This window comes from Struthio camelus, chromosome 4 (assembly GCF_040807025.1).
Source record: "Struthio camelus isolate bStrCam1 chromosome 4, bStrCam1.hap1, whole genome shotgun sequence".
NCBI lineage: Eukaryota > Metazoa > Chordata > Aves > Struthioniformes > Struthionidae > Struthio > Struthio camelus.
Genome location: NC_090945.1, coordinates 35,846,727 through 36,135,084, shown reverse-complemented (window position 1 = coordinate 36,135,084; position 288,358 = coordinate 35,846,727). Strand labels below are relative to the sequence as shown.

At 39.7% G+C, this 288,358-nt stretch overlaps 1 protein-coding gene and 1 long non-coding RNA gene across 9 annotated transcripts; one reads left to right on the top strand and one right to left on the bottom strand.

Annotated features, from left to right (window-relative positions):
- Nucleotides 1-52,540: 52,540 nt before the first annotated feature.
- Nucleotides 52,541-56,875, bottom strand: LOC104153362 (uncharacterized). Its single transcript, XR_696223.2, has 3 exons — nt 56,515-56,875; nt 55,298-55,441; nt 52,541-54,009 (listed from the first exon to the last, which is right to left on the bottom strand). It is a non-coding gene; the product is annotated as an uncharacterized lncRNA (long non-coding RNA).
- Nucleotides 56,876-61,436: 4,561 nt separating this feature from the next.
- On the top strand, nt 61,437-286,446 carry NR3C2 (nuclear receptor subfamily 3 group C member 2). 8 transcript variants are annotated; one of them, XM_068942245.1, is made up of 11 exons: nt 63,525-63,980; nt 65,126-65,158; nt 65,385-65,453; nt 66,910-68,671; nt 187,627-187,766; nt 225,199-225,315; nt 247,228-247,566; nt 247,989-248,133; nt 267,508-267,638; nt 271,961-272,118; nt 282,755-286,446. In XM_068942245.1, exons 4-11 carry the CDS (start codon nt 66,912-66,914, stop codon nt 282,908-282,910), a joined length of 2,946 nt encoding a protein of 981 aa, XP_068798346.1. In that variant the 5' UTR covers nt 63,525-63,980; nt 65,126-65,158; nt 65,385-65,453; nt 66,910-66,911; the 3' UTR covers nt 282,911-286,446. The 8 variants fall into 8 exon arrangements, with proteins under 8 accessions (XP_068798349.1, XP_068798351.1, XP_068798350.1 ...); XM_068942248.1 differs by lacking the exons at nt 63,525-63,980; nt 65,126-65,158 and adding an exon at nt 61,437-61,680; XM_068942250.1 differs by lacking the exons at nt 63,525-63,980; nt 65,385-65,453 and adding an exon at nt 61,437-61,680.
- Nucleotides 286,447-288,358: the final 1,912 nt, after the last annotated feature.

Genomic DNA, 288,358 nt, shown 5'->3' with positions numbered 1-288,358 from the left:
CACGTTGAGTGCCTGGACTCTTGAATCCTTAGAGAAGGATCCAAAATAGATATCTCTCTGGGTAGAGGCCAGCCGAAAGGAAACGAGGAGACATTCATAGACTGCCGCTCTCTCCCTAGGTCTCAGTTGTCTCAGCTGAGACTTTAAAGAGTCACTTCTATTAACCTAAAATCCACAGGCCAGTAGAGCTTGGACCCTGGTACCTACAGGGAACCTTTTTCTACATTTCACATTATCTGAAGGTTTGTAAACATTTTCTAAATCATGGAGTAGATCTCTGGTTTTCACTTTTAATGCCCTGACTGTGCAGTATGGGTTCATGTCTACCTTTTGTGCTCTCCAGCCGAACTCCTCTTGAAACCTTTGTTGTGCAAGACGGGACGTGCCAGTGAGTCACTCAAAATATCCTAAAGTCCCATCTGATTGAGGAAGATTGAAGTTTGTACTCCTTCTGAAGGGAACTGAACCCAGATGTCTCGCTAGCTGGGTGACTATTTTGAGAAGACAGAGAAAGCACTTGTGGCAAATTAAAAGACAGCAGCTACAGGTGATTTCTTTGAGAGGTACCCATCTCTTCAGTGTTTGAGGGATTCCCTGAGAAAGTGTCAAAAAAAAGAGCCACTCAGTGATCCTGACTGATTGCTCTTGGAGTGTAGGCAAAAGCTGCCCAGATCAGGGCAACTTTGGGTATGTGCGGAAGAGCAACTGTAAGCATCTAGGGAACTTCAAAGGTAAAAAGCCAAGTGTATATACAGTCTTAAGGTGTTCCCAGTTCCAGGGGATGATTAAAAAAAGGGGGCTTTAAACTAAAATGCCTACTTAATCCTGCTGCAGTTGTCAGATCCTTGGTTAAGACGTGTCTTTGCCAGCAGAGCTCCCTGAGTCAAATGTATTTCTGCTTCAAGCCTGCAAAATCTGCTCAGTTTCTTTAACAGGTTCTGCAAAGGTGAGCAACCCTTGCCTTTGCCACCCCTACTGCTTTCACTGGATCCGACATTAAACACTTAATTTGGGAAACTGAGGCAAAAAGCAGATTTAAAACAACATGAGTTGTGTTCACGACCTGTAAAACGGGGATAATACTACTTGCCTAACTCACAGGAGAGCAGAGTTTCAGCTACAGCTTGCAAAGCGTTTTTCAAATGTCAGAAGAATTATAATGATCATTAATTAGAAAATGATAATTCAGCTCAGTCTTTGATTCTAGGCAGATTTCATCCTCTACCCTTTCTATTACAACTGAAGAATTTCAGCTTCACTTACCCTCATTGTCTGCAGTTTTGAAGTGATGAGAAAAGTTCATAGTGAAGCCTTGGAGGTGTCTTCCTGCTATCAAGGGTTCCTATTAAATACATTAAATTCATTTAAGCCTATTAGTTTATCAAAAGAGTGTAATCCTATTCTTCAGCTTTCAAGGGAAAGCAGCAACTATCTCAGTTAATTACTGCTTCATTGCTGGTACCCCAGAGCAAGTGAGCGTTCAGCGTTCCAGAGGGACTGGCGACGACTTGGTACGACTGCGTACCTATTATTAGTTCGAACGCACAAGGTCAATCGGCCAAGCTGGACAAAGTGCGGGGTGTAAGAACTTACAATTACTCACGTTTGAAAAAAAAAAGCGTGGAAACTGGGGAGTGGGATGGCTTAGCCTGGCCGCGTGGCACATTTAGCCACGGCGGGGAAAGCAGCTGGCGTTTCCTGCCCGATGGGCTCCCCAGGTGGCGAGGATCCTCCTGCGCTTCGCCTCCGGCACAGGGAAAAAGCACGTGCCAGGGCAGGAGGGCTCAGCGGGGTGAGACCGAAGGTGAGAGGTGGGAGGCTGGGGAGGCTGCGTGGCGTGGGGAGGTCGGCGTCACCCCATTCGCCTCAGGCTGGTTCGAACTCAAGCCGGTGTGCAATGAAGCAGGAAGCTTTCCAAAATGTATTTAAATAAATTTGCCCAGATTCTTAAGAGATCTCTAATAAAACAGTCTCATCAACTTCAGTGAATTTATACTACCGGGGGATTTGGCCTGTTGCTGGGGATATTTTTGAAGTACCTATAATTTTGTTATACAAGCGAGCCTGAGTTCTTCTGGTACATGTATTACTGGTTATTATGGACTGTCATCAACCCTTCAGTCAGCTGGCCATGATTCATGAAAGAAAATCACTCCTAATTAAACATTCATCTAATTATTCTTGCCAGAAACAAATGAAATATGCAACCAATATGTTCCATAACAGCTTCAGAAGAGTACCACTAGGATTTGTGAAGCCAGATGACTGGATGCACAGGGAAGCTTTTCAGCACATGTTCCATGAGAAATGGATCCATCCCTACCTTTTAACTGTCTGCTGAATGTCTCAAGCAGTATTTAATGTCAGACTACATTTTGGAGCAAGGCACGTTAATGACTACAGTAATTGCTCTTTGGGAGAACAGATTTGAGCGACAACACTTTCTCTAACCTCCGGGGTCTGACTTTCCTATGAACAGCTTAACATTTAAATAAACTGATTTCTCAATATTTTATGAAAAAAAAAAAAGTCCCTGCAGAGGCTCACATAACTATTTTTCTGTATGTAATTAAAAAAAAGATCTACTGTAACATTTATCTTTTCCGTGTCACTATACTGCTAGTCTGCTTCATGCACACGTATGCATCTAAGTTGCAGGATGTTGACTGCTCCAGAATGACTTCAAACTGCCTAGAGCTTATTGTGCCTGTGTCTGATAGTATAAATTTAATTACCGGGTGCCTGGAATAGTTTTGTGAGTCCTGTAAATTTCCTTTTTGCCCTAACTTATCTCAGCTTACTAACTCTTGAATATGTAGTAGCTAAAGATTTTTTTCCTAATGCATGGACATACGTGATGCAAATTGCTCATATACACTCAAATGAAATCATTTGAACTTCTCTAGTTTAAAAATTGGTCTAATTGAAGGGAAAATAGGAATGAGGCTTAGCAATATTTGCCTAACTGAAAAGGCAAATGTATAAGGCCACTTCGAGTTCACCCCAAAAGTCTGGCCTTTAATTATTTTTGTTATTGCACAGTCCAATGACCATTAACAGATGGGTTGCCAAAAGGTATATTGTGCCTTCATTAACATTACAGTAACATCACAGAATTCTTAGTAGTTGTCCACAATTGTAACAAAATAATTTAAGAAAACTTCTCCTTCTCAGTTTGGGAAAAAGGTAACATGAATTATAAGAAATAAGCTGCAATTTGTGGCTGGTTTATGCTCTTCAAATTTGTGGAGACAGCCTGGAAATTTAGCAGGATGCATTTGACACTATCACATCTGCAGGTTATCAGGTTCTGGCATGATGCTGCTCTGTAATTATTTATTAAAAGACCTAAAATGAATGTTTCAAAAGGATGTTGCAGGGTTCTTGGAGTCTGGGTTTGTTTCCCAAACCTCCCACAGCTTTTATGTGCAGGAAATTGAGAACCATACTGCTTAAAGCAGGTAGGCGCCGATCTCCCTTTGAAATCAGGACTTATAGATGTTTCTTATGAAATCGGTGGGAAGCAGACATCTAAAAAACTTCAAAAATCTAATGTCTGTGCTCTCTGGAATATCTTCCTATTGGTAGTAAGCAATGCAATGCCTCACATGGCTTGTTGAGAGTTCAATATAGATTGCTTATATCTTGGGGATTTCCTGAGACCAGCTTATTTTTTCATAGATATGAAAAACTTACTGTTCCATGGACTTCTTTCAGCAAACATAAAATATTCTAGTAAACTGACTGTTTAATCATATGTGGATTCCAGTCAGAATTTGCTCCATATTTACCAGAAACAGGTAACTCAGCAGGACAGGTGATCGTTGTGGGCAACAATTTCCGGAGTGAAGAAAACAGTAAGTGTGGATGCTGCTCTTCTTTTGTGCACGGTAAATATCTGTTCCCCAGGTTTCATGGTAGTTGTGTTTGTGGCTTGAACACTCTCATCTCTGAGAGCAATGTGTATGTCACCTGAAGCCGGCAGTCCCTGCACAACCAGTACGCTATTAATACACTTTTATGCTATATACAAATGTTTTGTGACTTTTAAATGCTACCATAAAAGTATCTTCTTTCTCATTCTGAAAATATGGTCAATTTAATTTTACTTTCAGTTACCGTAACCAGAGATTACCGCTGACCTTAATCCACAAGTGATGTCTGCCTTCCCACATTGACCAGATTAGTCATCAAATAGTCAGATCCATAATCATCTTTCTCTCTTGGTTTCTTTATTATCATTTTATTAGCTTTAAGTTCTTGTAAAACCACATGGACTTCCTTTCCACATCTGACTACAGCTGCTCCCATAAACTGGGGAAGTATTTTAGCCATCTCTGACCATGCGAGAATGGAAATTAAGAAATTACCACTACAGCCACGTGCTTCAGTGATTCCTGCAGGCAACGGTGAAGCGCTTTTGGCACATAGCACCAAAAGGTGTGAAAAGCAGCGAGGCAGTCACCAGCAGCGAGGCGGCGCGCAGGGAGGCTGGGGACGGCAGCACCACGGCGAAGGCTGCTGCGTGCGTGCGGCCCTCGCCGCTGCTTGCAGAGCTGGGGCATCTCATTTCTTTCCCTTGCGGCGGCTACAAGCAGCGCCAAGTGAGTTTTCTCCTGGGAGATTTCTGCTTGCACTTCTACTGCAATGTGTCGGCGTTGAACTTGTGACTCCTGCCTCCTGCGGCAACCGTAGCGCGCTCTTTCTTCCCACCGCACTGCTTGCAGGGGTGCCTGCTTTCTGCACCAGTCCTTCCCTCGTCAGGGACAGGGACAGGGACGGCCCAGGCTTTCAGGTGCAAGGTAGGTAGCAAGACCTCCCTGAGCCCTCGCTCTCTCTCCTACACCCCTGAGAAGGACAAATTCACAGCTTAGTGTTTCCAGCTAGCTCGCTCTAGACAGGTCTCTGCTCAGCTGTGGGGGTTTTTTTAACAGGCTCTTTTGATGTGCCTGTGTACGGTCTGAAGGGCCTCAGCACTTAACTTTAGATTTTTGCTTCTATTCTGGGGACCAGTTGGCTAAATATTTGCTTTGCAGCATCTAAACATATGGGTATCTACATTCTTTATCAGAGGTAACTGAGAGTCCACTGAGCAGTAAGGAGACTTATTTGTGCTAATTGTTCATTTTACATTGTTTTTAATATTGCAAAGTAAGGATTTAAATTTGTTTGCATACAGAAAGCAAATTATTTTTATGTTCTGCTGCCAGAGTAAAATTTTACTGCATGCGGCTTTCCTCTTCTTTTCTAAGAAGCTGTCTAAAAATAAAAGCTATACCTGCCTCATCGCTGTACACCGTCCAGTAGTTCTAAAACCAAATATGTATCTAACACTTTGCTAAAAACCTCAGTCAAGCTTAGATAGGGAACTTCATACACATTGCTTTTGCCAACAGTCTCATTTGCTTCCCACATCAGAGAGCTTGGATTGTTCTAGCCCAAGCTTCCCAAAAAGCCACCTCCAGTAGCTGTAGAAATCAAAAATCCATTTCCTCACTCTTTCCTTTATGGAAGTTTGCAGAAAGTTCAGTTCACCTGAGCCTGAAGTTACCCTAACTACTTTATCGTTTCCTGCCCCTTTCTCTTTTGGGAAGACATGAGTAGCATGAGTCATGGCTGAATCGCCCAGAGCTGCAGCCCGGCAGCTGCAACAATAGAAGGTCAAACACGACCCAGCCCCGGGAGCACATTCCAGCCCTGGGAAGGTCCTGCACCTTCCTCCACCGGCACCTCCGCAACCTGGGCCAGGGCGCTGCCAGCAGCTACGTTCACACCCTCTACTCACTCCAAGGTGGCGTATGGATTCACGGTTGGGATTTTCACTTGGAGAAGGCCTCAGCAAGCCCTAGCATACACCCCAGTTTCAGAGATTCAGATCATCCAGGTTTCTGTGTTACACTAGATGTTTACGTTTCTAAAAGAAAGACTATTGCCCTCACAGTCTGTAAAATATTGTGGATGCTAGTATGCTGCTGCAATGATACATCACTGGTTAATATCTATTTTTCAAATTCATATCAGGTAGTTTCATCCATTTTTATGCTTCTGTCAGTTAAAGCACCCAGGCATCCTGAGCCACAGTCACCCTCCCATTGACTTCTGTCCTGTGATAGTTAATGTAATGCCCCCAGATTTCACAGAAGCCTCATCTTCTCCAGTGTTATGTAGATGATCTCTTCATAAATCAAGCATGTGTGACTAGCTACCGAGACATCTGGGAGACATCTGTAAGTCTAACATAAACTAAAGGCCTCAGGGACCTTGAGTCAGGATCAATGAATCCTCCACTCTTTGCCACTCTTTTTTTGAAGAATTTGAAGAAACAAGGTGGAGACTGCCCTACTTCTCAACTTGAAGTTGCTGATTGCGTGCTGGTTAGGGTACTCTGTTTAGGGATGGGAGGTGCACATGTGATACCTGGGAACTGAGAAGAGATTTAGCTACAGCTTTCGATTTCCTGGTCCTGAGCAGAGGACCACAACTATATTAAATAAAAGTTGTATGACAGCCTTTTCTTCCTTCAGCAGCCTTCAAAACGAGTCTGAACTGACCCAGCTGCGCAGACTGTGCCCCAGTGCTTGCATAAGCATCAAGAAGAAAAGTCAAAAATGTAAATCTGAGAAAATATTTCCTACTGCACAGGATGACTGAAGCAAAGACTTCACTGCTTCAGCACACTACGAACATAAATAGTGTCATACTTTTCAGCAAGTGGTTACACTGTGGTATGAATTAAAACCATTTTTTTTACTCATACCAGTTACATTAAAATGACAAGGACTGTCAGCCCCTGCACTTTAGGGGGAAAAAATTCCCTCAGGGTGAAGGGTTTTCACAGTTGTGTCAAAAAAGGCACCATAGGGTATACCTTCCGCTGAAATACTTACGAACATCAGCGGAGACAAGTGATTGGACTAGTAACTGGTCTGTGGTGTTAAGGTTATATAGAAATAATTACTGTAAAAATACTGAGAGAGATGATAGCTGTACTCTATCTTCACCTATGAAAATACAAACATGTTATAGGTAGTCTATGGCACAAAATATCTAGTTGCTACCAAATGAGCACTGATAGTTTAATTACTATTGCAATTTTTAGATGATATATTTTGGGACAAAGAAATTCTTTTTATTATGAATTGTTCAGGCGTTTTGGTCTCTGGGTCAAGAGGCACCAACAGTATAAAAAATAAGGCTTTCTCTGTCCCAAAGTGTAACATGCAAACAGTTTTAGGAGAAGCCAACCACCTATGGTCACAGCTGAATGGCTTCAAGAATTTGTTTACAGTAAGAATTGCTGTGATAGATCTGGGCATGCAGTGAGTCGCAAGAAAAGTTGGGAGGGATATAACAAAATACTGCATAAGCGATATAGATACGGTCACCAGTACCTGAGTGCAGCTACGAGCTTCCAAAGCAATTAGAGAGTTGGGCCCACAAGGAAAATAAATCAGTAGTATAGTAAATGTTTCAGAACATTTTTGGACTGGAGTCTACAGTATGTCAACATGCAACAATTTAATTAGCCTTCATTCTACACTAAATACCTCCGAGTCCAATCCTGCAGCTAGGCAAAATGCCCATAAAAGCCAAGAGGAAAGCATGGAGCCCATTAGCGCAAGGAGAGAAGTTCAGTTTGGTATTTTAATCAATCTACAAATATCTTAGCCAAGCTCAGAATAATGCAAGGGAGATATTTACCTTATTTCTACAAATTCCTCTTTCAGCTGAATTGTACAGCTCCTACATTGTAAATGGCCATTTTTAATGGAAACAGGTTATATCTGAATGATAATCTTTCGACTCTGAAATTAAAGAAGCAAAGGAAGTCTGCTCTGGGCCAGATGTAGCAACTTTAAATTCCTTCCTTTCTTCAGTCTGTCTTATATTTTTGTATAGAAAGCGCAATACTGAGCTTTTTCAAACTATCATCACAGATATGTTGACATGGCTCCAGTGGCTTTGAAGACAGTATAAGTTTATAGCAGGTGTGGATGCAGCCTGCAGTTTGTGCTTGTGTGTGGGCAGGTGCGTGCTAGGGAGAAAAGCACATGCTCTAGCACAGTTTTCTCTCTTTGTCTCTTTTTAGGAATTTCTTGGTTCAGCCACTCTTTAGAGCATAAGCTTTTTCAAAGCTCTCTTTAACTCTTTTCAGGAGACATCTGAGAGTCTTGCAAATAACCTTTTAAATGTCTATAGCTACTTCTAAATTAACAGAGTGGTCAATCAGCTAATAAGATTTAACCCAACTAGGAGACCAACTATGAAGGTGTTTGGGGCAAATGTTACAAATCAGGAACATTTCTTAATGAGGAGGAGGAGGAGGAGAGGTGATGGTAGTAGTAGTAAAAGTTTTCGACACATTTCTGATTTCCAAATTCCAACTCAACTCAATCTAAATCACCCTTTAGAGTTAAAATTGAATTAACTTTGGAATTAAACTGTGAAAACCTAAAGTAACATCTTTATGATGACATAGGAAATAAGAGTGATATTTCATCTTCTATTGTCTAACACTTAAAAGTACTACTAATGTGTAAAATGGATAAAAAAATCTGTAGGACACAGTAACTCATATTTAAGATGAAATAGTAACTGTATTCCTCTTGAATTGTTTAATCTCCCTTGTTCTCACATGAGATAGATAGAGTTCTGTATGAATTCAACATTACTATTTCTTACAGCATGAACTGTCTTTTCCTAAGTAAATAGAAAACTCTTCCAAGAGTGTTCAAGGAAAATGTATTTATCCTTAGGCAGAAGATAAGTACACGTGGTTAGGAAGGTCAGCCTGGTTTCTAATCTGAGTGAAGTATACATATGATATTTAGCAGATGTGTGTACGAGTATGCCCATACAAGAAGAGAGAGTGAGAAAAGCAATTATAATTGCTTTTCCCCAAATATATCATGAATTCTCAGATTTTCATACTATGCTTTTGCATTCGTAGCACAAACATTCAGAAGAGTTAGGGAAAAAAAAATAAAGATGGAGAAGTTTCAGTTTCTGGCAGGGCTTTGTTACTTGGTTAAATGTTAAAATATATTAAAACTTCTGCAAGTGAACTGCAATTCTTTTTTTGATCTTTCCAAAAATTATATTAATCCAGAAAGCAGATTTTATTCTAAGCAAAGCTTGATGGCAAAATTCTCCTCTCAGTCACACTGATGTAATGCTTTAGATGCCCATGAGTTGTATGAATTTGTCACTGAGAGTTGAACTTGATGCCAAACACTTATATTTTCAGTGTCTATTGACAGGCCTACAAATAAATTATCTAACTAGATTGCTGTACAGAGAGCAAGCAGTCTGATCTTCACACCTTGGGGAGTTGTTGTGTTTAAACAACATTAAACAAGACCACTTGGCCTAAGGATATCAGAGAATAAGGATACACAGCATAAAGATGTGGGTTTTATACATATATACAAAGGAAAAGCCATTGATTTCCTCTTTGACCAATATTCAAATCAATATCAAAGCAAATTCATAGTCCTCGGGTTTTTTTAGGCTTAAAACCTATTTTATAGTCAAGCTATATCCTCATCACATATGCCGTCATTATGGCAATGTACATGGCATGTGCCTTCCTTACTTCTTTTGCTTCATACTTTTAGGACATGTGACAAAGATAATTTGAAAAACAATACAATTAATCAGCGTTCTTTCTCTTTTTTGTATAGGCTTCTACCCATCTTGAAAGGGCAAAAGAGTTATCAAATTTTATGCAGGTACTAGAATGGCACAGCTTTCAAGGGGTAACTGTCTTCCCCTTTTAATTCTATAGTAGCACAAAAAGGGTACAAAAATTCAATAGAAAAGAATTAAAGTAAACTTTAATTTCATATAGCAACATTTCATTATAGCAAATCATGTACACTTGTGTGATGTTACTGAAGGGCATGAAGTGCAGTAAAGTCTAAAAACTGTAAGGCCCCCATTATTCATTTTAACCCTAAAAGGGTTTCTCATAAACTCAAAAATGTATCATGTGGCCCTTAAAGTAGGCCTTTCAAAATTTTAAACAGTTTCTTCATTACTGATGTTCAGTACAATGAGTTATTTCTGTGTTTATGGGCTTCCCAACATTTATAGCTACTTTAAGTGCTGTGTTAAGCAAAAATACGGAATGAAAATGGAATCTCTTTTGCTACCAACATCATATCAAAACAATATTCAAAATATAAACATATGGAGAGAGAAAAGGATTATTTTCCCATTCAATTTAAAGCACTTCTGAGTTATTCAGTCTTTGGTTCTAGCCTTTGCAAGGATTATACTTTTAAAACAAAAATTCTCAATCTAATAACTGAAAGGAGTTGCTTTAATATCTAGGATATCTGTAATTCTTTACAGTTTATTGTTCTCTGAAGTGAAAGATGCAGATGAAAAAAAAAAGAGGCGGACTTCACACTTTTCCACAAAAAAGTGGAACACTAATTGCTTGGTACAATACTGACCTGCATTAGTACCTCCCATATCCCTCTATAGTAGTTTAGTTTAACTAGGTAGTTATGTCCTTGCCCATTTCAGCCAGACTTCAGACATTAAAAGTAGCATCTGGAAGTCCACCCACAAAACAAATCAGCAGGCGGACGAGGGCAGCAGACACTTCCTACCTCCACTGAGTCTCCCCAGCTGCCTGAAGATGCTACCCAAAGTGTAGCTCGCTGCAGTCATCTAAATGCATCCTGCCAAGAAGCAAAAAAATTATGGGAGCCCTGACCACCAATCCTAAAGCCTCCTGGAAAAAACAATGCAGCAACTCACGGTAGCAATTCCTGTCCCCCATCTTTTCCTGATCTAAGCCTTCTTTGCAGCAAGGCTTATCAAGGTAGCCTCCAGTCATCCTCACATTCCTCACGAGGGAGGGGTTTGGAGACAAGTATCCCGCCTCCTTGGTGCCTCGTTTGTCCAATACAACATTCAATATGAAAGGAGTAACTACTCGTCTGGTGGCTACTGTTTTAAACAAATTACTGCTTTCTAAGTAGTTGCTGGTAGAAAGGGTAAAAGACAGATACTTCTAGGCAGAAGCTGAAGGGCTTCTCGCCATTCTTCATGGCAGCTTCTGTGAGCCCCTTCCTAGGAAACTCGGTCTCCCCAGACATGTTAGAGGAACGGAGTCACCTAACCCATGGCCCTGGCTAGCGCTGCGTGGATCATCTGGCGAGCCCTGCGTGTCTGAGCCACAGGTCACTCTAAAAGGGTTCTCTCAGGCAAATTTCCAAGCTCAAGGTGTAGTTTAACTGAAGCCGTTGTTTCTTAGGCTGAAAACTCAAAAAACAGACTAATTTTCTTCCTAAATGTAACCAAGTTTGCATACATACATATTTAGAAGTTAAAATGGGATGTGCTAGTGGTAGTATTTCTGTTTATAAATGGCTCTAAATATTTTTTTTGTGTTAAAGGGCATTAGCTGCATACTGGCATCAGGAATAGCAATGGGATTTTTATATTCTTTCAGTTACATACGAAAAAGCTATTTACCTTCTCCAAAGTTACACACTTGGAGAAAAATTGCTCCATGCAAATTTGTGCCCCTACTGTGAAACAATTGCATGAGCGTACACATCTTTTTTTTTTTTTTTTGAGTCATAGGTGCTCTCTAGACAGGAACGCAGTTCAATCTATTTGACTAGACCCTTTTTTACCTCTGTGCTTTGAAAAAGAATCAGTATGATTAAAGTGTTCTTACAAGACTTGGAGGTAACATATGTGTCTCTGAAGAGCTTCTCACTGTCTGGTAGCTTTCCTTCCTTTATTCCTTGTGCAAGTGGTCTGTCTTGAATGGTCCCATTTCAATAATGTTAAAGTTTTTTTTTTTTCTAATGGTTTCATTTGATATAACCATCTACCACGTCATCCCACTTCACCTCAGTATTTAGGATATTCTGAGATAATCATTCTAAAGACCTCTGTTTTGCAAGAAGAAACGTTACAGATGACAGAAAGTTTTGCTGCCTCATACTGGACGCCTGCCTCCATGGCACAAGTGATCCTTCCTTTTCGAGGCAAGGCCTGCCTTCGCGGTTACTCTGCCTCCCTTACCCAGTTATCCTGCTAACTGCCAGGATCCAGTCAGGCATTAAGCGACATCCTAGCAGAAGCTGAACTTCTGACAGCAGACAGAGCCATCTGGCTTCGTTCCTTATTGTAATGAAGATGACGGACCTCAGACATTAACTCCTGGCTACGTCGACCTCTAACTTTTTTCCGTTTTGTAGTACCTCATTAAGAGCTGAAGCTGCACCAAGTACATGACATAATACCTATGGAGAACTGTACTTCTTAGCAAGAAAACTTGCAGACTCAATACCAAGCAGCAGCAGCCTGTACCCATCCTGTATTCCACAATCTGTAATTTCAGCTACATATCTATTTATTCCAAGGCTGCAGTATTCCATTTCTGAATGAGTTCCCACATCACAGTGACACATGCCTAGCATTATTGCATTTTAGACAGCCATCTGTACTGATATATTCAGCCAATAATTTGCTACCAGGAAATTGGTTCCTGGGAATATATATTTTTATGCAGAGTGCATGCATGCCTGTCTCTAAATTCTAAAATCCATATATCCTTGACACATCTCATCGGAAAGGGAAATCCTATTTCATGCTGAACTAGCCTGAAAATATAATGCTCGGTATTAATTAACAGGCTTGAAAATTTATGCTATAGTTCATCAGCAAAATCTTAGCACTAGCATAACAGCCCCTGAAAGAATAAGTAGTAGCATGGAGATGTCAGTTTTCTAAATATGGCAAGTGGCAAGGAAGAATGAAGTAGGTCTAAAGGGAGACAGATCCTGTAACTAATGAAAGGTATGGGCTAAAAATATACTTCAGTGCAGATAATTATAGAATAATGATTGTAAGAAAAATAATCCGAACGTGGGTTGTAGCATTAGCACAGCAATCATACGGTATCCTGAAAAAGAAATGAACCAGGTAGTTATTAACGAATAATCCTTCAGTACATTATCAGACCAGCTTATAATACCCATACGTAGTGAGAAACGGCCACCTAACTTTAGATCATTAAGTCCATTTCCTGTGGCACTAAAATGTAGTCCACCAGATGGGAGAGACATGAAATATTAAACAGATACTAAACATGTACTTTAACTTTGGGCAGAAAGCCAAAGACAGTAGGAGCAAGGGCAGGCGACTTACAAGGGGGCTGAGGAAGTAATAGTTGCTGTGTTGAAAAGTAGTTCAGTTTATATGAAATGCAATGTTTAGATCTGCTAAAACAGCCCTCTTTTTTTTTTGGCCTGGGGGGAAGAATCAAAAATCAAAAGTCTTAAAGAATAGTTCAACATGTTAAAAGAGAAAGAAAGATTTTATTACTTTAAACTAAGAGAGCTTGACCTACGGAAATAAGATTTTTTTTAAAAAAAAGATTTTTTTTTTAATTATCAGAGATTTTCCTAGCCTTGCACAGACACCAGGCTGCTAATCAGAGGCTTTCACAGCAGTTAATTCCACTTTGAGTGGGATTAGCTTTAACATTTAAATAAATAATCTCCACAGCTTTGCAGTTTTTGGGCAACAGGAATCGAGGGAGGAGAAAACTGGTAGTGACAGGCAAACATGAAGCCTCTGTCCTTCATCAAGGCTGGAAGCTAAGCAGCAAAACTGTGAAAACTTCTTAAAGGTCTTCTATAGCCCTGGAGGAAATTTCAGAGGAATTGGTCAACCAGTTACAATAAATGCAAGTTCAGTGTGTTCTTGGAGGACGGAAGACATTCGCAAGCATCTCTAGTACTAAGTCTTTCCAGAGAGAGTATTTGTTCATAATGAAGAAATAATCTTCAAAGTATTTACGAAACTATACATTATTGTTTTAACTTACAAAAAATTGTCTTTAGTGTGGCTTCATTTTTATTGAGAATTTATACAATACTACAAAACTGCTACATTTCATAATAGATGTCAGCTGGTTTTTGTATTTTAACAATTTGTTTACTGTCACTTTTGATATTATTATGAAAAACTCATTTTAAAAATGATCTGTTGCTTGTTTCCTTCCTGTACAGAATAACTTTTCACTTCTGTATGTTTTAAACTTCTACAGAGCATAATGACAATGTTATCAGTACACCAGGAAGAAAGTAGAAGTATAGCTGCATTGCTGCCTTTCATAGCACACAGATATTTTACGTAATACCCTTTTTCAAACTCATAAGGATTTTTCAACCAGTTTGGAATTAGAAAGGATAACCCATTTCCTTGATTAATTGCAGCTTACATATAACAGCAGACTTTTAGAAGGAAATAACTTATGGTAGCAATTTAAAGGGATGGCAAGATTTTGCAACAGGAATCACATCTTAGAGATTTCTTTTAGAACCATACTGTTAAGTTAAAACAAAATATAAGGTTTTGCAAGAATGGAGCAAAAAAACCTTCAAATCAAGAGAAATGATCAAGGCTTGCACTTAAGCTGGCGTCATCTGTCATTAGTTTTAGGACCATGATTTCGTGAACACTTGAAGCCAGCACTTCCACCGTGCAGCACAGCCCCATTTTTCTTCTCCACCACCTGCTGGCATCCGCGGCACACCTGCACTTGGCCAGCCAGGGAGCCCCCAGAGGAGGTACTCTCCAAAAAGCCGTTTCTCACAGCATGGCCCTCACATCTGCAGGTGCAGGGGAGAAAGCAAGGCAAAAGGGCACCCCTGCTTCTTTTGCCCGCTTGGCCAGATTAGACTGCTCACCTCGTTTGCAGAACAGAGGCATTTTAAGGGCAAAGGGTAAGATTTTCAATTCTGGTCCATCCGCTTCAAATGAGACTCCAGATAGAGAGAGCGCTTCAAGCCACATAGCTCTCTTGGGCTGAAAATCCTAAGAGAATCATCTCAAAGGGAAAGATTCTTATTTTTACTGAAGGCCCCTTGTAAGTACCCTGGGTGAGGGGGCCACAGAGTTGATGTCAGCTGCCTTTAGATAGGCTCTAAGGCCTTTTGGCATTACTGGAATGAAAAACAAAGTCCATGAGCTAACTTCCACATTGAAATTTATTGCATATGTTCAAAAAATGCAAGTGACATTTGCTCCCATGTACTGCAGACAGCAGTAACAGAAATTTGACATGTCAAATAGAGTGCCTGCCACTTAATCTATCCAACTTGAGATCTGGAACACTGTGTGTTACAAAGACCTGGGGGGAAAAAAGGAACATTAAATGTATGTAAAATGCTATGGAATAAAGTGTAAATTCTGTTTTTCAGTCTTCAGCTTCACAATTCTTCCTTTCTGATGTAAATAGCTTCCAACAGAAAGATTTGGGACTGCAAATTTGTATGAAATGTTGGCAATTTGGAAAAGCAAATGTTGAGAGGAATGACACAGTTTGTTTCCTTCAAAATTTCTAGAGTTCTAATTTTTTATGAAGCTTCAGGAGAGATTTCATAACAAGTCAGAATTAACCCCCCCCCCAGAAATCTATACATCAGCTTTCTCTTCAGTCCTTCAACGCAATGGGTGGCAAAAGTATAGAAAAAAAAAACTGTATTAAAACATTTGAATCAGTAATTCAAAGAGTTAACAACCACTGCAAATACATTTACTGCACTTCATTATGAAGTTTAAGTAAATGGAGCATTTAAAAAGAAATAACAGATGCCATCATCCTGGATGGATAATTAACAGCAGACTCTTTAACACTTATATCTAAGTGGGACAGAAACATTTCAAAAAGACTTTTTTTTCTGTTGCAAAACATTCAGATGTAAAAAAAGACCATTCTCCTCCAACCACCTCCTTAAGGAAATGAACTTTTGAATAAAACTGAGTGAACACTTCAGTAATCCATATTTCCACGTTTCTTGAGAGAAGCGTGGCAGGGTGTTGAGTTTCTGGATGTAGTAAAACAGTGCAGGTGGTACCTCACCCATTTCCATTTCTTTTGCACAAGGAGTTTACCCATCTCAGCCTTGCTGACTCCTCGAGACGGGGTTCAGCCAGACCTCCCTGCCTCCGGTGGCCTCTCCAAGGACCGCTCTGGCTTGCTCCCGCGGGAGATTGTCAGGACAGAGTGGACTGTGCCATCCACTTCTGGTCATTAGCTCAAATATAGCTTCATGGGGATCACCACCCTTTAGCAGGTGAATAACAATAATTATAATCATAATTATTATAGTACTTTTTCCCAGGCACGTTTTTCTTCCACTTTCACTTGAGCAATCCTGCTTTGTTTCTATCTCCCTGGTTTATGGAGACACATAGTGCCAAGGCTTGCTCTCAAGCCTATTCTTCATAAAACTACACTTATTTTGCTGTCACTCGGCACTTTTTTTGGCTGCAACAGTAGAAAAACTGGCTCAGATTGGCAGCGAGATTTGAACCCTCCTCTGTTTTTCTAGAGGTGATCTCTCAAAGTAAGGATTAACACATTGTTCAGACAGTCTATGGGAACAAAGCTGCTTTTGCCAGTCCTTGTGCCATATCAAGCCTTTGGATAACACCTTTCACAGGCACAGCTTTAATTTTAAGAAGTACAAAAGCCTTTCAAAGGCCGTGAAATCATCAGCTGGGAGGTTGCAAAACTCCCTCCAAGTTACCTCGTTCCCTGGTCCGAATGCTAAGGGCCGTGCAGACGTGGCTACGGCTGCCTGCGCGGCCCCAGGAGGATGGAAGGACCTTGCAAGGGCGGAGGATCGTCCGGAGGGAACGTTTTGATCCGGACCTGACCCCCTTCAGCACATGTGAGAGTTCAGCCAAGAGCTGCCCCACTCTATCGTTTCAGTCTCTGAGTGCTCATTGTTTACAAAATACAGTGTTTCAGATAAACACAGGTTTCTCGCATTGCTTTTCCATTTACCAGGCTGCATGTGTACAGATTATCTTCTAAACTGAGACTCCTTATTAATGCGAGAAAATAAAGGTGCCAAGGGGCATTATAGATCTTTTCACTGAGCAGAAAAAAAAAATTGCACAGTATTATGAAGTCAGACAAATACCAGGAAATGAAGGACAGCCCCCTCAACTGTTTACATGTCCAACTAATTTTAAGTTTGAATATGCAGTCTGTATATGCACTGTTCGTATTAGCAGGTGCAAATAAATAAGTGAGCCTTTTGAAAAATCCCAGCATGAGAAAATGTAATATATAATAATAGCAAAGTGCATAGAATGTCCCTTGCTTAGTAAAAATAAATTGGGGAATCCAAACAATAGAACAAAACACATACTATCTCATAATCAAGAACAACTGTGTTCGTCTGTACCTACAAATCTCTTGCTCTAAGCGCACAGAGGGTAACTGATTAATATGAACATCCAGGAATGATTATGACAGGAAGTTTACATAATGGTAACAGGATCTGTCATACTTTGCGATTCTCCTACATGTGATATCTGATGTCTGACAGTGACTCATGGGCCACGGCTCTCATGTGGCTGCTCAGTTAGGTATGATTAAATGACAAATCCCGAATCATATGAATGGCGTGCACGTGTGTCCTGATGCTGACAGATAAGTGGGTGTTTATTGGTGCTGGTGTCAGATACCTGCGTGCATCGTCGTTACTTAGAGGAAGGCACACGGGCACTAAATTATGTCTTTAGATACAACTGTGTTTTTGAGATGCCTGGGAAGACGAGTGATCCTCAGAGTAGTCGTTTCCTGCCTCCTGATAAGTCAAGAAGTTATCATTTCAGTCTCATTTTCATTTTCCTAAACTTCCATGTGTATGAAATTGTTACAGACAACTGCCCAATGTCTTTGCATCTGCTAGAACTGTTAAGTAGTTGATGAGGTCTTTTTCACAGCTCTGGCTTTTATTTATTTATTTTATTTTTTTTTTACAATTTCTGAGGATATAGAATCTGTTCCAGCAATATGGTGAGTACAAATGCTCCTATTGGAGGCCTGCTGATATCCAAGAAGATGTCTTAGTCCTCCTCTTAAAACTACCTTTTGAGCATAAAGGTGTAAATAAGTGTGTGTATACGTGCATATAGAGAAGGAATATTAAGATATATGAATTTTCAGTATCTAATATTTGTCCTATGGCTCCCATAAGAGGCATTTGCTTTAATGGAAACTGCTAAAGGACAGTCAAGTTCCTCATGACGTTAGTATTGAATATCAATATCTTCAATGATATACAGAGTTGGTAATGGGCTATATTCAGTCCTTAGTACATGGTAAAACTACCAATTAAATTGAAAACCGTAGACTAAATACAATTACGATTATATACTTCAGTTAATCAGAAAAAGCAGGTTAAAATGTCTTTTTTCTTTAGTTAGTTGGATTTTTTTAATGCTATTCATTTCATTTTCATGACTGAAAAGCTTGTCACAAATCCTATGAAGTGCTATTTTATAGATAATGTTTCGCACACATTTTCCTACATAGATTCAAGTTCCCTGAAATACTGCCTGATTTCACAGGTTCTTTCCTTGTAAACTTATTTGTGAAGGGAGGATCTCCAAAGTTTGACAGCTGTCTGCTGTGGATAAAAGAAGTGAGGCAAAGGACTGCAAAACAAATAAAAAAAGGGAGGGGCAAGATCAAAGTACCTCATTAAGAGTAGTATGTTACAGGCTTGTCCAATGGCTGTCTGAAGAGATTGTATAAAAGTCTGCTCTCAATTAGCTGATAGCCTGCTCCTGCAGCTCTGGGCGAGGGGGAAGGAGAAGAGTTTGACAAGCAAGCAAGCAAGCAAGCAAGCAAACAGGAGCCAAATGACATGTGTTTGTGTTCCACCCTTGTGGTGGCTTATGGAAGAGGGTCAGCACCCTTGCTTAATTTTTGAGAAAGTTATCATTATGTTCCTGATGTTTCCATAAAATTCTCTAGCAGTTGAGTTGCATTTTCACCTGGGTGTTTATCTGACCAGAGGCTCTTAATTGTACTTGGCAGAATAGGCACATGTACTTAAACCTTTTCTGACAGCTGCACGTCAAGGAAAACATTTTGAAGGAGGGACTTCTCTGTCTGCATCATTTTCCACCCATCTCTGCGACTTTATACGAGGGCAGCCGAGCTCCATCTCTGTCCTGGTGCTTTGGCTACCTTTCTCTCTAATGTTGTTCTTTTTCCCCCACAGAGGAGGGCAGACAAGCCACCCACAGCATGAATTTTCTGTGCGGAGGGAATCCTCAGCTAGACAAATAGGCATGGCCTGTCTTTTTGTCTTCTTCGTGTTGCCAGAACTAGTAGGACTTTGGACTCTTCTTTCATGCCTGACAAAGGTTTTTCAGCTCTGAATAGGAACTCGAAACTTTTATGGACTGAAAAATACTCGAGAGCCAATTTTGCAGGCCCTCCTTTTTGGTGCTCCTCCTGATATAGGAGAGATTTGCAGTCATTTGTCAGAGGTAGCCTTTAAATAGGAGAAAATGTCCCCAGAACTTGACCCAGATTTCCAGCAGTGCAGCAGGACTGGTCCAAGAAGCTCCAGGTGGCTCCATACCACAGAGCAGAGGCAAATTATGGTCTGCTCCTTCACTGAAGAACAATGGAGGGAAAAGAAGTCAGCAGTGATCACAGTTATTTCTCCAGTTTGTTGTGTGAGCTGCCTCCTGTCTTGTCTTCTATCAGGACATACTGGTTGGTTTGCCTTCTCTTGAAGCTCCAAGGCAAGGCTGCAAGGTGTGCAATTGTGGCAAAGGAGAAAAGAAAGTTCAGCTGTTAAGTAACCCTCGCCTCAACCTGTTTTCAGTGAGCGTCTGCGTTAACGCTGCATTAATGGCAGCCCTGGGTTAGGACAGTAGAAATACCTCAGGACACTTCAGCTATTGCTTTGGATTGTGCAGTACTGCCTGAGAAGTTTGCAAAGTTACAGCTTGTAAAGCATTTCTGAAGTCAGATGACCTTGTTGTATAACTGCCTTGGAAGCTGCTTGGTAAAATAAGCAGTGATTTTGCTGCGCTATGCTAGCCTGGCTGAGCACAGAGGTAACCAGTGTGGTCTCCCCTTGAAGCGGGTCTGTCAAGGAAGGCAGAAGCTACCAGGATGCTGTGGAGGGCTAGGTGCCAATCACTGTAAGTGGAAAAGCTCTGAGTCTTTCTAGGAATTTTGTATTTGACCGAGGACAAGGACAAATCTGTGTGGTAGCGCTTATAAGACATGGAGAGATGTAATGCCAACCTCCATAGGTCAGAGACTCTACCTGGCCTTCTCACACTGTAGCTCAATGCCATTGGAAACTATTATTATAAGGTTTGTTGTTAGCATAAGGTTTATCACCTTGGACATGATTGCGGTAGCAGTTCTCTAGAAAAGACACTTTCTATTTCTGCCTTACCTCTAGGGAAAAAGTGCTCACTGCCTGTCCCAGAGGCACAGTAGAACAAGGGCCTCCTGCCGCATTTGGCTTCACAGAGCACCAGGTCATGAACCTCCCGCTGAAACTGTGTCAAATGATTGAGTATCTGCTCATGTGGCTACAGCCCCGGCTACCTGCTGGCTCATGGACCTGAGTTAATCATCTCCCTGACTACAGGTGGGCACAAGTATACCTCAAATACTCCCCCAGCTCCTCCTCTATTTCCTCGTTCTCCCAGAAAGGAAAAAAACACAGAACACAAATGTATATCCTCCTCTTCCCAGGAAGACCAATTTCACAGCCGCTGCCACTACTACCACTCACCACCGCTGCTGCATCCCTCCAGGTCACATCTGGAGCCCTGTCCTAAGATGCTTAGCTGGGCTCATCACTGTCCTTACATGCATAAGTACAAGTTGATTGGAAACATGTAATTTAAAGGTCTGAAAGTAGGAGGTGAATTGCCTTACGGCCTGTCTGCTGTACAGATGATTAAGCGGCCTTGGCCGTGTTTGGCACACATGTGAGAGAGGCACCTAGACTTCTCTGTATGTTTGGATACCAGGGTGCTGTTCGGTTGCAGATGTAAGCTAGACATGGATCTAGATGCGTAGCCTTGGGCTTGTAAGACGCATGAAAGTGAGAGAGGTCATCAAGATAAGTTCCTGCCAAATACATGGATGACTAAACAGCCTCAGACACCTAATTTTGATAAGATTAATCATATCCTTGGTGCTTCCTAAGCCTGCCAGTTGCATCTGTCTACTGTTCCTCATCACATATACAGAAGGTGAGCCCTTCAGAGATGTAGGCAGGGGCTCTCTTCACTTTATCTACCACATTGGTAACCAAATCACTGAGGCTTGCAAATTATTTTCTTATATAAATAACTAGTAATAACAAGAGCGCAAATATTTATCAACCTATAAAGGTCTCATCACCACACCCATGAAAGCATGATCCGATTCCATTGGACTGAGATCTGATTTCTCAGCAATCACACCCTCCGCAGGTTTGCTCTGCCAAGGTAGCTATTCACCTGACCTGACCACCTGATTAAGACCATAATATCTCTGCATCATGGACTCAAGGAAATTCATGGTCAATCCATTTTAACTACTTACTAATTACTTACTAATGGCCTTACAAAAAGCTCTGCTGGTTATTTTGTAGGTAGACAGACCACTTTGTAATGTAAGCTACAAGAACTAGGTCTTTACTTCCATCAAAAATGGGGAGAACAGAAAGCAGCTCAGTCATGGTCTCTGCAGCAAAGGATTTACAAAGAGGTTGAAGTTGGCTTTTAGGAAACAGGTCTATATTGAGGATGTTTGTGAAGAGCTTTGCCAGCTCTGTTTTGATGGACATAAATACACAATTACTGTTCCCACTTTGGATTCAAAACAGATTTTAAAGATACACAGTTGGGTTAGCCTGTAAACAGACAGTTATCTACCCAGGGCCACTCTGCAGCCACGCTATCAGGTTTGTAAGCAGCAGAGTGATCTCTGCAAAACTAGATGCCCCGTCACCCACTTCACGCCTGAAGTGGTGATGGGTGTTTGTGGAAAAAGTACCCAGCTACAATCCAAACATTTGGGTAAGACCTCTCTCTCTCCCCCTTCCTCTCCTGTCCTTGTCCTCTGTCAATCTGACTGCTCAAAGTAAGCGAGGGGCCTGTTCGGGGGCATCTTCCCGTCCTGTTGGAGACTGTAGCACAAGGTGGCACTGGCGTATTATTACACCTTTTAGGTGACTGCTGGTTTCCTTTCTATTAAACTAGGATTTTTCCCATAGGGAATACAAACAAATTAGTGTACCATATAAATAATTACCTTTATGTAAATGCAGGTGATAAGATAAATGGAATCTGAAATGATTAACTAACCTTCCATATAACAACATTTCTGACATTTGATGCAAGGAATGAAGTCCAACCAGCTTTCCCATGCCTTTTACTGTATAATAGCAAGGATGTGTAGTGGTCATTAAAGCGACTCAGCCATGCTCTGATCACCTTCCTTCATAGACTGAAAATAAGAAAAATTGAGAAACAAAAATTAAGGCAACAAAACGGTTGGCCAGTCTTTGTCTATCCAGATTCAGCTGCCATTGGGGGACGAGCGGCTTCTTCTCCATGGCCTGTATTAATCCACTTCGTTTGAGCAGTGCTTCACATTAGACTTGGGCTGACTTGGAGCTGTGAGTCACACCATCACTCATCAGTGCTGCATGGTAGCAAGACCTGAGCATTCGAGTCAGCTGCTGCGCCTATGAGCAGAGCACAGCATCATGCGGGGACAAGCAAGGAGTCCAGCAGCACCTGCCCAGTATTGGTCCCATGCTTCCTACAGCTGCCTTTCAGCACTTCCATTTTAACAGGGCTATTCTGGTTCCGGGTCGGGAGAAAGCGCGTTCAGTGCTCCTCTGGGGATTTCTGCACCACACCTTCCTGCCCAGTGTAGACATGTCCTAGTTCTATCATCACGTTCATCTGCCAAGCATTCAGACAAAATAATTAACTTAGCTTTGCTGGCACATAGTCTTTACTCTAAATTATTTGTATCGAAGAGCATTATTTCAACAAAATCTTTATATTTAAATCACGAAAAATAAATGTGAGAAGATTCAACAGTAGCATCATTGGTTAAAAATGTAGAAAACTTGACTCTCTTTTCTGGCACAGCAGGATAATTAAGAGGATTTTTAAGGGTTTTCTCTGTAACAGGTAGAGATTTAGCGATATTTTGTGTTAATCACCTCTAGGCTGCAGACACAGTACCACTGCATAGTGCAAAATAAATGACCAGAAGGCTTAACGTTTTTTGCTTCTTTTTTTAAGTGATTTCCTCTTACCAGCTCATGCCAAAAGGTTCATTTGTTTCTGAGTTTCTGGCTCTGCAAACTGTTACCCATGCTGCGAATGCATGACTCTGTCCACACAGTTATTGGAGTGGCTATGAATAGCTTGCAGGTGCCATTTAAGCTTCTTTCCTTTTTGGTCCCCAAAATTACTTTGACAGCTACTAATCGGTCCATTTTAACTGCCTACAATGCCGTATCTGCTGTGATTAGTACTGTGATTCATGAAAAAAATGTCTCTTATCAGGCCAGGAATATCTTTTGCATAAAAGCATACCTGCTGTAGGAGTGTTATGCAACACCTCTTGCTATCAGTGGAGGAGTCTTACCAGTCACTTCACTATGCTGTGAATGAAGTCCTAAATTGTTCATGTATGCTCTTTCTTATCCTAGTTTTTCAAAGGGATCGTTCTTGTTGTTTCATCCAGCTCTTCTTTATCCAGTCAGTTTCAATCAGTTTACTACTTCTGGACATTATGTTCCCACCCCAAGATTTGCCTTGATATCCTTTGCCATTTGCCTCTTCTGTTGCAAAGTTGCCAAAGAGCAGCCTACAATACCTTTGCCTAAGACCCACAGGGCGACTTTTAGCTATAGCCATCCTCAAATGAATTCAAGTGATCTCAGAGGCTGTTGCAGCTACAGAGTCTCCTCCACAAGTGTAAAATCTTTTCTGAGCATCTGAGGACCCAGGACGCCAGCCAGAGAGTCCAGAGAACTGGATGTTTCACAACCTAATTGTACCCCTCAGCAACCCCCATTTGTCTAAGAGGCAGCAAGATACTGAACATATTTCAAGGGCATCCTGTTGCTCATCCTTCTGTTTTAAGGAGAGGTAGGAAAGGGGACACCAAAACTTTTGGCGAGCTGAGAAAGGAGAGGGCCTGAGTTGCAGGTTAATTATTTTAGGTGGCCTGCTACTTGATGTTTTGTTTGTTACACCAGTTTTCCATAAACAAACTTTGGGAATCCTTATTCTAACAGCATCTTTCCATCTTCTTAATGGTTATGTTTTTCACTCCATATGGCTACTTCATCTGCATTAAGCCTCCTCACTTATAACAAAAAATCCTTCTGTCATTTCTGTGTTTAGCCAGGTCTGTTGCTCAGATGGTGCAACCACTGAATGGTTCAGCTGAGTCTATGTAAAACGTTGTTTCTCTAGCTATAGGCAAGGGCAGAAATAAATATCTTTGTTACTGTCTCTATTTGTCTGAAAATCTAACTAGACCTCCAAATCTGTGCGCTTTGTCACATATGTTAGAAACAGATCCTCTATGAATTGATTTGTAATAGCCATTCTTACCACTACCACCTCCTCCTACTCCTCCCCAGAAGCCTGACTGCTCTTGATTATATCCAGATTGCGTCCAAGGAAAGTTATCTGAACTGAATGAGGTAGAGAGAAAACGAATGTTATTTTAACACCATAACGCTGTGGCCGTGCTGGACCAAATGTCCCTGTCCCCAGTACTAGCCAGCAATGGGTTCCCAGGAAAATGTGCAAGAGCAGAGCCAGCCTATGGTGGTACTTCCCCATGCAACCTCCTCTTCTCCAGCAATCTCTGCCCACCTTGAGCCAGAGATGCCACTCACATGTAGCAGGTCTTTCCTTTGTTTAATTTATCTAAATACTCCACGAGGACATTGAAACTTTTAGCATCAGAAAGCATATTTCAACTGCATTTTGCATGACAAAGTACTTCCTTTTGGGATTTTTGCACTTACCAGATGATAATCTTATTTGATCCACTCTAATTCTTATCATATGAAGAGCAATGACCAGTTGTCCCTGATATACTTTCTCCATTGCTACTCATAATTTCACAGACTGCTTATCACATTTCTCTCCAGGCCCTAGTCTACTGAGCTATTTCTTACAGAAGCTATCCCATGCCTTCCTCTGATCATTATTGTTATTCTTTGCTGTTTCTTTTCTAGTTCTACTTTATCCTTTTCGAGAAGAAAAGGATCAGAGCAGTGACAGAATGACATTTTTCTTCTATTCTCTGTTGCTTTCCTAATAACTCTGGGGTAACCGTACTCCTCAAGAACCTTAGCCAGAGCACCCTGTGGTAAAAAAAAAAAAAAAAATCCCCATTAACTTTGGACTGAATTGGGCATTGGCTTTCCCATTCCCTAAAAACGGAACAAGAGGAACGCCAAAACACATTCCTGTGGTGATCCAGTTGATCATGTGTAACCATCACACCTACTATTTTCTGTATAAAGCTTATTATTATCACCACATAGAGCCCAATCCAAAAATCTGGCTTCTATGATGTTAATAAGAATTTTACCCATGATTTCAGTAGTGATGAGCTCTCCCAAGAGCCACTACAGTCAGCCAGGACCACAACAGCACCATGCCATTTCCCAGTTGGAATTTTGGTTGCTGTGGCATCCAGTTCTCCTGCCATGTCCTCCCTACTTGAAACAAAAAAGGGAATACTTAAAACTCATTGACAGATCAGATGAATCCCATAACCCGATCAGTTCTCTCGTACCTGTCATTTTGTTGTTTCACTCAAAGACTTCTGACGGGTGAGAGAAGAGGATAGTTTTTCCTTTGAGGCAATCGTGACAGATTGTTTCCACTATGCAATCTTCATCTCAGTGTTTTGTAGTATTATTTTACATCTTTGCTCAGTCCAGGTTTCTTGTGGCTGAAATCATGTTTAGTGGCTTGTGAGTCTCGAGAATCCTTATTAAAACAGGAAGCTGATTTTATCTGGGGACTGGAAAATTTTGGCAGTAGCTTGGCTGCTTCATTCTCAGAATTCTTCTTTCAGTTTCTGGTGATGCATGGTTGCTGAATTTCCCCTTGCACGCTTTTTTCTAGCAATTTAATTTCCATCATTACTGTGTACCTTTGCTACCCGGGAGCAGTAAATGTCTCCAGCATCCCCTGTAGCAAGGAGCTGTTGTAAGGAATGATGGCTGTCTCTCTTTGTCACAAGATATGTCTTGAAAAGTTTGCCTCTCCTTTCCAGCCTTGTTCTCCTCCTAGTGGGAAACCAGATTTTTCAATCAAAGGATCTGGGTAGCCGGTTCAAAGGTAGGCTAATTCTTCAGTAACACTATAAATAAACCTGTCTCTCTCTGCTCCTCCAGTTCAGCAGCTCAGGCCTCCTGATACCATAAAAGTCTCTGTCATTGGAACCTTTGCTCTGTGACTGCACATTTTTGGGCAATAGGGCATGTAACGCACTTTTGAGTCTTCATATGCCAAGATGCAGAAAATCAATTTTAATGTCCCTACAAAAAAGAACTAGTGAAGCGGAAGGCTATTAACGTTGCCAGACACCCTACTGCACTGGAGGTATGAAGAGAAATGTTACAAAAATAAAAGGAGACTCGGTGCTTTTTTGGACCAATTATTGTGTGATAGTAATTAGCAATATAACACACTGCAGAGGAACTGAAATAGAAAAGTGAGTATCACCTTCTCCACAGTTCTCTTAAGAAATATTTGTTTCAATAAAACAAAAAATCCAAAAGCGATGCTTTCTTTGCCTGCCCATTAATAAATCACACTCTCTTCACGTCAGCACTAGGTCAGAGATCAAATGAGAAAATCTGAAGGCAACATCTAGCAACTTAAAATACCCAAAGGGTGAAAGTGTTGAGAAAAATTCCCAAGAAAGAAGTTATTAAATAGTAAAGTAATCGTACTATAAAGATCTCCTTGTAGTTTTAAATAAAATCTCTGGTTTGCATCTCTCAGCAATAACTGGGTTTATCATATCTTGCTGCATCTGAGGCATAAAACTACCGAGATCTTGATTTCTTTTAAGCCCTTGCACTAGCTTCAGAAGTTATAATGTTTGAATTCCACAGATGAGAAAATAGAAAGTGAAAAGAGGAGAGAGAACAAATCAAAACAATCAACTCAAACCAAATTGTTTTTGAAAAGATCAACATTAAATGTCTTCAGAATGTTTCATCTCAAGATTTTGTCAGAGGCAAATTCTAAAATCTTGGAATCCACTGCAGAAGAGAAGTCAACAGTTCTTGTCGGCAAGTAACACATAAATGGGAATTATTTCAATCGTATGAGAATTTTAACTTTGCAACTGTGCCTTTCTAGGGATATTTTGAGTTGTGCATGAACTGACGCTCTATTGTGTGCTCAGACAAGGCTTCTTGTTCTTCCAGTTTCCTTCACTGCGTCTGTTGCCGCTAACCTCTTCCTTTCCGACTGCATCCCGAAAGAATTTCTTAATGCTCTCTGAGCATTTCATATGGCTATTGTTTTTATTTAGCAATAGGAAAAAGTTGTGTTGCGCAAGATTGCTCTGTTGATCTATTTATGCACACACAAAAAATCAGCACAGCATTTGGCACGGTGAAAGTCTTTTCAGGCTGGCTACATATCACAAATAAATGGATGTTCAAGAGGTAGATTTAGCTGATGTTTTATTTTCCTCTAAATATCCTCTTAAAAACAGCATCACTGAAGTAACCTCAGAAAGACATAATGCTAAGTGCAAAGAGCCAGATATAGTTGTGAGCAATGTGTTCATACAGCGCATTTAAATGTGTACTGAATTACAAACTAGACGATTCCCTAGAAACATCTACAGTAAACAAAGTTTGGTGTGAATAGCTTTCTATTACAACCCAGCTGTCTGCAAAATTAAGCAGGTACTGCTGTGCACTCAGTCTTTTTTTAAACATAGCGAGAGAAGGATTACGAAAGAACACGTCCGAGTGATCATATCAGAAAAAGTATGTAAGCACAAAAAGTGGTCGCAAACGAATCAGACAGTTATGGACCTACAGGCACCTAAACCACAGTATTCTATACGGTAGAAAACATATGGAATACCTGGGATCAAATAAGAAGCCAAACTCTTTGAATGCTGCACATGCTCAGAATATATGTCAGTTTAAAAGGGACGTTCAATATACAACGCAAAAAAACTTCTGAGCGGGGAGACCTGTGCTGTATTTCTCTGAGAGATACTTGCTCGTAACAGCTGTCAATGATGCTTTCTACAAACACTGAAAGGGTGGCAGCTTTTACTGGATTATTTTATACCAGAAAAGATTGTAACTTCTTAGTGTGTTGCCTTGGCATGTGAAATGATTTGAATATGCATACCACCAAAACACAGGGTCAATGATCTACTACTAAAAAGTGGCTATACTTTGTTAAAAATTCACCGGCAATAGCACGACTGGTTGTTGGGCTGGGAACGCGTGTGTAAGCCATGAACTCAAAGGGCACATAGCGGTCAGCTTCTGAAAATAAATCACATTTTCAGTTATTTAACTACATGAAACTGCGTCCATCACTTCTCTCTATAAAGTAATACTACATTTGTACCTACAATAGAGAAGGTTTTCACAGTAATGAGTGTTCTTAATACCGTAACATATACACGTAGCTGGGAGACCTGTGGAATATGCCCTGGAAGAAATTTGGGGTAGCTTGGCGAGGAGGTATTTCCCAGCGGGGAGAGGAAAAAAATACACATTTGGTAAACGACGTTTTGAAAAAGAAAGTTCTGGAAAAAGTTGTTCTGGGAAAATCAGCCCTTTCTGGGAGTGAGACAGAGACGCCATCGGCTTCGACCGCAGCGCGAGAAACCCCCAGCCGCGGGGACCTGCGGGGGGAAGGCTCCCCCGGGGCAGCCCCGTCCTGGCCGAAGCACGCCGGGAGCCCCCGCGGCAGCGCCGCCCGGCTTTGCCAGGGCTTACCCGCTCTGCCTCCTCAAACACCGCCCTTCCCACCGACGGGCCGCTTCCCAACAGAAAGATGTTTCGCTGCAAAATCCCCAGCCGGCTTCGGAGCAGGAGTTACGTCTGTTTTCTTCCAGAGGTGATCTTCCGAGACAAAGCCACACGGGCTGCAGCGTTCTTGGCCAACGAGTCGGGTAACGTGAAACGCAGGTCAGGCAACTGCTTCTTACCCGCGCGGGCCGAGCTGCGCCGGGTCAGGCTACTCCTGTGCCACACTTGAAAAGCAAACGTGGGTGGGAGCTCTTAGGGCAAAACACACCCCCGTCAAAAAATAAGAAAGTAACAATAAAAAAGCGTCGCTTCCTTTCACACAACATACTCTGTTGTTATTCGGTTGTGCTCGTTGCTGGAGCCGAACTAGTTTCTGATACAAATCCTCAGATTTCAGGGTTTTTTCACGCAAGGAAACAATTAATTCCGCGGTGCTTATAAACTGTTAAAAATGACTCTACCTATTTTTCTCTTTCCTACAGTCTTCATTTTCTACAGAAGATACTAAATTAATATGCTGCGATATAAATCTAGCTGTACCTGCAGACACATTAATTCATGATGCGTTAGGTTTCTTAAAGCACACATCTGATGCAGCTCAGTAGCTTTCCTTTAAACAGTTCAGAGGCGTAGAGGAGCAGCTTATTATACTGAGGTACGATCCAGTTTGCTTTTTGCCAGCACTCAAAAAAACAGCAAGCTATCCTATATAACCCAAAATCAAATGCTAACTTTCCAATTCACTTCTCTATATCCTTCTATTTGCAACATGTGTGTGCTGCAACGTATTTGCTCTGCTCAGTCTTTATTTATCATCGCTGTGAACAGTTCTTACCCCCTTTGGTGTTGACTGGGGCGACCGGCACAAGCCGTATTTAGCGCTGTTTCAGGTGTTCAGCTCAGCTGGAGAGTCATCCTGAGGAAAGAGCCACCAGCCCTCATCCCTTGCAGCATATTTGACAGCGGCGGGGTAGGATTAAGGTCAGCTATTTTTTGACTAAGTGGTATCTGACAGAGCATTTCTTGCAACTGCAGATATGTCTGTAAGACTAATTAATACATTACAAGGAGCAGTATAAATGTGAGGGTTTTGTTAGCCTCCAAGTTAGTGTCGGTTAGATGTTTCCAGAATCATAAGCAAAGTTGGGGCAAGCTGACTACTTGCATATTTAAAAAAAAAAAAAAGGTGCTCTGCCCTTTTTGTTCTGTTCTCTCTCCTCTGGTAGGTCAAACATTTTAAAACATCATCAGCAAGAAATGGCGCCCACAACATTGGCCTAAAGGAGGGAAGGAACTGAGGATTGAAAGAAGAGCCTGGAGAAAATTTGGAGGGGGCAGAAGACACCTGCGCCCCATCCCAAGCATCTCCCAGCTGGAAAACCAAAAGTGGGGTGCAGCCGTGCCCGGCCCGACGCGGGGCCAGTGGGATGGGGAGGGCAGCCACCGAGCTGGAGGGGCCAGATGGGGGGGCAGCGTGGGCAGGAAGGGTGCCCGGCTTCCCCGTCCCCAGGAGGGGGACAGCTCCGACCTGCCGCGCCGCTGCTGCCGTCCGGGAGCTGGCTCTCGTGACAGAGCTTCTCCCTTTCCTCAGCTAATAAGGGGAAATCCTCTGCTTTGGAAGGGGAGCAGAGGAAAGGTGGTAGGTCAAAAATGCCTGCGCGAGGCCCTTGCAGCTAGTGCGATCTCTGCAGGTGTGTGAGGAAGGGAACGGCTTGAAAATGGTTTCAATTCCAGCTCCATTTCCTCCCCATTAGCTTGCTATTCAGTTTAAAAATCAAGAAAAAGGTCATGGTGTTTTACTCAAAGCTCTTCAAGTTATCGGCTGGCTGTTTATCTATCAGGAACCTCAGTGTTCTGGTAGATGAGATCAGTGGAAACAGCCACTATCCTTCTATTTCCTTCAAAACCTTCATTTGAAGGCATTTCTGATCAGAGGGAGAAAAAAAAAACCTAAGTATTCTGAGTCACAATACTCAATTTAAACAGCTCCCTTTAAAGATGTTACATGTTTTTATATAGCAAGAGATTTTTTTTTTTCAACTAGAAGAAACTACTCCGGTTTCAGAAAGAAATACAGAAGAGCCTCACCTTGTCCCACGCTGTTTCCTCGGTGGCAAAGCTCAGGCCAGGTGCGGTTTCAGCCAAGCAGCGGCCACTCAGCCTGCAGGGCCTTGGGGTGCTGCGGGAGGACTGCTGGAGGCAGCCTGCTAGCAGCTATCTTGCCAATTAATATCAATCCAGCACAGGCCAGTTAAAATATTTCTCCCCTCCCTCCCATCCAGTATGGACACTGGTGCATTGCGTCTTGTGGCTTACAATAATAGAATCATCAAAATCTATCCAAAAAAGTTTTTACCATGACTACTCATTATTATGCATAATAATGCGTAGTGCGTATCTCCATCTCCCTGCCTCATCCCCATTTCCAGCTGCTCCTCCTCCCTATCCCGACACATCCCTTCCCATCCCTGCTGCACGCCCTCAGCCCAAGGTGCCTGGGGGCCTCACAGGAGCCAGATAGGCTGGTATTTCGTCCCCTAGTGATGCTGGAGGTACCCAGCAAGTGTCCCGTGGCCCTAGAATGGCCCAGAAGTCTCAAAGGGAGGAGAGGGACTCTGCATGAGACTGAATTGCTATGTGATGTTCTCAAATGCAGTGTCTCGTATAGGTTGAAAACAGTTTTCTTTATCTCGATGAAAGTATTTAGTATTATTAAGGTAAGTCTTCTTCAAAGGTTTTATTTTTCTGTTTACCATTTACAAACAGTGAGCAGAATTCAATCTTCAGACAGCTGTCAGGGAGAGAGAGGAAGAGTAAACGCTGAATTGTACGTACATACTTCTTAAGGATCTAATTCTCATTTTATTAAAAATAACCTTTTGTTATTCAGTCTTAATAAGCCGTGGTGGTTTAAGCTGAAGTTTTTGAGCAATGTAAAATTCCTTCTGTACCCAGAACATTAAGGAGGCCAGAAGCTTTCCACACTGCTCTGGACCCATGCTTAAGGCTTGTTCATCCTCCTTGCTCCAAGCACAAAAGGACACAGCTAAAACCTACCATCAGAGCAGAGGCTTAACTGGGCATTTCACGTAGCGTCCACAAGGTGCAAGAGAGCTAGATCAGCAGCCGAGGGCAAATGTGAAGTGTAACACAGAGTGAGGAGGTACCAAGAACCTCGAGGTGAAACCACCCTCAAGATGAGGGTTAAGAAACAACCATTCATGAAGGCCATAGGTCCAGTGGAGTGACTGTGAAGGCACCGGCTCTCCCACAGAAATCCTTGTGCTGCCACCACAACCCACACAAGGAATTCAAGCTTTTCCCCTGGAGAACAAGCTGCCTGTTCATCCTGGAGAAGATGGAAAACCCACCCCACCCGAGGGAAGAATGCCAGCCAGTGCCACGCTGGGCACCTCCTTTTCCCACAGTCCCTTTCTCTGGAGGGTTGTCCATGGGTGTTGGTTTTTACTTCCTTAGTTAAAACGTTTCCTGAAATGTTGTCAAAACTTGTCATACACTGAATAGGTCAAACTGGCTGGAGCACTGGGTAGACTTCTCCTGAAAACTTGCCAGTGCATCTTAACTGGTGTCATTTTATTCCTCGTCTTTTTCACCATGTCAAAACCCAAGTCATATTGATAAATAGAAGTTAACTCTGAAACTCACTTAACTTTCGTCCTGATGTGGCTTTGAGCCAAAGGCAAAGAGTTAGTGCTTTAATCCACCTCACCATCTATCCCTCTGGGGGTTCATAACTCAGCCATGAATGTTTGTTTTGAGCTGAAACTTGCAGTGCAGGTTCTTCACCGAAGAGCAGTGGCAGGGTGGCAGGCAGAAGACGGGTGCCCCAGCAAGAGCCTGTGGGAGTGAAGGAGCAGAGAGATGTGTGGCGGAGAGCTCTTCTGTGGGGAGAGGGATAGGGAAAATGGTGAGGTGCGGTCTGGAAGGGGAGGAAGTGGAAAATTATGAGGCGTATATGTAGTATCACCTTCATATTTCACTTGCATATTCTTCTGTTATTGTTTGGCTGGCTTGACTTTTTACTCTGCAAGGTCTTTCTACAGAGACAGGAGCTTTCTCTTGAGCCTGGCTAAGGAGTGTTGGTGTCAGTATACTACCAAGAATCATCATAACCACAATTATAATAATGTCAGTGTGACGGGCTCTTACTTCTAAACCCACCATTTTCCTATTTGTCAGCATACATTTTCACATATTTGCAAATTTTATGCAGATTTTTTAATGCAGAATAAGATTCAAGCCAACACTCTGAGGAGGATCTGAGGTCCTACCGCTGTGCTGCATGTCTCAGGCTTTAAGTTTTTTTTTAATATATAGATGATATCCTTGTGAAGAGTGGAAACATTATCTCCATTCTACAGAAGAGGAACTGAGGTACACAGGAGTTAAATGACTTCCCTGAGACCATATAGGATGTCTCAAGCAAAGCAAAGAATGAAATTGTTTCGTAGGATCCAGATCACTGAAGTCCTGTGGCAGATTCCTAAGCAAGAGGCCCCTGAGATGTGAACTGAGAGCTTTGCTGGCTAAAAAATAAAGTAAGACACCCTCTTATTGGAACCCAAAGTACTTTATGTATACCGTGTTTACCGACAAGTTTCCTTGGTTTTGATTTCTGGAGTTACATCTTTAATCTCCTTAATGTAAAGGCTGGTGGAAGTATATTAATAAAGGACCTAACGAAACATTTTCCATTTCTAAAAACCTTTTTATATTCTGATACACACCATCAAAATACATCTTACTGAACTGTTCTCTTGTTCTGCTTAGGTAGTTACTCTTTTCTTTAGAAATCTTTCCATGGGTAACAGCTAATTTAATTATACTACATCTGAATTTTGAAATTTCAAAATGAAAACAGTCTTTATAACACATTGTCATCTATATATGGGTATATAAGCCACTATGCCTGACAAAAGATACATCAGCAAAGAAATGTTGTGGTTGCAAGCGTATTAAATAAGTTTTTTGTACCAGCCCAGATTTTCAGCCTCCCCCAGTCTTTGCTAGGCAGAAAGTTAGGGTGAAGCTACAAAAAGGACTTTACTGTTCCTCAGTTGTAGAGCTGGTCCTACACACACTAACTAACACAGCAAGGATTATCTGATGGGTACCCTTACCCTGTCCAAGCCCTGGGACACAAATATTTCCTCATATGGAGACTGTCTCCCGAGTTCTGCACTTTACGACAGCGTTGTGGTTGATTCAAGCTGTTTAATTTGCAGCAGCGACCAAGTACATGGGAAAAAACACATTCTTTATGAACCACTGACTAGTCACTGTAAGAATAAGCATGATTAAGCAAGTGCATGAACACGAATAGATGAAGAATTGAGTGTTCTTGGAAATGCAGCTTTCAGTGCGCAATCCTGCGCAGAGATCTACCCACTTAATTCTGGTTGAGAGATCATTAAATGATCAGTCAACAGCTCACCCACATAGGCATTTACCTTCAACAGAAAAGGGACAAAGTTTGCATGGGAAGAAGAGCCACTTATTCAATCAGGCAGTTGCAAAAGCTGGAAAGCGGGAGAATGCCAAGTTCTGACGAGGAAGATGCATGCCAGAGTTACCCGTCGTACCTCAATGTGGTCTGAGAAAAAAGCTGTATCATTCAGGATGACTGGCACAACCTACATCCTGTGCTTCGTGCTGGAAAATGGCCCCAAAATGAACACAACAGTCATAATCTGCCACCTGCACAAGCTTTTGCAACAGGGTATAATCACCAGGTTTGCAATCCTCTTTGTTACAAGTCCACATCACACTCCCATCAATACGCAAACAGTAACACATCGTACAAGGCCACACTAGTGAGACATGTCTCTGGGCAATCTAACTACATGATTGACTCCCTGATATTAACGAGGGTACTTTAGCCAAGTATATTACACAAGAATGGCTTTCTCTAGATGCAATTTAGCAGATCAAAAAACGCAATACATGGTCACTCCCACTTCTTGAGTTGTTGAGTCATTAATAGGAAAATAGAGAGTGACTCACCATATATGCCTGAGATGTGTGCATTGCAACGGCTGTGTTGGGTCTTCTAACCAGCTCTCATGGCGGAAAGTAAAACCTTTGCATACTTCCCAAAAAGTATTTCACTATATTCTAATAACATAAAAGGCTAGGTATCTCATTATCGAGTACCACTATTGATGGCTACGGATGACCCAGAAGCCTGAGGCTCATACAGATCCACAGGTATCTGGATCTGCGTGCACTGTAGGTACATGCAGCAGTCTTCTATTGAGAAATGCAGATGTGCAAAGGAGACATGTAGCGGGGTATTCTTAGGCAAATTAACCACTTATTGAAAGATATGCCTCCATTTCAAGCACATGTGATACCTGTGGATACAGAACTAATTTCTCTTGTACATCTTGAATGGTCCCATTCCTAGGATTATGAAAAGTGGCTCAACTTAACTCTCTAACAACACTTAACACTTCTCAACCACCAGTCCAAATGAGAAACTGAGCCTGTAGGCAGGCAGAATGAGACATTACTGGCAATTCCCTTTGAGAAAGAAAAATGAACAATCATCAAACCCAGCATTAATGTGGAACATCAAAAGCTGCCTCATCAGAGATCATAAATTCTACCTGTCTTCTCATTTCCAAAGCCAAATTAACATACACATCCTTTGAAGTACTACTGTTTACCCAGGAGCTGTTAAATCACTGCTGGGTATTGGTAAAGATCTAATGACTAAGTTAAAGCATTTTACACTTTATTTCTAGCCACGCATGTTGCTTTGAATAGGTGCGTCACCAGACATACTCTAGTCTGCTAACATCGAAATGCAGAAAAAGTCTTGTAGCTCACCAAAGAATAGCCCGCTCTGTAAAGCCTTCAGGCCACACACGGGCAGTGACCATCCACTGTGTCTGCAGAGGGAACGTTTGACCTCCCACCTGTGTTGCTTGTGTTTTTCTGCTGATCCATCTGCTTTCAGTAAATGACTTGTGAGCAACATGAACTGACCTCCTCGCACCAAATTCCTAGATGCCTCCTTTTAGGTCTTCTCTACACCTGTGTTCTCACAAAACAAGTAGAAAATAGAAATAGTAACAAAAAAGAGAGAAAGAGAGATAGAGACAAAGAAACAGAGAGAGAGAGAGTGTTCCTGGTGAAATATCCCAGCTCCCTTATTCCTGGGAACGAGCATTTGCTCTTTCAGGTAGCCCCTTCTGAACATAGCAGTATTTGCTGACATACTGTGGGACTTTGCACTCTGGCTTTTTCTGCAGATTTTGCTTTCCTTTTGCTGATCATTAAATGTCTTCATTTTTCTGATATTTGTCTCTTCGGTCTAGAAATAGCAGAGAAATAATATTTCAGCTGAATGAGAACAAGCTGACTTCTGATGTTTTCCACAATAGATGGGTTGATGTGAATATGAAAGATGATGTATTTGATTTGCTTCATTTTTACCAACCTCCAGAGAGTTTAGGAGCTTCTTATCTACCCAGACAAGATATGTTTATGAGATTTTTTTCCTGTGTGACAGTCACTTCATCATCCTATAAGATATAGTTATTCGAAAAACAAAAAGGTAGAATTGATAAGGGAATTCGATGACGGGCCAGATCCTATTAGTTTTGCTCATCCTACTGATCAGTTTGTAGTCAAATTCTACTATGAGCTTATGTTAAGACACATTGCATGAGCCCACTGTCATGAAAACAATGACACCTGGATTCAGTGCCCAGACAGTGAAAGAAAGAAGAGTTTTTCCATCTGCTTATCAATATTTACTGAATTGAAACTGTCAGATTCAGCTGTACATAGCTGGTTTAAAATAGCATGTGTTTATTTACAAATGTGAGCTTATTTTGCACACTTCCTAATACTTATATTCACTCATTTTGTTTCCCAAAGAAAAGAAGGAAAAACAGTTCAAATATTGCACAACAAAAGAAAGACTTTTCATTTTTTAAAATCCTCATGGTAGGGAAATTATACACTGAATATTATTAACAAGATTGGTCCTCATTCAGTGATCTGTTGAGATAAGTCTGACCAGAGCAAAAAAAAATTGTCAGATAGTGCGGAGCAAGTACTTCTCCTTTTGGTCAGGAAGAGCCAGCAGCCAGACCCCATCGAGCCACTGTGCCTCCTTATGCACAGGGCGCTCCCTTATGGGAGAGGAACTCCAGTTGCCACCATTCCTCTACTAGGTTCTCCATCTGCCAAAAAAGTAGAACACAAGTTACTTCCTGGTACCTGTAACTCATCTTCTGGTAAATATGGCCTTTCCCTTCATTTGCTCTGACTGACACAAAAATATGTAAGTACTTAAAACAAATGGATATTGAGCAAGAGCTTCTGCTTTTCTTCTCTGGTCATGTAAGGATAAGGTGACAGTCAATTACATTAAAAATTGGCAGCTTTGACTAAAGGAGGCCCTCTTTCACAGAATTAATGGATGGAAGCCCTTGCCCCAGGATGTCATTGAAAATAATTGCTACTTCCTGACTTCAGTGAATCTACGGTGATCGGCACGTGCTCTGAATCTGGCCCTCTAAATGAAGTTGCCTCACAGGAATTTCCCTGGATCAACAGTCCATAAGATCCGAGAATGGCTCTCTGAAGGGATTTTACAGCAAAAGAACTGGAAAAAATGCCTCCTTTGACATGTCACTAAATGGCTTTTACATATGACATCTGTACAGCAATTGTGAGGATTTAATTCAGCAGCGCGAACCAATGACATTTGCAGTTTTTCACAACCAGCAGAATACTGACAACTCTGCCAGAGCCAGTAGCTTCTTCACTAATGATTTAAGAATTTAAGATGATTAATACTCTTAGACAATATTTATTAGCTACAAAATCTTAAGAAGTCCTATATTTTCATTTTCATCATAGCCTGCATTTTCCAATTGACTTTGATGCTTGTTCTGATCAGTTTTGACACTTGCTTTGAGATGCTCCTTGGCAAAATTAATAATCAAATAAACAAATACCTCCTGCCAGCTGAACATTTTTCAGAGAAATACTGAATAAAACTTGTGATCCAGGGACAATAAGCAAGTACTCCTGGATTCATCAGTTACTAGAAACCTTTTCGTCATGTTATTTCACAGATATACTCAGGCACATATAATTGCATCATAAAAGTAGAATCTTAGGATATTGGAATGCAGCAGGGAACTATTTGATTTAGCTACCCAAAACGTGGAGGGGTAGGAATTGCATGCGATTTACAGTTACACAATTATCTTTCTTTCTAAGTTGTATTTATACTAAAAGGAAGTCCCTCAAATACTATTTGTGTTTAGATAACCAATGGGAAAAATGCAACAACAGGTGGAGCCAGTATCTATCCAAACGAAGCACAAGCACATCAGAGTTGTTGACAGGGAGTCCTTTTCCAGACCATATTAAATACCAGAATATAATTTAATTTTGTAGTTCAAATAACATGAAAGCACTGTACAGCACAGGTTGACTAAGAAGAAGAGCAGATTATGCTAGATAACTGTTCTAGCTATTTCACATGTAAAAATGTAGGCATAAGAACAGTTTTAGCAGGTGAGACCACACGTCCGTGGAATCAAATGTCCTGTTTCCGATACTTGCTGTAAGCAAATGCCTAGAGAAGAGTAAGATAAGCAACAGCTCAATTATAGGGACATGCTAGTTTAAATTAAAAGATCAGCTCCTGAATTTCTGTGCCCCAAAGTAAGTATTGGAGCAGCAAATTTACAGGCACTTTTTTTCTCGGAAATATTCATGAGAAGTAGAGGTACACACAGAGACGTCATTTTGAATGCTGTAATCCAAGTATTTTAAGTAAGTACAGCTGTATTGTTCGTGGTTGAAGAGGATACATGATTAGTAAAAAATCAGCTTCACTAAACCATATATCTCATTTTCTTCACCTCCAAAGGAATAAGGATCATGCCCGTGTGATCTGCCGTGTGTAACATCCAGGCAGCTGTGGTACTAGCCGTGGCTGAACTGCTCGCCAAGCTCTTCTGAGCGTGAGGAAAAACTGCAGCCACTAAAGGGCAGATGCAAAGCACTCAGCCCAGCGCTGGCTGGCGCTGCGAGAAGAAGGCCTGTTTTGCTGTGGCGAAAGCCGAAGAGGCGGGCAGGAGAGCCGAGTATTTCCCGGACACATCCCTCCCAATGCCTCGGTAAGAGAAGCAGTCGCTCTGTGCAGGCATTTCCCTGCTGGCACTAGTACCCATAATACAAGCACGCATGAAGAGATTTGGCCACCAGGCAGCCCAAAACAAACATTGTCTTGTAGCATTTGTAAGTTCAAACACACTTTTCCTCATGGTCAGTCATATCACCAGGTACTCACAATACCAACTTCTTCGTTAGCCGTGGCACTAACACCCTTGGATGTTTATAGAAAGCCTCATGCTTCTAAGAAGGGACAAATGATTTAGTCAGCTTAATATTATTTTATAATATTCATATTCGCCCTTAGCACTGATCCAGCCCAGTGCCTGAAGTGCTAAAATGCCAAAACAAAATGGATGTTGCCGGCCAAATACCCTTGGTCAAGATAAGCACCTGGAAGTTAGGATTTCCATCTGAATTAAAGCACTATATCTTTTGAGGTTTGTATCTCACTATTTATAGCATAGCTCCATGGGGCCTGGTCTTGCAGCCTTTAATCATATGAATAGTCCTATTCACTACCACTACTCATGAGAACAAGGACTGAAATAGCATCTTTCATGATCTCCCTTACCATTAGCAACAGCTAGTGCTGAGGCTGCAAAGCAGATGCCATTATAATCCACAGCCCAATTCTGATCTCAGCTTGCAGTGGCAAATCATGGGTAAACCCACCGCAGCCACTGCAGTTAATGCGGGAGTAAAACAGCTGTGAGCGAAGTGGGATCAGAATCAGATCGCCTGCTTGCAGCCTCGGATGTTTCCAAAACATTCTCTGATGGGCTGAAATTTTCTATGATTGATCTCTGGCCAAAGGCAACTCTTCTTTTTGTTTTTTTTTTGGTTTTGTTTTTTTTTCAATTTTTAAGTATAAGCAAAACCTCCATTTTTAAGAGCAGAGAAGATCTTGGAGAGAGCAGCAGAGCAACACTGTGAAGGATAACTTTATAATGCACAGACTTTTTGTTTAAGCATTTACAGCTCTGTAGTACAAAATGGGAATTATTGCTGTAAGATAGCTAAATGCTTAAAAAGGCTGCAAAAAATGTTGTCAAACAAAAATACTGTTTTCATCCTGCTTCTTACACAAACAAACCTCCTGCATATATTCTTCTGCATTGTGCAAGGGCAGAAATCAGAAACTTATCTCTATACAGCTATTTACAGAATGAGAAGGAATAAACCTGACTATAAAGCAAATAAATCTTTCTCTATGTTGTTTCTTGAGTGCAAGGAATTCCTTTGCTTCACAGAGCCTATGCAGCGGCCTAATTCACAGGTCCTATACCCAGGAGAAAGAGCAAGCTCAAAGCTACTCATAAGAACAGAGCCAAGAAGAGGGTTAGCTCATTTGCAACTGAACTGTTTATGTAAATACATTTTAAAAAGCCCATTTTTAAATGTTTTATTGCTATTAAAAATGACAAACTTATAAATGTGTCTTCTAGCATTTGCTGCTGACTTCTGGATAAACTACCTCTTTACTAACGCGAAGCAGAAGATGGAGAGATTGCTTTCGTTTCTCCAGGTTTTTGTTTCCAGCTCAGTAGTTTCTGCCTGAGTGCAGCCCAGATTTGCCGTGAGGTCACCAGCCTTTCAAAATCGCTCCTGCTCCCTCGGACCAGCCAAGCCTCATTATATTTCTGTGCAAACATCCTCCTGAAATCACAGCGCTGCTGACAAACAGTTTTGCACAGCAGAAAACAACAGGGTAAATCACACAGAGCTGCAAGTTGCCACTTCATAGTTTTCAGCGGATCTATAAGGAAACATGCAATCCCATTAAGGCATGACATCTTTAAATATGACAAAAGCGAGCAGTGCTGGTCCAGTCTGCGTGTTGTCCTAAGGAGGTGCTCTGGATCCATACAAGGGTCAGTTTGATAAGACGGTCACACATTTAACAATTTTCAAATGCACACAGCGAGGGCCCAGCCCTGGCTTCACAGCAGAATGACCCATTCAGTGAAAAGGTTAGTCTACAATGGAAATCTAACGCAGAGGGGGGAAAAAAGCCTTACTCCACAAGGCAAAGATAAAGAGCTGCTTGGAGGAGAGCTCTCGTTTCGTACCAATGCGGTATGCACCTCTGCTGCTTCGCCGGTCACCTGCCCCCGCTGCCTTTGGCTCTCTCTGCTCATGCTTGCCATTCGCAGGAGCACATTTCTTTTTCCTCCACTCACAAGACAACTCATGGATTTTGTTAGCTTTTGATTCCTGTTTATGTATCTAAAAGGTAGACTTCATGTCACACTCACGTCCAGCATAAACCCACGTTACCACTGATACCATGATACAAATATTGTCATGCAGGAGGTACCTGTGAAACAGCCCTGACCCTGGCAAAATTGGGTTCAGTTACCTCATGAAGCACAGACTGCCTGTGAAGGCTTGGGCAGATCACTCACCGCCCCCGGAGGCCCAAGGAGTGGGACTATGGCAGATGCCCGTACCCCAAATCCCTGCCTAGCCTTCATCTAAGTCCTACCTCAGTGCAATCCCAGGCTGCACCTGTGCCACTCCCAAACCTGGTTTGGAGCCTCTCACAAGCTTTTCCTCGGCCGTCCCTGACAGCCCAGTTAGATACATCCTGTGAACAGGAGATGCCCTGAGCCCAAGCCTTCCTCCTGGATGATGTATCCTCCCTGCAGGATGTATCCAGTTGGAGGAAGAAGGCAGGCTGGTGCCTGCAGAGCTCGGTGGGGCCAGCCAGCCACGTGCGGGAAGCGGTGGCTGCTGGCTGGTGGGAGAGCAGGGAGAGCCGCCCGGGGCAAGGGAGACGGGGTGGCGCTCCCATGGTGCGGGTTGTTGCCGGCATCCCAAAACCATACCCAGCCCTTGCAGCTGGAGCAGGGATGGGCGGCCCCAACCTACATGACTAATTCCAAGCCAGGGCTTTGGTTTATGACTCTGGATTTCATCAAGATGCCTTCTTCGAGTCCAAAATTAAGCCTCTGCCTTCTGTGGGCAAGCTGGGGAGAGCAGTATTCTCTGCCACAGGGACTGAACATGTAGATCGGGTTAAATGCACTGAGGCACAAAAATAGTGTGGCGATGGGCGACCACAGATGTACCACAGTTAGACACGGTTTGTTTAGTGCCAGAAGTATGCAAGTTACTTTGCCAGACAAGAATCTTCCTCCCAGAGATGCTCCCAAAGAGACTATCATCAGTTTTTTAAAGTATTTGCAATGTGCTGGCTGAAGCTTTCCCCTGAAGTTGGTCTTGCCTAGGGGCTGTACACTTGCAGGGTTGGAAAACAGAGCACTCATGTCTTCTTGCCAAATTCAGCTTGTTCCTTGGATTGCTTCCTTTCTCTAATCACTGTTTATCTTTACATGGGCCAGATTGGCCCGTTTAGTCTTTCACTAGTCTCTACAACAGATACGTGATCTCTGAAATTCTTTCTTGGCTGACCACGACTCATTTATCAGGGAATAAATGTATCCCTTTGCTGGGCAATTAGTGGGCACCGAGTGAATTTCCAAAGGCATTTCTAAGACCTCAGCCACCTCGGATTTCCAGATTTCACATGGGTAGCACCCTGTGTGCGCCCATGCTTTTCTTCTTTTAGCAAAGCGCCTCCTACCCACAGCCCACAGAAGAGCTGTACCTCTGGCTTTTGGAAAGAATGAGCTCCTCCCCCCTCCCTCCCTTTCGATAGGCGAGTTCTCCAAAACCTGCCCTCAACCAAGCTTCTAAGAAGGGATTTTCATGAACCAACTGTGTTGATGACTTCCACTTTCTTTTTCGTGATATTTGTTTTGATCCTGTCTGAGCACCTCTGTAGCTTCTATACTCCTAAGCCCATTTCCTTAATGTTCTGTTGTCACTGCTTACATTTCAGTATATACTTTACTCTGAATAGATAAGATAGATGAATAAAAGATTACCAGCCCATTTTGCAGATAGACATGTAAGGGAGGGGAAAAATTAGGCGCCTCCTTCAAAGTCTGCAACAGAGGCAGAAGCAGAACCTGGGTCTCCCAAATTCGATACCTTAATCATAATCTCGTAACTGTCCACCTGAACCCATTCTGCCTTTTACTGATTCTGAAGGCCCAGATGAACGTGCTTTAGCAGTATCTCTAGCTGTCTGGAGCAGCATAAGCAATATTTTTACGCTGAAGTGAGGGAAAGTAACCGGCCACTAAAACACTGGGAGGCAGATTCAGCCCTTACGTAAGTGAAAGCAACACTGCCTTGCCAAGTCTGAGTTTCCTCCTGTATCTGTAGCGTTTATATTTCTGAAGTTCTAGAGATTTTCACACATCCAGCTCCTAATAAGAAATCAAAACCCTGGTTGGGGAAAAAGCATTTGTCAGTAGCCCCCAATTGGATGAGTTTGTGTTCAATTCCCCAGTAGCTCTACAGTACCTTTATATACAGTCTTCTAACTTTTCTCCTATTTTAACAGTTGGGTTTTCAGGTCTTTATGGGAGAAAAGTGCTTTGATTTTCTAAAGCTCTGATAAATATTGCCTGCGTAAGACAGTGCCCAGGGCGGTCATGTCCAGACAGCTGGCATTCATAGGCTGATCGATGTCCTTGCCGGAGTCATCTCTTTTGGTGACGGGTGACACTTCATTCAAAACGGTGACATCAGCTCACAGGCAGTGCAAACAACAAAGTTTGCTTGGGACTTCTCAACACGCTGTCTTGAAATCCTTAAGATATGCCATATTATCCTGACCGGTGCTTCTCTGTGTGCAAATAAAATGACTAAGCCCACTTTTTTATGATCTTCTTTCTCATTTTAAAATAAAAAACAGTTGAATCTATTTTAAGAGCCTTTATATAGCCCCTTCCCACTTTCCGCAAGGAGGCACAAATGCAGCAGAGGTAAAAATATGAAACGATAATCCACAATTACTTTGACCCTCCAAAGCAAATGGCAGAGAGAAAAAGGATGCTGGGCCCTGGGATGCCAAGGCAACCAAACCTCTCTGCTATCCTTGAGCAAGAAGTTTTTTCCCTCCTTCCCTCTACCCTTTGCCAGCACGAGCTGGATTTAAAGATACTGCAGATGGCAAAATGCTCCTTGGCTGCAGCTTGTAGCCAAAAGACTACACCCTTTTGTGGTCGTGCTTTCGCTGGCCAGTGCAATTTCGCAGCTGAGGCTCTGGAGACCTTTTGAAAATCATGCAGGGTTGCTGCGCGCAGGAGGAGGGGTCCAATGCCCCATTTCCTCACTAAGGAACCTGCACTACAGAGAATTGTATAAAAAGCCACCATTTTATACAAAAAATCCAGTAACACTTTCAAGAAATGGCCTAATCACATTCAGTTCCTTCAACGCTCGCTGGAATAATCATGATGAACTCTGTCAGCCTTAATGGGGGTGCTATAAGTATCTGTGTAGGACTGCCTCTGTAATTCAGCATTAATTAGCAGAATCATTATTTTAGAGTGTTACTGAATTATCTTATAATTACCACCTAACTTGCTGCTTGTAAATGAGGCAACAGAAGGAAACAGCAATTCTTTTCAATGTACTTAAAGTTAAGAAGGCATTATAAACACTCCATTCTGTCTTTTTAGGTTTTTTTTTAATCTTCTGTGAGACATAAGACCAGTACAACTGCTTTCATCTAGGCCTTGTAGATTTATTACATTCATTATAACAAATGGAAATGAGTATTATTCAGGTTTATTACCCTATAGTATATCTTTATGAGCACACAGGAAATCATGTTGCATCTTTATCCACTGCCTCTGAAGAGAATGAAAAATCCTGCCCTGGAAAACAGAGTATTGTGATAAAAAAAAGATCATCTGATTCTCTTAACATAACTGTTTTGCTAATAACTTATCCGCTCTGATTCCCAACACGATCAGACCTAATTGTTGCACGCTTAGAAGCCTCATTACTGCGTGAATGGGAAGGTAGTTAGGAGATTCCACATCCATTTTGTTGTCACTGATTCTGTTCTGAAAGTGCTAATTCCACGGTACAGACTCTATTACGCCATACCCTCCTGCCCGAAATGTGAAGAAGCAGTGGGAAAGAAAGGGAATATGCTTGTTGTGGGACAAATCCGAAAAGCTTGTAACAGCTGGCTGGTTCAGTCTCACGCTCCTGGAATTGGGTTTGAATGTCGTGGACGAGACGCTTGGCCCACAGCGCCACATGTTCTGGAGAGAGAGCTGAGTACAACTTCTTGCAGGATTTTCTGACCGCCTGCACACGTATTTATGAAACTATGAAGAAGTGTGTTAAGTGAATCTCTCCTTATTCTCAGAGTTTTACTGGAAAAGTACTTTCCGTAATTTCTCCGCTTAGACAAAAGGAAAACGTCCAGGTCAACAGATCTGAGGTCTGTTGGACCAAAGGGGAGTCAATGTTGTGCAACCAGTTGTACTAGCAACCAGACATTTCTTGCGTGCTTTAGTTTCTCGGGGTGGATTCAGAGATTTGCAGCAGGCAGTTACAGTCTGCATTCTCTTGCTTTTGCCACATACTCCTTCTGCGGGAGTCACTGACATACCTATAGCCTCCATTTTATTAGTATTTTGCGAGGAGAGCTGAGGGTACTTTAGTACTTGAGTTTTTAGCAGCTAAGTGATTCTAGATATGAAGCAAAAATCACTATGTGTATATGAAAAACATAGACACTCGAAAAAACTTTGTCATGAACACATTTTCAGCCTGACTATTCTTAAATACATTTCTTCCTTTATGGTAAATATTATGTGCAGTATGAAGTAATGAAATAGTTTATTGTGGATGATTGGTTATAGGATGTTATTGATGCACCTAAGGTATGAAATACTAAATCATACCTTACATTTATATCTATGAAAAGAGATGATTTTCATATCCTGGCATGTTTATTGCTTTGAGACCAAGCCTGTTATTTATTAGGGTTCACTTTGTAGTTCTCCAAAATGACAGAATATTACTATTGTGGTTGCTCTTCTCAGCAGAATCGTGATGGCATTCACTCTTCATACTCTGCGGTTTAAATCATGAGAAGAATTCATGTTACAGTTAAACAATTTGGTGGCAAATAACTGCAACTTACTTGTATTATGGTTTTACAGGTGACAAGGGAGTGTTTTTCTTTACCTGAGTTTCTCATCTTTCTTTACCAAGGTCAACTGGTTAAAAACATATGCCACAACCTGTTTTGAAAAGCAACTTTTTTAAATAGACAGTATCAGTCCATTATTAGGAAATATAACCCCACGTAAAACTACAATATGAAACATTTGGAAGTTTATAGGATGAAAACATGAACCATTGAAAAATTTTGGGTGGAAGGCACCCTGGGAGTTCATCCAGCCCAACCTCCTTCTCAAAGCACAACTAACTTTAAAGTATGATCAGGCACATCAGGGTCTCAGGTAAGCAAACTTTGGTTTACTTTCCAAAGCTCCAAGTATAAAATCCAGCTCTTCATTCAGCTTATTTTCAGAATACCCCCTGTTTGGGTCTGTTTAGACTTGTGATTCTTCCCCAAACTGTTAGTTTTGGCACAGCCAGTAGTTTCCCATGTTAGTAAGGTTGCCTGCCACCTTAGTGTTCATAGCATTTCCAATTGTTCATAACATTTCCAAACACAAAAAAAAATGTTTCCATATTGAGTGATTTCTTTACTTTGGATGCTTTTTTTTGTTGTTTTGTTTTAAATTATTAATTTCAGCCAAATTAGCTCCAGTACTTCTAAGAAGCAGGCACACGAACAAGCTTTTTGCTAAAAAATCTAGTGCCCTACCATAACTTTGGAGCAAGGACAAGAAGTTGTGTCAGAGAATAACTTCTCTGTGCAGTTTCTGTGCAAGTCCACCCACATTTGGTTAAAGGATGAGCCTTATAAAAATTGTAGTTGAATGCACTCAGTGCAGACTCACTAGCTTTTAACAGATACCATCTGTGAGGACGCCAGCCTCACGGAGCATGTTTGAACCTCTCTTCACTTTTTAGGTGAAAAAAACTTTCCTTATAATGATCACCGCCAGGCTACAAACAAAAACTTGAAGCTGCCTTGCTTTCTTGAGCTGCTAATGGCTACGTGAGTTTTAGGGGGTCTGGGGTGAGGGCAGCCTCTGCAGCTGTGCACAGGGATCTGCAGCGGGGATGAGTGAGGCATCTCTGAGCCATGGGCTGCTCCCTGCCATCAGCGGTGAAGATCCTGTTTGCGCATGTACCACCCTGGAGGTCGCCGTCCAAGGCACCGGTACACGGTTCAGCTGTGACCCCAGCTCCTGCATGCTAACTTAATGGGTACTGAGAGGAGGTGAAGCCCCATGCCATGCATGGAAAGGGGCAAGAGGCAGGGCGCTACAGAGGAAGGACGGATGGACGCAGCGAGCAAGGATCCCCTGCTTGGTCAGGATCTCCAGGAGAAAACCCTTGGCCTGGCTCAGTGGGGAGCATGGGAGGAGGCCAAGGTGGGAGAGGGAGGGCAAAGACAGGAACAAGCTAGAAGAGATGAGGAAGGTGGAAGGATTTGCTCACAAGCCTCTCTATGGCGCTCATTGCTGCCACATCTGAGCGCTTCACAAGCAGTAATGATTTCCTTCTCACAGCGCTCTGTGAACTGAGGTGATACTATTAACAATGCTCTGAAATGGCAACCTAAAACCTGGAAGGATGTAGGTCCAAAGTTTCTGCTAGTTTTGGTGTCTGTATTTTTTTCCCCCCCTCAGAATATTTACATAACTTTTCATGCATTCAAAGTTCGTTATAGAGGTAGTCGCTCACATGTCTACAAACCGGTAGCCATTGTCAAGTATCCATAAAACAAGGAACTCCAAATTAAAGCTAACCTGTTAAAAAATTAGTTTAAATAATTACCTAGCATCCTATTAGGATTCTTTGGCAGAGGCAGGATAAGACTGAAATACTTTGGTGCAACGCTTAGCAGAGAGAGACTCTGCGATACCTGAGGCTTGTTATTATGCCTTTACCTAGAGCTGGGTATCCTAGCAAAATCTATCACAGTCTGAAAGAGGAAACTTGTCAAGACTGAGGAGTAACAAAAAGGTTACAAAAAGGATAAAAGGGCAGGAAACACTATTAAAATGTTGCTGAATATACTTAGTTTCCTTAGTTGCTACAGCTTCTCATCAGGTTGGTAAGTGGCCCTGGACAACTTCCTCCAGGACGGGCCTTCCCAGGGAGAGCCAAGCTACCTCTTCCCTGCTCCCACCGGCAAAGACATGGAGCCGTCCAGCGCAGCTCTCCCGGGAGATGTTTTCTCTCTAGCCCACAATTAAATGACTTCTCCTGTCCTCGCTCTTCCTGTTTATGTATTCCCCGCTCCCTGTGATTGGGCTCAGTGACTGAAGCGTCACATATCGCTGCACGGCATTGCCCTTTCCTCCCCCTCCCCCTGTTAAAGTTACTTTCTTAACATTTCTCCTGTGCATCTTAATTAGCACGTTGCCAACTTTAGGCTTCAGGTCACTGTCTCCTACTTACAGCCTCCTTAAATGCAGCTTTACACATTACAGAGTCTGAAAACATTTAACGATGAAAGTTCTTTTTAAGGTTTATTCTGCTAAACTTGATGAGATTTTCAGTGCCCTGCTGTGTTAAATCTCTGCCTTCGTAGACAAATGCAACAAGAGATTTAAAAATGAAATAGCTCAGACGATACAGTCGGTGTCTCAATTTGCTGGATTAGGGAAACCGCCTTGCACCTGCCCTGATTGCGGCATCGGGAGGTTAACTCCAGTTTTGAGGCATTAGCTCGAATACAAATAAAATATGTTTACTCAGTTAGGCTTGAACATGTGTAGCCTCAGTTGCCTGATAGCCTGCATAATACCATGAGACTCTTACTGCTAGGTTAAATCTTAATGCTGCGACTTGGGGGGGAGAGGGGAGGAGCAGTTCTGTACCAAAGAGAAAAAAGCAGGTGCAAAAGTACAATATGATGTGGGTTTTCTTAGGTCCATCCTGAACTCAGTTAAAATGACCTTATTTATTCCTAGGTTTCTTTTTAAGATGTGCTTTCAGGAAACATTTTATGTTGATTTCACACTCTTTCAGGCATGACACTATTTGCCTGGGAGCTGGTGCCAAGAGCATAAAATCCATAATTTCTGATTGACATTTTGTTGGGATTTGCCGACAGCAGCCATCGCTAGTCCCAGCACCCTGCTTTTGCAGACCACGTATATGGTCAGCAACCATGTATATGGGCTACTCTTTGTAGCCCACCAGAAGCAGCACTCACAAATCAGGCCATGCCCCATATTCACCATACTCATGTAGCAAAACTCAAAATGAGAGTTCCTTTAAAAAAAAAAATTTGCCTGACAGCTCACAGATCCGTATACGTCATTTCTTGGCATATATCTGTCAAATTATTTGGCAGTTCTCTCCATATGAATCGTAACAGTTTAGCTGCAACAATTTCCAGATCAAAGCTGTCAATCACTAGGCAATTCCCACAAGGACATGCAAAAGGACCTGACTGGGATATTATCTGAAGCTGCAAAAATCTAGAAGATGTGACAAACTAGAAAAGCAAGATTTCCCAAGTGATGTGGACTGAAGTTCAATACAATTAGTTTATTCCTTTGCACAATTTAAGAGAGTGAGCTATGATTCCTACTAGATCTGGAGGCAAAATCTAGAATGTGAACTGCAATTTATCCATTTCCTCAGCATTCCCTCCTCTTCCAATTAAATACGCTTTGCTTTGCTTTTCCATTATTCTGAGGAGGCAGTAAACCTCAGTCTAAATGAGCATTTACATGAAAAGCAGAGCTCTCCAAGGCATCCACTGAAACTCTTGTAATACAATATTAGCTTTAATTTGATTTTCTTTCTTGCCTGTGGGAGAGTTTCAATCACATTTGGTATGATTTATAATTGTACTCCCCCTCCTCCTGCAGAGGTCATTCCCGTTCTTAAAACTGCATCGTTTGACTAAAAAGAATTCCTTTTAAAGTAAACAGGCTGGTAATCAATGTTGTCCACAGATGATAATAAGCACAGTCCAACTTTATTGGGGTCTCTCAAATGTCAGAAAGCTCACTTTAATCTCCAAGAAATATAATCTGTTTATATCACTCGCAGCCTCGTGGTTGTCTCCTTCATAAAGACTGTTTTCTTGGGCTCACTGAATAATCTCTTCTACCTTATCTTACAAAGAATCCGGCTTCGTCATACATATTTCACGTAGTCTTTACCTTCTTTAACTCAAGTAAATCGGAGAATTTTATTCTGTGATTCTCATTTATTTATCTCACCACTTCACAATTCAAAAGTGCACATAAAGGATACAAGCATCTTCTTAAAGATATTTAATCCTGCTTTCATGATATCTATCTTGCTTTGTTTTACTAAAAATAATCTGCCACATGCTGTTGAAACTCTCTCTCAAAGAAACAAACACATACTTTTTTTTGAGAGGGAACATTCAATAAATAAATGTATTGCTCAAACAGGTAATAAAATGGCATTTAATATTATATTTATATGGCTATAGTAAGCTGCTATCAGATACAGAATGATGTGCGACAAAATAAGAGCTAAGGTCAGGAAGAGAAAAGTAAAAATTAAATAATAATCAAAACTTGTATTATTTCTATTGCTAATCTGTGCCACGATACGCCAAAGTTCTACCACTCCTGACTTCATACTTGACCCAAAGTAAAATTTTATGTTGATCTGAAACATACTCTTCACTAAACTTTAGAATGTAATAGATACTGTGGGTCTAATTTTCCATCTCCACACTTATCTCCATGTGCTTAATGGCATGCCTGCATGCTATTACATAAACATATTATGAATTCATGCGTATATGCAGTAAAATAAGCATCTAGCCACATGTGCATGTGCATCTTCTGCTTAGCTATATATATGTAGCTGTGTGTTTGTTGATCAGGCATGTAACTGTGATATGAAAATTAGAGTCCCTATCTTTCAGTCAATGTATAGCCCCAAAATCTTCTTTTTTGCATTTGGTGAGATTCCTCTTTCTTGTACTGAGAAGCTCTTAACAAATCAGCATTTGTTTCCTTAGCCAACTGATTTCCCCTAATCCCTTACCTCAGCTTCAAGACTAACAACTGTGGGAAAAAAACCCAGAGGATTACTGCACGGTTCTTTGGCTTCTTTGGAGAAACTATGGGATCTATTTTAGAAACAGTATGCATTACCCAGCCTCAGGTCAGCTGTTCCATCCATATTACTGGCTGGCTTGGAAACATTCCCTTCCCTACAATGTAAATGACACAAGTCCTCCCAACTTTTCTTGTCATGTAAAGGGCTCTTGACAGAATATCTTTACAAGAAAGATAACAAACTTTGTATGTCTGCACTGCATGACAAAGTGCAGTGCGGAGATAGCTAACCTATCTCCAGAAACTAGGTGAGAGACCAAAAGTATGGTGCCTCCTGAGTTAATACACCCCGTAAAATAAATTAATATGCACTTCTGTAATGTATGCACTCTAACTTGTTCTACTTGCTTTTACGATGACCATACTCCAGCTGCACACAAAGAGTATATTTGCTCATGCCTCCAAGGACCATGCAGTTACAGCTGACCGTATTGTTTAAAAAAACAAAGCAAAAAACGCAAAAAAACCTGCCAAGCACTGGGACACGGTAAGCTTTGCTGTCTCTCAGGCTTGAGAAGCTCACGTTCGGGGACGTTCCCAAAGAAGACACATGCATATCATCACTCTCAGAATTTCCTAATCAAAAGTCCCCTGCACCAGTCACGACATCCTGCCAGCTTCCAAAAAATGACAGTTGGCAATCTGAAAGGGTAAGAAAAACTGTTGCATGCCATGCCACAGACACTGTCTTACCACACAGTATTCGGTGCAAGGCTAATACCACGGTAGTCCTTTTGGCTTTTGGCTGGGTCTCTAGCTGACATGACTTATCGGTTACACTACAGAGTAACAAATTGCTTGCTGGTCTCTGCAGATAAACAGTGAGGCATCCTGAAATACATCATCCCAAAATCAAAGCTGAGGACCAACAATACCACTGTCCCTATGTCGCTCACAGAAATGAACGTTCACAGAAGATGGTGCCAACTGATTTACACTGGCATTGTGGGGAAAATCCAGAGAAGTGGCATCTTCTAATGTTCTGGACCCATTTGTCAGGTCTCTAAGGCACCCCAAAGCCTATTCCACCAGAGCAGTGGGATTTACCTAACACTATTAAAACTTCCAGCCTAAGTTTCTACTCAGTTTCACACTTGCCAAATGTTCCTTCATGTTTTTTGCCATCCTTATAAAGTGAGGCTTCTTGTTTCCAGATGTGTCCCACTGCCCTGAAAGGCATCCTAATTGGACCAATGCACAAACTCAAGTGTTTGCATCTACGGGTTGTTGCCGTACAGTAACTTTCATGGTGTCTTTGATCGCCTTCATCAATGCCTTTGTAATATTAAGCTTTTCCTGTGCTGAGCAACACCTTCAACATTGCCCTTTGCAATACATAGGCATTAACTTTGGGGAAAATCCTGTATTTTTTTCTTATGGCAAACCCTTCATCTCCGAAAAGAAGCTATCCATTCACCTGAACTAGGCTATGTCAAAATATTATTAACTTAAATCCAACAAGTAAAAATAGCAGGGATGCACAGCAATAACTAGAATCAGATTTAACATTACATTCTAGCAAGCCCTGAAGCAACATAATTATGTGGCCGTTGCTGCATCAGGCAAGGAATAACCACCAAGCACACTTGAAGGCATACGCTGTCATTTATGGATGTTCTTCAGATAGGGTTTGTAACATGTAAGTCTGCAGCCTCCCTCTCCCTTTTTGCTGTTACGGAGGTGTAGGGAGCTGGGGAAGAAACAGAGGCAGAGGATGGGAGAGACCCATTTTTCTGGTTTTGACAGACTGTTTTATCTGTCACCCCTCACTAAGGTTTCTTTGAACCATTTTCCCTAGTAGTCCATAGCAGGAGTGGAGTGTCATGTCTTATTCAGTACCACGGCTGCTGCAACATAATTTGGGGAACCTCAAATTTTGGCTATGAAGGGACCTGACAAGGAATGCCTTCCTCACTTAATATGTATCTTATGTATCATCACTTTTCCACCTGAAGATTGACATTCCCTTGCCAGCCCTTTCCAAACTTCATGGAAATAAACCTTTAGTATCAAGAGTCACAAATGACTGTCCCTCTGTAACAATCCTCGTACTGTGAGCTTCAGAAACTACTGCCGGTCTCTGTTTACCAAACCGTACTCCTGAAACCAAGGACTCTAACTGAGCTAACTGGAAATTATCAAAGGAGCGCTTCAAACAAGACACAGTTCTGCTCTCTCCTTTCTCCAGTTGCACTCCTCTCCCATTTCAATCTCTACTTGTCTCAGCTTAAAGTCTGGATCCGACTCTCCACCTTCCTGGGGGAGTGGCCCTGGCTCACACCCTGAGGAAATCTCCCCAGCCCAGGACTTAGAGATCTGTCTTCCCACTGACTCTCTACCCACGACCGGTGAAGGGGCCTCGCAAGGGTACCAGCTCCCGGCTGTGGACACCCCTCTGCTCTCCAGGCAGGATGCTCAGTCCCATATCAACTTCCCTCTGGCAATGTGGTATCTTTTTATTCACTGAAACTCTAACAGCGGCCTCTTTCAGTTCAGTTCCCTGTAAAAACTGAGAGATTCTCCACTCCTGAAGGAGTGCTCCAAGTCCCACATTTCGCTGGTCAAATTTCCCAAAGATGTGTAGCACTTCCAGAAGAAGCTACCCACCTCAGTCAGTAGATAGCACTACCATATCCTCGAGGAAGATCAGAATGGAAGGAGCAAATGACCGGGTTTCATCAGAATGCTTCAAGTTTTCCACATGGCTAGATGGATGGACTGCACCTCACTGGCATTAATCAGGAGATACCACTTTCCGCCATTCCCGGATCCATTTCCTTCACTATTTTGCCATTTCCAGCACAAATTGTACTCACCTTATACTGTCATTGCTGGTATGAAAATCATGCTGCCAAGCTGCATATATGCTGTAAAGGTCATAGATACCCATTATTTTATGCCATATCTGCTTTTTCTTCTTAAGTATCCATATACTTTCTGCATTTTATATATGTGCTTTCTGGGTAATATATAACACCAAATTATTTTTCATTGTCCATCTAAAGGAAATGCCTTCTTCATATTGTTCTGCATATCTGAAGTTTTCATATCAATCTGTATTACCTGGAATCCCTCCCTCTCACTCTCCAGTTTACAGATCCCAAACTGAATTGGCCAATTTTGAACTCACTATCTTTTTTCATACGTAAAAGGGGGGTCACTTAATCTATCATCTCTTTTACTAAGTAGCCCAGTAATCTGTGAATTCATAAATTTCTTGTCTGTGTCACCTTGTCTCCTGGATCAGTCTTCTTTTTCATTTTAATCAGAATTGCCGTGAGAAAGTACCTTAGGCTTTTTTAACCCATTATACCTACAAAACATCTTTTTGGCACCTTTGATTTAAATGGATCAATTAAAGGGGATACCCTGTCATCCCTTGACGTAAATGCCTCATTTTTTGTCCCAGCCCCTATTTTTGTTACTAAGAGTCAAGTTGTCGTTAGATTTTTTTTTCTGTAATTGAACTATAATATTTTTTTTTTAAATGGAGTAATTATCTACTCTCTTCCGGTTTCACCTTAGCAAGCTCTGTGAGCCATAGACCTTTACATCTACTGCATATACACCTACTGACTATCAACAAAGAATGGCAGTCCCCGGTATTCATTTGCTCTCCACATTGTGTTTACAAGAAGGAACCACCTTAGAACTAGTTACCTTCAGTATAAGCTTTGAAACAAAAGTGCAGACATGGAGCATATGCATTTATTTGTTCATTTATGACTCTCAGCAAAGAAAGTCTAATTCTTTCTCTCCCAATGGTCTAAATCACGTGTCACTATGGGTACAATAATATAAAAGGAGTATAAATACTGCAAATCCATCAAGCTCAGTATCTCCAGTTCCTTGAATAAGCCTGTACTTCCTTTTTGTTATTTGTATACATTATTCTTACTCTTAGAGTAATGCTAAGGACTTGAAAAGTAAAGCTCATCTGCAGGACTACCATCTTGATGGTAGGTGTCTTTTGCCTCCAACAGAATTGAAAGATCCAAATTCAAAAGATTAGTATCTCACCTCACACTTAGGAATAGTATTAGTCAGTCATGTCTTTTGCGTACCTGTCAAACATAAAATATTTCTGATGGCTCAATTTTTCAATTGTAAGTCATGTATACAGAGCATAATTGAAATAAGGTAGAAGAACGATACCTGTTGGCTAAACCCTCTGTCATTCACTGCCCTGGACCAACTCACATCCTCAAACAGGCAAGGTTTCCTTTGGTCCTGGTTGATTGTCCTTTAGAAATCTTGAGAGGGAGACATAATTTCTACTTTATGACTGTCTGGCCGGAGCTGAGAATGGAATGCAAAATAAATAAATATAGAAAAGCATTTTAAATTACTTTCATTTGGCCACATTCCTGCCTCTTCTGTGTTTGCTGTCTATGTATATATGAGGGAACGATTTTTGTTGTCGGAATTACTCACGAAAAGCAGAGTTCAAAGTGGTGAACACAAGAACAGCATGCACAGAAGCCAAAATGTAAATGTGCATGTACAAGAATTCATGCCAGAAATTCTTGCACGTTCATGGAATGTGGCTCTTCTGACCAGGCTCGAGCAGGCAAGGTAACCTGAATCTTTAGTGGCTGCCGCTAATCCATATAATAAAAACCCCAACAATATGGTTTTCTTTTTAATTCATTTGAATAATGAATACATTCAAACAAACGGTGGCATGTTCGCCTTCCCCAGGCAACAACCAAACGTGTTTTAACTATACGTTGTTCATGCTCCCACAGCAACCTTGCGAAGGTGACCGGCGAAAAGGAAATTTGGTCTTGTGATTCGAAGCAGTGAACTGGGATTTGGGAAGCCTGGGTTCGATACTCAGCTTTGTCACACACTTCTTCGGTGACCTCGGGTAAATCCTTCAGCTCCTCTGCTCCTCCACCCCCCCCACCAATAAAATGGGGATAATGCTTCCCTTCTTTCCAGAGCTCTGAAGAAAAACACCTGTGCGGTGCTCACATACTGCAGTAGCCAGAGCTGATATACTGACATATTGATATCCTGACAGCACCTTTTTCGAAACTAAGCTGAGCGAGTGCCATTTATACTCACATGAAAGATAATAAACTATAGCCACACAACTAAGTTGGTAAGGAAATCTATTTTCATGTGTGAATCACTCTGCTTATTTGCATTTGCTTGGGGCTATTAGAGACAAACCCATCAACGCATCAACACTTCTATCATCCTGAAACCCCCTCATGGCTTGTAGGCCAAGCATTGAAGGGCACAGTGGGAAAATCTTGGAGAAATTTTCCTTTGGTCACTAGAAAATTAGTTTAGGCCAGATAAATTTGGGTATGACCTTCATCTTCAGAGCCAGGACACCTTCTTAGCACACTAGATTACAGTACCTGGTGGCAAATATATTCCTTCCTTGACCAAATCTGTATGAAGGGACGTGCATCCTACACGGACCAAGCTTCCAAGTCATGCTAGATCTCCTGCCCGGCTTGGGCCTCAGGGTATTCTGTGGCACGCTGAATGAGCTCCTCTAGCTGGACCATAGCCTACATAGGAAGCAGGCATTTAATACACTGAAAAGAATCAACAAATTAAATGCTATTTAGGGTTGCAACTTCCACCAAAATCAATAGAAAATTTTCCTTTTCTGTCTTGGCACATCTTAAATTTACGCTTTTCTTTAACTGTCTCTTAATTTAGCTTCATAGCATCGCTCTCTTCAGACTCTCCACTGTACAGTTTGGGCAGATCCCACCAGAAATTTCTCTTTTCCAGGAAATAAAGATTTTCAAAAATTTAGAAAAGGAAGGTCTTTGAAATCTCAAAACCAATGTGACTGTGCAGCCCAATAACAAATAATCTCTCACTGCATAATATCTGAGAGTATGCAATTTCAGGATTATGGAAGAATCTGGAAAATTGCATACTGTGAGAATTCTCCTTTTGCTATAAGAGATTTAAAGCTACACCTTCATTTAATCAAAAAAGTAATTTCCTCTTTACAGCAAGTCTCAAATTTTACTTATGACCTTGATGTCTTGACAGTACTAACTTGTTCCACACTGCATATTCCTATCAGAACCCTGAATAATCATCAAAATTAACTAGCCTATAGAGTGATTAAATAATTTCCTCCAATTTGCACTTGATATGTTTATTAAGTGCTGGAGGGTGTTCTTTGCTCTCTTATTTTTACTGCTCTTAAGCGCTATGTCTGGATTTTTGGCATAGGTGCAGTAGTATTATGATTACTAGAAAATTTTCATCAGATTATAGTATGAGTTACTGTTTGATACTGTATAAATGCCAGTGGATAGTAGATAAAAACGAAGATGCAGCTAGCTGCCACTGCCTTTTATTGTTTGGAATTTGTTAATATTGAGCTAAATCGAGGTTCTAAGGTGATGACAATTTTTTAACGTCTGCTTTTTACAAGTTACATTTTCTTACAAGTAATAGTGCAAGTAGTAAACAAGCTAGAAGCTGAATATCAACTAGGTAAATAGATATAGCAGTATTAAAGCTACAAAAAATACTGAGCATTGCATACGTGTCATTACTTGCGCTTCATTCACCCTACCATTGTCAACAAGACCTATTATTCAAAACATAAAATTCCTTGCAAGAAGTTTTCATTTTGAAGCAGATGAAACTGCCAGGGCTAATCATCGATAAAAACTGTGATTTGAAAAGTACTGGAAACCTGTGTTTTCAAATGCGTATCTTGGCCCTTCACACAAGCAATTGGTTGCTAATGCCAATACGCATTAGAAATGCAATTGTACTATACTTAGATGTGGTTCAACCACAGTTATAACATGGACCATTAAGGAGCATTAAAAGAGAAGGGAAACAAAAATAAAAAGAAAAGAAAGAATCTAGGCTAAAAGGGAACATGTCCTGTTGCTCGGCTAAAATATTTATCTATGATTAGATAATAAAATTGTTCAGAATAAGACTAAATCAGATTAAATATTGATGTCTGGCAGGACATAAACATGTCATATAGAAAACATGTTTACTTCCATTTTTCCAGGGCTTGTAAAGAATTCTAAAGACTTTCACCATGGCTCAGGAAACCAGGTTTTTAATGAAAACAACTAGTGCATTAGAGAAGATTGTAGCCTCCTCTCTCTCAAGACTTGCACCTGTTCAATGGGGAAAGTAAACGCTCATCTATCACGCCTAATGTTTTTCCAAGTTAGCGACGATCTTCTGAAAAGTAACTACCGTATCAGCTTTAAATCTCAAACATACATCGGCCAAATGGCATAAAAATCAACCTATGGTGAATAATAACAGTTAAAGGAATAATATATTTGTACACGCGATTGCATGCTTTCCTATGTTCGAGCCAGAGCTAAGTGGGAAATGCCCAGCTGCCTTAGTTGGAACCGACTCAAAACTTCATCCGCTTTGGTTCAGTTCTCAAAATAGGGCACATGACCTCTAAGTAAGACAGTACAGTAGGCTGTTTTTACACTACATTGCCGCTCCTGCAGCCCCTAATACAAATTCACTCATTGCAGTGAGCCTGAGAGGAGGTAAAATTTGACACTTGCAGAGTTTCAGTGTTATCTTGTTTTGTAATGCATTATCCATAGCAAATTTACCACTATCTTTAGGAACAGAGATGACATCTGCTACAGAGTGGCTTGCACTTGTCTGTCTGCTGCTTTCAGTGTCATGTGTCTGACATGAGTTAACCTCTCCTATAAAATCTAATGCAAGGGAAGAGAATTTCTCATCCGAGGTGTCCCCACTACTCCTCTTGACCTACTTGGAAAACTACGGCGAAACACTTTGTGGTTTCCCCTGGCGCTGCACAGCTGCAGAAGGCAGTAGCAGGACCCCATTTAACAGAATTGGAAACTGTGTTGCATATGTTTGTATGCGTTTGGATGGCATTCTTTCCAAAGCTTGCCAATTCTGTGTATCGTTTTATCAAGTCCACGACAGGTCTTTTTTATGGCACCAGCATAATCACAAAAGATAGCCTTTTCTCTTCACAGAGAGACATCCAAGTTGGGTTTTATAATTTGACAATCATGTAGTTTGATTTTTGGAATAAAAGAGATAATCCCCCTTTCCCGTTCAAGATGAGATTGTAGTTGTTAGTGACAGCTGTTAAAATGCTGCTAAAAATAGATCTAGTGTCAACCACTAAAAAGCTAAGTGCTCCTGTGAACCACAAGCAGAAAACAAATGAGGTTTCTCCTGAATTTGTGGAGAATCTGAGAGCATCGTGCACGTACTGGGAAGGGTGCTTTATTCTTCCAGCAGCCATCTCTATTTGTAACACAATGGAAAAAAATCAAACATTTGCTATTAAGATAGGAGATAGATACATGCTCTCAAATTAATTTATTTCTCTCTCCCTTTTTTTTTTTTTTTAAAGGATGTAATGCTAAAGCTGAGACTACCTCCAGCCATTTCAGATGCTCTTTCTTATTTACACCTCTGCCCTGGGAAATAAAAATAGCAGGAAGATGAAAGGAACGCAGCCAATCGGCCAAATACAGCGATATTATAAATTAACGTAAAATACTTGTGTTCAGCACGGCAGTTATTGATAGAACAGCCAACGCGCTTGGGTGCCTTTCGCATTATTGTGATTTGCTGGGTTACGTACGCAGTTACGTGGGACTTTCCTCTGCTTTGGAGCTTCAGCCTCTAACCCATCCATTGTGGGTTTATTCCATTATAAATTATCTCTATTCCAAACTAGATGTATGACACAAAATGAGTAAAAAGAGAGAGAATAGAATTGTTCACATTCTAAGTTATAATACATCTCAGTAGGTTCCTCCTTTTTAGCTACATTATGGCTAAAAATAGAGCCCTAGTGTAGGCACAGTGAAATATGATTTGCTTCCAATAATATAGCAAACTAATTGTGAAATTAAGCTATTGAACGCACTGTTATCTCAAAGTCTGGCCTTACCAGCACTTTACGCTTCCCTGTTCAACATTGATCAAGTTACCCACAAACTTTGACGGATGCAAACAACGGCTGATAAAAAGCTGCGTTTGTCAAGGCCCCAGCCGGGCAGAGGGCTTCGGCAGAGCTGAAACACCCTTGTCACGAGCAGCCCTCATAAAGACGCCTCACCGAGGGTACCAAAAGATGGCCAACTCTTCTTCCCTCTAACGCCGGATTTATTTATCCATTTATTCATTAAGGCGTCGAAATGAAAGGCTGTTCAACGCCCCGAACTTGAGAGCAGCCAGCTTTGCAAGCTCATAGCCACGAGTGAAATATCGATTTAAACCCCGTGTCAGCGCTAGCGCCGGTTCCCCCGGGTCCCATATGACGGTGTTGGGGGGGGGACGTGCAGCGCGGCCACCGGCGCGGTCACCCCCCCCCCCTTCCCGGTGGTGGTGGGGGGAGGGGGACACACACACACACACCATTTTGGGGAACTTCGGGGAGCTCCACGGGGGAGTTTCGGCCGCGGCGCCGCCTCCGCGGCGGCCCCGGCTCGGCGGCGGCGCCGTGCGGCGCGGCGGGGCCGAGCGGGGCGGGCGGCTCCGGGGCGGCGGCGGCGGGGGGGGGGGAGCGGAGCGGGGCGGGGGGGGGGGGGGCTCCGCCGCCGCCGCCGCCGCCGCCGCCAGGGCCGGCAGCGACGCTCCGCCCGGGGAAGGGAGCGCGGAGATACTCCTCCCCCGCCGCCGCCGCCGCCTCCCGCCCGCCCTCCTTCCCTTCCTCCGGCGGCTCCGCGAACCAGGAACCGCGGCCGGCGGCGGCGGCAGCCTCCGTGCGTGAGAAACCCCGCGGCGCCGCGCCGGGCCGAGCCGAGCCGGGCCGGGCCGGGCCGAGCCGCCGGGAGCGGCCAGGCGGCGGCGGAGAAGGAGGGCGGCGGGGACGGCGCGGCCGCCGGGCGCTGCGAGGGGCTGGCCAGCACCGCGGGGGGAGGAAAAAAGTTTACACCCTCGGCACTCTCTCCTCCCTCTTCTTCCTTGGTGGCGCAGATGGGAGTTTTACCTGGAATGACATAAGTTTTTTTTTTTTTTTATTTGGAGGGTGTCTCTCTCTCTCTCTCTCTCTCTGTCGCCCACCCACTCCCCTCCTTTTTTTTTTTTTTTTTTAAATTATCCTCCCCCCCCAGCCCCGGTGCTGGACCCTCCCCCCGCTCCCCTCCGGCGGCGGGCGAGGGTGTGACACGCGGGGAACACCCACCCACCTAGGCGTCCATGGTGGGAGCTGTCAGCGGGAGCCGGGCCGCGCCGCGCCGCGCCGAGGGCACCGCGCCGCCGCCGCCGCCGCCGCCGCCGCCGCCGCGGGGCCGCGCTCGGGGGCGCCGCCGCCGCTGCCGCCGCTGCAGCCCCCTGCCGGGGACCCCGCCGCGAAAGCCCTGCCTGGGTGCCCGACGTCGAGCCTAGCATTTCCTCCGCATACTTTTTTTTTTTTTTCTTCTTCTTCTTCTTCTTCTCTTCCCCTCCCCTGCCTTCTCCTAATTCTGCCCGTGCCGGTGGCGGCGGGGCTCCCGGATGGTTTTGCTGGCGGTAGCTGGGGGCCGAGCCTCCCCCAGCCGCTCCACCATGTCGTAGGGGAGGTGAGTGCAGCGCGGCAACTGCGCGGGGGCAGCGCGGCGCGCAGCGGGGCGGCGGCGGGCGGGCGCGCAGGGGGCCCGCTGGGGCGCGCACGGTGCGCGCCCGCCCGGCGGAGCCGGTCCCGTCGGCATCAGTGAAAACTTAGCGAAAAGGACACGTCCGTCGGCGGCGGCGGCGGCGGCGGGAGGCTGCTCGGCGCCGGTGCCGGGAGCCGCCGCCTCCACGGCCCGTGCCTGCCGGGGGTAGGAGCGGGGGATCGATATTTGGCAAGACTACGAAAACGCGGGGAGGGGGGGGCACGTGACACCCAAATCTTGGGGGTGTTGGCGCTGCCGCCCTCGAGCCCGGCTCCCCGCCGGCCGGGATGCGGCGGCGCGGAGAGGTGCGCGCCCGCCCGCCGGCTACGGGGGTGGCGGCGGCGGCCCAGGTCGCCGGGCCCGGGGCACCGCAGCGATGTGGGGAGGCGCCGGGCCGGGGCCGGAGCGGGGGTCTCGGCGCCGCGGCGGGTGTCAGCAGCCCGGGCGGGGGGGGACGGGGAGGACGCGCGTTTTCATTGATGTTTGGGAGTGTGCGTCATTGTCGTCGACTGCAAGCCGAGGGCTGAGGGGGGATTATTTATGGAGCGAGTTGGGAACGGCTCGGCTGAAAGTTTTTGCTCGGCGTCCTTTTTTTTTTTTTTTTCTTTCCCTTCTTCTTCTTCTCCTCCTTCTCCCCCTTTTGAAAAAGGGGGCGTTTTTGAACTTCGGAAAACAAACAGGCGGAGTGAAACGCAGCGTGCCGTTCCCCCGCCGCTGCCTTCTGAGTTTTGGAGCGGCTTCGCTGCCCCTCACTTAATTCCCCCCCTAACTCGGAGCGGAGGAAAGAGGCGGCGGGCGGGGGGGGAAGGAGGAGGAGGAGGAGGAGGAGGGAGGGAATCCCACGGCCGCCCTGACGGATGCACCAGTCGCAGTAAAATGAAATCAGCCCGGCAGCAAGCAAAGGACGAGTCCTTGAACCTTTAGCGCGCTCCGCCGCCTTCTCTCTCTCTCTCTTTTTTCTTTTCTTTTTTTTTTTTTTTTTAATCATTACTGCATTGACAACGCGCACATTCACGCTTCGCTGAGACGCGCGGAGATTGAGCGGGGCGGGAGAGGCGAGACCCCGCCGCGGGCAGCGGGGGTCGGCCGCCGGGTCACCCCCAGGCGGGCGAGGGGGGGGGGGCGGCGTTTGGGCTCCCCCTCCCGCTCCCCGCCCGCCCTCACTCCCTCCCCGCTGAGGCGGCGGCGGCGCGGGCGCTGCGCGGGCCGGCGCAGCTCCTGCAGCTTTAAGGGCGATGCGTTTTGCAGCCTGTGTCGCAGCAACTTTGTATCAGTCATGTCGCCCGGCCGGTGAGTGACGGCCCGCCGCAGCCAATGGGCGGCCCGCCTGGCCGCGGCCGCGCGGCGCTCCGCCGCCCGCCCGCCAATCAGGGCGGGCGGCAGGCGGGACGTAAACTTGAACTTTATCTGGGCATGTGACATGTTTTTAAAAGGACTTGGCACCTTCCCCCCCCCATCCCCATCCCCGTCCCCGTCCCCCGCTGGGCGCCGCTCGCTGTCAGCGGGCGGCGCAGCGCGCGGCCGGCGGGCGGGCAGGGGGACCCCGCGCCGCCGCCCGGCCCCTCGGAGCGGAGCGGGGCGGGGGGAGGGGGGCGCGGCGCAGCGCGCCGCGGGGACGCGCCCCGCCGCAACAGGTACAGCGGGGCCGCGCGCGCGCCGCCCCCCCCCCCCCGACCCGGCCCCGGCCCCGGCGGCGACGGGGGCGGGGGGGGGGCCGGATGCGGGGCTGAAGCGGCGGTTTCGGGGCGAAACGAGCCGGAGGTGGGTGGGCCGCGCTCCCGCTGCTTGTCACGCTCCCCGAAACACCCGCCTTCCCGCCGCCGGCGGTGCGGGGGGGATAACTGAGAGTCACAGTGCGCGTCCGGCAGCCGGGGAGGAGGCTGGTTGCGTTGCACCTGGCCGTTGGCGGCCGTTGCCGGCGGCGGTGCTTCGGCCGGCGGCGCGAGCTGCTGGCCCGCCGGTCGGTCATGAAGCAAGCCTAGCTCGCCCGGGGGAGATAAGGCAGGTCTTGAGGGAGGGAATACTGCATTTAGAAATACAGAGGTATTTCGGAGCGCTGACGCAGCTAGCCAGGTCAGGGAGAAGGGGGAAAAGTGTTCCCCCTTGTCGGGGAATCCTTTTGGGATCGACCCCCCGCCCCCGCCCCAGACGGAGGCGTGCAGGTACCCGCGGCCTTCACGTCCTCGTCGGCAACGATACCGGTTGTACCTCGGGAAGAGTAGAAGGTGAGGCTGTCAGGCAGCGGAGCCGCGCTTTCTGCACGGTGGCGATCGTCATGCTCCGCGCTGCCTGGGGCGAGGGGAGAAACAAGCCGTTTACTTTGCTCGAAGGGAGTGGGGGGGGGGCAGGGGGCGTCCAGCCGCCGGGGGGGCCCCCTCGCTGGCAGCGGGGCGTTGCGCCTCGGGTCCCGCCGCTGGCGCTTTGCTTGGCGCGGCCGACTGGCAGGTGTCAGCCCGAAAGGCAGCTTCCCTGGTCAGGCTTGCCTTTACTGTAAGTGATACTCCACTGACCTAGAGAAGGCGAAAGAAACAAAAATAAATAAAATAAGTCGCGTTTGAGGATGAGACTTCGGTCCCCGGGGCTGGCAGGCAAATGAAACTTGGATGCGATTCGTTTACAGGCACCAAGAATTGAGACATGGGTGGTTACTTGAGCCATTGATGTAGATTTTTATGCAACTGTGGATTTAGTTCAGATTTTCCTGTTTCTAGGTGACCTTTTGGTTGCAGGGACACAGGGACACTAGGTAGCATTTGATTTTTATTTGACTGTTGCTGTGAACTAGTTTCATGCCTGATTGATCAGAGAGTTGGGCTGCAAAGGACTGTTTTTGTTGATATGTTTGGGGGTGAAATATGTAAGTCTCAAATGTCACTGTTCGAGTACTTGGGGGGGGCGGTTAGGGAAACCAGTGTGCTCATAATATAAGCTACCTTCTACACAGTAGCGGATGCAAACAGTCTCAGTTCTGATACGTAAGGTGTCTTCTGCTTTTGTTGTTCATGTATATTTTAGCCCACGGTCAAATTCACTTACTAGAACTTAGTAGAAAGGCATGTCTGTGCAATATGTGGAGTGTAGATACTGTGGATAAACATGCTAGTCAAGTCAAGTTCTAATAAGTTCTGCTTAAAGAAAAACAGAACAAAATCCTTATGCTATCGGCAACCCATGAGGTGATATTTCAGTTCTAGTATCCACTGAAAGACTCCTATCACTTAGAAGTGACAGGAACTGACACTCCCAAGAAATCTCTTTGCTGCTGCATTCTAATTAATTTATATTTGTCATTTTAAACCTAATTTATATCAGGCCACACAATAATCTCTCTCCTGATTTTTTTTTTGATCCTCTCAAATGCATTTACCAGACAGTGCCTCTCTCACTGGAAGTGCAGGACCAGGTAAATTTTTTTTTTTTCATTTGACCCAGATTTTTATTTGCTAAAGTTTTAAAGCATGCTTTACTGTTGTGTAAAAGATTAGGCAAAGCCCATGCACCAGTTTAATGTTAGGCTTAAAACTGTGTTTTCCTGGTACATAGGGGATCTGATCTGCTGGTACTTTTCAGAGGGTTAAAATTCACTTATATCCTAATTTTAATCCTTAACAAAATTTCCTGGTTTTCAGAAATGCTGGTCATTCACAGCTGCAATTGATTTCTCTAGGAATTAGCCTTGCTCAGCACTTAAATCAGGGGTAAGTGATTATCTGGGAGTGGCTTTATGTGAAATTAGGCACTTCTGTCTGAAAATTTTAGGCTAGAGGAATGTGATTCGATACATATGATGATGTTCTAATAAAATTTGTGCTTGAGGGGAATGTAGGCATAGAGCCATAATTCTTTTTAACTAAGTGCAAGGAGCATTCAAATCATTCATTTTAAGTTTGGAGGGATTTTTTTTCCCTTTTTTTACAGTTTTGCTTAAAATAAAGTTTATAAGTTGTGTTAAGTAAAGGGATTAAACACTAAATTAAACATTGAACCATTGACAGGTTATTAAAGGAAAAAATCTTTCTATAATATTGAGTTTATAAGTATTTACATTTGACTTTCTACAGTTGTAATACTATGAGTTAATAGTAGTTTGCGTTAATTCAGTAGAATTATGTTTCATTATCAAAATTATTTATTTTCAAAATAATGAAAGCTAGTTCATGCATTTTGCTGTCTTCCTAGAGTCAGTGGCATGCTGGATGGAAGGGATTTTTTTAGGGTCTTACATAGAACGAGGCTTACTTTCCTTCATGTATTTCTCTCACTGGCTGCCACAGAGGTTTGCAGAATTGTGGATCCATTTAATGCCTGTGTATTCCCACCTAATTGCATTCCCTTATTCAGTGGCAGAAACGCTTGCGCTTGCCATACAACTTTTGTACTGCTTCTTTCCCCACTCATCCCATCCTTCCACGTCTCCTCAGGTGGCTATACAGTAAGTCTGCATAACTGTGAAAGAGCAAGTGAGAGTCTAGCTCTCCAGAACTGCTGCTCTCTTTTAAAGCATCCTTTATTATACAGGGCCATTAAAAAAAAAATCCAACCCCCCCCTCCCCGTCCACTATTACTTGCTTGCAATCTTTATAACATGATAATCCAAGTTCTTTAGAGGAGCAGAGCTAACAGTGTCTGATTTCCTTGGGTTTTGTGTCCCGTGTACCACCAGCATGCCTGCCTTTCAGGACCTCTCTCTGGTTCACCTTGTTCCTTCCTGCCTAGTACCTTTTTTTCCCCCCCCCCCGCCTTCCATGCCCCTTTTGTAGTCACCTGGATGAGGGGCAGCCTGTGGTGTCAGCCACGGGGCTGCAGCCAGTTCTGAGAGGCCAGCAAGGGTGGGCGGTTGTGCTAATATTGCAGATCTGTTCTTTCGGGGGGTGGGGATGGACAGTAATTTGGGTATTTTCTAACTGCTGACCAGTTTTCTCTCAGAACTTGTAGGACCGTCATATCTGTGAGACCTTTTCCCTGAATTTGTTTGAAATTGGACAGATGGTTCAGAAATGACTGATAGGGTAGGGAAACAGGACTGGCAAGCAGACAGGGGGATAGACAGAGTGAGCGGATATGCCTTGTTTCCTTAGGAAATTAGGAAATTTCCTTAGGAAATTGCACTTTGTCATTTATTAACTTTACTTTTTTTGTATATGTCTTTGCTAGTTATGGAGACAAAAGGATACCAGAGCTACCCAGAAGGCTTAGATATGGAGAGACGGTGGGGTCAAGTTTCTCAGTCTGTGGAGTATTCTTCTTTAGGTGCTGGAGAGCAGACTGATGACAGTAACTATATGGAGATTGTAAACGTAAGCTGTGCTGCCAGCGCTTTTCCAAACAGCAGCGCTCAAGGAAACAACAAAGAAAAACCTGAACTACTCACGTGCCTGCAGCCAGACAGCAATCCACCTGGTATTTTGCCCTCTGACATCAAAACTGAAACAGAGTCAAAGGAACTCTCAGCAACTGTAGCTGAATCTATGGGTTTATATATGGATTCGATACGAGATGCTGATTATCCTTATGATCAGCAGAATCAAGGGAGCCCAGGAAAGATTTACCAGAATGTGGAGCAGCTGGTGAAGCTCTACAAGGAGAACGGCCATTGTTCTTCTCCCCTCCACAGCGCCAGCAGGCCCTTGAGGTCTTTGATGTCGGACTCTGGAAGCGCTATGAACGGTGGTGCCATGCACGCAATTGTCAAAAGCCCTATAATGTGTCAAGAGAAAAGTCCTTCGGGCTGTAGTCCTCAGAATATGACTTCCTCGGTGTGTAGTCCTGCTGGAATTAACTCTGTGTCCTCAACTACTGCTAACTTTGGGAATTTTGCAGTGCACAGCCCAATGGGCCAGGGAACTCCCTTGTCCTGCTCGCCTAATGTTGAAAACCGGGGGTCCATGTTGCACAGTCCTGCACACGTTAGCAATGTAGGGTCACCACTTTCTAGCCCTATAAGTAGCATGAAATCACCAATTTCTAGTCCTCCCAGTCACTGCAGTGTGAAATCTCCTGTCTCAAGTCCTAATAATATCACTATGAGATCTTCTGTATCCAGTCCTGCAAATATGAACTCAAGAAGCTCTATTGCCAGCCCTTCCAATGCCAATAATAGGTCCACTCGTTCTAGTCCAGCTGTTAGCACTGTGGGATCTTCTATCTGTAGCCCTGTAAACAATTCTCTAGGATTTCCTGCTTCTGGCACACCTGCTGGACCTAGCAGAAGCCAAGACACTGTTCCTAGTCCAGAAACAAAAGAGAAAGGTGCTCAAGAAATCACGTTTCCTAAAATGGAGGAAATGGAGAATGCCATCTCAAACAGCAGTCAGATGAACCTTGTTCAGTTTATAAAACCCGAACCAGATGGTTCATTTGGTAGTGCATGTATTGGCGAAAACAGTAAAATAAATTCTGATTCCCCGTTTTCAGTACCAGTAAAGCAAGAATCAGCTAAGCATCCCTGTTCTGGTGCCTCTTTTAAAGGGAATCAAACAGTAAATCCTTTTCCATTTACAGATGGCTCATATTTTTCTTTTATGGATGACAAAGACTACTATTCTCTTTCTGGGATTTTAGGACCACCTGTTTCTTCATTTGATGGAAATTGTGAAGGTAGTGGTTTTCCAAATCCAGGCCTGCCTGTGGGAATTAAACAGGAGCCTGATGACGGCAGCTATTATCAAGAAAACAGTATACCATCCTCTGCCATTGTTGGTGTAAATTCAGGTGGACAGTCATTTCACTACAGGATTGGTGCGCAAGGCACGATATCCTTGTCGCGGCCTGTTGCTAGAGAGCAGACGTTTCAGCACTTGAGCTCATTTCCTCCAGTTAGTACGCTCGTGGAGACATGGAAATCGCATTCGGAGTTGGCATCCAGAAGAAATGATGGGTATCCAGTTCTAGAATACATTCCAGAAAGTGTGTCAAGGTGAGCAAACAAATTACTTTTTTCATATTGCAGAAGGAAAGAGTGAATTAAAATGGGGGCTGGGATGGTATTTCTCTAGCTCTTTTACATTTGCATTTCAATTCTTGTCATTGGAGTTGCTGGTTTCTTCCTTGCTGTATTTTTTTTTCCTGGTTTTAATAAAAACAAAGTGCTTGCTTTAATATTTAAAAAGAACATATTATATTCTATTGTTATTAGGTTTCATAAAGTAGCTTTAGTATGTTTATGAGTTCTTACTACTATAAATGTTGTTTTCCCCATAATGAGAGCTTAGTAAAATTGCTCTCGTGTGTCCAATAATGGATATTTTTTCTTAGCTGGTGCTCAAATGTGTTGTACCTCAGATGAAATGTTGAGATGAGTATAAGAAAACGATAATGTTTTGTAAGGATGCGTGGTTAAAAATTTGTACCAGGCTTTAACTGGTTAAGTTTAAAAACTAAACCTTACAAGCCTGTGGCAACATATTATTTCTGTATTTTAACTGTAGGAACATTTGGTTTGTATATATAGAAAAATGCCTCCAGAAGGAGGAGGGCTGTTAAAACCTGACGCCTTTGAAAGGGATAAATGGATAATCTGATCTCCTCACTTTTGGTGGAAGAGAAATGTGCAAGTGTCATTTTAATTTGTATTTCTTGTCCAATTCATGAAAGTGTGCACTTCTTCAACAAATAGATGTTCATATATTTTTATATAGAATGCTTACGTTCATAAACTATCTAGTTTCATAATCGATATTAAAAATTATTAAATGTATCTGACAACATGACTGAGTTACAATAGTTACATAACCTCTTCACATGTCAAACTGACTCACCAAGATTTTGTATGAAAGCTCAGTGAAATAGCTGATAACAGAATTTGCGTTTACTTTTTCCAAGTCTTTTGTTCCCATCAAAAGATTTGTTCTCATCAGAAGATACATGACTGTCCTCGGTGAATGCAACTTCTGCCTTATTTTGGGAGCTGGGGAGAGAGGGAGGGTGTGTGTCTGAACACAGTAGCTGCTTCCATATTTATATGATTCAAAACATTTCCAAAAAAATAGTATTGCATTCAAAAGCACTCAGTGAAGCAATGGTGCTTTTGAGGGTGGAAAATAGTCTGCCTAACTAGAGTTCATAGGAGAAGAAAAAGACTTAAATATTTCCATTTTCTGTTCAGACAGATGGGAGAAAACATGGAAATATAACCAATATCTGCATTCTCCTTACCATTTTGCAAGCCATATTTCACTTTTGGTTGGACTTTTTCAAATGCAGTCTGTGGAAAATGCTCTTTAGAAGTATGTCTTTCTCAGTTTGAAATATCCGTATTTCACCTTCATGCTAAACTTGGCACGTAGCTGGATGTTTATTATGAGCCACGCTTGCCTTAAAAATACTTCCTGGATCGAGGAAAATGAAGTTGTTATTTCTTTTTACTGTTTTACCTGATGAAATTTTCATAAAGTGGGTTATTTATATAGTGGAAAAAGCTCACCAAAAGACTGATGACGCGTCTGAATATGAAGAACCGATATTTTACTGCCTTTGTGTTTTGAGCACTGTTCCTTGTGCAAGTAGTTGCTGCCATTCACGAGAGCTCTTGCATGAGTAGGTACCTCTCGCACTTGAGTCGAGATTGTCATCTGTTACAGGGACAGGCATTGTAAACGGGAAATATTGGTAGGAGCATGGTTATTAATACATACTTTTTAATGACGGTTTCTTATGAGGCTTTTGAAACAGTATGTTCTGACCTGATACTAGTCCCTGGTAGCTCTTTTCACCTGTTTGTCTCTAGACCAATAAACGGATAATCAGTGTGATAAGACTTGATATAACTATACTTTTCTATCTTTGTTTTTTAAGCTTATATATTTTAGGTATGCAGGTGAGCGTAGCCCTTACTTTGTGTGATCCAAGTATTGACATTTTTAGTGTTCGGAGCTGTTACTGTACTTATGTGGAATCCTGTTTAGGTGATGGAGATCTGCAAGGTTGCAACGCTTCAGACATCCTAATCTGTATTTCAGATTAGGAGATGTGTCATCATTTCCAATCTCTAACTCAGCCTTGTTATTTAAATAAACATTGCGGTTAATTTGCTTGGTAATGGCTTTATACTAACAGGTGCAGCTGGAGACCTGTGCTAAGCCCTTACAAATTTCAAAATAAATTTTTGTAGGAGTCATTTTAGCATTGCAGGTTTTAAAGGAAAGGAAACTTTAAGATGCATTTAAGTAAGAGTAAGAAATGGCTTGTAGAGTTACATAGAGAGTATCACTTGGTATTCTTAATATTTGCTACTAAGAATTGTTTTGATAGAAATAATCCCAAAGAAAAAGTGATTTGGTTTGCACCAAAGAAATAAATTACTCTTTGAAGATAGCACAGAGACCCATTCAGGAATTTCTCTACTGATGAGGCAAGTCATAAAGACTTAACATAGGATGTCTCATATGCAGAAGCTCATTCTTGCTGATGAGTCTCAAATTCAACTTTACCTTTGTCTTTATTTGTATGTCACGTTCCAGCTAAAACACAGAGGAAAGCATACATGAGTCTGTTCACGTTCAAAGGTGTTGTGATAAGCCAAACATAGTGTAAAGCCATGTCAGACTCAACATCCCAAAGTGGGTTTCAACCATCCCATGTCAGCATGGTATTGGGATTAAAAAGTCTTCCTCCATGTCATCAGAGCATCAGAACTGCACCTCTGAAAGCTTTGCATCCAAGCCAAATTATCATTCCTTCAATTGCTTTTTTCCTGACATAAGTCAATCATATCAGGAGTCGGAGGTTTTGCACACTTTTAAAGAAAATGGTTAGCCCTTCAAAATCTGCAACAGAAAGTTAGGGTAATTTAAATCTTCTATTTCATCTTTTTTTTCAGGTGCATTTATCCTGCAATATAAGTTGCAAAGAATAACCTGAAGGGAAAAAGATAGACTACGTGCTCCTCTAAAATCAGTGGATGGGCAGCATTGCATATATCTTGTTTTGGCAGCATTATTTTCTGAACCTCAGTGTTGTACCTTATTTAATCTGCTTCTGATTTACAATTTATATGGTAAAAGGGATTGGGTGGCCAGGAATGAAGAAGACATTTCATCTTGAGAATTATATTGAGAAGATTACTGTAAAAAAAAAAAAAAATTTTTTTTTCCTATAAGTGTCAACTTTTATTGTAGGGGCTTTCACGAGTTACGCTTGCTGATAGTGTCTAATAAACTAAGTTTAGGTATTTAAAACTCCTTGCTACCATATTGATCGGGCCTAGTACCCACTGTCAGCTAGAACACTTTTTTTCTCCTTCACTTATTTTTATTTGACTTCTACAGAGGTGGTTCTTTTTAACATAGTTGGTGGTAACTTTTTATTATTTATAATGTTGCAACTCACAGTGGTTGAGAACCAGAGTCTCTTAAGCAAAAACACATTCCCTCACTCCTTTTAAATCTTTCTTATGCTAATATGCATGCAGAGCATGTCTTTTTCTTTGAAGGATTTTACATGTTTTATTTTTAATAGGGTGAATCATACCTGTGTGTCTCTGTGTACAGCTTTCCCTCTACCTACCCCCTCCCCCCATAATGAATGGCATTTCTAAGGGATAATGGTTTATAAACTAACTAATAGCAAAGTGGGCTTGAAAATAAGGTATGCGTGATTGTGTGTTGTTACTGACAGACATCACATTAAGGTGATTGTTCATTTGAATCAGGGTACAATCCTAAGACTCACGATTGTCCCAGTTATGTAATTTTCAAAATGGCCTAGGAAAATGTCATGGTTGCTTGAAACAACAGCAAAAATTGAGGAGGATGACCTTTCTGCTGCATTAGCTCTTACCTAAAGCCTTTTTTTTGCAAATATGCCTTTTCCTTCTAATTTCTGTATCCACTCATGTATGTACGCACACTCACTTTTTCTCAGCAGTTGTGGTGGGAACAAAAGGCTGATATTTCTCCTGTTATTTCTTCTTGGTGGTTGCAATTTGATAGTATTGAAATTTGCTGTATTAGACCAATAATAAGTCGTCTTCTGCATTACATGGGAGCAGAGCTGCAGTCGAGCTCCACCGCTGGAGAAGGTGGGCCGGCTGGCGGGTCACTTTGCCCTGCTGTGGAGTGGCCCCAAATGCAGCTCTCCCACCACAGATGCTTTCTACAGGATTCGGGGCAACATTCACGCATTCACATACGCACACGTGTGTGTTTAAAGCAGAGTGTGAGTGGATAAGCAGTAAGCTTGCAGAAAAGTAAATACAGCCTTTGTGCATGTTGCCTTTCTGAAAGTGCTGCGCTGAAGCGAAGAGGAAAACGCATCTCCCCCAAACTTTCTTCTCTCCCAGACTGGCTGTGCCTGCAGGGTGACACCCAAGGAGGGAGAGGACCTCTGGGAGAAGGTGCATCCCCTTGCCAGGAAGGCCTGGGAAGAACATGCATGTGCAGAGATTGCCCTGTTTGCAGAGGTGTTTTGGGGGGGAAATGCAGGCCACTGCAAATGCAGAGGGTTACTTGTTTGGGTAGGTGACAGATGAAAACAGTGTCATGTGGATTTTTACTTTCTAATGGTTCAGCAAGAGTTGAGTTCAGTACCTTTTCAGACTTTGCATTTTTAGGTCCTTTTTCCTGGTGGTTGTAGGGTGGTTGTGCCTTTTGCTGAGCAGGCAGATATTTTTCTTTTTTCCTTCATTATTTTTGTATTAAAAATCTTTTTTGCTTTTTTCCTGTCATTGAATAAAAAATAAACAAAATTACCCCCAAACCCATTTCTTTTCCAGGTGGAACTTAGCTGTATGTCTTAGATTCTAGAAAAGTTAAAGAATTTCGTTCCATGCTTAAAATGTAAGTGTGTGGTTAAGTGTTGATTTTGAGCATAGATAGTCTTAAATGAATTTAAGGTATAAAGTTATACAGGTTCCTAAATAGTTATTTCTGTTTGCTGGCCTGTTTGTAGAGGTGAAGCATGAAATATTTTTGTTTTAGCAAAGAATCACTGGTGTAATGCAGTGTGGAGTGAATTCACAAAATTATGACGTGCACTTTTATTTTAGAAGTTCACTATTTTAATATAAAGTACACGATTATTAATAAGTATATTGTTGCAATTATTATAATTCAGACCAGGAGATGGTTCTTCAAAACATTGTTTCATGATATTTTAGAGCCTAAATTAAATGTATTAAAATTAGTTGAAAGGCTGTCATTGACTTAAGATTTATGGTCAAGTCTTTGAGCAAACGCATTGGCAATGTTTTTAGGGGCTTCTTATACCTGTCTATTCATGAGCCGTTCATATGGATCAGGGCATTTCTTGCTTTTGCTGTGTAGTCCAACAGCTGCAGACAGAACACGGTAATGCGTTCCAGCTCCTGAGGAGGCAGGGTCAGCAACATAAACCCTGCTTGTAGCAGTCCAAAAAAAAAAAAAAACAAATCAAACAAAACAAAACAAAAAGGACTTCATTTACGTGGAACCTCCCTGACTTGAATAGGTGATTCTGGTTAAAATCTGATTTCAGGCTATTGCAAGCATTTTTGTAAATAAACTTTATGTTAAATATTATCTAGAATAGTTGCCTATCAGAATCATACCTGCCAGAGAGATAAAGGTCTGGTAAATATTATTTTTAGAATTTATGATTGACCTTGACCTCTGTTTGTTTACTGATGGACTTTATGGGAAAAATACCGAACTGTTCAAAATATTCTCTGTGCTTGGCAGGTTTGTTCCTCCCTTTTAGTTTCCCACAAATTTACCATGCAATTTTTTTCACCAATAATTCTTTCATTTTGTAGGCCATAGCTTTACATCTGTAGTTTTTTCAATTTGGAAAGTAATACTTATTTTTGTAGTTTTGTGTATGATTTCATTAGTTTCTTCTGACACTTGATAGAAGTTCCTGCTTTATCAAAACTATAAATATGTATATCTTTATATCTCGTTGAAAAGGTTATGAGTCTGTATTAATATGCCAGGCCAGAAGGCTTAAATGTTCTTCTTACCATATCAGCATGTATTTAGTGGCCTTATACTTTTTACAACCTTGTTTATCAGTTTATCATTATTTTGTTGAGGTTATTCTTCTTTGTTTAATAGGTTTTCTGTAGGTAGTCAGGATTTATGTAATATATGTGAAACCTGTGGTACCTAAAGGTGCCATATTTTCCCTTAAAAGTGTACACATAAATTGACTTCTGTTATATGGCAGGGAAAAATCCATGTTGCTGAAAGATGTGCTCCGTAAATGAGTGGATTTCTGAAATCTGTGGAAATAGGAGGTTCATTATAAAATCTGTATGCCATTATTCAAAGGATTGTTTCTTTGTATGTGGAGATTATTAGTGTTGTATATCACTGAAACTTCTATGCTAATACATACTATTAAATTTTGTGAAACTGGGCTGTTGGAAATCAGTTTGCTGTACTTGATTCTGCTAGTAGTTAATAATAGTTTTGTAGCTTTTATATTACTTTTACTGATCTAGAATCTCACTGTGATGCCTTCTTTTGACTGTTTTCTGAAAAAGAGGAAGATAGCACTAATCTGTGAGCAAATTTTAAAATATGCAAGCAGAACAAATTTTGATTATCGATATTCTGCAGAAAATATAGATTAGGCCATTTTAATGAGGACTGGAAGACATTGATGTCTGAAATATGTACTGTAAAAGGGTGTTCCTCTTCTATGTTATGGGATATATATTGCAATTATGCACGTAAGTATGCATACAGATTGTTGCAGTGATATCAATATTCATGCAGTACTCATATTGTCTGCAGAGGGAGTAAATTGTTAAGTTCTGATTCAATAAACTGTCCTTATTCAACAAGCAGTTAGCATTAATGGAACCTAAACATGCTCTGAAGTGCTCTGACCATTTGAATCTAATTTCTGTATATGCATTGGTGCTTTGCTGAATTGAGGCTTGACTAGAGATTGCTGTTGGGCGTCATCCATGATTTAACAGTATATTGGTTTTGGTGGCAGAATATACTGTTGGGCGGTTCTCAGGAGTCTTGTCTGGTCTAACTCTGTTTTTACTATGTATTCAGGTGTACACTATGTGCATGTGCAAGAGCCAGATCAATTTCCTAATCTAGTTTATTCTGAAGCTCCAAAAACTGATATGTCAATGCAATTTGGTGGTCAGTGTGATGCGAAGTAGGCATGAGAGCAAACTAAAGGGTTAGAAAGGACTATCAAATGTGAGCACACATTGATACTAAGGAAAGTATATTGTAAATCTATTATCTCAATATTTGCATTTCCTGGGTATGCTTTTAAAAGTTAGGTAGGTTTTCAGGGTATTTTTTGTTTTATTTTATTGTAGCTGTGTGTAAGTACTTTATCTCTGAAAATAGTTGTGGAAGCTGGATTTAATAATGAGCTAATTTTAGTCAGAATTCCTTGGAGAAAACAGTGCAGTACTGTGATTTCAGGTTTAAGCTCTCGGAGGCCAAAAATATCACAGTTTAGGATGGCTATAGAATCATAACTTTCTCTGGCAAATATATCTTACAACATGGTTGTATAAGAGTGATAAAAATGGTTGGACAGTGAAACTAAAAAGGATGTGTGAAAGCCAGGTATTAAACATATCTAAGTTTAGTAATTTTATCAGTTTTCTCATGCAGCTGGTTGCTAGAGAGTGCTTGGTGCTCAGCATGTGAATTACTTTCTCTCCCTCCAAGAAGACTGTAGTTGGAGAGAGAGAGCGCGCGATCTGTAGGGGAAGAGCGAGGAGTATTTCCATTGCAGGTCCAAGGCACTCATTGCAGCAGTGTTCTTGGACATGTTTGAATGCACCCCAAATAGACCGTTGCAGGATTTGACTATTTGCTGTCATAGCTGTGCAAAATGCAGTGAAAGACCACCATTTACTGGATCCTTGCTAAAGCCTTGTTCTTTCCTTTTGTGCCTGAGCCACGTTGGTTCTGCTCCTGGAGGGGAGACACTGACCTTGGAGGAAGGGCTATTTTTTGACTTACGTTATAGGGGTCAGGAAGTCCCTATTTATCCAGGCCAGGAGTTCCCAACTTAGTTTGCTCCGGTACCACTACTGGCAAGAGCAGTGGGAACAGCTCTTGGCTTTGTGCTGTGCTGTGCACATGATTAGGAAGGAGATGCTCAGTCATTTGAGGAGCATTCCCTTAACACTTGGAAGCGGGATGCGCGTCTGATAATATGCATGTTTCTATCTCAGAAACCCTGAGATTTGCAGAACATAAGAGTTACTTTACTTTCCGAACAAAGTTTTCAAATAAGCTGGCTCTTCAAATAGTAGTTTTGACCTTTTTTTATCTTTTTTGTGACTTAAAAAATATTTAACAATGTGTATTCTGAAAGGATGTGATCTAGATAGTTGTCTTTTTCTGCTTTATTGAAAGCAGTGTTGCGGGATTTTAAACAAAAAAGTACTGTTGATAATTCTGAGTTTTTAAAAAATATGTAACTTTGGTTCTGTCTGTTCTGTAGGCGGACAGGTATTTTTGCACAACATTATTTCTTTATTGAGTTGCATTATAGCGGAAGTTCCCTGACTGTAGGTAGCTCACAAGAGAATAACTTGCAATTGAGTTTTATTTCTTTATCTTAAGCTATGAATTAAGCTCCTACAATTACATTAGAATGTGTTGTTAGCTGCTCACTAAATTAAATCTCTATAAACCTGCGATCTAGAAACAGCAATGTGGCGTATGTACTTCGAGAAGAAAAAGTGTGATAGCTTAAATTTCATATTTGAAGGTGGGGTAACTTATATTTAATATTTAAAGGTATTTCCTTAAAAAAAAAGAAAGGTAAATTTCCATTCAATTGGAACGTTTGATCAGAACTAAATCCAGTATTTATGGATAATATAGAAAATCACTTAAAGAACTTGTATGCTCTCCTAAGATGCATGGGTATGTTGCTGATTGTGGTTAGTGATAATTAATAATAGATCAAAGAGTTACAGCCCTGAGGTTAAAAGCAAATTTCAAACTAATTGCTGAATATTTCTGACTTTTTTTTTAATCATTTCATTAGTTTACGTTCTCACTTCTAAACAGTACTTTACTTACGTCTAGAGGTGTAATTTTTGAATGGACTTTCAAACTAAAATTTGAGATGGACGCAATAATCTTTCCTATTCTGCGTGTCTTTCCCTGTCTGTTTTTAGAGGTGCTGTCCCAGGCTTTTTAATGTGATGGCTTAATGTTTTCCGAAGCAATTAGCTTTCTGAGAAGAAACAGCTAAAAACTCTACCATTTTTAATGTGTTTTCCGATTCTTTTAGGGGAGAATCGTGCACATGCTTGACAGTTTCAGGTTCAAATTCAATCTTAAAGTCTACAAAATAAACATGTATGTTAAAGGTTTATTTGGACAATGCAGTCTCTCAGTGGGAGAGTCAGCATCAGGGAGTAAGTAGTCACATTTGTCCAGAGTGGGATTTTGGCTCTGCTAGTTGCCAAACCATTGGATCTAGCATTTTTGCTGGTGGTCTTTTGAATGCCATGTTGTGCTAATATGATTCTGCAATCATGTGGAACCTGTAATTACAATACTTTTTCATTTCTTTTTTTCACCATCTCTCTTTCTGCTGCTTATTTGTGAGGGACTTACATGGAAGATGCACTGAGACTGCATTGTAAAACACTTGTCTAGATTCTGCCTGCATATAGTAATAGTCTGTGTTGTACTGCATGTCCATTGCCTGTGAATAAATTTTGAGGCTAGACTAGCAATAACCTTGTTGTGTAGCCAGTGAATTAAATAATAACAGCACATTGAATAACTAGCTATTCTTAGATCTGTGGTAGGAAAAAAAATACAAATAAAAATCGCTCTATTTGTTGCTTGAATTTTATAATCTTTCCTTTTTCTGTAGAATGGAGAGAGATTTTGCTGCTTTATTTTTTTAAAGGTGTTTGAAACTCCTAAGTAAAGATTCCAGTGTTGGATTCAGAGTCTCTGAAATTGATTTGAGCAGTTCACTAGGCAAAGCAGTGGTCTGTTCAGTAGTTTTTAAATCATGCTTTGCATCTTGATGGCAGATTCAGGCCATAAAGGAAGAGGGGCAGCAGCTAAGTTTAGCCAGTATTTGAATAGACTGAAATGCCTGCCGTCTCTGAAGTGTGCTCTCCTGACTTGGGTGCGTGCATGTGCACGCGTAAATGCTGGAGCGCTTGCGTAAGTCAGATGTGTCCACGTACCTGTATGAATACATCACCCTGGTGTGTCCTTATGGAGAGCTGTGCTCTCTGAGCCCTTCGGAAACTTTGTTTCACAATCTGACAGCCCCAGTTTACTCTGGCAATGTCTTGCCTTGAAAAATCAATCCTGGTTTGTGTATTTAGCTCTTTATTAATACTGTCACTAGTAAGAGAGTGAGGAGGGGGCTTTTTTACAGTTAGCCATGTTCCCTAATGAAGAACAGCCTCTTTGTTTGAATGAACTGAAGCTGGAGGTAAGACCGGGGCCTCCCGGATAGGTTTTATGTCACTGCCACCAAACTGGGAGCAGGAAAAGTACCACTTTTGGAAGTGCACCTTAAGGTTAAGGTTGGTGCATCAAGATGGTATTCTTTATTTTTGGTCAGGAGACTTGAGCTCAGATACGAGCTAGTCCAAAAAGTTGGAGATCTCAGCTCTAGAGTTGCTGAAGGCTTGTCTCTAGAAGCCTGTCATGTGCTTCAGCACTTCTGAAGACTCGAGCACCAGGGACCTTGAAAATGAAGGTGATGGGAAATTTGCACTGTTTCTGGGAAGGCTATATGAGTTGTCAGTTTCATTATTCTAAATTAAACTAAACTTGTGTTAGAGTGTACAGTATGTTAGAACAGTTAGCTCTTCCTCTCACGTTAGGTTCAGATCTACTTTCCAAGATTTAATTTTGTTCATTTTCAAAATTGTTTGGATAAATTAACAACAAAGGGAGGAGTGGTTGATTTTGGGATCTGTGAAAACTTTCTGAAAAGCCAAAAGTCTCATTTGAAGACAATGGGTGTAGTCCTTTGTTTACATGCCTAAGGATCAAGGTCTAATTTGTTATTTTAATAGAAAAGAGACACGTCATCTGTTCTGGCCCATTGGCTAAATGGTGCACGCTTCTGGATCATTGCAGTTGTCATTTCCTATAACTGCCAAGAAATAGTGTCCTGGAGTGGGCACAGTCCTTTTTCACGTGTGTGTATATATATATATATGGACGTTATGGCGGTAAATTTGCCCCCTTATTTTTAATGCATGGGTGTGGCCCAGGGACAGGCGTGCAGCTCTCCAGGCTTCCTGAGCCCAGCAGGGAGAGGATCCCTGCGCTGGCACTGCCAGGGCTGGTGGGCTCTTTGACAGCAGCGGAGATCCTATCCCCTCTGTTTCCTAGGGACTGCCCCTGAGTTGAGAGCTTCTTTACGCAGTTATAGGGCAGAGAAGCATTTACACTTTTTTTTTTCCTAATTTGTTTGTTTACTTTTTAGCGCTCAGGCTTTCTTAGGTTAATAATTAAAAACAAATATTGGCCAATAAACATTCTTTAAGGATTATAAAAAGTTACTAAACGTGACTGGCTTGTCAAAATTCAGCAGTGAACCTTTATCTTGAACACCAACTTGCTATAAAATACATTAAGCAAAACAGCATTTCTTCAGGATTAGCTTTATAAACCCTATATAACTTTACTATACTATTCCTTCAGATAAACTGGCATAATTGAATAATTTAAATCAATTCAAATAGAATTTTTATATCCTTATTTTAATTTGAATTTGTGTAAACTAGCTGGAAGATGAACAAAGTGGGGGTTAGATGTGTCAGTTTCTATTCAGTGTATGGAAGTAAATATTGGAAATGATCCAGAACTTTATGACTAGTGCCAACTAATGACATAAGATAATGTTGCAATGAAACAATATATTTGATTTGCACTTGTTTCTCAACTAACCTTTCTGTTTCTTGAGACTGTTTGGAATTATGTTTTGAAGATTTGACAGTATAAAGTAGTTTAGGCATTGAAAATTTGATCAAACGATTAAATATGTGGTAATGACAATTACAAACTGCACACACACATAATGAAATAAAGAAAGAGCCGTTACTCATTTCATATTAAACTTTAAACGCATGTGGTGGATGAAGCAAGAAGGAAGAGCATTTTGGTTGGGCATGTTATTTTAAAAAGGAAATAAAATCACAGAGACTGATCTGTATAGCTATATAAAGCGAAAAGAGTGAGCTACTGATTTACTATATTTCTGGGACCAAAACTGCAGCCATTGTAGGTCTGGAAATCGTCCTGTGCTTCTTTCCTATCATAAATAAGAGTTAATTGTATGCAGAAGACCGCTAACGTACTTGGTAGGGCTACATTAGCATTTTTATTTGGTTTAGAAATGTGCTTTTGAAGTGAATCTTCCAGCTGCCCCCATTTTCTGTGCTGTGGTTCACATCATGGGGCAGCCGTGGAGTGAAAAAACAGATACTTTTTAGAAGGCAATAAATGAAAAATGTACTTTGGAGTTGCATAAGGCGCTGCAACCCCTAATGGTATTCAGTCCATGGGAGCCCACTACAGCTTGCCTGAAGCATAACCTTAGAAACACATATAATGGGGATAGTGGATTCTCAGCACCAACTATTCCTCTCTATAGATCTTTTATTGCACCACGCTGCCTGCTAATGTAGTCATTGTCCGTATGTTTATTGCAGTTTCTACCTGTTAACTCAAGCATCTGTAATTGAAAAAAAGATTGAGTTACGGGCAAATTATTCCAGAGAAAAATTGGAGACTATTTTTAACAGAAGTATTTATGTTTATAAGCTGTATCCAGAATGACCAGAGTCCTTGCATATTCTTCCTTTATAGCACTCCAGAAATCTTAAAAACAACTCAAGTCTTGGAAGTAGGAAGTGAAACTGAAGTGACAAATAAGCTGTATCCTGTTTTTTTCATTAGTGAATTTCACTTCTTTTGAACTAGTTGAAAGAGATAGAATATGATTTGCAGATATTATCACGTTTACTGTAATACTAATTTGTAAAGGAAAACAGGATTGTGGGGGTTTTTTTTGTTAATAGTTAGCTTAGTTTAATATTTCCAAGTAGCTGTAATTTCTGTGAACTAGTTTAACAGCTCAGAATTGTCTTACTTTGTGGAGGGGGGGGGGGGAACCTACTTTGTGGATCAATACATTTTTCTAAAGCAAACATATTGATTTGTAGCTAATTATATATTGCAGATGCCCAGTAAATTCATTTTAATACGAAGTTAACTGAGTCAGGTGATGTAATAGTGGCTTGTAGATAACGTATAGCCATTAAGTCTCTTTATAAGCTCTTATACCATTTGATTCTAATGTAATAGGTGATTAGTTGAAGTTCTTACAAATTAGAAAAATTGAATGATAGACACAGGAAAAAAATTATAAACCCATCTTACTTCCTAATGAGTTGGTACCATAATTCCATGATGTGGAATCTCAATCATGAGCTCTGTCACTAGGTTCTTAAGAGCTGCTTCTTTTTTTTTTTTTTTCCTCCCCTTCCCTCCTTATTTCCATATTCTCTGTGCTCTGAGAAAAAAGACAATTTATGCTACAGTTCTACCACATCCTGCCTTTACTACCTATATTAGCCTTGTCTGTGACCTCAAGATACTTCAGGTTATACTTGCACCAACATTAACACCAGAAACTGTACTTATTAAAAGAAAATCTTATTAAACTAATAGCAAAGTGCACAAAGCCAACTGTGGTGTGACACAGGAGCCGGGTGCTCCATCTGCCAAGTGACTGAGGCTGGCGTGCTTTGAGATGCAAAGAGGTGACAGTCCAGCCGGGTTTTTGCATGCTAGCGATGATGGCCGCTGTGTTGAGCGAAGTGCAGGTAATACGTGTTAGGTGAGATCATGTGCCCACTAGCTTGGACCTTGCAGGGGTCTTTCCCTGGCCAGGATCACGCTTCCTGCTTACATGAGAGGTGCTGGGTCCTGCTGAGATGGATGGGCTTAGCTCGAGGTGTCTAGCATATGTTACCCGTGAAACTTACTCAGCCTCACAGGCATCTAGGCTTTGGTTTGACTAATATGCTGAAGTGATCAGGGTGTGAGCTGCTGCTGAAAGGAGTGGTTCTACCTAATCCTCATGGTATGTATTGCTGATAATTTCTTTACACCAGTGCTAGCAACATCTGCGTTCATGGAGAGCCACAGCAGGGAACTGATCCAGCTCAAAGCTAACTCAGCCCCAAAAAAGAGTTTTTAGCAGGATCGATTCCCTGATCAGGTCTGTGTATTAGTACAGCTGCAGGCCCAAAGCCAGGAGTGAGGATATATGGGCAAGGACTGGGGAGCTGCTGCTTCAGCCCTCTCTTCATTTACCTCAGAGTGACTGTCAAATCACAAGCTGAAAGATTAGATGGGAATTTTGTGGCTTGTGCTTGGATTTTTAGTTCCTTCCAAATTCTATTCGAGGCACCTGAGGCTTTGAATTCCGGGCCTAACTCCATAGGATAGGTCCCTGGTTTGGGATATTTATTAGCTCTTTTTTTATCATGCAGAGTACTGCACACTCAGGAGTAAGGTGATATTGGTATGACTTAAATCAGTTAGTCAATAGAAATGCATGCAGTTTTCATGCTCAGAAGAAAAAAATATGCAGGACAAAATAGTGAGCTAGAGGTCAGGAATGCAGAGGAGTAAGAAATACGACTTAATGAAAAAGAGTAAGACTATAGGAGCAAGGAAAATAGCAGATATTGGCACAAGAGGATGTAAACCTAATAGAGTGGACCAAATGCTAGGAAAATTTGCAATTTCGTCTGACATTCTGAACATCCTCAATCTTTAGTGATGTCATCAGTGCAATTTAAATGGAATAAATTTGACTGATTTTATACGTGTCTTTCCTGTAATCGGTTTGAGAGCCAGTAACTCAGAAATATTTTCGTATTTACTGCTATCTTTAGCGCTACCTAGCCTTTGTCTGATTTTTCACCTGGGTAGATTAAGGTGAAGTTGCTGTGCTGAGTTTTGGGAGCTCTGCTAGGTATGAGAGTTGATAATGGAATAGGTTAAACTGGCCATCATTCAAAGGACAGAAATGGAACAATCATCTACCATCTATGGAAAGCTTTCCATTAATGTTTCTTTCATTAAGTCTACACATAAGCAAACAGTAAAGCGAAACTTTTTTCTATTCTGTATGTTACCTTGTCTACCTTTTGTAGAATGTCCAAAATACCATGCTGTTACAAGTTTCACAAATCTAAGGTAACTCCATATTCAAATCTTACTTAGATTTCTATATTACATTAGGACTGTAGATTAGGAAAGTTAGATGTCAAGAAGTAAATTTAGATTGGGACGTCTCCAGCGAGTCCTCAATAAGAGCGCCAGTAGTGCAGTATGAATTGGTCTGTTTCTTTAAAGGCTTGAAGTAAATATTGAATAGTGTTCCCTAGCAACAATTGTAAGGTTAAGTAAAAATCAAATTTGCAGGGTATTGCTTCCAGAGCAAACGAGTCTTTTTGTTTCAAAATTTATATTTTTGATGCATTACCTGCAGTATGTAGATGTTCAGCAAAATCTGTTAGTGTTGTAAGTGGAGCTGAATGTTGGGCCGTAAGTCCAAAGACAGGACATCTGCAATATTATTCTGCGCTTGGGAGACGGTTTTTCTTTTGCTCTTTATTTGTGTTGTGCCTAAACCAATGAGGACAAAACTTATTTGAATTCTGCAAGTAGTAGCAATATATTAACAAAAAAAAAAAAGTACTTCTCCTGTTGGAGCCTGCTAAAAAAAATAAAAAAAGTTCTTATTGTTTTTACTGTCTTTGTTTACTGTCCAAGTAAACAAAGAAATGATGTACAAGTCTAAACTCTGACTTGAATTAGCTGATGTCTGAGATGCAGCTAGTGGAATACTACCTATATCTCTTACAGAGTTGTTATTTTTCTTGAAGTTTGATTTTTGCAGTGACAGGAGGGAAGATCAGCATGAGTGTTTTCTGAAGTGACCTAAAAGTAGAGGTTTCATATTCTTTTAGCCTGTTTAGTAAATTGCATGCAGGGGTCTCTACAGGTGATTTGGATTTTAAAGACTTGTATATGCCTAAGGTATATCTCTTTTGGATAGAATAGTTTCCCCTTGAGAAGCATACAAGTCTGGAATTTAGGTTAGCCCAGGGCAGATAGATAGATAGAGGAGGGGAGCGAGGAATGGAAAAATTTGGTTGGCTGCTTCCAGTCCTAAGTTTTTGAGTCTATAAATAGAGTCTATCAGAATATTTCTAGTTAGTTCTGGGGAAAGTCAGCTGCTGTGCTGGGGATTGGCCGTGTTCCCAGAATAAGGGGGGAAAAAAAAAGTATGATAGGAGGCCTATTGAAAATCTACCAACTGACACCAGTGAAATCAAGAAATTGGAAGACTCCTGTATTTGGGCTTCAGTTTATTTTTCTGCAGCCTGTGTCAGTGCTGGATATTCTGAAAAGCTACTCTATCTGTAGCTTGGTGTGAGCTTCCAAATTAACCAGACGCAGGAGATGTGTCCACACTCAGCCCCCAGCAGGGTTCATAGTTCAAAAGCCAGGACCTCAGTGTGATAAGAATGAGTACAGAAGTAGCAGGAAATGGTATGTTTCATGCTGCAATGTCTAGGCTATTCAGTCTGTCCTGTCTCTGGGTTAGATCCTTTATATAAAAGGAGACAGAGAAATTCAAACAAAAGCAGAATTTTTAGTTACTAAAATTAAGTTTTGTGTCGATAAGACTTTAAGCTGTGGCTTTTTTAAATGAAAGAGAGAAAGGTCGTGCTGATAATGTAATGTGTAAGCTAGGTGAAGTATATTATGAACGCAGAAACAGAAGTTTAAGGGAGTCAGTATATGCTTTTCAAACAGTTGAGAAGCTTTCTAGGAAGCAGAAATTATATACTTGAAAAATATTATGAATTGAGAATTAAATACATTCAATAGCTAAAGACTAAATAACTAGAAAGTTTGAAAATTATTTCATAGTATTATTAGAAGGTTATTATGGTACTTCCCACATCACACACACAGAAGTTTGCTGATTTTTTTGCTTGCTTGTTTTTTTTTCTTCCCCCAATAACTACAGCAGGATAGTTCTTAGTACTGTAACTGGAAAAAGTAACTATGGTCACATGAATAGCATTATGCATGTAAGTTGAACCGGACTACTCGGATGAGCATTTATTCAGATGTCAGAGTTCATAGGAGCTGAAATTTTTGAACAATAAATGAGCTATTTTAGTGCTAAACTAATACCACAAAAATGTGTACTTACCTTGAAAATAAAAGTATTCATGACAATTGTATTGCTGCTTAGACTTTTTTGGGACCTGAATTTTCATTTATCGTTTTCCAAATATTGGGAAAGGCAATTATGTTGAATTGTTACAACAGAAGAAGTGATAGAGCAGTGAGTGCTTCTGAGAGTTGCGTGCTGCCTGCTAATGTCTATTAGTATCACTTATCAGTAGGATGCTTAATTGTATCTTACGGATTTCCATAGACATTAAATAGAAAGTCACACCAGTATTTAACTTCCTATTTTTAATTTGCATTCTCTTTTCTTGATAAAGTTAATAGTTTTTGTTCACCTTTATAGTAAATCATGAAATCTGTAAAGCATTATTAGCTCTTTATTGCATCAGTAGATACTTCAGGTTCTCTGTATTAGTTTGAATAACATCTTAGGCTGACTGATAAACTTGGGGGTCTCATTAAACTGGTTTTGATTAAATAACAGTAACACCAACTGGAATTAAAACTCTCTGATTCATTTTTACTGCGTGTGATGCCTTGGAGAAATGTTAATGAACAGGTCATCGGTGGAGGGAGGAGGGGGAAAGAAAGTTCTGATGTATGGCCAAGGTAGATTTAACTGAGAATAATGCACTAAGTGGGGAAAAAATACCAGCAGTGAGTGTCAGTAAGGCACCAGGGCTATTTCAGGTCACAAATCTATTTGTCAAAAAATGAAATATTGGAAAAGGAAGATAAACAATTTAGTAATGCTTATTTATTTTTCAGATCATTTTCAGTCATGTATTTGAAAACTACTGAAATGTTGGTCTCGTTTGAGAAAGTATCTCAAAATTCATGTTAACTGGTTACGCTGTGCCACTTTATAATTTAGATCATGTGAACCAGTGTGATAAACTGAGATCAGGATAGAGTTTTGAAATGATAAATGAAAATGAGTCTGATGGAAGTGGTTTTGCTTTTTTACCAAAGTAATGCGTTTTAAGATGTATGTCATATACCAAAAGAAAAAGCTCTAGAAGTGGTTTATAATATCTATTTTCAGAAATAATGTCCACTAGAATTTTTAAAAGCACAGAATTATATATTTAGACTGAGGGTTTGATCTTGCGTCAAGGTGTCCTGAGGACTTTTTCTAATTCTTTATTTGATGCATGTTCTGACAGTGAGGATCCTGTGTAGAGCTTTGTATTTTCACTAGTAAGCTCCATTATGTAATCAGTGGGGCTGGTTGTATACAAAGACTTTGCTTAAGCTCTGGAGGTTGACAGTTTTCAGTGTTTCTAACTTATATTAAATGTCTTGTATTAAATGTTTTTTTGGAGTTGTTCTGGTACTTTGGTTCTTGTCATGCACAGCATGTACCTTTTCACACTTCCAAACTCTAACTCTGATGGCTTGAGTCCTTCATTATTTTGTGATTAATTGTAGAGATGTAAACATTATCAAATCAAAATCCCCAGAAGGCTTCTTTTAAAGGATCTGCCAGGCTTTTGATTTAGCTGCCCCACAAATTACTTATCTGGTGGCTGTGTGGTTTTTAACATCCTGCTAAATTTGGAACAAATCCATGAAATACTTTCTGCAGTATCTGAGGAAGAGAAAGCTTGAAAAGTTATTTCATCCATTGTTTGGGTCAAAACGTTCAAGAGACAACAACAGTGAGTGTTGCATCCATTAAGTACAAATCAGTGGGTGTGCAGGGTCATAGTTTGTATTGTTAGTTATTATATTGAGGGTTTAGTACAGATTTTCAGTTGTTAGAAGTCCAATTCTTGTCTTTCAGATGCATGTAAACTCATAAACTACAATTGTAGCTATATAGGAGAAAATTGTGATTCAGGTGAGAAATAGTATAGCAAGGAAAGCTCTTTGCATTAGCTATTTTATGCCTTGTTGCATGTGGCATTTTTTTTAAAAACAGAATTTATCCCTTGGGATCTAATGAAAGACTGGAGACTTACTTGGTTTATAAATCTATGTGGTATATTATTTAGATATCCAGAGAGAAAAGGTCAAAGAATGTCTTTTGTGTTATCAATTCTTCAATGTGAAACTATATTAAAAACTAGAAAATATAATACTGTATAATTTAGAAACACAAAATATAACGTGGGTTGAGAGACAACTACTGTGCTTTGTTTCTCTGTATTTTCCATTTTACTGAATGTGTTTCAGCAACAATTGGCTGCTTGCTGTAATGCTATTTGTAGCTGTTTCATGAAGCTGCACAGCAAATTACTGTGGTGTACCAGATAAAATCAAATCCTCATTTGATTTCTGAAAGTCACATTATGAAAAACTCTTACTATTGTCTTATATAGGTAACTTTTTTTAATGGGTGTATTTCAGTTTTGTCAATCTAAAAGATAAGTTGTAAAGCAGTTTTAAAGATGAACATACCTTGCATTTGTCTGTCATTTTAGAATTTATTTAAAACTGTCTAATTAGTTGTACAGATACACAGAAAGTGTTTTCATGACATTCTGTCATCTGGGATGCACATAATGGAGGAACTGGCCTCCTGTGTCCAAGGCTTTAGCAGCTAAACCTGACAAGTAATTAGAAGCCTGTTGGTTATAACAATCAGAAATACGTTCGCTGTCGGTAGCGTTATTGGCATTAGTGTCCCCTGTACCTAATCTGGTAAACACTTCCCTGTTTTCAGTGACCTGCTTTGGAATGCTAAATTGCTCGCACCAACATGCTGGATAACTCTGGCAGATTTTGTAAAAAGAAGGTTCCATGTCCCTCTTAGAAGACTATTTATTTCAGGACCTTCTAATACTTCACTGTATGAATCCCGAAAGGCTAAATTATCACTTGGACATAGTTTAGAACAAAATGAATTACAGGAAGAGAGCTAAAAGAAGGTATTAAGGCTCCATATTGGTAGAAGAGATGAAGGTTGAATTCAAAGAAAGATGTCCAAGTTATTTGAAGAAATTGGCTAGAAGTGTTAAGAACATATTATAATTGATAGCTGTTTTCTGCTTCCATTTTCAACTGGCTACTGCTTAACACTGTTGCAGGAAATTTAGAAATAAGTTATGCTTCCTTGGTAGAAGTTTATACTAGGCATTCCCAGAAATGTGTTTAAATTACTTGTGCAGTAATCATGGTCATCCCTCCTCCTTCCTCCTCAGCATTTCTAAGAATGCCCTATTGATTGTCCTGAGTTAGTGGAGCAAGTGATTGTTTTGCCATTGGGAACTACTGAATTCTGGAAACATGTGAGAAGGGGGCCTGCTCTGTCTTTTGGAGCCAGTTAGAAAGTTCTAGAAAGGTTGGAGGCATTTTTGGTGCTCCCTAGCAGGAAAATACCTCCTCCTGGGGGAAGCAGAAGCTTTAGAAACAAAGAGCTTGTCTGGGAGGTGGCACTTCTAGTCCTGAATTTTGGCGTGCAAGGTGTTGTTTAAATCTAGGCGAAGGCCCTATATTTCTTTTTGATGACGAACTCGAGCATATTGTGATTGAAGTGGTCAAACCAGATGTGCCAGGTTACTAATGATTATAAGTAACTTGAGATAAATTGTGCCAAAATAGTATCCGTTTTTCTTCTGTCTTCTGTGTTTTGGAAATTTCCTCTTTGGATCCTGCCTCTTGGTACAGATTCAGTCTTTCTCCTTTTCTACCCAGTTCTGTCGTCATTAAAGTCAAAAAGAGTTATGGCCAACTAATATTTGATTTTTTTTTGATGTGGTAGTTGTGCACATGTATTATTTACATTTGAATAGTGTTAAGAAACCCTAATCAGGGTCAGAGTTTCAGATGGAAAATAGCAGAAAGCCCCTGTGTGCTTCCTCACTGGTTATACGTGCTGCTAGGCCAAGCAGCGATTCGTTCATCCTCTCTAGAGGAAGAACATTTTTTGTGAAGGCTCAGTTTGGGCTCCTTCGCACCTCCAAAATGAGACGAGCCCATAGAGGAGACCAATGGGAACTATTCCTGAAGACAAATTTTAGTTTAGGAGAGTTAGTCTCCTCCTTAGTCAAAGGAGGGAAAGAGGAGGTAAGGGCCATTCAGAGTCTAAGCTTAATTTTGGTTGCTGAGAACTGCCATCTGGATGAGCCTGTATCCTCCTGTATGTCAAGAAGGAATTTAAGGGGCCGCTTGGGTAAATATGGCCTTTGTGAATGCTATCCCTTTATTGTTGTCTTCAGTTAAGAGTATATGTGTTCTCATGTGTTTTCAGTCAGGTCTCCCTCCCTCCCTCATTAACATCTTGATGGCCTTTTAATAAGGCCAACAAAGAACAGGTCTATCTAGAATTTCTGGTGTCATCAAGAAGGCTTTTAAAAAGTTATTCTGCAAAGAAAGCAAGACCTGCTGCTTTTTCCAGCAGCAAGGGTACAACACACACACACATCCACTGAAGAGTCTTTATTATCTCCTCAGGTCATGTATTGGATTTTCAGTCATCTCTGTATTTTCACTCTTTGTCCTATTTACTGTCACTTTTCGGAGAGGAGAATGAGAAGTGATGAAGTATTTTTGACATCATCCAGCTATCAAATAAGTTCCACGTGTGCTAGATCTGACGCATACTGCAGAAGCGTACTCTCTACTGGCAAAACAAAATATGTGCACAGAAGTCTTCTGCTACTGTTTGAAGTTTCTCCATGGCTTGTAGTCAGCAGGAAACTCCGGATACAGAAATGTGATTATTTAGCAGGAGGGTTCTATGTTGAGGCATCCATATGTGTATGTACCTAGAAGGTATTCCTGTCTCTATTGGAAAAGGAATGCAGCCCCTCTTTGGACATGTGACTGGAGATGAGTCAATGGCATGGCTAATAGTTAAGGTCTTTCTGTCGTGTGATTATGCAGCTCATCAGAAATACGAGCTCAGCTGAAGGAACTACAGAAGACGTGTGCACCCTGGAAATTTTTATCGGGGGATAGCACAGTGGTGTGGATAAAAGCTGGATACTTGTTTGCTTGGTTTCTTGATCCTTCATCCCCACCCTTCCTTTCCAGGGGGAGGCCAAGGGAGACCTGCACCCACTTGAACTGCAGCTGGCGTGGTCCTTACATTTGGACAGTGCACAGGCTCTGCAAATTGCTCTGGCCTCTCCCTTAACATCTTCCTTTCCCAGCGCATGCCACCTCTCCTCTGGCTAGTGAGAGGGCAACCGCAATGCGAGTATGTGGTGTTTGTGTCCTGCTCAGGCCAGAGGAGACTGGATTACATCACGTAAGGCCGCCTGCCTGGGCAGGCCTGTGTCGTAGCTGTGTGATAGCGCACATCTGAGCATGGCAGGACACGGATGCGTAGCTGATCGTATGGCAATCGTGTCCTCACACGTGGCAGCAAGGATGGGATGCTCTGTGTCACGTTCTGCAGAAAAGCTCTATGGCGGCACTCCCCACTTCTGCTGCTGACAGCCTTTCCTTTTCAGGAGTGTTAGAAATTGAATTTAAAGGTAGCCTCTAAACTTCAGTTTCCACCTAAAATGAATTTTTTTAGACGGTAAAATCAATTTTTGTGTGATCTTTGCGATTGTTTCTAAGCTTGAATGGGTTAAGGTAGCTTTGTTTCCACCTTGATTTATTAAAAAGTGGATACAATCTGTAAATAATTTTCCCCAATATGTAGTTAATTCTACATAGCACTTTTCAGGTAATATTGCCAATGTCACAAAGTCAAGGCTGTGGCTGAAGAAAGTTTCCTGCACAATAAATTTCATTTTTTTTCTTGCTGCTGAAACTGCATTTGCAGTCTTACAAAGGCCAAGTAGCGAACCATATTGTATTTTCTAGGGTCTTGTGGGTTTAATTGAGCAAATAAATGCTTTCTGAGAGCATTTGATAGTTTGACTGTTCGTTATGTGTGGAAATGGATGTTCAGTTTGTGTGAGTTTTTTTCTTCTTTTTTTCTTCTACCACATGTGTCTTTGAATTCCAAGTACCTTAAAATTAATTTGCATTTTTAATAGGCAGCCTTTTCCTCATTGTCTTACTGCTTTCTCCCTCACAAAGACAGAACTTTCCAAATTTTTATGAACTTTGGCATCAGTGATGACACATTTCATTTATTACTGCTGTTCAGGAAGCAGGAATATTTTCACAGGAAGAAGGAGAAAAGCTAAAAATGGCGAAGATAAATAAAAATGAAAAATTTCATGAAAATTGTATGAAATGATATTATATAGAGCATATACTAAACAATTTCATATCTGCTGTTCTGTTTGATTTTATTCGCATTGTTTTCCCTTCCACTATTTCAGTACAATACATATATATATTTCCACTAATGAAATGTTAAAAGTGGAACTATCTCAAGTTGTTGACTGCAAAATAAGCTGCCTTTTCCTCTTTTACCTGAAGAAAGCGTTCTAATAATTTTCCCTTGCATTTACTGTGAATCCACAGCAGGACATCAATGTATGTGACCCCATAGGAGGATAAATTAAAACCTGCAGATAAGGACAGGACAGACTTCGATTGGTATTACAGCTCCTTATTTCTCTGTGAAACCTTGAGAAAAATTTTATTTCCTTGCTAGGGATTTTGGAAGTGTAATTAAATGGCAATTAAGCATAAAAGTTATTTTATGGTACTATTGCCTTGTTGGAACTCGCTGAGTTTCTTTAAGAGAATGCTGTGCTCGTGTGAGCTGCTACTCCACATGAGACAAGAATAAAAATTACTCTGGCTGGCCAAGGAAGAGAGACAGTTCGTTAAAAACTTGTGTGGATTTTTTAGGAATACTGGAGCAGATGAATGTGGACACTCAAAATATCTTTGCTGGAAAGATGGTGCATAGGGTCCCAGGTTGAAGTGTGAAAGGAATTAAAATAACAAATATAACAGACCCATTCGTTTGTGAACATAACTTATGTTTTGGAAAACAAAAACAAAAGCTGAAAGTTGAGACAAGATTTGTCCTTGAATTGGAAATAGCATTCAAATGGAAATCTTAACAATGTGAGGTTGCTCTATGGAGCATAAGAGGAGCTCCAATGAATAATTAAACAAGTGATAGCTAATAAAATATACAGCACATTGCTTCAAACTTAGAAATTGTAGCTCTGCCTAAGGGATGAATGTTTTTCATTACTTTTTAATTGTTGTCAGTGTTGACCTTCAAGGTCTTTTTCTGGCAGATAATTTGTTATGGTAAGGATGAGATCATTAAGTATTTTAGCACAAGCCGCATGATGCAAATAGTTTCCTAATATTATAGAATGCTGATGCGGTAAGAGTTTGTTTTCTTAGGAATTTGTTCTCCATATTTAGTGTTTTTTTTTTTTTTCGGGTGAGACCTTAAAAGAGCAATTCTACTGTAATCTTGCAGGACAGTGGTGGTAGGTAGGACAGTAGCAAACTGGCAGTGTTTGCCGTGAGATTTTGTGGCAGGTGTTGAAAAAAGAGCAGCTGAATTGTAATAAGCATTACTGTAAAGTCTTGCTATTTTTTTTTTTTTAGCCCCTAATAACATTTGTGTATACCAAGAACAAATAACAACTTTGCTTGTTTGCCGCTTTCAGGAAAGCATCTACATAGGAGCCTGTAGGTTTTCCCCATGCTGAAATGAACTCTGTGGTGTCTGAGGCTCCGGGGCCTGTATTCAAGGAATTGAGTGTTAGTAAATTTTGCTAGTCTTGTACTGTAACTCTTGTATTACTGTTCTAATGTTTGCATAGATAAGCACTAAAAATACATATTGGACAAATACCAAACACCGTTAGGAGCTGTGTTTACAAATCTTAATTTTCTACAAGTAAATATTCTGTTATTCAACTCTTTTGTCATACATACAGTAGATGTGCCTGCTCAGAGGAACAAGACAAAATGATGACCACACATTTTAATAGTTGTATGGGAAAGAGGAGGGCAGCATATTATCTCTTTTCTGTAAGTTTACTTAGCATTATTTGTCTAGTCTAACGTACTTGGAACAAACATAGATCAGTTTTTCATTCAAAAGTTTGTTGATAGGATCACTTATTGCTCTGTTCATCTTCTGCCCGTGAAAAGGTGAGCTATTATCTTTTGTTGATCTGTGCTATAAACAGTCACTTGCAGTAAGTCTATAAATAATTCTGGGGATAAAATTTACCATGCTCCTGCTTATAATCTAAACAGAAAAGCCTGCAGATACAGAGTGCATGGATTTAGGGTGGAGTTCTTCAACTTTCAACTCTGCCAACAGTTTGCAAAAACTACTCTCTGGTCCCCCCTGCCTGTTCCTAAGGAAAGGGTGGAAGGTGAAGAGGAAGGGCCGTGAGCAAAGCATGTACTCTGATGGCTAGATAAGGGTGACCAGTGCAGGCAGCTACTAGGAATGTGGCTGGAGCAAGAGGGCTGAATGGCTGGGAGACAGCAGTGGGAGCTGCAGGGCAGGCTGCTTGAGCCGCTGCTGCTACAGTGAGCTTGGTTGTGTGTGTGCCGAAGGTAGCCTAAATAGCAGAAATAGGGTCCGTTTCCCCTCAGTCTGCTTCCCCTCAGTCCCTTCTCCATGCTTACCCTGCTTCTCCTCTTCCTGCTGCTCACACCCCTCTTTCTAGGGGCTGCCTGAATTTCCCCTGGGAAGAGGGTATTGCAGCCAGCCCCCCTTCTCTTCCCACTAGTCTCACAGGTCACTGTTGAAGGAGGAGAAAAAGAGAGGTACCAGATGTATGTTTATGTGGAACCTGCCCTAGTAGTTCCAGCACTGCAACACTTGCACAGTTAGACTTGGTGAGCCTTGTCCTGAGCGTGCATTGGTGTTTGGGCTGTTGCAAATCAGAGGAGTCCCTGCAGGGTAGGGAGTGGACTGGACCATCTAATTCTAATGTCTTTCTGGTGTGCCCCCTTATTAAGCTACATAAATAGCTCTGATTTATGTAAATTGTTTGTTTGTTTTTAAATCTGCTACATCTTATTGGTTAAAAAGAAGTCATTGCTGTGAATTGTATTAATTTGTCCTTCAGTAATCTATAGACCCAATAATTTTCACATAAAAATATTTTTTCTCTATTCTTTTATGATTGAAAATCCAATATGTCATTTTCTGTCTTCTTGAAAAGAGATACCAGAATCAGATCTGTCATTCATAGCCATGAGTAAGCCTTGTGTTCTGTAGAGAGTTCTGTGTTTCCAAATCGATAAACTTGTAACATTTTCCCCTAAATATTATTTCAGGAGTGTTTTTCAATTAATGTAAGCAGAAACAGAAGCCTTGTGATTTTAACCATCATATATGTTTTAGCATTATTATTGCAAAGATAATGAGCTAACCAAAGCATCTAATGTAATTAAGGGAATAATACAGCTATAATAGCATCGTGTCCTCTAGGGAAACCTGAGGTGGTCCATTGGTGTGGCTGTGGATGCACAAATATATACGTAGTGCATTTGAGCAGTGTGAACACTGAGAAATGAAGCATTCAAACTAGCCTGTAATTTCCCTGGCAATGGAGTCCTCTCCACCTGTCAAAAATTTGAAGTAGCAACTCCTAGGCCAGCCCCATTTTTTCGTATTCTTGGTGCAAAAGTTCTTTTGGTGGACGTAGAGGACATGGGGCACACATAGGAGACAAAGGTGGATTTTTTTGCTCTTCAGAGATGCACAGCAATAAAGTACGTCAATCAGAACATGTAAATTGTTTTCTTTAGTTACTTTTCAGTTTAGTGATTTCCCACATATAAATATTTCTTTAATAATTCTGAGATATATGTATACTTTTTATGATAAGATAGAAGACAAATCTTTAGGATATTCAGAGTTATTGATAATATTAGAAAAGGAAGTAGTGCTGGTCAAAACAAGCCCAGTTAATTACATGGCTCTCTTGCAACAATATGAATGTGTTATATTGGTTGGAAAAAACGTTAAGTCACAGAAATAATACTGTATACAATGGAGGCTGTATTGCCTCCATGTTCCTTTAATGAATCTCACGTACAAATTGGAGATGGGAAGAAGCTAAGTGGAAGGGATTCCTGTGGAATTCAGCACCTGCAGTGATTTCCCATCCCCAATCTGTTCAGATTTGGTTTTGAGAGAAACAACAAAGTTATTTGTAGTAGAGGGTACTGGCTGGTTCTGGTATACCTTTTCATGAGCACCTTGCTATCAGTGGAAAAAGTAAAGATGCAAAGTTGTTACAAAATAGCATTAAGATCTGGCTTTTGTTCAGAGTTCAGCAGACCATCTATGTGTTGTCATGCATTTTTGACTTAGCAAGTGGCTACAGTAGAGAACAAGAGTAAGAAGCGAGAATTAACAAGCTACCTACCTCTAAAGACTTAGGTTACTGTATGTCTGTATACGTTCCTTGCTACACCATCCACTTTCCTTTTGCTTTTTGTCCTCAGAGGGGTTGCTTTCATCACTTAACTGTGACATTACATTCTGACAATGTATGTTCTTTTCAGAACGTTCATCTCTAAAGAAGCTGAATTCTGACTTTAAAGGAACTTGTTTTTTTCTTTTTTCTTTTTTTTTTTTTTTTAAACCCAAATCAAGTATTTGAATATCATATTCTGGAAACATACTTTCTCAAGTCAACTAGGAAAGATAGCGCATGATGCAGCATGCACAATGATGATGAAATAAAGAAATTATCAGGATTGCACGAGCAAAGTTAAGCATCGTCTAACCATATTATACACCCTGCAAAAGAGAAGATTAAAAATAATGATAATCCTTATCAAAGCTATCATTGGATTGAAAATAGTATTAACTCTTTAAGAGGCAGCACTGTACTTGTACTAGAACAGTGAATTCACTGGCAGAGATTGTATTTTATTACTTGCAGGAAATCCAATACTGCAAAAATCCAGAAGCATAAAGACAAAAAAATTCATTGCAGATTCTTATGTGTTAGAGAAAGATCATTGAACTTGCATTTTTCCAAACTAGTTTAAAGAATTTTAAAGCTATATAAATACCTCCCATAGGTTATGAAGCTCAACACTTTGAATCCCTGGAGAAGAAAATGCTTTTTAAGTTGATAGTCTCCTTTTATAGTTACAAGCTTACTTTGTGCTGAGTTTTACAGAATAGCTCATGATCCTCAGTCACAAAGGGTATCATAGGATTCTTTTACGTGAACACTGATGATCCTGTTCAGGAAAAAAACACTTCCTCATGTTTTGGTCCACAAAAGTTCAGAAGTCTTCTGTGGCTGTTTGACTGACACGTTCTTTTGACTCTGTGATGGGAACATCTCTTTTAAAATGAGTATGATGTGGTGATTAGGGACAGAGGTTTAAAAAATGGCTGTTAAATTTGGGTGCCTCTATTTGTTGCTTAACTTGAGACAAACTTTAGAAGTACAATTCCATATTGTCGCTGAATTCATTTGGAGCTGAAATTAAAATACACTTTGAAAAGTCAAAACCAAAATATCATAAATCTCTGGGATCTCTGACACCTTCAGAAAATAGTGAACAGTTGTAAGAATGTCCCATTGACTTGTAAAATTGTCACAGTTATCCCATTTACATTCCCTATTCTTTTCACATTTATTTCTCAAATGTCTGTGAAAAATGCTGCTAAATCAGGACTGTGATTTAGCGCACTACGATTAGTTTGTATTGTAATATTCATATAAAGGGAAGAAATTTGCCAGTTATGTGTGTAGTGGGCCTGTTAAACAGTAGCTGGTTTACTGAATGCCACTCTTGCAAATTTTCTCTGCCTGTGGTGTTTTAGGAGAGTTATCCCTTATGTTTGCCTTTTGAACCTGACGTGCTCCCCGCCACCCCTGGCCCTGGGTTTTCTGGCCCCCATGTTCTTCTAAAGATGAATCAACTTAATTTGTGGCTGCAACCTAACATGAGAACGGAAACCCGTTAGGGAAAGAGAACATAACAATAATCGCTATTTACCAATTTTTTTCAAATAGATTGCTAGTTGTGCTTATACAACAAAATTAGCCATCTTAGCATTTGTAGATTCTAAATACACAGTATGCGTATGTATGTATATATGGTATACATATACTGTAGCATTTATAAATTTTTTTTCAACAGATAGAGAATAAATACATGTAACTCTATTTGTGTAACCCAAGAGCGCTTTCTTCCGATAAATCACAGACAAAATGCTGCATGACGAGAGTGGATGGACCACTCCCTCTTTGGAGTGCTTAATATCTGCTTGAATTTCTTCAGGATTCAGGCAGGCTGTACAGCAAATCCTTTGTAATGTCCATGATTCGCAGCGGAAGCAATTTATCCCATTCCCCTTATTTTCAGCATGTGATGTTTGCACAAGGTGAATGCTTTTTTTCTGTCTGTGTTTATATCTATAAAGTCGGTGTAGGGAGAGTGAATGTACAAAGTATCAGGAACTGAAATAGGATGTCTTAAGGCTGGCTTAAGGCCAGGATGAAATGCATCTCTTTTGGCAGCAGGGGTGGTTGAGAGAGCCCTGTGACACTGGATAACTTATTTTTTTAATCGGTTAGGCTCGTTCCTACCTCAGCTGACCTCCTTTGTCAGGCACCAGGCAGGTTCGTGTCCAATGCCTGCTGTCCTCAGCTGCAAGGGCCTCCAAATTCCCTTCTCGCATGATGGGAGGAAAAGGAAGAGGTGGAGGGCGGAAGCTTTTAGCATATCTGACGTTATTTCTGTTGTTCAGTTAGGAGATCGCTTACATACCCTTGGAGAAGGTAACTAACACTTGGTTCAGGGAAGTCAAGCTTCAGCGAAGAGGTGTAGCAAAGCCCTGTATTGTCAGGAAAGCTTCCTGGCCTCCCTTCGTCGCGCTCTCCTCGGTCAGCGTGCCGGCTGGAAGTCATGCCTGTTGGATTTGCAGTTTCTTCCCCGTGCCAGTGTCATCGCTGAAGCTCCGGTTGCTTGCCGAGGAGAGAGCCTCGCTGCTGCGAGCGTCCCCGTGTCACTGCTGTCTCTCACTGCTTTCCCCCCCAGTCAGGCACTGCGCGAGCCTGGGGCTGGCCAGCTTCTGTGTTTAAGCGATATTGACAGGCAGCAGCTGCCATGGTGTCTCACTCTCTCTTTAGTACTCATGTAAGCTTTACTTGATCTGGAATGCATTTATAACATATTTTGCTTTCTGTGCCAGAGACAATCAGTTAAGAATATGGTTTTGGTCAGTGTTTTCTTAGGGCCCTTTCCAGAAAAATGCAACATATGGCTGCTGGCCCGGAAGAGCTGTGCAGCCCGTGTGAGCTGTGCAGCCGTGGAGGGCAGTGTCAGGCCCAGGAAGACGCTTCCCTGAAAATTGTGATGAGAAAGAAAAGAGAAGCACGAATTAGTGTCAAGAAATGGCTGCAAAGAATTTCTATGAAAAAAAAAAAAAGTTTCACAGCAGTAGAGCTGAGTGTCTGGCCTGTGTGCTTGGCATCCTTCCTCTCCAAGCTGTGGAAATTTTACTGGAAGTTAATGCTTCCACTGCTCTGTGTATGTGTGTGTGTGTTTTTAATTCATTTGCTAGTTCTGTGTAAGGTTGCTGGCAGGAAGTGAGCTTCAGGTGAGAGCAGAAAAGTGTTGCAGAAAGATTGCTCATCAAGCCATCTTTCCTAGAGAGAGAGAGGAGCTGCAGCAGACTGAGTGCCTAGAAACATCATAGTGTTCTAATCTGCAGAAAGTCTACAAATTCTTGCGAATGTGCTTATTTCTGGAGTAATTTATTTCTGTCATGGACATGATGATCTGGTCCTTAATTACTACATGAGTTTCACCTTTCAAATTTGAAGCACCAGGTGATTTAATTTATTGTTTTAATAGCAAAAAGATGTTCATCAATTAGGTTATTAATCAGCTAGTGCAGTAAACATTGATGACCTGTTGATCTTAAGTGAGTTTGCAAATAAAAGAAATACTTTAAAATAGTTATTAAAGGTACAGTGCTACATATTCACATACTTCATAGACCAAATTAGATAGAAAATCTAATGCGTATATTTGACTACAAATTTGGAAATTCTATACTTATAGCAATTCATTGCCTAGGGTGAAATCAATGGCATTTCATACATTGTCAAATGAACTAAAATAATTAGTAGTATAGTAGGGGAGTTAATGTTTTAAAAACTATTCTTATTGTTTTGTAATGGTGTATGTTGTATAACTGCAAGATACATCAAGATTAAAGGTTTTCCACCTCCTATTGCTTGAATTAATAAGTATTTCTACCTTTTAAGGAATTCTGAAAAAAAAAAAAGATAGCCAGATTGGAACAAAATACAAAAGTTTTGTAAACACCAATGAGTACAAGTAATATGTTTCAACTTTTTCATGAATACAGAAAACAGACTTTTTTCATGAATAGACTTTGTTTTTTCTGAAGCATGTTGTTATAAGACTGACCAGGGCTTCTGCTTTTCTTACCTGAAGTTCAAATAGATGGGTGAAAACAAGGAGGAGTTCTGGTGAAAGTGCTCTTTATGTCAGCTGCTACCTTTAACCAAAAATTTTGTATGTGTAAAATTACTGTCTTGGTGACAATGACTTCAGATTGGAGAATAAACCATTCTTTAATGCCAGGAACTTTCCTAAATCCTCCAGAGATAGGAGTATGTAAATACATCAAAATATTTACTATAGGTTATGACATAGATTAAGAGTAAAAAGATAAAACCTGACTTCTGCAGAAAATGTACTTCTAAATCATTATAGAACTTCTGAAAACCACATCCACAATATTTTATATCTGTGCTACACTTCTGGCAAAAAACGTTCCCCCAAGTTTGATACAAGAGACTGTATTTTTGCTCTCATGGAAGCAAGTTTAATTTTATTTTCATGCTAAACAAAGTTTTACTTTGCTTGATACTGTTATCTGTTGATCATTTTCTTACTACTGAGTAGCTGTAGCAGTTTCAATATACCTGTGTCGTAGATACATCTATCAAAACTTTAACAGCCATAGAAATAAAATTGTAATACCTAACTCCTATAAAGTATGTTTTACAAATCTATGAGACTTTTGGAAGAAAAGAAAGTCTTTGGAACATTTCCCGTTTTGTGAAAGCAGAAACTGGGACAGAGAGGTAACGAGATTTTCCTGAAACCATCCTTGGATGAGCCTCAAGGTTAGGGGCAGACACGAGATTAGAGCCTAGGTATAGGAATGATTAGTCCCGTGCTGTATGCAGGAGGGGCACTGCTTCCTGTTATGAGGCAATACTGTCTAGGTGAGGTGACAGCCTGTTCAGCAGAAGGGAAACGCACCCTCTCAGTCAGCTTTTGATCTGTGCCCATTCCTGGTGGATGCTTAGGAGGAAGGGATCCGATCATCTGCTATGTAAAAATCATAGCTGGGGAAACTGATGCTCAAACTTCTTTATCCCTGTTAGGGATTGTTTGTTCTGGAATATTTCTGTATTGTTATTGTCCACTTGTGCCTTCTGTGAGGGAATTGGCCATATGGTATCCAGAGTTTGTGCTCTGCATTACAGCAGTTTGTTTTACTGTTAGTTTCTCAGAATCTTGGTGTGAAAAGAAAGTGTACTTATCCCATTCACAAGATTTGGCAAAAATAAATACTTTGAAACTGAGGATACAGGTCGAACAGCGATCTTAGCTGGCCTAAGCCTACTATAGGCAAACTATATGTGTAAGTGCAGCCTTCAGAGGTTTCTCTCCAATTTTGTGAGCCAACATAAGAAGTTTAGTACAACTTGATCAAAGGTCACTTACCAGAGGCTGTTTCTGACTTGCAGTAGTTACTCTGGGCAATTTTACTTATCAAAAAAGTGTCAAGAACTTGAAAAGCGATGTCTCAGACTCTTTGAGGCACTGGAAGCAAATGCTGTCCATTTACTGGAAGGCTAGGAATCTCTCCATTCTCTTGCGTAATTTGGAATTTCGTTTTAAGACTTGAGAGACTGCAAGATATCAAAGTTTAAAGGGTTGAATATGACCGGTAAAGGCGACTGTAGATTTAAAAAATAGTAATATGGGAGAATTGGGTGTAGAGTGCAAAGAATCAGATAAAGATACTATAGTTTGAACAAAAGAAGGTAACCTTTTTCTGAAAGCATTATTTTTTTTGAAAATGTGATATATAAGCTTCTGGAATATTTGGAATGTTTCCACACACAGATTAGTAGGCAGAGTAGAAGTGAAGTGGTCAGAAATTCCCAATATGTTTCAAGGCCATGAGATGAAATGAAAGCACGTCACATGGAAGCTCACTTCACACAGGTGGGATCAGTGCTCCTTTGATTTCTTGCTTTAATTGTGGAAGGATCACTGAGGCTGAACTTATTTTATAATTATGATCCCTAACTCTCATCCATATTTTCTGTATTTACATAATCGTTCTCTTTCATAATGCAGTATTTCTTTGTCCTTTAACAACTTATTTCCCTCTTCATTCGTGCTTTCTTTCACTTCCTTTTTGCTGTTTGTACTATCTCTAGTCTATTCTAATTCCCACTTGCTTCCTTTTACCCTGTTCTTCCTTTTCTCTCTGACACTTAATTCCTCCCTTCCTTCTATTCTTTTTTCTTTCCTTCCTTCCTTCTTTCCTTCCTCTTGCCATTGAGTCAGATGGTTTTGAACGATTAAGATATGGGAATTTTGCACGATATATCTGAATAGATGAACTGGATTCCAAGAGGAGTCGTGCACTAAGAAATATATCTTCCGAAGTCAGTCCTAATTTAAAAATACCTCATTGTATAGGAAGCTGCTACCTTCATAGACTAGTAAGCCTTAGAGGTAAGTCCTCAGAAGACAATTCCCTGTGGCATAATCCTGTTGTAGCCCTCCTGTATAAATGGGTGCTGGCATCTCTAGAACCCTGGATGGCATCAAACAGTGGAGTGTGTGCACTTGTGTTACGGGGAAATGGAAATGTAAACCAAACTGCTTAACCTAGTACCTTATATTTTTACTGGAATAACTTGACTTAGTGAGTTAAAATGTTAATACTCTAACATTTTCACTTCCTTTCTGTGCTTGCTTTTTTTGAATGTATTCAAGAGTTTTTAAAAGCAGCCACCAAAAGAAGTAAAGATCGTGAAAAAATGTGGTCTTAACTGTACGCAGTTTAATATTCCTATGATCTACTTTGAAGAGCATATTTGACATACAGAAAACCAGCAGCACCACACTGAATCCTTTGTCCTTCCTGTCGGTTGAAACAGTAGATAGCTTACTGTAAATATGGCTGACTGCCAATCCGTGGCGCAGATTCTTTTTTTAATACTGTAAACTGGCAAGAAATCAAGAATTGCTGTTCTTCCTTTTATTTACTTTCCCTTCTGTATTGAAGAGTTCAGTAAATAAGAGAAAGTTAAATGTTGAGTGAATGTTTCATACTGATTAAGTATTGAATAACAAGGAGTTATCGATTTGTTTTTTCTTCCGTCTTTTACTTGCATTTCTTTTTGGTGAAAATAGAAATATCAGTTACTTCATCTGGAATAGATTATAGCAGTGAAAAGTCTGTGCAGAGTTTAAAATGAGGACAGAGCAGAATGCCTCCACCATGCATGGTTTGAAATAATCTGCAAAACTGCTTCTGATTTGATCCTTACATGTGCTTCCTCCTGATTTCGTCCAAATTTGTGTTAATAAAGAGTACTCTGTCTTCAGAAAATACTTTTCTGTAAAGTCTGCCCCTGCCTCTGCTTGTAAGTATTTTCTTATTCATACAACTAAGCTTCCTGGAATAGCTGCTTTTTTTGTTTTGCTGTTATATATAAAACTGGTACAGGAGTGTGCAGTTCCTTCTAATGCCTTTCAAATACAAGGCATGCCTTTAAAGCTTCTTTACTTTAACACTAGAAAGAGAATTGGCATTATTATTTTTCTGATAATTGCATTGCTAAGTTACTGGCAAAATTATTCTTGAAAACGATAAAGAATTATGTTGATACTTATACTGTGCACATTTTAATGATTTATATGGAGAGAAACATGCTTCTACATTAATGATACTGAAGTTCAAATTAAAATTGAAAATGACTGTTGCTGTTAAATAGAGATTTAATGTAAAAAATAAGCCCACAGCGGTTCATTTTAAATCCCAAAGTATATTGTGGTTCGTTCAGACATCTGTCTTACTTATAAAATGGTAACTGCTTGGTAATATCAATGTATATCTGTTTCTGACCTGATGAAGCTTAATACATACCATGAGGTTCATATACTTACAGATCTATTGGAGATGTTGTTGAAAGAAAGCATGGGTTCATGTTTCTTACCGTTATATTTAGTGGCTAGATAGAAGTTAAGGGTTCTGGAAACGATAAGGGATATTTTTGTTCTTAAGGTGGTGGACTGTGACTGAAGAAATCTGGACCTAGTTTCTGGATCTGCCAGATTGCTTAAAATAACTTGGTCAAGTAGTCATGATTTCCCCCCCCCCCCCCCCCCCAAATTCTTCGTCTGTAAAATGGAGATAATCCTATTCCCTTAAAAGAGGGTAGTGTGGTAAAGATACATTTATGAATATTTGTAAGACAATGCAATATTACTTAATGGGTTGATTTAAATATTCACATTAATGATTCATGTAAACAAATAATTGAAAAATTGCATTTACTTGGAGGTTTGGGATACGTTCTTCCAGAAGTAGAGAGTATCTGAGGCGTAGTTTCCAATCTGCAGTGCCTGAATGAGGGACACAAAAAAAATTTGTGCAGGAAATTTAGTAGTTTACAAGTTTCCTTCCTTTGGTTCCTTCCTTACTTCAGTTAGAAAGAAAACTTTTTTTTTCTCCTGAACTCTGCCGGACAGTTCTGGATTTCTGAAGTAAATTATTTTCAAATATAAAAGGAATAGCATATTGATGTGGACATTTGTGTAGGTGATTTGGAACTAAAATTAATAAATTATTTCAGGACAATGTAATTTGTGAGATGATCTGAAGAATAGAGACCAACTTTTCTAAGCAATAAAATTACTTCCTCCGTACCATAATTTAAAAAAAAAACCTGCTACAAAAGCAGACATCAGAAAATATCCCTAGTCTCGATGACGTCCATCAGAAATCTTTCAGTCATTCTCACTTTTTTCTTTTTTGTTTGTCTTGAAGCTGTATCTCAAGCTCTTTTAAGATATATATGAATGTTTTCTTGAAAAGTGTCAGTGAAATATCACAAACTTGTTACCATTTGAATGTTGTTGGATGAGATGTATACTTGTATGGAATACAGTTTTGGCTTTACTGCTTTTTGCGTATAGCATTCTACATAGAAAAAATGAAATTCATTATTTAACCACCTCTGACATTAGAGAGAGAAATAAGTAGCTAACAATGCCACTTTTACTGATGTTTTATGGTAAAGATGGCTTTATTTTTGGAGAACACAATTGTTTATTTTAAGTGGAAGTGGTATTAGTCTCATCCACTTACAGGTCCCACGTTAGGAGAAAATAAAGAAATACTTACACACGGATTAAGTTACAATGTGGTCATGTTACTTTGGAGTACACTTAATATATTTTTTTCTTAGATGTTGTGAGCAGATTATCTTAATAGCTAGCAGATTTCAATATCTGTTTTTATATAATACAATATATAATAATATATAAAATATGTATTATGTGATATATCAGTATATAGGAATAACTGCCTGCTATAAACATTACAGTGACTTGTTCTTAACAAAGAAGAGTATATTACAATATAATTTCAGGATAACTATTACCACTTCCAGGTGTCTTTTACGTGGATGTGAAAAGCTAGATTTTTGAGCTCCTTTAGATATATTTGGAAGAAACAGAAAATGGTTTATCACTTGCTTCTAACTGACCTTCTCAATTCTTACAGTAACAGATTTCCTTCGCTATTGCACTGTTTGCCAGGGGATTGCAGATTCCATTTCTGTATGTAAACCGGATACCTCAGACACTGTCTTTTATCCTATATACCAGTAAGGCAATTATGAGTCAGAAGAACGTTCCTCCCAAGGTTCCTTGTTATGGGTCAAGCCAGAGGAAGACCTTTTCTGTTCACAGAGCCAGTCTGTGAATTAATGTCAGTGAGAATTACTGGTAAAATCCCTAGTGATGGCTGGTGTCCAAAATCTGTAGCAAGACTGGCAATTTAAATACCTTGCCCTCCTGGAAAAAAAAATGCTGCTTGCATCTCTCTCTTTCTCATCCTATTTCTGATTTGTCCAAGTAAAAGCAAGCAAGCAAGGAAGTAAGTTGGAGGAGGAGGAAGTGTCTTGCTCCTTCCCTTTAGTAAATTCATGCTTGGCCTCACTGGTAGCTCTTCCGCTTTTGCTCCCCAGCTCCTTAAACCAAACTAGGAATGTCCCACTGATCTGCTCTTTTTCTCCCTCAACAGGTCACGGCTTATGCTGCTCTCTGTTTTATCTTCTGGCGAGGCCACATACCACTGTATTCACTCTTTTACTTCCTTTGCTAGATCATGTCTTGTCTTCTCCTCTGTAACAGGGCTTGGATGGACCATGGCCAGCGCCTTACTCCCTTCCCCAAGCCAGGTGCTACTCTGAGGCAGCCACGCTCCTGCTCACAGTCCCTGGGAGTAGCCTTTTCTCCTCCCCTGCCTTCCTTCCCTGCGTGTCTCCCATCACAGCAAGAGAGTGAAGGGCACTAGTGGTATCAGTCACAAAGGGATTTCCTTTATTGCATTAAGCATAGAAGAGAAGATTTAGTAGGTGTGTCACCATCGTATTAGCCTTCTATGACCTGGTATCCTAGCAAATCCCTTCATGGCTATGAAAAACTTGTTTTTGTTTGAGTAAATTCATCCTGATGTTATAGAGTCATCTCGGGGGAAAGTTTTTCTCTACCCACTGTACAGTTTTCTTCATTCTGGGTGACTGAACCTACTCATATTTGAATCATTATGCCAGTATTGAGTAATATCCCATCTGGCAATAAAAAATAAAAAATGCAATTAATTAAGCTCTTAAATCATATGGCAGTGAAATCTTTTCTAACTTTTACACAGAAATAGAAATTTTATGTTTGTGGTAATATTCTTCATAAAAGAAGCTTTATTATACTTAATGCAAAGTAAAATTTCAACTTCTGGAGAATAATCACAAAATTAAAAAAAAAAAAAAAAAGTGTTGCCAGATACACAGGATAGACAAAAGAAATCTGTTGAAATTTGGTGATATTTGACTGTGGCCAGCCAGTTAAAAAGTTGTTTTCCTGCCTGACCAAGCAATGTCTATGCTTGACTCATCAGCAGCCTGAAATCTTTGAATAACTTCACTTTGAAGTGAAGTTCACTTTGTGACATCTAGGTGATAGGGATGTGAGTTAATAATTGTGTTTATTACAGATGTGGCTTTGTTTTAAATATCTGCATTGACTGTGGCACACTGATATTATTTGGGCATGTATATTTGTTGTACATGAGCCTCCTTCAAATGAGGCATGCTCGTAATGAAAAGAGAAAATGTCTATCTATCATCTTTGTATCCTAAATAAAGCTCTGCTGAAATATTCTTGAAAGAAGGTTGAAGATTCCAAGCCTAGTCTGCAAAATCTAAATAAAATAGGCTCTTTAGGTGAGACACAGGTAGGATTTGACTGTATAAGTACAAAAGTGAAATCTAAAACAGCAAGTTAGTCTCCTGCTAAATGCTGGTGACACAAAGTCTGGAAGTGATTTGGTTTCTGGGCTTTTTGGTGTGTAAATCCCTGTTTCCTGTATGGCTGCAGAGCTTGGGAAATTGTTCGGTCGTCATGTCCGTGGAATTGAATTGCACTCAAAGCACAGGAGGGGTTGTTACTTCCTTTGGAAAAATGGTTGAAAGAAGGGATATCAGTATCTCTGTTACAAACATACACTGCGGTTAGAACTGTTGGCCGGTATTTGGGGTCTGAGGTCCAGTTGTGATCTTTGCTTTAGCGCATTCAAACATTTTTCCAAGATGAGTGTCGGGGGACAGGGGGAGTGCAGGCAATCCTGGAGCACGTGCGCTCCACCTTACTGAAAATAATCCATTTTGACCCAGAAAATCTTCAGTTGTCTTAGGCAGAGACAGATTCAGTCTAGCCAAGTGATTAGAAAGGTGGCTCATGCATTCTAGTTCCTTCTCTGAAGGCTGTTCATATATTTGACGTGCGTTAGTTATTGGATAAAACGTGAACCGTAAGTGGAAGGATGCAGTGCTAAGGTGAACTTTAGTGCCAGATATGGGAGGGATTTAAGACCTGTTCTCAGCATTTTTCTGCTGGCTAACTTAAGACGGTTCCCACTTAACATGATAATTTAGGGGGATCTTATTCTGAAGTTCTTATTCTTGTATGATGTCTAGGAAGAAGAAGCACATAACTCTGGACTATGAATGGTCATGGTTATAATTTAATGTTGTTTAATTACAGTAGTCAAAAGGTCAGATAATTTCTTGAGTTGGTAGGGATCATTTCATCTTTAACTCAGTAAATATGGTCCCTGGGGTTGAAAAACAGTGATTGTTACAGTTCTTTTACCATCTGGCACTGTGACAAAAATGCCCTGTCTTGTGTTGCTCTAGCATGATGAAAAAATAGATAAATAAACAGGATTTATGAGTTTTCTCTACAAGGCTTTTCCATGGGGCAATTGATTTTATTTTAGTCTGTACAAGATAGACCAAGAAAAGAAAAGAAAAAAAAATATATTCTCTCTCTCTCTCTCTCTCTCTCTCTCTCCCCTCCCCCCCCCCAAATCCAGTTTAAATGAAAGAAGACTTACCTGTAATTACAGATCTTTGAAATACCTTAACAGTTTTTGTTTGGCTTCCTGAAAAGACGACTTTGGTCCTCTATTTACTCGATACTGCTGCAGAATAAAATAATTTTTTTGCAATAATTCTGAATCCCTTGGGCCTCTCATAATGCTTCATGATAAGCACCTTGCACGTTGCACAGAGCTTTTTGGGATGGGGAACATTTTTTTTTAAATTAGAGTGCAGGTAAAATAAAGATTCAGCTCTGTCACATTATTCCATTACCAGTGTCTGAAGTGACTTTTGCTATCAATTGTGTATTCTTTATCAAGATCAAAAATATCACTATACTTCAAAAATGAACACAAACTTTTGTTTAAGAAAGTAATATAGTCTGCTTTGGAAGAGATTTAAACAAAAGATTACGTTGGTAGAATGGGGAATGCAAGGTCAATCAAAAGGCTTTTTATAGATGTGAAGATGTTCCATTTAAATCTTAGCTGAGGTTTTCCACATCACTTGATTAGACAAATGCAAAGTTAAATAACAGAAGTCAGGATGAGATGCATTTTGAGATTTTTATTGTTGTTTGCTCCAGGAGAAAGCATTTTGGCTGCAGGTGGTTAATTCAGCTTATCATCTAATTTAAAAAGTGCCTTCATATTGAAAACAATATGCCATCATAAAAATAGTGTTTGCCATGAAAAACGCAATGAAATATAATATTTTACTACTTAGTAACAGTCAAGTGATGGCAAAATTGCAATAAAGTATTTAATACAAAATGTATTTTGCAAGTACACAAGTTTCTTTAAACAGCTACCTCCTGGAATTATGTAGTGCTTGACTGTATTCTGCCTTCTCGGAAGGAGGTAAGGATGCCTTTTATCATTTTCGAAATATGAATAGAATTATACCTTTTTCATTATAAAACAGGTAATAATTGTGTTTTTTACTTTATAGGTAGCTGAAAGCTGATATCAGTGTATTAGTCATTATTGATTAGCATATATGTATAGTCATGAGGTGAAAAATAGTTACGTTTGATAAAATAAACATTGCAGTTGGAAAACTGCAACTATGACTACTTCCAAGAACACATAGAGGACAGTTTTCTCAAGTTTATAGGTTTATTCTTGAAGGCCTTATTCTGTGGTTGCACCCAGAAAACATTAGAGAGTGGGATGCAACCACAAAGATGCGACAGGACCATGCCTGCAGCGAAGAGCCAGTTCAGCCCCCATCACTGTTTGGGGCATGGTCTCAAGTGCATCTGACGGATTTAGAAGTGTCATTGATGCAGACGAGTAGTCAAACTGTCAGGGTAAGCGTTCATGTAGCTTAGATGTATCTGTATGAACATTTTGGTTTGGATCAGGAATGTGCTTCTGAAGCAAGTCCGCTCATTGGCCCTGCTTCCTGCTCACGTGCTCATGTTGCAGAGCAAGGCGCACAAACTGGTTTCTTTCTAGGTGATTCTAAACCCAACAATATTTCCAGCGTGGTAGTAGGCGTTCTGTCTGTGGGACCAGACTGGCTGTAGTTGAAACTGAAAACTCCTGAAATGTGCAAAATGCAGACATGGGGTCCTCGATACTATGTTTTACACTGTGGAGCCAGATTGTGACAACAATAGCCAGTAGTGCAACTCTATGTTGCACTACTGGCTATTATTATAGTCTGTCCTGTCTCTGCCAGCGACCAATAGCAGATGCCTAGGGAAGACTGTAAAAGGCAAGCACGTAGTATTGCTTTCCCAGTATATTTTCCCAGGTTGCAGCAGTCTGCATCTCTCAAACTTCCTGAAACAGAGATGGTATCTTGAGTTTAATAGCCCTCGATAGATTTGCCCCCCCCATTAGTTTGTCTGATTGCTTTTGAAACGATGTGCATTTTTATCATCCACAAGATCCTGTGCAATGAGTTCAGTTGAACACAGTAGAACAATGTGTGTGTTAAAAAGAACCTTGTTTTGTTTTTAACTTGCTACCTGATAATTTCATTTGCTACTACTTTGCTCCTATCTTACAAGAGACGAGTAACTACTTATTCATTGCCTTTATGTCACTCTGTTTATCACAGATCTCTTTGATATCACCTTTATTGTTTGTCTTCCAGGTTAGAGAGTGCATGTCTCTAGCAAGGCCAATGCTATCCTGGGTTGCATTAGGCAGAGCATTGCCAGCAGGTCGAGGGAGGTGATCCTCCCCCTCAACTCAGCCCTGGGGAGGCCTCACCTGGAGTCCTGTGTCCAATTCTGGACTCCGCAGTACAAGAGAGACATGAAGCTACTGAAGTGAGTCCAGTGGAGAACCACTAAGATGATTAAGGGACTGGGGCATCTCTCATATGAGGAAAGGCTGAGAAAGCTGGACCTGTTCATCCTGGAGAAGAGAAGAGTTGGGGGGGGGGGTATCTAATCAATGTGTACAAGGATCTGAAGGGAAGATGTCAAGAGGATGAGGCCAGTCTGGGCCAGCAGTGGGATGAGAGGCAACAGGCACAAACCAAAACACAGGAATTTCCATCTGAACATGAGGGAAAAACTTCTTTACTGTGAGGGTGACTGAGCACTGGAACAGGTTGCCCAGAGAGGTTGTGGAATTTCCATCCTTAGAGATGCTCAGAAGCTGCCTGGATGTGATCCTGTGCAATGTGCTCTAGGAGACCCTGCTTGAGTGGGGGGGTGTGGGGGGGGCTGGACTAGATAATCTTTGAGGGTTCCTTCCAACTGCTACTTTTCTGTGATTCTGTGATATGTAAAGCTAGGATTGTTTCCTTCCCAACGCATCCTCGCCACTACCTCCTGCAGTTCTTTGTACCTGTCAACACTGAATTTGGCTTTCCATTTTGCTGTCTAGTCTTTTTTTAATGTGAGAGTCTTTGCAATTCTTTCAGTTAGCTTTTGTTTGATTAACTTCATATTAGCAACAGACCTTTTCTCCTCACTCTTCTTCCCCCTTTTCCAACCCATTTATTCAACGGTGTCCTAACACAAACTCCTAACAAATTCCTGTGGAACACCAGTATTGACCTGCGTTCATTAAGAAAACTGAATCTTTACTACCATCTTTTATTTCCTATCTTTTAACAAGTTATTTAGTTGTTTGGAGTTCAAACTAGTTTATTGATCTGATCACGTTTGCCCTCACATTCATTGATCCTCTAGCAACACTAATAGATTTATGAGGCAATTCTACCCCATCGTGTTGTATCTAGCTCTGTGTTTCAAGAATTCTGTTATTTATAATTTCTGTCAATTTGTTCAGTATGTATGTCAGATTAACTCTGGGACCAGAGAACTGTAGTTCTCTGGATGTCCCTGGAAGCCCTGTTAAGAGATTGACATTGTGTTTGCTATCTCACATTTTTCTGGTGCAGAGATGGGTTCAAATGAGATTAACAGGAGCAGCAATAGCTCAGCTGTGCGTATGTGAGTTCCTGCAGAACTTGAGGGAACACCATCTCACGCTTGTGATTGACTACCATTCACTTTGCCCATATTTCTCCTGTGACCTTTATCACTGATGCTTAAATTTCAGACTGGTTCTTAACTCAGAAAAAGGAAATTCCAGTAAGGGGATCTGCCTGACCTCTCCTGCAGGGAGCATAGAAGCAAAAAATCCATTTGTGATTCCCCCCCCCCCCCCCCCCCCCCCTTTTTCAGCCTTTTCTGCTCTATACAAATACAGGGGCAGATTCATGCCAGGTTTTCTGTTCAGGGATAGATTGCAGTACCCAGACACAGACTGGACAAAATAGCTCCTTTAGGACAGTCTATAAACTTTCTGGTCCCTTAAACCCCAGGTAGCAAGAAGGGGCTGGAACAGAGCTCAGAGTGAAACTTATTATGCAGGTGTCTGCAAGTGAACCTCCCTCTAGTGTGTGTTGATGAGTAGAAGGAACTTGCAAAATTTCTGTTTTTTTTTTTTTATTCTCTTTAATATTTCCTTTAAAGACAGCTAGGAAACTAAACATGGCAGTTTATTATAGTGCAGCAGTAGGATTTCATAATTAAAGTCACAATGGCAGGAAATGCAGAAGTTTAGGTTTCAGTAGCAATATTAGCTACGTATGGACTGTTCTCATTTCCTGCTTTACATAATCAATTCTTTTATACCTGACCTACATTAATATTTGAGCACCTGGCAAAATCTGATTATTTCTAACATAACTGTATTCCTGGGAAGTGGAGAAAAAAATCCATTTTTAGGTAAAGAATTCAGGCATAAGAAATTTAAGTGATTTATTATGTGTTGTGTATGAAGTTCACAGGGCTTGGAAATGAAACTTTTTTTTTTTGAGTTCTATCCCAGGCTTAACACATTCCTCTCTTTTTTTTCTAATATTAATAGTATGCCTTTTTGCTGAGATTCTTAGTAAGAAACCTCCTTTTAAGTGATGGAGAGTGAAGGATAAAGGTATTTTGACCGTGAAAGACTAACCAAGGAGGAGGGAGACCTAGGCTATTCCCCCTAGAAAGGGCATACTGTGAACTCCCTGGCAGACAGGAATGTCGACATGTCCTGAAAGAGGCTGAAGAATAGGTTTTTTGGGGGACACAACAGGTGACTTAGATACCTCTTGTTTATCAAGAAGACCAGGTAAAATGAATTGCCGTATTATGTACAAGATCATTAAAACTGTGCTGATGAGTTATAGATCATACACTGTCTGAAAGCAGGTTACAGTCAAAATACTTGGCTCCGAGTGATCTCTGAATGACATATACCAATAGAAAGGCAATAGAGAGCATTTAATGGAAATCTGAAACTGAAATCTTTGGAAATGGAGAAGACCTTTGAAAATTCTTTAACTAACAGTGTGCCCTCAGTGTTAAAACAACTGGCATGAGAAGGAAAATAAGTGGTTGTGAAAGACTAACTTTTTAAGTTTTCAGTTAACTCGGGCAGAGGAGGCTGCTGAGGAAACTGTATGACAGGAATTTGAGCTGTACTGCAGTCCACATAAAAATGAAACAGGTGAGCGGGCACAAAAAAACCCTGCCAATGGGGAAATATGACAGACCTAGGTCTGAAGAGCCAGTCTTAAATTTGGCAAGCTTCAAGGATCCTTGGCAAGGATCAGCTGATGACATGTTGTAGACTGAAATCTCAGTTTATGGAATATGGAAGAACTAGAATTAACTTCAGCAAACTGGCTAGAATTTGTCAGGCAAAGTACCAGTTCCCAGCTGACGTATTTGGAGGCTGAGCCCTGCACTGAGTCTTCGTAAGCGATGAAAAAATAAAGGTCTACTCAGGGCAAAGGGTCCACAGAAACAGCACATGCCACTGCATATGCTGTAACAAATATCGAAGAGTGGCATTTGGAATAAAAGATAGGATCTGTTATAGTTTTAAAGGGCCTTTAAGTACCCTGAGCAAAAGAGGATGAGAGCTGCACTATTACCTAGAAAATTCTTCATAGGAGTAAGGAAAGACAGAGAGTTGATACCGTTATGGCTATGATCACCCTGACAAATAAAGGAGCAATAGAATCCCTCTCTGGAATGAAGGGGAAAATATTGGGGAAAATACATGCCCAAACCAGGCACCTGGGCAAAGATGAGTAACGGACACAAGATACAACAACAGGAGAAACAGAACTTACAGGTACCAAACCCGAGGTCCTTTGGCAATGCACAGGATGGCAGATATCTCATGGACACTTTCAAGGAAGGTTTTGGCACAACCAACATGGATGTTTTTGCCAGCCTCAACAAGAAAAGTGCTGGTACTTCAGGAGAGTCTTGCAGATCTGCACAGCTATGTGAAGTGTCTTAGAGGCTAATTGGATGTTTCAGATTTTATTTAGTTAATAGGTCTTTGAATTTTCTGCATTATATCAATGTTGATGGTTAATTGCTTTCACATTTCATTAGGAAAGCAAAATATGAGACTGTGCCTGTAAGATCCATGGAATGATCTGTTTGGCATTGGCTATTGTGCTGTGCAGAGGTTAATATTACTCATGGGGAAAAAAAAAAGACATTAAGTGAAGGCAAAGCATTTGAGACCTCTTGACTTTGAATGGTTCTGACGAACTCCCTGCTAACTTTGCCCTCTTCAGTCGTAATGTATTGTTAATTCCATATGTGGCGCTACTGTGGCTGGGGGCCGCAATAGGGCAGCAACATGGCATTTTTGGAATCAAAATGGCATTTTTTAAAAGTTGTCTCATATTCATAATTCAGCAGTGAGTAAGTGATCCTTGTATCTATTCTTTTTCTGTCTCCTGTCATTTTCAAGTAATCTGAAGTGCAACTCCTTTATAATATGAATGGTATATATTTCCAGTTGTGACTTAATGTTTTGGATAACGGCTGAGGCAGTGAGCTGAAGAACTCAAGTTGATGGTCTCATCTTTCAGCCCACCAGCCTGTCTGAAATGCTCAGCTAATCACTGCTCACATGTGAATACTTACTTATCTGGACTATTTCTTGGTACTTCAAAAGTTTTCATATCAAACACAGAACTTGATAATGAATCAAATGGGACTTTTTATTATTTGAAATAATCTGCTTTTAACTTTTTAAGATAAATTAATTCACTAATTTTCACAGTAATTATACCTCCATTGTTCACTTACCGATTTAAGAACACTTTCACAGTGAAGGTCAAGCATAGCGTTTGACAAAATAAGTTTGTTTATGTGAGCATAGTTTACATCTGATTATGCAAAATATCTCATGATGCACTAAAACAGTTACCTAGCATATTTTATAAAAGTAGTATTTTGGTAAGGCAGGATTTCACATGGCGTTGCTTTTCATCATTGAGAAATGATGAGGCTTCTCTTGTTTGGGTGTGAGCTTAGCAAAAGCTGAGTCGTGTGGCATGAATGTTTATGGACTCAAAAGAGTTTTCAGGTACTTGTTTTTTCTCCAGCAATGATTGAGTTGAATTGATGTAACTTGGCACGTAACATATAGGTATTTTGGGTAGATATAATGAAGGTCTGCGTTCATCCTGCAGATGGATTTTTGGACTAAACTGAGGCATCCAGGTTAGTAATACAGCTGCTCTAGTCTCTGTCTGTAATCCATAGAAAGAGAGAGGTACTGCCAGAGGATAATTTGTAGGTGCCTTTGTTTCTGTATTTACTACACAGATAATTAAGAGAGAACAATTTCCTTCCCTTCTTTTTGAATTCTAAACTACTGTCATCTTTTCAGCAGTGGGGTTTGGTGTCCTACCTTCAGAGAGGTTTGCTCAGTCGCAGCCTAGTATTTGTGTAGGCTGCTGTTCTCATCCTGCTGTTTTTTTTTCCTTGTTAGAGCTTTGATAGTGCGACTGTTAGGTTGGCATCTCACTCTGTTTTGTATCTACAACCATCAGAGCTTCATTTTTGCAACCCTATCATGTACTAATGAACTGAGTCTTGAATACTGCTGTTACTCCTTGAAACTTAAGTGCCAAGTTTGTTTCCACACAAAGCTCCTTCACTCGAGATGTGAAGTAGATTCAGATGTGCTAGCATATACACAGCTTGTAAATCTGTCTTTTGCTGCTTTCTGGCTAGTGATGGAAAGATTTGATTGTAATCCACTTTATTGCTATGCAGTCTTCCTCCATACAGAGGTTTATTAGACCAGTAGGGTTGCTCTTTATCAACACTGAATATTTTCAGTAGTGTATGGCTCTTTATGGCCATGTGCTACTTGGAAACTGAAATATGAATAAAATACAAACTTCAGGCAGATGCCGATGGAAGAGGGACCTTAACTTCCAAATAACTTAGCACTTAAAATAGTTGAGAAATAGTTGTTGTCAGGAACAATTTCTCTAGTAAATGTAGGTTAATGATTGCCTTGTTTGCAGAATGCTTTACTAACCTGAACATATGACATTTGCAATAGGACTGGACTATTGCAATCTTGCTGCTTTTTCTAAAAATGAACACTGAAAATACATTGTATGAGTTTGCAAATAGCTTTGCTGTTATCAAGCGATAAGTCCACTGGCAGTCTATGGTAAGTATAAGCCTCATATGATGCTTTTAGAAGTAACTGTGGAGGGGATAACATAGTTTAAGACCGTCATTTGGATGAATTTGTTAGAAGAATGAGGCAAAGAGGGACATGTTTCCTTTTTTCTTTTTTTCCTTTTTTTTTTTTTTTTTTTTTGAGTTTGGCAGTTGAAGATCCACTTTAGGGACTGTATAGGTAATGCTGCACCAGTAATTCAGTGGAAACACAGTGCTGGTCTTCCTGGATCTAGTAGATGGCCCTTTTTTGGTCCTTGCACAGTATTAGTTATGTTTCCTTTAGGTAAATTACCAAGTGAATTTAGCCTGCCTTTGATAGTCATCTACTACCTAGAAATACTTAACTGAGAAATGCAAGTGTATAGCAATGCTCTCCTTGTGCTGCCTGTGTTATTTGTCATAGTAACCTTGATACCCAGATCTCTGTCTGATTAAGTTTCTGTAATTGTTTATAATTTTATCAAAGTTGAACAACAGGAGAGGGCTACTTTCAGATAATGTATTCTGTCTGTTCAACAAAAGGATCTACCACAAGGCAAATTATAAGAGTGTTGAACAGAAGACTCTAGTTTCCCAGATCACTTCCTAGATCTCTAAGTGAGGATTGGAAAAGATTATTGCAGGACAGAAATGAGAAAATTTGTCAGATAGGCATAGGGGAAAAGGCTTTACAGTTTTGAAGATGGAGTTTCATCAGTTTTTCTAGACGGGATTACAGGACAAGTTTACCTGAAATAGCAGAGAGCTGGGCTTGATTACCTGAAAGGCCCCAGCCTTTCTGTTTTATATTCCTAGCTAGTGGCGAAATATGACCAGCCTTTGTGAAGCAGGTTCATATTGTCAACAGGGAGTCATATAATTGGGAAAGGCCCTTGGGGGCTGGGGGGGGGGGGGGGGGGGGGGGGTTTGAGAGAAATAAAGAGAAGTTTTCACAATGCCCTGTCTGTCCCCTTAGTAGTGTGTATGCGTCAAATTAGTAGAAGAAATTTAATGACTTAAATGGTTGATGGAAAACAATGGGTTTTTTTCCATATATGTATAAAGGCATTTTCCGTTGTTTATACAGATATTCAGTCCATGTTAGTTTTTAACTCACTGTCACAGTAGATACCCATTTGAGAAAGACTTGCAAGTGCAGAGAAGGCATGCTTGGGAGAATAGGAAAGAAATATGAATAGGATAAAAGCTAATAATAATAAAGTTTAATTTCACCTTCCTTTATATAATTAAGAGTTTAGGGCTTTTAAAATAAATCTTTTTTTTTTCTTTTTTACTTTTTTTGTTACCAGGAATTTTTTTGTTTCTAGATTTTTATTCCTCTACTGTGCAGTGAAAGATGTGTAGAACTTTGAAAATTTGTTAGAAGTTTTGCTATTGGATTTGCTATAAATTATTCTGATATGAATCTCAGCAGGAAAAATTTTATTTCTACTATAGCAGCGATATCCCCCATAAAGTTATTGACCCTGAGGGGCTTTGTTTTTATCCATTAGCTTATTATTATTCACACATTCATTTCTGGGGAGCAATTAGGAGCTGAATTTTGCCTTGAAATTAAATTTGTTTATATTTTGAGTGCTCTAGCTAGGCATTTTGTTTTGTTTTGGTTTTTTTGGGGGTGTGATGCATATCCTTACATATTCTTACATATTTTTAAAGTAATTTTGATAATTTATACAATATGACAAAAATACACATTTCAAATGATGTTGTAAGACAGCAATGGATTTCAGGGCAAAGGCTGTATAGTCTGTGTTCATCAAATGAACAGGAGGGGAATATGTGGTGTGATGCTGTGATTTAAATGAAATAGATACCTTAAAACTTTTAAGCAATATTTTCACTAACGTAATTTTAATTGAATCTAGGATAACATAATTTTAAAAGAAAATGTTTACAAAAATATTAATAATGAAATACGTATGGGTCATTTTTAATATCTGTTCTTTATCCCATTGAATATGTATTTCTAAATGTATAGGATAGAAATACATAGCTACAGTGCACAATGGAAATTATAGAAGATATTACTGTTCTGGGTAAAGTAAGAAAATACTGCGTTCTCCAGTTACCAACCATCACCCTTTTACCAAGGAAGATTGGGGGGGTGGGGGGAAGTCATTGCACTTTGGTTGATGATTTGACAAATTTTCAATTAGAATAAAAATACCAAACAGTAAATATAAGAATATTTAAGAAAACATAAAGATTAATAAGATTGTAGATGAAATGTCAGTTCATTGTGGTCTTTCATATGGTATGGTCTCAGCCTTTGATATGAGAAAAAGTAATAAAGAGCAAATCATAAACTTAGGATTAAGAAAAATCTATCTTTGCTTCTTATTACTTCAGTAAAAGCTTTTTAACAGAATATCCTCTTTTTCCGTCACATAGCAGAGGGAACTTAAGATATACTTGGAGACTGATTCATTTTTAAATAGCAAAAATTGAAGCTGAAATAAAAGTTTTGAAAAATGAATGACTAACCACCATTCTTGGGTTATATATGAGTTACTTCTGTGTACATTGATTTATTTGTAGTTCAGGTTTTGCTGTGTAGTTGAGTCGCTTCTCTTCTAAATCATTTTCACTATTACTTAGTAGCTGTGACAACAGCCATAAAAGTTGAATATACTTTCACGTGAGAGCTTGCTGGCAAAATAGTAATGGTCTTTGGCTGAAGTCTGAGTCTGAACTGTTAATTTGTATTTAAGCTCATCGCAGAAGAAATTGGAGGCCAGTCACCAAAATCAGGAGATCTCTTACATTAGCTGTTTGTTTGTCTTCTAATCTTTTGAAGGAGGCACGTATTTTTGGAAGGCTTGACTTCTTAGGATCTGATCTTAAAATGGATTTAGAATATAGAGAGGTAGAAAGACACGTAGAATGTTTTGGTTTATCACAGAATGACATATCTAACTCTAAAAGAAAATCATGGAGATAAAAAAAAATTTGCTTTTCACAACGTAATTTAAAAACTTTCTGAGATTATTCCAGGAGTATTTCATTTTTGATGCTGTTTCTTCTGTCTAGGCCCATGAGATACGAGGTAGAATCACTAGGAAAGTTTATGTGTTTTTCTGAGTTTGGAGGGCGGGAGGGGGCTAGTTACTTTTCCTTAGGTATTATTAACTATATGTTTAAAGTGTTGAAACTGGACTAAGAAGTTTAACATAATAGTTGCATTTGTGGCTTAGTGGTAGAATGTAATACTGATGCCTTTAATAATGGATATGTGAAAAAATCAGAACAAATTCTTGTAAATCTGTTTGTAAAGCACAGACCTCAGTGATAAAGGCCTGGTTTTGCGTATGAAAATCATATTCCTTAAATTTATTTTCAGTGCTTAAAGGAGATCATTGGACAAATGGCTGATTAATAAAGTAATTCTATGAATGATTCCTTGAAATATCTTAATTATGAGTTACAAAATAGTATATTAGATTAATATGAACAAGAAGGAGGATTTCTTATAGGTCACGTTGTTCACTTTCAAATTTATTCTCTTCTATTTATAAAGAAAAGTAACATCATTACGAAAATTGTCATGTGCGTGTTCAGAATACTGTACTTTGAAGTACCAGTATGACTACCATCTACCGAAACAAGGATTATTTTCTCTTTGTTTCTTTGTGTTTGATTTCTGGATATTGTGATCCATTATGTTCTGCATCTCTAGCATAGCAGCCATAGGGAACACAAAATGGCAAGCCACCAAAGGAAGGATTTCTGCTAGATTAACATAAGCAGCTGCTGCACTGCATAGGAGCCCATTTACTCTGAAGTTAAGGGCTGGAGCATGGGTTTGGAGGGGCCTTCAGGAAGGAGTGGTACCTGAAGTGCTCTACCTGGGGATGAGCCCCAGAAGACACTGATCTGACTCATCTGAGAGTCATAATTTCTCCCTAACTTCCGTTCTCCTGGGATGAGCAAAAGTAATAGAATGCTAAGAGCTGGACAAAAGGAAGACATTACAATAATCCCCAGTTATGTGTTGGTTGCGCAAGCTGACTAATCATGGATGGAGTACCTCCTCTGCACTGGGAAGAGGGAATAAGTAGCTGCTCAATTCTTAATTCTGTAGACCAGAAGCAGAGGTAGACTCCATAAAAGCATAAAAGATGTTTTCATCCTAGTGTGCTCCTGTGCAAGGAAGATGCAGTCAAAGAAACGGTGTGAACCCAATAGTCATGGGCAGTGCAGATTAATCATATTCACAAATTTGTTTTCCTGGAAGTGTCTGATCAGTTGTCTCAGGTAGGACAGTTAGCTCTTCTGTACCTTAGCAGGTGTAAAGTATTGATCAGAAAATAGTTTTTGCTGTGGCTCTGCTAATGTTGTATCTAGTAACGTGATTAATCAAATCGTTATTCACATAATCGTCTATCAAAATTTTATAAAAATTTATAAAATTTATATGAATTTAATATATGAAGATTTTTTTGGATTATCTTGTTCTGCGTTCACCCAGCTCAGGTAGGTGAATGTTTTTTAACCTTAGTCTTCCTGTATTTATTCCTCAGCAGTCTTCATCACCATTGTATCCACTTATACAATATACATTGTATTGTATTGATCTAGATTTCCAAAGATAGCTGAATACCTGCAAATGACAATAGTCACCCAGTCAGATTTTTTTTAAGCACATAAGCAGAGTAGATGAGCTCAGTAATTAATACTTAGACTATCTTTTTAAATCCAGCTAGTTCATTTTTAAAAATTGAAAAAATTTGAAAATCTGGCCCTAGAAGCCCATAGAAGCATAATAAACTTTCTAACCATTATCTGCTCATACTTTTCATTCCATAAGGGGTGGTGTCAGTCTTCCTGCCTCCCAAAATATTTTGCCTTGTTTTGGGAGATTGGCTAAATGAATCTTTCTCCATGTGAAATGGATGTTTTAATATCAACATGAATTTAATTGGGAAAGCACAGGTCACTAATGAATTTGAGGCATAGTTTATCCAAGTCTAGGCTTAATTCAGCATGTAATTAAATACATTTATAACCTTAAACATATGAGTAGTTCTAATTAAATTAATGGGTCTGAGTGTTGCATGATTTTGCCTTCCTGAAGTGGACTGTTAGATTAGGACTTTAGTTTGAAAGTCAGTACTTCACAAAATGCTTGAGTTTCTCTGTTCTTATTAGGATCATTATCATATGGTATCATCTTAGAACTAATTAATATTCATATTATAGAAGAAGATAAATACCAGTTTGTTGTAGCTTTTCTGGAAACTCCTTTACCTATTTATTTGTACAGACAGTTAGGAAAACATAGCACTGATGAGTAATAATGAATGTATTTTTGTGGTTTCAAGTCTGCCACATGCCACAGTGTTCTCCAAATGAGTTTGGTTTGCAGCAGACACTGCATATTGTAAACTTTTTTTGAGGCAGTATTTAAATGAATTTCCCTGGCAGCATAGAAAAACAAATAAAATAAACATGTGGTATTAACTTTTAGTATAACTTCAAAAGTAGCTTTAACTGTAAAGTTACCAGTGTTGGATTTCAAAGTAGGTATGCTGTGCAGATAGCAATGTTTCATCAATCAAACAATGAAAATAAAAGTAAAAACTGCATTTGCTGAAAGCCTTGTGGATTTTTCTACTGATGTGGTAATCCATTCAAATTCTATTGTTAACATCTGTACAGAGTGATTAGAAGACTTGATACTTGTCTCAAGGGCTCTGAGTGTATTATTTACATTTGTGAAAATAAATTTGATAAATATGTTTTAGAATGCAGAGAATTAGGAAGTTAAACCATTAATAAAAGTAAAATAATTTTAAATGTGAGTTCATATTAATGCTAAATATTATTAAGATAATATTTCAGATAAACATTCGCATGTTGTTTAGCTAGAGCTTCTGCATTTATTAAATCAAAATCATACTTGCAAAGAGTAAGAGTACATCGTAAATTAATTAGTTGATTATGACCTTCTTCCATTTTAACCAGCTGCATAAATTTGCTGTTGACATCAATAAATCACTGCTGATACAGTTTTCTTTGTATATCAAGGAGTTTATGGTAAACTGTTTAAATGGAATTTCCCTACACGTGGTGGCAGTGTGCAGATCTCATTACACAGAAACAATACTTTCTTTATTTTCTTTTTGTTTGATAAGCCACAGTATACAGAAGCAGCCTTTTTGATTTTTTTTTTTTGGTCTTCTTGCTAGCAGATGAATAAGGGGACTGTTGTATGTATATATGCATAGCATGCAAATATAGCTCTTCTGTCACACTTGATAGGAGCTGTTTGTATGCCTTCACGATGCTTTGGGTTAGCAGTGTTACCTGACCAAGTAAGTTAGGCTTAAAGTGATTAACTTGGTAACCGTTTCAAGTGTGTGGGTTTTTGGGTTTTTTTTTTTTTTCGTAATGACAGTGATATACAATCCTTGAGTCTCTCTAGAAATTACGTATGGCTGAAAATAGCTCAACAGGATAGAATTCAGAATTTTAGCACTACGCTTTTGCAGATGAGGCATTGGGTTAACATTTGCAGTGCATTAAAAAAAGGGCTTAACTGAATAAAATTAATTATAAAAGCTGTCAAAAACGTTCTTTCCACTGAAATTTTCATGTCTTTCTCCACCACTTTTGACTATTTCAAAGACCAACCTTAGTGAAATTTTTAAAATCAAGCCAAAGTATCCATCTCATGAAGAAAATGGTAATTTATGCTATATATACTTCATGTAGTAAAGCATATCTTTTTTCAAAAGGTTAAAATTTGCAAGACCTTGAGATCAGTTTGTATTACCCATCAGGCTGGAGGCACCCCACAAGGGGGCTGTGTAGCTGTGACCAGCTGTGTGTCTGGGAATGCACTGCATCAGGCAGCCCTAAAACAGGGGGACGTGCACACCCATTAGTCTCTATGCCAATAAATCTATGCCTGTAATTGCATATAACACAACAGAGAGTAATCAAAAAACTAAATGGATTTTTTGTAACGCTGTTACAGTGGTATTTTTGAATTTTTCTGTTATTAAAATCCTAGTTATGGAACAACTGATACATATTTACAAAATAAGTTCTTTTTAGAGAAAATGACTATAACAACATTAAAACAATAAAAATTATATTGTGATGTAAATTCAGGCTTCTGATTCAGCTTGCTCCTCCCTTTGACAGATGTATTCTAATGAGAACTATCCAGCCAAAAAGTGTTGTGGTTTTTGCAGTATGACGGGTTTTTTTTAATGCAGAAATGAATGTATTTGTGCATATTTTCATGTAAGGATGAGCACACGCATGTGCCTTTTCTCAGCAGTCTTCATTGTGACAATGTGAGAGAGCTGTCTGCATCATATTGGAATACAGAAATAAAATGTGTTTTTAGCAGTTAAGTTTGGTCTCAGTGAGAATATACACAGAATAATCATGTTTGCTGTCTACATTGTATTTCCTGTTGTCTTCTGTTTTTAAAATATGATCTCTGTCATGTCACTTAAAAGTACCAATTACTTTCATATGGTAATATGGAAAAAAAAATCATCTTTCAATATGATGTTTCCTTGGCACTAACTTTTGGAAATATACAATTGTATAATTCCTCACGAGGTTTCAGATGTATTCTTAGATATTTTAATTTTCTTCCTTTTCTGTCCTGTTGAACTTCTAAATAATTACTGCTCTCATACACTCCTTTTCAACCCAGGAATGCTGTATGTTCTTTCTCGTTCCAGACGCAATTTTGTTTCTGACTGTTGAACAAGTTGACTGTTGTGTAAATGTTTTTGCTTCCTGTTTCCTTAAACATATCTTAATTCTAGGAATATTAAGAGCAGAACATTAACAAGAGTATTGAGAGCATTAACAAGGAGTATTAAGAACATCACTGAGGAGTATTCTGAGTAGAGAACCTTTTTTCCCGAAAGTTTAGAGCTTACATGTCTTGGCACTTCCAGGCAGAAGCCGGGCAGAGATGCTGGTGTTCTAGACAAACACTGTGGTCCCTGCAGATGACAGAACTGGATCAGAATAAGGTTCAGGAGGAGCTCACTTTGCTTTCATGAAAATGCTTTTCTTTCTTCTTAACTTCTCTTAGTTCTAAGTCAACTGACTGCATAGCAATGGTAGATATCTTCTTGAAGCTTGAGCATCTTGAAAGTAGGATGTACATTGTTTCTGGACAGAAGCCATAGGGTTGGGTGTTTTTGTTTTGTGGGGGGGGGGGGTTGTTTTTTTTTGTTGTTTTGTGGGTTGTTTTTTTTTTTAGGAGCAGCATAATTAAATCATGCTTTAAGTTTGGGATTGAGAATTACTAAGTAGCGAGTAAGTGAGTGCCAGTTTTGAAAATTCGTTTGTGTCCTAGAGATTTAAATTGTTGGAGGTTGGAGTCTACTGTTCTACCCTACTGTTACTCTCTAAATTGTTAGTCCCAACATCCAGGGTGCTCTCATAATGATAGTCATCATTGGATACTGTCGTATAATAGATCATATGACCTTTATCATATTGTGGAAAATTATTCTGTAATCATTTGATTACTCTGTTCAGAGGGATTGCATACTCTTTCTGTGCTTGACCAGGCATAAATAACATAGCAGATGCTTAGCCATCTAAAATCTTACTGAAGAGTTAATAAACTACCAAAAATTCAACAGCTAAATAGATAACTGGAAGCAGTACACTTTTGCGTGCCTCTTTTTATGTGAGTAAAAAAGTTACTGTTCTGAAGAGTTTGTCTGTAATTTAAATTGTAATATATAAAATCTTTGTTGATTAAATACAGTACATCCTCCCAAATTGGACACTTTACACTGGAACCTTGCATAAACTGTAATTCATAGTTATTCTTAAAAACTATGCCATAAAAACATCCTACAGAAAAGTTTACTGTGGCCAACATAATGGCTTAGCTAGATTAAAATTTGTTTCTGAAGTGTTATTAAAATGTATGTGCTTGCCTGTCTATTTGTAGCATATGCTGTAGTTCAACTGTATCTGTAATATCCACGTTTAACTATTTTTCTCTGCATTTTGCCAGATGAATTCTTTAGAGCTTGAGAACTGTTATGCTTGCATTCATCCCAAGGAAAAATTATTTTAGGAGGGTTGAGAAAAATGTCTTTAAACATTCTGAGAATAAAATAATCGGTTTGAGTTCTTACTGGTGTAATTGAAAGCTTCAAGGGAAAAAAAACTTAAAAGAATGAAGTCCCCATCCTTTCTGGGATGGGAGGACGCAGTGGGGATGAAGCACAGCAATGCCTGCAGCAGAGCTTCATTGTGTGCTAAGGGAAGCTCTTTGGAGGCTGTTGTAGGACAGACTCTTACCGCAGCCATCTTAATTTGCAGTCTACGAAATGGGTGAGGATTGGGAATAGCATTTTGCTTAGCATGGGGTTAAAGTGAGCTTATCCCACCAGTTGGGCTGAGAGTTGTGAGAAGACACCCTTCACCACAACTGGATCGTGTTTTCTGTATTGCCATGTAAGGATGTAGGAAAAAACCTTTGGGAATCCAAGGAAAATGTAGTGGTTTAAGAGTCATGAATAATTAAGTCTGCAGTTTTCTGAACCTATATTGGTCTCGCAATTTATTTCTTCTTTTCAGTTTTTTGAGGACATATTTTAAGGGCTCATTTTGTAAGAACCTTTTTAGTCAGAAAGTGCCATTAATTTCCATAGGATTTAGGCACCTCTTTCCTGAAGGTTTTTCTGAAAGCCTGTATGCTTGCTGGCACTGCATCTGCAAGTCCCCCAGACACCACTACACCACATTGCTGCCCTGAGTCAGTTAGTCATCCCTTTAATGCTGCCTAGGGATCAGCAAGGGCCCAGGGAGGTACCTCAGAACAGGGCTAATGTCTGGTGATACTTCCCAGTGCACTCAGGTGTAAAAGGATGTCCTTTCCTGGTGTGGAGACAAAGCTTTAACTAAAAAAGTCCATGATTAACTACAACAGCAAAAACTCACTCTAATTATTGCTGACTTGAAAAGCTGCTCTTGCATCGCATGACGTGTGTTCTAGTTGTTGGTTGGAGTCTGTGATAGTGATGTAACATACTGACGAAAGGACTTCCGGTGACATCCAATAGCTTTAGATCAGGTCTGTTGTCAGTTTATTTCCATTTGATGTTTTCAGTGTGCTTTGAAGAGGGGGAAAAAAAAAGTGCAAACTGAAAATAGAATGCGTAAGAGAGACACTATATTGCAGGAGTGATTGCTTTCTAAATAAAGAAACTTCTGTACTTCTGTATCTCTTGAGAGAAATTAGGAAAAGGACCATAAAGTTTCTGTTGGCCAGCAGAAGAGAACCATCTGCTGGAGTTATGAACAGCTGGCTGAATTTAACAGCTAATGGTTGATGGTCTCTGCCCTTACCAAGAGGAATTACTTTATTCAATGCAGGTGACTGAAAGTGAAGAATAACACACAAAAGTTAAGGAAGGGGAAAAAAGAAAAGTAGAAAATCTTTTTTTAAAAAACAAAGTTATGGTTTCAGTAAGACAGTATTTTTCTATTTCAAATTTTTATCATCAATTTCTCAAATCATTAAAAGGCACAGCACATGCTGTATAATGGTGCTGGTGAATCATTAACTTCATCTGTAAAGAGAAATACAGCGTTTTGGCACTTCCTTTTCTTTTTCCTTTCTTTCTTTGTGGTTTTCCATTTCTCTTCTGCAAACAGTTAGGATGAACTAAAGCATTCTCTGTTTTCCATTAAGTCTCATTTGCTACAGCTTTCTGCCTTTAAATTACTTCTGAACCACAGAATCTGGCAGGGCTCATTGGAAGGCATTTGAGGACAACTACTTGATCTGGAGTACAGCCATGTACGGCACTTGAAGGCATAGAACAAAGCAGTATAAATTGAGATGATTTTACTAAATGTTTATGGGTCTTCCAGGACAGTCAGTAGAATTAAAGAAAAAAATCTTAATTAAGGTACAGTAGGTAAATATTCACTTTTTATTGCATCAAGGAATGCTTTTACCTTCTCTGTCTGAAAACAAAGGCCTCTGTTTAATGGCTTTTCCTTCACAGTGTCCCTAATCTTACACTTCTTGTCTTATCATCAGAGAGTAAGTACGCATAAAGAATTGCTAACATCAGATGTATGGAATAAGAGATTTAAGGAGGACTGGCTAGGTTAGGAGATGAACCACACTTCTACAACTTTGCAGCCCAGATTACACTACAGACTGGAGAAAAGCAAATGCAAATTTTAATAATATCTGATAGAAGGCAGTTTAAACATTCTGAGCCAATTTTATTTTTGTATCCACCTGTGCAACCTGGTTAGCTTATGTATGCTGCAAGCGTGTGCATATACTTCAATGTATCTGACAGTGAAGTAACTTAGTAAAAGTAATGATGACATAATTAGTCTAGCAATATAATAGTTAGCATCAAAATACAAAATATTTTACAACGTTTTAGAATGCTATACTTGGAGCCAGTGAGGGAGTGAAAAGTTCAGTGCTGCTCAAAGTTGCAAGGAAGGCTGGAGTTAGGAGCCATGGGTTGTCAGCTCAGTGACGGTTGCGCTGCCTTTTCCTCTAGACTATGCCATCCTTCCCCAGCATTTGGCCAATCGCTCATGAAGGCATTGTGTTCAATATAATTTTGAATGTGCGGCTGAGAGCACAACCGGTAGTACAGCATTATGAAAGATATCTTGGACGTTCCTCCTACCTCATTTAACTATTGTATGATAAAGGAATTCAAGCCATGTAATTTGGCAAGGTGTTAGGTCTTTTTTTTTTCCTCGTTCTATATGGTTTGTATTTGGCATGCGAAAAGCTCTGAGTATATTCAAGAACTTTAACTATATAGGAGCACGTTTTCAAAACTTGGCCAGTTATGTGAATACAAGTTAGAGTGACCACTGTCTTTTGTACAGTTTTCCACAGGCAAAAGAGTGTGCCTGTGCAAATTACATAGATCAGAATATTCCCAGGTGAGGTCTAATTTACTTACATGATACAGGCTACAAATCATGACTATTAATGGTAATTGGCTTGAAATCTTGGGAAACTTAGTTAAATAGACAACACTGAGTGTTCTCTATGTGAACTTTATTTCTTGTAATGAAAGGAATAAATATAAAGTTAAGGGCATCTTAGATGCATGAAACAGATCTTTGTTTTTCGGATGAAGATGTATCTATTGCTAGAAACAATATGTTTGTATTTAAAGCACACTGAATATTTTTAGGTCTTATCAAACAATGCAGCTATTTAATGTTTCAAACCTCTGGTAGTCATTCTGTACCTTTGAGGCTTCATTGCCATTGATGATAATGCAGTAATGAACATTATATGCAATGTTTGAAATGTTAATGCTGTCAATCTGATTAAAATACAGTGATTACACCTTAGAGATGGATGCTGGTCACTTATTTTCTGTGCTTGATTCGTGAGCTTTAGGCTTTTCCAGCTGAGGAAACGCTTGGTTGTAGAGTTCTGCCTTCAGTATCTCGTCCCGCTCTTCTATCCTATATGTGCGTTGCAAGCTGATGGTTTTGTATATTTGCCCCAAATTGCATCAAATACTTCTTGTAAGATCTGAGTCCTTTCTCTCAGCATGACTTTAGTACAGACAAAGCAGTACACGGGACATTGAAGATGCACACAGCAACCTCCCACGATCATGTCCCAAGTCATAAGAGCGCATTTTGAAGAACGTTGTGTGTGAAGTCAGGAAGGCACTTTTCAAAAATCCCTGTAGCAGTGGCTTTCATTCATTAATGATTTCATTCATTAATGAATGTTTTTCTTTTGTTTTATTTATTTATTTTGTGAGCGCGTGCCAAAGGTAAATGCTGCCTTGATGGAAAACACTAATGAAAAAGTATAAAGAAATATTACTGATTTTAATTCACAGCCATGCTTTTCTACTTTAATAATTGCATGTCATGTAACTGTTTCTCTTATACATCTTGTTAATGAATAAAATATTCCATGGAGAAATAGGCTTTAGTTATCTAGTTACTATCTTAGGCTCAATTAGGCAAAAATTACAGTAATATTGGTATTAGTTGAAAAAGAGCAAAGAGTTGTGGGGAAGGGAACCTTTTTTAAGCTAGTACTTTACTAACTGAGAATGTTCTTTTCCTTTCTTTCAAAGAACAGGTTGAAATCCTGCCTCTTTTCCTTCACAGGGCCAAATGCAGAATTTATTTAGATCTCAATCAGATACAGTAGTAACGCATTCACTTGGAGCGGTATGAAATTTCCCAGACTACTTTAAGTGATGCCAATTAAGCTCACAGCTACATGAGTCACTTAGAGTAAAAAGGCAGGAAGGTGACCAGAAGAGCACATAGCCTTCTTTGCATGTTGAAAGTTTAGGAGATATATCTGAATAGAAGAAACGTGTAAAAATTTTGGTTTGGTTCTCTAAAGTGCCAATTAAATATACACTGATAAAAAGCTGCTTGGTTTTAAAAGGTTACACAGTCTTTAAAAGGTAAATATCAAATTCAGATATATTGCAGCAATATTAGAGACGCTTATTTGCATCACGTTTGGTTTTATGAAAGGGAAGGGAAAAGAGCTAAAATACAGAGTTTTCCAGAGCTGATCATTCTTTTATATGTGGTGTCCAACAAGCTGTACCTAAAAGAATTTGTAATAAGCATAACAGTTGCCAGGGAAGATTTTCTCTTAACAAAAGCACTCTATAAATGATGTGAACGTTAATTCTAGCATAAAGAAGAAAGGTTTAATGAAGAACCTGTTCCATTCCACCCCAGTTCGTAATTCGTTTTCTGTGCTGCTCATACTGTTTGTCTACCAGCTTGGCTTTGTTCTGCTTTGTGTCTAACTTCCCCCGTCTGCTTAGTGTGAGATCTCCATACTCCATAGAGAGTAATCCTCCTTGAAAAAAGTGTGAAGGTGATTTCTACAAATCCTTTATATTTTTTGTAAAAGCTGAGAGCTGTTTAAAGTAGCAAGGAGAAACTGGGTAATGTTCAGCACATTCCTCATTTGAGCTCAGCTGCAGAAGGATGAGATGGAGATTGGAACAATACAGTGATATTATTTGAAAGACATTATTGTTGTGCCATAGTAGTGTGATACAGAGTCAGTAAAGGTATGGCTTGGGAATATGGCTGAAATTACTGAAATTTGGTATAGCACAGTTCATTTATACATACTTGCAAAATGTAGGCATAGACTATAACTGTAATACTACAAAGAGATGTGCAACAACTACCTTGCAGGCAAAAAAGAAAATAGAAATGGAATGTAAAAGTGGAAAAAATCCGAGTATTCCTGTAGTCTGTGATAATCTCAGTGACAGCAGGATAAAAAAAACAGTGTAACAGGAGAAGAAAGCGTTCATGAAATTTAGTGGCAACTGTAAACTAATGCATACAAGCATATACAAAGGTAAGATTTGAGAAGAGAAATCAGACTGGAGAAAAGGAATTCCAGACAGATGAGGCAGCACACGCTAAAGGGCAACCCCAGCTGCGTGATCATGAGGAAGGGACAGCGGGGAATGCATGAGTGGGCAGTAATTGGATGATAGACACAAGATTAGAGAGTCAGGGTGGAGCGGGGCCAAGGAGAGCTTATGAAAAAACAGGATGCTAAATATAAATAGGGTTCAGATACTGACTATGTTGTAGTGACATAACTATGGCCATTATATTGTTTTTTTCTCTGGAAGGATGCAGTCTCAGTCTTTAAGGTTTAGATTGTACAATCGAGGGATAAAGTAGAAAGAAATAAATGATATGAGTCTTGGGTTGTTTTTTTTTTTAAACAACCCGTTGTTAGTAGGTGTGATATTAGATCTTCATATTCGTGTGCTGTTAACCTACCATCTAACTTAAATGGCTTTTCTCAAAGTCCATTCATTTTTAAAAACTGTTATTCAGATTCTGTGAAAGTAGTGTCGTTTAAATCCCTGCACAGGTTTAGTAGGCCAAGTTCAGGGTTAGCGCGTACTAATCAGTCTCTTATATTTAATGGCTGGAGAAGCAAAAAAACAGGGCTGAAATAACAGAATACTACTGTTTGAAAAATGTACTAACCTAATTTTTAGGTGGTACATTCATGCTCATAATAGGAAGTTAAACCTTGTCCAGGATTTTACCGGGTTAATGACTTTTTTATCCATGCACAAAATTGTGTAAGTCATGAAATCAGTTCTATTTCTAACATTTTGGAATTGTAGCCTTCCTTCTCTTTCAATTAGCTTTCTTAGCTTTTTCTTAGCTTCTTTTTCACGGGTATTTTAAACCTCTTTGCTTCATCTCTGATGACGGGCATGATTTTTCTTAAGCTTTTCCCTTTAACTGGTGGTACTGCAGACAATTTTCTCAATCCCCTGTTGCTGCAACAGCCCTTTGTTCCAGCGTGCTCTGCCCTCTCAAGGGCTGTGAGAGGTGGGCTGGCTCTGCTCTGTTGCCCCTTCCAGCTGGGAGAGATCAGTTACCGCAGCTGTGCTGCAGAGACTGCTTTTGAGGAGGAAGGGGAAATTTCCTGGTGCCTCTAGCCAAAACAGGCTGTGGGACCAGGAACGGTACTGGTGGTGTTTCTGAGCTTTGGTGTTCAGGTTAGTAATCTGTTCTCAGAAGGAAGAGCTGGAAGTGATTTTATATAGTGTATTGGGTCTCTTTGGGCTGCAGCAGGTGTCTGCTAGTGTGCTGATTCGACTGAGTGGTGAATGCAACATAGCATGAGGTTAAACTGATTCAGACAGCTGTGTGCTAAAATCAACATGCTAGATTTGGTGACTTTTAGGAATTTGGTACTTTTTCTGTTAGTGTTGAGTTTGCTTGCATGCTTTGCATCATGTGTTCTGGGTACACCACCCGTAAATCAGAAACTTCCAACCCTCTGTGGTCTGTTTCCTCTGCCTCTTCCCTCTCTCTGATGAGTAATGCAGAAAGCTCACGCTGTAGGACTTCTTGTTGGTTCTTGGCACGTTCAGTGCCACACCGTAACTGAAGTGTCTTGTCTACAGAAGAGCAACTCCTGCACTAGAGGTCAGTGCAGGAACCATGGGGGAGTGATTCCCTGAGCGTGATTTTGCTGCGTTCTGCCTCTATGTAAGATAGCAGATCCAGTGTATGTTCCTGGAGGCATGATCAGAACGAAACTTTTAGTATTATATTGCCAGGTTCTTCTAGCAATTAAAAATGATTGTACTGATATGTTGACCCGCTCAACAAATGCTGCTGGGAAGCTAAATAAAAAAAAAAAGTGATAAGGAACCGCACCTGGGACTACAAAACTGGATTGTGTTATGAGTGTTGATCTTGGTCTTGCTGTGTAATGATGCCAAACTGCTTTATATTTCAGTACTCTCTCTTATGTTAATTTGTTATTTTGGTTGGAAGCTTAAGTTACAGAGCACTCTTTTTTGTAAGCTCCTAGACAGAAAAACAAAATCCAGCATGGCATAATATAGCACTGAGGTGACTGAGGGCTTCAGGCTCTACTGCACTACAAATAATATTTGAAAGTGAGTGCATTCTAGTAGCCTGGCGAAGAACTTAATTATTCTGTACCTGCCCTTTCACAAAGAGAATTTTCAGCTTGTGTTTTTGCTTTAAAGGTGCTGTATGATTTTCTCTTAACCTGCTGAAAACTCAGACTTTGATAGAGACAAGCTCACTGAATTATTTGCACTGTGATCTTGCACTGAATTATTTGCACTGAATCTTCACTTAACAAAGGTGATATAGGTGAAAAGGTGAAAAAGCTATCCATTTAAAACTTTCACAGATCACTTAGGCTTTTTTTGGACTCTGTTTATTTAAATACCCAGAACAACTACAAATGAAATTACACCTTGTCTAGGGGGGAAGGTATTGAGTTGTTTGGGGTTTTTTTTTTTTAAACCGTGCTATTTATTCCATTTCACCTCCGAGCTGCATGAGGGCAAAGAGTTAAAACTGAGAAAAATAGATGAGCACCTTGTTCTGTGAGAGGGCCATGAGAAGGTGATTGTTACTGAAGTAACAATTGAAGTAGTGGAATTTTTGACTTTTTTGTTCTTTTTGTTTGGTTGGTTTTTGACTTGGTGTGCTGGGCCAAAAATCCATGAAAATGCTTTTTTCCCCATCCGTGGGTATTGGCGGCTGTTTCATCACTTCTCCTTGTTACTTCTGAGTAGTCACTGTGTGCCCTTGCTCGTAGTTGCACTTGTGAAGTGTTGGGCAGCTCTCTACTCTGTTCCTGTTCTGTTGCTATCTTTTCTGTGAATGACCTTGTTAATACTAGATTAGCTGCTGCCTTTATTAACTGATGTGCTGTTCTTACTGTCTGATCCCTTGTTTGATTTCTAATGCTTTAAGGTAAATCGAAGCAGCAAAATGGTGGTAAGGTTTATAGCATGTGCTGGCCTCCCTGTGCTAGCTCAGTTTAGCAGGTACAGATAACAGAAGTAATGAAGACTCGGAGACATGGGCTTATCAGGCTGGCAACTAGGATGCAAGTGCCGTAGGATCCTGGGGTATGTGTTCTGGCCACAGCATCCTTGCTGCTGCTAGCAATCCAACTAATTTATTCCAGCTCTTGCATCACTGTGTAGACATGCCACATACAAGTGCTGGTCTGGTAGTCAGTTTTAAAACTGGATAAACGTTTTCCACTCCTTCTGTTCGTGCTGATGTAACCAGTTTCATTGCTATCTCTGTGGTTCTGCCTCCTTTCACTTTTCACTGCTTTACTTCTGTGTTCAGCCACCAACATGCTGTTTCCCCTCTTCCCCACACCCATTACGGTGCTCATGTATTTTGATTAAATACACCTATTGCTGCTGAAATATGAATCTCTGTTCATCAACTGGGCCTCACTGGCTTTTCTTTCTGAACTTCTTCGCTTAGGCTGCCTTGTGTGCCAAAGTGTCTAGCTTGTTTTTTTTTTGATGTGCCATGCTCTTAAGAGCTCGTGCTCCAGTCGGCTCTACGGCGGGGCCCTGGTGCTAAAACCAGAAACAAGCATGGGTCTGCTCTCACTTTAAGTTACTGAAAACTAACCTGCCTGAGGCATGCAGGCAGCTTCAAGGTAAGACCTCTAGTGAGTACAAATTCTTTTTCCAAGTCATAGTTTTTATTGAAGCCTTTATTGCTTTGCTGATTTGCAAATTGCCTTTATTTCTGCTTCCTTCTTTCTGTCAGTGATGCAGTGTGGTGATGCTATTGGATTGCATCTTGCATTTTCAGATCCGCGTGCTCCTTCCATGATCCTCTTACAAAGAAATGCATGTGAATAGATTGCCCCTATTGTTCAGGTGGCTCATATCGTCCTTGTTTAAAATCTCCTCTACAGTATCACTTCTTTAGTGGCCTAGACAGCTGTAACTTCTATCTATTAATTTTTTCTGTTCCCTAACATGTTGAAAGAAGGAAGATTGAAAACCTAGAAAAAGCTGCTAAGTAGAGATGAATGAAAATGTCCGTTCTGTGTGCCCAGAACTGAAAATGGAATCAGGTTAAAATGAGCTCTTGGGATGTTACCTGCCTCTCTCTGTTTTTCGTACTCAGTGCTGAGGCACCTGATGTCGTACTTTGAAAAGCGACAATACGTAAGTATATGTAAATCACTGTGGCTTGACATACAACACTACTCATGTCTTTCAGTCTGTAAATATGATTTATGTTATATTGCAAAGCATCCGAAATATCTTCCCTAAGCCAAGAAATGAACAAACAATTGGCATCTGAAGGTTTTTGGCTCATCACAGCTCTAATACTCACAGTTTGGGATATTATGTGTTAATGGTTTCACGTGTGTGAAATGCCAGTAAACTTGCTTCACTGTTAGTGTAAAAGACCTCAACATTGGGAAGTTAATTGATGTTTTTTCTTGTCTGAAGAATGGCACTGTTTCTCATGGGTGTAAACTCATAAGCTGTTTATTTCATTACGACTTGTGATCCATCCAATAAATTCTGACTGGATCATAACAGAAAGCAAAGCTGAGTGAGTCAGCCCATCAAATTGTAGTCTGCGAGTCCATTCAGTTAAGGCTGACATGTCAGTGCAGTTACCGCAAAGTGTTTCAGTAGACAATCTTGAGCTAGAATCATAAAGTAACGTTTGCCTCTTGACACAGTTTATAATAACGGGCTTAAAAAGTGTGCGACACCTATTCAGAGCTTAAAATCACTACGGATACTTCTAATGGCAAGTTGGCTAGAGCTGTGCTGTTACTGCACGTGACATGCCTTGTGTCTAGTTGAATGTTTAGTCCTGTCCTTCTGGCTAGAGGGCAGTTCTTAAAACAGCAAAAGTTTTTTCCCCTCACTGCAGTATTTTTAGAATTGGCAGTGGAAAAATTATGTATACATGCACAAGAGTATTTTGGAGACTATGGGTATGTATAATTTGTACTATCTTTATTTTTTTGTATCTGTATTTCCTGAAGTTGTCATCCTAGCCTTCCATCTCACAGTGGTTGTGTGTCTGTGAACTGAAGGTTGCATGACTAACCTAATAGTGGGAATCTTGTCTTGGCTTTATTTAAATAGAGGTTTTTTGGAATTGGGTGTGTTCTAGAAGGCAGCCAACCAGCCAGAAACTGGTATGAAAGAAGGGGGAGGCACAGTGTTCAGTATAATTAGATGAGAAAGCTCAGCCTCGTTTGCTTGTAAGAGCGCTGGGATTTCAGTAGAGCTCAGTCACGTGGCCCTAATCAGGAGAAGCAGCAACATATTTCTATAAAGGATTTGTAGAAGTCAGTAGTATTTGAATACTATATGCTTTTCAGATGTCCCTCATTCTGACGGCGTTTTTAGGAAGAGTGCACCTTTGGGCTGATTGGCTTGCACAGTTGGGTGAGGATGAGCCTTGTCTGCTGCTGCTCCTTAGTAGTGTTTTTGTAGTTTTCTCCAAGTCATAGGAACTTAATTGCTGCCCCCTAAGAATGGGGAAAAAAACAATTACTTTTAAAATCCTATACAGTAGTACTTACTTAAGTGTCTACATATGTAATTCTGCACATGATATGTTTTCCAGAAACACAACAGAAAGGTTTCAGATGCACAAAAATATTATAGTTCATCAGCTCTTTGTGGTAATTGTATTAGCCCCGGCAAATACAGGGTCACTTGAGTTAGTGTGCACGTGCAATTACCTTGTTCAGCAATTGATTCGCAATAACTCGTTATCCCACAGTAATTTTTTTTTCTTCCTCAACTTTCAGTAGAGGCGGTGGTATTTTAAAAGCTACAAGCTCTGCATCTTTAGACACTGATAAGCCTTTGCAAACTGGGCCCAAAGTGGGTGCTTCACTGGGTGGTTTTTCCCCTGCAGAGGGAGGCAGGCTGTGAGCTGGAGTGCTGTCTGGTGTGTGGGAGCGGCCTAGTGCGCTGCCTGCGTCTTAGGGAAATTATTTTTAGTAGAAAAGTCTGTAACAGTACAAATGAAGTGAAAACTTTGGCTAAAAAAGATTTGATTACTACAGCTATTTCTGGAATATTGGAAACTGCTCAGAAATCAAAATAAATACTGCATGCTTGTTCTGTTGAGCGGCTCCGTTTCTGTTGATCAGGTCTGTATCTTACTGGAGAGGAGGGAAAAAAGAATGCGGCCCACTTAATGCTGAAAAACTATCTGGGATGGGGCCAGCTTTCTTGTTTGTGTGTTTCTGGATTAAAAGTCTCCTTTATCGTTTTCTGTATGGGGTTTGGAAATAGAGGAGTCTTTCATCTTTATGTCTAAAGAAATATCTCTGAACAGTTCAGGATGTCTAATTTGGAGCTCTGGGCTTCTCAGTTGCTTTTTGCTTTAAACACGGTGTTTTAAATACAACTTCAAAAATGGTAAGAAAAGCCGCTCCACTAAAAGCAAGTTAAGTTTTATTTGGAGTACTAAGATATTTTTTAATTTGGATTTGGGTTATTACTTTAGGTAGATGCTGCAGTGTCAACGCCTGGGGCATGAGGGGTTTGTTCTTGTTCAGAGGGGCCTGTGAGGAGGGAACATGTGGGTCTGCAGGGTTGCTGTTGGGGCGCGGGATAGAGAGCGGCAAGGGGACGTCCCCTGAGATGGAGTGGCACGTGGTCCCAGAGTTGGTTATGCACCCTGCTGTTTCTTTTTCTGGTGGGTGCGAGATTAGGCAATGGGGAGGTGAGCTGTCAGCAAGGGTGCTGAGAGCAGAAAGCGAATGAGCAAAGGTGACCTGCAAAAACTGCCAGTGCTGTCTTAAGGTAATGCCTGCCCTGAATAACTGGAGTGGGAAGGTAATAAGGAAAGCTCTTTTTACTGCCAAGTGTGTACTTGGTGCATGCTTTAGAGGGTGCACTGGAGACTGGTGTGGGGAACTGTAATCTGGACCAGTGGTACAGTGCAGGGCCGCAGCTCTGGCTTAGGGCCTGGGAGCAGCCCAGCTGCGCCAGTGCAGCGTGGCGCCAAGCTAACTGCCTCCTCTGCTTAGCAGAGTGGTAGGCTGCAAAGGGTGCAGGGCTGCCTGGAAATGGTGGTACTGCCCTTCCTTCAGGACCTAGCTTCTTCAGTACCCTTGGTGAGGCTGAAAACTGCCTACAGGGGAAGTCCAGTGCTGAGCCTAGCAAATAATTTCCATTGTGCAAAGACAGACTCCAGCACTTTCTTGTAGCAATGCTTGGCAGGTGGCTAATACGTGGGTCAGCAGATACCACTTGCTATCCATATGCAAAGCCATGCAGATATGCCTCAGTTTGGAGGTGCTGAAAACCACCATTTTCTGTCTCTCTCAAACTACTGTGTTTCTGGTCTGCTGCCAAGAGCTCTCCAGATTCTGTTAGCAGCGAGCCTGCACTGCCTTCGTGTTTTGTTTCCCAGAGTTAAACTTCTGCAGGGGTCGCAGACAAGCAACGTTATCCTTTTTGCCTCTTTTTCGAGCTTCCCTGCACCGCAAATGCCTCTGCCTTAGGGTGGCAGAAATCTCTGAACTTGAGGCTCTTTTTACTAAGGGTAGTTAATTCTGCTCCTGTTTCATTTAATTGTATTAAAGTTAAGTGAAAGCTGGAGTAACGTGCAAAATCCATTTCTGTGTCTTTTGCCCTCCTTAGTGGGACTTCATTCATGAATACAGGCAAAAAATCTGGAAGGAGGGGCAGAGGTGTGTTACTACAATTGTTTAATAAGAGTAAACTGTTTTGCGTGCAGGGTATAGAAACATGGTTGTGTAGGGCTGTTGATATAAAGCCAGACTTGGGCATTGCATTGTGCCTCTAGGCTGTGAGAGAGAATTATCGCTCAAGCTGTATCAAGTGAAAGTGAGGTGCCTCTGCTCCCCTATCCTTGTGTGGCTCCTTGTAGGTGTTTCTGTACCCTACCTGTGTCACTGCCGCCTCCTGTTTCTCCTGACGCTGTTTGCATGCAGCCCTTCCCGCCCCCCTGAGCGCACACCGCTGAGCTCTGTGGGCACAACAGATGGTGGGGCTTGGGCCTAGCTGGATCCATTTGGTATTTCCACTTAGATCTCTCTGTACCATGTACCTAAACTCAAAGCTTTAATTTTGTTTGGGATGCCAAGTGGCTGGAAAGAAAAATGACAGCTGTGCAACACAACTGGTTTTAAACTAATGAAATATTAATGCAGTTCTCTACAGGCTTATGAATGGCCTAAGGATGAATGCAAAGCTCTTACTGTTGCAGAGATGGTTTTACTGCTGCGCTAGTAAGTCTGAGAGAATTGCTTCACAGCTTTGCAACTGTGGGAGCAGCCCTCAAGTTCTGTCTGATACCTGGAAAAATAATCAAATACTTCTAAGAGTTAACACTTGGACTAGCTGGAGCTGGAGAGCTTTTGTAGTTGTTCCATACAGCAAAGGGAGTTTAAAGCTCATAACTTGCATTTTTGAGTTTAAAACTCAGGGTTGAATTTTTGATTTGACACACCAGAGAGAGTCTTTGTCAAAGACTGTTGACAGATGAAAATGATGAAAAAAGATGAAAAAAGCAATTAAATTTTTTTAAATTTTCATTTTATTTTTACTCTCTATTGAAAGGCATTCATGTTGTTGTGACATCTCTAAAAGCATACTTATTTTATTTAAACATACTTTGGGTATAAAATGGGTATTGCTAGAGGAATAGATCGGTTTATTAGAAATCCCATAATGATACTCAGCTAAAGGTAGATGGTTTTCAGATCGATATTTGTTGCCTAGGTAATTAACATTACTAAGCTTAAATCCTCTAAGTGAGCTTCTAGAAGTTTAACATAAAAATGGCCAGACTGAATAAATGAAAAAGTTCAGGATCCATGTTGCTAGCACCTGGTCTGACAAACAAAAGCGTCGCCCCCTTCCTCCTTGGGTGCACTGAAGTTGTTCACAACAATACTCTTTTGAAGGGTTTGCTTTCTGCAGAGGGGAGCTCTGTCAGCAAAGGTTATCTAAAGAGTGGCTGGGAACTTACTCTTTCCTTCCGCGTGCTGAAGGAAGGTCTGGAAGGGTAGCTGCGTTTTTTTGTGAGAGTTGTGAGGGAGGAGGGTGTCCTTACTGATCCCAAATTAACTGCAAATCAGCAAAAACCAAACCACCTTTTTGAAAGGAAAAAAGGATCATCTTGACAAACATGTTTATGTTGCAGCTTATCTCAAATCTGTGCTGGGTCATTTATTAAATAGTAGTAGTTAATTCTTACATCTTTAGAGGGTTTTTATTTTTTGAACTTGTTGCTCCTCTGTTCGTCCTCTTTATTATTGGTGCCCATGTTGTTACCACATATTTAAATCAGTTTGATTCTGTTTCCAGGAGCTTCCCTCTGTATATCCTGGTCTGTTTGGCAGTTTCACTTAGCGAATTAATGGAAGGCAGAAATAACAGGGATCTTAAAAGGCCTAGCAGCACATGAAGAGTAGCATTTGTAAGATCCTTTAAAAGGCATGAGAAGTGCTCTGTGTCAGGTAGACATTAATGGTTTACACATCTCATCTAATTCCTTGAACTATTCTCCTTCAAAAATCATTTGTTAAGCAAAATGTGAGGCAAGGAGAAAAGATCTAAACACATTATTTCAGCTTTTGGTGACAATTGTTTAAGAACTGATCCCTGACCCAAGACAATCTGGAAAATTGTATGGCAGTACCTTGTATAGCTAATACAAATGTTGAGAAAATACCTTTAAAGTATTGATATTTTAATTGTATGTAAACTGTCTCCATCTACATGATGGAAACAACTCATTGGAAGTCAAGGAACACCACCTGAATGGAAGGATTAAGATGATGAAAAAGAGAGATGATTTAAAAAGGAAAAAAGGAGGGAAAAAAAATCTCACCTTTGGATAGTACTATTTTTTGCTAAAGGAAATTCCACATTGGAACCTAGTTAGGAGGATTTGGTTGCTGCAGTTGCTTGAATTTAATTATATTTTCTTGTCTCCCTTTTCAGGCTGAATAAAAAAATCTGTTCAATTTGTGTTAGCAAAATCAACTTTGGTAGCAGAAAATGACCTTATGGCTATGTCCTAATTTGTAGGCGTAGTTTGCAGCCAACTGGTGGTTGAAGGATGTTCGTTCACTGAGGATTTTGTAAGTCCTCTATACATTGTATTTGGGTCATGCTTGAGTTGCAGTTTTTTAACTAATAGTGTCTAGTAGGGTTTGTCCATCCTGAATAGCTAGAGGTGCATATTTAAACAGGTTTGTTCTCATATATTCTACTTTTATAGGGTTTTTGTGAAATATTCTTGAACTGATGTTCTTGCAGATCTATCCACTATTGGTATACATTTAACTTTGGATTAGGAAGCAGTAGTATTAGGAAGTGATAGCTCTTTTCAGTGGTGTTCTATGACTTGTTTTTCTCCTTTCCAAAACTTCAGTAAAGTTATGGTGTTGCTGAAAGCTATCCCTAAATGTTTCTGAAACTTTTTAAAAATCTAATAGTTTGGATCAAGATTACAGGCATCCAGCCAGCTGACTGCAGATCTTTTCTCTGCTGATTGCTGTAAGACTTTGAAAAACTTTGAAGATTTTTTTCACTTGAAGGCCTGTAGGAATTAGTAATTTCTTATTTGATAGACCAGCTGATATGGTTGTTCCCACATGTATCCTCACTGTTTTAGACATAATGCTCTAATATTATAACGGAGAAGTGTTTTGTTGAAATAGTAATGCCAATAAGACTCTGTGGCCCTTCTAGGTTTGGTTAAAAAATGCAAAATTGTACTTATTTGTGACATTCTAATTTTGTTTTCTGGTATTTTAATTCAGTTTCACTTCCACCTTGAACTAAAACTGTGAAATGGTTGAATAGGCTTCATTTTATACCATTGACTGTATAAAGGGAAAAAAGTTCTAAATTAAGCTTACACCTTTTACTTCTGGAAATAGTTTTCCAGATTCTTTAAAAGTATTTAAAACTCCTTTTCCAAGATAACTTTGAGTGCTGGAAAAATATTATATGCAGTATTGTTATAAGTATTATTGGTATACCTAGAACATATGTTTTATATGTATAAAGAACCATTCTGTTATTGCCAAAGATCTTTAACTTCAAAAATATGCATAATGAGAAAGCATAATACAATAAAAGTCTGAGGAGGTTGTATTTTAGCAGGGGTTCTATTATTCTACTTAGACGCTCTGACAATGTATAATTTGCTACTATTTATGTTGGTATTTAGTCACACTTTTGGAACTCAGAAAATGGAGGAGAAAGACAGACGTGTACTTATCCACCAGGTAGCAAGCATAGAGTGCAGAAACGAGAATATACATGCAGTTGCATAGGGTCTCATTTACTTTGTTTTAACCCACTGTGTAAGTAATTTGATGTACAAGTTCTCAAGCTTCTTTTGAATGCTGTTGTGCCTTTTTCTGACTGTTGATTCTTTTCAGTTTGTCTTGGCTTTTCTCCTGTGAATTTTATTTTTGAATGTTTAATCTTCTTGCCTAAAAGCTGCCACTCTGCCACTTGAAAAATCACAAGTTAGTTGGGATCTGGAAGTCCATTTTTGACTTTGGCCTCCAAATCTCCAAAGCCCAAATTCTGGGCTGTTCAGGGTTTCCTTTTTTTTTTTTTTTTTGGGGGGGGGGAATGGAGGTAGGGGGATGTTGAGGAGGAGGGCAGGAAAGAGCCAGGAAATTTACAATTAAATGAAGAAATCATCTTTCTACTCTCAATGCTTGCTTTGAGAGGAAGGCCTTACAAATCTCATCGCAATAGCGAGAAGTCAAGGTGGTACCCACATCCAAAGCTAAAAATCAACACTAAACTCTAAGCGACCTTTATACTTTAGGAAAGTTACTTACCTTGCTGGTTGAATAGATACAGAAGGAATGCAAGACAAGATACCCAAAGATATAAGCTGCTAACTTTTTTTATTCTGATGACTTGATTGGCTAGTTAAGAAAATATTGACTGAATTAAATATTTTGAGGTATGTTTGGAGGATATTGTGAAAATGAGAGTGGCAATTACATGCACTGTAGAAGCGAAAAGGAGTTGTTCTTGTCTTTGCTTTGTTTTCAAATTTATGGAAATTGAATTTTCTAGACAAACGCTTAGCTAGTGCACAGTGTCTCAAAATACTGTGGATATGTACAGAAAGCCCATAAAGCAAAGAAAAGCTGCTGAAGCCGTGCTCCAATTGGTTATAATCTATGCCATTGTATGAAAGGCAACTTTTTGTAAGTTTTTTGAAGGAAAGTAAAATGTGCTTTAATTATACTCTGAATTACTTTCCACCTTCCAGGCAGTGGATTTTTACTATAGTTGCAAAAGATAATTTCTCTGTAATCAAATTTTTTTCTGCTGTCATGGGTATTTGGAGACTCATTAAGTTGTTCTTTCTCCATGCTCTGACGGTCTGTCATGGCACAGAGCATCGTCCCTGTCCTTTCTTACAGCTGCGGCCCTCTTCCAGGCTCTGTGTGTTTCTTCTTGGTAACATCCTTCCCAAACTGTGGGCACCAGATATGGACTGAATATTTTAGCGGTGATTGTACCAGAATTATACCAGATATTTCATCTCTGCTCTGGTTTTTTTGCATTTGAGCGTCGCATTCGTGCTTTTGGCTGAGGTGTGAGCCGCTTTAAAGAGAGTTCTTGTTCAGCTGACCATCCACAGTATCTTCTCAGCTATCTTCCAGTAGCCGTTTCTCGTTCCCTCACCGTTTCCCTCGTTCCTTACTTCTGGCTCCTGTGTTCTGATGTATATATTTCATTATATCGAAATGTAAAGGTATACGACACGCTTGGACCCAGCATAACAGATGTTTTGTATCACTTCCATTGATTAGTTCTCTTAACTATTAATGCTCTCCTAGCCCTTGCCGAATCTGTTAACTTAGGATTCCTCTCTCGCTCGCTCGCGCTTGCTCTGTCTCTCTCTCGAGTACTTAATAACTGTGTTAAATACAGGAAGCCAATAGTAAGTTCTGTAGGGATCCACCTGAAAGAGGCCCTCTTAGAGCTGGTATCCATTACAGCTTCATTTTGAGACTTGCTTCTCTGGTTGCTTTAGTGTTAGCTAATGCTCTTTCTCTGTCTAGTTTCTCAATTGAAATGTGTAGAACTGAGTCGAGTTCCATGTAGAAGTAGTATCTCACATCAACACTGCTTGTCTTAGCAGCTAAAAACAAGTCAAAAACTAAAGTTCTGTCAAAAAAACCTAATTAGTTTGACAAGACTTACTTTCCATGAGCTCATTTGATATTAATTGCTTTAATTACTTGATGCTTATTAATTAAAGTCTTTATTAATAAAAATCCTAAATCAAACTTCTCATTATTTTGTATGGGCTCAGTATCTAGAAGACTGCCTATCATAAAGTTAATCTCCCTAGTTACTCATTTTAAATATTGCCAGAACTCTAGTTTTCTTCCAGGCATTTGGAACTTATTCCAAGTATTCCAAGACTTAGTGAAAATGAATGTTAATGATTCAAATAACTCCCTTGGGTTTTTTTTTTTTATTTCTTTGAATATAAGTTGTTTAGACCTAGTGATCTTTAATAGCTGTTGTCTGACTCTTCAGATATAGAAATAATCTGTTGTATGTCTCTGCTTTTTCTGCGTTATTAGCAGCAGTTCCCCCATTTCAGTACGATAATGGGTATCTCTTTTCGCTTGTTCCATTAAACAAGCGTTTTTATCGTTCTATTCATGGTGGTGGTGATTTTGTTTGCTTGTACTATTTGCCTTTCCTATCTTTTAACACTGTGAAGCTCCTAATTAATAAAACTGCCCACTGGCTTCAGTTTTTTCACATATATATTGGAAAGAACTTGAAACATGATTTGAAGCTGCTTTTCATTCTATGCTTAACTAAAATGTTTTTGATAATTTCACCAATTACACTGCGTAATATTCTTAAAAGTTCCAAGTTAACCTTTGCACCTTTAATTATTTCTTCAGTAGTTTTTTCGCAGAACTATTCTGAGTTTTGCAGAACTGCATGTGGTAGAGCATTGTATATGGATTATTGGCTTGGACTTTATCCTGCTTGCCCATAAATGTCAGCTAATTCTTACACTGTGACAACTGGTATCTTAATCAGGGTGAGGCCTGCAATAAATTTTCTGCATGTTGAGTGTGATATTATTGAGTTAGAAAACAGATGCCCAAATATACTGGAATTTCAGGTAGTGTTGTTGCTCATAACATAAAGATTTCAATTTGTCTAGTGTCATGTAAAACTTCAAAACAAAGGCTTGGCCTTTTCTTCCTAATGTCTAATATGTAAGACCTGAAAGAGATGGTCATACTGGACTCTCACTGTATATCTTGGGAAGGATGGGGCTGAAGGGTGTTTGTGACCTTTATCAAATACAACTGCTGTCTCTCTTACAGGAGGCTGTGCTAAGCAATGTAGTTCTTTAAAGGCCCCATTCCATCTTCTGTTTTTCTGCGTGATCTCTCCTAAGCAATTTTCAATAATTGATCCTTGCCATTCCAGTTGTGCAGTCCTTCCCAATAAGTGAGGATCACATGTTAAGAATCAGACTTTTGTGTTGATAGAAAAGAAAGAATGCTTAAGAAAAGACAGGGATTAGGCCTAGGATAACAGGAGCTGACTTGATCTCCTGGCCAGGAAAGGCTTTCTGTTGTTTTTTCTTACTTTTTTCCATAAGCTGTATTGGTATATATTTTCTATTGAAAACATTAATTCTGGTGATTCTGTCTTTTTCATAAGTTAGCTAGCTTTCCATATTTTTAGCAAGTACTAAATCCTTGGAAAATATTTTTACTAGGGTTATTGTTTGTTTCTGGAAAGGGACATTAAAAACAATCTATACAGCTATCAAAATGTTCGAAGTTTTGTACTGCAAACAAAGCTAAACTTTGAAAATAGGCTAAAAATGGCTTGACATCCTCATTTGATTTTTAATGAGGTTTACCTAATGGAGAAGTTAATTCTCTTGAGGCATAGAAGCAGATTTTCTTTGTGTAGGTACCGTTCTTAGCTGAGTGACACTACAGTCCTGATTTTTTGGCAAAACCCTTGCAAGCTGCTGCAATTCTGCCATTGAAAGTATAGCACAAATTTAAGAGGATGCCTCAAAGCAAAAGCTGACATTTGTACGATGTCCTGCTTCATCATCTGTTATTTGTAAGGTCTCAGTTCTGAAATCTGAAACGGGTCTTTTACATGTGAGGTTCCTGTTTCTCTTATAAGGCAGGAGCTGGCCTTTACTCTTGGAGTTGAAGAGCTTCTGAAGGACTAGGTGTTTTAGGGGTGGCGTACTGAGAAAGCTAAGTGAAAGGTGCTGTAACGCTTTGGAAATGTCTGTTGCAACCTCGATTTGTGCTAATTTTTATGCATGTTCAAAGGACAGGGAATATATTAATGAATATAGTTGATAGTGCGGATTTGTTTCCCGTAACTGACAGGCACTGGAGCCATGTGAACACCCTTGCGAGACAGGCACGTACACAGAAAATACATTGCAGACCTTTCGGCAAGGGGGCAGCTATTACATCTGAAACTTCGGGGTGTTGTTTTGGGATCTGCCTGGATCTGCTAAACGTGCATCTCTGAAGAATATATTTGCTGGCACAGCTGAAACTTGAACTTGTGTTGTTTAAAATAATTTTTTTTTCTTTATAGCTCTGAAGAGAGCATCACTGCCATTCTGTGCTTTCTCAACTTCCCAGGGCTTTTGTTGAAATATATTTCATGTGGCTGCAGCTTATCACTTGCTATTAACTCTTACTTAACTCCCATAAATATGTAAAACAGGTATATCCGCATCAGTTGTTCAAAGCTGCTCACATTGTGCAATAAGGAATAATTTATGTGGTGGCAGTAGGAATTCTGGCCCAGGTCACAGGAAGAGGGTTTGACAGTAAATTATTTTAAATATATTCCCAAATAATAATTCTCTCTTAATGATTCACCTCCCTAAATGCCCCTACGTTTTTTTAGAGAGTGTCTTTCTCATCGTTCTGATCTTTTCTACAGTATTTCTCCTTAAGCCGTTGAAGTGTATTTCAGTGACCTATATTTCTCTGTTCCCAAACTTTAATGGCTGAGGAAAGCAAAGGAAAAAGTACAATTTGTAGTTTTTCTTCACCTTTTTTTTTTTCCTCCTCTGAATACTGGAATAGTTACTGTATGGAATACTATCTTCAAATAAATTCTGCAAACTGAAACCATCTTACAGGGCTTATTTATTTTCCTTCTTAAAAAAAAAAAAATTGCAAATTCAGACTTTTTTTTTTCCTCCCTATTGCTGCTGTCACCTAAGGTGACCTGTCAGCATCATGACTCAGAGCTCAAAGGAGATGTAATGTGCAGATTATTTAGCAAAGATATAATTTAATGTGAAGGGCAAGGATTTTTGACTCTTTAAGACCAAAGCATTTGGAGTTTTAAATTCACACAGCCATTTTATTCTGCACCTTAGCAGAAGGTAAGGCTGTTTCCCCCTGCTTGGACCATGATGCTACCTCGAGGGGAGGGTGTCTGTGCCGTATCACCACCTCTCCTGCTCCCTGCTTCAATGTCCTGCTTGGGACTAGTAGGAAAAGTTAGTCCACCCCTTTTTTCCCCTATAAACCCGAGATGAAACAATAGGTGCCCGCCCTGAAGGTTCAAGGCGATGTGTGAAGCTAAGACCTGCAAAGCTGCCTCCTGGTTTGTGCCCCCCGTGCCGCAGGGGCTCTGTCGGACTCTGTTGTAGTGCAGCTCCGTGTGCTTTTTTTGTGATCTTGGCTCTCGGATGAATCTGGTGGCCCAGCCTACTCCAAGTGGCTGTATTTGGTGCCTTTTATCTTACAACAAGATGCATAAGCAGTATCCAGCAGACATGAACATCCCAGCCCATTCAAGGAGGCAGTCCCAAGCCTCAGCCCCCTCCTCTGGCCCCCTCTCCAGTGCATGACTCTTCATCCCGGCCTTTACCCCATCATGTGGCCCTGAGAGGAGGAGGCAGCTTGAGAGACTGGCAACAATCTGGAAATGTGGACAGGGCGAAGATGAAGGCTTCACTTTGGCTCATAAAGCGCGTATTTTAACCAGTACTAATGAACGCATGTTAAAATCCTGTTTGGATTTGCCTCAACCAGTCTGTCTGAAGCAAAGCTTGCACAGGGTGTGCCAGGAGCCCAGCAGTGGCTAGCGCGTAGTAAAGCATGGCTGCCCTCACAGTGCCACAGCTACCGGGGTGAAACCCGCTCTTCTCTGAGCTGGTGGGGTCAGGCCTTGGCTCTGCAGGTTCAAGGGAAGGAGGGAAACGAGGGAGGCAGGCGTACAAGAGTGCCTTTTCTTTCCTCATGGCACAAAATGCTTCCTAGGCCTCCACCTCAGCTGTAGAGCGGAGGTTTCATAAAACTGATGGCCAACATATTCCCTTATTAAACATGATTTTCTTAATTAAATAATCTGTGATGGGTATACTTCTGGTGAAGGAAATGGCACAATCTGTAGATCATGCTCTGTATCCTCAAAATGCTTTGCTGTTAAGTTCAAGGCTTTCTTAAATACTTAAAATATTGAGGGTTCTTTTCAGGCTCACTCTTAATTTATGAATACACATAAACACTATGAAAATCAAGTATCATCCCACTTCATGAAATTTTTATGGCCATTTTTGATGTGAACTATTTTTTTTAACTTCCACTCAGTTAAGCTAGTTGGGAGATGACTTTAACTTGCTGCAATCTGATTCTGAGGTCAAAAAGTCAAGTTTCCTTCCTGCAGCTTGTGCTTCATCAGGAATGCAAATTCTGCAGATGAGCTTTGTCTTGAGTCACATCTGTGCAGCTCTCTGGTCTTTGAATTATGCTGACCTAGACCCTCAGTGCACCCCTGTTGACTTCAATATAGATGCATTAAACTATGTATTTGGGACCAAATTAACAATTTTCTAGATGTGAAGAATAGTATTCCATTGTCAACAAGAATAAAAGATAAGGTGTTTCTTGGATGGATCTATATTTATATATATTTTTTAATATACTAATTAGTGATGTAATTTGTGATGCGTGCAGGAAGCTGAGTTGTTGGATTTAGGGTGGGTTTTTTTTCTTCTGTTTCGTTTCTAAGACTGCACTACACTTGATGTGTGTGTGTGTGTTAATGCATATAGATGTACTTTATTTTGAGAAAGTGTTAGTTTTAAATTTAAGATTAGCAGCTAAATATTCCTTGTACAGCAACTGATATGCACTAGCTGCAAGTTTTACTTGCTGATATCCTAACACCAGCAGTTCTCAGCCATGCAGTACAGGATTTAACCTACTTCAGCTTGCAGAAGTTACTGGCATGCTAATGGAAAAAAAGAATTCTGGTTATTGGTGGAACATCAATTTTTGTGAAAAATTTTTGGACTCTTAAAATAATGACGTGTCTGGAATAGGTTAATATTTGTATGTTTATCCCATTTACCACAAAGATGCCTACAAATAGAGGATGTGCATATAGGCATTAGCGTTGATAGATGTGATGGCAAATTGGTGGTTGTTCTGAGCAAGACTGTATGAAATGTCTATTATTAAGCATCCAGAGCTGTTGTACATACACGAAATGTTTTGCATGGAAACAAATTCCTCTGTGTGACAGTGCCTTACTTCTCAAAAATACCATTGTGACAAGTTTGGGGACCAGAAGAGAGTTAGGAGGAGATAGTACAGGCTAAACTTTTTAAATATCTGAGTATAGACGTTTATTGTAGATCATAATGTAGGTATTAGTGAGGAGAGACACAGTGAGACTTTAAGTTGTTCACAAGTACAAAAAGGCCCTCAGTGAGGAAATCTATCGTCAAGGTAGGGCTCTTCTGTAGGAGATTGTCTTTGAGATGGGTGGGCGTAATTTCCTGCACGGCTGAATAAAAAAGTAAGAATGGCCATTTAAATAAACGATTACAGGAATTGCTTCTGCTGCTAGCTATATAGAAATGGCTTGTTTTGAACTGAGGATTCACCACATCACTGCCAATAATGGGGTTTCCACAGTACTCAGAAATGTTTTTTTGTATATCCTTCTGTTTTTACCATTGTGAAATAAGCTTGTCTCTAGGACGTTTCTTAATGCTTTCTTTGGAAATCTGAGCAATAATGAACAAAAGTGAATATTGAGAATATTTTTTTCTCTGCATCAGTATTTTCTGCATTTTACTGATCAGTTTATTTACTGATCAGTTTTATGAATATTAATTTAACATTAAATACGATCCTGTAATATGCTTTCATCAAACACAAAGATTGTGCAGATAACAATATTGCGTTCTTTTGACTTTCTTCATCCCAAAGATACAAATGAAGCAAATACATTATTAAGACTTTGCTTTTTTTGGATAGAAGAAAATTAATAGATGCATAGAGCTTCAGCCAGCTGACCTCTGCACTGAACTCAACACCATGTGCTTACCTTGAAGCATAAAGCCTTTAGCTAAGGTATCCTCCAAATGGGTCCTTGTGTCTTTTTCAGAGTATAATTAAAAATGGAGGTGCTACTGAGAATATAATTAAAAGCTACTGCCTCCCTTCCTAGCTTGTTTCTGTGGTTTTTACTATCCTCTCTATTAAAAGCTTTTCTTTTGCTTCAGTCACAGCCATTTGTTTAAAAGCTCTTTTAAAAAGTTCTTTTGTATTCACAGTCTCTCTTAATAAAGTGAACAGGCCTATTTTTAAATTGTTTGTTATCTTCGGTCCTCAAATCATTCTTTTCTGCACCTCTCCCACAAACGTATTAAGTGTCTATTAGCTAATAAAAGTTGTGCTATATATTGTATGTTCGTTTGCTCTCACTAACTTTGTAATTCAGGACTCCAGATGAATTAATCTAAGGATTACCTTGGTCTGTTTCGCCCCAGCGGCACATGGTGAGCTCATTTTGGGTTGTATGTGTGCTGTATTCTCTGCCAATCTTTTAAATTCATTGCTAATCAAAAATTCAGAAAAACATTAGCAATGCGAGGCTAAGTACAGAATGATGTCAGGTCTCGATCTGATTCCTGCAGAACTAGATACAGCAACATTCAGTGATGGTTTTTAACCTAAAGCTGCTTTTGTACATATCAGCCTGGTATTAGTCCTTTTTTTTTCTTTTTTTTTTGTTTTTAGTGCTCTCTCTGGTTTGTACACTGATAGTTTAATTAAAATATCTTGAAAAACAAGAAAAGATACCTTGCAGAAATCTGAAGTCTGTATTCACGCATGTACTATCAGTTAAATTCAGCCTGCATGGGGAGTGGATTGTCTGTGTGCGTTTTTGAGGCTCACTTTCCCCACAGTCTGAATGCTTTTCATTACATTTCTCTCTCTTTTTATTGCTTATTTTGTTTGTTTTTCCAAAAATTCTTTTTCAAAACGGTATTCTTTGGGCCAGATCTCTTGTTCAACCCAGCTCCTGAATATGGGTTTGTTACAGCCTACTCAGACTTGCTGATCTAAAATTGTGTGTCCCTAATAGATGCCAATTAGGAGGATGTTTAAACAGCCAATGGGCTGGAAATTATTAATCACCCTCCTATAATGCAGGCCTATCATTCTGAGTAATCTGCTGCTTTCTGTTGAGCGTCTCTGTTATCTAGTAATGGTTCTGTTTCTTTTCAGGTTTTCCTGGGCTTTCTATTCTTATCCTTATGCTCATAAACCTTTATCATTTGGGGAACATTGTCCAATGTCTTTATTCTTCCTACTTGTTTTGCTATACTGTAATATTTTTGTTCTGTCATTTGTTACTTGGGTTTTTTTTTGGTGCTGCCTCCCATTTGTTACCAAATAGGGATGGGCTTTTATCCAAAGTCTGCAGCATTACCTTGCAATGCAGAGATGTAGGTCAGAATACCTGTCTAGCTAATTCAGAGCTGGTTTCCCATCTTCCATTACTTGACTGTTGGCAGTAGCACCGTGGATGTTATGCTTGCTGGATCACGTCTTGCAAATTCTGAAGAGATTTCCTAGAGCGAGTGTTATTCTTGCATTAGGCATGGGAATGCCTCATTTGGTATTCCCAGTAGGATTTGGGTGATAGAGGGGACTGGCATGGCTGAAGGACAGCTTGGGTGTTCTTTGGACACGGATAGCTGCAGAAATCTGAGTTTTAGAGATGTAAGCACCAGTGGATTTGTTAGCACCTGTAAAAGCTTTTAACTGTCCCCTTAGTATTTTACTTTAAACAGGAAGCTACAAAGATGTCTGTTAGTGGAATGTAATCTCTTATATGTAATGTGTATGTGCGTGTGCATGCATGTGTGTGTATTTCAAAGCGCACAGTACAGGTCTGGAAATAGCCTCTTCTGTCATATTAAATCTAGTATTAGTGGTGGTTGTTCTCCAGAAAATTTCCAGTTTCTGGTGCAGCAATCTAGTTGCTTAGTTTTCCTATTGGAGAAAAAACTGTATTTTTAGAAGCGCGAATGATTTGTTATTTGTGGGAGGCCTACAAGATGTGTCTCCAAATCTAAACATTTCTGTATTTTTAGCGTATTTCTTTCCGTGTATTTGACAGCTGCTTAGTCAATGGCATCCGTTCTCTAACATGATTTGATCACGGACTTTCCTTGGTGCCCCTTTTTCGCCACGATTAGTCAGCATGTTGACCTGTCTGAACGCGAGATGTAGCAACCAAGTCATCCACAAATGTAAAATAGAAAATGGAATTTCATTTAAAATGCCATGCCCTATCTCATAGCCTGTTTAGAAAGGATAGAGTCAGTAGCTTTAATTTTTTGAGCTTATGAATTATCCCACCAAGTTTCAGTAGTCCTGTTTATATTGATACTTCATATCTAAAGCAAGAATTTCCATTTAGTTTTTTAAGATAGTCAAGCTGCTGGCATTGGTCAATTGGGAAGGGGTGGGGAGAGTTTTAATACTTTCTGCAGCACTTTTCTGCATGTGCCAAAAACAGTTTGTTGTACCGTATGTGTCATCTTCAGTGCAGTGACCTTCAGGCTAGTCAACTTAATCCTCAGCTGGAGAACTTAGTGATCCTGGAGATACAACCAGAAGATACAGGACATACTAATTTCAGTGCAAACAATTGAGTATAGATTTCAAGCAAAGAAAGAACAGCAGACCTCACCCCTTCTCTTAGTCTATGAGATGTGGATTGTTGCATTTGTATTCCTCTTTTCCCTTCTTAAAGAAGTTATTTAATGCCCTCTGTTGCAGTTCTTTAATTTAAAAAAAGAAACACTTTAATCACTTTCATACATGTGCTAACTTGAAAGGGTGAAATTATTGCATCATCATTTTATAGCTCTTGGCAGAGATACTGTTCTTGCTAATTTTATCCCAAATCATACTGACTTAAAGCACTTTTCATGCAGTCTTGGTTTTCAGTATGTTTTTATACTTAACGCACAATTTATATGCTTTCTCTAAAGATTCAGAAGTCTGAATGACCTTGTCCCTGTTTTGATGCCCTTCACTTTATCTGGTACAGATTGTCAAATACAATGTGGTGGCTCTTATGACAGAGTAGTCCCCAAAGTGATGGTTCTGTGAGAAAAATACATCAGGATGAGAGTGTGTACGACAGAGAAAAGGAGCTGATTATAATATTTCGTACTAAAAAATGCCAAATGGCCCCATTACAAATCTAGTTGTAAAAAATGCTTGAGGGCGGGAAACTTGCCTCTCCAAGAATTGTTTTTCTATTCATGAATTCAGTTTTTGACTTGCTGCTTTTTCTCCCCTGAATATCGCAGAGACTTTTCCAAGGAAACATAAATATTTGCTTTTAATAGTTCACAAAGTAGCTACTGGTTTGTAGAAAGTGGGGCATAACATTTCTTTACTTGTTCGAATCTATTAAGAATCCTGACACTTCCAAGAGACAGAGCATACATATATATAATCGGTCTGTTATATGGGTTTTCTCTTTGTCTTGAAATTTACCATTAGCCATTGACCTTTCCCTTTCTCAGAGAGGAAGTTCCTTAATGTTACTTATTTAAAAGTAAGCTAGTATGTGTCCTATGCCGTTTGAACTGCCTAACGGACATGCAGAACTGACTAGTTTAGATCCTCACAACAAGTGACGAAGATGCAAGATTGAAGTTCACTATTTTTGCTAAGCGGAGAAAGTTGCTTGCTTTCAAATTTCTTCTTGCTTTCATTACTTTTGAATGAGGTAATGCAGCTTTTCATCCACACCAAATCTATTGATTGTCTTGGGTTTTTTGATAGAGAAATTAATTACTTTGGAGAGGTTTTGCAGTACGCTAGTGCTTCAACAGTATCTTTACTCCTAATAAGATGTATTTCTGTTTATTTCTTGCAATGATTTTATCAAATTTAAAGTATATTTTTAACATAAACATTTTATCCTGTGAAGAAGATTGTATGCCAAATAGGAAATGAGAATATTTTTGATTGAAACAAAAAGGTATTTCTACTGCTCAGAATCCTAACCCACATTGAAAACTAAAAATGGTTATTTTGCTGTTCGTATATTATTGCTTATATACTTATATTGTTAAATTTCAATTGTTAATAATGTTTAGGAGTACTTGTAAACATATCATAGACATGAGTTAATTTACTTACTCAAGTGATAGAATCTTTTACTGCATCTTTTCCTGAGCATCATGTATATTGCTGCATATCTCTAAAAAGATATATGAGCACAGCCATTTGTATGAACTAGAAAACCATCTGTTCAGAATTCACTGTCTGAAAACTTGTCTCCTGCAATGATTCTTCATTCGGATTTCAGACCCTGCTGTATTACATCTTTGCATCTATGGGGGAAGACGGGGTTGGGGGGGGGGGAAATCTTGTGTCTAGCTGGGGAAATAATTCTTGTGTTATTCACATATCTTGCTTCACTAAAGAACAGGATTAAAAGAAAATCTTGTGTTTTTTGCTTAAGTCAGTTGCAGTGTTACAAGTGAAACTGTTGTGTGTGTTCAGATAATGTCCAAAGAAGATCTTTATCATTGAATTTCTTTGGAAGCAAAAGCTCCAGGGGATGGAATTTTTGTTTGAAGAAGTAATAAAATATTAACTGTGGTAGTTCTGAGGACTGCTCTTTCATTTGTAGCGTGACAAAGTGCTAGGAATCCTGGCTGGCAAAGACTTTCATATTGCACCAAAATTAGTAGACGGATTCCTTCAGTTTCAGCCCCAGTTCGAAGGCAGAGGTCTCAGATACCTGTGGAGGCTTATTTCATTAACAAATACGGGGAACTTTTACCATGAAATACTTAACCAGAATTTTGAGAAATAGAAAATATTTGCCAGAAGAAGGTTGTACAAGACTATCCAGTAGAGTGATTGGCAGGGTAGCAAAGAGAAAATATATGACTCTAAACTAGAAAGGACAAAAAAATAAGCAAAAGGATTGGATGTTAGATCAAGACTGGCTCAAAGGGAGACAAAAACTGGTTGTGCCAGAGAACAATTATTAGGAGATAAGAATTCATCTTTGTCTTCTGTCACTTTCTTCTGCCCAAGCTTATGGCAAGGTCTAAAAATTGAGAACAGCTAAATGCATGATCTTGCATTTCCTACAGTCAAGTGTTGTCCCACTTCTATAATTAGATTTTCAGTGTCTATACAAGATTCTGATCCTTTTCTGTGGTGGTGATGATACTCAACGCTGTGCTCAGGGAGCGCATTTTAGTAGGACGTTCCTATTTTAATGAAAATGTAAAGAACAGATTTGGAAAGCTATTATACTCTATACAAATAACAGTCTGAAAGTAAATAATATAAATAAAATCCATATGGTAGGGATTGTACAATGATTCATAACATTGTTCAGAGCCCCGGTTGAGTCCATCTTACCATAACGGTCAGGAGAAGAGCAGCTTTCTTATGAGAAGAGATTAGTAAAGCATATCTATCTTAGTGAAAGGAAGGCTGAGAGAATGTATGTTTGTGTAAATTGGGAGGGAGGGAGGATCTAATTTTTAAATAAGGTATATCCAGGGAGTAAGGTGTTTTGTTTGGTTGTGAAGGATGATGCTGAGACAAGGAGGAGTAAGGATTAGTTTGGTGTAAATGAATTTTACCTGGAGACTAAAAGGCTTCTATGAGAGAAGCAATGTTTTGATACAGCTCTCTGAGCAGAACTACTAACATCAAAATACTTGATTGGTTTTAAAATAAGACTTGTCAATTTATGGATGGGACTCCCTTGTAAGGTGATGGACTGTAAGACACATGGAGTCGCATCCAGTTATAGAACCTCTACTGGTGAATTTGGAATAACTTCAGCACTACACCAAAAATATAACCAATCTGTTGGTTTCTTTAATTCTGTTGTAAATTGGGAAAAAATGAACTTCTGACTTGTCATTGATAACGGTTCAGAGAGATAAATATCTGTTTACCTTATAAAAACCATGAATTCAGAAAACAAAAACTTGCTTCAGAAAAAGCTATCGTAGTGCAGCTTGGGCAATTCAGATGCAGTCAAAAAGCATATTTATGTTCTAATACATCTAAATGCAACTTGCAAAGCACATAATAAAACAGTTCAAATGGTCATATTGTACAGCCTTACAGCACTAAAATGAACTCAAACACAATTCCAGAATATGTTAATGATTATTTCCTTTTTTCTAACATTCTAGCTAGAAAAAAATTAATACTTTTAATCCTAGACTGAAATAAGATTTCTGTATCATTTCATAATTATTTCTAATTTTACAAAGGCAGTTTGTGAGTAGGCCACATTTATATACCGAAGCAGTGTATCTGAATCTAGTGCTTCAGTTTTAATATCGGAGGGTTCTTTTTTTCTGGATTACTGCAATGACCTAGCATGGATTGGAGAAAAGATGCTAGATTATTTCTAATTCATTTTGCTTCTGTATTTTCTGTGGAAATAAATTCTGTGGTTTTGGCTTGGTGCAGGAACATGCAGAATTATACTTCTGAGTAGATTATCGACTTACTTTTTTCCAATAGCAACTTGAATTATAAAGAGGAAACTTTAAAGACGTTTGAGGAGCAAGGTTGGATGTCCGTATGAGTCTTATTTTTCTGCAGTGCAGTTAAAGGGCTGTGCAGAGAATGTGGAAAACCTTTGGCAGTATTTTCAGAACAGAGCACTCATGTTGAATAAAAACTAAGCAGTCAAAGAAGAGCAAGAGAATAAAAATTACCTTCCAAATAGAGTCTGGAAAGTTAATGAGTATATGACATCATTTAACTAGTTATAAAAAGATTATAGCTGGTCTGATCCAAGAAACAGACCCTCAAGATTTCTTACGTTCCATAGATCAAGGAGATTTAACTTTATATTCCAGTTTGCCCTTGCCAATAGTAGGGCAGAGTGCTCAGATCCTCACGTGATTCAGCAGAGTTGTCTCCTGTGGCACCTGAACTCAGTACAGACCTTCATGCCTGCAGCAGGGATCGCAGTGGGTTTTCCTTAGGAACAACACCCGTTCCTGGGGACAGCAACAAAGAGCCATGGCTTATCTCAGTTTGAGACAAACAATAAAAGCTTACAGTGACTGGTCAGAAATAGTCTTTTGAACTTGGAGTGCCTCCATCTGTCCTCAGAGTTCCAACGACCAGCGGTGCGAGCAGTCGGCTGCCGAGCTCTGCTGGTGGGAGCTGTTCCTGCAGCCGTTCAGCACTGGGCAGAAGATCCCATTTGGTGCCACCCTGTTGAAGGACAGAAATGTAAATTATTTGATAGCCATGATATGATATCAACATATGCTGGATCTTTTTTGAGTTTCTGCGCACAGCCTTCTGTGCTTGTCTGTTGTTTCCATCAGGGTCAAAAAACCCATCTAGGGCAGAGCATGGTGTGTTGGGCCAGGAGGGCTGAGGCTCATGCTGGCATTTCTGCCATGGATGCTGCAGTTCCTTGAAGTTTCACCCACTTGGAGTCCCTTGGGCTATAGCTACTGTTCACTGACTTGAACAAACATGAGGTCCAAAGTGGGTTAGTTTCTCTTAAATCTAGAGAACCGTCAAGCAGATCTTACTATTGTTTGCTGTATCCTCACAGTAAGGGAGAGAGACGCTAAAGGCTATAGATGAACAGTGATTTCAATTCTAATGTAGTGAGATTTTTAGATTCTGCCCCGAACACTTGTTTGTACAGTTGTCAGGCTTTGATGCTATGCTGCTTTCTCCTTTCTGGTTGTACCTCACTCCCTGCATTATCCTCTTGCTTTCCTAGAGTAGCATTCTTACAAATACCTCCATGTTCCAGTCCAAGAGCTAATAAAACCATGGAAACATAATATTAATTTTTAAGTCTATTTCAAGCTAGACATGTATTTTTAGAAAAGAAAAAAGTTATATACCTTTTGATTTATTGCATTGGCTTGAAGAGCTAGCAAACCTGGGATTTTCTTCTCATGTAGCTTTGCTGTATGTGCTTCCCTTTATGGCTATAAAGAGACCAAAACGTGACTCTGGTTTTTAAGAGCAATTCAGGCTTTTTTTTTTTTAAATCTACTGAATATATTCCTCTTGATCACATCTAAATTGCATAGTATGGCACAGTAGCTGCGTAGAATTGAACCATGGAGTGATGACTTACTGTGACATTAAATGGGAATTTTGAAAGATATGAAAAAATCTCAGTCCTGTTTGTGGGTGGAGGTAGTTTCAAGATAGTACAGAATTTTGAAATTAGTTGCACAGGAACAGGGCACTTAACTGTAATGCCTGTGCATACGCAGGGAGGGGTAACTCCGCAGAGGAATCCTGAAAGTTGAAAAACATGTTGGTGCCGAGTCTAGAAGAGAAGTGAATTATGATTCTGCAGAAACAAAATTACAGGTTAGGAAGCGTGTGTGCATGTGAGACTTGTTGGGAGTAATTTGCATAGGAAGAACAACCTGAGAAAAGCAGCAGAGCAGTTAGCCATGTATTTCGTTTACTTCATCTGAGATTTATTCCTGTCCAGCAACTAAAAACCAGAGGGGCTTTCAGCGTTTAGAGAAGGGACATTGGGGGGGGGGGGGGGATTATAAAAGACAAATAAGTACTGGATATAATTCAGAAAAGACACGCAATCAAACTGAACAGATTGCTCAGGAAAAGATCTATTCTGTTACTGAAATCCAAGAAAATGGAGGAAAAACAGGAAATAGTGAAATCTGTTATCAACCATCTGCTAAGCCTAGGAACTTGAGAACCATTCCCATGACAAAAATACTTGATTGTGAACTTAATTTTATATTTCGTGATGCTTAAAGTACAGACACAGAAGTCCAAGAGGGAGTCTGGTGTTACTAAATGTTTAAAAGGTATTAAAAATTCTAAATGGAACTCTTAGTGTTAACAACTTTGAGTCTTTTTTCCCCAAGATGTCTGTTGATGGGTTTAACAGTGCCTTACAAGGTAATCTTTTCTAAACTTGCTTTCAAACTTTGAAGAGAGGAGAGGGGAAATGAGCAAGCTGAATTTTCTTTGGAAGGAGGTAACAATCTTTTCCCTCCAACTTCTGTCACCCTCCCCCTTTACTTCTTCCTAGTGAACATTGCCACATCTGTGGAAATGAAGTGATGACCTTATAATTGTTACCATCTGATGATGGATCACATGGATCTGCAGAGGGAACTGTTCGTGTGCTCTGATGTTCAGGAACTATGCATTTCCCCTTTTTAATGCTGCCTTCATTGAAGACAGCATGTTTATTCTGGCCTGCTCTGCTCTTGCTTCTCCTTTTACATGCATATAAGAACTAGAGAAAACGTGGTCCAAAATAATCTAAACAATCGGATGTTAGCCTGTAAGATAGCCATAAATCCCTCTGAACAACTTGTATTTAGAATGGCTCCGTATGTGTAAAGGTGTAAATACTGTTTTCTGAAAGCATTTTCAAACTATGTAAATGGTTTCTAGTTGCAGAAAACTGTAATCGCTGTGGCTGTGCAAAGGCTACATTGTTAATTAAATTGTCAGTATTAATGAACTTGGGGCACAGTTTGCAAGTTATCTTAAATGTGGGCTATTGGCTGGCTTAGCTTTTGGAGTCTTTTCACAGTTCAAAGATAGAAGTGAGATAAATCTTTGGCAAAAAAGTGTGTTTGTGTAAAAAGTATCTATTATATTGCATGCGTAAAAGTTAGGATAAAGTAGCACTGCAGTAGAAAAGTCAAGACCTGGAAAGTTGTGAAATACTGGACTTAAGATTGCCTGTGCTGCTTCAGGATCCTGTGTCATTATGAATAGCCCCTTAATTATCTGATCACACACTTTTTTTTTTTCTGTAGGACCCACAGCTCATTCACAGTATGAGATGGATGTTGCTAATTGAATGGAGAGCCTAAGAGATCCTTTGTATCACCTTTGTATGGTATCTGGCCCCATGACTAATTTACATGGCCCACCTCTGCCTTGAAAGCAATTACTTACAAATTAACTTTCTCATGGGTTCTTCTCATTCAGGTATTTGCTTTACAAACATTTAAAAATGTAAAACTTCTCTCCAGGTCAAATGCTTGCCTTAAACCCTAGAACGTAAGTGAATAATATTTCCCGTTTTACAGGTGGGGAATGAAACAAAATGAGATCATGTCCTTGAACTGCCAAAACTGCTCATGAATTCTGGCCATATGACCCAAAACCTCTCAGCATGATTCTTCTTCCTAGCCCACAAGCTCTTCAGTTAAAAACAGAAAACAAAACAAAAACAAACAAAAAAACTTGTTTAATTTCAGCCTTTTAAATACCTGGCACTTCTGTGGATCAGAATCCAAGCGCTCACATTTGTTAAGTAGAGAACATGGAAAAATTTGACTGTCTGTGAAAATATTCTGGTTTGGAAGACCTGACCAGTGGCACAGATGGGGAAGGAATTCAGTTCTACATTGTGATGTTTTATGTCCTTGACTCATACCAATTTTTTCTGTCTAAACTTTCCTATCTTGTTCCAGTGCTGAAATTTGTGCTCCTTAATTATAAGTTATTCGGTTAAAAAAATTCTCCTTTGCTATCCAGGTAATCATTCATTCATCCTGTGAGCTAAGCAGAGTTAGAACAGATAAGGTTGTGAGCTAAATACTTCTGGAATCTCTTAGAAAAAGTGGCAGAAATGCATTCCATGTCATGGAACAGTGTTGGCATCCGTATAGCTTGTTGAACCTTAAAAATAGACCTTACTAATTTTGCTAATGGACTAGCTACAGAAAGAATCTGTAATCAGTAAGCCAGAATGAGATGTGCACATTGCCATGGAGTCTTCACCTGTCTGCCTCATTCCAGCCCGAAGATGCTTTTGGTCTACAGAAGCTTGTGTTTCTACTGACATTACTACAGACCTCTTTGCTGTTCTACCCAGTAGTCTGTCTTCTCCTTCCTTCTTCTGTTCTGTTCCATCTCAGCTAGCACATTCTCGCCCTCGTCTTGTACTTAAAATACTGCATTTACTTTCACTTGTTGCATCTTGGCCCCTTTGAGTAAACGTCATTGCCTGTCCTGGTCCCTTTGCATTTGGATTGAGACCTTTCCATGCTTTCCACTCTGTGCAGCAGCAATGTGTTTGCTGAGATGAGGAGATTAGTGTCTTTAATATTAGTTCGGGTTCAGCAGTTCACAACAGCAAGGATGAGCAACTATGCGGAAGGAGAAAGGGAGAAAAATGAACTTTGTTCTACCATCATCTGGAGCTTGCTCAGTGTAGATAAAATTGAAGAGAATGCCAAACACTGTGAGCCTCCGCTGAGTGCGTGAAAGTAGTGCTTCTAGGGGGTTGGGTTGAGTGGATTTTCCCCAGGGTGGAAAAAGTGCTACCTTTGACTCTAAGGTCAATGCAAAAATCTGTACTCCAAAACATGGAAGTATTAGCATGCAAAGAGTAAAAACTGAAACTGTGAGTGAAAACTGTCAGAACAATGGTTTTTTTCCCTTTACTTCGGCTTTCAGAAACAGCTATATTGTGTGTTTGTTTTTTTTTTTAAATGAAACACAAATTCTTCCAGCCTGAAACACACCCTTGTTGGAAAATGTTAATGTTTGTAGAGGAAAAAAAAAATGCTTTTTTCCCACTTGCTTATAGAATGGAAAACGTGAGGAAGTTTCAGTTGTAACTGCCATTCCACTGATGTTTTTTAACTTGTGCTGTTATTTGCTAGAAAATTATAAATGCAAAACAAGTATGCTGCAGGAGTAATTTACTCATGCAGTATCCTTATTTTTTATGGTATTTGGCAATTGTAACTATAGAACTATAGTAGTTTTCCTGAATAGACGTCAGGTGTTAGTTTTCTTGAGGATTTTCTTTTTCTTTGAAAGTTTATCATCTGACATGAGTGTATCATTTGCTATCCACAGGAGGGCAGTAAACTACATAGGGGTGATCAGATGGATTGCTGATTCATGAGGGGTAAATCAATAATGTAATAAACTTGCATGGTGTTATATAACAGCATTATATAATTCTTGTGTAGTAGGGCAACAGTACATCTTTTGTGTCTTGATGTATTGTGCCGATAGCATTTAGCTGCCGGCTTCCGACAGTGACAGTCTGTGCGTTTGACGGAGGAATAAATCCTGCAGACAGTTTATTTGGTGATGTTGATATAGTTCAAGTGCATGTATATGAATACACATATACATGTAGCTTATAAATATGTATACGTGCAGCAGCACACACATATAATATGAAAAAGGCTTAGATGCTGCAGTTCACGTGCAAGCTTTGTCATGCTGCAAGTGCTTGCTTTGCTACTGTCCTCTAATGCAAGCTGCCATGTCCTTGAAGAATGTGGAATAGATGGAATAAGGCATCCCCTAGCCTTTGTTTATTCTCTGCCACTTCAACTCGCTGCCCAGATGTACAGTTATCACAGTTCTCTGCATACTGTAAATCGTGATCACAGCTTAAATATTGCCTAGTTTCAAGTTGTATTGAATTGTGTGTTTTAAAGAAACCTGTATCCTGAAGCAATTTCAGGTATGGGATTTTTTTTTTTCATTCTCCAAGTCTAAAACAGAAAAGATTGCAATATGAAAGGGGGGAATATGACTGAAACTCAATTTTAAAAAGTCAAATAATGGAGAACACTAATCTCTTCTTGTTTTTATTTAGTCTTGAAGGCTTTGAAAAAAGAATGTTCTACGTAGCTCACTAGCGCTCACTAGTACTCACTGTGTACTTTTTTTGTTATGCTTTTGAATAATGCTCTTTTTAATCGCGAAAAGTGCTATTTCCTGGGGATTCTCTCCAGTGAAGATTGTTCAAGAGAGATAATGAGGCAGCAGTCTATTTTGTGGAGGCAGTCTTCCGATAACGTTAGAAAGTTAGTGGAAGTCCATGCTTGGGTCATGAATAAAACTTTTGTCAGGGGTACGTGTTCTTTCTTGTTGCTTGACTGAATGTTACTGAGGTTCTTTCTCTAGCTTCATAGATAAAACTGGCTAGGGATAAAAAAGAAGCCCTTCCCTTCGTGTAAGGGACGAACTTCTTCTACAACCCAGATCAGCAGCTGGTCTGGCATACCACATGAATCATGAAGTGAACTCCTGGCCCATATTAAATCCAGTAAAAACTTTTATCATTGTCCTCAGTGAGACTAACTTTTGAGACTATGAGACTGAGACTTAAATGCTCAAGAGCTTGCCGAATTCAGTGAGACTGATTCTATATATTTAGTACAACCTTCTATAGAAGGTTCTTATATCAAAAGTTTCTTGTATAATTTTTTGCCTTTTCATCATATTCTAACCTCATAGTTTGTGAACCCAGTTAGGTTGAGAAACTTGGATCCCTGGATTTGGGTGGATATAGCACTCTATAAATACTATTTTCCGAGCCTGGGAATTTAAGCCCTTGCCTTTTCTTCCCTGCTTCTTGTTCCTCTCAAGTCACAGTAGTTAAACTAGTCTCGCATTCTGGTTAGATGAAGCGTCTGCTAATGAGTTTTTCCTCTGGTAATCTTCAGAGTTCTGGATTAGGATTAATAACAGAAACTTGGGTTTTAGTGTAATATCACAGATTTTTCCACCATCCAGCTATTGGATTATACAGATGAGATTATATAGGTGATTATAATCTGGAGTGGGCTGCCTCAGTGATACTGTGGCAGGAGCACTCTGGCAGTGGAGGATCCCATAGGTAGTAAGAGCAGCTGCAAAGGCAGAGCATCATGTTCCTTTTTGTTAAAGGTCCCTGTGCTTCTACAGATGCTACTAGAAAGGGCTAGAAGGCATTTAGAAAGTCTGTTTCCTACCAGAGCAACATATCTATGTTAGTATGAGCTACCATTCATCAGGTTCAAAGTTTCCTGACAGATAACAAAAGTTTTCTTTAGGATGTGAAAGGATCTTCATGGTCTGCGTTGTACTTGCGTTTTTACGCAGGATGAGCCATCTCATTTGGAGAGAGAAAAAAAAAAAGGATGTATACAGGTAAATATGCTTAAGATGGAAGGCCAGCAGTAATTCATTAGTTGTGCCTGGGCTGTGGGAACGGTTTATAGGTAAGGATAATGCACAAAATGTCCACAGCATGAGGAACAGGCCCTGCCCTGAGATAGTGGCATCCAAACAGGGGGGGTCTGTCCTAAGTTGGTAGGGGAAAAAGGTAAATGAAGTGGTTTGGCTGGCCACTTGGTAGGTTGGCAATATAATTCAGAGAACAGAAATTAGCTTTTTGGAGAATCGTTCTGATGTTCCTTTTACTAATCCGTACCAAGTCTTCAGAGCTTTTTACTGATAACATATCACACTCGTCTTTCTCAGATGAATACTTCTTTATCCTTACCTAAACATGCAGAAGATAACTGTTACTGTGAAATATAAAATTTTCAGTATTTGATGTTAAGTCAAACATTTGATATTCAAACAAGTTATAACTTGTTTAATTCTGAGACTCAAAAGTCAGTGAGTGCTCTCACTGGAGAGAGGTACAGCAACTTCACAACAGCTTAAACCAGAAATGGAAATGCTCCCGGAGATGATGATAAGAGTACAAGACCTATCTGTTGATTTCTTTAGCTGCTGAGCAGAAATAAGAATCCATACAAAAAATTTCTGATACGGTTTAGAAGGGAGCTAACAGATGACTTGGGATTCTGTTTCTAATCATAGCTACGTTGATTGCTTAACGTATTTTTGAGGACTGATAAGAGGAATTATATACACCGACTAGTCTCCTGTGGGGAATGTCCTTCCTTCAGAATTCACAAGTGCTTAGGAAGAACCATTCCCTGCAGGTTTTTTGGCTCTCCGGTTTTACTTTCTGTCTCTCCAGGAACATGTTATTTGGAGGGGGAGGGAGGAGGAGGGGATGATGAGGTAACTTTGTACAGCTTTTGGGCTGTATGTGTATGAATTGTATGTTTTCAGAATTTTCTTTTTTTTGTTTGTTTGTTTGAAACGATCCTGGGAGCTGAGGACTATCTGCAGTATCTTCTGAGCAGTGAATCTCTTTTCACTCCTGCAGCATGCATTCTTATGTGATTTTTTTTTAATTTTTGTATACTTAAATGATATTTTTTTCACTTTTATTATTTTATCTTTTAATCTGGTCAGGTGCTCGCACTTCACTGCCAAATTATCTGTTAGACATCACCTGCCCTGGGAAGATGAATTCTTCAGGGTATGATTGTTTCCATGTGAATGGAAGTTTCCTATACTTATCAGGCAGTTGTCAGAAGTTGCAGTAGGCTTTAATTTGTGATTAGAGGTGAGGTTAAAACTTAACTTGCCTCCCTTAACTGTAACTGTATATAAAAGTCACCTGGGAGATTTGGCTAAATTCTTCTGTGCGTTCTGAGTTCACTGTGTTGTGGGGTAGTCTAAGAGCACTGTATCCAATAAGCCGTATATTAGCAAGTTATTTTAACAGCATCAAAACTGAGTTGTAGCTTTCTGAATCTTCAATGCTACTATTTTTTAGTACAGGAGTGTGCAAAATTTGACCTTGATTTGTATCAGAAAGCTGACCTGTCAGCCGCCTTTCCCATACAGAAGTATCCTTTTGTCTGACTGTCCAATCTAGATTTTTGATATACATACATGAGTATACACGGTCCATACGCATTTAACGTTTAAAAATGTAAACTATAAATAATTGACATTAAGTTAAATATGACATAATTATAGAAATATCAAATAGCTGCTTTCTGTATGGCTATGTGCAAAGGAGTGCCTCCTGGTGATGAGCAGATTAGTTTTAGGTGTACTGTATTTAGAATTGAGAAAACATTTAGAAAGAAAAAGTGGTGTCATATAGATATATATTTTTTGTCCTCCTCTGCCCCCGGCCCCGAAGATTGATTTCTTCTCTAAGCATATCTTTTGATTTGTTTTAACTTTTGATCGTCTTGCCTAGAGATTGTCCTGTTCCTTATCTTTTTCGCAAAGTGAAAATATTGGCATAATTTACTGAAACAGGTCACAATTTGGTCAGTATAGTATTTGCAAGTACAGGATATTTTTGCTGGCTCCAGCACCAGTTTTCTTTACTAAGTATCAAGTTGTTAGCACAAACCCAACAGGTGCTGCTTCTGAATTATGGATGATTACACTGTCACTTTAATTTGAATAAAGGTCTAGGATAAACGCTTTGGGTTATTCACAGAAGTAAGCTTCAGCACATACCACAGACACCAAAGATAGTATATGCAATGTCTGCACTAAAGTAAAAATACTATGTCTGACAGAGCTAGGAAGGGGAAAAACTAACTCTAACAGTTTCCTATTTTGCATGCTACACTATGGAGAAATCTAGAAGAAACCTGTGTAATTATATAGAAAAATATACGAGCATATACATTCCCCCCCCCTTTATTTTAAACATTCAGAGGTTATATTCAGGAGACACTCCAGCAAAACTTTTTTTTAAACTGATGAATACATTTCTACTTACACCGTAGCCAACACTAACAAGATGACGTCGCTGATGGAAGAAATAAAGCTCAAAGGCAAGTGTGTGGCACGAGTACGCGTATCTGTGGAACAGACTAATGTGCCAGTTCTACTTTTAAAGGAAAAATAGTTTACATACCTAACATCAGAGCCCTTCAAATCCTACACAAAGATGTGTGTAGCATGCAGAAGAATAGAAGGAAACCTCTGAATCGTAAAAGAAAAGCTTGAGGAAATAAGTCAGACTAAGGTGTCACGTAGGAAAAACTCCTAAGGTAAAAGTTTGGAAATAAAAGTTACATGTAACACTTCTAGTCTTTCTAAGACACTGAAGTTTAGCACTTGAAGTGTGATATAACACTGCAAAACAGGTAGTTCAATGTGAAGTAATTAACAAATATTGACAAAAGGCTGGGGAGGGAAAAGATTTAAAAGTCTTTTTTCATATTTATCATTAACATAATAGCTAGGGAGAAGGAAAGTGAAGAATTCTTTGGAATTAGTAAATTCTGCTCGAATAATTTGAAAATTAGCTATATAATTAGTAAAAATTCCGTGAAGAGAACAGATCTCTTATTTCAGTTCAAACATAAATTTACAGCATGAAGTTTAAAGCAGTAATGGGAATGTTACACCATTTGTGCCTGGAACAACATTCGGTCTTTTTCTCGGCTGAGCAGAAGCATTCAGCTTTTAGTGCTTTCAGAGCTGTTCTGGGTATCGGGTATTGTCATTGACCATTTGTACGCAAAAGTGTTAGCAGACCAAACAAGTGATCTCTCTCTAGCTTGTGAAAAGAACAGTCCAGTCCTGAAACTTATGCTTATTTGAAATTTCACCAAATATATTTAACCCAAACTGAATGGGAAAATTCTCAGATTGCCACGAACTTCTGTAGATTTAGTAGATTCTGTAGATTTAGTATTTAACATCCTTTCAGATCTGTGAATTTCATTGTTAGAAAAAACAGACTATGTGAATGTCATGAAGTATTTATTGCATAAAGGATAAATGAGTATAAGCATATGGTACCTTTCCATGGACAGACTTGCATGCGCAAAAAACTTTCTTTAGAAGTTGCCTTGGAAGCTATGCAGAGCTTCCAGTATTTCATTCAGACTGCTAAATTAGACTTTCTCCTTTTTCTGCTCCTCTCCGTGTTACCGTGAAATGACGAGAGATGGGAGTAAATATACTCCTTAATTCCTTTTTTCCTTATCTTTTCCTTTCTCCCAGGAGATTTCAGGGAATCATTGTTAAACATTGATAATCATTCTGGCTCTGTGAGGCATAAAACGTGAAGAGATTGCCTTCATCTAAAAGAAGGTTATTGGAAAATACAGGGGCAGAATACCTATAAATAAACCCTATGGTAGTACGTTGAAGCATTTATCATACATCTCAAGACTATTTCTGTCTTACTGGGAAAACATGAGAGGAGTGAGTTTTCTTTTAGTGAATATCTATATGACTTGTTCTGTATTTCATAATTTCTATATTTCATATATAGTTTTTAGAGCAAATTTAAAAATTCTTCAGTGGATGGTGAGCGGGATTATCCTTCTTCAAGCACCTTAGTTGTCCTCTCTTCAGTTAACTCCACTCTCCAGGCTGACAGTGAACTACAACGAAGCTTTAGAGTAGCTCAGAATTACATTTCTTCACCTGATCTGAGGCAGTTTTGAGGTGGATTGCATTGGCCCTTTATAGGATAGGAGGGAGTAGTGTTGAGAAGCTGGGCATGATAACTTTCCAGCAAGGCTACAAAACACCAGATTATACTGCAGCTAAAAAGCGTCATACTTTTGTTACTGTCAATATTTCCCTTTGTTCTTCTTATATACCATTTTATTTTTAGGTGGCGTTCTATTTGGGCAAGAAATGGGGGAGAGACAGAGAGGGGAGAGGGAAGGAAAGGTTATTAGACCAACTACCTTAATACAAAAGTAGGCTGCTAAAGGGATGTGAAGATTTGGATCGCTAGAGTAATTCTCAGAGCTGTGGACCTGTGGTGGTGGGTAAATGTTAAGATGAAGGGTGAACTGTAAATTGACATCTAAGTATTAGCAAGGTTTTGCATTTATAAGGTTGTTGTCTAATATGCTCTTGTGTAGATTATGATTCACTCACGTGCGGTGCTGTATGAAACTGTTATGAACTCACCATAGGAGAGAATACCGCAACGTAAAGCGAGGGCTTGAGACAGGTGAGCATGCCAGACAGTATTTCAGATGGGCTTCATTATGTTATCTTCCAGGAACAAACGTGTGGGATGCAGTGGTATTTTAAGCAACAAGCTGATTTTGACTAACGTAACTATATGCATTTGAAATAATTAGATAGACAGTAATGTAGAAGGTGAAGTTAAATAACAATTTGACAGGTAGCACTTTAGCATCATTCATCAATCTAATAATTTAGTTATTAAATATTTTTTGCATTTTGTCCAAAATACCGCTGCCTGGCAGAGCATCAGATGAGATGATGGCTTCTTAGGTACTTCCAATAAGGAACTTGCAGGAAAACTGAGAATGAAGGGCACAGTGTCCAGCAAAAGTAATTACCTTACTCATAGATGTCAATCTCTTGAAATACTTGAGGACTACAGTACTGCAAAAGTGAGGTATATAATCTTTCTCTACTGCCTGTAATAATCGGAGCAGCTTTGTCTCAGGAGTTTAGCAACTAACTGGTTAAAAGGGATAAATCGGGGTAGGCTTGGCTCCCCCCATGTTTTCCATCCGCTTAGTTTGATCAGAGGAGAATCATTTTTGTCACTTCTTCACTTTAATCGAATTGTCACTTCTTTGCTTTAATAGAAATAATTCACGTTTTCCTCCATTTTAAAAAAAGGAAGGTGGGGGGAGGGAAATGAATTCCAGGTTTGGAGTGAAGAGTTATTCGCAATAGCGTTTTTGAATATGAAGGGATGTTATGGCAGAGATTTTGTATTGTAGGAAGTCAGCTCAAAGTGGTACCGTCTCTACTTCCAATCTTCAAATTACACACTGTTTCTGTATGAAGGTAGAATGGAAGCATGCGCATACATAGGACAAAAGGTTACAGAAATAAGAGATGGAAAAGATCTACCAGAATATCTTAAGTATGTTTCTGTCAATGAGACATTTGTTTCCTATACTACAATCTTAAATACTTTCTTCATTAAAGTTTAAACCACTCAGCTCCAGAGTAAAATGCTTCTGTTCCTTTTCCCCTTGAAAAATAATGTGCATATGTCTACTAAACTTGCAGTTATATTTAAAAATACCTTAATAGGCTGATTTCTAATGAGCATGTCTTTTCTGATAACGGTGCACTTTTTCTAGAGCAATGGAACAGTTTATAAATAGTTAGTTGGAGCAATAGCCATTCTTGTGCACTTGAGTAACAGTCTTCATGATTAACTTTTCAGTCATTCAAGGAGGCACGTTGCAGCTTTATCACAAAGAGCAACACCATGTCAAATTTTGAAGAGGGTTTAGAGTTACCAACAATCTTTGGGATCTAATTCTTCTGTATTATAAAGCTGAAGCATATTTACGTAAGGAAGTAGTATCACAAGTAATCCAGTTTTTCTCTGTAAATGTATTTTTGTAAGACATAGTACTCGTTGAAATAACATTTTAACTTAGGTCCAAATTTGAAGTGCTAGCTTTATATAAAAGAGTGTACGTTTTACATCAGCTGATTTCAGCTCTTCAGTGTATACAGTTTATCCCTGCCATCTCTTTTACAGCACTGGAATTTAAATATGTATATCATGTTTCGTTAATAACATGGCAATGAATTGAATTACTGTATTTTTAATGCTAGCTCTTCAGGTCTAATGAGTAAAGAAATAATGTAAGATTTAATAACCTAAGACTTAATATTTTCTTGATCACAAGTCAAGCCTTCTATATAATTTATTAAACTAGCATAATGTCCTTAAATTTGAGGTCAAGATTTTGCAGGCATAGCAGAGATTTTTATGCATAAAGGAAAGATGAAACTTTAAAAATATTATTTCAGCAGTTCCATAATTTAGGATTGTGACTTCGTGCTCTAAGAGTAATTACGGCACATCACCATCAGCAATTTATCAATATTCATTCATAAACTTCTTAGATGTTTTCATATCATGTTTTTTTTCAGGCAACCATAGTAAATTTAAGCCTTAAAAGGCATAGCTAGTTGCATTATTTAGTTTTGGGGGCTGTTACTAGTACTTACAGTATTTATGAAAGTCTATTTTGGTCTATTCTTTTCCTATATTTCTACTTAGGTGTTAAATCTGCTGCTGCCAGTTGAGACCAGTGTTTTTTAGGAGCTATCACCGTGGCCACAGGCAGCCCCTAGGGCCTGCATTCGCGGTTGCCATGTAAAAGCTTATACTTATTGATCAGTTGCGCTTCGGCTGTGGCCACCATGAATTTGCTGTGGCTGCATGAGTAGTTTCTGCAAAAGTGTACGTGTGTGTGTGTGCGTGGGGCGGGGGGGTATCATTGGTTTAGTCTGTAATTATAATGGCAGAAAAGGCATAAGAATTTATGCAAGCTTCAAGTCAGGAAAATGCCAAGTGTTTCTATGACTGCTTAAAACTAGTCTATAGCTTTAAATGTAGTGATGATGGTCTGTAGTCAGGATGGTCAAACGCTGAGCTAACACAAGGAAATCTTGAATCAGTGGCATAAACACTTCAACAGTTTATTAAAATATCCATCTGTCATCTCTGACGAAGCATTAAATGAAGTTCTACAGCTACCCACCCAAGAGCAGCTGGCAGCAAAATAGCAAAAACTCTTCTATCTGTCCTGTAAACATTGCAGAGAAAGGCAGCAGGCAGCAATAGTACTCCTGCTGTAGTATTTGGTCAGAGGGCACCACCTGGCCTGAAGCTAGGCCCAGCTATTCACAAACATCAAGGACAGAGATGATTGCTCAAAAGTTAAAGGATGCAGACATTCAGCTGTACAAAAAGAAAGATTACAGCTCATGCTGTAACCGCTCTGCTTTAGAAACTGGTGTCATCTGTCATCTCTTGCAGCAAAAAGAAACTTGCATCTTTGCTGGAATAATGGTCAGCAAACCAGTTGGTTGGGTTGCTGAAAAGATCCTTTGGAGAACTGGTCTGGTTGAGGAACAGTTAAAGCAATTTTACAGCGAAGGAAATTTCAGAAAAGCTCAGAGAACAGAATAAAGGCCTGTGTATCGTCTTTGTCAGACAAACCAAAGCCTGTAATACCATTAATCTTGAGGATTTCTTCAGGCCTCAGCAAAATTCAGCTGTCCAGGCAATCTCGTGAATTGGCAGCTCCGGCAAGTATTTTCAATCAAGGCAGAATGTCTGAGCCCTTTGCTGTCAGAAAGGCACGAAGCAAGGCTTCATCTGCACCCTTATCTGCCTTGGTATCTTTTAGGCAGAGCTGCTTCTTGGCATGTTTGGAGACTAGGAGAGGAAACTGCATGCAATGTTGTCGTTGGTGGAGTTCTCAACTTTCAGCAATTTTGCATCAAATCCAGGGTCACTCCGCTGATAACCGGCAGCCCGCTTTCTGCCAGTGACTTCATGTTGGTTTCTGAATGCTTTAGAGCAAGGTACCGACTCTCTTGATTGTTCTGCCGAGCAGCGAAACCTCAACTCTGGCGCAAGGAAAACAGAGGTCCTGCTTCAGCCTCGCTCCGCTAGAAAGCATGAAAATTAGTAGTGCAAGCTTGACATTTGCAGACAAATTCTGCTACTTCTGCAGCAAGTTCTGAGCACTGTGCTTGACAGCAGAGTCATGAAAGAGGATAACAAAAGGCAGAGCAGTGTTTGTGAGATTAAAGCAGTGTTTCTGGAATGAAAGAAGCGCTGAACTTCAAACAAGTGCTTGGTATGCATTTGCTTTTATTAACTGTTCCTCCATATGACTATGAAATTTGGATAACAGCCTTGTTCCTTCCAAGCATTAACCAGTTCCTATTGGGCAGGCTTTGAGTCCTTGGTGGTTTAAAAGGCCTGGAAAAGAATTTTAGGTGTTGGGTTCTTACAAGCATTCTCAAACACTCAGAAACACCGTTTCTGTAGATACAGGAGCGCTGATGTCGATTTTCAAAGAGAAGGATGGACAGCACATGACCTAAAGCTCCTTTCTCTGGCCTGATTAAAATCAGAATGGCTCTGAGGGAAGTCCAGGAAATACTGCAAGGACGTGTTCAAGGAAAATCCACATTTGGAGTCCAAACCCACACAGATGAAGATGACTATAGCCAGATACACCATCTACTGTGGTGAAGTGCTTGGAAGATTCAGTGACTAGACTTCTCTGTTTATATGGAAAACTAGAATATGTGAGGGGAAAATGAGCAAAACAAAAGTAAAATGAGATGGGATATCTGCAGGTGTTAAGTGCTGCAGTAATAGGATTTTTTCTTGTCAGTTTGAATCAAAAAAGCTAACTGTTTCTACACTGAATAAAAATATATATATCCTCATCATCATAATGGAAACTCTTCTTGACAGAGGTACACAAAAGAACTTCAGAGATGTATAGATGTAATTGTCAGCACTACTTCTAATATGCAAAATGACAGGCCCACTGTCTTGTCAATGCCATTTTTAGAAGAAGTAAATACTGTGCTTCAGTCATCTGAATTAAAAAACAGTCACATACCACTTTGTTAAATGTTTTTATCTGATCTGTTCGGCCCTAAGTCGTCTTCTTGCTGTAAGCAGAGTAGTAGGATTCCACCTATGGGTGGTATTAAGGGCTGTGTGGAAAGAGAGAAGTGAAGTCACAGGCTGCAGTACAGCAACTTAACTCAGGACAAGTGGGGACTTAGGGCTGCTAAAAAGTTGTGTAATTGCTGATTTCACTAATGATAAATTAGTTCTGAATTAACTAAATCAAATATTCATTTTTGCCACAAAGTGGGAGTCCCCACCCCTTTCTCTGAAAGTACCCTCAGGATGCAAGAGAGAAGGTAATGTTCTGCCTGTTGCAGCAGGCTCCTTGTGCATCTTCAGGGTCCTTTAGCCTCTGTGTCTCATTCTTTGAGTGCTGTGACACAAAAACAGTGAGTGCCGGAGGCTGTATTGACCAGAGGCATGGGAGAGGTAGAGAACTGGCAACACAGACCGACAAGAAGAGAAGTTAAAGGGATTTGTTCCTGTGTACGGATGTGTGTTCAGATGCACTTGTCGGGACTGAGGGCAGGTTCTTTTGAAGGGCTTGCATGCTTTAATTAAGTAGATATACTTACTAAACAAATATTTGTGAGGGGCCAAAGCTCTAAAGCAATGATAGGATTTTCAGCATTTTTCCCTGTTGAGTTATTGGTTACAATAGCAAGTCCAGCAGAACCCTAGGTGGAGCTTGTCTTCCTAAGGAAATTAAGTTTATGTAACCATGCTGTCTACGTGTTCCCCACCTAATAAGTTTTGAATGTCAGCCAACTTCAACTAAATATAACAGTGGGTAGGTATTACCTATTTCAATTTCAGCTGTTATCTCTTCCCAGTTTTGTTAAAATAAGTGACTGGATGGAAGAGAGACACCCAATTAGTGCCCTCGCTACAGGAAAGATGATAGTTTGAATTTTTCTCCTTCTAAACGCTGTAGGTTCCAAGCATGATGAAGAAAGACTTAGGAAATGGAGTTTCATTGCTACTCATTGATGAGCTCTCAGGATAACAACAAACTTTTAAAAATGTACTGAAACCATTTTGGAGTTTAGTATTTGTTCTATTTTGCATATGCTACTTGGGCGGAAGGAGAACAGATATGTAAGTAGGGAAAATTTTTTCCTAAGTATCATACATTTTATGACTGCATGTCAGAGTGCACCAGAGCTGTGGCTCCCACACCAGGAATTACATGGATTGAAATGGTCTGAAAGCTGCAAGGGGGTGTAAGTGGGGAGCAGTATAGACTTAATGGATTCTTGAGCAGTTTATATAAAGTTGGCTTAGACTGCTGCACTCTTTTAAATTTTAGGCTCTTGGAACTTACCCTTTGCTGAATCTCTCTCATTCTTCCCTGAGTGCTTATACTGCATATTGTACACCTGTTTTTAGCAGAATTTTTTTTCCTGCAACTGCTGAAATTCACATTTGCACTGAGTGCACTGAAAGTCGCATTCTTTAAGAATGGCATAAATTGCTTAATGGAGCAAAGAATGTCTGTTTTCAGGTTCTTTCTGTTTGGTTTTAATTGCACTCTATGTGAGACTTGTTATGTCGATGTAATACTATGATTTAAAAATGAATGTAAATATCACAGTCCTTGCTATAGAAAACTGAAAGTCTGCATACTGTATAAAGGCCACATAAATAAGATCTGGGGGGTGATGGGTTAGGTAATAATAATGGTTACTCACTCTCCTATGTACACCTTGATTACTTCTTGTAAATTTTGTAAATTTACGTATAAGCACATAGTTATGCACGCTCAACTGTCAGTTTCCCTCTGGAGTTGCGTGCTTTTGTGCATAAGCAGTTAAACGTTATTTTCATGACAAGGGAGAGAGAGTAGTATTTTTAATTACTGCACCAACTCTTTTTCCCAGTGAAGTTAAATGCAAGTTTTCTTCCAAAACCAGGGCCTGCCATATATTGTAAGGGAGTTCTGACAGCACGCAGCCAAGGATTTAGGAGGGAAACAGCGGTTATGTTGGTTGCAGAGCATACCTTTCTTGGTCTATATTTTGTTTAATGTTCTCATTTTCTTTTGGTCTTTGCTATATGAGTTTAGCTCTTCAGCTGGAGAGAGTGGTAGATAGAGCACTGGGTATCATTAATATATGAGCAGTGGAATGAATTTCAGCTGAATAAAAATGAATTCTTTGACTTGCAATTGTGAACATTTCTAGTTTGCCTTGACAATCCTGTCAAGACAAATTTGAACTTTGTCAGCAATTGTGATTGCTGTGGGAGAATTACCAAAACTCTTTGCTGTAGGTATCAGTCAGTGATTTCAGCTCTCATCTGCTATTTGACCAAAATTTTCCATGGCATTCGGCAGGCTGTTATTTGTCGCTCTGACATATAATTGAAGGATATTTTAATTGATTTAAAAATTGAAAACTATGGTTATTTAATACAATATCACTGTGTTACATGTCAATGGCTACGCTTGCCATGAGAATACAGAAAAGAGAGTTGAAAGGACTGGGGTTTTGGAATATTCTGAAAGTATATACGCTATTGATTTTATTTGCTACTTGTACTGACTGTTCAATAGCATTCTTATGTAACGGGAACAGAGGTTTCCTGTTTTGTAATTATAATTTTATAAGGGATTCTTGATTGTAAGCTGTGCGTCTAGTTACTAAAGCCTGTATCTTCACATGTTCAGTAGTACTGTAGTTTGAAAGTCTTAACTTTTTTTGGAGGGTGGGGTGGGATGTTAAACTACTGACTTTCAGCTCTGATGCTGTTTTGTTTTCCCACCCAACTAAACCATTCTTCTGTCATGATCTTCCCAGGCCTGAAATAGAAAATGAAATGATCTGTAAAATTAATGTTTGTGAATCACTCTGAAGCATACGGCACAAATGCATTTGCACGCATGCAGGTTACATGTATACTGAAATATGATATCACATATTGTAGCAATACTGTCTTCCTCTTGCAATAGCAAGTAGGGAGCGTAGAACGTCTTTTTAAGTGGTGGTGATGTTGATTAGTTCAAAGCAGTTCTATGTTTCCATTGCAAAACAAAGCTCTTTTGCCAGAGATAAAATGGAGAGGGGAAGAACCTAAAAGATGAGAGGTCACATCTTCCTACTCTCTCCCTATTTTCAAGTCTTTCTGCTTATCTGGCTTAGTTAGGAGGAAGGAAGGAAGGAAGGAAGGAAAGAAGTATGTGTATTTCTTCCACAATAATAGGTCTAGAAATTAGGCTTTTGAATACTCATTACTGTATTTTTCTTTTGGCCCATACTGTCTCTCCCTCTGCATAAACTACAGCCAAGGAAAAACAGAGTGACAGAAACGTACAAAGAGATGTGGTGGTCAACAATATTGCCACCAACAGGTGAGACTGTACTTTACCTTTGTGCAAATATAAAAGTAAGGATCTTTGCGGATTGTCATGTTGTATAGTAGAAGTGGGAAAGGTGGGGAGTGATGTCCGTGTCTGGTGTTGCTACTTGCCATGTCCCTTGCTAATCACGCGATTTCTGCAAGCAGATAGGAGACCTGGCAGGAACTGTTTCAAGATATTTCACCCTTGAAGAAATTCACAGGTCATACAAATAAGAAGGGAGTCAGGAAATATTTTTAAAACTTTGAATTTCTATCGATGTGTTCATTTAGAAGGTACCTCAAAGGCCTCTACCATCAGCTAGTATTTTTAGACCAAGGAGTTGTTTAGTGTGTGGTTTGCAAGAGGGGCTCCTCAGAGAAAAGGTTCTTTCAGTTTACCTTCGTGTCCTCATGTAGCGGGAAGCATTGTGGTGAGAACTGAGGAGCTACTACTACCTTTGGCCCAATCTCATTTTTCCTTCTGTGCTTTTCCTAGAAGCTGACAGGGGTGAATCATGTATCTGGTTGCCCTATGTTGCCTAGGCAAAACAGGTATATTCTGCTTACTATGACCTTGCCACGGTCCTCAGAAGTTACTATTGTCATCTTATTACATTGTCAAAAGGTAGAAAAGGCCCAGAAAAGGGTCAAGGGAGGAACAGTAAAGGAGAGAGAAGTGGAAAATGCTCTGGCTTTTCCGCTGTTTAGCTTTAGGAAGATGTTTTATTGATGCAGTGGAACCAGGAAGGTGGGAAAGACAAATCTACAAAGTACTCTTAACATTGCGTTAGTGTAGTTTCCCAGCCCTGAGCTGCAAAAGCAGCTTCCCATTTCTTGTAACGAGTAATAATTATATGCATTAAAAAAATCATGAATAGCTTGAATCTCTTAAAATGGCAAAATGTTAGTTAAAATGAAGCTTTCATTATTTCAAATAGTTTTAGACGTCTCAGACAATATTTCAAAATAATGTGACTGTTTGCCTTTTAAAACACCTGTTAATCAGAGATTGTGATAAAGTTGGAGTTCTGCTTCTGGTGTATTATCTGAAACAGATGCTAAGCTGGATACTTTTCAGTAAAGCAGAAAGCACTGTGCCTGACCTTATTAAAGATTATTACCTTTTGATTAATAAGATAGTCTTTAGAAGATTATTTCTTTCCCAGCCTTGCTTTTACAAATATATGTAAAACTCATTGCCCGTTACAAGATATCAAATCTGTTGGGATTAAGAATTCACCATGCTTATGGACCAGAATGCTATTACTTAGTTCTACGTTGTTAACTCATAATAAACAATGCTATTAGATGTCTGTTGCACTTAATTTTCCCTCAGTGTGGCTTATGAAATTTAGATTGTTCTGCAGACTATTCTACCTCTATTTTCGGTTTGTATGTGGAATTACAATATAGCATACAGTGGTCCCATTGTGCTGATATGCTTTCAGCGTACATACTAGTTTTGTCTTGTTGGTTGTGGGGGCAAAAGGGAGTTGGAAGGAAAAATGTCCTTCCTCCCGACCTTAGATTCTTTCAGCTCAAGCAATAGTTATACATGTTGTCTTTAGAAGTCTGTGGGATTGCTTTTATGAGTAAAGGTTTGCCATACTGGGGCTTTTATTTGACAAGTTGGAAAATAGCCTTTGTTCCCATGGTAACCTTTTTTGTGCTTTGGTGCATTTTTCCCCTATGGTTTCATGGTTGCTCTGGAGGTTTTTCTATTGTGGTGTTTTAATCCCCATTAGACTAGGATGGCAGTTCAGTTTACTTTTTGCTATTGTGAAGTATTTAAAAAAATTTTTTTATTTGAATACAGAACTTCTTCTATTGCTTGGTTAGGGCATTAATGGTGTGGTGGCTTTGTGTGAAAGCATATCATGCACTTGGAAGACAAAGAGTTTGTAATAAATGATTAAGTACAATTAGATCAAACTGCTTTTGTTTTAAACTGATATTTGCCATGTAGGTAATCTTCTAGGACACATGCGATGAACCTTTGGCAGACATGCCAAAGAGATGTCTTGGCGACAGAACAACTCTTCTTTAGGTTGAAAGCGATCAATACTCTGGCCTTTTAATGTCATTACAGGTTGCTGTACAAAGGCTTTCATATAATAAGGGTTTCAAGCAAAAGAAGTGCCATATTTGTAGGAATTGTTTGGTTAGACTCTGAAGGAAGAACATGAAAAAGCAGTGAATTTTATTTTTGAAAAGGAGAGGCTTGCTTTTAAGAGATGTTCTTACTATGGGTATCATCTCTTTCTTTGGTTTCTGAGCATGTTTTTCTTCATTCTTGCTTATTGAATTTTTCTTTGTGTTGAGAGACCACAACAATAGAGCAAAACAGTCATGCAGTCTTGTCTTGCCTGTAATTCCTTATGGTAATGATTTCCCAGTGGTGCCAGCACCAGCAGGTGAAACTCACTGGAATCATTGCGTTTTATGCAGGTTTAAAGTATTGCTGACCAAGAAAGCAGCAGAAGATCACCAAGTAAACGCTACTGTGCTCTCATAAAAGACTGAACAGAGTGCATGATTAGTTTAAATATTTTTCAGTGGTGAAAGGTGAGATGGTGCTATGAAAAATGGGATTTCCAAACCTGTGTCACTTTTCTGTTAGTCTTTTCCATTAGTCACAATGGGTGAGAGGGTACAGGAAAAGAAAGAGTTAAATGAATCCCCTTACTTTCAATAATTAACTAGACCGTTTCCAGATAACTGTTCCTGCCTTATCTTGCTATGCAGTACAGTGCAATTTATGATCAACAGAACAAATACTAACATTGCAGGCATTCAGACTGCACTAATTCTATAAATGGACCAAATATTAAAAGTCAGAACGAATGTCCTTTTTAGGGTTCCTGTTGTTCTGTGGCACGTTAGGAGTTTTGCTCCTAACAGTAAATTCCCTGTCTAGGTTTATCGTTCCATTTGAACAGATAACTGTATGTATGAAAAAACAGCAGAACAAGTAAATTTTTATTTCCCCGGGGAGTTGGATCTTGTTACATTGTGACAGTAGTTAGAGGAAAAGTGCATGTTAGGAGAATATTTGGAGCACGTTATGCTTCAGGATGTCTCTGGTCAGTAGATCAATGGGTAAAAGGTTGATTTATTTCCCTAGGAGATAAGTGCTGCTCAGTTTCAATCTGCCAGAACACACATTTATTTACAATTAAGTTTATATTTTTCTGTCGTCAACAGATTATTTTAAGATAAAATTTAGATAGCTAACTATAATTGCTACCAAAAGGTTTCAGTAGAGACGGGTGAAGGAAAAGTCAAGGCTTAGAGCCGGACTAAGCAAAATGCTGAGTCCTGTCAACATCCACTAACGTGCATGGAAATTGGAGGAGCTTAGTACGCTAGCTTCGTTTTGTAAAATCAACATATGCCTTAAGGTTAATCTAAATACAGGAGCCTATTCACTGGTGACTGTAGCACAACAGTTTCAATCTGTAGAATAAATACTGTAATTTAAATACTTTTTTAAAACCTCAAGTGAATCTTTCTAGGTTTAGGGGGGGGGTGGAAAAAGGGCAGAGCCTTTTCTGTTACGAGTGTTCATTAGAGATCATTGATTAACATAATTAAGATCTAGGTATGAAAGTGGGATATATGACTTGTAGGCATGGCTAAATAAAGTAACTAAATGTGACAGCTGGAGTTGCTGAGGAAAGAAACCATATGATTTCATAGTTTGCTCTCTCTTAACTGACTCTGCTTTCCTCTGATTTCTGTGTTGCATCTTAGTAAGCGTTTCTTAAAAGAAAACAGTATAAATACTAGATAAATTTTGTAAGCTATATTTTTGTAATAGGGTTGCAGTATTTGAAGTTCAAACAACAGAAAATTTTCTGTCTTGCGAAAGAATCTGTGTTTTGAAAAAGAATCTGATTAAAAAAAAAAAAAAGCTTGAGACTGTTAAATTAAATGTAGTATAAAAACTGCTGTGCTTTTTTTTTCACTTTCTTAAAAAGGAGACCTTCAAAGTTATAGATGGTAAAAGAAGTTCTCTCTGGTGAGCTCCTGGTCCATTTTTAAATTACATCCGGCAGCAGTGATTGCGTGAGTTCTTCAGCATTACCTAAAACAAAACAAACAAAAAAACCCCATCCAATTAAGAGCTTTGAGATTCTGAAGTTTGGGATGCTTCAAAAATAACTGCTTTGTAGGGCAAGAAGATGCCAGTTTCTGGGTGGTTGTTCTTCCTTAATTGAATTTCCTGAATACTTCACTGGAATGGAAAAATACACTTTTAATGGACGTTTTTGTTATCTTTTATTCTAGTAGATGGAAAACACTCAAAAAAAAAAAAAAAATCTTTCCCTAACCCCTCATATTCCTTATGGACTGATACAGTACTGCAGATGTCGGAGTAAACATGCACTACTTCAAGTGTTATGCTTGGTGCCTCGTATCACTGAAATATACACTTAGCTTCCCTAAAACATCCGGAGCTTGTTACTCAGGATGACTTCTGAACCTTAAAAATCTTCTTATTTATTTATTTATTTGTTTTTAAGGCTTAACTGTTGCATAAGGGTTGCTAGCAGCCACGTGGGTCCTGTTGTTTTATCCAAGGTAGCATAACCATTTCTGTAACGTCAATCTCCTCCTTCATAAGAGTAGGATAAGGCCCAGAGAAATTCAGTCAGCAGAATTTGCAGCTAGGTGGTTGGGCAATTTGTGTGCCTTGCTACCAAAGTTAGAGGGTAAGTGTTGCTGTATGTGCATGCAGGGGTTTTGTTGCTGAGGCTTAGGGGTTTGTTTGGTTTCTGTGTTCCTCCTTTAACTCGGCATTCACAGAAGTGCCACGTGAGTGCCTTCTCTTCCTAAAATCTGATCGTTTCATCTCTGTTTTTACTTCTCTATGCTTTCTTGGTCTGCTGACAAGAAGATTGGTTTATACAGTCTGACATTTAAGAAATACCATTTTCCAGTCTGCTAATCTGCTTTTTGTGAGTAGTTATAGAAGAGAACCAGGGTACATTCCCGCAGTGAAACTTTCTAAGAAAATTGGGCTACACACGACGAAACTGGTATTAGGAAACGGTAAATGCCACTGATCGAGGTTGAGACAAAGATCTCCCTTTAGTGGTCAAATAATCTATTGGACAACTTATTTTGACCAGTATAACATTTCCTAAATGACTACCAGAATTGTCCTAGGCGGTGAAGTTATGTCTGTGTAGACTTGCACAGAAGTAATTGAAGGAATGTGAAGAGGAGATGCTTACGCTGTGACCTTGGCTGGCTGAGTAAATGACGGGTTTAAAAAAGATCCTAGGAGAGTTGCTCAGTGAAGCAGCGAGTCGAAGGACGTGCCTCAGAACACAGTGTTAGCTCTAGGAACCACAAAAAGTTCAGGGAAAGATTTGGAAGGGGAAAACAATACTCTTTCCAGTGTAGAGTTAACTTTGCTTTTGGTCTCTTGTGTGCGAGCAGTGCGTGTGGCCGTGCTGCGGGGGTGAGCTCAGTGCTCCCAGGCACCCCAGGGCACCCCTCACCTGCAGGCTTCCCTTGGGTGCCCGAGCGGGACTCGGGCTCTGGCCGCATGCTCAGCCAGCCTGACCAGGTCACAGGTTTTGAAGTACCACTGAAATCCGGTACACTGTTGTTGCTTTGGACCGCAGGAGGGATATGTGCATGTGTTTCAGAGTCACCTGGGACATGGTCAGGTGCCAGCTGTCAGTAGAAGAGCTCTGTCTGTGAGCCGGGGCTTTCCCGTGAAGCTGGTCTGGAGTTTACAGCTATTAAGAAATGAGATGATAGGCCAGAAAAAAAGATGCTGGCAGGCTTGTGCATCCTGCATCTGCTGATTCTTCTTCCTCTTAAACCTTTTTGATTTTGGTAAAAATACGATGCTGATCTTGAGTTCTTTTTGTTTTTGTTTTTATTTTATTCAGGTATACACAGGTACCTTCTACTTATTTTATAACCAGAAAATTTCTTTATCAAAAAGAAAAGTCAACGTATGTGGAATTAAACGAGACTCATTTAGATCTAATGATAGTAACAGCACTTGGAACAAATTAGTTTGGGGTTCATATTGTGGCTCCTGCCTCTTGGGAATGCTGTGTTTTATCATCAGACAGGAGAGGTTTGTTTAAACTTTGCTTCTGTATGACATCTGGTTTCAAAAGGATAATAACATATAATCAGCTTTTAAAATGCTGGATTATCCATGGTTTTATTGACTCTTCTTTACAGAATCTGTTATTTCTAATTAATTCTCCATATAACTATTATTAAAGCCAACTTGCAAAGACATAAATGAGCTCGATGGCAATGGCTAGTCAAGGTCAGTAATTAACTGCTAGCATTTGCACTGTTGAAGATAATAAATCGGGGCTTATTCTTAAGCACATACCCTACAACGTGACAAATGCTGGTGGAGCCATCTAAGCAGCCGTTTTACAAATCATTTAGAATATCCATTAGGCATCATTAAACTGTGCCCTTGGCTGTAAAATTGTTGTGAAAAAACGTGTCTATTCTGTTGAATTTCTTGTACTTGAGTCCTGCAGTATTTTTTTTTAGATTGGAAATACAGTGATAGAGGTGTGAAATTAATAAAACCTAATCAAAGTATAGAAACCACTGGTATCTAAAAACAGTGATGAGTAGCCAGCAGATGAGCTATGGCACCATATCACCTTTGTTGTGTTTTCAGTTAGCAATTTATAATAAGGGTAGATTGCTACTCACAAGAAATTTTCTAGATTAGTAGTAGTCTGTTGCCTAAAAGTTTAGGAATAGTGTTGGAAGAAACAATTTCCATTTTTACTTGAATGTTACCTGATGCTGGCTTATCAGTCCTTTTTTTTTTTTTTTTTTTTTTTTCTTGGTAAAGTACGTGTTAATTATCTTGCTTATATTGGGGGTTGGAAATTTTTGTGATTTTTTAAGCCTGATAAACATATGTACTGTCCTCACATACCATATGTAAGACACATGCAGTTCTTTCCTTCTAACCAAGTGAATACAGCTCTGCCTTGATGCCCCAATTTTGACGTTGCAAACGTTTTACTAGTGAGCACTGAGAGGAATTTTCAGACTGCAAACTATTGTAAAATTTCCCGTATACTTGTAAAGTGCTGAATTTGTAAGAGTGAAGACAGGTGAGCTCTCAGCTCTGTGTTCAGTGGGTTTTGACAAGAATAAACTTCATCTGATGCTCTTTTGATGAATGGGTCTCTGAACTAAGAACTAGGTAGCTCTGCACAAACATGTTCCCTGTTTTTATTATGGGTAGCTCAATTTGCTGTCTTGAAACTGTTAAGTGTCTGAGCAATACTTTCAGTCATTAATTTGGACTTGGGCAAATGTATAATAGCAGTATTTTCACTTGGTCTGAAGAGTAAAAGACTCGGTCCTGCTGTACCCTATAGATGTCATAAGATTTAGGGTGCCATTCAGATATGTATTTGGCAGCAGCCTGATTGCTGTCCAAGAAATCGATTACAAAATTCTCGATCTTTGTTTATAATATTAGGTCTTATTTGGACCAACTGTTGTATTTTTCGAAAGAGAGAATGATGTATTGCATAACTAAACTTTTCATCTGGATGCTAAGAGTCAAACTGAACTACGAAGAGAGAATTAGAATTAAATTAAGGTATATACTTGTTATATTCATAAGAAAAATGTCTAGTTTTTATTTATTAAGTGTTCCCTGGCTGTAGCTTTCCTTGAATTCTAATTTACTGTAGGATTACATAATTACAATATATGGGATTTTTCTAAGGAAAACAAATTAAAAAGGAAATATTTAAGTAGGATAGAGCATGCGTGAAAAGCATTTTCAAAGTAGGGGTATTTTAGTGGAGTGTATAGAGCTACACTGAATAACTAATTGATTGATTTAATAAAAGTGATGAATAAACCTGTTTGTGTCATAAAAGCTGAATATCTGGCCCTGAATTGAAGGCAGGAGGATAGTTTCTTCACCAGTCAGGTCTTGATGCAAATCTCATGCAAGTTGCTGTGGGCAAGTTGCTAAGAAAAGAAAGACAAGGTGAATATAAAAGGGATTTAGGAGGAAAAGGTGTAACGCTCTGTGCATCCCTTATTCAGAAAAGAATAGCTTCCATAGAGAGAATGACTAAATTTGAGATTTAGCAATATGATTTGAACATAATTTAAAAACTCAGTATTTCATTGTTTTCATGAATGTACAAATACCGTTTTACCTGCTGTATGTATTAATATGACTGCATTTTAAATTGGAAAATATTTTGGTCTAGCATGGGTGAAAGTGAACGTAAGAAATTAATAAAAAACAAACAAGCAAGGTGCTGTTTGTTAGTATGCAGTCATAATTCAAGTTGGCAAAAGTTGGAGGAGATTTAAGTACCAACAACTAGTTTCAAAGCTTCTTTGCAATAAAGTGGGAATTGCTCCGTGCTGGATATTCCTTTTCGAAATAAAAATGCCTCATCTGTATTTTAACCTGTTCCACTTTTGAACTGATTAAAAGGATATGTGGAAGTAAATTGCATTTTATTCCAGAATATTAAGCGTCCAACTGTGATTCTATTGCTGAATAGTTGAATATATGCTTTATATTCAAACTGTACCTGTATCTCTCAGCTGTATTCTAGCCCTTCATCTAGACAAGTGCTGTATAGAAAATGCTATAGATAATGTCCTGGGTAGACATTTAACAACAGTCATGGATCAGTTGTTGTCTCAATTTGCAGAGTTTTTTTAACCTAATACTTCTAAAGAACTTTATAGCTTAAATTTCAAAAAAAAAAAAAAAAAAAAAAAACTCCCTCCCCTTCTGCAAATCTTGCATGACAATTTATTTTCAACTAAAAATAGTAAATATACACACACATATATACACACACACACATACATACATGTGTATATATTTATTCTAAAATGCTACTGTGATATCCTGGAACCCTCCATTTTTCCACAGGAAGAGCTCTCTCACTGTATTACCTTTCTCTGGATATAACAAGAGAAAAAAATACATGGACTTTTTCAGGGTAGAAGGATTATGCGTTATATGGGTAGGAAAATTTTTGCTGGTTTTAGGAAGAAATGGGAACATGCAGCATCAAAATTATAAATGCCTCAAGGCATGGTGGTGGTATGTCAGAATTGAAATGTTTAATTTTTCAGACAAAATATTGCAGTTTGCAGTGAAAAAGCAAAAAAAAAAAAATCCTCTTGAAGGATTTAGCTTTCCAAGCTATTGACATTTTCTCAAGAAAGCAGACGCCTTGCGAAGAATTTTGCTTAATGAGAGGCTTTTTTCACACAATAAGAACTGTGTTGAAGGGGGGAAGGGTTTTTTTTACCCGTGTCCCATTCTTAGCCTAAACAAATCAAACTGTAAAGCTAAAATACAACACTGAATAAGTAGTTCTGATAAATCCTGAGGTACCTACCTTTCCTAACAGAGGAGTTAAAACAGTGTGCCTAGCTATGACTGGCTTGAGCAAATACAACTTTTTAAGCACCTATTTGGTGAGGCTTTCCTTTGTCTCTCTCACAGATGAGCTAATGCCATCAGCTAGCAATTATTAAGTAGCGTTATGTTATGTAATCAGAGTATAAGTAGCATAAGGAATAAAACTAGTAAATCTAACAGACTAGAGAGCAGACGAGAAGTACTATTTTGAATGTTTTGATTAGTATGTGAATGTTGTCTTTTAAAAACCATTTACTTTGGATGTTACAGTAAAGCTGCAAGCCAGGAGACCTGTGGTCCTTGATCTAGAGTGACATTTCTTTTGTGCCTCTGGATAAATCATTTGACCTCTGTATAGCTCTTTAAAGGAAAGTATAGAATGAAAAAAGGCAGAGGGTGCATCCTTGAAATTTCCTAAGCAAGCTGGTTATCTTATGTTTGAATTAAGACTACCTGTGAACTTTGTTTTCCCAATGACTGACTGACAGACAAGTACTCTGTGACCTGCAATTTGAACTATCAAATTATTTCACTATTGGTGTAAAGTTTTTCAGGGTTGTTTTTGTAATTGTTTGACAGCATTCAAAGTGATAATATCTGAAGAAATGCAAGAGCTCGTGTTTGCTGGGAGAAGAAAGACTGTATTGAAGCAAAGATTCTCCCCAGCCTTTCCGAGGCGTGGGAGGGATCCAAAGCTTTCTTCTCCTTTAATCTGGCACTTTACTCAGAGCATGCAGATTTTGTTAGGGTGGCGTTTCCATTTCCCCAGGGAAGGAGGGAGGGAGGAGACTCACTCCATCATGAAACGTGAGTGAATTCTTTTTGAAGAGCACTGTCTATTAGAGCTGCTAATGGAAAATATTTCCTAAAGATATCTTCCGAAAGTTATGGTTAAAAGCCCAACAGTGAAAACACCCCATGTTTTAGCAATGTGGTACATTGCTGAAGCTGGGTTTGCAAGATGCATCAGTCTGTAAAACTTCAGAATGTTTTCCAGACCTCTGGTCCTTCTTTTCTGGCACCTATGGTACTGCAGAAAGATATTATGTGCTTGTAGAACATAAAAATGCTTCAAAGCTACTTCAGAACGTAAGCTGTTCAATTACAGAAATATTAGATACAAGCTCAAGGACCATTGTAGTAAGCCAGGATGCAAACAAGAGAGTGCCTACCACCTCACTGCACTACTCCATAAAATTGTCTTAGCAATTTTATTATGGATATACTTTAACTATAAAAGCGTGAAAAAAACCAAGCAAACAAAGCAGAAGTAAAAGAAAATTTGTAGTTATGTGGTCACTGACAGAATGGTTTGTTTTTGTTCTTTATTTCCAATTTTAATCATCTGCCCCTGTGGTAACTTCTCACATTAACATTGTTTTAAAATATCCATAATCTATCAGACTGATCTGCTAATTAAAGCAACTCGTGTATTCAACCAGGCACTGCCAGAAAGAGTTGTGCTTTCCTAATTGGTAGGTACTCTGAGCAATATACCTGTTGTAAATTCTTAACTAACTTTGCATTATGGCCAGTGTGATTTGAAATATTTGTAACTGTTTTGTGTTTTTGTTTTTTTTTCCCCCTCTAGCTCTTCATTGAGAAGTGTATCAACTGGATCTTCAAGACCTTCCAAAGTCTGTTTGGTGTGTGGAGATGAGGCATCTGGATGTCATTATGGGGTAGTAACATGTGGCAGCTGTAAGGTTTTCTTCAAGAGAGCAGTAGAAGGTAAAAAAAAACAAAAAACAAAAAAACCCCACAGAACTCACCACCAGCAACAAAAATAAGACAAAAGATGTGCATAGAGTTTTTTTTATATGTAGATGCACGCACACACACACTCTCACTCACTCACTCACATTTTCCTGTAGATTTTCTCCAGTTGATAAAATTCTGTGTCATTAACATGAAAAAAGAGTATATGTTGAATAGACTCTAATTACTTGTGGTATTATGAATGTACAATATGCCGTGACGTTTTCTAGTGTACACTATTTTTAAAGAATGTATTGTTTCACTTTATGCCACTGCTTAATCCAGATTCTGCTCCTTCACCCCCAGTCTGTGACTTTTTAAATTTCTATTGGGCATGAATACAATGGATGTAAGCATACTCTTGCCTCTGCTATACCAGAGGGTGAATAGGGATGTCTCTTCATGCTTTGACAGCCTTCTATGGCAGTACGATTTGCTCAGGTCAGTTATCTACCTGTGGATATCGCTGGTGCTTTGGATTCATTTGTGCATCTGTTCATCTTTTGGCAAAAGAGAAGTGGCTTTTTGGTACTGCAGAGGTTTGGTAAGGAAAGAGGAGTTGGTCATCATGCATTTCTTAGAGATCGTGATGCTCTACTCCTTCATTAAGGAGTAGGAATTTGTATTTTAATAGCTTTGTCATCACACAAATGCTTAGTTTTGGCATAGCTAGTCTTTTCTGGGTGCTTTGATGAAGAGAAATCAGTTAAGATTACTTAGAGTCATGCAGAAGATCTGGTGGGGTTTGCCTCTCTGTGACGTGGCATATTAAGGTAAAATAAAATGTTTTACGTTTACAAATTTTGTAAGCAACTTCTTCAGCTGATGAAAATAGGTGTTTTAATAAGTGATTAAGAGTTCCTGATACGTGAAGAGTAAAAATACTCTTTACATAAATACTGTATGGCTTTTTGACATCATTGCTGAGGAGATGTTCTTATAAACCACTGATGAAGCAAACTTTTCATTTATTTTGATGAAGAAAAAACCTAGAAGGAAGAAAATAGGTTCTTAACATGGTGCCCAGCTTATGCCCTTGGAAGAGAAATGCAGTGTGTGATGTGATTAATTTCTTCGGTGGCCTTTAAATCTGCTACTGATAGCAAGAAGGATTTATCCCTCTGTTAAGTAGACCTGGAGGACCCGGAGATGCACCACGTCAAGTCCTCATGTAATAGCTATCCGTTTATGCTCTAAAAGTGTCAAACTAATTGAAAGAAACTTCCCAAGGTTATAAGGATATGGAAAAGATTCCACCCTTCTGAAAGCATTTTCTCTTACTGTTGTGCAGTAGCTAACCTTGGTGCTCTCGTTCCCTAACTTGTGGCTTAAATTTTTAGCGACTTAATGTACTACGGGAGCTGGAAAACTTGACTTAATTTTACTGATTTCCGCCTTGTGCCCCCACCCCAAATCTTGATGGGTGGACATTAGGACAGAGAGGTCTAAGTTGGTCTTGGATATAAAATATGAACGATGAGGGATTCTTTTGGTTGATTGGTTTGTTTGTTTTTTAACGTACTCGCATGCCACTACTGTGTGAGGTGATAGCACATTTTGTTAGATTTCTCCTTCCTTCCCAGTCTTAAGTCGCTGTAATTTCAAGGTACTGTGTCCCTACATTTGCCTTCTTTGTCATTTTTGATGTCCCTTCTGAGATAATTTGATAGATACCCATATCCTACTTTACAGAAATTTATGAAATTTGTTATGAAATTTATTTTGGAGGATTCCCTTTAGATGATAAAGACTAAGATTAGGTTTTGAGATCTCAGAATCCAAAATTATTAAGTGAGGATTACTCTGTAATCAGACATAAAAGCATGTTTAAAAATGTAGTTGTTATCAGTAGTTACTGAAAGTTTACCAGCTAGGAAAAAAACTCTAACCCCCCCCCCCCCCAAAAAAAAAAAAAAAACTGTTTTCCCTTTTTCCCTAATGATTGAAGACTGAAGTAGTGTAAAATGTATTTTTAGAATTACTGGATTCATATATGGGTTCCAGCCTGTGATATATGAACACTGCCTAGACAGCTGCTTAATATACACATGACTGTGAGTTCTTGATGCTTGCTACCAGTTGTGGTGGTGTTGGGCAAATAGTGCCAGTTTGGCAAGTTTTCTGTATTTTTATATATGTTTCAATATATGTTTCAGATAAAATTATTTGGAAATGTTTCTTTTTGATGACTTTTTCAGTGTTGGTAGAATACAACCATATACTGATATATTTCAGTAAAATTTTGAATTTCAGCTTCAGTCTTCCTGTGTTATTTGTCATCTTTTTTAAAGGTTCTTGCGGGATTCCACAAGTCATAAAGTTGAGCATAAAAGTAAGCTGTAGAATATTAGCAAGGAAAAGTTAAAGGAATGAAGAAATCATACTCTTTCAAAAGTGGTCTCCACCTTCAGTTTTTATCAAAATGATAGCTAAATTCTGTGCTACTTTGAACAGAGTAACTCTCCTCCCTGAAGGGGAGGAGGCTTTTTGTTCATCAGTTTCTGCTGGGTTAAATGAAAGTTTTATTTAGTTTAGTTTAAAAAAACATATACTCGTAGTCCTTCAAAAGATTCAGTGGGATGGAAGTCATGGGAGAGAGCAGCTGGTGTTCAGGTGGAAGAACAAGGCAGTGGAGACAAATGGTGTCAAAAAGCATGGATACAAACAGAAATAAGCAAGATCTGGAGAAAGGGAGTGTTACATGCCGCCTAGTTGTTCTGCTCTCAGCTAGAATCGCTAACCTGTTGCAAGTCCACCTTGAATAGCTTTTGTGTGCTAATTGCTTTGTGTTCCTCTGAAAATACCATACCATTTCCTCTGAAATACCATAAAACAGCCAGATTATAACAGGAAAGGACAATTGCATTGAAACTTCAAAACAAAAAACCCACAACAACAAATTGATTAAAGCTTGTATTTTCAATTTCCAAATCTGGGAATCTTGTTCTCAGTGGATCTTACTTTTCAGGACTTGCACAAAATGTAATGATTTTAAGAGGAGATATTTAGACAAAAAAGTATTAAAATAGGTTTATTGCTGACAGTTTTAAGTAATTCAGACAATTCATTGCAGGGATGTAAATTATGGAAGTGCAAAATTTTGGTATCAAATAAGCTTGAACTTTTTGCCAAAGTGACTGGATGAACAGGAGTCTGGTATGAAGAAATGTGACTGTGTCATTAAAATAAATGCAATCTGCCTTGCGAATACTAAAGTCCTTTAACCGCATAACTGTTGATAAATGCACAGTGTAAGAGTTAAGAGACATTTTGATGCATAAATTTAGATTCCCAAGGTTTATAATCTTTTTCCCCCTAGAATAATAATCTTGTATGACTTTCTGAATTACAAACATGGTACATCATAAAATTACTTCCACTTAGTTTATGTTAGAAAGTGGAGTCATATGTTCAAAAGGTACTATGCTATGAGGGGACCTAAAGCACCTGGTCAGTCTTACTTTCTCTATTTGCACTGAACTAGCTTTCTCTAAGGAGAGTAAAGGCTTGAAGTCAGCAATTACAGCTGTTCCTGTGTGCTTTGCATTTTTGTTCTTCATTTGTTCAGGTTCCAGAGAAGCATGAAGTAGTCTGTCCTAAATCAAAATGATATTGTTTTAAATCTCTGAAGTTAATCTTTTACTCTTCTTTTGACTTGAATGTAAGAAAAGAGGAAGACATATTTTCGTCTCCAAACGGCGCTAAAGGCTACAGCAAAAATGACCATTGTCTTCCAGTTGTTTTGAATATTTGCTGGATGATTTCTGGCTACCTAAAATGGAGGTATTAACAGGTTATGTCATATTAGTTATAGTGAAGTTTGTCCTTATTTTCTTTAAATAGAAAGAAGTAGCGTTCAATAAACTTCAGATTTTGTTGTTGATTTCTTCTCCAAAGGATTTGCGTGAAAGCTAGCTCTGTTATTTTATATCAGAAATGTAAATCTCTTTCTGCCTGTGAGGTAGAAACGTAGTCACTGAAGGAGGTTCTAGGGTTGTGTTTCTTTTTTCACCTGAACTTTTGTTATTTGTTTATTTAAAGTAGGGGGAAATTTGGCTAAAGGACATTTTTCAAAGTCTAATCTGATACTATCTTATTTGAATGGCCTACTGAATATAACAAATAAGTGGGCAGGATAGTAACAAAGAAATTGTACCTCTGCTGAATGTTTGAACAGTAGGTTATCCAAGACTTCCCTTCAATAGTGGAAGGGATGAAATTACTTGTGCAACAATCTGTAAAGACTGTGCACAGCTGTGAGAACCAAGATTGCCTCAAAGCTAGGGTTACGGAAGAGAAGTGGCATTCTTCATTTGTCTTTGTGCCAGACCACTTTGAGAACATGGGAATAAAATAACCTGGGCAGCAAGATCCAGAGGCCCAAACCACCAGTTGCTCAGGGTAGTTCTGAGGCTGCTGCACAAGGCACCGAGACTACTTTTCTTGCCATAACCAAAATGATCCAGTAGCCTTCTAGAGAATCATCTTAGCGTGAAGGATTGCAAACTATTACCAGCTTCAAAATTCATTGGTAAATAAATTCAGTTCTTTGGCAAGCAAAGGCACTGTGCAGCTGTTTAGCAGTAAGCCGGGTGCATAATATCGCACGGATGCTCTGTTGTCCCTCTTTCCAGAAGGCCAGACGAGAGGGGAAGTGGTCTGCCAAGTTTAATGTGTTTTTTTCAGAAGAAGGTAATCTTACTATAGCTTTCCCATGCACTGTGCATAAAGAAACTTCCTAGAATTCTACGTCTCCAAGTAGGAATTAAAGAGAAGTTAAAGCTTCTGTATATGTCTCCTAAAATTTTCATCTGAATTAGGGTGGGAAAAAAAAATCAAGCCAGGAGAATTTAAATGCCAGAATACGTAGCTCTTGAATAATTTGCTTAATTAGCACAACTTAAAGTTTTTATAAAGTATTCCTGATGAACAGAAAAGGCTCCCTTTTTTGTCATTTAAAGAAAAAGAATGTTTTTTTATGCTGTAGAAGCTGAGTTTGAGACGTTACAGAAAGGCATTTTCCCCGCTGTTATGTGTATACCCATGGATTTTATAGGTCTACATTACTAGAATTAACTATATACACAGTTCTTCTCTATGGTGCTCTCTCCACTCTTCTATTCCTTCACTCTAATGGAGCCAGTGTTTTTTCCATCACAGGCTACAATTTTCATATTATCCACTTTCATAAGGTCAGTGACCTCTCTAAATTCAACATCACTCAGTAGAAACGTCCGTATGTTTTCAAAGAAATTTCTGTGTGGGATTTGAAGTTGACTCTGTTCCTGACCTGTTGCAAGAATCTGTTTTACACCCTATCAAACAGCAATATTAGGTGAAGAGGAAGCAGATGGGTGATCTGCTGAGGGCAAACGTGCTGGTCAAATTCATGCAGCAGCTGCTACTCTACTTGATATGCTATGCTTAATAGGTGTAAAATAAAATTTTTAAAATTTAGTTTTTGTAGATTTGAAGCTGCCACCAGATTTCCATGCTTTCGAAGACAAAGGCTCCCTCTTTTTCACTCTGGCAGGCAATATTGTTCAGTGAATTGAAGTCTCTTATTATTTCCTGCTCCTGATTGGCTTTAGTTACTAAGAGCTCAGAGTTTAGGAGGCTGGTGGGAGAAAGGAACCAGAAGTGTTTGCAGTGGGACCCCCTAAAAGAGGGGTGAAAAGCAGGCAGCAAAAACGGTGACACAAAGGAAAGCTTAATTAAGGATGGAGCATGTATTACAATGGAATATTTGAAAGCCAAGGAGGAGCGCAATGGGAAGAAAAGGGGTCTTTGACTGGTGACAGGTGACTTGAATGCGTGTGGCCAACGTGGTGAACTATGATTGAAGCACAAAAATAAATATTGGATAGAGGTTAAATGTTAGGTACGACACTAAGAGAGCGGGTGTATTCTGGTAATGCTTCAGAAAGGAGATGCGGGTGGGAGGTTTGGGAACCATCTAGGTCATACAGTGTCTTGGATTTATAGCTAGCAAAGAATGAGGAAGTTTAGCAGTGCCACAGGGAACCATAATGACTGGAGAAATATTTTGAAAAAAAATACTAATAATTTACAACAAGGAAAACTAGAAATCCACATGTATTCTTTTCCAAAATCACTAGTAATTTCTCCTCCCCCCTGCTTCCCCCAAGACTTTCAAATGTCCATAATTTTTTGATTATAGCTGTTACTTACTGTGTAAGTGGGTGTTGCTGGAGAGAGAGAGAGAGACAAGGATGAAAATTCAAATGAGGGGCTGCTTGCTAGCCTTGAAAAATGATAACACAATGCATCTGCACTATTTTGTTTGCCTTTGTTTTTTGTTTCACAAATACTAATTTCTAGACCATTTCATCTATAAAATTATATATTCAGTAAGTTATAGCCATCCTGTACAGGCAAATCTGCAGTGAATAGAAAATATATGCAGTGGTAGGATCAGTTTATCTTAGATAATAGACTTGCATCACCAGAAATCCAAGCATCATGCAGCTTTTCAAGTATTTACTTTTTACATCCCTATAGGAGGGAGGTTTTGCTGTTCTTTTATTATCACGGGGAACTGAGATGCATATTTTTGGGTTGTTTTGTTTTGTTTTGTTCCCCTTCCCCTCCCCTTCACACAAGGGTAACATTCTGGTAGATTGGTAGATCAGAGTCATCATAAATGAGAATGTATGCTGATTTAAGGCACCCACAGACATTTTGGCTAACAAACAATCAGATGTCACAGCCATTAGTTTAGTGTCTTCTTGAATACTTCAACTTCCTTTTCCTTCAAAAGGAATGGATTTTCTATGTGTCATATAGGGAAGGTAAGGTGCTTTCTGGAAATTTCATCTGTGAAGTAGCAGTCAGTCCCAGGTGGCCACAGGTGGCTGAGCTACCTGTGTAACATAGGTATAGTTATTCATTCAGATGCATCAAGTATTTCAAGTAGATAGGGAATTATTCATACCATGATGGTACAAATGATGCTAGAAATACTCATAGTGGATAATTGTGTATACTTCTGGTCACCAGTGCGTTAGACTGCTTCATTCAGAGTCAAACAAACGTGTTAGAAGAGCTCCTGAAATGATCTGAGGAGTAAAGATTTATCTTATGCCAGGTAACTAAAGGCTTTGAGCTTTTTTTGGCTTACCTAAAAGAGTCTGAGCTGGGACATGATTCCTGTCTATAAATATTTTATGGTGGAGGAATAGACACCTCAGAAGGAAAAGAATTTATTTTGAACTAAGAATTGTATTGAGATAAGAGCAAATGGGTAAAATTGTTATTATTTGATATTTTGAGAAGATTGCAAACCATCAAAACGAGTTTGGGGACACTTTCCTAGTAGGAGTCAGTAGGATCTAGCTACTTTGGAATGGAGCATGAGAGAAGTAAAGGTAATATGATATGATTTGGTGTTCTGTGTAGTAAAGCATAAGCCAAAGAGGTCTATTTGGGTTGATATTGTGTTCTCCTGGTAAGACTGGGGAGTCAACCTGACTGCAAAAATGAAGGAAACTGGAGTAGTAGAAAAATGGGTGAATCAACTGTGCTTTTTAGATATGCCCCTTATAGTGATGATAAATACCTTTCACAGAGATACAGGGTTCTTCTTTTAAAAAATGATTTAAAGTGCTCAGCTCTTGCATAAGGCAGAATTGTTTTGTAGTTGTAGTCACAGAAGAATTTTGTTGGCTCAAGTTACGTACAGTAGTTGAGGGCAACTAGCGCTAAAACGGAGGAGACTTCTCGGGCAATCTACTTGTTTAGGGATTGTTGGTTTTGTGATTGTTTTATTCCCATGGAAGTCTATATTTTCTGGGGTAGGCAGAACTTTTCTTGTATCTTTAATCTTCTGTGATGACTTTTCTTGTTTTGAGTTGGCAAAAAAGCTCACCAGGGTAAAGTCCTGCTAAAATCACTCCAGCCTATCCAGCTAACCCTCAGCAGGTACCAGCAGAGTCCCTCAGAGGAGCTTGTGTTTCATTGTGTTTACTGATAATACCCTTAAGTGGGAGCCTGGCTAGTGAGAAATCTTCTGTCATTGAAGTTTAATTGCTCTGACTTCTTTGACACGATGCCGCTACTTTTTGCAACCCTAAATCCAACACAATTTTAAATGGATAACAGCATGAGGTAGCATTCTTACTGGAATTTGCAATTGGACATAAACACATGTGCAACATCCTCTATATCAAACAACATAAAGCGTATCAGATATCATAAAGCGTACTTGGATGCTTTAGCTCCTTTATAGCTATGGTACTGATTCCTAGGAGACACCACTTCATAAAACGCTGCTAGATCTTCTTGCCTCTAAACTTGGCAGTCCATTGAAACACTGTTATAATTTGCACTTCTAGCAGAAAATAAGGGGCCTGGTCAAATTCTACTTCCCTCAAGGTTCAGAAAATTTTTAGAGCCTGAAGAGATGCTTGCAGTCTCAAGTTAAGTAGCTAATAGCTGAAAGGGAGTAATCCTGTAGGACACCGTCAGTGAAACAGTGTTAGAGATGAGGAATAAATATCTAGCTACGTAAAACCAGAAACAAAACACCTTTTTGTAATTGCTAATTGTACTTTAAATTATAGGATGGGGAAACGGCTTCCAGGCAAAAAACGAAATAAAATGTATATAGTGATCTGTCTGGTACAGACGAAGGGAATGAGGCATCTGCTAGCATCTTGGATATAAATAGAGTGGGAAAAGGTAATGGCAAATCTCCCATTTCCTTAGAAGAAGCCAGGATAGGATTTCAGCCTTTTTTGCAGCACAGTTTTAGCTTGTGGAAGGTTGTTGAATGCTTTTGTTAGGTTTGTACTCTAGACTTAGTCTGTGGCAGTTGTGTCAGTATTTTTTATAAACTGTAGTGGGGCATGGTCAATGTTGAAGCTCACAGCCCTTTATCCTTAAGGAGTGGAAATTCTGAGGCAGCTCTATGAGACAGAATTATTACCTAGTTTTAACCTACAAAATTGTTTGTTCCAGTTTCTTGTATCGGCTTGCCAAATCCAAGGCACTAGAAAAGGAAACGTGGATCAGCTGCCAGTCCATTCCCACCTTTTTCAAGGGTGGTGGTGATGTGGTGCTTTTGCAGGCATCTTGCACACACTAAAAGCAAGCATAAATAAGTCTTTTGTTCTGGTCCCTTCAAATGCCAGGGGAAGGGACAGGTTCTCCAGGAACTGGCCAGCTCCCGTGCTGCTGGCGCTGTAACAGGAAACTCAGCCCTGGCTGCAGAATTGATGCAGCAGCTTGGGTAACTGATGAGGTGGCCAGTACATGAACTTTCTGAATAGTGTGTACGTAACCTGCAGTTGCACTTGTGTCTATAGAGTAGGTGGAGCTGAAGCCTGAGGTCTGTGTGGCAAAGCAGAAAACTAAATTGAATTTATAAAAGCAACAGCCTATGTGTATTCTGTTCTGTTTGTGGCACATACTTTAATAAACATTGCACATATGCTGGGTTACTGCAGGTATAATTGGGTGGCTGTTTTGTGTGCACAGGGTTGAGAAGGATTTCACCTGCATTTGCTGCTTTTTGGTTGCTGTCAGGCAAGGCTGTGCCCTCAGTGGGCAAGGAGCCTTTCTTGCATTTGCCCCCTACTTTGGTAGGCAGGATGAGAGATACAGGTGATCAGGGAATGGATTCAGAGAATAAGTCTGGCCATTGGAGGGTGATACAAAAGGCAAGAGGGAAAAAAGAGTAGAAATGAGAAGGAAAGACTGTGACTGAGAAACTGGGAGTACAAGTGGAAGATTCAAAACCAGGAGGGATGGCAGGAAATGAAACTGCACACAGTACGCTAGACAGTACATGAGAGTATTTACATTAAACTTGGGATTCCTGTATGTTGCGGTCTGCGGGCAGCAAAACCTGTTGGTGTCCTGGTCTTGTGGCAATTCACGGGCAGTGTTGACAGATTGTTTCTCCTCTCATTTCAAAGCGACCACAGGGTTGTTTTGCCCTCCCCTACCCCTTCTGCTGATGTATATGGGTTTCTGTATGATTCCTAATGGTGGATTTCTGGGGGTTTGGGGCCTCGGTTTTTTTTTTTTTCTTCTTCCCTTGGTTTGCATTTTAAAAATCCACTGAAAAAAATATTAAGATTACAACATCACAGCTAAATGTGAATCTAATGAATACTAGTGGCCTTACGTGATCTTTGTTGCTCTGTACCACACACAATGCTTTCTAATTCAACCTTAATTACACAATCACATACAACTTTTTCTATGAGACCTCTGCCTTGTTCACTGAACAGATTGGATAGCATTCAGTTAATGAGCAGCTGTTCAAAACTTTGTATTCTTCTCATTGCTCAATGTATGGTCCTGTGCCTTTACTGCTGCTTACTATTCATCCCTTGCTCTGAAGACATAATTATTCGTTTCTTACAGAGTTTTTCCTATGGTGCTCATGACGATAACATCTAAGTGCTTCACAAACATTGTTTAATTTATCCTTGTGATACCGGGGAAGAGGAGTGGTTATTATCCCTGTTTTACAATCAGGGAGTTAAGACACAGATTAAGTCCAAACATATCCACTGATCTGGGGTTGCTTATTTATGATACCTAGGACCTCAGGGGGCAGAAGTACTTGGCATTTTATAGTGCTTAGTATGTCCAAACTGCAATTCCCATGGATTTTACTTGTGGCTGTGATCGCTTAAAGCGCTGCAAGTTAGGCTGTGGATCTCGTGTTGGATAGTCAGGAAACAAGGAGGATGTATTTAGTGATTTCCTTGCTTATATTATAAAATAAGTCCGTGCAGAGAAGAAGATGCTCTTCAGTTCTCCATGGCACCGTTCAACATCCTACCTTGACCTTCTCTTTCTCTCTGCCCCTGCCTCTTTTTTTATTGTTATTTATTTTTTTGGCTCTTCCACTGACAGACTTGGGTACTTTCTGTTTTCTATAGCAAGTGAATGTGGATTGCATAGAGGCTCTTTGACTGTGTGTTCCAACTCATCCTAAATCATCTTCTGTACTGTCCGCAGGATCAGTTAGGGGTCTGGCAAGGGGAAACAGAGAGCAGAAAAGTAAGACATAATATAATTAGAGACTCCTGTTCATTCGTTGCGGGGGTCAGAATTCTGGTTTCTAGGTGTTCTGAAGTCGGAGATTTCTCACCTATTTGGTGATTGCAACCTAAACCCAGTTTTTATATGGCTACCCTGTGTAGGAAATATTAATGATGGTGGCAGGTCATTCCTGGGAGAATCACTTATAGCGCTTATAGCTAAGTAGTAGCAATTTAGCTCAAGGTCTGAGGAACTGTGCTAAACCCTTTGACTGAAATGAATTTGGAAAGCTTATAACCGCACACACTGATACTTACATTAGAGTTTATGTTAGGGTTTCTCAAATTAATCCTTCCTATCCTCTTTGTCCATATCATATATCCCAGCATGTTTAGTAATACTTCAGTTTTGAACCTTTTTGCAATATAAATTCCATGTAGAGGTTACTGAAGCGTGTTATTATGACGTGTTAATTTACAATTTTGCCAAAGTTGTATGAGAATTTCTTTTCAGAATACGTTGCAAATGTTTCACAGTATAATTTCTCTTTTTAGAAGCTGTACTGAGCTTCCTATTCTTTGATTTCAAGCTTCTTCATGTAACATCTAAAATTGTGTACAGTATTTGTGTTCAATATGGAAGGTGTGCCTTATTCACTTTTTACCTTTGGGACTCTCAAAGGCTGTGCTAATGTGCATAGGTTTATGGAAAGGAACACCATTTTATGTTAACTTTATCTAAATTAGAGAGTATTATCATATAATCACAGAATTACTGAGGCTGGAAGGCACCTCTGGATATTGTCTGGTCCAGCCGCCCGACTCAAAGCAGGGTCAACTAGAGCAGGTTGCCCAGGGCTGCGTCCAGTTGGGTTTTGAATATCTTCAAAGGTGGAGACTCCACAATCTCTCTGGGTGATGTGTTCCAGTGTTTGACCACCCTTGCTGTAAAAAAAAAAAAAAAAAAAAAAAAAAAAAAAAAAGTTGTATTACATTTAAGTGGAATTTACTGTATTTCAGTTTGTGCCCATTGCCTCTTGTCTTGTGACTGGATACCCCTGAGATATCTGAGTCCGTCTGCTCATCAGTTATTTAAACAAATTGATGAGATCATGCTGCCAACACCAGGTGTGCAGCCAGTTGTTGACCTGCAGGATCCCTCCGCTCCTCCTCAAGCCCTTCTTCCTCACCAGCAGGGTTGAGGAGACACCTGGTCCCCCACACCCTTGGCTGTCACTGCCCCCAGAGCTATATAGTCACAGTAGGTACTTTGCAGGACTCCCCTGGCAGTATCATTGTTGCCCACATGGAAGAGCAGCAGGAGTCCAAGAGCCAGACAAGTCTCAGCAGCCTCTCCACAACATCCCAGATCCAAGCCCCCAACAAGCCGCAAACTTCCCTAACGGGCAGGGCAGGTCAGGTCACCAGATGGACGCCTCTATCCCCTGCAGCTGGGAGCCCTCTCTTGGCTCCTCCTGGTGTTCCTGCAAGGCTCAGGTTTACCCAGCTTGAGTGCTTCGTTGGAGAGAGCCGTCGGCCACAAGGGCGATGAGCCTGTCCTGGGATTTCAAATCTTGAGGTGGAGCAGGAGCCTTCCTTTTGGTGACGGAAGTCACCTACTCTGAGCTGTTACTGTGCAGGGTGTCTCAGGCATGGACTCGGCCTGCCCTTCCTCCGGTACAGCTGGCGTTTGGGCTCTTGAAGCTGCAGGATCTCAGAGAAGATTTCGTTAATCTTTCTTATCCTGTCTGGTGCTGTGCAGTCTGCTGCCCTCCTCTCACAGCGCTTTCATTGGTGACACAGTGAGTACATGCTTCCTGTAAGCTAGAAGACTCCCTCCCACTGCTCCAGCCTTGGCAAGGGACCCCAGGCATCATGCACTTTCCTAATAGCGCTGATCTTGGAGAAATTTCAAGCCAATATAGGAGCTTTAAGTACACTGAAATCATTAAATTTGACTATTTCATATATAATTTTTGATGGTTTTGCGCAAAATGTTTGTGCTTTGGCAGTTGTGCTATATTATTGTGACAAATTCTGTGGTCCTACCTGAAAATATTTTGATGGCAAGAAGATTATGTAGAGGAGGTAGAAGCTTTCAAAATTTTTGGATAGATGTTGAATATTTTCCCTCACTGCATTATTTAGTTGCTGTGCTGTTATATTCTGCTTCCTTTCTACTGTTGGTGTTGTGTTGCTTTCCAAAGGTCAGAAGACCTACTTTGGAATTAGTTGATCCTCATCTGGAAAATATCCCTGGCTCCAAAGTCTTTTTAGTCTATCAAATTGCTTTGCTTTATGCTGATGGGCTTCTTAATGTCATATCTATTAGTGGAAAAGTAAATAGCCAAGACCAAAGGAAATGAGTGCAGGTGAAGAGCAGCCAAGAGTTCTCCTAGCAGACCCTGATAAACTGTAAATGAAGCTCAGTCTTCTGTGCAGACCAAACCTGGATCTCCCACTGACTCACAGTGCTAGTTAACTCATGGTTGCAAAAGAGAAAGAAAAACTAAAACTCTGTAAAGTCTGAGTGATATTCTGTCTTTCAAGAGTGACTGCTATGTCTCCTGGTGGGTTAATTTATTATTTTTAAAAAAAAGAAGCCCATTTTCTTTAATGGTGACTGGTGGCCAATAATAGGAGTAGAAGACTATAATGGAATTACTGTTTTAGACAGTAGATACTTTTGTATTGAAACTTTTTAATGACTCTTGCCTGGAAATGAATATGCAAAAAAATCAGAAAGGCTGAATAGATGCCTCAGAAAATAAATGTGGGAAGGTTATATTTTAGAAAACAGAATGTAGGCCGATTTTCAAAAGTCACAAAATTACCAAAATAGAAATAGCCTCTGCAATATAAAGGCTGGAAATAACCTCTGCAATCTAAAGGCAAATACATTATTTTAAAATACATCATGAAAAAACATAAGACATAACATGGCATATAAACATGAAATAAAACAAAAAACCAGTATAACATTATTTAGAACAAAATTGGAATGTGAAACTTCAGATACTGTTCTTGCAAGATGCTAATAAAAGGCTTTGCTGTCATTTGTGTGTTACTGACTGTTCTGATAAACAGCATATTTTGAATTCTTACAATTTAACATTTCACACCTTTTTCCCAGAAAGGTGCAATTACTATCAGCATTAATGCACTGGAAAACAGATTTCTATATATTGTCCTGTTTACCTGAAATTCTTTTTCATTTTTGCTGAAAACTATATTCAGAATAGTGAAATTCTCCACTCATTTCTTGTTCATACCATATTTACATTCATTCTTGGCTATTACCAGGCATAAGAACTAGAGTATAGTTTTCTCACTTGTATGTAACTATTCATTTTACTTCATCTAAAAATCGGCTTATGTTGCAGTATAACATAGGAAAGACCTGAACTGATGTTTTGTACTTGCTGCTGCAAAGCCCACTTGCTCATTTCTCTACACGCAACATAAGTAATGCAACTCTTATATTGGGTTTGAAGTAGGCATATGGCAAATAGTTCTTGCAACATCAGAACAGCTCCGCTTATTGCAGAGCAGGGTGATGGATGATATTAAAAATGATGATGTTACTTCTTTAGAGAGAGGCTCTGTGATACTGTGTATGGGAACAGATCAGAAGAACTGAGCTCTAACTTTTTCTAATGGGAACAATTTAAACTGCAGTTTGAAATTTCACAAACCTTGTGCATCTTCTGCACGAGTACTCTGCTAAGCCTTTGTTTTCACTAGGCTGGGACAACGGTTTTAAATTAATACAAAGCAAATGCCTGTGAGGAAGAGCAGCAGTATGGGAAAGAGTTCTCTACTTTCCAAACTTGGCCATTTATGTAAGTTTCCTATAAATATTTTAGGAGCCTAACTTTATTATTCCATTTCTGAAAGGGTATTTTTTATCTAGGGTATTTAGCTCTAGATGAGTATTATTATATATATTCTTGTGCTCTAACCTTTTTTTCTAACTGTAATTATATATTTGGAGCCAAGCGTTCAGTTATTTATTCATCCATTTTACCGCATGGACTTAGCGAATGGACTTGTGTCAGCCTATGCACAATATCATGCATGCAAATTCTGCTCCTAACAATACTGCTTGAATTTTTGTAAGTGATAGGTGCTAATTTTCTCTGATATAACAGAATAATAATGATGGACTATTGGGAAAAATTAATAACAAGTACTTCTTGTGTTGTATGCACTAGCATACTAAACTATTTATAAAATTTTAAAATGTGAGTGAAAGACATGAACCTATTTAAAAATGATAGTCTTCTGCTTGCAGTTTTGTTAGTATTAACTGTGAATAAATATTCCTACACTGCTAGAATCATATTCTTGAATAGAACTACTACATCGGGTTGTTGATTGTTTGCGGGGAAGGGATTAATGACTTTAAATAGAAGGTGCGCACTGTCCAGCAGTTGAATTCTCGACATTCAAGTGCTTTAGAGAGCCTTGGGAACTACAAGTGAAATTTCATATTCTCCTTTTGCACTGTCATCATGCAGGTATTCTGTGCTGAATGTAGGGCAATGGGCAGTCTGTCAAGTACAGTAGATATGCACAGTAAATACAATTATGTGAATATTTTAATGTGGTAGCACTGTATGCAGCTTCCTAAAATAAATTAAGGTGTTTGAAAATAGTGCAGGCTCTTGGATACAGTGCACACTGAGCTGCATCTTTTCTTCTTTCACTTTTATTTTGGGAAGGAAACTGCTTTTACATAAGTAGTTTAGAAAGAATACCTACTGATTATTCCCTCTTAATTATTCAGTTAGGAGGAGGAAGAGGAAATATGACAAGGAGATCTGTGACTGACTGTTTAATAATAAAAGATTGCTCATGGAAAGCCTATGAAAGAGCAAAGGACATAAAAATACAAGCAAGACACATGTATTAGTACATGTCAGGAGTGTCCTATGATAAAGACACAACAGCAGAGCAGAAGAGCAGTGTTTTTTGAACAGCCTTTGGAGAGTTTTGCTTACTTGAGCATTCCTTTTCCCATAGTTAGAAAATATTACAGAAAAAGAGATCTGAAGGGCAACGTCATGTTTCTAACTTTAATTTCAGCTCTTCCCATTGCCATTTTCATACTTAATATTTTCTATTACCATTCTATTAAGAATTTATGAAAGTACCGTTGCTTTTGCCGTTCTTCTTGTCCTTTAAGCCTTAAAAACAATGTTACAATGAAAGGACGATAAGCTACAAAGAAAAAAAAAGTGGAAAATTTTATGTGCACATTTACAAAGGTACCCACTTAGATGCAGGGGGGAGACAGATCTGAAGTATTGTCATATAATGCAGGTGGGGTATTAAGTGAAGTGGTCGTCATGGCTCAAAATCTGTACGCAGGTGAATTTCTTTGAGACTTCACTTAAGGTGGACATTATCCGTCAACTGAAGAAGAAAGGGAAATCCTTAGACCTGGAGTATTTCCACCCCAGCATGGGTCAAATTAAGATTTCAGCTGACATCAGAAACAAAGAATTTGAAAAAGATAAAAGATGGACCTCTGTTATCCAGAAAGAGACATGGAGCAGGCCATAGATGTTTCTCTCTCATCCCAGAGATGAAGGTAACTTCTTAAAAAGGGACTTGTCAAAACTAATAAAGGAAGAACAAATTTTGAGTGAGAGAACGATACCTGTTCACACAAACTTTTGCTGTTTCTGTCCTGTCCTATCTTTGTCACCAAACATGCTAGCATGTGCTAATACATGTTTTATGCTTGTATTTTTCTGCTTTGCTTTTACCATTTTACCATTTGCTTTTTGTTCTGCATGTTGTTATTTCCTTTCACCAGCTTTCTGGCTAGAAGGTCTTACAGGAGAAAGGTTTACAAGTAGCAAATTCGTTTGAGAATGCGAAGCTTATATGTGATAATCCAGGGGCTGCCAAAATCCAATCTAAGAGTCATAAGAGCATGCCTCTGCACCTACAGAGGGGTAAAAATAGCAAACCTGTCTCCAGAGGAGAGCAGTCAAAAGGGATTTGGGAGAGAGGGGTCTAAACAGGGTCACCTGTAGCAAAGGCCACAGCTATTTTGTAGTATTCAGTAGACTGCTCATAAATTTCATGATAGCTAAAGTCAATCTGTCGCCTCCGCTTCTTTCTTTGAGATGTGAACATTTTCTCCCTTAATTCATGCAATGCAGTTATTGTATTTGTTTACTGTTGGGTCACATTTATTGTATGTATTCATTTTCATTAATCAGCCTGTCAGAGGTTTTTTTTTCTTTTTGTATTACATAAGCATACAGTATCTTTTGTTTGCTAAGAACCCTTGACCCTCAGCAAAACCGTGGCCTCTCAGTGGTTGATTAGCTGAGTTCATTTCATTTTGTACAACTATAACTAACGGCCATTTAAAAGTGTCAGAAACATAGCCATGGGTGTCTCCTCGTGCCTGACTGTATTTGTGAGCAGAGCATTAATCGGCACTCTCTGTCACACTTTATTGCTTAATGATGAGGGTTAACTGACCACTTCCTAGTAATAATGAAAAACAGAGGTCAGTAATCACTGACTGAGCAAGGAGAGGATCTCTAGCAACTTGTTTTAAATTCACCACGCACAGAGAACCGCTGTTATTCTTTGCTCCTGGGGCAGTGACAAATGTGTTCTCTCCAGCACTTAAACATGAATACTTATCTTTAAAGTTCATCATAATTATAGATCAATCCATGTCACTTGTTTTGTCAGTTGTAATGATCAAAACTACTGAGCCAGTTACCTAATTGAAGTCAATATAATCATATGTGTAGGAAGACATGGTTCAATTTAACAAAATCTGTTTCAGGAGTGTGAAGTTATAGCCATAATACAATTGTAATGTGTGGATGTGGTAGTGGCTCTCCACAGACAAAACATGTTTATGATGAGGGAGTAATCCATATCCCTTCTAAACACTGTAATTTAATTTGTGTGTGCTGATACAGTAACTGACAATGTGCTGCTAGTTTAGCTACTTGCACGTTTTGATGAAATTGGTTCATAAGTCCATGGTAAAGAATATTTTGCAATGGTTTTAATGCAGTTGGTAGTTTACTACTGTTTTTAGTTTGTGTAAACTTCATGTGTGTGGGAAAACATGCTATCTGTCACGATGCACGGCTTCACTGGCCAGCAGGGTGTCCGCACCAAAGTGTGTGGAAGATAGGCCAAAGGGGCTAGGTAGGAAGTATGTGCATACTGGGGCGGCCAGCCAACGTTTGCCAGGCTCCTAATCAGCTGTAGGATGCACTTACCTTTGCTAGCCAGCCAAACGCATAGGGGATGTGAGGGGATGTGAAGGGGCTGGACTGCGCAGCGAGGTATAGGAACACAGAATATGCTCCTCCAAAGCTGCCCTGCTTAGTGATTAGGACATGAAAGCTCCTTTTCTTGTTACTACAAAGTTTAGGAAAGCAGAGAATATAAATTAAACGCCAATGTTATTATCATTTTCTAAGGTAAATGTTTATTTGAACTTCTGAAGCTGAACTCTTGGTTGTAAGGAAAGTTTTACAGTCTCCCGTATCAGCACAGTGTATCAGGTGGTCTGGAGCATCCGCATCATCTTCTGCGCTACCTCACCAGAGTATGTAGGCTGAAGGGATAGAGATGAAATGGGATACGTCTGGGACGTTCCTCCATCACAGAAGCACTGGTCTGCCACAGCAGTACCTGACTGACAACTCTCAGGCAGCTGGTGTCACAGTGCAGCTGTTGCTGGGGGCTCAGTGGTGCTTCTTGGAGCCTTTCTTGCATCCCTAAGTCTGTGTTGCTCCCACCAGCTGTTTTCCCCATGCCCACAGAGAGCAGCAGAGGTAGGATGAGGCCAGCCTCCGTGAATGACAGTGCAGTGGCAGGCCATGGGCAGAGCAGGGGTTACCTGCCGCAGACCTGGGAGCTCAGAGCAGCAAGCTGGCATGAGGGACAGCGGCACTGGGCCCCAACTGGCTTCCTGGGAGTGCAGAGACCAGGTACTCCTAGCCAGCTGGCTGTCAGTCTCCTTGGAAAGCAACATCTCTCAAAGGTGCTAAACACTTGGAAAAATCGGGTTGCTAGAGTAGCAAGTCAAGCTCAGGATGTTAGCTGGTGCTTTTGGTTTCAGTTTCCAATGTATAAAGTAGAGATGGCTGTGCCATGTGCTAGGGGCATTGAATCTTAGCGTTTCTGGGTTTGATGATAATAGTGTAGAGAGAGGTACTGTCTCAACTTTCTACCCCTCAAGTAATTTTCTGCTCAGCTGTTTCTGTTTATCTAGTTACTGTCTTTCTGCATCCTCTGCTTCTCCTCCTTTGGTCAGCATTTACCTCTTAACCTTTTTCCCCTTTATAGTTATCCTCCATTAGTCCTCAGCTTCTGTGTTGTCCAACTCTCCTGGTCGTTTTCTTTGTTATCCTCCTGCCCGTATTTCCTTCCTCCCTACCTTGGCTTCACTTATTTTGGGACCTTTCTCCTTCCACATCTAATACCTTCCCCCTTTGCCCCAAGCTCCTGTCCCCTCTCCTCATTAGGCTCCTCATGGCTCTCTGCTCTTGCGACCCGTGCCTTGTTCCCCTTCTCTCTGAGCTCTTCCCTTGCGGCATAGTGAAAGCATAATGGGGAGTCTCTGCATGGAGTCCCTGTGCCAAGCTGTCACCTGGTGCTTGGAAGAGACAGCTGGAGCAGAAGCTCTGCTCAGTCCCTTTGCACTGGACCATGTTCTTTGCAGAAGGAAACTTTGGAGGTTGGCAGCCAGGCTTCACCAAAACCTTTGCGAGTCGTATCACGTACAAACGACAACTTTTCAGTGTTTTATACTGCGATCCATTATAATTTTAAGTGATAATGTATGAGATGGCAAAAGGCACATCTGTGGTATCAGAGCAGTGATACTTCAAAGGGTCTATCTCAAAGTGTGAAGGCTCTTGAGCTTCTCAAATATGTCTGTGAAAAATGTAACACAGGGGAAAACCAACATGTTTCTCCCTACCCTTATTCACAAACTTAGTTTGCACTGAGCTTAGTACTTCTAGCTGATACTTTCTTACACTCACAAAATAAAATTCAGCCTGAGGCAGACATCCAGCATGGAAAATTTCAGCCCTAACTGATAATGCGTGGTAAAGTTATAAGTAATAGAATATGATGTCTTAAAATGAGAAGTGTCAGGCAACCTTGGCTATATGTAGTGCTACAAGATCCACTGATGATAATCTGTTTTTTGACAGATTTCATCTAATTTGCAGATTCATTTTGACATACACTGTACAAAGTAAAAAAAAAAAAAAAAAAAAAAAAAGTAGAAGGCTTATAGATACCACCTTACAAGTAGTGAAGGCAGTGATCAACCATGCAGTCATTTACTCCCTGCCAAACCTTTAAAATTAACTGCAGAACATCCACAAAAAAAATAATATAAAATCAAGGCATTGATGCACAGAAGCTGAGAACTCCTGATTTCATGCCAGTTTTTATCTCATTCCCATAAATCTAAATGTAGGTAATTGTTGAAGTATAGAATATTACAGAAATTGTAACATAGAGCTTCCATTACTTGCATAAACAACAGCCTAGCTATTCAGATTAGCATATGTAACAATTTTAGTAATAAATGCTGACTTTCCAATTAACATTGCAGACGTCTGTCTTGTTCCAGGTCTCTCCCTCCCCACCCTACCGTAGTGGGGGGTTTGGGGTCCCCCCCCCCCTTTTATGAGCTAAAAATCTGTCCAGTATATTTCTCATGGCTGGAGCTGTAAAATTTGCTTGTTTATAACACCAACAAGCAATGATTTTTAAGCACAAACCAGGTGAAGGGGTTGTTGTATTTGAGGGGCTGTCACTTGGCTGCCCTCAAGATTATGTTTCCAAGAGGTCTTGCCTGTCCGTGGAGGGGGATGAGGGATACTATGTGCACATGCATGGCTATTGGTCTAGTATGTTGTTTGGGTATTATATAGCACGCAAGCAGATTTATTCACAAGCTGCCTGCAGCTGAATTTTTTTCAGATTGCGTGCAAAATCTGTGTGGATGATAATCAGCCATTCCCAAGATCAGACTCTGACAGCGTCTACATGACTTTTAAAGTGTCTTTCAGCAGAGCCCTGCTGGCAGCTCCGCAGTTACATAAAATGCTACCTTTCTAAAAATCCTTTGCTACCAATGTCAGTGTGTGAGGAGAAAGGCAAAGCCGGTTAGTTTCCTGCTGGGATATAATCCTTCGTTTTTCAGAATCGTTCCACCTGTTTTACACTGCCCAGTATAACAAGGGTTCTTTAGTAGATCTCTATCGGCGCAGGATCACTTGGCGCTCTGTTTGTAATGCATTTTCAGTCTCAAACCTGATCTTGCAAGGGCTTAAGTACATAGATAACAGTACTCATTTTGAATAGTCCTGTTGACTCTATGGCCCCCTCAGAGAAAATAAACTGTAGAAACGCGGGTAAGTCTTTCTGTTATCAGGAGTAAAATTAAAATCTCAAGCAGTACAGGCTCCATCGTTTATGGTAGTTCAGTTTGTCACAGTTCACTCTTGGGAAGGTTTCACTGGTATGTAACCTAATTGTTTTTCTTAATCTTATTCTATTCATCAGGTTAAAATCTTCATGTGCTCTTTATGCTTAAAACTAGACACGTGCTTAAGTGCCTAAGGCGTAAGCGCTTAAGGCACGTGACTGAATTGCAGACTTTAACTAGGCTGTTATCATTTCCCGTCTTTAATTATCAGTGAAGTTACAGACGGGTAAAGGGCTACTTTACATTTTCTTGGTAAATCACTCCTTCCAGCTTCTAATCATTTCCGTTCCACTTCTCTGGACTTCCTCCTGTTTGTTTATATCTTCCAGTAATGAAGTGCCTGAACTGCATGCGATATTCCAGGTGTGGCTGCAGAATAAATGCGTAGAGAGAGCACTGTTAGGCCATCCTACTCTTGTATAATGCTTCTACAAAAAAACTCAAAAATGTTATTGATGTTTTGTTCTCCTCTCTTGCATTACTTCTTTCATCTAATTTGTCCTGTTATTCCTAGGTATCTTTCAACATTATTGCTTTCCAATTTTTCTTTATTGTTAACTCTTTGTTTTGGATTACTCCCTTGATACACGCAGCGGCATTTTTCCAACTGCAGCATTATTGCTTATTTCCTGTCTTTGTTTCTAATTTCTCTACATCCTTTCATATTATTTTTCTGTTCCCACTTGTGCTGACAACTCCTCCCCCTTTCTTCCTACTTCCAATGAAAAGATCAGAAGCAGCGGTTGTGCCTCTGATGCTCCACAGGATATCTTCCCAGTTTGATAAGCTGTCACTATTTAGCAGTGTCTTATCCTCCATAAGAATTTGCTGTAGAAATTCTCAATGGCAGAATTGGTATAGAGCCTTTTCATCAAGTAAATGTTGCTTAATATTAACAATGAACTGGATTCTAGATTTCTTGTTTAACATCTGAAGAGTTTTTTCAGGTGAGCAACAGAGTGAAAGTGAGTTTGGGGGATAAGGAATGCGATGGATAAAATGAATACAAATGCACTGTGCAACAGTGAATAAATAAAATATATTTTCTGTGTGAGTGCATCTCCAAATGTATTTCCGTGCCACACATTTTCATCTTTTAAATTTAGCATTCCGGATCTCTTGTATAGCTCAACATCTTCAGGGACTACTATCCTGGATATAGTCAGGGGTGCAGATACTTCTAGGAGCGGAAAGTGTGTGCTGTGCCCAGGAAGGGAACTGCCAACCAGTGCTATTTATTCTGCAGAGAACTAGTGGATTTTTATACTTGGGACCTGATTTTCCCTGTCACTCGGGCAAACTCGGGCAGACAAACTCGGGCAAAACAGAGGTAAAGCACTGTCATTCTAATCTTGCAGAGTGTTATGCTTGTTTTGTACAGGTATAAATAGCTTTATACTCTTGGACTAGATGCAGCTCTGTATTGCCAAAAATACTACTGCAGGAGAAAGTGTGGACCTTGAAGCAGTCTGAGCAAGCCTGTAGGCATGGTTGTGTGTGCGTTTCAGGAGTCAAAGAAGCTTTACTGAGGCATACACCTGGTTGCACGCCCTCCCGTCCCTGACCGATACGCTCCACTTTCCCGATTTTCTTTGTCCTCCTTGAACTTGTGCCTTCCACGCTTCCAAAGTGTTTTGAGCTTTGTTTTCTTATTGTATTTGCTGGGTTATGTAGCTGATGAGATGAACTGAGGAGCAGGGCATTATGTGCTGTCTGGAAAAACAGTTTGCCTGGGCAGCCTCTGCTCTAGTGTAGAGGTCTGCTGCACCAGCTTCTCTAGAGTGAGTGTCTGGAATGTCAGGATAAGTCAGGTCCAAGTTATCTTTTTGTAGCATCTGTTCTGCTTTAAAAAATAGTTTGCTTTACTTCTGTACTTCTTGTTTTAAAACTGTTCTACCTTAGGTCTTCTGGTCACCAAAAGTTGGTCCCTCTCTTGGAAAAGCCGAAACCAACAACAACAGATCTTTCCACATAACTTCTTAATTACTTCTGCATGTGAGTTTTGGCTGTGCTCCAACTTTAAAATCATTACGCTGCTGCAGAGTGTAAATAAGTGGGACTGGATTAATAAATTGTATGAAACATGGAACCACACTTCATTATAATCAAAGTGGAAAAACCTTTTAGTACATAAAGTGCATCTGCTTTTAATTTCATTTTGATCTTTTCTTGGTGTGTTTTCCGACACAAGGGTATCTGCTGGAGGAGGCTTTTAATACTGCTGCTCATCAGTTTCCAAGTTCCCTCTGGAGACACCAAAAGGGAGCTGGGCAGCTCACAGTGCATTAGCAGAAGCATAGGACTGGATTATCTTTTTATAATCATAAATTGGGGTGCTCTCTGTTACTCTGAAATCTGGCAAAAGTAGAAAGCGGGTCAAATTCTTGATGTTAACATGGTCTACTGAAAATTTCATTTTGTTTTAAATTCAAATTTTATCACTTTTACTTACAAAGCCTGTTGCAGGCTAGTGGAATTTTGCCTTAGTCATTATAATTTTTCAAAGATGCAACAATTGCTTTTGATGTCAGTAATGAAATCTATCATTTACTACAAGTGAAACTGAGGAAAGCTCATACAAATACTTTATACTAATTGACCATCACCCTCAATCATTCATTCGCCTTACTGACCTCACTTACAAACTTTTAGATCTGATAGCTGTTGCCTAAAAGATTGGGCTTTGGCAATGGCTAATCTCTATCTCATTTTAAGAAAATTACTGTATTTTATTAAGGTTAACCCAAGGGATTTTCATACCATTCATATTCTGCTTGTAGGCAATGACATTTCAGTTCACGTGAGTTTTCATTAAACAGCTACTTGTAAGAAAGTAAAATTAATTCAATCTGCTTAGCACTACAGGAATTTTAATTATGAAAATTGAATTAGAACTGTAAAAATCTGTGTTCAAACATGTCCCCTGTTAGGTTAAATATGAATAAACTGAGGAGTTTTTTGTTTTCTTTTCCTTAAATGGGAATGCAAAGGGTGAGGATATTTGCTCTGAAGAAGGAGATACCCTAGTTCAGGGGTGAATTCTGGATATAAATTATACAGTAATTGGTCTTTGGGTTTTACTGAGCAAAACAAATTTTGAAACAGCAATTATGTCAATTAGGCAGAATGATCTTTGAAAGTAGAATAGAATAAGTCTCTTTATGCCTTGGTGATGCTGTAATTGTGTCCTGAGATGACTTTTTTTTGTTGTTCTATGTCTCTTTTTTTTAGTTTTGTTTTTAAATGGTTGCTATCATTTGGTTTGAAATGTGACATACTTGTTCTTACATAAATATCCTTTTTTTATATATATAATGAAGGAAAGGGAAGATCTGTCCAAGAGCCCACTCTGGCATATGAATTATGTTTCTGAAATATGTGTTATGCTTTATGTAGCTTTAAAATTCAATATGTATATATTTTTCAATGTGCAGTGATGACTTTATAGGCTTTGAAAATGACACAACACGCAAATTGCGCGAATCGTCTGTGGCTTTAGTTTTTCAGCACCTGGGATGATTTCACTGGGAAAATCACTGCTTGATTTATTTCTGTGGCAAAGCAAATTGAAATTCCTAGTGAAAAGCTCCAGTAAGGTGATCAGAGTTGAGAACTTTAAACGCGTGGTTCCGGTGCCAGAGCGACAGCTGCTACTGAAACACAAACTTTTTCAGTTGCTCTGTTCCCAGTGATAGTTAGCCTGGCACACGCTGGGCGAAGTGGTAGCACCAGCCCCACTCGTTTTCGGAGGGATGTTTGAAGGGGAAGGCTCACGCACTGCAGTGAGAGGTGCTGCACTTGAGAAGTGGTCTGAACCCCGAGCCACTGGAGGTGCTATCGTTTGCAACAGGCTTGAAATTAAGGTCAGCTGGATGGGTGATGCTAGTGATTCCTCTCTGGGTTCAGAAAGTGCCTTTTCCCCATTGGTCCATGTCCGGCAGCACTGGTGCAGGGGCAGCTCCTGGGCTGCTCTGCCCGCCAGCCCCAGCTGGAGGTGCCCATTCGCAGCCCGGGTGGCCTACCTGGGCCATGAGCCCCCTGAGTATAATCGGCAAGGTCAGAGGAGCTGTACTAAATTTCAAGATGATCATATGAAGCGAAGCTTCTGCAGTATTTTTGCTGATAAATTATTCTTTGCTTAGCCTCTTGAAATCAAGCAAATAAGCAAATGGTAAAATAGCTGTTTTCACTGGCGCAGAAAGGTTGCCATATTCCATTCAGAAGCTGCTTTTCAGAGGTCTGTGAATGATGACTGTAGACAGGGCTACACAGCAAGCTTGACCTAAATTCAGCAGAAAGAGGCTTGGCTCCTGTGGCTCTCCAGTACAGCAGCCTGGAAATTCTGCACCAGCTTCAGGGCTTTTTTGACAGAGACATTTGTTGATTTAAAGATGAAAATAGATAGTGTAATCAGTGTACTATCTTTTCAGCTGCTTAATTTAACTTTTATGTTGTTATCATATTTTTATATTAAATCTACTGTGAAATTTCATAATAATCATCAAATCCGCTGATATTCACTCATCTTCTTTCTTCTGTTTCTTCAGTTTCATCTGGAAGAACACAGAGGTGAGGTTCCTGATAAAAATAAATAAATACATAAAATACATAGGCATACATTTATATATTACAAAGGGGTAAAAACAGAGTCCTTTTTAAAAGCCAGTAAACCAACCCAGAGGACTCTTCAGTTCACTTCTGTGAGCATCTAGTATTATTTTGGTTAACGTTTCTGTTTTACGAATCCCAAGAGATTCTTTTAAAAAGCCTGTATTGTGACACTTGCAGCCTTTAAAAGAAAATTATTACTGACCAGGCTTCCAGATGAAAAAATTTGTCAATATATATACTGAAAATATTTTAAATTGTTGCTATAATTTGTAATAATATTCATTAATATGAATTTAGCATATTTCCAGTTTGAGCTGTAGTAAACTGTACGTGAAAAATGGAAGAGAAAAATATGCTTTGAAGATAATGTGTCATTCACACAGAATAGAATTTATAATCTGCTGAGTGTGCTAAATGCAACAGCATAGCAAACTTCAAATTGTGTTCCCAAAAAACAAAGGAGAGTTATTTGAAAAAAATATTAAAAGAACATTTTCACTGAGACCAAGAGTTGGGAACAGTTTGCTTTGTGAAAAAAAAAATATCTATTTTTCTAGTAATACCCCATACAGATACTCTTGGATCTCACGGACGGAGTCAGCTTGGAATTGCAAATTAGAAAGCAGAGTTGACAAACTCAAGATTAACACTGTATACCTTGTATTCCCTATCTATCCTATGAGGATAGAAGTTCTTTCTTAGCTTGCCTGTTTCATATGATTGCTACGAAGATGATTTCCGATATGCCTGAAAGATCTGATAAATTGAATATATCAGCAGGATTGCAGGGCAGCCTGAATGGGTTGAAATGGATGACCGAAGAGAGTATAACAGGCTTCCAACCTGTAAATACTAATGTATGTGAATAATTTTATGTGAGTGAATATTCTCAGTAGAGCAGCCGCTTAGCCACATAGTCAGCTACAAATGCTGCTTACATTGCCAAGTAGCGCTCCATATTCCACAGTACTATCCCCCACCTCTACCCTCTCAGACTTCTCTTAAATGAACTTGATATTTTACACAAATCTTACTTACAGTGTACTTTTTAAAATCTAACAGTGAAACACAGTAAGCTGATTTTAGAGCAAGATTATGTATCACATATGTATATGTAGCAGAATTAGTTGACCACTGTTCCCAGCAAAAGTGGACAAGCGTTTCAGTTACAATTTAAGATTTTTGCTTTATGCTTACTTAAAAAGTATTTGTAGTCGTTCTAGACCATTTCTTGGATGTTCAGATTTTCCATTAAAGTGCATTGAAGTTTGTAGTGTGTCATAAATGCCTTATCAGATCTTTAGCCTGGGAAAGTAGAAGTAGGCATCATACGTGCAACATACGTGATCTCTTGCAAATCTATCGTACATACTGCTCTGTAGGTAACAGAGTTTAGAGACTTCAAAATTAGTTTCAAATTTAAACCAAAATGAAAATTTGAAAACTTATTACAAAGTATTAGATATCTGATTTTGTCAAAACAACATTTTCTAAAACTTCAATTCTGACTCTTTCTATTACCATACACAATATAGTTTTCCGTTCAGTTGTTTTTAGTTTTGCACAAATTTGAAAACTGAAACAAAACGATTTAGCTCTATAACAGGATATTTTGGTGTTTGTAGATAGTTTTACTTGGTTTTCCTGCTAAACAGATTTCCAGTGCAGTGGCATTTCAGTGAATCTGAAATGCTTTGCAAAAATCAGATACTTTTCGTATGAAAAGTATCTCTTCCTATTCATTTTCTATGCTATTTAGTATCATTCGACATTCTTTGGCTATAAAAAAAGAGAATTACAGCATAGTAAATCTCCTTTTGCTGAGCACCCACTGCGCTAGGCTGTTTAAACTCCAGTATGCTGAACTACAGACTTTAGCTTGCCTGGGTTTCAGCAGGCCCTAGCCGTCCTCTCTGACAGGCTTTTGCTGTGCTTCATTGGTACAAACTCTGCCTTCTACGTCGACGTGGAAGCGGGAACACGCGACCCGGCTCTCATAGGCTCTTGGAAGGACAGGAGGCACAGGATGTAGTTTCAGTACAGGTTTTCTCCAAGTCCCAGTTCTGGGAATATTTTGAGTTTGTAGATCAGTCCTTCTGGACAAATGGGGTAGCTGGAGCACCAGACACAAGCTTTGAGAGGGTTTTCAGAACTCTGTAGCGTGCTTTAAGTATGCCAAACAAACAAGCAAACAAAAAGGTGCCTATATACTCAATTATAGATATTTACATGCGTTTTCTTGCTAGCTTGTCTCACTGCTGTTAACTGGTTTCTTCCCTGTTGGATGGTTTCTCCTGCAGCCTTTTTAAGGCTACATCCCCTGCTCCCTTGCCAAATTTCCTCTCTCTCCTTGATCCCTCTCATCAGTGCCCTTTCAGCCTGCTTAAAATAGTGAGTGAGAACCATTTTTATAACTTCTAGTCTCCTTTGCCAGGGTCACCAGACCACATCAATTGTTTTTGTTAACCTGGTCACAGCCCTGTGTGAAAGTAAGTCTCCTGGGATAGTTAAGAAGCAGAGGGAGATGGTCTCCATGCCAAAATCTCCATATCAGAATTGCATCTTTAGATGTGCATAGAGAGTGCATAATAGTGTGGCAATTAGGAAAATACGTATCATGTTTCCCAAACTGTTGTGTTAATTGATGGCTAATCTAAATCAAAAATATTCCCCTTTTTGGATGCAGGGATGCAAAGTAGAATTTTGTACACTGTTACTGATGATAGGCAACCATGATTGCTGCAGCAGTTTAAAAGTTTTAGGAGACAAGGCCCTCCTCATTCCACTTCCAGGGAAAAAAAAGAATCAGCTTTATATCCATGGTTACCATTGGTGGAAACACTGGTTATTCATCCTGCGTTTTCAAAATTTTAGCTTTCTGGAGGAAATCAGCGAGGTATTGCAGAATATTTGCTCAAAACGTAATCACCGTGCAAGAAGAACCTTCAGCTCTTTTCCAAGATACTTAGGAAGAAACCGCAGCGTGTATTTCAAATTAGGTGGAGGAAGATAGGTGATCACAGGCCAACATGCTTGGTTTGAGAATGTTTTTGTCAACACTGTTTAATTATAATATGTTAAGGAGAAATAGCAGTTAAACAAAAGGTTGAAAGCATTGAAAATTTAGAAAGATACTATGTTGCAGAAGTTTGTAGAATATCCTCACTGTTCAGGCATCAAGCGACAGATGCGCCTGGGCTTTTAAAGAGTCCTAGCCGGGTTTTGTCGAACTCGCAGAAGACAATGCTGTTGAGACCATGCTTTTATCCCTATCTCAGCTAATTTTAAAATACTTTGCTTGGGTGTATGAACATGAGCTGCAGCCATCCCTTTGACTGCAATGAAAATGTGCCCTATGAAATAACCAGTTACTTGCTGAATGGAGGAAATAATATTTTTAGAGAGAAATGGGAAGGACGAAGAAAGAGTTATGAACAGGAGAGGAATGAAGCACTGAAGATGAAAGTAAACAAAGGAATAAGGCCAACTTAGAAAATAAGTTTTACTGAGGGGGGAAAAAAAGGGGAGGGAGTTAGAAAGCAAAAAGACTTACAAAAGTATAATGAAAAATTGTAGGTAAATTAATCTAGAAATATAAAAGGCAGAAGAAATTGAAAGAAAGATGCCTTGGGATCTAGAGCTAACGGGAGGTAATTGAAAATGGGAAGCAAGCAGGCAATATCCTGAATGCAATGAATAATTTGCCAAAAGCAAAACAAATGCTAATTAATTTTTAAATTCATCATAGAGGAGGAAAAGTTCTAAATTCTTGCTTCAGAGATGGATTTAGAGGATGCCTATGCTTTGAGCACACCCTTTAACAATAACAATAATAAATCCATGTCTTTTTTTCGAGCAGTTGTCATACACAGCCTTTGTCTGCAGCAGAAAAGCATATTGTCTGGGAAATGATATGATCAGATGACTAGAGCTATGGAATTATACAGGAGAGATATATTGGACTGAAATCGGACTGAATTTTGGGAAACCGTGAGCGTTTGATATCTAAACTACACATCCTGAGCGTTTGCTATATAAAAGGAAAGGGTAATATTCATATATAAGCTGTGTACTTTCTCTGCGGCTTTTATAAGCTTATCCTGCATTACTCATAAATCTTAGCGCTAGGAATTGAGTTTATTAGTTTACCGCGGTCGGACTGGACTGGTTTAAACAGAGCTGAGGAAGTTAATTAGCAAATGTTTCAGCTAGGTCTAACAATAAGTAACCAGTTCCTGAAAGAGGGCCTTAGTGGAGCTGCAGGCGGGGGGTGAGGGGGGTGGGCACACAGTTGCCTTTGGATGGCAGATTCGAGGGACTGCCCTAATCTGTTTCCCAGGTTGTTCTAACCAGTTCAAGAGCAGTAAAACAAGGTTATGTAATTGACATGTGATGTAGCCTAAAATAGTGACTGCAAACATAGGCTGCTGTTGCTGGGCAGTTGTCAACTGCTAAAAAAAAAATCCTTCGGCTGTGTAACAAATGGACCTTTTAAATGAAAATGCAGTTCTGATTTCCACTGAATAGCATGTGTTTTACTCTTGTTTTTTTAATTGCTAGAAGTGGAGACTTTATGAAGACTGAAATTTTAGAAGAAATTCATCTCATCATATTTCTCATGCTGATTTATTTGAGAGCACCTAGTGTGAAATAAATACCTCAGGTGTATGCGATTTGTTTCTTGAAAATGTGATATAACTCTTGTGAAACAGAAGATCCTTCTTTACATATGGAAAACCACCATGCCGAGTTTAAGCAGTAGTTTTATTTATATTTATTTATTAAAAAAAAAAAAAGGTAGAGGTAATATGTTGTTATTAATTAAATGAACATATAAAGGGTTATAGTGGTAACATTAATTTCACAAAATATGTGAAGGTTTCAGAGCTGGATAAAAGGAGCACATCATGTAGCTCAGGGAGCACAGATGAGAGGTTAAAACGTGCAGATTATGTGACTCCTTGCTGTAGGAGGCAAACTCTGTCATTAGGCCTGCAGCAGAAAGCAGAAAATCCTCATTCCGTTTGCTAACTAGATATTCTGTAGGTGAGAGGCCTTCCTTCCTCCGAAGGGTTTCCTGCAGCAGGTTTTGGTTGCGTTGCCTGCAGCTGGGGAAATGCTGCTCTACCCCACGTCAGAATGGTTTGTGCCATCAGACAGGCTAATCAGTGAAGGGAAAAGGCAGAGGTGTTCCAGTTTGCGCAGTAACTAACACGTATTAATGGAAGCGGGGGACTCTTAGTACAGAATTACAGCCGTTCAACTCGGATTTGTTCTCCCCCTGGTTTCCTAGTGAAACCAGGAGTAATTTCGTTAAAATGGGTGGTTAGAGTAGCATATACTAAAATGAGCAATAGGGGAATATTTAAATGGAGTTGGCTGTGCTAAGGAGGCCTGGTAATACCGTTTCACACCTGTATATGCCCGCTTGAATGGGTGCCAACAGTCAGTCAAAGCCGTTAAGACTTCTGCATGTTACTGTTTTCGTGACGATAACCTTCCCGCTTAGGAAACATGGAGGAAAGTAAATCCCAGTTTTAGTCTAGAGGCTGCAAAAGGGATCATCTTTTTAGTTCTGCAAGGTAGACTTTGGAGATGAATCCCAGCTTTTTTTCCTCCTTAAATCCTGGAAAAAGAGCTTGATCATTCTGGCATTGTACAGGGAGAAGACAACTTCCCCTGTGATTTTGTGAGTTAAAGTATTATTTCCGTTGGAGGAAGGAGGAAAGTTGGTGAATTTTACATGCATTTTGATGTGCTTCAGTGAGACGCTATTTTAAACGTTGAGATTTTTAAAGTTTTTTCTGCTTTATCTGGTCCTTAGCTGCCACTTCTGTTTTCTCACTTTCCCGTCCTTTTGCGAGGCTTCCTCAATCACATTTTTGTTTTGGGACCCAAAGCACGCTACTCTTTCAGTAGCTGTATTACCCAGCCTGGCTTTTGGACTTCTCCCATCCCCTTCCTGAGGGATGTGGCAGTGGAACATGTAGCTCTGACGGGAGAGGAAGAAGAGAGCAGGCTCCTCAGGTACAGGCAGGTGCTTTTCACCAATACAAAGTGAGGAACAAAGCGGCAGAGGCGGCAGTGCTGCAGGAGCGGAGCTGGGTGTCACAGCGGAGCACGACTGACTCTGAGTCAACAACGCAACGCGGCTGCCAGGAGACCAAGCGGGTTCTGGATTGCGTTAGCAGGAATGTTGTGTGCAAGATGGAGGAAGTAACGATTTTATTTTACTTAGCGATGGTGAAACTCAGCTAGAAAAATGTGTCTAGTTTTCGTCACTAGGTTTTATGAAAGGGACCAGAAAAGAATAAGAAGAATGACGACAGATTTAGAAAACGACTTATGAGGAAACATTGAGAGAACTGGATTTGTTTAGTCTAGCTAAGAGATGGGGAACATAAGTCTTTCAATAAGCATATGGTTGTTGTAAGGAAGGTGGTGATCTATTGCTTTGTGTGTCTGGGGATGGGGGGGGGGAATTTTAGGAATCACTTTAGGTAGCAAAACATCCCTGTTTAGGTTAAATGTAAAGTGAAAAAAACCTCTAACTTGAAGGCTTGAAAAGCAGTGTGATTTATAGAAAAGTTGCAGAATCTGCTTCCTCAGAAGGTTTTAAAACAAGTTTAGAAGAAAAAACACCTGTCTGGACTGGCTTTATCTTGCTTCCGTGAAGGGGATTGAATTAAACAGTCTTTTGAGTCCTATTCCAGCATTATGCTTCTGTTTCTCTGTTTTATCAGCTTTATTTTACAAAATTGAACATTTCTTGAACGTCGTAGGAGTTGCTATTTTAGCAAAAGAGCATAAATGCAGAACGGTCATTAATTACTTGCAGTTCCTGACTTAGACTTTGAAAAATTAAAAAAAAAAAAAAAAAAGGAACAGGTGGAATATTTCACAGACTTCTGTAATTTACAGATTTTGTCTTAGTAATGGAAATATTACTGGTGAGAAATTTTTAGACCCCATTTCTATTGCAGATTTACATGTATGGAGGTATCACGGCCCCTTGAAGAGTAGGCAGTAGCTGTTTGCCTTTGTACAGGCATGAGCTAACGTTTGCAAATGAATTTCTAGGGCTGGTGGCTCAATTATTATGCTGGATTTTTAGGGAAAGGCATAACTTCTGCTGCAGGTAGCAGTCTCATTTAGGCAGTAATTCATATGCCCAATAATTGCTTTTTTCCTCCCCTTCTTTACTGCTGAATTGTGTCGTTCAAGATAACTTGATAAGAGGAAAGACTGCCTTTCATGAATACTTCCTTCTTGTTTTCTGTCGTAAGCCTATCAAATGAGGGAATTAGTGAATCTGAAACTGTTTTCAACTGCCTCACCTGTGAAATGTCTTTGTGTGGGCTCTACATCAGTATGTGCCATTCTGTGGTATATAGTGACACACTCAACTTACTGTGACTATGACAGATCTTTATTCCTTCTTAGTAGGTAACTGCAGAGTGCCTATTAATTTTTTATTTTGAATAGGACATTTCCCTGGCATCTTTTGTAACTATTTATTTTGGATGGAACGGGAATTACTTTGCATTTATGAACGCATATGGAAAAAATAGCTTTCTTCTTAATGCATTAGCACATGAGAGATGAGAATCTGATACCGACTCCGTCGCTTTCCAGCCCACTTGTGGATGATTAAACTAGACAAAAAGAGCAACTGGATTAAGCTAAACACAAGCTACGCAACTAGGTTGATATGCTTCTTACAAGAATTAAAGATTTAGCCACCACAAAAACAACAGCCTCTTTGCAGGATGATCTCCGTCACCTCCTCAAGATGGTCAGGAGCCCTGGAGGTTTTGAGAGAGATGCATCAATTTCAGATGCGGAGGTTTTTGTTTTGATTCTGAAGTTCAGAGGGATGTGTTATGATAAATCATGCCACATAAATGGAAGACACTTCCGTTTGTGAAAGATACTTCCTTTTGTAATAGTATTCATTAGGAGTACCTTCACTTTACTGACTTACTAATTTTAATGGAAACAAGCCATGTTTTGGTTGCATGGAAATCTGAAGCTAGTTTTTTTCATGATAGAGGATAGAATAAACTTTTTAACTGAAAAGCTATTGTCCTTCAGTATTACATAGCTGTACTATACATACAGGAGTTGTCAGAATGCTGGTTTGTTCTGATTTTTAAGGGTATTTAAGTTATTTTATATATATTATTTTCACAGAAATAAGTAAAAAGATTTGAGATGATTATATTTGTTTTTTTTTTTTTAGAAAATACAATCTCTTTGATCTACAGAAGACATTTGCTTACTAGAAAAAATTTGCCTTGCTTACTAGAAAGACTACTTATAGATTTTGTACCATATGGCAGTATTCAGAGATATGTGATTCAAAAACAGATGAACCTTTTTTAAATTATACATCCTGTAAATATTTAACCTAGAATATGTAGGCTAGAAAGTAATAATTGTAGACTGCCGAAACCATTTGAAGTGTGACTTACAGAAGCATTCTTCTGTAGTGGGACTACTTCTTAGGAAGTCACAGTGTGACAGCAATGGAATCAAATAAACATTTCTGCAATATTTAAGAATGTGGCCCAAGTAGTTATCTTAGAGTGCATAATGTTAACTTCTTTTTATTAAAGTCATTAGTTTTTGAAAGCGGTAATGAAAAATGTTGACTTAACAGGTGTACAGTTTCATAGAGCAAACTGTCTTCAGGGAAATTCTGCATTGGGGTTCATTTTTGCAGCATTAGAGCTGACTTGTCATATTAATAGCCTGCACCCGCCTGTGAAAGCCTAAAAATGGTATTGCAGTACTCTGTGATGTGCAAAGGACATTGTAGGAGCACTGAACGATCGTACTTGCATTCCTAGCAGAAAATAACCATTTCTCCCCTCTCTTACCTAAAGATGTTATAAAAATCCAGGTACCAGTATTTTTAATGGTATGTACGCCATCTTTATGCTGTATGACATTACTTTAAACGCTCTATCGTCCAGTTTAATTTTTAGTTCACCTTTAGAAGATGTGTGTGCTTAAGTCAGTACAAAGTGAAAATGTAGATAGGAAAAATAAAGTATTTTATTTCTTGTTATATATCTGTTTTTTGTACACATAACTTTGTACACTAAATGTTATGTGATAAGCAGGGATTTTTTTGTGATTAGCTGAGAATTTTCTTGTTATTGTTTTAGCAGGCCTACTTAAAGATTAGCTAATAGATATTGATGCTGTCATTATATTATGCAACTTGATTTATTTTATGTCTGGCATAACTTCATGAACTCACGTGCATGAGTTATCATCCCTGAGTTTTATTATTTTTTGTCTGTATCATGCTGCTAGGTAAAGTCCCTGAGTAAAAACCCTGATTTGCCAATCTGCTTGCTGTTTAGGCGTCTAAAGCATTATCTTCCTCACAACGTTCTTTATGGTGTTTGAGCAAGTGAAGTGTTATTGTCGCAAGATTGGTTCTCTTTGTGCAAGATGCACAGTGAGGAGATGCAAGAGAGAGCCTGAACTTCAGTTCACTGTCCAGGTGGATAACTTTGGCTAAGGGTAAAAGGAAGTCAGATGCAGAGATATAAAATGACTTATCTGAAGTTTTAAGGCAAATTCCTGAAAGAGCCCAAAATAGAAGCCAGGTCTCCTGTGTGTCATGAATATTTTCTTTGACTTTCCCTAAGGAAGCATTTGTGTATTGTGGAAAATATCTTGGCAAACGTATTTTATACCTCTAGTTCTAAAGCAACTCTCCCTGGCGCTCTCTCTTGATCGAGTCTGCGTCTTGTCTGCCCACTCTCCTGTACAACTTCTGCTGAACTGCTTCCTGAGCTCGGTTTCAGGACAGCCCATCTGCATCTTGCCCAGGCTTCTCCGGGAGATGGTGGCTGGCCCTCTAACAGCAACATCTGCTGCTTGCTTCAGTAGTTGGTGTCAACCGTATGTTGCTTGTATGATTCTTGATTTTCTTCGCATCTGTCTCATCATTCATTCGTGATCAGCATAGGAGTCTCTCCACTACTAAGCTGGCCATTGGTGTTACCACAATGACAATTCTGACTTTTTTTCTTTTTTGTCTCTCTTGCCTTTGAGGTATCGGTGTACAGAATACTACATTTCTTAGCTCCTTTCTAAAATGCCTCTCTGTGAGACTTGATAGTTCTTGTTTTGCTTACTACATAGGCCTGCAACTCACTATAGTATTTCACTTTTGACTATTTTCCTGAATTGCAGGTCATAGCAAATCCTGCAACTTATCTTAGAGTATGGTATACTTCTGTGAGCTGTGTTCTTTCCTTTCATCCTTCCTCTGGAAACTCTTTGTTGCACTTTTTGACACTAATGCTGCAAACTGATTTTTCAGGTCTCTCTAGGTCCCAGTAAGTCACCTCTAGACTGAGACAGCTAAAATATTCTTCCTCTTTCACTTTTCATGTCACGTCGCACTTAACCCCTTTGTGGCTTCCATTATTCTTCCACATCAAATTCAAGTATCTGGTACTTATTTTGAATAGTCCACGTGTTAGTGCCCTTGTCTGATGTACTGCATCCATTTGCTGTACCTATGTTTCTCCCACAATGCAAAACTCCTTTCGAGTCTTCAAGTTATTAAACATTAGACTATCTCCTTTGTTGCCATGTACATTTGCCTTCTGCTCAATACTGTGTGTTAAATATCTGCCATGTCCTCATATGAGTGATGCTGAACAGCTTCACAGAAGTGAATTAATGTGGTTGTGAGTTAGGCCTATTTTGGCAAACCCTTCAGAAATCTCCTACTAGAAGTTAACTGATTAAATCAGAAACGAAGCACTTAGTGAACTGGTTAAAGAGAATGGAGTCTATTGTGAAAGTTGACCTCTACTTTGCATTTCTGCTTTAGACTGTAAACTCCTTTAGCATGAGACTGGCCCTCCTATTTCTACAGAACCTAAGAGCTGTTAGGCTGCTTTGTGACGCTGTGCATGTAAGAATATTTGAAAAAGCTCAAAACCAGTGGCTTTTTGTGCCAAAAAAGAAGCCCTTGGAAATCCTGCTGGGAAGAAGGGGATGATGCGATCTCTCTTGTGAATGATGCACCAAAACTCATTTCCCGGTTTAAACAGGAGAGGTTCATAGTAAAACCAAGGACGGGTCACCAAGGTATTGGGAAGGCTGAAGAATGGAATTGAGAATTTCTGCATTAGTAAGACACTCAAAATGACTGCAAAACAAACAATACAAATGAACAGATGGGAATTATTTAAATACATGCTCTAATAATGCATTTTGTTTTTGTTTCATCCAGGGCAGCACAATTATCTGTGTGCGGGAAGGAACGACTGTATAATTGATAAGATTCGGAGGAAGAACTGCCCAGCTTGTCGATTACAGAAATGTCTGCAAGCGGGAATGAATTTAGGAGGTAAGCAGAACATTAATAGTTTGGTCTCATAATTTGATTAGGCAAAAATATTGGAAATGTGCAGCCTTTTATGGTTCTGGCAGCTGCACAGTCTCAAAAGTTTAAGGTGGAATTATTCTAGAGGAGTGCTTAATAGTTAATAAACTATTGTCATTCTAATTCCGTTTTTGGAGATAAGTATTTTACGGCTCAGAAAAAAAGAAAAGTGGGTGTTTTATGATGACAGTAATTTTAGTGGAATCTCATATAGCTAAAAGTGCTAAGACTTCAAGGATTGTGTGCTTTTTTTGGTGATGAACACTCTCTAGAATATTAAAAAATATTTTACACCATCGTGTAAAGCAAGTTTATGCAAAGTGATACCGCTTAACTTCTTTGTTGTTCATTCAACGTTTAGATAGATTTATTTCTGCCGCAGTCTGGAAATGCAGTTATTGATGATGGTACTCCATAAGTCATTTAAAAAAAAAACCCAAAAGCAAAAGGAAAAAACCTTTTATTAAGTCATCAAAAGATTTTTGAAAACCATATTATAACAAAGCCTTTAATAGTTTTTCTGTTGTTTTAGTTGTTCAGGTGCAACATCTGCACAGTGCAGGCTGTACTTCAGAAGATATCTTGTTACAAGCTGTCCCTTTTAAGAAAATTGTACAGCAAATCACTTTTTCCCCTCGCTTACTATATTTATAGCAAATTTTAAAAAAATGCTCTCTGAACGTTGGAGTTTGGATACTTGCTAAGATTCCTTCCCCTGATACATAGAGTACCCCTTACATTAAAATGTTTTCAGTGCTTATTACATGTTCACGTTTAGTCCACCAAGTCATTTTCTTTCTCACAACTTTCTGTCCTTTTAACCTCCTGGGCCTACTCTCCTAGTAGCTTGGCTTAGTTTTACAGACACATTTAGCTTCTTGTCTTTCATAGGTTACACAATGTTATGTAAAATCCTGGCTCTTGCCTTCTGTCTAATAGCTTTATCTACCCCCCATCCTCTTTTTCTATCTTGTCTCCTGGCAGAAATACTCAAGTAAGCCCTTCCTCACTTGGAGGGCAGCTCTGCCTTTTTTCCTCTCTTAGGACCTCATTAAGCTGCTCTCTCAATTTTGAGATGTTGCATTGCCCCCCAGCGAGTCCTAGGCCCCTTGTTTCTGCTTCCCCAAAATATCGAGGCCAAATCATGGCATGCTGCAGCCTGACAGCTTTGCGTTGATTTTGGTCTACGCTGTTGAACCTGGCAGAACATCGGCTTTTATTTCATGGAGCATAGCTCTGTGGTAGTAGCTCCTTCTTCCTAAAGAAAGATGCTGCGAGGGTGAATACGTGAGTGGAGCAAGCAGCCCAGCTTTGTGAGTTTCTGGAAATCTTGCTGCAGCCCGCGAGCAGCTTGTGAGAACCTCCGTGCTGTATTCTGCACAATGCCAGCAGATCTCCGGTAGGCATGTATTCCTGTATGTGCGTATATATGCAGTATTTCTTCTCGCAGAATATCAGGCTGCTGTCCTGTTTGGTAGCCTTTTAAAATAGATACATTTGACGCTGCATTTCTCTGATGTCATGAGTTACTCATTGAGATTTCTCAGTATATTTCAAAGGCTGTGTTCAGGTAAAGTGGTGTACAAGAAAATGAGGAGAGGGGAGAGGTTGAGGGAAGTTCTTTTTCATTCACCAAAATCGTGTAAATCAAAAATACATTGAAAAGTCTGCCCTTGCATTGGATCTTGATAGTCTGCTGGAAGTTGTTTATGATCAGTGATCTGCATGTAATGAACTAGGAGGCTGAGTCCGCCTCTCCAAGGTACAGCTGACATGCAGTTGAGCTTAGTGATTTAGTTGTTTTGGTGATTTTTCTCCTTGTAGAGAAACTACAGTGAAATTCACATTCTTAATTTGATCCCTTTACGCCGCATAAAGGAGCTAAAATGGCGTAAAATGATCCTTCCAGCATACAGGTGGAGGAGATAGTAGGGGAAAGGCTGTGAACATAGATGCAGCACAGTGCTTTGTGTGAGGCCGAGTAAAGAAAACATGCTGAAAAACCAAGTTGGAGGTGGGTGTGCCAGAGAAGGGGTAAGGTGCAACCTAGAGACAGTATTACAGTTTGGAAGGCCTCAAGGATTGCCAAATTATGGACCTTTCAGCCCTTGAGCCAGCCCAGATCTGGTAGGAAATATTGTCGCTTAAAGCCATTAGCCACTTATGCCGTCCTCCTTCCCAAGTTGTGAATTTTGCATAGGACCTCTTAGGAGGTGCAACACAGCATCTCAGTCTTAATTGTGGGAACTTGTGCGTGCTGTTGCAGGGGTTTCTGATGCAGTGGAGATCAGCATGAGAAAGGAGGTGGTAATGGAAAGAAGAGATATTAATGAATATTTGACAACAGTAATTTTCTTTTCTCATACATGTCTAATTTTTAGTATTAAAAGCAACTTTTCATAATTAGCTTGAGTATACAGGGTATGTTCATATTATTAAGAGTATGCACTGTAGCTTGTAGTTTCATATGTGACTGATGGTTAGCTTAGTTTTGCCAAGAATTTACATTACTCCAATAAAAAATAGACTTTTATCTGTTTCTAGTCTATACTTGCAGGCAAAACGTGCAAGTATTTTGCTAGGCATTGTGATCAGCAAAGATCTGGAGGAAAACGAAGTTATAAATGCGATTTAGTTTAAATCCTATTTGCAGCATAGTACTCTATAGCTGAGTCACACTGCATAGCGCTGTGCTCTTTGTGCAGTAAATCTAATTTAGCTCTCGCCCTCCAACTCGAAGCAAAGACAAACGCAAAAAACAAACTGCATCAAAGATGCTTATGTGTTTGGTTCATGAGAAAAACATTAAGATGTTATGCAAAAGGGTCATCAGCATAGCTTAGGGCTGCAGTGTGTTGCAAGTTGCTGAAGCCATGGACCTTTCTTTCCGCTTATGCATAGTTAGAGTGATTTATTCCCTCACTTTAAAAAAAGAATCATCAGTTGATACAGAAAAAAATATTGCTTTGGAGAACAAGGTCCTGTCTCCCATGTGCTGGAAAAGAACTTGACTCTTTTGCATCCCTCCCCATCTGCAGGTCAGAATGAAAGGCCCCAGGCTCCTGCTGAGCTGCAAGTTACTGCAGTAGGATGTTTTATAAAGCCCCGAGAGAACATTTTGTAATGTGAAAGTTTGCTATCATCTTCCTACTGTTACTGAAGATATTCATCTCAGTAGTGGAAAACTGGAAATCAGAAAGAGTTTCCATGTTTCCTGCAGTAAATTTTTCACAAACTTTCATTAATCTACTGGGTTTTTTTTTTCTGCCAGGATTTTTGTTTAGCTATACTCTTTCTCAACTTTTAAAAATGTTCTTTCTTTTGTTTACGCTATGAAAGATATGTTTTGATCAGATTGGTTCAGCATGCTAACAGTTTTTTCCAAAAAACAGTGTTTTGAGGTGTGGCAGCATGCCGTGCTTTAAGCACCTTTTACAAAAATGTGTGTAACTCAGTGATATAAAATATACCTTTTCAGGAAGGCTTAACCAAATTAATTGAGCGGTTTTATTGTTTACCTCCTTCTTTTGTTTGTTGAAATATTGTAGTGTTCCACGTGCTCTTATCCCCTAATACTCTTTAGAGAATTATTCATCAAGTCAGCAAATAATTTACCTAATTATGTTCCTTCTCAATTTTTCTGTTTTGATTTTTATGAGAAGCATCAGCAACCTGCAATTTCTCCAAAGCTAAGGTTGCCAAATACTGAATTAATTCATCATCCTTGTTTCTAGGAAGTGCATGTGTGCACACAGACATATTCTTCAGCAAGCAAGTCTCTTAAAAACTTTTTCAGGAATCATAGTTTGTTTGTTGTTTTCTTTTTAAACTCCAGTGCCATATGCTAGACTTAATTATTGGAAGAGATTCAGAGTGAGCAACTGCAGTATGAAGGTATGCTGGCCCATTTTTGGTTTATGCTCTTTTCAAGATTCTGTAATTAATTTTCAGTTAATTATGGACCAGAATGTCTTCAGGAATTGCTAAGTTTCTTCTAGCATGCGTTTTGATCAGATTTGTCAAGTTTCTCACTTCTGCACGAGACATTTTAATCTGACTCCCACCTTGTGCTGCCGTACCCTGGTCCGATATGTCCCCACTGCAGCACTGTGATCCCTGTGGCACCGAGACCCCTCAGCCCAACACCAGCGCTCAGCACGGCTTGTCATGTAACAACCAGCCGCGTCCAGCAAGTCAGCTCGTGGTTTGCAGCAGTGACTGGGATGCTGCACTGCAAGCAGGGTGGTGCAGAGCCTCCTGTTTTAAGTCTTGCTGTGTGCCGTGCTCCAAGCTGAAACCTAGAGAAGTGAAATTTTTTGTGTTTTGTGACTTGAGGGGGCTCCCCCACCCCCTTTCATGGACGTGTTAGTCCTTGCCCGTTTTATGTTACCAAGTGGCCAGGCCTCCCTCCCTGTTCTGCTATGTGATCAGGCTTGTGATGTCTGTCATATGTGCTGTGGGGACAAAAAGTGTCGAGAGGTCTGTGCAGTGTAGGTCTGCAGTCCTTTCCTGCCTGGACTCCAGCATGAAACAGTTCTGCGACTTACCAGTGCTGGTCTCCCACGACAGTAAGAAGCAGCTTACTAAAATACCCTGAAGATATTTAAGAGAAATAAAATAGATTTCACCTTGCAAATTACATAGTTCATGAATCTATCTGCAGAGACTGCCTGTGAAATTTGAGTCTAGGTTTTGCATACATTTACATATGTAAGACACTTCATGCACAAGACACCGTGTGCAATTTGTAGTCTTCAGTTGCAGATATCCTTATTTATCTTTTCTGCGTTAAATATTTCAATAATCTGAGAAATGGATTAAATGAGAGAATCAGTAAAAGGTTATAATATTTCACTGTTTTGTCCTGCTTACCATTTTCATTTAATACTAGTAGGGATTTAAAATTGTGATACTATTTTCAATTATTGCAGCCTATACTTTGTATTATCTCTTTTTTGAGAACTAAGAAAAACTGGAATGTAGCGAAAATACACCCTTTTGCCCTTTTGGTTTTCCTTGAAAAATTTCTACTAACTTGAAGGTTTCATGAATCTAAAATGAAAAAACCTTGTGTTTAAGAAACTGTAAAGCAGTGTTGTGTATGTGTATGCTTAGCCATTATTTTTCATTTAAACTGTAACTGTAGAGTATTTTGAAATGCCAGTTAACTTTAACAGCATTTGTATTTGCATTTGCTATTTAGCATTTTCTTCTTTGGGAATCTAGTCAATTTACTTTTTAACCTGAAAATTCAAAACAGTTTGTATCAGCTCTTCAAAGAGACCCATACACAACAGTGCAGTAAGCGGTGCATGGTTTTTGTAAAGTAAAACCTCCATTTTGAGGGGGATTTTAGCTTTACAATTTATTCGTGATATCTACCACAAATGTCTACAGTATCATTCGTATTGTTTCAAAGCATGTTCTTATGCTTCTAGGTGATACAACTTGAGAAAACATTTATGTTTGATAGAAATCCATCAAATTACAAGATTCTGTTAAAATCTCCACTATTTCTCCTAACAGTGTGTGGTGTATTGAGCCCAAGTCAGTAACGTAACCTTGAAACTTTGCAGTGTGCAACCACACTACCTCGTGCTGAGATTTTGTTAGGGCCTGTGAGTTGTCGTTGGGCTATTACTCATAAAGAGCTATCAGGGGGAAATCCAGATTGCTGCATGGAGTCTGTGTTGGTGACTCTTTAGAAAATTACCTCCTCTCTGTATAAAGGCCAGTGGTGTTTAGGGAGGTGCTATTGCTGCAGACACTTCCCCACTTGGTGAGTGTATAAAAAGAATTCTTCAGTCTCCTTTTCTGGATCTTGTAGGAACAAATTTGTTCAGCAATGAGTTTCACCAGGGTATTTTGTTTACATAGTTAGAAATGTTTTTATTTCTCCTTTGATGTCCATCTTCCTCCATGTTAATAGATACTGCTCTTCCCTGCATGTGACACTTTACTTTTCTTCTGAACCATCCTCAAGAGTAGTGCAGATAACTATCAGAACAGTCAGTTGCCACAACTATTAAAATATTTGAGAATGATGATAAAAATGCATAATTCTGAATAGGGCTGGCAGTGTCAGAGGATAATCTCACTGGCGTTGATTAAATACTAATATTGAAAATCTGTCTTTGTACTTGGTGTTTTGCTGATGATTTTATTTGATTTATGATGTCAGCTTAAGAAGATGCACTGCAGCAATCCAGAAGCTCACAAGTCACATGCAGCAATCCTTGGTCATGCTTATAAGCAGGTTCATGTTCTCAATCCTTCTTTGTTTTTTCAAGTTTTGCTAGTTTCAGCTCTGCCTTCTGATGAGTGCCCAGCTGCCAGCTCTGTTTGTCTTTCCTCCAGGAACAGCCTTTCAGGCTTTTGGCAAGGGTCTCCTGAACTCCAGACTTCCTTGTTTTATCTGCTGGACTCTTCACCATACCATTCATGGCATTACAGTCTTGGTTGCCTACTTCGCAAAGGAGTTGCAGCTTTTCCAGTCTCCTGCTGGGAGTGCGTGTCCCAGCCTGCCTCACGCCACAGCATTCAATTAGTTTTTGTCTGATTTGTACAGACTCAGAGGTTACTCTTTCCTAAGCTGTTCGTGTTATGTACTTGGTGTCTCGCTCTAGTGAAAAACACAAAATTAAGAGAGGTGATCACAGCTTTTTGAGAGGAAGGTCTAGGTCTTCCCTGAAACACTGCAAAAAAATCTTCCACCATTGTGCCGTTGTTATGTGATACCCCTGAGCCGCAGTGACGGCCCTTGCTCGGGCTCCTTCTGCCAGGCATTCACCGGCTGCGTTGCTTGGATCCTGTATTCTCACGAGCTTTTAAACTTTTCCATGTGTTGTTAGGGCTCCAGTTTTCACTTCCAGGATGCTCCTGGGAAAGATAACTGTGGCTCTCAGACTCCTCAGGACCAAAGCTGACGCCTCTTTTCCCCCATACACCAGTGCTCCAGTTTTCTCCATTGTGAGGCACGTAAATTTAACAGCCTATTTTGCTTAGGATTCTGGAATTAATTGCTGGTCACCTTTATGGCACGTAAAGATGCATAAAAGCAAACAAAGCCATACTATCTCTCTTCATTTGCTTTGTCTCATCATGCTGGAGCACTCTCTAGTCTTGCACCAGAATCCTTTGGTGTGTCCAAAATTCTTTTCTTGCAGCTCTTGGTGTCCTTTTTTTTTTTTTTCCTGAATTGTCAAATTTTATGTATCCTTCCACTATGTTCTAAGTCCATTTCCTTTTTACTCTTCCCCATGGTTAAGCAGAAATGCTTGTTATAAAAGCATGCCTCTCTCCCATTACTCTTTCCAGAGCTGCTTGTTCTCCCTGAAGGCCAAGTCCTTGTTCTGCTAGAGCCCTTCTGAAACCTCCCCCTGTGGTTTGTTTTGGTGTGTTTTCATTATTCAGTTCTCTTTTGCTGTGAAAAGCTGTCGAAGCAGGAGGAACTTGTCCTGTTAGCTTCCGCCATGCCATTGCTTCAGAGAGTTTCCACCTGAGTAAGAAAGCATGAAGATTTCATTTGCCATGTCTGACGCAACTTTGGCCAAATTATGGTGGGCTTGCTGTTACAGTGAGCCTGTTACAGCATAATAGCTGTTTTTGTTAAAACCTTCATAAGCTGCATACAAGAGTATTGTGAACCAGTTCAGAAGAGCCTAGAGTAAAGCAATGAGAATGATGAGAAATCTTGAAAATTTGACTGGTGAGCACAGGTTGAATTGGTTTGGATTGAACAACTGAACAACAATTGAATTGGACAGATTGCTTAGCCAAAAAAAGACTAGAGGGAAGGCTTGAAGAGAGAGAGGATACCAGTATCATCAAATACATGAAGTGTTGCTAAAGAGGAAGAGGAAATGATCTGTTTCCCATGTCTCTGAAAGGCAGGACAAGAAGAAATGAGCAGCAAGGAAGATACAAGTGAGGAAACAGAAAAGTATTTATAACCATAAGGCAAGGGAAGCACTAGAATAGATAGTCTGGGGAAGATATGGAGTCTTTGTTATTGGTTCTTTTAAAGATTAGATAAGACAAACATTTGTCTGAAGTGATGTGGATACAGCTGATACTGCTTTGAACAGGAGGATGGATCACATGATTGTCTGGGGTCTCTTCCATGTGACAATTAGTATGAGATAAATGATGATGTTAAGATAGATAACTTGTACAGAAATCAAAAAAATATGAAACTGTTACTTCTACGTGGCAAAAAGCCTTTTTATGTTTTGACATAATTCATTTTAATTGTATGAGCTATTCCATGTCTTTATCCTCTGTGTGTAACATGTTTTTTGAAGACACAATGATGCTAAAACTCTAAAAGTCATGTGCTCTTTCTTCTGACATTATGTTGCTTTTTCGATTGTCAGCTAGTTTGGCATTTTACAGGTTTTAATTTGGCTGCTGAGCTGTGGTTTATTCCAGTAATGTCACAAGGAAAATTTGTTCAATCACAGATTATGCCTTAACACGTCAATCTGTTGCTCTTTTCCTTGTCCTCATGTATGTACTTTGCTTCGGAATTACTTTAATAACTTGCATTTTGTTTTGAATCTTGCTTTTTCTTTTTTTCACCAGTCACAAGTGTATGTCTTCCTATTTTTAGTATCTGTGCTTTGATAGATAAGTGTGAGAAGTGGCAAGAATACCTGGCTCAAAAAGCACACTTTGGAGTTACATGTTAGTAGAAAGAACAATGCAGAGTGGGTTATGAAGGAGATGTTCAGTAAATAATTTAAGACTTTTAGAACTATGCAACAGGCAAGAAAGTAGTGCTTAATAAAGAGGAAGACAAGGTGAAAGAACAATTTGGTGTGTTCCTGCGCTATCCAGTCCCACGCAGCTTCCTGGAAACCGGTGTGGGTGATTTATGTGGTCTGGATGGAGATTTCTATAGTTCTTTACCATCAGTTACCCCTTTTTCCCTCTCCCTCTCCCCCTCCGAATTCATAAAGTTTTCATAAGGGAAGTCTTCCTACCTGGATGCTATCACTGCAGAAGGTGTAAAAGAAGGATGACCTTGTAGAACGTGAGCTTGCAAGACGTATTCACGCAGAACGGACAGCAAGGGGATTTGTCAGTCGGGAATGAGAGAGATACTAATGTCGGACAATTCTTTTGCCTTTAAGACCATGTAGCTGTCGAACTTGAAAGAAAGAGCTGAAAATAGTCTTGTGTGACTGCTGGATCTGCACATGCACCAAGCACTTCTTAGATAGGCTCGTGTCAGTTTTAGTCATTATTGGCATTTTATGCACATCTTCTTCACCATCAACAGAACTCAGAAATGTAATACGGTCGATTGGGAAGCAGTATTCAGTCTCATGATTCAGATCATGCGTACAGGTAATATTGCAAAGTTACATTTTCTCTGGAAAGGTGGTTAATATCCCAAGTTAGTACATATAGGATATTTTTCTACTGTTCAGGGTGATTTATTAAAGCAGGAGAGTAATATGGTTTTATATATTTTTTTATGTGTATATATATATATATATACACACAAATATATAAAATGAATAATCAGGAACTGGATGATGAAAAATATGGCTGATAAGACTGTGGGAGATAAACAGCCAGCTTGTATTTCACAGATAGCGTTGCTGTTCTGGGAAGGAGAGTAGATGATTTCTAGAAAATGAGACAGACCAGAAGCAGCAGAATGTGTTAGAATTAAGGTCATTTGGGAGAAATCTGAGATGAGGAAAACTGGGGATATGGAAGTCGTGCAGGTGAGGAGATGAAGTATGTCAAAAGTTTTGTCACTTGTGAAAAATAACAATGGTGATGTGATGCATTACAATGTAACCAGAAAGACCACAATGGGAAGTGCAGCACTTACCAAGCTGAGTTCTAGTAATAGTAGTATAAGAACAAAAATTAAGATTTTAAAGCATGACACACTCTTTAGCTTGGAGTGGAAGCATGAGCTCCCAAGACATGGCGTGAGAGGTGTTGCAGAAGTATTTGTTTATTGATGCTTTTGAAATATTCTGAAAAGGTTGTTGAGTAGCTATGCCTCCAATGTAAAAAAAAGAGGATATTTGACACGCAGTAAATGTCTCCATACTGTCTCAGAGGCAATGGAGATGGCTTAGTTTAGTGATCAGAGTAGAGGATGCGTAAATCACAAAACACACTTAGCACTGGATATCAACCCAAATAAAAAGAGGGAGAGAAGACTTGGACGAGGAGCATCTGCAGAATGTTGGACGAGAATGGGTGTCTTGGGAGGGAGGATGTCGCCTGGCATGAAGCAGAAACCAGTGATTGTAGCCAAGAGCATTCAGTCTGATATCACAGAGGAAGAAGTAGTAAAACCTGTCCTCCAAAGTTACCCTAACTTTGTTTTACCCAAATATTAACAATAATTTCTCAAGCTGCTATTGTTTCATTGCCGCAGGACTCTTAGAGCTGTAGGTGACAAATACTGGAGCTGTAGGTGACCAGTTCTTTGCATTCTTCATTGGTGGTTTGCTGTTAGTCTTTTTAAGTCTGTTTGATGAATAGTCAAAGCTAGTAATGCATTTAGTAGACAACACTTAGCTCCAAAATCATTGAATTTGCTGTACATTTGGAGAATGAATAAATAATCAGTAAAATGAGAGTTATGGGAGCATCTGAAAAGGAGTGATTAAGATTGGCTTTCATCAAAATTATAATTTTCTTTTGTGAGTTTTTTTAAGGCTTTGTTTGTTGGATGATTTAAATATTTAGAAAATACATTTCTTTTGAAATTAATGAAGAAGCACAAGAGGGAGTTTTATACACCAAAAATGTTAGCTGTGAGACTGTATTATGTCAGTTTGGGATTTTATATAAAATATATGTGGGGAAATTTTTCATACTTTAGCCATTTCTCATTAAAAAGCTTTATCAAAAACAGCTTGATTTGATTTTAACAGGAAACCACTAATTGGCATTTGGAAAAAGTTGTTCCCACACGGGGAGGAGTACCCCTATGAAACTGTTATTTTTCAATTAATTATCACTTTGAGAATTGCTGAGAAACAAGCAAATGTGTTAGACATTTTCCCTGACAACCTAAATATTCCTGTAAAATACACTTTGGAACTCAGCTTTCTTTTGTCACTTTTATCCGTTACCTCTTTACAAATGTGTAGGCTGAAGCTCAGCATGGCTATAAAAGAGATTATTTCCTTCTGTCTCTTTTCCAAACCCTCCTCAGTTCCTTCCCTTCTTGATCATTGTGGACTACATCATTGCCTGTTCATCAGATGGGTATGTAGCTTGAGCCTCAGCTTTGAGTAGGCCACAAAATGTAAAAGGTTTGACCTGGACTTTCACCTTACTTTTTCTAAAATACAACTAAGATGGCTTCTGTGTAGTCTTTGCAAGGTTGCTTCTTTTACAAGTGCTGCGAAGGCATCTTTATGCCATTGCTGCAAGCAGATTGTTGTGGTTCTGGATGCACAATCCTGAACACTGTATACGGAAGCCATTGCAGGGGAACATGAATCTGTTCCAGAGGATGTGTGCAGGTGCTGTTATGAGGTGCCTGTAGGTATTTCTATTTCACTGCTCAGTTTATCCAGCCGTATCTATAGTAAGAAGGAAATGCAGAATTCTTATTAAAGTGTGATAAAAAATTCTCATTAAATGGGTGCATAATTTTTGAAATAGTGCTTTCAAAAAGTAACTCTGAGTGCTTTGCTTTCACACTGGAATGGCATCTGAAGTAGGGTGCTGTTGAGGGTCAATTCTGGGTCTACAATTTCACTAATTACTTGGATAACAAGATAGAGAGTAGATATATAAACCTACAGATTTGGAAGTGCTCCTAAGGATTTTTGAGGGCAGAATCAAAATTCAGAAGCATCTTCAATTTTAATGTCTGAGACCAACACGGTAACATTTTCAGTAAACTGCAAAGGTTACATTTAGAAAGGAGATTTCAGGTGTGCAAGTACAAAATACCTGAGAGTAGCTGTTCAGAGAACTGCAGAGAAGAAAGAGGCGTGATTGCATAATGGATTATGTTAAATATGTGTCAGCAATCTAAAAATGTTGCAAAAGTAGGCAAGTCTCTTTTGGTACTAAGTCATTATTGTGCTCTAGTCAGAGCTGGCAAGCGCTGGCCTGATGACCGTGTCCGATTTTGAGTGCTCCCTGTCATGGTCATGGAGCTGGGGAACCTTATTAATTTGTCACACATGTTCCTGTGCTGGTTGGTAGGATTAGCGATGCTTGTCTCGTTCCTGATGGACACGTACCTCATCTGTTCTTGAAGATCTTTGATGCTGAAATCTGTGCTGTTTCCCCTGATAATTTGTTACAGTTTTTACAGTTTTTCACTGACCTTTACATTTAGAAGGGTTTTCCTAACATCTAAACTGAACTTTCCTTCTGAAATTTCATGCCATGTGCCTTAAGGAAGGTGTATATAGAGTAGAAGCAGCCCAAGAAGAGTAAGGATGACAAGCTTAGGAAAAAACATAATTAAGGAAGAGTAGAAGAAACTGAATGTGTGTTAGTATAGAAGAGGGAAAGATATTAAGGACGTGATACCAGTCTTCCAATACATTAAGTGGTGTAAAAGAGGGGATAGCAATGATAAGTTGTTTTTCATGGCCACTGGCAGAAGGATGATGAGAAATCATGAAATCGGCAATCAGAAAAAAATAATGTAATGTAGGGGATATTAGGGAAAAACTGAGTGATTGAGTATAGGAGAAAGATGAGGGGTATTGCAGAGTTCCCTTTGTTGAAGATTAATAACGGAGTGGGGTGGTCAAAGCATAGCTGAAGCTGCCTAAAGCGAGAAGGTACATTGCTCCACATATGTGGTCTCTCTGCTCTACAAAGCTTTACTGGAGCAGCATGACACTACACTCTGTATGAGAACCCGTTCCAAGCAAAACAAAATGCACGCGTTTTGGAAATTGTCATATAGGCAAAGTAACAAACAATAAGTAAAGTCAGTTTTAATGTTTAAATCAAACCAGAATCAAGACCTAAAATATGTTAAATAAATGCAGTGAAAAAGGAGTAAATAACGTAGATTAAAATATGTTTTAGGAACTTTTTCCTTCTTCTGTTCTGTATCCCCCTTGTTGGTATACTGAATGTGAATTGGCAGCAAGAATTACATTTATAGATGTACTTGGATCTTTACAGAGTCTGGCCAAAGGCAAATAAAATGTGACATATCCATAGATCAAACGTTTATTCCTTGTCTTCAAATTGTTCAGTCCTGTCAGATTGAAGTGCTACTTAGTAAGCAGTTGTGAACGATGCTGGAAGTGCCAAATTATGCCATTATTGCAGTTATGCCTACCATTTTATTTTATTGACTTCAGTCTTTGGCTTTGATCTTTTTCTCCAATGAAAGCTATGTTATGTTTGCTTCTGCTGGTGTAGGGTGAGAAAGTTTTCATTACTTTGTTAATTAAACTAAAAATTCTACCTGTATACTGATTCCTCAGACTTGCAGCAGTGGTATCGTTTTCTGCTTTCTGCTTCCTCTGAGTTCAAACTGTCAGAAACAGTTTTTAAAATTCATTTAACTGGGCATGCCCTTTATTTTCTCTCCCGCCACCACAGGCCCCGAGGGTTGGGCAGCTGCAGCCTCCTTTCTTTGTATATTTAGATAAACTACTTGGTCTCTTCAGCATATCCCAAATGCCATAGCAGAAACCACTTTTGAAGGGCCACTGCTTTGGTAGTGTGCGCTGCATGACAAAGTTAAGGAATGTTGCACTACCCTTTTAAGTCCATGTTAACTTGTCCTCTGTCTACCTCTGTTGCTGCCTTTTGTTGCTTTCTCACCCTGTTCTGTCTAGTCAAACTGGGGACAACCAGGTCTTGTGCGCATCTCTCCCAGCTCTGCACCCGAGTGTTCCTTCTCACCCTTGGGACGACGTCCCAACGTCCGGTTTAGAGAGATTCTTCATCTTCTGCAGCTACCCGCTGCGGGTAATCAGTTTAAAGAAGCTTTAAGATTCTGTCTTTGTTGTTCCCTCCTGCATTTCCTGAAGGATAAAAGGTGCATGCAGGAATGCACTTTGTAGAATTAATGGGATGGCTTTTAAGATTTTGTTTACGTTATTGCTTTTCACTTTATCCCATGAATTGGTTATGCGTGTGTGTATATATGTATAACGTGTCTCTAATAATATCTAGAAATTTCACAGTGAAATCTCATGCCCCTTGTGCTAGACACTTAAGTGGAAAAAAAAATGTCCGTACCAAGATAGCTCAAAATGTTCATATATGTCAAGATACAACAGGTTTGGGGGAGGGAAGTAGGCTATTTGTGGTAGCAGTAAAATAGCTAATGAGAACAGACGTCAGCTCGCTGAAGTAAGTGAAGCAAACATGATGAAAGAATTCAAAGAAGGATGAATTGGGATATTGATGGAGCCCTTATTTGTACAAAAGTGGAAGCAAGCAAGAAAGTGTGTATGTTTGGTGAGGGCTTAGAGGAAGGTATATGCAAAGGCTGCTAAGGCTGCATCAAGAGGAGAGTCAGCTTGATCTTTGGTACCTGTCACGCGCTGAGCAACGTTGGTAACTTTTGGAGGGAAGAAGCAAGTAGCAGTGGAGGGGTGTGCAGGAAAACTGTGAAACATTTTGGGTGGATTTGAAGGGAAAACATAACAGTTGTCAGGGCTGGAAAGGAGATGGTGGTTGTAGCTGAGGTGCAAAGCCTGAGCAGCAAACTTGAGGAGCAGGCTAGGTAGAGGAGCTGAAGTATCTGCAGCGTAGGTACTGCAAGCAAGGCGTGCGGAGTGAGCTGAGTCAAAGGCAGTCACCTGGACCCAAGTGAGGAGGAGGATTTCGATATTTAAAGTAGATAGAAAAATGTTTCTATACTATCCTCAAACTGCCTAGATCACCAGTGGTTTTATGCAAGTGAAAAATTCTTTGAAATAGTCTTAAATAAAGTTGTAACAGGGAAAACAGCAATCTCTTACATTGTTTGAAATGCATATAACTAACCTTTTTCCATTTGTCTTTTACATGTACTTAGTATAATTTCCATTTTTTCTTCTTCTCTTTTACCTGCAATTAGTCCATTTCTTTTATCTTTTGTATTGCTTTCTTTTTCTGTCTGCTGTTTTTGTTACTTTTTTCTTTCAACAGCTACCTTCTTTGTAGTTCATTCTCTGCCTTTTATTCTGTGCTCTGTGATTTGTCTCTCTTGATTTTCCCCTTTCCTTCCACTCTGTTCTCTCCTTTCTGCCGTAGATAACCTATGTTTTTATAATGTGCTGATTGACTCATATGCTCTGCAGCATGGATGAAATTAAGATCCGTTTGGTCAGCTTGATGGTATTCTGGCAGAGCTTTGTAAATAATAAAACTCTGACTTAGTCTTCTATATCAAGTCTTTAGCTATGCAAATAATAATTAGTATTTGATAGGCAGCAGTCAAGCTGTTCTGTAAATATCATCTTAACAAATATCTGATTCTGAGAGATTATCAATTGCAAGTCTTGTAATTCACATATGATTACAGATAATTTTCTAAACTTTTTATTTCCTGTTGGAGTATAGGAAGCTTCTGTGAATTTACAGAGTATTTTAGATTCTTCAGTTGGTAAATTTGAATATTAATACAAGTCTGCCAGCAAGATATTACTGTGTTATAAAACTACTGTGTTACTCACAGTATTTGTGTTCTGTTCTTTGGCATTTTTGGATCTCATTTCTTTAACAATAATGCTGGTGAGAATTATTAATATAGAGCCTACGATAAATAGTTATCACATTTGTGCCTGGGTCCGTAACTTAATTCCTGTATGTTTCCCGGTGATAGAGGGAACATGGATTTCTTCCCTCCAGGTATGTATAGCATGTGCAAGTTTACTGTGGTATTTTTAAAAACAGCCTATAGTAGCTTACCTAGTACCTACCCCAAAACTTCAAACTTGACCCCTAAAAATCAGGAATGCCATAGATTTGTAACTGATGTTTGTATTAATTTGTATTCAGAAAATAATTTACAATAGGGGGCCAGTTAATGCATCCAGTTAAAGTCCTGTTATTTAGCATGCAGCAGTATAAGCTGCTGCCTATCACTAGAAGCCTACTGACTGTTTTACAGACTGTACAAAAACTCTAGATCCTGAAATCGTGCAACTCACTTTTTTGGCTTTATGGCAGTAGTCTAACTGATGAAGGGTCAATACTACAGAACCAGTTGTCCAAATCTGAATTCACCCCAGTTTCCTGCCAGTAGCTTTTTTCAGATGGTTAATTCCAGCCTTTTTGCTACATCATAAGGCTGAGACTGTAGTAAGGGGGAAAGAAAATTACCTTACTATTTTAACAGTGCTTAAGACTGTGTTAAAGTGATTTTAATACAGCAGCTCAGTCTGCCTCAGGGCCTCTGCAGGAATTCCGTTGTTTCTTTCTAGGTAGAGGGGGTTAATGTGAAGGGTGATAAACGAACACGCTCCTGTTTTCAGGTTGCTGTCATTGAGGTCTTCCAAGTAGTTGGAACAAGATGTGGTTTTGCAGAATTTGCAGGCTTTTCTTTGAACGTGTTGGACACAGGCCTACTCGTATAAAATCCAGGTAAAAGTTTGCCTATCCCTTCCAGGGGAGTAGGGGCTGCTATTTTTAGTCAGACTTGTAGCTTATTATGCTATATGCTATTAGTACACTCCGTTATACCCTAATTTATTGTTAGTGCTACAGAGAACATCTGTTGCATGTACTTTTTTGAAGTCCGACTGTACGTTACTTTTCAGATACTTCACCTAATTTCTTTCTTTATGAGTGTATGGTGTACAAGACCTTCTAAAATGCTTATTCAAAAAAAATCTGTCGTATATTTAAGGTGTTTAACCTGAGGTGTATTTGCAGTGTGTCTTTCACTGGTGTTTGTTTTTCTTTAACTGTTACTCTATCACAGATGATTTCAAAGAACAGGGATTTCGGTACTGTATCCTGGCTCTAATAACAGTGAACACCAGGTGCAAGAAACCCTGCAGTTAGAGATAATATGCAATCTCTGGCTGTGCTGCCATCTCAGCCAAAGGCTTGTCCTTACCCCAAATACTCAACAGGCTTAAGCTGTGCAATATGAAATTTTATATTTCTTCCAGAACACGTTTTCACAGCCTCTCAGAAGTTTGCATATTTCAGTTATCCCCAGCTTGTCCCCGGTGATGAACTGTTTAACATGGAAAAGGAGAATAATTTTTCTGAAATTCTAAATGCTGAGCGCTAATGGCAAATCTTGGCGCAGCTGTGGCCGCATCCGAACGCGGAGACCTCCAGGCAGCTGCAGGGCCTGGACGCTGGGCTGTGTGCTGGGCAGGGGGGAGCTCAGCGCGCCCCTGTACTGGCAGGCGCGGGCCAGCAGTGCGAGGCGTCCCATGGCTTGGATGTTCCCCTTGTGACTTTTTAGAAGTTTCCAACGTCAGACGCGGGAGTCCTGGTGTATGGGTTTTTTCACCTCTGATACCGGGGTGGGGGGGGAACTTGTTAGTTTTAGCGCTGGTATTCCAATTAGAGAGGAGATGTGAAAAACACCTTCAAAAGGTGAACTCAAGAGTACTTACTTCTCAGAGTTTGAATTTAATCTTTAGTTGTTAGTTTCTGTGGGAGCTACCAAACCAGTTGAGCTAGAGCATTTGGCATGAAGCCAAATGAAAAATACAGTTTTCTTCACTGTAAACATGACTGTCAGGCTGTAATGTTTTTCTCAGCTTCATTTTGAAGGCATTGTAATGGAAGAAAATGAAACTAAAACACATTTTTATGCCAGTATTATACATGAAAGAATGCTATTTCTTTTGATGAAAAACTCGTAGAGAATGGAACATAGGAAATTATGTCTTAATAATATGTAATCAGTTATCTGTGTTGCTAGATACTTGATGGAGTTGTTATTAAACCAATACGGTTCTTATTCTGGTATGGTTATGGTGAGAATACTTTTGGGGAGGGACCCTCTGTAAACATGAAAGATATGTAAAGTTCTTTATTTTTAGTCCTGTTTTGATAACACAAAAAATAGGGCCTGATAAAACTTAATGAGTAATAACAGCAAACATTAATCTCTATCTACTCCTTCAGGCTTTATTTTTAAACTCTTCTCAGTGGCCAACAGCTCTGTTCACTTACAAAGTATTTTGCTGAACTTGGCCATCCTAGCTTTGCTTTTGGGATTTATTTTGTTGAAAAATGTGTAAGTTCAGCTTTACCCTTCTAAGATAAATGCAAACTATACTTAATACTCACAGTGATTTCCCAGTATGTAGTCCTGTAAGTAGAACTGCAGAAAATGCAGAACAACAGCATTTTCACTTACTTTTCAGAATTAAATGCAAGAGTTGTCTGCCTTGCCCGTTTGTAACTGCCTCTGTTTTATTTTGCAGCATGAGGAAAGCTTGTTTAACAAAATGTCTGATCAGGGGCTGCTTTGTAAAATGGCTTATTGGTTGCTAAGAACAGAAATTGCATCTTGAAGAATGGATGTCAGTGTCCATGTAACTCAGTGCACTAGAGGATGAAAAATCCTTCAGTTGTGCTTCCTTGTGGAAGGAGCAGGCCGGATTGTTTGAATGAGCTTCCTTAAGAGTTTCATGATAGAATAGTAAGAAATAGGAAGGGACTTTGAAGGGTCTTCTAATCTGTCCTGTCTCTTGAGACAAAATCAGCTGTAGCAAACCCTTTCCTGACAGATATCTATCTCACTTCTTCCGTATAACCTCCAGTGATGGTGATTCTAGTGTCTTGCTAATGTAATCTGTTCTAATGCTTTGCTTTCAGATAGTTAGGAAGTTTTGGAGAAAGTATGTGGATGAATGATTAATAGAATTTTGAACTGAGTTTGAAAAGTACTGGCACACTTTTATTTGCATGTTTAATTCTTTTTATTAAAAAATTCAGCCTGCCTCAATTGGTCTGGCTGTTCACAAGCACAGAGAAATTATGAAATTGTTGAAAGCACAAATATATATTGTAAACAAGTTAACAAAATGGTGTCCGGCTCTTTGAAAGAGCAGAAGTTAGAAAAGTTGCACAGTGTTCTCTCAAGTACTCTGTAGATCTCCTAAGCTAGAGGGATGCTGAAATGGGCAAGGAAGGTCCTGCTCTCATTGTATCCGTCCAGTTGCATGGATGGGAATGACACTGAACTGATGTTCACATTTGCGCTTACTGGGTGCGGTACTCGCCACTAATAAACAAGATCCGGAGGGTGCTCAGTCAAAGAGCTGTTGTTGAAAGACTATCACCTTTGAAACCTTCATTACTACTACTACTACAATTCATTACTACTGCAGTGAGTGTTTACGTGAGATATTACTATTTTATGGTAAAACATTACTATTTTATACAGCAATCTCATGGGTTTTCTCTGATAAATAAGCTTTTATTGGAACTTGGAGTGAGCCAGCTCCTCAGAGTTCAAGGTACTGTCAATAATAAGGAAGCGTTCAAAACAACAGCCTATTGTTGTGCTCAGGCGTGTATTGTCCTCAACACTGTGTATCTGTATCCTGCCTTAAAGACTTTGCAGTCTCAATAGCAGCCAGTGGGTGTGGGCAGGCAGGCCGGCAATGTCAAGGAAACTGTGAAACACTAATGGTTGCTTGGTAAGCAGTGATCTTAGAACAGCAGCAGCTTCACTGTTGATGAGGTTTTTCTAAAAATATAGGTTTTAAGGAGTTTGAGGAAGAAAATCAAGTAGTAGTGTGGATCTTTACGGGGGTTTTTCAAAGCCATAGTAAGAGAAATAGTAACAAGCATGAAATGCTTGTTTTGAAAACTTACCAGGAGGTACTGGCATGGTGTGCTGAGCTGACGTGGAAGTCAGTTTGATAACAGAGAAGAGAGAGGAGGTGAGATGGAGGTTGGCCAGAAAGGATCTTGATATGCAGAAAAGGCTCTTTCATTTAGGAGACAGGAAATAAAGGAAGAGGGGAATTGATGAAGGGAAAAGCTAGAGAAGATGGACTTGGGACAAGGGATGGACTAAGAGGGATGTTTGCAGTAGTATTCTCAGAAGGAGGAAGATAAGCTTGTGTTTATTGATGCCTGTAAAAGACATGTTGCAATAATCAAGAGATTGGAAGATAAAAGTCCAGACAAGAGTTTTAGCAGGGTGTAGATAGATAACAAAGTATATATTTGAGAGCAGTTATTCTGAAAGAGCTGGCAACATTAAAATGTAGTTCATTATTTGTGGATTTTAAAGATTGTTTTACTTACCTTTTCTATGGTTGCAGTGCATTCTCTTTTTTAAAATATGCTCAGTACCTTGATGCAACCCATCTGAATGTTTGGTGGAATATAGGGAAAGTGTGCAGCTAACCGGTGCCTTTTACAAGTTATTTAATAAGAGGGTGTTATTTTGTCTCTAGTTCCTGCTGTGTTTACCACGGAACTGATATATTTGGCCTGTGCTGGTTAGGAGACAAATTACACGATCATAGTGAGCCCTTGGGGCCCTAAGACCCCTCCTGAGCCTGTGACAGGAATAGTCTGTGTTAGGGAACTGAGCACTTTCCCTTCCAGTGAGCTGTGGGCCTAGAAAACTTGCCAACGTTGGAAGGGGTCCTTGTGCCAGCCTCGGGTAATTCCCCTACAGGGACCTTAGATCCTGGGGTGACCTGAATTGCAGATAGAAACCCATGATACCGAAGGGGTAAATGGAACAGGATAGATGACACAGAGCAAGCTGCACTGCCTTTTTTGGTTATATTATACACTAAATGGGAGAGAAGCATTGTGCTAAAATATATTTTTACCAAGACAAAAGTTCAACCTAAAATTAAATACAAAATATAAAATGAATGAATAGTTTATTTCTCCGCCTATTCAAATCAGTGGGAAATACTTCTTAGACTTCAAAAATTTGGAATATTCAATGAGCTGTTGTTGAGAAAGGGGGAAACAGTCTGACTATGGTATCGGGCTTTTTATTTGTTTTATTTAATTGTCCTGTTCTTTATTTCCCATTCTTTTCTCACACTGCAAGAGATTTTTGCTGGGGCAGAAGCAGGGCTTTTTGCCTGCTTCCATATCTGTGCTTCATGGCAGTCTTGGGAAGGGAACCCACAGAGGACGGCTGGCATCTCTGTAAAAAGGGGATGCATACTGGTATTGCTATCTTCAAAGAAAACAGAGTAAGAAAAGTAGGGAGGGTAGCATTAAAACAAAACAAAAAAAAAGGTGGCGGCAAATCATTAGAGAAACGTTGATAGCAGTGAGAGAGGTGTCACACAAGGCTCAATATTTTTTGTTTTACTTGGTAAATATTCATAGAGTTACTTCAAAACTAGCCAAGAGAAAGGACGAAGCTGTTCAGGAGGTATCAAAGCAGCAAAAACAAAGGGTTCTGACTAGATTAGACTATTCAGAGCGGATCGACTACGTTTGGAGTTGAGACGCAGCCGGGGTGTGCACTAGGACTCAGAAGCTTAGGAAGGGTCCAGGTCTGCTAATTTTAGGCATTGCCAGCCAGATTTCTTTTGATTACCAAATGCAGGGGAGAACATGAATTACAGACTTGTAGGTGATAAATGATATATGTAAGCTACAAAACAAATAAACTTCTGAAATGTTTAGTCAGCACTGACCACAGTAATTAGGAAGCTGTGTGCATGTCTATATAGAGACAGATAGAAATGCAGGTAACTGGCGTTTTTTCCCTCTTCACATACAGTAAAGCAACAAAAACAAGCTTGTGTGTTTCTTTTGATCCTTTTTCCAGTGTAAGAGTGCTGCAGCAGAGACGTATTTATTAAGATCCTGGTGATTTCTGCATCCATTTCACCTGAGAAGTTTAAGATGGTACTTCTGTTTTGATTTTCCAAAAGCCAGGATTACACCAGCCAGGGTTTCTAGCTTACTTGGGTTTTGTTTTTTTTGTTCCACTTGTCTTTGCAGCCCGGAAGTCCAAAAAGTTGGGGAAATTGAAAGGGATGCATGACGAACAGCCGCAGCAACGACAACAACCACCACCCCAAAGCCCAGAGGAAGGGACGACATACATTGCTCCAGTAACTGAGCCATCTGTAAACACAGCACTTGTTCCTCACATGTCTGCTATTTCACCAGCACTTACTCCCTCTCCTGTTAAGATTCTTGAAAGCATTGAACCAGAGATTGTGTATGCAGGCTATGATAGTTCAAAACCAGATACAGCAGAGTACCTGCTTTCTACTTTAAACCGCCTGGCTGGCAAGCAGATGATTCAGGTGGTAAAGTGGGCAAAGATACTTCCAGGTAGGATTGCGATTCATTTGCTGAAGTTTCTTTTCAGTTTTTCTTTTAGTGTAATGTACTATTTGCCTGACAAATTTCATCTTTAATCTGTGGGTTGTGTTGAAAACCCACATATGGAGAGTAAGACGGACATCTAATAGAAGAGTATTGTATTTGTGATCAACTTAATGTTCGTTGCATATATTTGTGGTTAATATTTAAATAGTTTTAACTTTAAATAATAGCCCCTTATGAAGAAAACATGTTATATCACTGGAATGAAAAATTAGGGGTTTAGTTTTTCAGAAATACACTTTGTGTAAAGCGTTGCTCTTGTTCTTTAATACCGGAATAAACACTAAGTAATGCATTTTGTGCTGGTTCGGCCAACCCTTGTGTAGAGCACAAGGAAGTTCATGTGTATTTTCTGGTTTGTTCTCTAGGATTTAGAAACCTGCCTCTCGAGGACCAAATTACTCTAATTCAGTATTCATGGATGTGTCTGTCATCGTTTGCCTTGAGTTGGAGATCGTACAAACATACAAACAGCCAGTTCCTCTATTTTGCTCCAGACCTGATCTTCGATGAGTAAGTATTCCTTAATGGTCCTATCTAGTACAAGCTGGGAGGAGTATTCTGTCTTCATTTGATTTTCAAGTGTATCCACAGTGTAAGAAAATGTCATCTAATCCCAGCTTTAAAAGAAGCTAAAAATTTTTTTCATTGACTCGATTTTCAGTTGGCATAACTTTGCTACCACCATCTACTTTTCCTTATATATGTAGAAGTGTTCACAAACTACAACATGCTGCTGGTTCAAAATATGACTGGTACACAACCAAGATTTATAAGAAAAAAAAAAAATTTGGTATCCACTGGAGCTTGGAAGAATATTTAACTTCTAGGAATTGTGAATGTTTAAATTGCCAGGTTTTTCTCAAAAGAGTCATATAATGGTGCTTTTGTTAACAATATACAGCTGTTCAATGTGTTTTCTTGACAGTTTTAATTACCCATCTTTGCAGTCATGAAAGAAGCCAAAATGTTTTTTCAGTAATGAAACGTAACTTCTTTTATGATACATTCAGAGAAAAAAAAGGATCAACCAATAAACCATTTCTTCTGACTATACATGTTCCTTCATATTTTAAGTTCGTGTTTTAGTGCTGTGCCTTTGATGAGTTTAATTTAATTTGTGTTCCATTCGTCTAGTGTTTATTCCAAAACACTGAAGTCAGAACATAAATAAATACACAGGCAGTCAAACTGGGGTCACGTCATATGTGCATCCCAGAAGGTATTTTTTTCTAGAGGTAAAAATGAGACATAATCAATAGGACATGAGTGTTTATGAAAAACAGACAGGAAAAGAAAGAACAAAAAATAATTTACCACTCAGTCTGCTGAAGCATTCTGGACTGCTTTTTGTGAAGAAGGTGCTTTGTCATTGTCCATCTAAATAATCTTCCTTTGATTTAAGAATTAATCAATTAATTGCAAGATCTGGTCCCAATATAGTGAGCAATATCAAAGGAGGATTGTGTTTTGGGTTGGTTGGTTTGTTTGTTTTTTAAGGGGAGGAATTGGTGAGTCACTGAATGTAGTTGAAAATGTACTTTCAGCCTTTCTCTTTGTTGAAAGCACCTCTGCTGTGACTTGGGACATTAGAGAATTATCGCAGGAAAAATATCTATAGCTAAAGCTAGCTGAATGTGAACTCCGGAGAGTTTAATTCTTCTGGGAAAATGCAGATCCTAAAGGATCAAACACAGAAGCAGCCTTCCCTCATCTGAAGAAAGTCAGTCAGGGCATCAAAATGTACTGGGCAGGGAAATCAATCCCACTTGCAAATAAAAGTATATGCGCAGTGCTAGCATCCATGATTTTGAAGTTAGTATCAACTTCAGAAGTTGAGCTCAACTGCGAGTTTTTTGTTGGAAGCCCTGAGGTAGGTGGCTGCAGAATTATACTGAGGCTGAGATTAGCATCTAGTTAGGTAAAGGACTGTAACTTCACGGAAGGCAAAATAAAGACATCCCAAAACAGCTATGTATGTTTCTATGATGGTGATCTGATCTTCTACATATTTTAACAATGTACTCATTACAGATACTACCAAAGCCAGCAGAAGGTAGACGTTTCTGAAGAGAAGAAAAATAAATTATTGGAAGCTCTCGAGTTGTGAGATGGGGACAGGGACTTTTGAAATACCTAACTGGGGCAAGAAATTTCCTCAGATCAGCAAAAATAGGAGTGGAATGCTTACTCCAAAGTGATAAGAGGTACACCTCTGAAGTGAGAGTGGTGGCTCACTTTGCTCACGTTTCATACTTGATGGAAATTTCTGAATTTCTCATGTTTCTGCTCAACAGCGGAAACTTACTGAGTTGAGAGCCTGCATTTGGAATACTGAGTTTTGGGTTCCCCCATGCAGGGAAGTTGCTGAGAAACTGGAGGGAGCCTTATGGAAGGTAACCTAGATGATCAGGGGCTGGGGCATGTGGCGGGAGGGGAGGCCAAGAGAACGGCGCTTGTTCAGCTAGAAGACAGCTGTGCCGAGGGTGGAGGGGATTTCACTGCAGCCTTTAGCTCCCTAAGAAGTTATTACAGAGAAGAGGGAATCAGACTCTTCTTGGAGGTGCCCAGTGGGAGGATGGGAGGCAAGAATCACGAGCCTCAGCAAAGGAAATGCTTACTAGAAAACAGAGAAAGGAAATTCATAATGAATAGTAAATTAGTGAAGCAGGCTCCCCAGAGAGACTCTGGAGTCTCCATCTTTTGAAATACGCAAGCCTGGGCTGGACAAGGCCCTGCGCAGCCTGCTCCAGCTTTGCCACAAGCCCGGCTCTGAGCAGGGGTTGGACTAGAGACCTCCAGAGGTCCCTCCCAGCCGAAATTGTTTTGCCATTCTAAGTTCAGTAAACAATATTCTTTCTTGATTTTGACAAAAGATCAGCAAATTCCTGACACTGGAGCAAGTCTAAGAGCAGTTTTTCAAAAAAGTGGAGCAAAACACATAAGTAGTCAACAACTTAATTCTGGTACAACGGCATAATTCAGTACAAACGATTTTTCGATGCCCGTTTTTCATTTAATTTTGTTCCATCACTTCTTTGGGAAGTAAATTGCTGTATTATATTTTTTCTTTTAAACAGCATTTCCTATGTGTCTGTTGTAGGGTTTAACCTTACTGTTTCATTTCATGTCTATTCCTGTGTGTTCATGAAAATATTTTGTATTTTTCTTTGCTACTTGTATGCAGTTTATATGCCATAAAGTCTTTGTTTAACATGAGAAATCCATACGGTCTGAAGCTTTGATCTGAAATTTCTGAAGTCTGGCCTTACCTTTGCTTATTTGAGTGCTATGAGCTTGGAAATGTAGCGTAAAGTTACTCCACGGGCCTTAATTTCTGTACCACAAGGTTTGTCAGATCTCCCTAAGGTTCGCTTGATGTGACTTTTTGTGTATTTTGCTACCCTTGGCACTTTACATGTATGTATTGACGCAGAATGGAAGGGAGATGATTAAAAAATGGGCTTTTCCTGCTGCCGGCTTGGAAGATGTGTTCCTGTTAACACCAGGCCAACATTTTCTTGATATTTCTTCATATCCAGTGTCTAGAGAGGTAATTTCCTGTCTCTGTGCAAGAAATAATTAGGAGGGTCCCTTGCCAGTAGTGCTCAGTGCCCCCAGAGGGTTCAGCATTTTTCTTCAATGAACAGTTAATAAAGAGTGAAAGTAGAGGTTGGCATTGGCAGAATATGTTGCTTTGTTTTACATTAAACATAGTTTCCGCTTACTCTTAACTACTGTGAATAAAAGGAAGTTGTAAAGATTCTGGAAGGCCTTGATATATGATCTTGTTTTCTTTCTTATTCTGAAGGCCTGCAAACAAGATGAAGAACAAATGAGAATCTCTGTTGTTAAAAGCTGTTAAGCACATCTTTGACTTTATAAATATGGTGCAAAATGTCTCCCTACTAATACACGGTTTGATTTCCTGTTAGGATTATGCAAGACTAAAAATGTCTGACCACCTTTGTTTGCACCTTTGTTTAGTCATGAAATATATCTAATTAAGTGTACTGTTTGTCTTTATGGATCATGCATATATTCCATTGCTTTAATTGTGCTTAAGTAAACACGAAGATGTGAACTGAGTGATAAGAAAATGGCCACGCAACCAAGTCACTCAGCACGTTACAGAAATATTAAAAAGCATGAAAAGGGGTGTAAAAGAGTAGATAGTATTTTGTGTGTGCGTAAATACATTACAGTGTGTATTCTGTTTGAATCTATTTATTTTGCAGCATAGTCATAATTAAAACTAATATTCCTATGGTTATAGCTTTAGTTATAGTCCACGGTAAACTCTAAAACACTGTGATATATGTGACACCACATAATTTCTGTTACTTGAAAGGACTTCTAAATGGTGAACGTTGCCTATGTAAGAACACTCAAAAGATGTTGCAATAGTATTCTTAAGGTTGCAAACTCAAATCCTAGAAGTTGCAAAATTCCAAAATTAAGGTGGTCTGTGGAATCATAACTTGAGTCCTTTGTGTAGGTACTTTAAAGACTATATCCATAACCAAACCTTCAGTTATGTTATCCCACAATATGCAACTCCTTCCTTGCTGAAGGATCAGATTGGATGAGTTGTGCGGATGATACAGGATTAGGTAGTGAGAGACTGTTGAATTTCTGCTTCATTTGTTGCAGGCAAGGAAGCCTTACACTGAATGGATCTAGAGATTCAGGAGAACAGAGAGAGATTAATTGGGAAGATTTTCTTAACACATGGCAAAACACTGTCCCTGATCCAAAGACGCAGGCTCTAAGACAGTTAAGGTTCCTACAGCAAAGTAACAGAAACCCCACATAAAACATTGCTATTATTTAACTTGACAAAAAAAATATAGATCTTAAGACTTAACCAGAGACATTTAGCTGAAATTTTCTTATCCAATTCATCCTGAGATGGGCATATGCGTTGAAAATTTAGAGCTAGAGCATCAGGTTGCTAAAATTATAAGCAGGAAACTGAATGGTGCTGCTTGAAATGGGCACAAGAGCAAAGCAAGGGATGCAGCAAAAAAAAATTTTTTTAACAGTAGCATATTTTCATGGATTCTGTCTGAAGCTATGCAGAATGAAAGTCCTACAGGAAACAGCCTAAAACCTGATTTTTAAGACATGCTCCTGGAAGGCAGGAAAGGTAGTTTCAAATTCCCTGAGTCTCCCAGTTCCTGGATGAATTACCACTCAGCTATTAGCTAAAATAAAGCTTTCTCTGGCTGCTTCCTTTTGAAGGAAAAGTCCCCTGAGTTTCCGAAAGAGAAGGCAGAAGTGTATATATAGGTCCTTGAAGAAATCTGGGTACGTATATTTGAATAGTAGGAATTTATCTGTTTGCAGTGTAGAACTCAGATCCATAGTCCCAGAGAAAAGCAACAGAAGCTCCTTTTTGTGAACATTGCTCCAGCTTCTCAGCTGGCTAGCTGTAACAAATTCCCAGATATCTGCTTTTACCCATATATTATATTGGGGCATTGGCTAGTAACCTTTTAGAGGTAGCTGTACCGGGCTGAGGAAGGAGATAAAGCACTTACAGGTGCTGACAGAAGCTCAGCAGGAGCTCAGAAGTACCTCTACACACGGCAGAGACCCATGCTCCTACCAACTTCAAAACCAGCAGGGGCCAAGCCATGCTGCCCCTCGTCGTGGCGGAGGCTATGGCTTGTGCTCCCAACGTGTCCCAGCCCCAGCGGGAGGCCACAGACGGTGTCGCACGCAGCAAGCTGCCCTGCTTATCTGCGCCTCCCTTTAGGGAAGGAGGCTGGTGGCTTTTCAGCTCTCCGCAGGTCAAAAACCTTGCTGATGGCATTGCTACCGAAAATCAAAAATCAGACCCCCAGGCCTGTTTGGCACACTGTGCTGAAGCTTGTTAGTTTCTGGTGTAAAGAAACAAGACCCTGCCACGTGACACTAAAGTTCACATGCAATTCTTTATTTTTTGTCTGATTTTAGGTTTTTTTAGACTGTCTCCTTGTAGACTTCTGAATTCTTGAAAGACTTTTCTTGAAGAGACTTAAATTCCAAAATCTCCTAATACTTTTAGGAGATTTGCCCAAAGTATTGTGTTTGCCATTCCAGCCTTATCTATCTGCAAAATGGCAATGGTGCAGGATACTGAAAGAATTCAGTAAAACTGAGATGCCGTATTGAGAAATTTCAGTACATTATAGAAAAGTACAGCATCGATATTTCAGCAGTGTTTTACAAATGCACTCAATGACGAATATGTGTGTTTTCTTACTCCTTTGGTTCTTTTTGGTTTGTCATCTATAGCGTAAAGAGTAGATCATAGGTACATAAAAGCTATGTGTGCAGGTTCTGAGCTTTCTAGTTGTTTTACTTTGTTTTTACTGTCAGAAGATCTTTACAGATATTTTTAACCTAAGCCAAGGACTTGAGGGTTTGTCTGAGTAAGAATAGCACTAGTTTTTGTAAGAGGTACCCAAAATTATTGAAGTGAACTTGAGAAACTGCATCTAAAAGCTGGGGACAGTTTTCACTAGCATTTAGGTCGTATAACCTTCTTCCCATCCCTGGAATTATTGTATTATATCATGTGCAGCTCAGTTCCTTGCAATTAAAAAGGGCTCAATAGAGACTGCAGTTCACTGAATACTATGTACAAAACTGTAAGAACAGAATATACTGTCTGGCATATCGATTGGTGCTTTTAATTGATAAGGAAAAAAACTGCAGGCTATGGATTTTGAACTAAGAAGTGGCTGTTATCCCTTTTATTATTGCCACTTGGGGCAACTGTGACACTGCTGGCCCCTTTCCTGATTTGTAGCACAGTGTTGGAAGGCTTTTTTCGATATAAAATGAAACATCTACTCCGCATATTTTTAAGTAACCCACTAATACCATTTTTGTAAGCCAGTTTAACAAACTAGCATAGCTTATTACAAGTTAATATAAACCCTTTCTTTAACATGCAAAATTTAACTTTCAGTAATAAACTTTCAAAAATAAAAATATGGTATTGCAATGGTCTTGCGTGCTAAGCCTTTGGTAATTCCCCCAGCTGTGAAGTGTTAAAATTCAATAGCAGAGGAGAGGTTGATATGAGCAATAGAGGAAAAAACAGAGAAGATGTTTTTTAAATGAGAAAGTTGATGTTGAACAAATGAAGTAGAGAGGGGCAGAAAAACAGTTTTAGTACATGGGGATTTCTATGCAGATTCTGCTAACGTTGTCAAGGGATGTGAATGGGCAGAGAATTTTGTAATGTTGAGAAAGGTTGCAAAATTAAATTAAGATTTGAGATCTTGTATGGCTGAATAGCTAAGATTTTATTTAAAATCTGCATTTATTAATTTTGCATATTTTATTAGTAAACAGCATGTTCATTGTCTTTTCATTATGTTCCTAATATCCTCTCATAATATACTTGTGGAACCTGAGACTTAGTGTTTAGGATTTAGCGTTGCGTAACATGCTGTAAGAATACAGCTACCTCTCTGTGACCTTTAGATGCTGAAGCCTGTAATTCTTTCTGGTGTTCTGATTTCTATAGTAACAGCAGGAAGATAAATGTAATAAAATAGACTGAATATTTAAGGACACTAGATTTTTTTTTTTAACCTTATATACCTCGGGGTGGGGGAAGGGGAAGACACGATTCCTCAAATCAGCTGTGCATGGTGATAAAGCCAATAAGTAAATTCTTTTATGGTTTAAAAGATTGCTGCTTCGTTTCCATTTCGCAGGATGATGGCTCTTAACCCTTGTGGTACTGATTTTGGTCTATTTTGCAGTCTATTAATCCTGTAGTATCTAAATTTAGGAAGATTTTTGTAATCTTTTTAATCTAGCAGTCTCTAAATCCCTCATTTTTCATTCAAAGTGCTCCAGGGATTGGTGATATGAGTTGTCAGTGTTCGGTCTTTGCTAATAAAGTGTGTGTGATCATTGATCTTGTTAAGAAGTCAACAAGCTCTCCTTGATGTTCTTCCCTGCGTCTGTTGTTTGCTTGCATGTATTATTTTGAGGAGGGAGACTACGTTCGTGCAATCCAGACCGTCAGTACAGTAAGAATTAGATATCTTTATTGCAGTATTTACATCTACATTAATTGTTGTTTACTTTCTTGTAAAGAGCAGCTCAGTTCCCATGCAGAGATACGAATCAAAGGATTTGGTTCTGTACGCATCCCAAATTTGTGCACTTCAGAGAAATACGCAACAGGAAATTTGAAGAACTACTGTAATGTCTGTTACTGATAGTTGTAACGTGCATCAGGTGGTATTTCAAGTTTTATTTTATTTTATTTTATTTTTTGTAAACAGGTTAGTGGTTGCTGTTAAAGCAGTAGATTCAGCTTCATTGTGTAAGTTTGCAAAGGATTAGCGTTCAAATGCCATTATCTAATCAGTTAAAAATTTTCTGGAATATTTAGAACTCAGTGGATGAGAAGCTACTGGTTTTAGTTAAAACTGTGAAACTGTAAAGGAAAATGGGAGATAAAGCGGTTTTAATGAGATCTGTAAGAGTGTAAAAGCAACTGCCAGAAGAAAGGTCCATCTAGCACAGTTTCTCATCTTTTACAACGGCCAGCTGCAGAAAGAGTGCAAGATCAGGACAAGGGTAAAATGATACGTCTTCATTTGTCTGTTCCAGCAGTCGGAGATTTAGGTACTTTCTGAGCGGGAGATCACGTTCAGACAGTTGTGCTTAATAACCCCTCTGTATCTGTCTTCTGTGAATTTGCCTAATACCTTTTTGTATACGTTTGTAATTTCGATATCTAAAATGCTCTTTGGCAGTCACTTCTGCAATTTAATTATGTGTATTTGTTTGTTGGAGATTTTTCTAAAGCAGGTACCTGATAATTTAATTAAGTACCACTTCATTCTTGTGTTTGCAGAAATAGTGAATACTTTCCTTTTCATCCTGTGCATGCCATTTATCATTTGGAGATCTCTGTCATGTCCTGTCTTTTCTTTTATGAGCTGAAGAATCAACTAGTCAATTTATAATTTCCCCTTGTATATCAATTGTTTGGTACCCTTAGTCATCCTCATCTCCTTTCTCTGTACTTTTGCTAGCCTATTATATTCATTTTGAGAATGGACCAGAATGACACACCATACTCAGAATGTAGGTTCACAGTAGATTTGTACAGTAGCAAAATTACTTTTACAAAATTACAAAATTCTGTCTTGCTCTCGCTTCTTCTAATATCCTTTATTATTTTGATCATTAGTAAATACTGAGCAAGCATTTTCAAAAAAGAAATGCCTCCCCCCCCACCCCCCCGAGGTTCCAAATGACACTTAGGTCTTGCTATTGTGTGATGTTAGCTAATTTAGAACCAATTATTTGGTATGTATAGTAAAAGATGATTTTACTGTGTGCATTGTCTTGCAATTAGTGATTTTCCTTTTCCATTTTGTCAGCCAGTCACACAGTTTTGCAAGATTCTTCTGCAATTCTTCACAGGCAGCTCTCTATTTCCTCGTCTTGAATCATCTGCAAACTCCGTCACTTTGACAGTTCTGATTTTTTTCAGATGATGTTTGAGTATGAGTTTTCAACACAGGCCCCTGTGAAGAGCTCTGTGAGACTACCCTGGTAACCTCCATTACTTGTGAAAAACGTCCATTTGTTATTACCTTTTGTCTCCTGTTTTTAATCTGTTAGTAATCCATGAGAGCCCTCCCCCTTATCTGTTTATAAGCTCTCTTTAAGAGCTTTCAGGAGATCTTTTTAATAGCTGCTTTGGAAAATCCAACTTTACCTTGACTGCATCTCCACTTACCTCCTGATGCAAAGCACAGTGTGCACGAGGTCCTAGACCAGTAATTATCTATGCTAGCATGCCGACAGACTGTATTGCAGCCCATATCCAGGCTACATGCCCCAGTTTCCTTTGCGTGGAAACCAGGGCAGAGGAGAGGAGGAGGAGAGGTGTTTGGTTAGGTCTCACCCCATATGGAAGTGGGATGCAGCTAGACCCGGCATGTGTGAAGCATTTCCGTAGTGTAGACACTGCCTGTACCAACTAGATCACCCTTGTGCTTATTACCAGAGGGCTCTCATAGATTAGTGAGACATGACCTCCTGTTACGAAAACTGCATTGAATTTTCTTCCATTATGGCATGTTTATTTATCTGTTAATTCTCCTTTCAATCATTTTGCTAGATATAGAAATGAGACTTACTAGTCTCTGGTCTCTTGAGTGCTCCCTCCCCACTCCCAGACCCATTTTAAGAAATCGGTCACATTTGTCACCTTCCACTCCTTTATAAAGGCAATTTAAGCAATAAGCTACGCAGCACAGTTGGTAGTTCAGCAATGCCATATTTAAGTTACTTTGGAACTCTTGGATGGATGCCATCTGGTCTTGGTAATTTATTACTGTTCACTTCACTGTACTTTTTTCAAAACCCTCTTTTACTGACACTTCAATCTGAAACTTGTTCCCACAGTCACTAGATGGTGCAGAGCCTTCCTAGACTCCTTTATAGAGAGCTCTGGTACAAAGATTTTTAACTTTTCTGCTATGGGCTGATCTTTCTCAAACACTTCTTTTTCATCTTGATCATCTCTTGGCCCTACAGATGCTCTGGCAGGTTTCCAGATTGTCATGTGTTTGAAAAGTTTTTATGACTTTAGCATGAAAACTTGCCCCGTGATTTTACATTTAATTCAGCATAATTATGCTCTCTTTTCTTCTTGTCTCAACATGACTTCAGGACATCCACAGGACTTTTGGGAGTGTATCTTTTCAGTTCCCTCTAGATCCTTGGTAGGAAGGGTTAGGACAGAGAAGAGGTTTGTCCCTTTCAAGTCTCTTTTTGAACATGATGCTGCTTTAATCTTTCTGCAAGTCAGTGAGCTGTTCGGAGGCATTTCTAAATGCTCTTCGTATTTGTAGTGCTTCCCTTCATTATTTCCCCTATACAGTTAAATATTAATCTTCTAGATTAAAAGAAAAATCAGGAGGTAGTTTCTGTAAACTGATGTTAGAAGCAGGCATGCCTTGGTTGGAGTTCCAGGAATGCCAGGGTTTATACAACAGCTTGAGCAAAGTGTGCATTATGATCACTTACTACTGAATATGGTGTTGAAAATGCATGTTGGTAAAGCCATCCTTATGTATTTTCTCATTTAAACTGTGATTTGTCTATTTTGAAATGCACACCAAAAGAGAATATTTGGTATGAGCATTCTATTAACTACATAAATGTTAATTCCAGCAGATACTTCATTTTATTAGCTATTTATGTGCTTGACATTTTAGGGTTGCATAACTGAGTGATTATCAAGTTGGATTTTAACACAAGTTTTCTGTTACTGATTGTGAGCTGAAATCCTTGTATTGCAGTAATTATCCATTAGCTCTTGCCAACTCCTTTGTTGATAGGCATATAATAGGAGAATACTTACCTGAAACTTTAAGTTCTAAGCTCTTAAGTTTCTTAATATTAGTTACCTGGGGTTAATATTCTCTAGGACCATCACGGGGACTTTCTCAGGAGAAAGCTTTAATTTTCAGAATTGGCTCATTTAATTCAGTATAAAAATTGACAAGTTTGTATGCCTGGGAGGCTGATGCCCACAAAATGCCAGCTATTTATGTAGTTCTCTTTTAGCATAAAATGACCTTCCTTGTCAATCGGTGATCAGCATTGGTCCACTGTAGACTAATTCCTGTTTTGCACTGCGTTAGGCAGCTTCTTTTGTCAACGTCTTTGCTGTGGTGTCAGAGTGCCACCCAGCTACGCCTTGAGCAGCATCTGCAATGTGCTGGTTGTTGGGAGAGAAGCTTGTAGAGTTAAATGTTTTACTTTGGTATTGCTGAGTTTATGCATTCTTGTGACAGGGTCAATGAGGGGAGATGATTACTGAAGTACTTCTTTTTCATCATCTTTTTGAGCAATAGATCTGTGTTTTATGTATGTTTTGCTTCTTTGTAGGAAACAACTTTCCTCCTGTTATATGTGAAATTCCTGCAGAAACCCAGGAATAGAAAGGGTCTCCTAGACCCTTAAGTCAATCCTCTGCTATTGGAGGAAGACCTCGCCATAAAATCCCCGTGTTTTTAAAGTCAAAGGTAGCCCCAAGGCCTTGTTGGCCTTGCTGTGTTGACTTAAAATATCAGGGTTGGCCCATGATTTTTTTTCCCCACCTCTAGGCAGGTGGAAGAAATGCTGCCTGTCAATAGTGACTAAAGCCAGACAGGCTGAGATGACTTTGGTGGCAGATCTTGGAGCTCTGCTTTAAGAAGTTACTGCTGGCACATGGCTTGCCTCAGTAAAAAGGAATTAGTTGCGTGAGGCAGTTCAGCCTGGGAAGGTAGGTATGTGCTAAAAATCCAAACTCTAACTGGGAGGCTGTGGCAATGGCACTTTTTTCTTTTTTTCTCTTTTTTCTTCTTTTTTTTCTTTTCTTTTCTCCTTTTCACTTTTTTCCTTATTTTTCTTTTATTTTCTCTCTCCCCCCCCCACCCCCTTTTCTTCTATGTCTTGTACAAGGACGTTGGTTTCTAGCAGCGCAATAGGGCAGTCAGAGAGGCTGTAACATTTTAACCTGGTCAAGAATCACTGTAGTTTGTTTAAGGCATTTTGGTATTTTGAGGCAGTCACCTTTATGCTTCCTCTACGCTAACTCTTATCTGGATAAACCACCCAGTTCCCAGCCTGCATTTATTCATGGCCAGTTTAACTGACTGCAAAATAATAGTTGACTTCTCTATCAATTAGTGTTTAGGGAGAACATCTGCTGTCTCCTCAGTAGGAGGAGGTCGTTTTTGGTGCTGTGGATGGGGTATTGTATTTCCATTGGCTCACTGACAAGTTAAGTAAAAATGGACGTAGACATGACCCAAATTTCTCTCCGCTTGAAATGTATAACAAAACTCCCATTAATTTCAGCAGGATGAGGTGCCTGCATCTGCCATTGATGCAAGATAACAAATATCCTTTCCCTCCTGGAAGGAGATGGTTCTAAAGCTTTAAGAGTTAGAAGGCAATACGTTGAAGGCAGTATGTTTTTTCTTGTTCTGCTGTGGCTTGCAGAGTTTCAGTAGCGAGCAAAGACTAGAAAGTGCTGAATAAGAAATAAACACTGAATAAAAAGTCGTGATTGAAGCCTGAATTTTGCATGTATTTTGGCTTGGATTTTGATCAGTGCAATAACTTAATGATGCTGTTCCAGCACTGCTGACTTTGGTTGCATTCATAATGGTTTCAAGATGGGAAACAGGTGTCTGGGTACAGTCCATTGAGCAGAACGATACACAGTGCGTTACCCGGTGTCCTTGCGCACACAGCGCTGCAGTGATTGCCCCTTTGCATCGAAGAATAGGTTCAGTCTTGTACTAGATAGTGTCATTTTGTTTGCATTGTTCCTTGTGATGGAGCTGTTGAAGTAGAACGCTCTGTTAAGAGAGAGTAAATTATTGCTATGATAATATGTATATTCTTTTCTTTCCTCAAGAAGCTCAAAGCTTTCCTCAGCAGGTGAACCTCTCTTAAGACAGTTGAGATAATTCAGGCAAAGGGGTTTGTAATTAGGTGGTGTGACCTGCTGTACGAGGGACTCTGTGATACTATGCCTCTGGTCTTTTCCTCCTTTATTTGCTGCTTGCCCCTTGCTGGAAAGGCACCTTGTGATGATTCACTTGTCTCTCCTAACTTCAAACTGACATCTTCTGGCATGGCAGAAAACATACCTTGCTTTCTGAGGTTTCCAAACTTGTTTTGACCTTCAGGCCTTTGGCAGGTTGCTTGTTGTTGTTTTCTGGGTTTTTGTTTTTTCCTCCAAAGAAACAGTGAAATGGGTTTTTTGCGTTTCCATTTTAACTGACGGACAAGCTTGAAAGGGATGCAGGTTTTAGTCTAGCAAAGGAAAGGCTTAAGTTGTTGATTATAAAATTGGAAACGATTCTTACATAAAAATGTAAAATCAGGAAATATAAAGTCAGAATACGCTACAAATGTTACTTGGACTTTTTCTAAGTCTTTTCTGAGCTTTAGAGGCCGAGTAACTAACCCAACTGTACTATTTCTTTGAGGTGCTGTCGAAGGGGTCTTCTTCTATCTAGTATTTCTTGTGGTCATCAGCACGCCACTTGAGTACTGATGAATCTTCAAAACATCCACCAAAACTTTCCCTTTCTCCCCTTCTCTTTCTGACCTAAGAAGATGTGTTATGCTGTGGCTTTGAATAGTATCTGTGAGAAAGCAAATAAAACATAGTGTCAAGTTTGGTTTGGGGATGAGTTTAGTCTTTGATAGGTGAAGTTTCTTTGGTGCATGGATTTCTTGCACAGATTTATCTTTTTGGTTAGTCAGTTGAGTTACAGTTTACAACCTCAACAGCAAGGTTTACAATATTAAACTTCATGATGACTTAATAAATTGCAGATTACTTGTTCATAACAAGTTTGATCTGTACAGCATTTCTGTAGTTTCACAATGTCTGGTGTGGTTGTTGGATTTCTATAAAGGCCACATAAGTATATTAATGATAACCACAGCTGGTTTAGTATTTAGGATGCCTTGTGTAAACCATTTCCTTAAAGCCCTCGTCCCCCAACAGCTGTATCAATGGTGGTGTGTTCACTCAAGTCCTTCATCTCCTGTGTGATGGGGGCCTTAGTGACATCTCCGTCTGGCGCTTGAGCCACTTGCCTGGCTGGCTGCCGCCACCGGCTCCTGGACCAGCTCACTTCCAAGCTTGTCGCTTGTCCCTGAGTAGCAGGGCAGCTACTTTCGCAGCAGGGGAACGTAAGGAACTCGGTTTGTTTAGGCTCATTCTCATTCAGATATTCAGATGTCTGTGGGTAGGTGCTGAGAATAAAAGGGGCTTAAGTGTGAGGCCAGTACCGGAGACGTGGGCCCCCTTGCAGCTTGCCTGTGGAAGTCGAGTAGAACGTCTGGAATCAATGAGGGAACACAGGCAGTGGAGATGGGGGAACAGAGGGGATATACCGATTGCATGGGGTTAGAGAGAGATCCCAGAGGAAGTTGAGAGAAAGAGAAAACAAACTCTTTAAGAGGAAAAAAAAACCTCAGCATTGGGAAAGTAGTTGAGATTCTCTCAATTAGCAGTATTTTTGCTACAGCTCATTGAGGGAAACTCAACAACAAGCAGCAAAAAGCTCTCTTCCTACCAAGGTATCTGCAGTTCTTTGAAAGGCCTTCTCAGGAGACGTACCCTGCTTTCTCTTTCCCCTGGTGACAAGGAAGGAAAAGAAGCTGTTGTTCAAGTTCTAGCGGAAGCATTATGAGCAACTGAGTGACCAGTTAATATATGGTATCTGTGGCCAAAGAAACTCTGCATGAGCAGATGGAAACTGGACAAACTGATAGAGATGAGAGGAATTAGTTGTTTTTGTTTGTGGCTGTTCTCACTGCCCACAATACTGAAGCTACAGGAGAGGTCACACAGAATGTGATCCGAGCATTAAATTAAGCCTGTGAGGAGACACTCAAGGAACTTAAGATGGATTAACTTAAGGTGTAAAGTTTAAAGCATATTATTATGAAGGAGGGTTAAGCTAAACTGAGCTAATGACACCACTTCTGAAGGAGTATGCACACAGTGGGTTCAGTACTTTGGCTCCACGCCTTTTCTTACTTAACGTTTTTAAAAGCCTCCATATAGATACCTGCCTTTATATTCCAGGTCCTCACGTTCTTAGTTTTCCATGTTGCCAAGTAAATATGCTGCATCGGAAGTAGATCCAGGTTATTTTTTTCTTAACAAAAAACTGGGGTAACGTAGCATTCTGTTTTACTTTTTCCCCACAGCAGTAGTGGTGTTTCTAAGGACTTGGTGGTATTTATTCTTAGATGAGGCATTCAGAAGTCAGGAAGTAACTTTGTTCGTGTTATGTCTACGTGCCCTAATTTGTACGAAAAAAATACCATCCCATTTCTCTTAGTATGTGAGCCATTTTATTGTTTTACTTTGTTGTTACTCTCATAGTGTTGGGCTATCTGGGATGTTGGCATCTACATTTTCCCAAAGCTCCATAGCCTCTTATTTTACACTGTGTGGATTAAAATCAAATGAGCTGTTGAATACGTAAGTGCTCACAAAATGCTTATTTTGCATTAAATAGAGTTATAAATTAACTGACATAACTTGTAGTAAGTAATAATTTGTAAATAAGGAATAAATTGACTGAACTGATTTTCAGGAGGGAAGCTGATTTTGAAATTACATCTTTGAGGTATGTTAAATAAACTGCTTTAGTAACTAATTCTGTATGTAATTTTATGTTGCCTACAAACAGTGTCATCAGGTCTTCCCTGAGAGTAAACGAGAGAGAGCAATATTTGTAGGTAGGTACAAGATTAAATACTTAAACAAACAAACAAAACTTTTAGTAAAAGTCTTCTGTTTAGGTGGTCATCATTCATAAAAGCAAAAGAAATACAAAGGAAAACATGAGAGGTGAAACATAAAACGTCACAAATAATGCAACGTAAAAAAACAGTGTTTTAAGTCAGGATACTTTTAGGTTAACTGTCACAATTTGCCGTGCTGTTCAGTGAAAGCATAAGAAACCCTGAGACAAAGCCTCAAACTGTTTCATTTGTTTGCTATGTGGCTTGTGGTATCAGATGAAAAGTCTGGCACTTCTCATGTCTATGCAAGTCAAACTAAAGTTGGGAAGGATCCTGCCTAGATTCCAGCTTGCAATCTGCGCACAACAGCTAAAGGTATGTTGTTTACCTGACTGTGTGACATCTGCAAATGAAGCTGGATTGACTTTCTCTCTTCATGCAATGATGGTAGTAGTTGGTTTATAGTCTAAGGTTGGAGGAATTGTCTTTGATGCCCTGTAAAAGTAATAACAGATGTAACATGCTATTCTTATTTTAAATTCTGCTCGTCTGTAGGCTTCTGAAATATAGTATAAATTAAGGTATATTTTGAAAATGAAAACGTCCCTTCAACATTTGCCCCTCAGCTTCAGTATCTATTCCTTTGAGTCTTGTGGGAGCCACCAATACCTCTATCCTGGATTTGGTTTTGGTAATTTCAAGCAAAGGGAGGGGAGCAGAAGCAGCAGGATGGAGAACGCTTTCTGGGGTCTTTCAGGGTCTTTTGCCCAGGGGGTAACCTTCAGCTCAGCTCAAATGTGCCAGCAGCAGTGTAGCCTGGGGGCAAAAACAACCTGTCAGGCAGGAAGATCTCAAGCTGCTTTGGGGGCACTTGCACTTGAATGCTGGCTGCTGATGGTTCAAGTTGTCCCCCCATCGCTGGCGAAAGGGCTCCAACATGGGAAGGAGCCCGTTGCAGGGAGCCAGGGTTTGTTTGCAGATCCTCCCCTATGGCGCGGGCAGACCCTCGGTCTGGGAGCTCAGGCCTGAACCCAGGCACAGTCCTGGCGGCAGCGTAGTGCCGAGATGCCTGCTAGCCCGGGGCGCCTAATGCTTCGCAGGGCTTCCCGGCCACTCAGACTAGCCCAGCACACTCTGGCTCGCGCGGAGGCAGCAGTAGCACAGCAGCTTTCAGTCTGCCCGTCCACGTAAATCAAACAGCATGGGTAGGTGTACAAATCCTTGCTTTACTCTGTGGACCTCGTTCATATGGCAGTTTGATTCACGTTAGAAAGGGCCACTTTGTGCGCGTTAATGAGCGCTTGATCAGAGTAAAGTGTGCAAGTTGAGTTTGGAAGTCCTCTGCAGCAGTGACTTTTGTGTTTGTGTCTTCAGTGCTTAGTAAAACCAGCAGTGGATTTTGTTCTTCTAAAAAGAAGGCCGAGTGGTATTTTAGTTAACATTCAAAGTGTTTGAGGACTATTTTCTTCTATTCTTTTTCTTCCTTGTAGTCCAAGATGCATAATAAAGATAAACAAACATGGCATTACTACTACTATGGAAGAAAAAGCTGGAAAGTTCTTAGCCTCAAGAAGAGGGTGGAGCTGGGGAAAAGTGTAGGATCCGTCTAACAATGGGGAGTCCGTTTTATTAGTATTAAAGAGGAAAATAAAATCTGCTCTGGCAATAGTGAAATAAAACACCAGGAAGATTACGTAAGTCTTTTTGCACACAGTATGATTTTTCTCTTTCACCAGCCAATTTGTATATTTGAAAAGTCAGTTGCTTGGTTAAAATAATTAGCTGAACTTCATCCAATTCCTCAATTATGTTAAAAATGTTTGAAGAAATATAGACAGTTGTTGTTGAGCAATTAAAAAAAAAAAGGTGGTGGTCACTGAACAATTATAACGCCTCGTCTAAATACTCACATATATATCATACTTTCATAATGAGACAGGCGATTCTCAGTGACTCTTTGCTTTAACTTTTGTGGTTTGGTATAGCATCTTTAGAAATACAGCAAAATCCTAATTAATTCAGTCTGAAACTAATGCAGGATAGGTTAGCCTGAGGTTACTTAAGAAAAGAGAGTTAAGATCTGAAATGTATCATAACATATTTAAAGAAAAAAATGTAAACTGTGAATACAAATCATATAACCTTATTATTTCATTATGCATCACACAAAAGCCTGTATTAATGAATAAGATTTTCATATTCATTCATTCTCTTTTATTCCAGACTATCACAAATGATTATTTTGGAAGATCATACACAATTTAAAAATACGTTTTCGTGTTTTAATATGAGACCATTGCAGCAATTTCACTAGTAATTCCCCGTAGGAAGTCTGGTATAGTATATTGACATGAACCTCAGTTACTGGAAAATAATTTCTCTTCGTTTTTGTTGTTTGTTCATGTTCATCCTTGGAGCTAGACCTGCTGTATTTTCAGGAAAAATAATAAGAGCCTTTGAAATGGAGGCTAACTTGGGAAGCATGCATAAGTGTTGGCATGGTCATTCCGATAGTCTCTTATAGCCCATCCACAGCATTAAAATCCAAACTTTTCAATGATGTAAAGCCACTAACATGAAGTTGTGCATTTTGTTTTATTTTATTAAACCACTTCCTCATTTTCCAGAGCTGTCAGCTGTATTTTTACAGGACTGCAGCATATTTGGGATGATAAGAGTCAAGATTTCTACTGCCATGGGGCACAGCCCTGATACCAGGCCTTTGCTGGCTCGCTGACTAGCACGTCATGGGCAGCAGGGTCCTTTGCCGTGCCGTGAGCCCAAATCTTCCCATTTTCTGTGGCTGCAGGCAGTGCTGGAGGCTTGTGCTTGAGCTGTGGGTTGGGTCCGCTGCCCTGAATGGTCCCAGCTTTGTGTGTGCACCTGTCAGTGCTCCTTGACCATCCTCTTCAGTCCGTCTTTGCACCAGAAACATTCACCCGGTTTTCTCCTGTACGTTGACTGATCTGGGATATATCATTTAAAACACGTACATAATGAATGTAGCTTCCCCTATGGCACCAGTTCTGATGTCTTTAGCAGGCTCATTTCCATCGGCCAGGGCAGAGCTGAACAAACAGTGTCAATCCAAACACTTCTAAATGTTTCTGCTACTTCAGTAGCATCTTGGGTGTATAAATCTCAAATGATACTACTTTTTATTTCCGCTCCTTTGCGGGGTGGGTGGGCTTGGACAATAATGTTATCTGTAGCGTGCCTGGTTGGTAAGTGAAATCGGCAACCACTTCTGGATGACTTAAGTATTTAAAAAGGTCGTGCCCAGAGTCCCTCAAAGCTGGTTTGCAGTGTGTTTTTTTTCTACCAGTCCAGGAGCACAGGGGCAAGGCAGCTATATGGGCTTGGATGGGCTCCAGCTTCATCTCTGTAGTCCCCAGCTTGTTACCTGATAGGAATTTCGAGGCTGCAGTTTGTCTTACGGACCTCTGTGATGAGGGCTTGGTTTCCAGGTCAAACCTCTCTTTCCCAATGCTTGGGCTGCCACATACACGTTCTGTTCTCACATATTAATCCTCTGTTTGTTTGTTTGTTTGTTTGTTTGTTTTCCCTTTGCAGGGAACGGATGCGCCAGTCTGCTATGTTTGAACTGTGCCAGGGGATGCACCAGATCAGTCTGCAGTTTGTTCGCTTGCAGCTTAGCTTTGAGGAATACACTATAATGAAAGTTTTGCTGCTGTTAAGCACAGGTAAGGTTAGATTCATAGTTACCTGAGAATGCTTGAAATTATTTCAACTCATGAAGAGGTGCAGTGATTTTAACTAGTATAACAAAAGAGCCAAACTGTCTCCAGCAGGGCCACAGGAAAAGCCTGTTTTTATGTTTTAGGATTTATCTGCAGATTTCTCTCCATTAGCACAGGAACTGTCTTTCTAGTTTGAATGTGTCGTATGCATTGGGAGGACAGGAGGGACCAGGCAAGGGGCTTTCGCCCTACTCTCTGTACATGAACTGCTAAAGTCAGCCATGCATACCAAGCAAATGCATCCATGAAGCAGGGTGGCAACAGCTGTGTTATCTTGCACGGTGGGGATTTGGGAGAAATCCTGACTCAACACTCAGCCACCAGTTTGGGTGACTTAATTGCACCTTCCAGATCAAAAGATGTACATTCCCTGTACTGCAAGATGTGTATTTTTCCAATTGCCAAGTAAAATGAGGATGGTAAGCCCTTTTACAGTGCTCAGGAAGTTTAATAAATGATAGTGCATGCTCTGTTTTTCTCTTAAGTGGCATGCTTTGAGAGCTTTTAGGATACAAAATTGCATCATGGTGTTCATCACAACAGTGTGGAGTTATTAGCAGCTGTCTTGATCTTCTCTTACTACAAATATTCCAAAACTCCAGCCCCATTATAATTGTATAATTACACAGACATTTTGTATGTGACTTTTCCGCCAGGCTTAATGAAAAAGCCCATTACCTGTAAACAAACTTTCTTTTGTATAATCACTCTCTTTCTTGTGGGATTCACTCAGTGACATCATCACAAGATAACACTTGATTGCTGGGAATTTATGATGTCACTGCAGTGAGTTCATCAGACAAGAATTCTCCCAGCCCAATTAGGCCCTATGTGATGCTGAGCAGGGAGAGGAGAGGAGGAGCAGGAGAGTGAAGGGGCCAACTGCAGTTATTCTTGCTTTCACCTGCAAGCTATCAGCAGCTGGAAGCAAGCCTGAGGCTGCCATAACCTGGGTCAGGGGCTGCTGTGGCTCGTGCCAAACAGAGCATCTCCTAGTTTGGTGCTGAGCAGAGCTGAGCACACCCTTCAGGATTTTGCTGTCTTCTCCTGACCAGGTTATTACCCCATCCTCTGCCCCAGCGAGCTGACAGAAGACATGAATTGCAAGCAACAAATGTTAGTCTTGTTGGTGAGTGCAGTGCTGGAGGGCGCTCCTTGTTGAAGCCACAAAAGGACTCCAGAGCTGGCTGATGCAGCAACTGACGTAGATGTCCACTGCTGAAATCGCCAGCAGTGGTTTCAGGCAGGGTTAGGTGCCTGCGAAAGGCTTTGTAGCATCCAGCAAGGCTGAGTAACAACTGTTGCAGGTGAAGCGATGGGACAGGCGCCTTCTCCCTATCTGTCGTGTCTTTCGTTCTGACCTCACCCTGTCCCACCTAGCCCGTGGCTCTGTGGTTAGAGTGCCTGCCTTTGAAGGAGGACGTGACGCTACAGTTCCCATCCCTGCTGGAGGGGATTTGGATCCATTAACAGAAACCTCTTCAGTTTGTAAGTTTTCTGGGCTCGGCTGTCTCGCTCCCCTCCTCCCTCCCTGCCTGCTGTTGAAGCTGTTCCAGTTTACCTGGAGCAGTGGTATGGCAGCAGGAGAGAGCTGGCATGGGCTGGGCAGCACCCCTATGTCCCAGCCATCTGAGTGGCCTCTCAGGGCAGGGAGGGTTTAACCCTCAGTTCCTCCTCCTCCGAGCCAGCGAGGCTGTTGGTGACACTTGCATGCCCTGGGGGCCTGGGGTGCTCCCGAGGGTAGGCTTTGGGTAAATGGGTTTCTTTGAAAGAGGTCTCCCCTCGTCTTCCCAGAAACAGCTAGCAGCGATTAATGTCAATGTCCTCCGGGGGATTTAGCCCTCCAGATGATCTTGAGAACGTGCATAGATTGGAGAGGTGGCTCTGCTACTTTTTATTCGGCCCAATACGGGAAGAATCTTTTGAAAAAGAACCTAAAGGCATTCTAAAAACGTGACATTATTTCTTTAAGATAGGTATTTATTGTTCTGCCCTCTTGAGAACGTTAACTAATGGCTTTAGTCATTATAAGAATCTATTAGGCGAGATCCGCCCGGCCAGCTAACTTCAACTGGCTGGTTCCGTTTGAAATGCACGCCACGGTCACTAGAAAACCTACTAAAAATAGTGATTTTGGGAGATCCAGGATATCTACAGTAAAGGAGAGAAAGAAAGGAGAACAAAAAGGAAATGAAGACAATGATAATACCCAGAAAATGCCATGTTAACAGCAGTAAACCCAATATCTAATAATTGCACCATAATACTACATTATGATAGAAAACATCAGGTTCGTTCTCATTTAAATTTTTTATTGAATCGTGATGAGCAGGGTACAAGTTATTCTGAAACTTTCATGATGACCACATCAAGGAAGTTTCACTCCATTTACATGTGGAAGAAACCACACATTACAACTCAATTGTTTTCTTGCTTTCCACAGACCACAGATTTTGGGAGCTTGCCAAAAGCGTTGCTGCATTTAATAAGTAAAATCAGAAACACTGGGCAAACCTCCAGAATTTTGTGTTTTGCTTGAGTTCTCTTTATTTGTGGTCTTTTTTTCTTTCTTTCTGTCTTAATAACCTGGCTGGGGTGATGGTATAATAATTTTCAGGCAGAGCAGTAAAATACGTAGTAGGAGACAAAGAAAAAATGGCTCTAACTCACAGTTTTAAGCAGCATTTAGGAATACAGGAATACAGACCTGTAAATACTAAAGGAACTGTAAAGCCCTTGCACTTTGTGTAAGGGCCATAGTGTGTTCCAGTGGCCTTACTTATTATCTTGATTGGTGTCTCTATATTCTTTTGGCTTGGACTATATTTGCAAATCTGTTTCAGACCATTTCTTCTATCAGTTGACTGACTGAAAAATTTGCCATTGCTCTTTTCTATTTAAATTTGAAATTCCAAATTCCAATATTTACCAACTGGTGGACAGGTTGGCGCTGTTACGCTGTAGGCTTTTTCTGAAGATTCTTCCTTGTGCCTCTCTGTAGCACTGGGTGGTTTTAAGTCCTTGCTGTAGTGGTAGAGCTCCTCCTTGTTTTCCGTTGCTAAATTGCTCTAGCGAGAAGATACTCATGCTCTTTCTTAACGCTTCGCCACTTAAGGAATTTAGGTGGTGGTTACATGCTTTTTATGTGATTACATGAGATAGAAGGCAGTTTTTAGGATTTCAAAGAGAACGGATCAACAAGACAATTTCTGTCAAGATGTTAAGTCAGAATAAGTTTAAATTGGAAGGTCACTTTGAGTTAGCTTTCCAGCTTTCTTAGAAAATAAACTCACTCCTGTACAGTGTAGAATTTTATTTTTCTTCTGTGGACTAGCACTCAGAGGTGCAGAGTATATTTGATGGTTAAGCCGTATTCGACCAATCCAGGTATTAACACATCAGAATATTTTGTATAATGTTCTTGGTAACCTCTTTGAGGGTTTCCTAGAGGCCTGATATGATAAACAGTTCCTGTCTGGTGCAGAACCTATTTGAGTGAAAAGCTATTTGCAGTCTGTAAAGAAACAGTATATTTGCTTGTGTAGTTACCTTTTTTGAAGTCAGCTACTGTGGAAAGTATCCAACCTATTTATTTTTAGCCCATTTGTGAAATGATCCCTTTGGTAGATGAGGACTTAGGACATCAGAAATGTTTTTATTAAAGGCTGCAATGGTATGTCATGGTCAAACACTGAATCAGGATTCCTGTTTGGAAGAGAGTCTTCCGTTTCATGCAGATTGATGGCTCTGTTTGTTCTAGGTGTCATGCAGATGCTTACTAACATTCAAAAAAATTTAGGTGTTACTTGAGGATATAAAAACATGTAGCTTGCTCTTGCATTTCCACACATAACAGCTGTGATTCTGTACCTTCCCCTCCTTTGCCCAAGTGCGGATAATCATTCAAAAATGATGAAGCATATATTCAACTTCTAAAGAAATAGTCTTGATCCATCTGTTCTTTTTTGTTGTTGGGTCATATTAAAAACGGTTTCGGTGTGAGGACAGCATGTGTTGTATTTCGGAGATGTTATCTTGTCCTCTGCCTCAGCTAAACCTTCTGCAATCACAAATCTGGAAAGGATGCTTGAATCACTTGAAAATCTGTGTGATGATGTTGATTCCATACCAATGTCTGTAAAATTATGGACTCTGCTTAAAGGTTTAATTCTTTCATCCATTAACAAGTGTAACTTTTAAGTATGCACATCAAAAGGATAAGCAATACAGTTAATATTAATGTAAGACTGTCTTTTTAATGACAGTTCCCAAGGATGGTCTCAAAAGCCAAGCTGCATTTGAAGAAATGAGGGCAAATTACATTAAAGAACTAAAGAAGATGGTAACTAAATGTCCAAGTAACTCTGGGCAAAGCTGGCAGAGGTTCTACCAACTGACTAAACTTCTTGACTCCATGCATGATGTAAGTATAACTCCTCAGGGAGCGCAGACAAGTTAAGCAAAAATCTCTCCATTAAGGTAATCCAGTAGTCTTTAATTGTGTTAACTCACAGCGAGAAAAAAAAAAAATCTTCATTTTTAAAGCACCATCTGAGAAAAGTTGTTAGCAGACAAATTTAAGGACAGCTGCCAAACGAAATAAGAAAACATGTCATTGGGGCCTGGGTTCTGCTGCCTTCTCCTTTTGTTAAACGGTAGTGTGTTCCTCCAGTGATCCTGTTAATGTCAATATAGGTCAAAATTCGTGGGGTCAGAGGCTCTTCAAGAGGAGGAATGGTATTAGGCGCTGATCCTAAGCTAGACATAGTGCAGGTATGCCATACTGAGCATCCCCAAGTTGCTTCACAATAAAAGGTGCTGGATTCCTGTGTCATGCATTTAATATGGTGATGTGCTGTAAGTGTTGAATTAATCTGGTGATCTTTTACAGCTGTGATTCTAATAATGATGACTTTAAAAGATATATTAGTACTTTGGAGCCATCTTTGGTATTTGAAGCTTTAATTGAGCTTTTCAAGTATAAAATTCATTGAACTGTTAGGTTATTTCTACTGTCTTGTCTCATTTCAGTGTGAGGTGTCTTTTATATGCATCTGGTGTGAGATGTGATAATTGACCTGAGAAACTAAAAGTTTAGTCTTGAAACACCTGGGTTATTGGTGCCTCATCCTAGAGCAGCTCTGAGGGGTTGCGGTCGGTGTCTAGTGCATGGGACTAGCTTGAGATGTCAGAAGGGGTGCCCGTAGTCCCAAGCTGTTGAGGTGAGAACAACCTGATCCTGGCTAATAAAGTGGTAAGTGCACCTTCTCCAGGTCTTACACCTGCGACTCCGAGCAGCTGCAGGGCCATATCCGTATGGGAGCCTGCAACCCCCACAGCGTACCCATAGCCCTGCACATGGCTCCACATTTTCTTTCCCAATGGGGCTAGAGGCAGCAGGATGCTCCATCGTCACCTGCATCCCTCACCCCCTTCACACAGGTAGCCAGAGACCCTGTTTTAGTGCCCTCCCTGGCACGAGGGATTTCCAGCATGCGTCTCCTGCCTCCCAGAGAGCAGTCTGTGCGCTAGCCCATTGGCAAAGGTGCGCCTGCCCTGCACCGTCCTTTCTGCAGCTGTGCCTCTATGCAGCAAGTAGTGGGAGCCTGCTGGGGCCGGAGTGAGTTCTAATCACCGTTTGGGTAAAACGGTGCAGAACCCAGTGAGCAGAGGCTGAAAAACCCGGTAGCCTGCATGGATGGCCTCCCAGGCAAAACTGGTAAACTGTGCAGCAAAAAAGCAAACTGTCCAACTCCATCCTGAGCGGGTAGAAAAGTAACTTTGCTGCATGAAGAAACTACAGCGCTTGCTTTCAGAGCCTGCATGTAAATGTGCTGCTTTGTACTCGACTTAAATTTCATGTTTGTAGAGACAGTACAGTACAGTGCACTTCAGGTCAAATCTGTATAAGAGCCTGAGGTCTGTTTACAGAATGTACATATGGAATTATTTTTCAAATATTGTTCTGTTGTTCATTAAAACACTGAAAATCTTAGTGGGAGGCAGAGAGGGTATTATTAGTACTGCAGTAATAGTTCATTCTTCAGAGATCAGGTTTCACTTGTTCTGTGCCAACAAAGGAAGTTGTAGTGTTTTAGTGGAAAGAAAAGGGGATGGGTGATAAAATCATTTGCAAGATATTCACATCTGAACCTCAAGGCAGTTAACAAACCCCTGCGTTTATACAGTTTTCTAATCCTCTTCAAAATACGCATTGTCTGTTATTTATTTTTTAGGATGGATGTGTTTGGGTGCTTAAAGTGACCAGATGATAGACTCACAGTTAGTAAGAATACTACAGTGTCCTATAAACATTTCCAAAACACAGCACTGTTAACCATTGGAAGCTGAACTAACCAGAGGCAACACACCTTCACACCGTCCTTGTGATTTATTTAATTTTTAATTAGGCTATTTTTACATTACCTTTGTGTTAATATAGCACTTTATGACATGGGGCTTCTTAAAGAAAGTCCTATTGTCAGCGTTCTTCCAAAAAAAAAAAAAAAAAAAAGTAGTTGTCTACACAATAGTGCTTTCTTTGAGAGATGTTACTTGAGACTTGTTCAACAAAGGCACTTATTTATTTTTCTCATTAAACTGCTTTTTCGCTTTCAGTTTTTGAAATCTTATCAGAATAAATCTCGAGCAGTGGTAATACTAATAAGAAGTGAGATTTACTCTTTTCCCCCCTCTGCCTCTTAGTGCAGCATTTCTCAGTTCTGTGAGTGTAAATGCTAATTTTCTGCTAAATTCTTCAGTATAGGAACACTTTTCAGCTGTCACCTCTGTATTTTCAACTTATTCCGTATAATTTTAAAAGATCAGAATATATTTGGTGCTGAGTGGTCTAACTGGAGCTGAAGTCCCGTGTTTATATGCTGCTGTAGCTACAGCATTGGCATTTACAGCACAAGCCCGAAGGGACTTCTGTGGAATTCATGCTTATTCAGTCCGCCTGCTGCCTCCAGCGTTTTCGTCAGAGCGAAGCAGCATCTCGCCATTTGCGGAGTTTGCTTTACCTGGGTACAGCACTGCACAGTAAGAGAGTACTGCTTCTTGGCACCTTAACGCTCTTGTCAGGCTTATTTTTAAATTGTCTTTCTGAGGACTGTGTGAAATAATGCAGGTCTGAATATCGAATATCGAATTATGCTCTGCTTGCCTTATATAACATGAGGAAGAAAAAAACCCAAACAAGATGGTTTTACATTGCTTAGTATATTAAGTCATTCATCCACACAGTGAACATATGTGCAGGTAGAAAAGTGCCGAGGTGAGGAAAACAGCAATTTTCAAGAAGACCAGGTAGGCAGTTAAGTATTTGAAAAAAATCAGCAACTTTCTTTAATGATCCATAAAGCCACCAAGCACAACAAGCAAAACTGGAAAATAAGAGATTGAAGTCCATCCTGAGCAGACGGGCTAATAAACATGCTTTCACACCCAGGTATGCACACACCTGCGCTCAGCGTTAAGAGCATGTCCGCAGACTGCGGTTTGCTTTGTGTAACGCTCCCGTGCCCTGAAATGTGCTTCTCTTGCATGACAGGGTGTGCCAGCAGTGGTTGCTGATACAGTAGGTGCTAGCTGACGGGTGTCAGTCGGGTTATGCCGTGCGTCTTTCCTCTCCCTTGGCACGAGACGACAGAGATGAGCCGACTGGCGTCATTTCCTTGTTAGCTCAGCCGTGCTTGTGTAGATGGATCAAGTGCGGGGATCTTTGTGAGTGTTGTGGGCAACAACTTAATCAGTATCATTTCCTCCTCATAGGGATTTCATTTTGACCGTGGTGACGGGCCTGCTTTAATCAGTTCATGAAGCAGCCAGCATTACGTGTTCAGAACTGTAGCGCAGCAAGGACAACTGATCCGTTTCCTTTACCCAAAACGTGAACGCCTCATTCCTGTGCCCATGAACGGCCATGGGCATTTCAGCGAGAGATGTATACAGTATTTGGTTGTAGGTGAACTGTATTATGTGATCAGACAAATGGCATGCAGGAACATTAGAAACAGATGTATTACGCATGGTATCAAAAACTTCATTTGGATCCTCCTCAACATCTCCTGTTGGCTTTGGCAGGAAGGTTGTATCTTGCATGGCAAGCCTCATTTCATATGTAGAGTTTAGTGTATGGTTAGGCAGTTTGCAGAACAAAAGCTGAATTTGGTTTCAATCTGACTGATACTAAACAGACTTTGAGTTAAGTGGGCTTTTGTTTCGATGCCATGACATTAAACCCTAATGTGAACCTCCCCTTGTGCTGGCAAGGCAGAGCACTACGCTGTCATTTGCTTGTTGATGTTTTCTGCCAAACAAAAATAAATTCTTTAAGGCTCATGCTGCTGAATAATTAATTTTTTATGGTTCCTGAAGGGAATACTTTATAGCTGAGGTGGATCTTTCCATAGGCTGAAAGAGCCAGGATTACACTCGCTGAGAAAAGCTGACAACAGGAAGAAGGGCACGGATCCTCAAGGGGTATGTTTCCAGGGCCCGCTACAGTACGAGCAAATGTGCCTTTGCAGGTGCTTAGTCCCACAAATATGTAGCTGCAGCTGAGCCCCTCAGCGGCTGCCAGCACCTTTGGGTGCATTTATTCCTGCTCCTGATTTACCAGTGTTTTGCCCCACAGCTGATGAGCTGTTTGGAGCCTTGTTTAGTCCCAGCGCCTGAATTCTCAAAGTAGGCGTTTTCTCTCTGTTTACTCAGATCCAATCCCTAATCCCAATGGGGTCCCCACAAAAAACAATAGCGATGTAAGAGTGTGTGCGCTGTGGAAGCTAATACATGTCTGTCACGTGAGAAATTTATTCCCAGCTCCCTAATGTAGACTCCAGGCTAGTCTGAGGGTTGTCTTGCTCAGTTTCTCTTGGCTGGATCTGTTCTCTTTTATGTCAGTGGATGTTTCTTGGGTGAGGACCAGAACTCCCCTCTTCTCGGTAGGAGAGCCTGGGGGAGACTTCCCCAGAATTTGCACTGGCCAAGGACTCGGGGCACGTCAGTGGTGCATGGTAGTGTGGGTTTGAACGCTTCCTCCGAAGGCACAAAATGAGTTTGACTCAGGTTTCTCCGTATCATGTCGAGGTGTTAAGTACTAGACTAGTTGTGAGTGCTGTGGTTTCTCTGTATATATGTCTGCGAAGAAAGGAAAGAAAAAAAAAAAAAAGTATCTCTTAATCAGATAAAAAGCACCTGTCTGAGCAGAACCAGGTTCCATGTTTGCTCAGGTTAGGTACTTCGAGTGCCTAACCCCTACACCTAGGTGGATTCATAGGCTTCATTCCTTGGACTTTCCCCCTGTGTTTTATGGGTAGCTTTACTCTTTGGGTTAAGAGTTCAAGATTTCATAAGGAACAGAGCAACTAGAAATTAGCTGCTGTGACACCAGGGTACATACATACCTCTAAGAATCAGAGGGGCTAAATAAATCATCTCAAAGTGGAATACTTTACCTCCTGAGCCCTCAGAGTAATAATTAATTTACATTTCAGACTGGAGGAGAAGAGGAATACGGGTTATAATGGAGCACCAAGACCTGTCTGGCAATGTTTTTCCTTAGCCTTGTCAATCCCAAAACACAAAGTTTGCATCCACTGCTTGAAGGGGGAAATGTGAGGCGTTGCAGAGGTCCCAAATTCAGCAGGGGCTCTTATCTGCCCTGGGGAAGGAGGCTGGCTGACTATCTCGGTGCTTATTCCTTACTAGGGCAGCAGGCTCCTGCTCCTGCTCGGTTTGAAACGTGCAGGTTTTTGAAAGCAAGAGGTGAAATGCTGCTGCTGAGCTGACTGACAGCAGCTCATTCTTTCAGGGAGCCTGGCGGCTCAATACAGTAAGTCATCGAGGCTGTGCCCTTGCATAGCTTGGAGCTGTAAGGATGTCTGCACCTACACAAACGTTTCACGCCCGGTTGTTTGGTAGAAAAAGGGTAGGTGTGCGTTCCTGAAAGGGTCTGGAGCGTCGTCTCTGTATGAGAACACTGAGACTTTGTCAGTAATAGCTATAGCTAATAATAGCAAGAAATTACTCAGCATTGTGTCGTTACCCAACTATTGTCTTAATTGCTGTATCAGTAGGCTTAATCGCAAAGGTACTTCTGATACATGTTAGAGAAGTGACTGTAGGCTTCCAAACCACAGTCAGAGATTGCTAGAGATTTTGCAGTCAGAAAGCTAATTTGGCACAGAAATACGCGTCTTTGCAAATGAGGCAGTTTTTACTGCTTCTGAAAATACAAGGGCATGGTGAGATTCCCAAACTAAGATCTATTTTTTGTTTTGCTGCAAAACTACAGCAAGAACTTGAGGGTTATTATAACTGTGTTAACTTCAGGGACTTCATTGAAGGATACGTTTTTCTGATTTTAAAGAACAGTATGGTGAAAAAGTCCATTTCATAGAAATCCCCCTCTAATAATAGTGTTATTGATTCATACTGCTGTTTCTGAGAGGCATTTAACACAGCATAAAAATGCAAAGATTGAGAAAGTACACATCTCAGAATTACGAAGACCGCTGTAGCCTTAAAAGTGTTGAAATGCAGCAGGCTCTATTTTTATAGAGTTGTGATGAGAGAATGGTTAATAATTAGTGATTGGAGTGGTAAAGAGTTACAGTTAACAGCTGATAATCTTGCCTCGAGCTGCCATGTCTTACTGTCATCCAGCTGACATGGAAGTAGGAATTCGGACTTTTGTGTCTGGATCCTGGCAGCAGAGTTAAAATTAATTCATTTAGTGGTATTTGTCTGCCCAGAGGCCATGGAGTTTCAGTCCTGCCTACCTACAAAGCCAGGTTTTACTGATGTCTGTGCCGTGAGTTGAACTACCTAATACAGCTGTAGGAAGGATGTCCTGGTTGCGTCCTGAAGAAGTAGGAATTATTTTAGTGGTGGCCTTCACTGCAGTGTCTGTGCTCAGCTAAGCTGTAACTCTTCAAGAGTATTTCAGAAACTAGCTTCCTTTTACAGTCTTTGATTATTTAAGATTCTAGTCACTATCACGCTATTTGTGAAAACAATGGTGCTCTCATTCACACTGTTTAATTATAGTGTTGCCTTTCACACTGCTGTATTAAAGATGTTGCCAGCATTTCCACTATAAACTCCCAGAATAGAGGGTAAGAACTGTTAGATAAAACGTAGGTATGAATTCTGAGAACACTGGGATTTTACAGTTCTTTGAAGAAGAAAAACCAGCAATATAGTTGATACAGGAAGATAGTAAGCCAAATATAGAGGTGCTAGAGAGCTTGCATTATCTTGCCAATTTAGGGACCACTTGTAACCTGTGGTGTATCAATTGCTGTGACTGTGATGACAGAGCCTGCATATTATGAAAGACAGCAGATCTTTCATTTGCTAGCTTTTTGAAAGGGTACTTCTCTTTTAAAGCAAAAGACTAGCTACATTATTTACCTGTTATAAATCAAAACTATACCAAAAGAATGCTGTTTGGGTCACGGAGGCAGGTACTCCAGTGTCAAAATTAACATTGCCTATGGAACCTGAATTTTTCATCCCTTCAGTGCATCTTCATGCCAAGGTTCCCAGACAGGGCAGAGAAGAACGATATATTTAAAATCTTAATAAGCATTGCAGAAAAGATGACTGCTTGTGGCTTAATTCTCAGTCTTCCTTCTCCCAGTAGTTACTACCTCTACAGCCTTCTCAAGCTGACCTTACCATATTGTTTACATTTTAGTACCTCTGAGCTGGCCTTTGTTTCTCCCACATTAATTTTTAATTAGTGCTAGAAATGCCTCCCCAACCCCAAACTCATAAAGCTTTCAAGGCTACAGTTTAACAGTTTCTGACCATAGTCCAGTGTTCCTTGTTAAACATACGGTGTGCTTCAACTCTTGAGTTCTTAATACGGTTGCTTTGTTAAAGTTGTTATTATTAAACAAGTTAAAACTGATAACTCTGCTTAAGAAAAGGTAAGGGAAATTGTAAAGTTACCACAAATAAGAAGGTCAATTCATAGAGGATCAAATATTTTAGAAGACTAAGTAGGTGTAAAATACATTATCGTTAAGGTTCCAAACCCATCTATTACATGAGAGGAAGTTCTAGCTTTTTTTTTTTTAATTGCTAGGTAAACTTAACCTTTGTTCCTCTGTGGTGATACCCATAATGTAAGATGTTATGACAGTATGCGTGTTCACATCCTGTGCTTTACCTACAGGGCTGCTACCTCATTTATTGTAAAGCATGGATTCTGCTCGTCTTCATGAATTCTAGTCAGTATTCTTCTCTTCTCCTTTACTCCACATATACACCAGCTGTATATATACCGAATACTGCTGAAAGCTTCCTACGAAGACAGAATTAATAGTTTCCTCGTAGGCTTTTCTGGGATACCTACCTCATTGCTTCAAAGGCTTCACAAAAAAAAAATTATCCTTGCAAAAATCAGTGTGTTGAGGCAGGAGTTAGCATGAATTTCAGAGAAAGTGAGCTGGCAGCACAGAACAGCTGGGGAGGCAAATTCAGACCGGGCTCAGCCCAACCCCATCGCTTACATTCAGTGGTGTGAAACTACTCCTGTTCAGGTTTAGGAAAAGCAGGACACTTAGCAGGCCATAACCAAGGTGGAGTCACGATGTGAGGCCTCGTTTTGTTTGCTTAGGCGAGGGCATTCAGTGACGTAGGGGGAGAGCATGTAGTGGCTGTGTACTGAGTTGTTGTCGCTTTTCCTCTTTGGTTTTTGTGTATGTCTGGACTATCTTCTGTCTACAGTATAGACTGAAACAGCTTCCTTCTAATGGCTCTACAGGTTTACAGTGAACATCAGCATTCTTTTTCCTGAAAAACAAAATTATGTCTATGCTACTTACTTAGCATGCATCTCTGTGTAACGCATCAGCACTGCCTGATGACATGCCAGATCACCAGGAACGAACAAGGCACTAGCAGACAGACTCTTGCAGCGCTCAGCAGCAGAACTAGGCATGTGTTCAAGTGATCCCAGCACTTCCTGCACATTGTTTATAAATTCATGATATATTTTCAAGAACACTTGTGAAAATACTGACAATAAATGATAAGTTATGGCCCTGCAAGAAGGCAGTCTGGTTTTGCCTGTTATCTTGCAACTTTTTTGCAGCCTTGCAGAGATATACTTTTACCTACTGTATCTTTAACTGGGACTTTGTTGGGGAGTACCCCTCCACATTTAAGAATTGAGACAACAGACTTGTATTTGATAAACTACACAAGCAGAAATGGTTTAAGTGCTCTGTAAGGACAGAAGGCAGCAAAATTAAGCAGAACATAAATTTTGACTTTCTCAATAGCACAGGCTCTAGTATTTCTTCAGTGAAGTGGCACAAGGCAGTAATTTGGCAAGCTGTGGTGGGAAGTAATAATGCTAAGTGAAACCCAGCCACCTGCCCTTCACAGGTGCCTCAGAGGTTGACTTCTTTGCTTCCTGAATGACTTGCATTGCACTTTGCTAAAGGAAAGATTACAATGGCTCCAACATATTGTAAGTCACACCAAACAAAAACTGTTTTTGAAATGACACTGTCTTTTTATTAAAGGTCACTATGTAAAACACACAGCAAAAGCCTGCATACGTGTAGGCTGAGCTATGAGATTGCTTTGCCATGTTTTTATCATTAAAATAGAAAAATAATCCCCCAAGCAGTGAGGGTGAATGAGGTCTTCTGGCCTTCAGAATTCTCTTGCTCTTACAGCGTGTTTGTTTCACAGCAAAGTTAACGCTGCAGTTTGCAAGTCTGTGTGGAGAAAAGTGCCAGGCAGAAGAAAAAATTAAAACGCTCAAAAGCCAAAGTTAATGTTTATTTCTTGCAGTGTGGGTAAGCTTCCCATAATGCATAGACCAAAATGAAGAGCTGTAACTAATAAAAACTACAGTGAGAAGAACAAAATTTGAGACAAGGTAGAAGACGGACTAAATTTATTGGTGCTTTTAAGATGCATGATTTTTTTTTTGCCCACATGCCAAAAAGCTGATGGTGCCAGTAGGCCATTTACTATTCTAATGCACATTCCTCTTACGGTTTGGTGAGACCACCTCTGTTAGAATTACAGAATGGCTCTCGGGGCCATTGGGGAGAACTCCGGTATGGTTTGATCTGTGACAACTTTTGCCACCTGGAATAAGCCAAAGGACTGCCAGTGCTAAGTATAAGGTGCAGTTTTGTTCTGCTGGCAGTCAAACGCTAATAGATAACTCCGTACTTGTGGTGTTAAAGCTTCCTTCTCTGTCACTGAAGGGTCTACTCAGAAATTGTTATCCTTAAAATTCTCTTATACTTCACCTCAGCATGGTACTTCATAGATTGGGAGAAAGCACAAGTAAGTGTGCTGTTAGCCCGCAGCACAACACTAGGGAACTTAAAAATACTTCCCTAAATACCACCTCTGCAGTTGGATGGGTAGTTATCAGAAAAAAAGTGTGTGTGTGTGTGTAAAAAAACTTTATATATAAACTAGAAATGTTACAGTTTTAATCACATGAACAAATTGGTATGACTGTGATGCCTATAAAACCGACAACGCTATAGTGTGACACCGCATTCATTCTGTTCAGGCCAACTCATTAGTTGCTCTGGCAGTTTTTAAGTCGTGGGCCCTGGTGAGTGCACTGAAGTTAACCAAATAATCTGATTTAACAAGCATGTATCTAGCTGAAACTTAGAGATATGCTAATGTATGGCAGATTTTTTTTTTCCCTTCTGGGCAGGCGGCTTTATTTTCATAGCCTTTACCTACACATGTGATGGTGGCCAGTTGACTGCTAGTGAAAGGAAAAGCAATTACGCTGACAAATCAAATCTGTGATGTCTTGGTCTCTCCTCATTATCTGATCTTTAACTGGTTAAGCAGCACTTTGGGATTTGGGTTCTTTTGTTTGAGTTCTGATTTTTAACCTTTGCTAATGGACTCTACCAAGTTAGCATAATATATCATTTTCTTAGTACTAGCCATTATTATATTGTTATATATTATGTTATTACATATTATCACATAAGGCATTGCAGGCCGAATGGGTGCGTTTTTCCTAAGAACTGTTTCTTTCTGTATTTCAGCTTGTTAGTGACTTGTTGGAATTCTGTTTCTACACTTTCCGAGAGTCTCAGGCACTGAAAGTAGAGTTTCCAGCCATGCTAGTGGAAATCATCAGTGACCAGCTACCAAAGGTGGAATCTGGGAACGCCAAGCCCCTCTACTTTCACAGGAAGTGATAGAAAATGTCTTAAATGGAAGAACTTTGCCTTAAGTTTCCCTGTGTTATTCCACACCCATGAAGGACCCAAGAAACCATATTTTAAACATGCTATTTACACTTGTTCAGCAGTCTCTGAATAGTCTAAAATCATGTGAAGGGTTTGGGGAATGGAAAACAGTTGACCTGGATTTGGCAAGACGTAGATGTTTGGAAATTACCCCCTTACCCTAAAACACTTAGAAAATGTTCCTGTTCCTCTGGATGAAAAGCCATATCTAGTCAATAACTCTTTGATTTTGATATTTTAACAGACGGAGTTTTAAATATGCCATGTAGTTTCCGGTATTGTTTGCTTGTTTTAAAAGGGTTCAAGAACTAATAAGAACTTTTTAAAGCTTACCCTTGGTTTGCACATAAAACGTAAAGTCAATATGGGGCATTAATATTCTTTTCTTGTAAAAAAGAAAAACAACAACTATATATACATACACACACGTGCGCACACACAAACACACACAACCCTAATATGTAAAGTAATAACAGAACATTTGGTGTGGAATACTCTGTTATCCCCACCTGTGGCATTTGCTATCCCATGTTATCCCGTCATAGCTGATATACACTGTGTTAAGTGTCCATTTACTATTTAATTAAGGAGGATAAGATGTGAAAACAAATGCCCTGGTATCAATTTATAGTATCTATTGTGCTGGCTTTACAAATAATTTTTTGCAGTCTTTTGCTGTACTGTACATTGCTGTATGTATAAATTGTGAAGGACCTGAACTAAGGTGTAAGGAACTTTTGTAAATGAGACAAAAATCTTTAATGGTTAATAGGATGAATGGGAAAGTATTTTTGAAAGAACTCTATTTTGCTGGAGACTATTTAAGTACTATCTTTGTCTAAACAAACAAGGTAATTTTTTTGTAAAGTGAAATGTTCTGCATGCATAATGAACCGTTTACAGTGTATTTAAGAAAGGGAAAGCTGTGCCTTTTTTAGCATCATATCTAATTTACCATCCTACAGTATCTGTTGTAAATAACCACACTTAACCTTTTTCAGTTGTATTTAAGCCTTTCTATTTTCCTCTATATTTTTCTCCCCTTTTGTCTCTCGCTTGCAAGTGTATGTGACCTGAGCACATCTTAGAAATCTTGCTTCATATTTCTGTAGGAAACTACACTATGTTGTGTTTGCCACTTTATGGAGGTTTCATTTAACAAGACAAATTACAGTCTCTGCAAAGCTTTTGCCAGCTTAATGATATAGCGAGTTCCTGCCCTCTGTTCCTCCTCTCTCTCAGGGGAATAAGGGTGCATAAGACGTTGAATGATTTTTCTTTTTTTTATTAAGGTTTCCCAAATTATTTGTGTTCCCTTTGATTACTGAATACATACAACATCTTAAAAGGTCAGATTATTATTTCAGATTGGCCGTTTCTGATTATGATGAAAGGAACATGCAGATCATTGCAGTAAGTATACTGAACCGATTTGTACTGATGAGGAGGGATGGTAAGGTACTGATAAGGGCAGATTAGCTGAGTAGAATTTTTAGTGATAAAACAAACATGTTTAATTTTGTAAGCATTTTTGTAATAACCAAAATACATCTGAAAAGACAAGTGTTCACACTACAAGTTCAACTCAGTTGGTCTGATTTTGTCTCAAAAAAGTTTTCTCTAGAGTAAGACCACAAAGAAAATCTTTTTGAGGTGATTTTTCACTGTGTCACAATTTATAAGCAAATACAGAACTTCAGAGTAGAATAGAGGACAGGGGAACTTTTCTGAGGCGCACGCACCCTTGCTACCATCTGCTGATTTAAATAGCATAGATTTTCAGAGTTCTAATCCGTAGTGTTCTCTCTGGGTGACACTGATATTTTTGAGCTACAGTTGTCCCTTGACCGATCAGAATGTAGCATTTCTTTTAAATGATGGTCTAATAAAAAATATGTACCCTTTCTGATTCAAAATTTTGAAGCGCATTGTGGGGCGCTTAAGACAGTCAGTGCTACTTGTTGTCTTTTTAAATGACACCTGCCTTATGCAATGGGTAATCTGTAAAGTCTGTATTCAGAGAGGTTTTTTTTATATATAAATATATACATACATATATTATTTGCATTTTGGAAGTCTAATTCATAGGCAGATCTTTAAATACTGACCTGCACAGCAATATGAAAGCCAAACTTCCAACACGAGATACACAGCATGCAGACTGGTTGTTTACAGTAAAGGAATAGTCACACGTCCATCCTTTCATTTACCCTTTTTTTGTTGGTTTGTTTTTTTAGTCTAAAATAGAAAATTTCAAAGCCAGGTTTTGGGTGAATACAGTCTGCAGCAGCTTTTTATATTAACAAAGTTACTGCCTCCTTTTCTGTCTCAGAGTAACTTTGCTTGATTAAAATAGCAAAGCCATATTCTACACTTCACTGTTAAATGCCTGTCCCAGTCCAAATTGTTGTCTGTTTGCTCTTATTTTTGTACCTTATTACTTTTAATCTTGGTTTGGTACAATTCATAATTCACAGAAACTTCATATAATTAAACACACTAAATTAGTTTTAAAAAGCAATTTATATCTTTATGCAAAAACGTATGTCTGTCTTTGCAAACAACTGTAAGCAGATTATAATAAATCCTTTACTTTAATCACCTGTTGTTTATGAAACCATTCATTGATTATTATTTTTTGTTAGAGATCACTGAAGTAATAGATAAAATTGGATATAGATGTTGTTAAGAGGCAGTATTCTCTTATCGAGGACACTTAAGCAGAATAGCCATCACTTTTTTTAATCTAAACCTGTACAGCAAAAAAACAAAAAACAAAATAACTAGTTTTTAGCTACCAAAAGTTACAGTCTTTTGAATTTGTTTAGAATGAAATAGACATTTGTCTCCTGCAAAATATAAGATAAGCAAACTAAAAACATCTTTTAAAAATGGGCTTCTGTTCATTGAGCTAAATTATTTTGTTGTAAGAAAGAATGGGGATATACAGCAAGAGCATTGTATACACAGTTAAAAGTGTAAAATAGTGTTAATGTACTGCAGTGGGTATTTCAGGAATACTACACACTGTGCAACCAAACAGTTGCACAAAATAAAATAGAAAGACTAAAGTTTGCAATATCAAAATCTTATTAAAAAGATACTTTACAATCAATAATGCAAAAAGCTAATTCACAGGGTGGTGTTTTTCACTGACTTGTTTAAACATTTATGAAATTAAACAATTCTACAGTTAATGCACTTTTAATTGTTTATTAAAGATTTGACTTTTTCTTTTTTTAGAGCAATGTTTTCAGCTGGAGGTCAATGACTTGATAAAATAGACAGCAGTTCTGAGGCCAGGAAGCTCAGAGGAATGTTTAAAAATTCTTGGAGTTTAACTAGATTCCTGGATGAAAAATAAAAACAGCCAGCAGTATGGTGTAAACAGTAAAATCTATGCATAATGATGCATTTATAATTAGGGGTTTGCTTCTGTATGTTTAAAGCTTTTTAAATAAATAGAAAATATTGTTTGGTCTTTATGTTAATGTCTGCAAGTACCTATTTTTTTTATATAAATTGTACAAATATACATGAATTAAACTGGTTTGATTGCAAGTATTTCTTGCACTTTAATGTCAGCTAGCTGCTGGTGCAGTGATTTCCTTAGAAACAAGCTTCTATGCATTTCCAAACATCATTAGACAACCTAAACTAACTAACAATATAACATCGTCATACATCTTGAAATTTGTTTGGTGTTTACCAACCTGTTCATTTAGATTGTTGATGCCCATACAGTGGGCTTCAGCCAAAGAGCAGGGTGAGGAACACCCAGTCTTAGAGAGTTTGCTTCACATAGTCTGGACAACTGTGTTTTCCAAAGGAAGCGCTGACACTGTTACGCACGCACGCGCACGCACACAGTTACGCTCACTCTATGCAAAGAGGAAAAAAAAACCAGCAATCTTGAATATCTAGACAAGTCTGGCTTCCAGTTTTGCTTCATCTAGAGCTGCTCTACCTATTGAGCAAGGTTAGAATTTCTCTCATGGAAATATAGATTGTCTGCTTTACATACGCACCATTTCTCAAGGAAACAAATCAAACTGCTTTCTCAGAGTCAGGGCTTTTCCAGTTATAGTAACAAAGTTAGTTAAAAGGGCAAAGACGAGTCTTGCTGTGCTGGTTCATTCTGTGCACGATTGCAGATGTTTGCTGTGGAGTTCTGCGTGAAGCTGTGGCTGTGGTGCAAACCCCCCCCCCAACTTAACTGCAGTTTGTTTTTTTTTTTTAATAACAAGTTACACAAACTTTATGGCCAAAAAAAAAAAAAATCTTGTACCTGCTTTCTGTTTGCTGAACTGTTCAAAGGAAAGAATAGTAGAGGCTCAACAGTGTTAAGAAAAACTTAAGGTGCTTAGAAGGCAGCGTATCTGTCATCTGTTGGTCTAATAATGAGAAAAACGCTTTCACTACTTTTTTAAAAAACAACACGAACCCTGTAATCTGAGGCACTGCTTTCTTTCAGGTGTCTACAGAGAATGGACGTTTGTACTGAGTACACAGTAAGACAGAGAACAGTAAAAATGCCCTTTCAGTTTAAAGACTTTGCTAGGTGAAAACATGCCATATTTGAAGGTTTAAAAATAATGCTTTAATTATAGCTACCAATAGGATGACGATTAGTTGGTGCTGACTGGTCGTTACTGCAAGTGCAGAACAGGGCACATACATGGTTGCATTCCAATGCAGAAAACTACATCCAAGGCCAGAAAAGGTGAAATATGGCAGTGAAGCCTTTCACTTAAAATGTGCTTAGCACTGGTGCATTTGCAGCATACATACACCTGCTCTCACCAAGGGATGGATTTTTCCCCCCTCCCCGTCCCAATTGCAAACCAGGTAAGACTTGTGCACTGGGCTTAAGAGAAAGGGAATAAGGACCAGTGCAGTGAGGAAAGGCAAAGCTCTGAGTCTTTTCCGTGGTGCAGTTACAGAGGCTCAACTGAACAAAGCTATAAGCAGGCGAGCAGGAACGCTTACTTAGGCTCATTACAGGGCAGAGAACAAGTCAGTGAGCTCTGTCTTTCAATCCCAGTGAAAGACAGGGTACCAGAAGGAAACCTGCCATGCAGAGCAAGGCAGACCATAGTTAACAATATTCAGCAGCCTGAAAAACCCAGTGGGAAGCAATAACGTGAAAACATTGCCTGGCCAAGGAGTGGAGCTGAGCACTAACCAGGGGCTGACACATGCTGCACATTCCTACTGCTCCGAACCAGTCAGGAAGCTCAGCTTTTCCAGTCATTGTTTGGCAAACGCACCCACGACCTTCATCTCCAGGCCAAGGGGGTTACACAGTAACTAACTACCCACATGGTGGGAGGGGGGACTGTACCCACAGTTATGAAACAACAGCTGGTTCACCAAACTAGCTGAGAGGTCCGCCTT

Bases quoted from the DNA above. Each gene is read 5' to 3' on its own strand.
- NR3C2 (XM_068942244.1), top strand. From the start codon at position 66,897: ATGTCTTTGCTAGTTATGGAGACAAAAGGATACCAGAGCTACCCAGAA. The intron at 247,567-247,988 runs GTAGGATTGCGA...TTTGTTCTCTAG, and splicing joins GTGGGCAAAGATACTTCCAG to GATTTAGAAACCTGCCTCTC. The intron at 272,119-282,754 runs GTAAGTATAACT...TCTGTATTTCAG, and splicing joins TTCTTGACTCCATGCATGAT to CTTGTTAGTGACTTGTTGGA.